The sequence below is a fragment of the Thalassophryne amazonica genome, chromosome 7, assembly GCF_902500255.1.
Source record: "Thalassophryne amazonica chromosome 7, fThaAma1.1, whole genome shotgun sequence".
Taxonomy (NCBI): Eukaryota; Metazoa; Chordata; class Actinopteri; order Batrachoidiformes; family Batrachoididae; genus Thalassophryne; species Thalassophryne amazonica.
The window spans coordinates 46662734-46951091 of record NC_047109.1 but is presented as its reverse complement, the minus strand read 5'-3'; the positions used below and the strand labels follow the sequence as shown (position 1 = coordinate 46951091).

General features: G+C 43.1%; 2 protein-coding genes, 1 long non-coding RNA gene and 1 pseudogene across 3 annotated transcripts; 3 read left to right on the top strand and 1 right to left on the bottom strand.

Moving 5' to 3' along the window:
- Positions 1–25859: 25859 nt before the first annotated feature.
- LOC117514852 lies at positions 25860–25978 on the top strand (annotated as a pseudogene).
- Positions 25979–64117: 38139 nt separating this feature from the next.
- Positions 64118–198713, bottom strand: fhl3a (four and a half LIM domains 3a). The gene is made up of 6 exons (XM_034174105.1): positions 198589–198713; positions 98874–99046; positions 87117–87291; positions 72646–72815; positions 69422–69608; positions 64118–64934 (listed from the first exon to the last, which is right to left on the bottom strand). Exons 2-6 carry the CDS (start codon positions 99027–99029, stop codon positions 64783–64785), a joined length of 840 nt encoding a protein of 279 aa, XP_034029996.1. The 5' UTR covers positions 99030–99046; positions 198589–198713; the 3' UTR covers positions 64118–64782.
- Positions 198714–233825: 35112 nt separating this feature from the next.
- Positions 233826–234894, top strand: LOC117513281. Its single transcript, XR_004561537.1, has 4 exons — positions 233826–233937; positions 234010–234084; positions 234162–234281; positions 234731–234894. It is a non-coding gene; the product is annotated as an uncharacterized LOC117513281 (long non-coding RNA).
- Positions 234895–245470: 10576 nt separating this feature from the next.
- utp11 (UTP11 small subunit processome component) lies at positions 245471–264750 on the top strand. Its single transcript, XM_034174104.1, has 8 exons — positions 245471–245635; positions 245780–245841; positions 247158–247260; positions 247419–247538; positions 259703–259796; positions 259946–260076; positions 260267–260377; positions 264514–264750. The coding sequence occupies exons 1-8, from the start codon at positions 245576–245578 to the stop codon at positions 264595–264597; spliced, it is 765 nt and encodes a 254-aa protein (XP_034029995.1). The 5' UTR covers positions 245471–245575; the 3' UTR covers positions 264598–264750.
- Positions 264751–288358: the final 23608 nt, after the last annotated feature.

Sequence of the window (288358 nt, the reverse complement as noted above, 5' to 3'; positions counted from 1 at the left end):
TGTTTTTTTTGTTTTTTTGTTTTTTTTTTTACTAATTTGGGAGGTCCTGCAACTTATACGATGTAATTTATATTCTGACAAATTACACATTTGGTATGAATAATAGTAATTAGAATGACTATTTATATAAGACTTTTGTTGGGAAGGTGTCGTGACACGGACCCACAACAGGGGGCGCTAAGGAACGGACAATGGATAAGCCAACCAGTAACAATTTAATGTTGTGAAAACACACAATGGAATACAGACAGAGATATGGATTGCCAATGAGACACCAGGTGACGTGTGGGCAGGCTCGAAGATAGAAGACCTCTGGCAAGAGAAGAGCCGATTCCCACACAGCTTCCACCACCAGCGGGCCTGAAGAACACCGGAGCCGCCAAGTCCCGAGTCCCCAGGTGGCCTCTGCCTTCGGCTGTCGACCCTGGTACTGCTGGCAGAGAACAGAGAAAATCCAGGTGAGTGTGAATCCGCACACTCAGTAGTCCACTCACAGTCAATGTTCTTTTTGGGAGGGAGCACCTCCACCTCCAATCACACACTCGTGCAGCTCCTGTGTAACCACTTATCTGCTACGGAGCGTGATGCGAAGTCATCACGGTCACACCCTTCTCCAGCTCCAATAAGAACACCACAGGGCAAGTGGCTGCAAGGAAGAGTTATGTTAGCAGAGAAAATTACCACAGAGAAGAGTACCTCTTGGTTGCTGATTTCTCGGCGGGGAGGTGGAGTTGTAGTCCGGCTTTTATGGTGATGTGGTGAATGAGTGACAGCTGGTGCTGATGATGAATGACAGCTGTCACTCTCAGTTGCTCCGACGCCCTCTTGTGCTTGAAGCCCGCACTCCAAGCAGGGTGCCATCTGGTGGTGGTGGGCCAGCAGTACCTCCTCTTCTGGCGGCCCACACAACAGGACCCCCCCCTCAACGGGCGCCTCCTCCAGGTTTATCCGGGTGACGTCGGTAGAAGTCGGCCAGGAGGTCCGGGTCCAGGATGAAGCTCCTCTTCACCCAGGAGCGTTCTTCGGGTCCGTACCCCTCCCAGTCCTGCAGGTATTGGAACCCCCGGCCCTTCCGACGGACGTCCAGGAGCCGACGCACGGTCCACGCCGGCTCCCCGTCGATGATCCGGGCAGGAGGCGGTGCAGGTCCAGGGGTGCAAAGTGGAGAGGTATGACGGGGTTTCAAACGGGACACATTGAAGACAGGGTGGATCCGCAGTGAAGCTGGCAGCTGCAGCTTCACTGCGGCCGGGCTGAGGACCTTGATGATGGGGAACGGTCCGATGTAGCGGTCCTTGAGTTTTGGTGAGTTGACCTGGAGTGATGTGTCCTTGGTAGAAAGCCACACCTCCTGCCCGGGCTGGTACGCAGGGGCCGGGGAACGCCGGTGATCTGCATGGGCCTTGGCCATCGTCCGAGCCTTCAACAGGGCAGAACAGGCGGTCCGCCACACCCGGCGGCACCTCCTGAGGTGGGCCTGGACCGAGGGCACTCCGACCTCTCCCTCCACAAGCGGGAACAATGGGGGCTGGTACCCCAAACACGCCTCAAACGGGGAGAGGCCGGTAGCAGACGAGACCTGGCTGTTATGGGCATACTCGATCCAGGCCGGATGGTTACTCCAGGCCGCCGGGTGCACGGAGGTCACGCAGCGAAGGGCCTGCTCCAGCTCCTGGTTAGCCCGTTCTGCCTGGCCGTTTGTCTGGGGGTGGTACCCGGACCAGAGACTCATGGTGGCCCCCAGCTCCTTACAGAAACTCCTCCAGACCTGCGAGGAGAACTGGGGACCACGATCTGATACGACGTCCGACGGTATCCCATGCAGACGCACGACGTGGTGGACCAGGAGGTCTGCCGTCTCCTGGGCCGTCGGGAGCTTCGGGAGGGCCACGAAGTGGGCCGCCTTGGAGAACCGGTCCACTATCGTGAGGATGACGGTGTTGCCCTGGGACGGCGGGAGGCCCGTGATGAAGTCCAGACCGATGTGGGACCAGGGGCGATGAGGCACCGGCAGGGGCTGGAGGAGGCCCGTGGTCCTCCTATGGTCCGCCTTGCCCCTGGCACAGGTGGTACAGGCCTGGACGTAGTTCCGGATGTTGGCTTCCAGGGACGCCCACCAGAAGCGCTGCTGGACAACTGCCACGGTCCTACGCACCCCGGGATGACAGGAGAGCTTGGATCTGTGACAGAAGTCCAAGATGGCAGCTCTGGCTTCTGGTGGGACGTACAGTCGGTTCTTAGGGCCGGTCCCCGGGTCCGGGTTTCTTGCCAGGGCCTCCCGGATGGTCTTCTCCACATCCCAGGTGAGGGTGGCCACGATAGTGGACTCGGGGATGATGGTCTTGGTTGGATCCGACAGCTCAGCCTTGGCTTCCTCTTCGTGCACCCGGGACAGTGCGTCCGATCATTGATTCTTAGTCCCGGGGCGGTATGTTATCTGGAAGTCAAAGCGCCCGAAGAACAGAGACCAGCGGGCTTGCCTGGGGTTCAGCCGCTTGGCGGTCCGGATGTACTCCAGGTTCCGATGGTCCGTGAAAACCGTGAAGGGCAACGCTGCTCCCTCCAACAGGTGTCTCCACTCTTCAAGAGCCTCCTTCACCGCGAGGAGTTCCCGATTGCCCACATCATAGTTGCGCTCAGCTGGGCTCAACCTGTGGGAAAAATAGGCACAAGGATGGAGAACCTTATTGGACTCCCCACCCTGGGACAGCACGGCTCCTATCCCCGAGTCAGAGGCATCCACTTCGACAATAAACTGGCGATCAGGGTCAGGCTGCACCAGAACTGGTGCAGTCGAGAACCGACATTTCAACTCCTTAAACGCGGCTTCGCACCGATCCGACCAGGTGAAGGGGACTTTAGTGGAGGTCAGGGCAGTCAGGGGGCTAACTACCTGACTGTACCCCTTAATGAACCTCCGGTAAAAATTTGCAAAGCTGAGGAACTGTTGCAGCTTCCTTCGGCTTGTTGGTTGGGGCCAATCTCTCACCACCGCGACCTTGGCCGGATCAGGGGCGACGGAGTTGGAGGAGATGATGAACCCCAGGAAGGACAAAGAAATGCGGTGGAACTCACACTTCTCGCCCTTCACGAACAACCGGTTCTCTAACAACCGCTGTAGGACCTGACGTACATGTTGGACATGAGTCTCAGGGTCCGGAGAAAAGATGAGTATATCATCCAGATATACGAAGACAAACCGATGCAGGAAGTCCCGCAAGACGTCATTTACCAAAGCTTGGAACGTCGCGGGGGAGTTAGTGAGGCCGAACGGCATGACCAGGTACTCAAAGTGACCTAACAGGGTGTTAAATGCCGTCTTCCATTCGTCTCCCTTCCGGATCCGAACTAGGTGGTACGCATTCCTAAGATCAAGTTTAGTTAAGATTTTGGCTCCATGCAGGGGCGTGAACACCGAATCCAACAGAGGTAACGGGTATCGGTTGCGAACCGTGATCTCGTTCAGCCCTCTGTAATCGATGCATGGACGGAGTCCGCCGTCTTTTTTGCCCACGAAAAAGAAACCTGCATCCATCGGGGATGTGGAGTTCCGGATCAGCCCGGCGGCTAAGGAGTCCCGGATGTAGGTCTCCATTGATTCGCGTCCCGGACATGAGAGGTTGTACAGCCTGCTGGACGGGTACTCAACGCCCGGGATCAAATCGATGGCACAATCGTACGGTCGGTGCGGGGGAAGAGCGAGTGCCAGATCTTTGCTGAAGACGTCAGCTAAATCGTGGTACTCCTTTGGCATCGCCGACAGATTGGGGGGAACTTTGACCTCCTCAGTAGCCGTCATGCTGGGTGGAACCGAGGATCCTAAGCACTCCCGGTGGCAGGTTTCGCTCCACTGCGTCACAACCCCAGACGGCCAATCAATCCAGGGATTGTGCTTCACCATCCATGGGAACCCTAAAATCACTCGGGAGGTAGAAGGTGTTACGTGAAACACGATCTCCTCCCTGTGATTCCCAGACACAACCAAGGTCACTGGCTGTGTCTGATGTGTGATTAATGGAAGTAGGGTGCCATCTAGTGCCCGCACCTTCAAAGGTGAAGGCAGAGCCACCAGAGGGAGCCCCACTTCCTTTGCCCATCTGCTGTCCAGCAGATTCCCTTCCGATCCCGTGTCTACCAGTGCTAGGGCGTGAAGGGTTAAATCCCCACTCAGGATCGTTACTGGGATTCGTGTAGATTTGCGGGGCTTTCCCGCGTGTGTGTTATGGCCCACCCTTAGCCCAGTTTCTAACGACGGGCGTTGTAGTTTGACTGTTTGGGGCAGTCCTTTTGCATGTGCTCACATGAGCCACAGAAAAAACACACCCCACGGGCCAGCCTCCTTTGTCTGATGTTTACTTTCATTTTGGCCCTGCTCGTGTCCATAGCTTTGTCAGCAGGGGGAGCTGTTGCCACACGGAGCTCTCTGGCAGTGAAGCGTGGGGACGACGACACCCTTTCGGAACCGGAAGGGAGAGGGGCGGCTCGGGCCTGGCCACGCCCCCCGGCCTGCTCCCGACGGTGTTCATTCAAACGGTTGTCTAAGCGTATAACCAAATCGACAAGCCCATCGAAATCCCGCGGTTCCTCCTTAGCCAGCAAATGCTCCTTCAGGACCGGAGACAGTCCGTTTATGAAGGCGGCGTGGAGTGCAACGTTATTCCAGCCGGACCTCGCTGCCGCGATGCGGAAGTCGACTGCATACGCAGCTGCACTCCGGCGCCCCTGTCTCATCGACAGCAGCACGCTCGAAGCAGTCTCGCCTCTGTTAGGATGATCAAAAACCTGTTTGAACTCCCGCACAAACCCAGCGTAAGACGTTAGGAGCCGTGAGTTCTGCTCCCAGAGCGTCGTAGCCCAGGCGCATGCCTCTCCTCAAAGCAAATTGATCACATAAGCCACTCGGCTAGCGTCCGACGCGTACATGATTGGACGCTGTGCAAAAACGAGCAAACACTGCATAAGGAAGTCTGCGCACGTCTCGACACAGCCTCCGTACGGTTCCGGAGGGCTTATGTATGCTTCAGGGGACGGTGGGGGGGGGGGGGGGGGTCATTGAACGACCAGTGGAATGTCTGTGTCGGGCCCAGGACCAGCGAGAGGAGGGACTGCAGCAGCGCCTTGATCGCGCGCTTCCACCCTGGCGGTGAGAGCCTCCATCCTCCGATTAAGGAGTACATTCTGCTCGGTCACCAAATCCAACTGAGCCGTGAAGGCGGTTAGGATATGCTGCAGATCACTCAACACACCTCCCGCTGACGCCTGCACCTCTTGCTCTTCCATTGGCCGTTCAAGCTCTGGTTGACGCCCCTCAGGATCCATGACGCTTGGCCGAGAAATCCTGTTGGGAAGGTGTCGTGACACGGACCCACAACAGGGGGCGCTAAGGAACGGACAGTGGATAAGCCAACCAGTAACAATTTAATGTTGTGAAAACACACAACGGAATACAGACAGAGATATGGATTGCCAATGAGACACCAGGTGACATGTGGGCAGGCTCGAAGATAGAAGACCTCTGGCAAGAGAAGAGCCGATTCCCACACAGCTTCCACCACCAGCGGGCCTGAAGAACACCGGAGCCGCCAAGTCCCGAGTCCCCAGGTGGCCTCTGCCTTCGGCTGTCCACCCTGGTACTGCTGGCAGAGAACAGAGAAAATCCAGGTGAGTGTGAATCCGCACACTCAGTAGTCCACTCACAGTCAATGTTGTTTTTGGGAGGGAGCACCTCCACCTCCAATCACACACTCGTGCAGCTCCTGTGTAACCACTTATCTGCTACGGAGCGTGATGCAAAGTCGTCACGGTCAAGCCCTTCTCCAGTTCCGATAAGAACACCACAGGGCAAGCGGCTGCAAGGAAGAGTTATGTTAGCAGAGAAAATTACCACAGAGAAGAGTACCTCTTGGTTGCTGATTTCTCGGCGGGGAGGTGGAGTTGTAGTCCGGCTTTTATGGTGATGTGGTGAATGAGTGACAGCTGGTGCTGATGATGAATGACAGCTGTCACTCTCCGTTGCTCCGACGCCCTCCCGTGCTTGAAGCCCACACTCCAAGCAGGGCGCCATCTGGTGGTGGTGGGCCAGCAGTACCTCCTCTTCTGGCGGCCCACACAACAACTTTCACATGAAGCAAAGCACTTAAAAGGAACTCTAATAATTAAAGAATAACTGCTCATGATTAAAAGTAAGAAGAAAGGTGCAACTTATACTCTGGAGAGACATGTATGGGTTTTTTTCCTCTTCAAGAGGCATTTTGACCGTTGGGGTTTTACATAATTATTGTATGGCCTTGCCTTACAATATAAAGCGCCTTGGGGCAACTGTTTGTTGTGATTTGGCGCTATATAAAAAAAAAAAAATTGATTGATTGAATTGAATTGATTTTTAACAGGTGTGACTTATACTCCAGAAAATACAGTATGCACATAAACATGTGAGGCAGTAGTTTATTATAGAGTGACATAAAAAACTGAAAAAAAAAGGGATTCATACTCTCGAAAAGACCCTTGTTATATCCCACCTTATAGGGCAGAACAAGCAGTGTGCTTGATGAGTGATATATATTACATTGATATAACTATTAATTAAAGTGATTCATCCCTGTAATTTTCAGGATCTGGCAGCTGCGTTCTCATCTGTCTTTGCAATTTCAGACTGTCATGAACGCATCACTCATCACTATTGTGCTGTTGCAAGTTTTCATGCTTTTCCAATAAGCCACACTCTGCATGTGCAGTCAGGGACGGTTTAAGTACTCAGGCTGTTTGTTTGACTCTTACTGTTTTGGACAATGAGTTTTGACAAAACAACACTGATTTTCACATTTGTACGTTCCATTGAACTGTGGCTTGACTGACAGTAGACAGTAACACGTGATAGTTACTTGGAGGATTGCTGAGGAAAGTGATGGTGTGGTGTGTTACTCTGACATGGCTTGGGGAAGTGATGAAACTTGGTAAGTGGTGAAAGAAACAGGGAAAGGAAATAAAGAATTTGAACAGCGTGTTATATAAGAACTCAAATAGCATACGAGGTCTGTTAGAAAAGTATCCGACCTTTTTATTTTTTTCAAAAACCTGATGGATTTGAATCACGTGTGCTTGCATGAGCCAACCTTGAACCTTCGTGCGCATGCGTGAACTTTTTCACGCCTGTCGATTGCATCATTTTCTGGTAAGCAGCCTTTGTGTGAGGTGTGTGTCGTGCGCTAGGCGTTTTTCATTCCAAGGAAAAAGACGGAATTACTGGAACAGCGCTGCATCAAATTTTGCCAGAAACTGGGCGACAGCCAGGTGGAAACCATTCGGATAATTCAGACGGCTTTTGGTGATGATGATGATGATGATGATGATGATGATGATGCTATGGGCATCACACAGATTAAGGAGCAGTACAACCGGTTTAAAGACGTCCGCACAACGGTGGAGAGCGAGCCACGCTCCGATCGGCCATCAACATGCAGAAATGACCAGATCATTTCCAAAGTGAATGCTGTGGTGATGCGGGACCATTGTGTGACTGTCTGAGAAATTGCGGAAGAGGTGGACATCAGCACTTTTTCGGCACATTCCACTGTGACAGAAGATTTGGCCATGAAGAGTGGCGGTGAAAATCATGCCGATGGCTTCGGCATGAAGCTGCCGATGGCGGAGCAAAAGCGCCTTTGTGTTGAAGTCTCACAGGACATGCTGTGACATGCCCACCTCTTCCACAATTTCTTGGATAGTCACACGACTGAAAAGTCACCGAAAGCCGTCTGAATTATTCGAATGGTTTCCACCTGGCTGTCGCCCAGTTTCTGGCAAAATTTGATGTGGCGCTGCTCCAGTCGTTCCGTCTCTTTCCTTGGAATGAAAAAACGCCGAGCGCACGACACACACCTCACACAAAGGCTGCTTACCAGAAAATGATGCAATCGACAGGTGTGAAAAAGTTCACGCATGCGCACGAAGGTTCAAGGTTCAAGGTGAAGGGGCCCTAAACTCAGCTACTGGATTGGACTGGATTGCCTTCTAAATTCATCAAGGATGGTGCCAAATCCATATCCTGCCCTTTAACCCATATTCTAAAATTGTCAATAACTTCAGGTAAAATTCCAGAAGATTTGAAAGCAGCAAAAGTTGTCCCCATCCATAAAAAAAATTTCTAGGACTGACCCTGGTAACTATAGACCAGTTTTGATTTTGAGCGTTGTTTCCGAACTCTTGGAAAGATAGTATGTGAACAAATTAGCACTTATCTTCAGGGCAACAAACATATATGAGTTACAGTCTGGCTTTCGGCCATCGTGTTCTGCAGATACCTGTTTAGTTCATTTGTTGGATTATATCAAACTTCAACAAGACAAAGGCAAATACACAGGTATGATTCTTCTCGATCTCCAAAAAGCCTTTGATACCACGGACCACAAAATTATAATATTGAAATTAGAGGCTTTAGAATTTCAGAAACCTACTATACCTTGGTTTCAATCCTGCCTTTATGGAAGGCTGTAGTCAGAGGAAGTTGGGGGCATCCTCTCCACTCCTGCCATACGTTCTTGTAGGGTACCTCAGGGCTCTATCCTGGGGCCCCTATTAGTTTTCATTTATGTTCGTGACATGCTCTCAGCAGTTTCCCATAACCTTCTGTTGTATGCTGATGATTCTGCTTTAGTTATAGCTGGCAAAGATGTCACAGAGATTCAGAAACCTTAACCTCTGAACTTGAGTCTCTCAGAGTATGGTTGATTGACAACAAATTGTCCCTCCATTTAGGAAAGACAGAGTCAATCCTGTTTGGATCCAAAAAGCGACTCAGTAATCAAAATTCTATGTTCGTAGCCTGTGCTGGTTGTGAGATCAGCAGTAAATCCTGTGTAAAATATATTGGGCTGGATATTGGCCAGCTCTATCAGGAGATTTAACAGCTGATAAAATTATCAATAAATCAAGTGACAAATTGAAGTTTTTAATACCGACAGGCCAAGCATTTCAATATGAAGACAAAGTTTCCAAGCCCATCCAGTTCCACTTTGATTATGGCAGTGTGTCTTGGTTTTCCGGCCTGACCTGGACAAATAAGGGGAGATTGTAAGTTATGCAGAATAAGATAATACGCTTCCTTCTCAAAGCTCATCCCTAGTCACATAAAGGCCTTGACAAATTCATTATGGTTTGTATGTTGCCAGTTGATTTTAGAGTGGACCAACTTAAACTAAATCACATGTTCACTCTGATACAGAAATCCGCCCTACACTATCTAATTTCTTCTTTTAAATTAAATTAAGAAAACCACAGCATTAACAGTAGATCTCGTGCCTTGTCCTTGGTTATACCCTTGGTTGGGTCCATTGGGGCAACATGTGTTTCTTATACTGGTGCTAAGGTATGGAACTGCCTTGATTTACAAACAAAATCTTGCAGAAATAAATGTTTTAAAAATTAGGAAAAACAGCATCTTTTTCCCATAATGGTCAAGTTTTACTGAGAACTTTGTCTATTTTTAGACTTTGTTAACTAAGCCACATGGGGTGTGCAGCCAGTACATTCTGAGTGTCGGTCCCAAGCCCAGATAAATGAGGAGGGTTGCGTGAGGAAGGACATCCGGCGTAAAACAAGCCAACCCAACTATGCAGAATAAGAATCAAATTTCCATACCGGATCAGTTGCGGCCCAGGTTTACAACGTCCGCCACCGGTGCTGTTGCCCAACAGGGTGCCGGTGGAAATTGGTCTACTGCTGGGCGAAGATGACGAAGAATGTTTCCACAAATAGCGGAAGAAGAAGAAAACTAGAAGGGTGGAAATGAGAGTGGGGACTTTGAATGTTGGTAGTATGACTGGTAAAGGGAGAGAGCTGGCTGATATGATGGAGAGGAGAAAGGTAGACATATTGTGTGTTCAAGAGACCAAGTGGAAGGAAAGTAAGAGCAGGAGCATCGGCGGTGGGTACAAGTTATTGTACCATGGTGAGGACAGGAAAAGAAATGGTGTTGGGGTAATTTTAAAGGAAGAGTAATGTTAAAAGTGTGTTGGAGGTTAAACGAGTGTCTGACAGGGTGATGAGTGTGAATTTGGAAATTGAAGGGGTAATGATGAATATCATCAGTGCATATGCCCCACAGGTAGGTTGTGAGATGAAGGAGAAAGAAGATTTCTGGAGTGTGTTAAGCCCTGTTTACACATAGACGGTAAGAGCTCCCGGAAGCGTCCCGGAAGAGTTTTTGACCGTCTTAAGGATCAAATGCCGTTGTTAATGCCGGCACTAGGGGGCATGGCTTAGTTCTGACTTTACCGGGAATCGTCAAAAAAATTATTCAACATGTCGAATAATTCCAGGAGCGCTCCCGGAGAATTCGCGTGACGACGGAGACAACATGAACAATGGCGTTTGATACTTTTTAATCGCCATTTCATCCTGCCCCTTCCTGTAGTGCCACAGTTTACACCGCCGTAGTTGGTGGCCGGCGTTGTATCCCTAGCCAACAGCGTGTAAAACGGCGATAGAGCCCACATCGGTGTCCTCAAGGGCGTTTTAACCGGCGACAGAGGCAGACAAAAGAGCGGCGCTAGTGGACAGTACGCCGTTCTAAACGCCACCTCCCGGTTAACGGCATTCCAAACGGCCGATAGGCGGCGGTCAGTATAAAAAGGCTAGCGCGCTGCATGCAGGCCTCTCACTCGCGGCCAGATATTTTTGCAGAGAAGCTCCAGTATGCCTCCTAAAAGAAAATTGGCAGTGGCAAGGACTTACTAAGAGGTCTGGTTCAGAAGCAGAGGGGAGGCCTGTGGTGGAGACGGAGCAACATGCTGAGGAGGGGGAAAAGGAAGGAGAAGAAAAGGCTGAGGATGATCTCCCTCCCCCTGCAGTGACAGAGGCATATCCCTACTGCTTCAGACTAGTATACTCTGGGGGCGGTGCCTATATGCAAAAGTTCCTGGAGTAACGCAGGATTTGCCTGGATAAAACCAGCGGTACACAGGGCATTATCAGCGGCAGCAGAACACTGCCATTCTCACGCGTGTCTTAACCTGTGATTGTAAAGGATAGAACTGGGTATTAACCCCCGTTGCCTGACGTGTGCCGGATGCTACGGCATCAAAATGCTGCTTTATTCGGCGGATTTAGCTGTGTTTTATCTGCGTATTTGTGGCTAGTACGGTGGTCAAAATGCCGACGAAATGCTCCGCCCCTTTCCACCACGAAAACAGCCGGAACTACCGTGAACTTCGGTCTACGTACTACCCACTGACAAAACCGTCTATGTGTAAACGGGGCTTAAGATGTGGTGGTGGAGAGTGTGCCCAAGCATGAAAGAGTGGTGATAGGAGCGGACTTCAGTGGGCATGTTGGTGAAGGGAACAAAAGTGATGAGGAAGTAATGGGTACATTCTGCTCGGTCACCAAATCCAACCGAGCCGTGAAGGCGGTTAGGATATGCTGCAGATCACTCAACACACCTCCCGCTGACGCCTGCGCCTCTTGCTCTTCCATTGGCCGTTCAAGCTCTGGTTGACGCCCCTCAGGATCCATGACGCTTGGCCGAGAAATCCTGTTGGGAAGGTGTCGTGACACGGACCCACAACAGGGGGCGCTAAGGAACGGACAGTGGATAAGCCAACCAGTAACAATTTAATGTTGTGAAAACACACAACGGAATACAGACAGAGATATGGATTGCCAATGAGACACCAGGTGACGTGTGGGCAGACTCGAAGATAGAAGACCTCTGGCGAGAGAAGAGCCGATTCCCACACAGCTTCCACCACCAGCGGGCCTGAAGAACACCGGAGCCGCCAAGTCCGGAGTCCCCAGGTGGCCTCTGCCTTCGGCTGTCCACCCTGGTACTGCTGGCAGAGAACAGAGAAAATCCAGGTGAGTGTGAATCCGCACACTCAGTAGTCCACTCACAGTCAATGTTCTTTTTGGGAGGGAGCACCTCCACCTCCAATCACACACTCGTGCAGCTCCTGTGTAACCACTTATCTGCTACGGAGCGTGATGCAAAGTCGTCACGGTCAAGCCCTTCTCCAGTTCCGATAAGAACACCACAGGGCAAGCGGCTGCAAGGAAGAGTTATGTTAGCAGAGAAAATTACCACAGAGAAGAGTACCTCTTGGTTGCTGATTTCTCGGCGGGGAGGTGGAGTTGTAGTCCGGCTTTTATGGTGATGTGGTGAATGAGTGACAGCTGGTGCTGATGATGAATGACAGCTGTCACTCTCCGTTGCTCCAACGCCCTCTCGTGCTTGAAGCCCACACTCCAAGCAGGGCGCCATCTGGTGGTGGTGGGCCAGCAGTACCTCCTCTTCTGGCGGCCCACACAACAACTTTCACATGAAGCAAAGCACTTAAAAGGAACTCTAATAATTAAAGAATAACTGCTCATGATTAAAAGTAAGAAGAAAGGTGCAACTTATACTCTGGAGAGACATGTATGGGTTTTTTTCCTCTTCAAGAGGCATTTTGACCGTTGGGGTTTTACATAATTATTGTATGGCCTTACCTTACAATATAAAGCGCCTTGGGGCAACTGTTTGTTGTGATTTGGCGCTATATATATAAAAAAAATTGATTGATTGAATTGAATTGATTTTTAACAGGTGTGACTTATACTCCAGAAAATACAGTATGCACATAAACATGTGAGGCAGTAGTTTATTATAGAGTGACATAAAAAACTGAAAAAAAAAGGGATTCATACTCTCGAAAAGACCCTTGTTATATCCCACCTTATAGGGCAGAACAAGCAGTGTGCTTGATGAGTGATATATATTACATTGATATAACTATTAATTAAAGTGATTCATCCCTGTAATTTTCAGGATCTGGCAGCTGCGTTCTCATCTGTCTTTGCAATTTCAGACTGTCATGAACGCATCACTCATCACTATTGTGCTGTTGCAAGTTTTCATGCTTTTCCAATAAGCCACACTCTGCATGTGCAGTCAGGGACGGTTTAAGTACTCAGGCTCCGCCCCTTTCCACCGCGAAAACAGCCGAAACTACCGTGAACTTCGGTCTACGTACTACCCACTGACAAAACCGTCTATGTGTAAACGGGGCTTAAGATGTGGTGGTGGAGAGTGTGCCCAAGCATGAAAGAGTGGTGATAGGAGCGGACTTCAGTGGGCATGTTGGTGAAGGGAACAAAAGTGATGAGGAAGTAATGGGTAGATATGGTATCAAGGATAGAAATGGGGAAGGACTGATGGTAGTTGATTTTGCAAAAGGAATAGAAATGGCTGTGGTGAATACCTACTTTAAGAAAAGGGAGGAGCACAGGGTAACATATAAGAATGGAGGAAGGTGCATACAGGTGGACTACATTCTTTATAGGAGATGCAAGCTAAAAGAAATCAGAGACTGTAAGGTGGTGGCAGGAGAGAGTGTCGTTAGACAGCATAGGATGGTTGTTTGTAGAATGACTTTAGAGGTAAAGAAGAAGAAGAAGAGAGTGAGAGCTCAACAAAGGATCAGATCGTGGAAGCTGAAGGAGGAAGGCTGTTGTGTGAAATTTAGCGAGCAGGTGAGAGAAGCACTGGTTGGAGGGGAAGCTATTTTGGACAACTGGAAAAGTACTGCAGATGTGGTGAGGGAGACAGCTAGGACAGTACTGGGTATGACATCTGAACAGTGGAAGGAAGACAAAGGAGACTTGGTGGTAGAATGAAGAGGTCCAAGAAAGCATAAGGAGAAAGAGGTTGGCGAAAAAGTTTTGGGATAGTCAGAGAGATGAAGAAAGTAGACAGGAGTACAAGGAGATGCAGTGTAAGGCAAAAAGAGAAGTGGCAAAAGCGAAGGAAAAGGCATATTGCGAGCTGTACAAGAAGTTGAATAGTAAGGAAGGAGAAAAGGACTTGTACCGATTGGCCAGACAAAGGGACAGAGCTGGAAAGGATGTGCAGCAGGTTGGAATGGTAAAAGATGCACATGGTTATGTGCTGACAAGTGAGGAATGTGTGCTGAGAAGGTGGAGGGAATATTTTGAAGAGCTGATGAATAAAGAAAATGAGCGAGAGAAAAGGCTGGATGATGTGGTGAGAGTAAATCAGGAAGTACAAGAGATTAGTAAGGAAGAAGTGAGGGCTGCTATGAAGAGGATGAAGAGTGGAAAGGCAGTTGGTCCAGATGACATTCCAGTGGAGGCATGGAAATGTCTAGGAGAGACGGCAGTAGAGTTTCTAACCAGATTGTTTAATAAAATCTTGGAAAGTGAGAGGATGCCTGAGGAGTGGAGACGGAGTGTGCTGGTTCCTATTTTCAAAAACAAGGGTGATGTGCAGAGCTGCAGTAACTACAGAGGCATAAAGCTGATCAGCCACAGCATGAAGTTATGGGAAAGAGTAGTATAAACTAGACATAGAAAACAGGTGAAGATCTGTGAGCAGCAATATGGTTTCATGCCGAGAAAGAGCACTACAGATGCAATGTTTGCTCTGAGAATACTGTTGGAGAAGTACACAGAAGGCTAGAAAGAGTTACATTGTGTGTTTGTGGACTTAGAAAAAGCTTATGACAGGGTGCCAAGAGAAGAGCTGTGGTATTGTATGAGGAAGTCTGGAGTGGCAGGGAAATATGTTAGGGTAGTGCAGGACATGTACAAGAATAGTGTGACAGCAGTAAGATATGCAGTTGGAATGACAGACTCATTCAAGGTGGAGGTGGGATTACACCAAGGATCAGCTCTGAGCCCTTTCTTGTTTGCAGTGGTGATGGACAGGTTGACGGATGAGATCAGACAGGAGTCCCCATGGACTATGATGTTTGCAGATGACATTGTGATCTGTAGTGAGAGTCGAGAGCAAGTTGAGTCTATTCTGGACAGGTGGAGATATGCTTTGGAGAGAAGGGGAATGAAAGTCAGTAGAAGCAAGACTGAGTACATGTGTGTGAATGGGAGGAAGCCCAGTGGAATAGTGCAGTTACAAGGAGTAGAAGTGATGAAAGTAGATGAGTTTAAATATTTGGGGTCATCTGTCCAAAGTAATGGAGAGTGTGGTAGAGAGGTGAAGAAGAGAGTGCAGGCAGGGTGGAGTGGGTGGAGAAAGGTGGCAGCAGTGATTTGTGACCGAAGAATATCAGCAAGAGTGAAGGGGAAAGTTTACAAGACAGTAGTGAGACCAGCTATGTTGTACGGTTTAGAGACAGTGGCACTAACAAAAAGACAGGAGGCAGAGCTGGAGGTAGCTGAAGATGTTGAGATTCTCTTTGGGAGTGACAAGAATTGACAAGATTAGGAATGAACATATCAGAGGGACAGCTCAGGTGGGACGGTTTGGAGACAAAGTCAGAAAGGTGAGATTGAGATGGTTTGGACATGTGCAGAGGAGGGACTCAGGGTATATAGGGAGAAGGATGCTGAGGATGGAGCCACCAGGTAGGAGAAGAGGGAGACCAAAGAGGAGGTTTATGGATGTGCTGAGGGAGGACATGCAGGTGGTTGGTGTGACAGAGGAAGATACAGAGGACAGGGTGAGATGGAAATGATTGATCTGCTGTAGTGACCCCTAACGGGAACAGCCGAAAGACAAAGAAGAAGAAGAAAGAAGAAGTTATTTAAAAATATATTGTAAATATAGTTTTAATAATGGGTAAGTGCCATATTTATTAGGGTTGAGCCGGATACTCATTTCAGAAGAGTATTCGGTACGGAAAATTCACGCTTCACTAGCTTCACTGGCTCTCTCTCCCTCTCACAGTCACTCAGAAAAAACACACAGCGCCCGCCCCTCCCTACACAGACACGTCTCTGCAGCCTCTCTCTCACACACAGACAGGATCCCTGTGCTTGGCTGGATTCTGCCTCACGTTGCTCTGTCAGTACTCAAGTTTTCTTCAGTTCACCTCTTTTTCAGTTTGTATGATATTTAAATGTAACTCAGCCACATGGGGTGTGCAGCCAGTACAGTTCTGAGTGCCGGTCCCAAGCCCGGATAAATGAGGAGGGTTGCGTCAGGAAGGGCATCGGGCGTAAAACAAGCCAACCCAACTATGCAGACTCAGAATCGAATTCCCATACCGGATCGGTCGCGGCCCGGGTTAACAACGTCCGCCACCGGTGCTATTGCCCAACAGGGTGCCGGTGGAAATTGGGCTACTGCTGGGCGAAGATGACGAAGAAGAGGAGGAAAACGTTGCCACGAACAGCGGGAGAAGAAGAAAACTAGAAGGGTGGAAATGAGAGTGGGGACTTTGAATGTTGGTAGTATGACTGGTAAAGGGAGAGAGCTGGCTGATATGATGGAGAGGAGAAAGGTAGACATATTGTGTGTGCAAGAGACCAAGTGGAAGGGAAGTAAGAGCAGGAGCATCGGCGGTGGGTACAAGTTGTTGTACCATGGTGAGGACAGGAAGAGAAATGGTGTTGGGGTAATTTTAAAGGAAGAGTATGTTAAAAGTGTGTTGGAGGTTAAGCGAGTGTCTGACAGGGTGATGAGTGTGAAGTTGGAAATTGAAGGGGTGATGATGAATATCATCAGTGCATATGCCCCACAGGTAGGTTGTGAGATGAAGGCGAAAGAAGATTTCTGGAGTGTGTTAGATGAGGTGGTGGAGAGTGTGCCCAAGCATGAAAGAGTGGTGATAGGAGCAGACTTCAATGGGCATTTTGGTCAAGGGAACAGAGGTGATGAGGAAGTAATGGGTAGATATGGTATCAAGGATAGGAATGGGGAAGGACAGATGGTAGTTGATTTTGCAAAAAGGATAGAAATGGCTGTGGTGAATACCTACTTTAAGAAAAGGGAGGAGCACAGGATGGTTTGGACATGTGCAGAGGAGGGACTCAGGGTATATAGGGAGAAGGATGCTGAGGATGGAGCCACCAGGCAGGAGGAGAAGAGGGAGACCAAAGAGGAGGTTCATGGATGTGCTGAGAGAGGACATGCAGGTGGTTGGTGTGACAGAGGAAGATACAGAGGACAGGGTGAGATGGAAACGATTGATCTGCTGTGGCGACCCCTAACGGGAACAGCCGAAAGACAAAGAAGAAGATGATATTTAAATTTACTTTGTGAACTTGTTTCGGATCATACGTGGTGCATTTGACAAGACAGAGCTGAAAACGGCTTGTGTTGTGTCGGTCACTGCCTCCACTCCGGTCAGGTTTTTTATTTATTTTAACCATTTGCTTGCTCTTTGTTTTGTTGGTGATATAAAGTCAGTTGGAAAACTTTGCTTGTACTGAACGCGGTGCTTGTACTGAACGCGGTGCTTTTGAGAAGAATACAGTGAACAAGACTGACATATTATTTCCGTTTGCCATGTGTGTAAGGTGTCACCTTACACACATACACACATGTAGCTGAACACACAAAGTAGCCTATATTAATATTTTTATTGAATATGGCTGCATGCAGTATCTGACACTGTATCACTGCTGTTCATAAACTAAATTGGTCAGTTGAACAAACGCTCTCTCTCACTCTCACAGTCACTCAGTCACACACACATACACACAGACAGACATGCACACACATACACAGATGCAAACAGACACACAGACAATCAGTATTGTTTAACTTTGTGTGAAAAAAAATGCCAAGAACGTTAGGTAGTAAAAATAAATAATTTTAAAAAAATCAGTTTGATCATAAAATTTTAAAAAAGAAAGTTGTGTTGAGTATGACAACTCTTGTTCATGCATACTTAGTAGTTCATAATTTCCTACTACACTGAATGTAAATTCTGAGGCTGTTCTGTAAATATCCATTCATACACTTAAGAATATTCATTCATATTCTGAATTCATAAAAAACTTGTTCTGTAAATACAACCCCTGGCAAAAATTATGGAATCACCGGCCTCGGAGGATGTTCATTCAGTTGTTTAATTTTGTAGAAAAAAAGCAGATCACAGACATGACACAAAACTAAAGTCATTTCAAAGGGCAACTTTCTGGCTTTAAGAAACACTATAGGAAATCAGGAAAAAAAATTGTGGCAGTCAGTAACAGTTACTTTTTTAGACCAAGCAGAGGGAAAAAAAATATGGACTCACTCAATTCTGGGTAAAAAATTATGGAATCATGAAAAACAAAAGAACGCTCCAACACATCACTAGTATTTTGTTGCACCACCTCTGGCTTTTATAACAGCTTGCAGTCTCTGAGGCATGGACTTAATGAGTGACAAACAGTACTCTTCATCAATCTGGCTCCAACTTTCTCTGATTGCTGTTGCCAGATCAGCTTTGCAGGTTGGAGCCTTGTCATGGACCATTTTCTTCAACTTCCACCAAAGATTTTCAATTGGATTAAGATCCGGACTATTTGCAGGGCATGACATTGACCCTATGTGTCTTTTTGCAAGGAATGTTTTCACAGTTTTTGCTCTATGGCAAGATGCATTATCATCTTGAAAAATGATTTCATCATCCCCAAACATCCTTTCAATTGATGGGATAAGAAAAGTGTCCAAAATATCAATGTAAACTTGTGCATTTATTGATGATGTAATGACAGCCATCTCCCCAGTGCCTTTACCTGACATGCAGCCCCATATCATCAATGACTGTAGAAATTTACATGTTCTCTTCAGGCAGTCATCTTTATAAGTCTCATTGGAACAGCACCAAACAAAAGTTCCAGCATCATCACCTTGCCCAATGCAGATTCGAGATTCATCAATGAATATGACTTTCATCCAGTCATCCACAGTCCACGATTGCTTTTCCTTAGCCCACTGTAACCTTGTTTTTTTCTGTTTAGGTGTTAATGATGGCTTTCGTTTAGCTTTTCTGTATGTAAATCCCATTTCCTTTAGGCGGTTTCTTACAGTTTGGTCACAGACGTTGACTCCAGTTTCTTCCCATTCGTTCCTCATTTGTTTTGTTGTGCATTTTCGATTTTTGAGACATATTGCTTTAAGTTTTCTGTCTTGACGTATTTGGTCCAGAGTTTAGACACAGCTGACTGTGAACAACCAACATCTTTTGCAACATTGCATGATGATTTACCCTCTTTTAAGAGTTTGATAATCCTCTCCTTTGTTTCAATTGACATCTCTCGTGTTGGAGCCATGATTCATGTCAGTCCACTTGGTGCAACAGCTCTCCAAGGTGTGATCACTACTTTTTAGATGCAGACTAACAAGCAGATCTGATTTGATGCAGGTGTTAGTTTTGGGGATGAAAATTTACAGGGTGATTCCATAATTTATTCCTCAGAATTGAGTGAGTCCATATTTTTTTTCCCTCTGCTTGGTCTAAAAAAGTAACCGTTACTGACTGCCACAATTATTTTGCCTGATTTCTTATAATGTTTCTTAAAGCCAGAAAGTTGCCATTTGAAATGACTTTAGTTTTGTGTCATGTCTGTGATCTGCTTTTTTTTCTACAAAATTAAACAACTGAATGAACATCCTCCAAGGCCGGTAACTCCATAATTATTGTCAGGGGTTTTAGTTCTCTTACTTTTGTGATCAAGAACATTGATTTGAATCTCAATTTTGAGGCTGTTCTGTTATTCATTCATACACTTAAGAATATTCATGTTCTGAGTTCATAAAAAAACTTGTTCTGTAAATAGTTCTCTTACTTTTGTGATCAAAAACATTGATTTGAATCTCAATTTTGAGGCTGTTCTGTAAATAGTTTTCAAATAAACAATAAATATAGCAACTTCTGATCAACCCATATCAATTTCACGCTTAAATTAATGTACTGATTTAAGACCCAGCTATTTTGGGTTAAACCACGCCCACTTCCGGTTTAGGTCCCGCCCATTCCGAGTACGGATATGGATACAGATAATTTAGATAGTTGAACAGATACAGATACAGACAGTGGTGTACTCGCTCATCATTTATACTCATTTATTATGTACTTGTTAATGTTAATTCTTATGTTCTTTATGTTGGGTCATAGTGGAAACAAGTCCATTTGTTGCTTTTTTGTGTTATCCTGTATTTTAATGTATTTTTGTTTTTACATTATTATACGAATCAAATCAAATCTTCATCTCCCATAGTAACCGTTTGTTTGACACAGAGTCACTGCATCCTTACCCATGGATTCTCCAAAAAGAATATGTACTAAAGACATCTATTTATCACCTAAGGTCACTGGTTAATATCCAAGTCTCATAACCATGCAGTAAGACAGCAAGCGCCAGGACACAAAAGACATGGACCTTTGTCCTCCTTGCAGATATCAGCATTATCATCACACACCTTTGTCCAGCGGCTTCATGACTCCATAAACTCTTCTCAGGTGTTTCTCAATCTTAAAGGTTAAGGACCCAGAAACATTAATGTCACTGCTGAGATAAGTGAATGTTCCAACACTTTCACCACGTACAGATACACTGTGTTTGTTGGGCACCGCAGTGTCGTCTGAGGGTAAAATATGATGCATATGATGCAATTTTTCTCCATCCGGGGACAGCCCTCATCTTTCCCCAGCACTTTCTCTGAGTTTTTGGATAAATTACATTGGAAAAAAAGTGAAAACGCAAAGAAAAAGTGATGATGCGGTGGAAAGTGGACATGTGTTTCAGTTTGTTTATGACCTGGAGCTCAAACATGTCGAGGCGGCTGTACAGGTGAGAGAACGCAGCTACCCTGGCTAGGTGTATAGGCAGGGGCGCCGCCAGGGATTTTGGGCCCCATGAACAGAAATCTTTCGGGGCCACCCCCACATTATATTGTCAGTATTATATTTGTATTAGGGGCCTCTCTGAGCCCCTGTCAATCATGGCCCTATAGAATCCTCCTCCTTATTCTCCCCGTTTCGGCGCCCCTGTGTGTAGGCTAACACTTATTGACACAACCTCTCCCATTTGCCCTTTTCCACTGGGAACTGAAAAAAACTGCACTTTTCGGGATTGCTTCGGTGATTGCAGCTGAAAACAAAACAGTACACCATTTTTCCATTAGAAGCGACGCTGTTTGTGAGGAGAGACTAATCTCCGGGTGGAGTGTGGGAGTATCAGCACAAACCATTCAGGGGATGGGGTTTCAGTAGAAACCATTTTAAACCAACACATCTTTTACCGGCACATCCACTAGGTTGCAGCGAGTATGCTTTTAAGTTTACCAAATGGTTTGTGCTAAAACTCCCACAGTCTGCCCGGGGATTAGTGTCTGCTGTGGCTGGATGTGGTCAAATCCCGCGATATCACGCAGGGGTTCAAACGAGACTGCACTGTACTATTAAATGTGAAAATTGGAGCCAGGAATGAGGCAGAGACAGAGGCAGAAGTACTGGGAGCCATCTGTGTGGTCTGTTAGTTGCCAGGTGCAGGGGGGCATCGGGCCGACTGAGACAGCAGAGGATTTTGAGACAGGAACAAACTTAGAATGAATCTGCAAAAAACAGTTCAAAAAGATACAAAAAGTCCACAAGTAACACAGCGAAATGTTGCCAGCTATACGACTCAGTGAATACTCTGGCAAGGATGGATCCACATCCCATGTGAGTTTATGAGTTTGCGTCCTGAGGGGAGCGACTGGGAGGAGTCACAACAGAAGACAAGAGTACAGCCACGACACCAGGTACTGATGAGCTAAGACAAACAATGTGAAACTATACAGAAATAATTAAAACCAAGTTTGCTTCATGTTGTTTGTGGGCCATCAGAGAATAAATCTCTTTACCTGGTTTATATCGGTGTAGGTGAACCTTCTTGCAGGTTTGGTAAATTCCTGGTTGCTTCAGATAACTAATTGTTTCAGTTATCTGAAGCACTAATGTCAAATGGAAAGAGTTCCATAGTTTAAACTGTGTTTATTCTGCATTTTGTCGTTCCACTTGGCCAACAGCAAACGTAGTTAAAGCTCTGATTGATGCTGGGGTTAACCCACGTCAGCTGGGGTTACATGACTGCGATGGACCAGCGCTTTCAGTCAAATGGACACATCAGGTTAAAGTGATTAATGAAGAAACCACTGGATACGTATGGACTGAACTTCTGACCTTCTGCCTTTGAAATGTTGTGGCAAAACAAATTCAGCAAGTGCACTAACATAAGCTTCATGCTGACCTGCTGACCTATGTACTGCACCTCTTTCCCAATGTATGCTGGGATAATACCCCACCTCCAACCTTGTCCAAATCTTTTTTCTTTTTCTTGTTATGCACTTAAGATTGCAGAGTGATTCACACAGACAGACAAAATATAAGCCCAGTGATGAGTCTGAATGCACAAACCATACACCGTAGACTCATTACACCCATTGTGGTGGGATCACCGCTTATATGACAATAACAATAAGACATTATACAACTGTTTGGCAGATGTTTCTCCCTTTGGACCCTTAATTTAAGGCAGCTCGAATGACTAGTTCTGATTTATTGCTGGAAACAGGTCTGACGGATAGTTTTGAGGATCTTGATGTCATTGTTAGTGAATCAGCACAGCCTCAGGAATGCTCAATCAGCCGTTCATGGCCTCCGGCAGCCCAAACAGAATATTTACACAGCACAAGCTGTGGAAGATTATAGCTAATGCTGATGTCTCTCAAGGTTAAAGTGGGGTGTGTGTGTGTGCGTGTGTGAAGAAAGACCACCTGAACCCCAAGAGTGAGAGGAATGATTTAGTCACCAGGGCCTGTCAGTGCCAAGTTAGAAAACTTCCATCATGGTGTAAAAAAATCACAACTGCCGAACATTTTCTTGATATATTTTTGCAATTTCTGCATCCACAAAAACAATGTGAAGCCATCCATTTTCTTCCTCTTTATCCGGAGTCGGGTCGCGGGGGCAGCAGCTCAAGCAAAGCCGCCCAGACCTCCCGATCCACACACACCTCCTCCAGCTCCTCCGGGGGAACCCAAAGGCGTTCCCAAGCCAGCCGAGAGATGTAGTCCCTCCAGCGTGTCCTGGGTCTTCCCCGGGGCCTCCTCCTAGTGGGACCTGCCCAGAACACCTCTCCAGCGAGGCGTCCAGGGGGCATCCGGAAAAGATGCCTGAGCCACCTCAACTGACTCCTTTCGACGTGGAGGAGCAGCGGCTCGACTCCGAGCTCCTCCCGAGTGACCGAGCTCCTCACCCTATCTCTAAGGGAGCGCCCAGCCACCCTGCGGAGGAAACTCATCTCGGCCGCTTGTACTCGCGATCTCGTTCTTTCGGTCATGAGCCAAATCTCATGACCATAGGTGAGGATCGGAATGTAGATCGATCGGTAAATCGAGAGCTTTGCCCCCCTACTCAGCTCTCCCTTCACCACGACGGTCCGATACAGTGACCGCATCACTGCAGATGCTGCACCGATCCGTCTATCGATCTCACGCTCCATCCGTCCCTCACTCAGGAACAAGATCCCGAGATACTTAAACTCCTCCACTTGAGGCAAGGACACTCCACCGACCTGAAGAGGGCAAAGCACCTTTTTCCGGTCGAGAACCATGGCCTTGGATTTGGAGGTGCTGATTTTCATCCTGGATGCTTCACACTCGGCTGCAAACCGCCCCAGTGCACGCTGAAGGTCCTGATTTGACGAAGGCAACAGAACCACATTGTCCGCAAACAGGAGAGACGAGATTCTGTGGTTCCCAAACCAGACCCCTCTACACCCTGGCTGCGCCTAGAAATTCTGTCCATAAAAATAATGAACAGAACCGGTGACAAAGGGCAGCCCTGGCGGAGGCCAACGTGCACTGGAAACAGGTTTGACTTATTACCGGCAATGCGAACCAAGCTCCTGCTGCGGTCGTACAGAGACCGGATAGCCCTTAGCAAAGGACCCCGGACCCCGTACTCCCGGAGCACTCCCCACAGGGTGCGCCGAGGGACACGGTCGAATGCCTTCTCCAGATCCACAAAACACATGTGGACTGGTTGGGCAAACTCCCATGAACCCTCGAGCACCCGATGGAGTGTGTAGAGCTGGTCCAGTGTGCCGCGACCAGGACGAAAACCACACTGCTCCTCCTGAATCCGAGGTTCAACCATCGGTCGAATTCTCCTCTCCAGTACTCTGGAATAGACCTTACCGGGGAGGCTGAGGAGTGTGATCCCCCTATAGTTGGAACACACCCTCCGGTCTCCCTTCTTAAACAGAGGGACCACCACCCCGGTCTGCCAATCCAGAGGCACTGTCCCCGATCGCCACGCGATGTTGCAGAGGCGTGTCAGCCAAGACAGCCCCACAACATCCAGAGACTTAAGGTACTCAGGACGGATTTCATCCACCCCAGGAGCCTTGCCACCGAGGAGCTTTCTAACCACCTCTGTGACTTCGGCTTGGGTAATGGATGAGTCCGCCTCCGAGTCCCCAGTCTCTGCTTCCTCTTCGGAAGACGTGACGATGGGATTGAGGAGATCCTCGAAGTACTCCTTCCACCGCTCGACAACATCCCCAGTCAGGGTCAACAGCTCCCCACTCGCACCATAAACAGTACTGGTGTAGAGCTGCCTCCGCCTCCTGAGGCGTCGAGGCCGACCGATAGTCCTCCTCCATAGCCTCCCTGAACTCCTCCCAGACCCGAATTTTTGCCTCTGCGACCGCACGGGCTGTGGCATGCTTGGCCTGCCGGTACCTGTCAGCTGCCTCTGGGGTCCCACCTACCAACAAAGATAAGTAGGACTCCTTCTTCAGCTTGATGACATCCCTTACTTCCGGTATCCACCACCGGGTTTGGGGATTGCCGCCGCAACAGGCACCAGAGACCTTGCGACCACAGCTACGAGCAGCCGCTTCGACAATGGAGGTGGAGAACCTGGTCCACTCGGACTCCATGTCTCCAACCTCCCCCGGGATCTGGGAGAAGCTCTCCCGGAGGTGGGTGTTGAAGACCTCACTGACAGAGGGTTCTGCCAGTCATTCCCAGCAGACCCTCACGATATGTTTGGGCCTGCCAGGTCTTACCGGCTTCCTACCCTGCCAGCGGATCCAACTCACCACCAGGTGGTGATCAGTCGACAGCTCTGCCCCTCTCTTCATCGAGTGTCCGAGACACGTGGCCGAAGGTCAGATGATACGACTACAAAGTCGATCATCGACCTCTGGCTCAGGGTGTCCTGGTGCCACATGCACTTATGGACACCCTTGTGCTCGAACATGGTGTTCGTGATGGACAAACTGTGACTAGCACAGAAGTCCAACAACTGAACACCACTCGGGTTCAGATCGGGGAGGCTGTGCTTCCCGATTACCCCCCTCCAGGTCTCACTGTCGCCCCTGAAATCCCCCAGGAGAACAATGGAGTCCCCAGTCGGAGCGCTATCTAGTACCCCTTCCAGGGACTCCAGGAAGGTCGGGTACTCTGCACTGCTGCTTGACCCGTAGGCCGAGACAACGGTGAGAGACCTGTCCCTGACCCGAAGGCGTAGGGACGCGACCCTCTCGTTCACCGAAGTGAACTCCAACACTTGGCGACTGAGCTGGGGAGCAATAAGCAATGTGACCCCAGCTCTCCGCCTCTCCCCGTGGGCGACGCCAGAAAAATGAATCGTCCAGCCCCTCTCCAGGAGTTGGGTACCAGAGCCCAAGCTGTGCGTGGAGGTGAGCCTGACTATCTCTAGTCGGTATCTCTCAACCTCCCGCACAAGCTCAGGCTCCTTCCCCCCCAGCGAGGTGACATTCCACATCCCAACAGCCAGGGGCTGTGAGCATGGACCGGGCCGCCGGGCCACCTGCCCTCGACCGCCACCCAATCCTCTCTGCACCCGGCCCCCATGGCCCCCTCTGCAGGTGGTGAACCCACAAATGTGAAGCCATAAACTGGCAAATACCCCGCCCAGTTTAGAATAAAAAATTTCCTTGGGATGACTTGTGTTTCAAACATATGTTTACATACACTTTTGGGAAAAAGATTCAAAATCTGTTTTCCCCTGTGCCCATATTCCATGTTATAAAACAATGGAAACAATGTGTGTTAAGTCCTGAAGGATTTCTACTTCATTTCCATATGACCTTATTTAAAAATAATAAAGTTAGGTTTGTGCAGCCACGCTCCTCTGTGCACACCTGATCCTGTCAGAGCTCAGAGCTGAAGCAGAGTTGGTCCTGATTAGTACTTGGCTGAGAGACCATTTGGGAACACCAGGAGCTGCACATGTGTTTTTCCTTGTAAAACAGGAAGGGCATCTGGCATGAAACTTGTGGCAGATCTCAATGCGGCTCTTTACCAGATCTGATGTGGTGTCCTTGAGCAACTGGGACAACCAAAAGCTTGAAAAAATAGTTTAAGTTTCGAATGATTATCCTGCGATGTATTGTTTTCACTTGAACTGCATAACTGTGGACAAGATAACTCAAAAACAGTTAGATTATTTTATGTCAGACTTGGTGGGAATATTACTTGGAGATATATCTTGAAGTGATTAGAGTTTGGAATAGTTTAGTCAAAGGTCAAGGAAAACATGGTCCAAACAACACCTTTTTTGTATATCTCCACAACCAAGATGCCTAGATGGATGATGTAAAGCATATATTGATCAGCAAAATATTTGTGATTGGTGATTTGTGAATTCATAATGAAATTACAGAGTGTTGTAAAAATACATGTATATTAACTTGTACATTCATAGGGAGAGTGTGCTGACATCAGAGGTCTGATGCCTTTCATTTCAGTTTTTGAATTTAAAATAACCAAGGCTCTGTGTTGGCCTTGTGATCAAGTATAAACTGTTCCTGTGCTTTTTTTTTTTTTAAATTGATGTTGATTATAGATTAATGGCTTCGTGGTCAGATGACAGTAAAAATAAAGGTCATCTGATCCCAAGCTGTGCCTCAGAGCCAAATCTGGGTTGTGTCAAAATATTGTGTGTTCCCTTCAATAATACAGTTTCTAGGAGCTAAAATACGATTGAGCACTCATTGACCCTGTAACCTAATATGTAAATTAGGTCACTTTGGTGATTCTTCCTCGCTGGGGCTATCCATATGACAACTTTGGTTAGATTTGAGTTTTTAAAAACTCTTTGCATCTCACTATCGCTTTCTCTACCAAACATGTTTCAGCATATGGCTCGAAATGGCCACATGTCCTCAGAAATTCAAGATTTGCTGTTTGTGTTTACATTATTTTTTCATAACATAGAAGTATCCATCCTGAAAAAAACAAGGTTACTCTGAATGTTATTATTTTACCACTAGGAGTACGGAAACATAAAACAAAACAAAACATGGATTTGGATTCACGAGCAAGTTCATGGACCGCAGAGGGTTAAAGATGTTCATATATGGAAAAACTACCCAGATACAGTGTTTTAAATATGCCATTACAGTACATTATGACACACTTCATAGTACGAGGACAATATAGGATTTATCAAGTGTGGGTTCCCACTCAGTACTTGACAGGTGCGACACCCTTGTAGCTCCTTTCAGATGGCATACGACCAAGACTTTGGTTGTCTGAACAAACACTATTTTCAATGTTGCGCCCTTCAGTTGAGCCTGAAACATGAACTGCTGAGATTTTAGATGTCGTCACCGTGTTGCCATTCTGGCTGTTGAAGGCTGTGGTGTCAACAGTAACACTAACTGACTCATACTATTGTGTAGTTGTCTAGACCTCTAATAGGATGTGATCTCAGATTGTTGGAACTCTATCAGTTTTGATCAAGACTCCCAGATTGTGTCTGCCTTCATCTTCATTGACAAATAAAAGCCACATTGGGCAGCAATTTTTACCCAGTTCAAAGGAGCGGAGAGAGACGCAGGTGTCATATTCACATGCTGGTTAGTGGATGTGCTGATTTAAAATGAGCCATGTTCAGGCACAGTGCTGGGGTATTGCTGTTATGAGGTTGCAGAAAACAACTGCACCACAGTTAAGTCCAGTCTGGGAGAAGGCACTGGTGCTGCAACTGGATGGCAACCACCCAGGCAGACAACTGGTCCATCCCCACAACAGATCACCAAAAACCTGGTCTAAAATCCAGTGCAGAGATTCCCTGATATTGACATTACACAATATTCAGACATGCCTAACACAGTGTTGTGTGCCCATGTGCACCAGTCGACCTGAAACTTTGCCGGATTTGTCTTTCCATAGGTTTTATGACTAATGGCAAGGAAAAAAACTCTACTATCATCTCCACAGTCTTGAGCAGGTTCAGCTCCAGGTTGCAGGCAGAGTGTCAAAAAAGCCATAATTCTTGCCACATCTGGGAGGGAAACAGAATTGTGGCAGACAGCCGTCCGGCTATTCAGACTGTGTTGTGACCTGCCCCGAATGATTTGTGCACACCCTGTGCATATTAAGCCCTCCAGACGCAGTACAAATGTTTGTGGAAGGATCACCCAGACAGCTGTCAGAATGCAGTGAGAATATGACGAATGCACTTACATTGTCGTATGAGTGAGGTCCGATTGCGGGTGGAGAAAATATAATCCAACAGCACTCAAGGTGCACTCATGGTGCATTTAGGCACATTCAGGACATTCAGCCAGCATCCAAAATGGCGGATCATTTTGAACTGCCCCTCGAACACAATCAAAATGTTTTATGCAGTCACATTGCGGTCAGACTACACTACGACCGCCGTTCAAGATTTTTCCACCTTGACTGTTTTGCACATGTGCAAACATTCGCGGCAGCCACAGCAATCTGCTTGACTGTTTAGACTGCTCTCAGAATGCTGTCCGACGTCCGCGAATGCACCTCTACACTTTCGGAATGTGTGCCGAACTTTCATGCCAACCACATTCGGCCTTAAGGATGATGGGGGTATAAGAAATTGCTCGACATCCAGCTTTTTACTGATGCAAGGCAATCCTCTGAAGACTTTATGTGTATGAGATTACCAACAGTTAGCGGTATGTACAACTGAGTGCCATCAGTGTAGCAATTAAAAGTAAGTGTATAATGCTGTAGCATGTGTTCGAGGGGTGCTATATAAAGGGAGAAACGCAAGGGGCCTAAGACAGACCCCTGTGGAACCCCATATTTCATGTCACCAAGGTTAGAGGTAGTGTTGTTGTATAGAATACAATGAGAGTGACTGGTTAGGTAAGATGTCAACCATGCAAGAACATTCCCAGAGATCCCAAAATGATTCTCCAGCCTGTCAAGTAGAATATGATGATCCACCATATCAAACACAGCACTGAGATCTAATAGCAGCAGAACCATAGCTGTGTCTGAATCCATTGCAAGCAGAAGATCATGTTCCACTTTAGTGAGAGCTGTCTCTGTGGAATGGGACATTCTAAATGCAGACGGCAGTGACTGAAATAGATTATTCTCAGTAAGGTGGTCCACGAGCTGCTGTTAAACCACTTTTTCAAGAATTTTAGAACAAAATGATAGGTTTGATATTGGCCTTGTTGGGATGGTCCCTTTCACCACACCATCATACAAGTGTACACAATAAGTCCGAAACACCCAACCAGTAATGTCACACAATTACCTTTTAGGCGACCACCCCGTGTGATCGTTGATGGAAGAATGATGACCAGGACTCAGTCCAGTTCTCAGACTGACCTCGCCTTTATTAAATCAAATCAAATCAATTTCATTTATATAGCACCAAATCACAACAAACAGTTGCCCCAAGGTGCTTCATATTGCAAGGCAAAGCCATACAATAATTACAGAAAAACCCCAACTGTCAAAACGACCCCCTGTGAGCAAGCACTTGGCGACAGTGGGAAGGAAAAACTCCCTTTTAACAGGAAGAAACCTCCAGCAGAACCAGGCTCAGGGAGGGGCAAAGAATTACCATTGTAATTATTATTACAAAGAATGAGCCAAAGTAACAATAACAGAGAGTCTCTGGGTTCACGCCTAGTTTGCCCTAGCAATCAGGCTCTGAACAGGAACCCCGTCTCACTAAACGTGAACCCTTTTATATAAAACATAAAACTCTACCCCTGACAATGCAAAAACTAATCTTAGGCGTTGTCCTGTCTTCTTATTGGTCCATTTCCATTCTGCACGCAGTGCAGGCTCCCTTCTTCCCTGCTTTGTAAATGACCTAAATAGAAGACCTCAAGCGAAAACCCTACCATCCTGACTGGCTGCACAGGAATCAAGTGTGGAATCACAGTTACACAATGAGACAAATTACATGACCTTGTAAATTCCTACCTTTCTGTATCTACTTACTCACAGCATTTTTACTTACATGAATCAAAAAACATGAATAAAAACCATGACTCAAGATTTAATTTGTTAAGTAATGGTTTACTCACTGCAGATTTGAAACATTTAGGAACAGATCCCAAGTTTAGTGACAGATTAATAATTTCCAACAGAGTAGGCCCAAGATTAGGTCATGGGTTACAGTTTTGGTGGTATAAGGTTGAACAGACAGGTTGTGATTTCAACAGATGTTACAAGATTCGTCAGCACACCCAGTGAAATAATATCAAATTTGGTAAATCTAGGTGATGTATCAGTGATGGCACCCACATCAGTAACAGGGTGTAGTGGCCGGACTAAGGCATGCTAGGATATATTTAACATAATATCATTTATTTTCTTCTTAAAGTTGTTGTGTGTTGGGGGGTTTGGCTGGATGTTTTTGTGTTGTTTTCTTTTCTTTGCTCTCCAGGTGGTATGCAAACTGGTTTTTGTCTGTGGAGAAGGTGCTGGCAGAAGAGTCCTTCACCCTCATCAGCATTATTAGCTGCACCTGTGGAGGATGTTTACGTGCAGGCCTACTGACTCGCAGCACCTGTGGATGATGCTCACGTGTAAACTTAAAGACTTTCAGCTGAAGCAGATAATGAGATGGCGTTCTGCATTTAAGCCATGAGTGGTTCAAGCAGAATTGCCGGGAACTCGACCTTGTGACGTTCGTTTGTGAGACGCTGAGGACCACGCCAGGGTTTGCCACATCGTGCCTGTGAAGGAGGACGGGTGAGGGACACATGCTGTCAGCACACATCAGAGGTGATTATTGTCTGAATGATCGTTAATAGTAATTTGGTATTTTGTTACGCAGTGTATTTGAACATTGATGAGAATTGTGCAGTTTGCTTCTCACTGCCGTGGCGTACAGACTGATGATCCTCCACCTGTTGTGAGAAGCTGCTCATTTACATAAAGCTTAAATTCAGACCTGAATGTGTTGCTGATAGTGTGTGCCTCTGAGGGATATTTGCTGTAGCTCTGTTGACTTACCTCACCTTTTCCATCCTTCACAGAGTCAGTTTGTCGTGTCCACCTGGGGGGTGTTTGGCGGTGAATCTGAGTCCAGAAGCGCCGAGGCTTCGATCCTTTTGGGCGCTGGAGAGCGCGCCGTCCTTCACTCCACCAGACAAACCACATATTTATGTTGTACACTAATTATTGCACCGGAGTGGAAATAAAATCGTTTTGTTTGTGGAACCGCTTTCTGGTTATTTAGCGTTGGGTTCGGTCAGACGTCGGTCCGCTCCTCAACCTGCGTCTGCACATAACAAAAGTAATGTAGTAAATGGAGAGAGACTTACAGTTGGTTCTCTGTGAATAAGTGTTACCACCATGTCGAACAGGAACTTTGAATTATGCTTGTTTTTGTTAATCAAATCAGTGTAGTAGGCCCATTTTGTATCCAGTGGTATGTGGTTATAGTCTAGAATCGCAGTGCACCACGGGAGGTGGAATACTTCTAGTTTTGAACTACACCATTTTTGCTCTATATCTCTAGACTTAAGCTTGAGGCCACAGAAGTAATCACTGAACTAAGGAAAGTGTGTTTTGGGGGGGTGGTTTTAATGTAGGTGGAGCAATCATGTCCAATGTGGTCATGAACACTGAGTTTAAGCTGTCCACAAGACTATCTGCTGAGTGGTCATTTTCTGAAAGTGACACTAAAATATCAGGCAATCTGGCTCCAAGTCCAATTGTAGTTGAGGAGTTGATATGTCGCTGTGATGATAAATAATTTTCTCATTCCAGTGAACAAGGTAAAAAGACTGTAAACTTAATAAGTGCGTGATCTGAAACCACTGACACAAGAGGCATGATGTCAATATTTGTGACAGCAATGCCACTAACAAGTACCAATTCCATGAAAATTCAGTAACATATATATATCTTCTATTATACATTTCAAATCTAAGGTGGAACTCTACTAGTGTATACTAAGGTACTCCTAAAAAAAAAAAAAAAATGTTATTGCCACTAATATAAGTCAAACCCTGAATGCATTGTTGAAATTCTAATACATCTATAATATCCATGAATGATTTGCAGAGGGGTCAGAACTCAGAAGGCTTATTTATATGAATGTTGAAGTCGCCAACAATCATATTATTGGCACAAGTTGCCAAATTGGAGATAAACTCACTAAATTCATTTTAAAATTCAGAATATGGGCCTGAGGGCCTATATACGGTGACAAGATAGCATGGTTGATTATTATTCTTCTGACCTTGGCTATATGTTGTATCCTGGTCAGAGCAGAGAGTCAAATGTTCAAATGAATTATATTTTAGACCACCAAGAGCCAGTAAACTAAACCCAGATTAATGAATTAAGGCAACACCTCCACCTTGCTTTGTATCTGGAGGGACATGAGTCATGTCCCTCCAGGGATGGGTATCGATAAGATTTTATCGATATTGATACCATTATCGATTCTGCTTATCGATCCAATTCCTTATCGATTCTCTTATCGATACCTCTTGTGAATTTTTTGTGTACTAAAAGTAGGCTTTACAGGTTTTCTATGTCAAAGGGTCAAAGAGCTTTTTCTTATCGTGCACCCGCTCTGTGGAACGGTTTTCCTGCGACCATGAGGCAGTCAGAGTCCGTGGACATTTTTAAGTCAAGACTTAAAGCCTATTTTTATTCTCTTTCTTATGAATAGTTTTTATTTTTTATCTGTTTTATTCTTTTACTTCTGTTTTTAATTATGTATTTGAATTTTTTTAATTTATTTTAATTTTTTTATGTTGAACTGTTCTATGTGAGGTGCCTTGAGATGGCTTTTGTTGTGATTTGGTGCTTTATAAGCCGATTAAATTGAAATTGAATTTTACTGAGTCTTAAAGTAAATAAATATGAAATTGGTCACTGGATCCTTAAACTTTGGACATAACAAACTCTACATGGTGGATCCTTGATCTTTGGACATTAATAGAAATAAACAAAATCTGTAGTTGTCAAAAGCATTTCCTTTCAGACATTATTGGCATGAATGTGATTCCGTATGTCTGAGCTGTGCTGCATGTCAGGATGTAATTTATAAAGAACGCAGCACGTCTCATTTTGGGAGGAAAAAAAAAGCGTTTTAGTTGATTGTAGTTTCTTGTCTGTATTACAACGTTTGTAAGCGGTGTAATTTTATTTAAAGCAGCAATTCATTTTGAAGTTATTAATTCCGAGTGGACTCTGTCTTGGCAGAGAGCCGCGCAGCGTTTGGAGCTGTGCCAACAGAACGGAGGACGATTCTTGTTTCTCGACTGCAACAAGACATGAGTCCCAGTTAGTGACTTTAATCCACCCTAAAGTTACTCATGATATTTTAATGGCTTTGAGAGGGGCTAAGAAGAGGACTTGCCGTTTCTGAAGAGCAGCGAATCAAAGAACCATGAACCAGTGGATCGAAGCATTGTTTCATTGGTTCACGCTTCCAAGTGGTGTTGCGCTGCAGAAACGGTTGATTACAGAGCCGCTGTAGGGTCTGTAATCAATGTAGAGGAATGATAATTTTCCCGACAAACACCCTCAAAAGCAGTGTCTGCTCTGAAGGACTGATAAGGGAATCCTTAAGCAAAAAGACTATTGATATTGGTGGATCTATTCATTTTTTAACGATACTCGAAAATAACTGGTTCTCGATACCCATCCCTAGACATGACTAAGGGCCCCTTCATACACAACACGAAAGATGCAGAAAATGTGCGAACCAAAAACAAAATGAGGAACCATAAAACATTCCACCTGCTGTCGGAAGAAACGCAAGGTCAGACAGGCATGCATGATACCGTGGTGACGATTTCGCGCATGCTCGTATTTGTGCCCATGAACACAGTGTGAGCATATGGAAAGTCGCACACACAACAGCGGGAAAAAATAATAAAACACCATAATTTATAATACTTAATTCCTGTTATAAAGAGCGGATTTAGCCCCCGCCTAGACATACACCAGGAAGCAGAGATAACATAGAGAAGGCCGACTTCCTATATGCTGCATTGTAAATGGCTGAGCGCGGGCCACCATTTTGAATGTGTGTAACTAGGTGTTGCTATAGATGCACAATGACAGTCTTTGTGTCACTCTAGAGTCATATTAGAGACAAAAGTTTCTGTTTATGTGCATTTTTAATGACCATGGATCATAACTATCATAACCACAACATCAGAAAAACATCAAGATCTAAAGGAACTGAGTGTTCGGCTATCAACTGCACCAAGTACACTAAAACAAACAAGGAAGTGGCATTCTACTCCTTTCCAAAGAGTATCGTTAAGAAATGATTCGATCCACCGACATCAATAAAATTTTTGCTTAACGAAGCAGTGCTTCGATCTAATGCTTCGTTGATTCATTCTTTTATTTCTCTTTATCTTAATTTTCCCCCACTAAAACCCTAAAGAGCATATGTCTGAGTAATATTTACATTTTTTATGTTAAACCGATCTGTTGGTCTTCTGAAACAGTTGATAGATGTATTTTATAGCTTAAAAACAGGACTGATGCTAACATATTAGCATGATAGATGATACTCAAATTTATTTGCCTATTAAGAAGAACTCTAGCAGCCCCCTGACACCCTTGCTTGTGTGCCTGGAAGACATCAGGGCTTGGTTGGCTCAAAATTTTCTTAGCTTAAATGAGAACAAAACCGAGGTGATGGTGTTTGGGCCCAGTGTTGGTTCCACAGTTCGATTAGACCTGGGCCCTCTCAGTCAACACATGAAGCCCACAGCCACCAACCTTGGCATCATTATGGACTCTGATCTTAAACTGGACAGGCAGGTCAAGGCGGTTGTTAAATCCAGCTTTTATCAGCTTTGTCTTTTAACCAAAATTAAATCAATTTGATCCTTTTCTGACTTGGAGCGCGTCATGCATGCTTTTATTTCTTCACACCTGGACTACTGCAATTCACTTTTTTATGGAATTAATCAAAATACACTTCACAGATTGCAGTTAATCCAGAACGCTGCTGCACGCCTCTTAACTGGGAGCAAAAAACATGAACATATTACACCTATTCTTGCGTCTTTGCACTGGCTCCCTGTTAATTTTAGAATTGATTTTAAAATTGTATTATTTGTTTTTAAAGTTTTAAATGGACTGGCCCCACAATATATTGTAGACCTCCTCCAAATTTACTTCCCAGCGCGTGCTCTGGGGTCTGAGGGCCAGCTCCAGCTTGTGGTGCCTAGGACAAGACTCAAGACCAGGGGGAACAGGGCCTTCTCTGTGGCTGGGCCCAGACTCTGGAACGCTCTGCCTCTCCACGTTCGAACAGCCCCCACAATGGAGTGTTTTAAGTCTCGTCTGAAGACCCACTTTTATTCTCTGGCTTTTAGCTCTGCATGAGTTGTATGGTCCTCTGTTGTCTTTGGCCTAGTGTTTTATTTATTTATTGTTTTATTGTTTTTATGTTTATTTATTTATTAGTATCTGAGTGGGTTTATCGTTTTGTATAGTTGTATAATCATTTTTATGTGCAGCACTTTGGAAACTGTTCTGTTGTTTAAATGTGCTATATAAATAAAGTGGATTGGATTGGATTGGATGTCTATGGCATTTTCAATGTTAAAGTTAGCATTAAGTTGTTGCAGCTGTCATCATGTTTGTGTGCATTTGTTTTCTGTATAATAATGGCTCAGAGTTTGCTGTTGTAAAAGAGTCAAATGTATTACAAATTGTAATATTTTAAAATGCATTTTTGTTTATAAATTAGTAAAAATAATAGCAACAACAACAATAATAGTAATAATAACTAATAATGCTACAATACAATTTTGGAGAAAGAGACAAAATATCCTGATTAAAAACACAACAGAAAATATAAAAATAAATATAAAATATAAAACTAAAAATATATAAGATCAGACTGCCAAGGTTATAATATATTTACAGTGCCTTATTTTCCACTCTATACACTCCACAATCATAACAGCTGTTTAAATCAGTGTTTGTAATAGTAGTTCTGTTGTGTGTTGGGGGGTGTGGCTGGACATTTTGGTGTTCTTTTCTTTTCTTTGCTCTCTAGGTGGCATGAAAACTGATTTGTCTGTGGAGAAGGTGCTGGCTGAAGAGTCCTTCACCCTCATCAACATCATGTGCAGCACCTGTGAATGGTGCTCACGTGCAGCCTTAAGGACTTTCAGCTGAAGCAGATAATTGGATAGCGTTCTGCATTTAAGTCATGTGTGATTCAAGCAGAATTGCCGGGAACTCGACCTTGTGATGTTCGTTTGTGAGACGCTGAGGACCGCGCCTGGGTTTGACACATCGAGCCCGTGAAGGAGGAAGGGTGAGGGACACATGCTGTCAGCACACATCAGAGGTGATTAAGTGTTTGACTAATTGTTGATAGTAACTCGGTATTTTGTTACGCAGTATATTTGAATTGTGATGAGAATTGTGCAGCTGGCTTCTCACTGCTGTGGCGTGCGGACAAGTGATCCTCCACCTGTTGTGAGAAGCTGCTCATTTGCATAAAGCTTAAAATACAGACCTGAATGTGTTGCTGATAGTGTGTGTCTTCTGAAGGATATTAGTTGTAACTGCTGACTTACCTCACCTCTTCTATCCTTCGCAGAGAGTCGGTTTGTCGTGTCCACCTGGGGGGTGTTTGGCGGTAGTGGTGAGACCAGGAGCACCGGGCTTCGATCCTTTTGGGCGCTGGAGAGCGTGCCAGCCTTCACTCCACCAGAAGGACGTTACTTTAGTTTTTACACTTTATTATGCACCAGCGGGTGAAATAAATAAATTGTTTTTGTTATTGGAACCGCTTTCTGGTTATTTTTAGCGCTGGGTTCCGTCTGACGCAGGTCCGCTCCTCAACCCGCGTCGACACATAACAAGTTCCTTGTGTTCTAAAGTCAAATAGTGCATTACAGTAGCTTGTAGTACACTCAAGAGAGGTTTTGTTTACAAAACGTCACTCCACTGCAGCAGCCAAGCTGCTTCAGTTACACACAATCAAAATGGCGTCCACATTACATCATTTTGTGGGAGTCAGCCCTCTCTATGTTCTCTCTGCCAGGAAGTAATGAAATGACGTGGATTTCTGTTCTCCCTTTCATGTGTTACATGAATTACCTGATGTGGCCCTCTCATGAAGAGCCGGCTGGCTCCCCGTGTCATGAAGAGCCGTGATATCCTGCATGGCACGATATTCACCAGTGTTGTGGTGCACTGATGCGGTGGTCAGCTGAAGCAGTATGTGTTTTAAGTTATTTCCCCATATAGACAGCATGCAATCATATCTAGCTGGTGTCCCAATATTGGACCATTTATCAACAGTGATTTTGAGGACAGTGACCTTATGTCAATGAGACCCAAACTAAGGACCTGATTGGATTTGACATTTTGACTATTGGGATTTGTGGGTGGTTCCAGAGTAATATATGCCTTAAATTAGGTTTAGATTTATAAAGTTCCACACAGGTTAGCAGGCACAGAATATTTGACATTGCACAAACAGCCAGTGGGGCATCCTCAATTTTACTGTTATCCAGTGAAGTAGTGGGAATAAAATTTGCAAAACATATCCCTCTGCACTCTTTATAGGTACTTCTATGGAAACAGGCCACGGTCTGAACTTGAAAAATTTCCTTTCCTGGCACATACACTACACTGTCACCTTAGCGGAAGTCCCAAAAAACAGTTTTATTTGTTGTTATCTATCGTCCTGCTGGTCGTTACTGTGAGTTTCTCTGTGAATTTATATTAATTAATTTAATTTATATTCATAGATAATTGGCAAAGCTTCTGGGGAAAACCTGGTCTTGTTAGGAGAGACGGCATCCATCCCACTTTGGATGGAGCAGCTCTCATTTCTAGAAATCTGGCCAATTTTCTTAAATCCTCCAAACCGTGACTATCCAGGGTTGGGACCAGGAAGCAGAGTTGTAGTCTTACACACCTCTCTGCAGCTTCTCTCCCCCTGCCATCCCCTCATTACCCCATCCCCGTAGAGACGGTGCCTGCTCCCAGACTACCAGTAACCAGTAAAAATCTATTTAAGCATAAAAATTCAAAAATAAAAAATAATATAGCACCTTCAACTGCACCACAGACTAAAACAGTTAAATGTGGTCTATTAAACATTAGGTCTCTCTCTTCTAAGTCCCTGTTGGTAAATGATATAATAATTGATCAACATATTGATTTATTCTGCCTAACAGAAACCTGGTTACAGCAGGATGAATATGTTAGTTTAAATGAGTCAACACCCCCGAGTCACACTAACTGTCAGAATGCTCGTAGCACGGGCCGGGGCGGAGGATTAGCAGCAATCTTCCATCCCAGCTTATTAATTAATCAAAAACCCAGACAGAGCTTTAATTCATTTGAAAGCTTGTCTCTTAGTCTTGTCCATCCAAATTGGAAGTCCCAAAAACCAGTTTTATTTGTTATTATCTATCGTCCACCTGGTCGTTACTGTGAGTTTCTCTGTGAATTTTCAGACCTTTTGTCTGACTTAGTGCTTAGCTCAGATAAGATAATTATAGTGGGCGATTTTAACATCCACACAGATGCTGAGAATGACAGCCTCAACACTGCATTTAATCTATTATTAGACTCTATTGGCTTTGCTCAAAAAGTAAATGAGTCCACCCACCACTTTAATCATATCTTAGATCTTGTTCTGACTTATGGTATGGAAATAGAAGACTTAACAGTATTCCCTGAAAACTCCCTTCTGTCTGATCATTTCTTAATAACATTTACATTTACTCTGATGGACTACCCAGCAGTGGGAAATAAGTTTCATTACACTAGAAGTCTTTCAGAAAGCGCTGTAACTAGGTTTAAGGATATGATTCCTTCTTTATGTTCTCTAATGCCATTTACCAACACAGTGCAGAGTAGCTACCTAAACTCTGTAAGGGAGATAGAGCATCTCGTCAGTAGTTTTACATCCTCATTGAAGACAACTTTGGATGCTGTAGCTCCTCTGAAAAAGAGAGCTTTAAATCAGAAGTGTCTGACTCTGTGGTATAACTCACAAACTCGTAGCTTAAAGCAGATAACCCGTAAGTTGGAGAGGAAATGGCGTCTCACTAATTTAGAAGATCTTCACTTAGCCTGAAAAAAGAGTCTGTTGCTCTATTAAAAAGCCCTCCATAAAGCTAGGACATCTTTCTACTCATCACTAATTGAAGAAAATAAGAACAACCCCAGGTTTCTTTTCAGCACTGTAGCCAGGCTGACAAAGAGTCAGAGCTCTATTGAGCTGAGTATTCCATTAACTTTAACTAGTAATGACTTCATGACTTTCTTTGCTAACAAAATTTTAACTATTAGAGAAAAAATTACTCATAACCATCCCAAAGACGTATCGTTATCTTTGGCTGCTTTCAGTGATGCTGGTATTTGGTTAGACTCTTTCTCTCCGATTGTTCTGAGTTATTTTCATTAGTTACTTCATCCAAACCATCAACATGTTTATTAGACCCCATTCCTACCAGGCTGCTCAAGGAAGCCCTACCATTATTTAATGCTTCGATCGTAAATATGATCAATCTATCTTTGTTAGTTGGCTATGTACCACAGGCTTTTAAGGTGGCAGTAATTAAACCATTACTTAAAAAGCCATCACTTGACCCAGCTATCTTAGCTAATTATAGGCCAATCTCCAACCTTCCTTTTCTCTCAGAAATTCTTGAAAGGGTAGTTGTAAAACAGCTAACTGATCATCTGCAGAGTAATGGTCTATTTGAAGAGTTTCAGTCAGGTTTTAGAATTCATCATAGTACAGAAACAGCATTAGTGAAGGTTACAAATGATCTTCTTATGGCCTTGGACAGTGGACTCATCTCTGTGCTTGTTCTGTTAGACCTCAGTGCTGCTTTTGATACTGTTGACCATAAAATTTTATTACAGAGATTAGAGCATGCCATAGGTATTAAAGGCACTGCGCTGCGGTGGTTTGAATCATATTTGTCTAATAGATTACAATTTGTTCATGTAAATGGGGAATCTTCTTCACAGACTAAAGTTAATTATGGAGTTCCACAAGGTTCTGTGCTAGGACCAATTTTATTCACTTTATACATGCTTCCCTTAGGCAGTATTATTAGACGGTATTGCTTAAATTTTCATTGTTACGCAGATGATACCCAGCTTTATCTATCCATGAAGCCAGAGGACACACACCAATTAGCTAAACTGCAGGATTGTCTTACAGACATAAAGACATGGATGACCTCTAATTTCCTGCTTTTAAACTCAGATAAAACTGAAGTTATTGTACTTGGCCCCACAAATCTTAGAAACATGGTGTCTAACCAGATCCTTACACTGGATGGCATTACCCTGACCTCTAGTAATACTGTGAGAAATCTTGGAGTCATTTTTGATCAGGATATGTCATTCAAAGCGCATATTAAACAAATATGTAGGACTGCTTTTTTGCATTTACGCAATATCTCTAAAATCAGAAAGGTCTTGTCTCAGAGTGATGCTGAAAAACTAATTCATGCATTTATTTCCTCTAGGCTGGACTATTGTAATTCATTATTATCAGGTTGTCCTAAAAGTTCCCTAAAAAGCCTTCAGTTAATTCAAAATGCTGCAGCTAGAGTACTGACGGGGACTAGAAGGAGAGAGCATATCTCACCCATATTGGCCTCTCTTCATTGGCTTCCTGTTAATTCTAGAATAGAATTTAAAATTCTTCTTCTTACTTATAAGGTTTTGAATAATCAGGTCCCATCTTATCTTAGGGACCTCGTAGTACTATATCACCCCAATAGAGCGCTTCGCTCTCAGACTGCAGGCTTACTTGTAGTTCCTAGGGTTTGTAAGAGTAGAATGGGAGGCAGAGCCTTCAGCTTTCAGGCTCCTCTCCTGTGGAACCAGCTCCCAATTCAGATCAGGGAGACAGACACCCTCTCTACTTTTAAGATTAGGCTTAAAACTTTCCTTTTTGCTAAAGCTTATAGTTAGGGCTGGATCAGGTGACCCTGAACCATCCCTTAGTTATGCTGCTATAGACGTAGACTGCTGGGGGGTTCCCATGATGCACTGTTTCTTTCTCTTTTTGCTCTGTATGCACCACTCTGCATTTAATCATTAGTGATCGATCTCTGCTCCCCTCCACAGCATGTCTTTTTCCTGGTTCTCTCCCTCAGCCCCAACCAGTCCCAGCAGAAGACTGCCCCTCCCTGAGCCTGGTTCTGCTGGAGGTTTCTTCCTGTTAAAAGGGAGTTTTTCCTTCCCACTGTAGCCAAGTGCTTGCTCACAGGGGGTCGTTTTGACCGTTGGGGTTTTACATAATTATTGTATGGCCTTGCCTTACAATATAAAGCGCCTTGGGGCAACTGTTTGTTGTGATTTGGCGCTATATAAAAAAAATTGATTGATTGATTGATTGAATTTTCAGAACTTTTGTCTGACTTAGTGCTTAGCTCAGATAAGATAATTATAGTGGGCGATTTTAACATCCACACAGATGCTGAGAATGACAGCCTCAACACTGCATTTAATCTATTATTAGACTCAATTGGCTTTGCTCAAAATGTAAATGAGTCCACCCACCACTTTAATCATGTCCTAGATCTTGTTCTGACTTATGGTATGGAAATTGAAGACTTAACAGTATTCCCTGAAAACTCCCTTCTGTCTGATCATTTCTTAATAACATTTACATTTACTCTGATGGACTACCCAGCAGTGGGGAATAAGTTTCATTACACTAGAAGTCTTTCAGAAAGCGCTGTAACTAGGTTTAAGGATATGATTCCTTCTTTATGTTCTCTAATGCCATATACCAACACAGTGCAGAGTAGCTAACTAAACTCTGTAAGTGAGATAGAGTATCTCGTCAATAGTTTTACATCCTCATTGAAGACAACTTTGGATGCTGTAGTTCCTCTGAAAAAGAGAGCTTTAAATCAGAAGTGCCTGACTCCGTGGTATAACTCACAAACTCGCAGCTTAAAGCAGATAACCCGTAAGTTGGAGAGGAAATGGTGTCTCACTAATTTAGAAGATCTTCACTTAGCCTGGAAAAAGAGTCTGTTGCTCTATAAAAAAGCCCTCCGTAAAGCTAGGACATCTTACTACTCATCACTAATTGAAGAATATAAGAACAACCCCAGGTTTCTTTTCAGCACTGTAGCCAGGCTGACAAAGAGTCAGAGCTCTATTGAGCCGAGTATTCCTTTAACTTTAACTAGTAATGACTTCATGACTTTCTTTGCTAATAAAATTTTAACTATTAGAGAAAAAATTACTCATAACCATCCCAAAGACGTATCGTTATCTTTGGCTGCTTTCAGTGATGCTGGTATTTGGTTAGACGCTTTCTCTCAGATTGTTCTGTCTGAGTTATTTTCATTAGTCACTTCCTCCAAACCATCAACATGTCTATTAGACCCCATTCCTACCAGACTGCTCAAGGAAGCCCTACCATTATTTAATGCTTCGATCTTAAATATGATCAATCTATCTTTTTTAGTTGGCTATGTACCACAGGCTTTTAAGGTGGCAGTAATTAAACCATTACTTAAAAAGCCATCACTTGACCCAGCTATCTTAGCTAATTATAGGCCAATCTCCAACCTTCATTTTCTCTCAAAAATTCTTGAAAGGGTAGTTGTAAAACAGCTAACTGATCATCTGCAGAGGAGTGGTCTATTTGAAGAGTTTCAGTCAGGTTTTAGAATTCATCATAGTACAGAAACAGCATTAGTGAAGGTTACAAATGATCTTCTTATGGCCTCAGACAGTGGACTCATCTCTGTGCTTGTTCTGTTAGACCTCAGTGCTGCTTTTGATACTGTTGACCATAAAATTTTATTACAGAGATTAGAGCATGCCATAGGTATTAAAGGCACTGCGCTGCGGTGGTTTGAATCATATTTGTCTAATAGATTACAATTTGTTCATGTAAATGTGGAATCTTCTTCACAGACTAAAGTTAATTATGGAGTTCCACAAGGTTCTGTGCTAGGACCAATTTTATTCACTTTATACATGCTTCCCTTAGGCAGTATTATTAGACGGTATTGCTTAAATTTTCATTGTTACGCAGATGATACCCAGCTTTATCTATCCATGAAGCCAGAGGACACACACCAATTAGCTAAACTGCAGGATTGTCTTACAGACATAAAGACATGGATGACCTCTAATTTCCTGCTTTTAAACTCAGATAAAACTGAAGTTATTGTACTTGGCCCCACAAATCTTAGAAACATGGTGTCTAACCAGATCCTTACACTGGATGGCATTACCCTGACCTCTAGTAATACTGTGAGAAATCTTGGAGTCATTTTTGATCAGGATATGTCATTCAAAGCGCATATTAAACAAATATGTAGGACTGCTTTTTTGCATTTACGCAATATCTCTAAAATCAGAAAGGTCTTGTCTCAGAGTGATGCTGAAAAACTAATTCATGCATTTATTTCCTCTAGGCTGGACTATTGTAATTCATTATTATCAGGTTGTCCTAAAAGTTCCCTAAAAAGCCTTCAGTTAATTCAAAATGCTGCAGCTAGAGTACTGACGGGGACTAGAAGGAGAGAGCATATCTCACCCATATTGGCCTCTCTTCATTGGCTTCCTGTTAATTCTAGAATAGAATTTAAAATTCTTCTTCTTACTTATAAGGTTTTGAATAATCAGGTCCCATCTTATCTTAGGGACCTCGTAGTACTATATCACCCCAATAGAGCGCTTCGCTCTCAGACTGCAGGCTTACTTGTAGTTCCTAGGGTTTGTAAGAGTAGAATGGGAGGCAGAGCCTTCAGCTTTCAGGCTCCTCTCCTGTGGAACCAGCTCCCAATTCAGATCAGGGAGACAGACACCCTCTCTACTTTTAAGATTAGGCTTAAAACTTTCCTTTTTGCTAAAGCTTATAGTTAGGGCTGGATCAGGTGACCCTGAACCATCCCTTAGTTATGCTGCTATAGACGTAGACTGCTGGGGGGTTCCCATGATGCACTGTTTCTTTCTCTTTTTGCTCTGTATGCACCACTCTGCATTTAATCATTAGTGATCGATCTCTGCTCCCCTCCACAGCATGTCTTTTTCCTGGTTCTCTCCCTCAGCCCCAACCAGTCCCAGCAGAAGACTGCCCCTCCCTGAGCCTGGTTCTGCTGGAGGTTTCTTCCTGTTAAAAGGGAGTTTTTCCTTCCCACTGTAGCCAAGTGCTTGCTCACAAGGGGGTCGTTTTGACCGTTGGGGTTTTACATAATTATTGTATGGCCTTGCCTTACAATATAAAGCGCCTTGGGGCAACTGTTTGTTGTGATTTGGCGCTATATAAAAAAAATTGATTGATTGATTGATTGAATTTTCAGAACTTTTGTCTGACTTAGTGCTTAGCTCAGATAAGATAATTATAGTGGGCGATTTTAACATCCACACAGATGCTGAGAATGACAGCCTCAACACTGCATTTAATCTATTATTAGACTCAATTGGCTTTGCTCAAAATGTAAATGAGTCCACCCACCACTTTAATCATGTCCTAGATCTTGTTCTGACTTATGGTATGGAAATTGAAGACTTAACAGTATTCCCTGAAAACTCCCTTCTGTCTGATCATTTCTTAATAACATTTACATTTACTCTGATGGACTACCCAGCAGTGGGGAATAAGTTTCATTACACTAGAAGTCTTTCAGAAAGCGCTGTAACTAGGTTTAAGGATATGATTCCTTCTTTATGTTCTCTAATGCCATATACCAACACAGTGCAGAGTAGCTACCTAAACTCTGTAAGTGAGATAGAGTATCTCGTCAATAGTTTTACATCCTCATTGAAGACAACTTTGGATGCTGTAGCTCCTCTGAAAAAGAGAGCTTTAAATCAGAAGTGCCTGACTCCGTGGTATAACTCACAAACTCGCAGCTTAAAGCAGATAACCCGTAAGTTGGAGAGGAAATGGTGTCTCACTAATTTAGAAGATCTTCACTTAGCCTGGAAAAAGAGTCTGTTGCTCTATAAAAAAGCCCTCCATAAAGCTAGGACATCTTACTACTCATCACTAATTGAAGAATATAAGAACAACCCCAGGTTTCTTTTCAGCACTGTAGCCAGGCTGACAAAGAGTCAGAGCTCTATTGAGCTGAGTATTCCTTTAACTTTAACTAGTAATGACTTCATGACTTTCTTTGCTAATAAAATTTTAACTATTAGAGAAAAAATTACTCATAACCATCCCAAAGACGTATCGTTATCTTTGGCTGCTTTCAGTGATGCTGGTATTTGGTTAGACGCTTTCTCTCAGATTGTTCTGTCTGAGTTATTTTCATTAGTCACTTCCTCCAAACCATCAACATGTCTATTAGACCCCATTCCTACCAGACTGCTCAAGGAAGCCCTACCATTATTTAATGCTTCGATCTTAAATATGATCAATCTATCTTTTTTAGTTGGCTATGTACCACAGGCTTTTAAGGTGGCAGTAATTAAACCATTACTTAAAAAGCCATCACTTGACCCAGCTATCTTAGCTAATTATAGGCCAATCTCCAACCTTCATTTTCTCTCAAAAATTCTTGAAAGGGTAGTTGTAAAACAGCTAACTGATCATCTGCAGAGGAGTGGTCTATTTGAAGAGTTTCAGTCAGGTTTTAGAATTCATCATAGTACAGAAACAGCATTAGTGAAGGTTACAAATGATCTTCTTATGGCCTCAGACAGTGGACTCATCTCTGTGCTTGTTCTGTTAGACCTCAGTGCTGCTTTTGATACTGTTGACCATAAAATTTTATTACAGAGATTAGAGCATGCCATAGGTATTAAAGGCACTGCGCTGCGGTGGTTTGAATCATATTTGTCTAATAGATTACAATTTGTTCATGTAAATGTGGAATCTTCTTCACAGACTAAAGTTAATTATGGAGTTCCACAAGGTTCTGTGCTAGGACCAATTTTATTCACTTTATACATGCTTCCCTTAGGCAGTATTATTAGACGGTATTGCTTAAATTTTCATTGTTACGCAGATGATACCCAGCTTTATCTATCCATGAAGCCAGAGGACACACACCAATTAGCTAAACTGCAGGATTGTCTTACAGACATAAAGACATGGATGACCTCTAATTTCCTGCTTTTAAACTCAGATAAAACTGAAGTTATTGTAATTGGCCCCACAAATCTTAGAAACATGGTGTCTAACCAGATCCTTACACTGGATGGCATTACCCTGACCTCTAGTAATACTGTGAGAAATCTTGGAGTCATTTTTGATCAGGATATGTCATTCAAAGCGCATATTAAACAAATATGTAGGACTGCTTTTTTGCATTTACGCAATATCTCTAAAATCAGAAAGGTCTTGTCTCAGAGTGATGCTGAAAAACTAATTCATGCATTTATTTCCTCTAGGCTGGACTATTGTAATTCATTATTATCAGGTTGTCCTAAAAGTTCCCTAAAAAGCCTTCAGTTAATTCAAAATGCTGCAGCTAGAGTACTGACGGGGACTAGAAGGAGAGAGCATATCTCACCCATATTGGCCTCTCTTCATTGGCTTCCTGTTAATTCTAGAATAGAATTTAAAATTCTTCTTCTTACTTATAAGGTTTTGAATAATCAGGTCCCATCTTATCTTAGGGACCTCGTAGTACTATATCACCCCAATAGAGCGCTTCGCTCTCAGACTGCAGGCTTACTTGTAGTTCCTAGGGTTTGTAAGAGTAGAATGGGAGGCAGAGCCTTCAGCTTTCAGGCTCCTCTCCTGTGGAACCAGCTCCCAATTCAGATCAGGGAGACAGACACCCTCTCTACTTTTAAGATTAGGCTTAAAACTTTCCTTTTTGCTAAAGCTTATAGTTAGGGCTGGATCAGGTGACCCTGAACCATCCCTTAGTTATGCTGCTATAGACGTAGACTGCTGGGGGGTTCCCATGATGCACTGTTTCTTTCTCTTTTTGCTCTGTATGCACCACTCTGCATTTAATCATTAGTGATCGATCTCTGCTCCCCTCCACAGCATGTCTTTTTCCTGGTTCTCTCCCTCAGCCCCAACCAGTCCCAGCAGAAGACTGCCCCTCCCTGAGCCTGGTTCTGCTGGAGGTTTCTTCCTGTTAAAAGGGAGTTTTTCCTTCCCACTGTAGCCAAGTGCTTGCTCACAGGGGGTCGTTTTGACCGTTGGGGTTTTACATAATTATTGTATGGCCTTGCCTTACAATATAAAGCGCCTTGGGGCAACTGTTTGTTGTGATTTGGCGCTATATAAAAAAAATTGATTGATTGATTGATTGAATTTTCAGAACTTTTGTCTGACTTAGTGCTTAGCTCAGATAAGATAATTATAGTGGGCGATTTTAACATCCACACAGATGCTGAGAATGACAGCCTCAACACTGCATTTAATCTATTATTAGACTCAATTGGCTTTGCTCAAAATGTAAATGAGTCCACCCACCACTTTAATCATGTCCTAGATCTTGTTCTGACTTATGGTATGGAAATTGAAGACTTAACAGTATTCCCTGAAAACTCCCTTCTGTCTGATCATTTCTTAATAACATTTACATTTACTCTGATGGACTACCCAGCAGTGGGGAATAAGTTTCATTACACTAGAAGTCTTTCAGAAAGCGCTGTAACTAGGTTTAAGGATATGATTCCTTCTTTATGTTCTCTAATGCCATATACCAACACAGTGCAGAGTAGCTACCTAAACTCTGTAAGTGAGATAGAGTATCTCGTCAATAGTTTTACATCCTCATTGAAGACAACTTTGGATGTTGTAGCTCCTCTGAAAAAGAGAGCTTTAAATCAGAAGTGCCTGACTCCGTGGTATAACTCACAAACTCGCAGCTTAAAGCAGATAACCCGTAAGTTGGAGAGGAAATGGTGTCTCACTAATTTAGAAGATCTTCACTTAGCCTGGAAAAAGAGTCTGTTGCTCTATAAAAAAGCCCTCCGTAAAGCTAGGACATCTTACTACTCATCACTAATTGAAGAATATAAGAACAACCCCAGGTTTCTTTTCAGCACTGTAGCCAGGCTGACAAAGAGTCAGAGCTCTATTGAGCCGAGTATTCCTTTAACTTTAACTAGTAATGACTTCATGACTTTCTTTGCTAATAAAATTTTAACTATTAGAGAAAAAATTACTCATAACCATCCCAAAGACGTATCGTTATCTTTGGCTGCTTTCAGTGATGCTGGTATTTGGTTAGACGCTTTCTCTCAGATTGTTCTGTCTGAGTTATTTTCATTAGTCACTTCCTCCAAACCATCAACATGTCTATTAGACCCCATTCCTACCAGACTGCTCAAGGAAGCCCTACCATTATTTAATGCTTCGATCTTAAATATGATCAATCTATCTTTTTTAGTTGGCTATGTACCACAGGCTTTTAAGGTGGCAGTAATTAAACCATTACTTAAAAAGCCATCACTTGACCCAGCTATCTTAGCTAATTATAGGCCAATCTCCAACCTTCATTTTCTCTCAAAAATTCTTGAAAGGGTAGTTGTAAAACAGCTAACTGATCATCTGCAGAGGAGTGGTCTATTTGAAGAGTTTCAGTCAGGTTTTAGAATTCATCATAGTACAGAAACAGCATTAGTGAAGGTTACAAATGATCTTCTTATGGCCTCAGACAGTGGACTCATCTCTGTGCTTGTTCTGTTAGACCTCAGTGCTGCTTTTGATACTGTTGACCATAAAATTTTATTACAGAGATTAGAGCATGCCATAGGTATTAAAGGCACTGCGCTGCGGTGGTTTGAATCATATTTATCTAATAGATTACAATTTGTTCATGTAAATGGGGAATCTTCTTCACAGACTAAGGTTAATTATGGAGTTCCACAAGGTTCTGTGCTAGGACCAATTTTATTCACTTTATACATGCTTCCCTTAGGCAGTATTATTAGACGGCATTGCTTAAATTTTCATTGTTACGCAGATGATACCCAGCTTTATCTATCCATGAAGCCAGAGGACACACACCGATTAGCTAAACTGCAGGATTGTCTTACAGACATAAGGACATGGATGAAAAAAGGGAGTTTTTCCTTCCCACTGTCGCCAAGTGCTTGCTCACAGGGGGTCATTTTGACCATTGGGGTTTTTACGTAATTATTGTATGGCCTTGCCTTACAATATAAAGCAACTGTTTGTTGTGATTTGGCGCTATATAAATAAACTTGATTGATTGATTAGTGGATTTCCTGCACTAATTTCCCCACTAGGCTAATGTATTCCAAATCCACATTTATATTAGATCCTGCAGGTCCTCTAATCACCTGCTCTGTGGCCTGTTGTAGAGTCCTAATGTTACCCGCCCTGTAGAACTCTATCCACATTTGCAGATGAGATGGCGGCACCTTCCCCAGTAGAGTGAAGGCTGTCTGGCATTAGCAACCCACAGGACTCCAGAAAGAGGCCCTGCTATCAATAAAGCTAAAGCCTTGCTGTCTGCAAAACTGTGTCAGTCACCTATTCAATGATCTCAGCCTGCTAAACGCCTCATCATGACCTTGAGAGGGGAGGGGACGAGAGACTATTTGATGCTGACACATCTTTCTGGCGAGGTCACGAGTCTTCTGTATATCCTTTTTTGTGACCTCCGATTGTATTATCCTAATATCATTGGTGCTGACATAAATATGTTGATTTTAATTTCTTTGTACATGTGGATTACATGGGTTGTTACCAACATCTGGTAAAAATGTCAAGTCAGTAGCACCTTTAGAAATATAGTTACTGAGAAAAAACATGATATGTTCAATACTTATTTTTCCCCACTGCATATATAGTGTTTATACGTACAGATTATATTGCATTGGTTTGGTCATTTTCACCCAGTACTCTAACTACATACCTGGGTGGAGACTTCAACTTGTTTTTTTTTACTGTTCTTATGATAGTAAACAAGGGTGGGGATGATAGTACATAATTGTGCATTTTCAGTTTGTGAATACATACAAACCAGACATAGAAGAAAAACCCATGGTAGCAGAATAAAGAAATAAATGAAACAAAAATTGTCATTGATATTATACAATACAGTTGTATGTAAAAGTTAATAATAAAATAAAAATTATAATTTTCATGATTTTCCTTTATGAATCATCAACCCAGTCTCACGGCATGTCAGGAGCACGAAATATACATTAATCCATTGGTTTGTGATATTGTGTCGAAAAGTGCCTCATTTTTGTCGCGGCAGCACAAATTCATTCTAATACATTTCGTGATGGCTGCACAAAATTAAAAGTGAAGCGGGGGCGTCAGGGGTGGTTATGGTTAGGGTTGGGGGAAGGAGTAGGTTTAGGATTAGTGAGTTTAAAAAAAACTGTCACGAAAATTTTAATCATTTCATGACGGGAGCATGAAACAAACAACAACAACAACAACAAAAACGTGAGGCTGGGCTGAAATCATTGGTTGGTTGGATCAGCAATTTCAGTTAAAAATATATCATATAACAGACAAACAGTGATATTTGAGAAGTGAAATGAAGTTTATAGGATTTACAGAAAGTGTGTAATAATTCTTTAACCATAATTAGGCAGGTGCATAAATTTGGGCACCCCAACAGAAAAAAATACATCAATATTTAGTAGATCCTCCTTTTGCAGAAATAACAGCCTCAAAACGCTTCCTATAGCTTCCAGTGAGAGTCTGGATTCTGGTTGAAGGTATTTTGGACCATTCGTCTTTCCAAAACATTTCAGATTTGTTGGTTTCCAAGAATGGACAGCCCACTTAAAATCACACCACAGATTTTCAATAATATTCAGGTCTGGGGACTGAGATGGCCATTCCAGAATGTTGTACTTCTTCCTCTGCATGAAAGCCTTAGTAGATTTTGAGCAGTATTTAGGGTCGTTGTCTTGTTGAAAGATCCAGCCCCGGCACAACTTCAACTTTGTCACTGATTCATGAATGTTGTTCTCAAGAATGTGCTGATATTGACTGGAATCCACGTGACCCTTAACTTTAACAAGATTCCCAGTACTTGCATTGGCCCCACAGCATGATGGAACCACCTCCAAATTTTACTGTCTGTAGCAAGCGTTTTTTCTTGGAATGCTGTGTTCTTTTTCAGCCATGCATACCGCCCCTTGTTATGTCCAAATAATTCAATTTTAGTTTCATCAGTCCACAGCACCTTATTCAAAAATGAAGCTGGCTTGTCCAAATGTGCTTTAGCATACCTCAAGAGACTCTGTTTGTGTCCTGTACGCAGAAAAGGCTCCCTCTGCATTACAGTATCATACAGCATCTCCTTGTGCAAAGTGTGCTGTATAGTTGAATGATGCACAGAGACACTATCTGCAGCAAGATCATGTTGTAGGTCTTTGGAGCAGGTCTGTGGGTTGACTATGACTATTCTCACCATCCTTTGCTTCAGCTTATCTGAGATATTTCTTGGCCTGACACTTCGGGCCTTAACTAGTACTGTGCCTGCAGTCTTCCATTTCCTCACTGTGTTCCTCACAGTGGAAACTGACAGCTGAAATCTCTGAGATAGCTTTTTGTATCTTTCCCCTAAACCATGATGTTGAACAGTCTTTGTTTTCAGGACATATGAGAGTTGTCGAGAGGCTCCCATGTTGCCACTCATTAGAAGAGCTGGGGAGGGGAAACATTTACAAATGGCCACCTTAAATACCCTTTCTCATGATTGGAGTCACCTGTGTAATGAGGACAAGGGTCAATGAGCTTACCAAACCACTTCTATGTTCCAATAATTAGTGCTAAATGTATTCAAATCAATAAAATGCACCTGCCCAGTTTTGTTTCAGTAATTATTGCACACTTTCTGTAAATACAACAAACTTCATTTCACTTCCCAAATATCAGTATGTCCGTCTGCTCTATGATATATTTAACTGAAATTTCTGATCCATACAACCAATGATTTATAAAGGAAAATCATGAAAAATATCAGGGGTGCACAAACCTTTGCAAACAACTGTATTTTCATCTGCTATGTACATAACTCTTCTGTCATCTGTACTACCATATATTAAGTATCCCCATCTGTCATGCCAGAGTCATACCACAGTCCTGCAATAGTCATGCCATTCCTGAAAAACAAATTAAATAGTGTCCCTCAGTAGTGCACTACTGATGGTCCCACCAACATGTGTATGTTGCACCGCAGTCACTTTGTGACCATTATAGAGGACTCACACACTACGTTCACTCATGAACTACATACCTTCTGTCTTGCAAGAATAAATTGCATATATGTGCATTAATGTACATAAATGGTTCAGCCAGAGTGGTATTTACCATTACTATATATGCAGACAGGGGGAAAAAATAGGAGTCTTCTATATGTCTCAATAAAGGAGCTACACCAATAGCCTGCAAGTTTCAGTTTCTCCCATAGTGCCATCTTGGTGTACTGAAGCTTTAAGAGTGTGTTGATGATATAGCACATGTATGACTTGGTGACGAGTGTGAAGTTGTAATGATGAATGTCATCAATGCATATACTCCACAAGTGGTTTGTGAGGTGGTGTTATGTGCAGACACAGGTTGAGGAGCGGACCAACGTCTGACCGAACCCAGCGCTAAATAACCAGAAAGCGGTTCCACAAACAAAACGATTTTATTTCCACTCCGGTGCAATAATTAGTGTACAACATAAATATGTGGTTTGTCTGGTGGAGTGAAGGACGGCGCGCTCTCCAGCGCCCAAAAGGATCGAAGCCTCGGCGCTTCTGGACTCAGATTCACCGCCAAACACCCCCAGGTGGACATGACAAACTGACTCTGTGAAGGATGGAAAAGGTGAGGTAAGTCAACAGAGCTACAGCAAATATCCCTCAGAGGCACACACTATCAGCAACACATTCAGGTCTGAATTTAAGCTTTATGTAAATGAGCAGCTTCTCACAACAGGTGGAGGATCATCAGTCCATACGCCACGGCAGTGAGAAGCAAACGGCACAATTCTCATCAATGTTCAAATACACTGCGTAACAAAATACCAAATTACTATTAACGATCATTCAGACAATAATCACCTCTGATGTGTGCTGACAGCATGTGTCCCTCACCCGTCCTCCTTCACAGGCACGATGTGTCAAACCCTGGCGCGGTCCTCAGCGTCTCACAAACGAACGTCACAAGGTCGAGTTCCCGGCAATTCTGCTTGAACCACTCATGGCTTAAATGCAGAACGCCATCTAATTATCTGCTTCAGCTGAAAGTCTTTAAGTTTACACGTGAGCATCATCCACAGGTGCTGCGAGTCAGTAGGCCTGCACGTTAACATCCTCCACAGGTGCAGCTAATAATGCTGATGAGGGTGAAGGACTCTTCTGCCAGCACCTTCTCCACAGACAAAAACCAGTTTGCATACCACCTGGAGAGCAAAGAAAAGAAAACAACACAAAAACATCCAGCCAAACCCCCAACACACAACAGGTGGAGGAGAAAGATTTCTAGAGTGAGTTAGATGAGGTGGTATAGACTGAAACCAAGGAAGACAGAGTGGTGTTTGGAGCAAGTTTCAGTGGGAATGCTGGTGAAGACAACAGAGGTGATGAGAAGGAGATAGATATAGTAACAAAGATAAAGAGGAGCACAGAATGACATATAAGAGTGGAGGAAGCTGCACACAGGTGAACTATATCATGTTTAGGGGTAGGTAGAGGAAAATGTGCAGCTAGACAGCATCAGATGGTGATTTGAACAGTGACTTTGGAGGTGAAGAAGAGGAAGACCATGCAAGCTGATCTGATGGCGGAAGTTAAAAGAGGAAGATGGTCATGTGAAATTCAAGGACAAGTTGGGACAGGCACTGGATGGAGGTGAAGTGATGTCTGCGATTATCTGCAAAGTGACTGTGAATGGACAAATGAAAGAATCAAGAAACACAAATGTGATGCTGACAATAGCAGGTTTGACGGTTATCTATAACTTGTGGAACTTTGAAGTATCAAGCCATATGAGGCCCAAAGTAGCTGTGTCTCACTTCTCCTGAAGAGGAGGGGTCTTTCACAATCTTAACAGTAACTAAGCAAAGAATCAAGAAACAGAAATGGCTTGATGGCTTGTAGAACTTGGGAGTATTGAAGCATATAAAGCCCAAAGCAGTGTAGGTCAATATTCTACATGGTTGCTGTGTGTCACATCAGGACACACAAGTAAAGTTTCTGGGATACAGTTGTGTTGCAAGGTATGCATGTGTTTATTATTTAGTTTTTCCAGCCTAGTTTATGTATTTTTACTGTACGTAATACCAAAGGGGTAGTGGCCAATTGGTTAGTGTACTTGGTTTCACTGCTTAAAGTTCCTGGTTCAAACCCTACCCCTATCTCCATGTGGTGTGGAGTTGTGTCTGGAAGGGGATCTGGCATAAAACTTGTGCCAATTCAACATGCAGATCCACTTTGGATCTGCTGTGGTGACCTAGAGTAAGAATAAACTAAGAAGAGAGGGACTTAGCTTTTACTGCATTTCAACCAAGTGGAAGTGCAGCTGATTGTAAATCTTGGCAAAATAAGGCAATAAAAACAGTGTGCCCCCTACGGTGGTTTTTAGGTAACTATATGTGATAGGGCGAATTGTGGAGAGTAGCACAGTGAGTTAATGGTTAGCACTGCTGTCTTACAGCGAGAAGGTTATGGGATTGTTTCCCATCTTGTCCTTTCTGTGTGAAGTTTGCATGTTCTCCCCATGTTCACACCGGTTCCCTCTGCAGGTTAGGTGAATTGGAAACTTTAAAATGACCGTAGGTGTGCATGCAAGTGTGAATGTATTTGTCTGTCCATATGTGTCCCTCCAATAGACTGGCATCTTGCCCAGATTATACCCTGCCTCATGCCCTGTGCCAGTAGGAATTGGCTCCAGATGCCCCATAACCATTGATTGGAGTAAGTGGGTATCAAAAATGAAAGCGGTAGATTGGTTGATGCTGAGAAAGAGAACTACTACAGGTGCAATGTTTGCACTGAGAGCGCAGATGGAGAAGTATAGAAAGGCCAAAAGTAGTTGCATTGTGTGTTTTTGGATTTTGAGAAAGCTTATGACAGAGTGTCAAGAGAAGAGGTGTGGTATTGTATGAGGAAGTTTGGAGTGGAAGATAAGTAACATGAGGACTGTTCAGGATATTTATAAAGACAGTGTGACAGCAGTGAGATGTGCAGTAGGAATGACAGAGGTGGAGATGGGATTAGTACATCAAGGATCAGCCCTTTCTTGTTTATAGTGGTGATGGGTGAGCTCAGACAGAAGTCAACATGGTAGAGGTCTCAATCCAGTTCCAGAAATAGCAGAGAGGGTGCAGGTTTTCTGTACAACCACCCACTCCAGCAAGTGATTTCACTGATTAACTGATTCCACCTGCTCAAAGTGATGTTAATCAGCCCAGTCTCATGTTTTTTTTTTCATGCTCCTTTCACGAAAAGAGTCAAATTGTCATGACAGAGTTTTTTTTAACTCACTATTACTAACCCTACTCCTACCCCCAACCCTAACCTTAACCATAACCTAACCCTACTCTTTCACCCAACCCTAACCATAACCACCTCAACCCCCCGCTTCACTTTTAATTTCATGCAACCATCACGGAATGAATGAGTTTGTGCTGCCGTGACAAAAATTAGGCACTTTTCATCACAATATCACAAACCAATAGATTAATGTATATTTCGTGCTGCTGAATCATGACTTGCCGTGAGACCAGGTTGTGTTAATCAGTGAAATCACCCGCTGGAGTGGGTGGTTGCACAAAAAACCTGCACCCTCTCGGCCCTTTCTGGAACCAGTTTGAGGCCCCTGCTCCATGGACTATAATGTTTGCTGATGACATTGTGATCTGTAGTGGGAGTAGGTTGAGGCTACAGGGGTGGAGATATCCACTGGATTGAGAATGAAAGTCAGAGAGAACACGTGTGTGGTGAAAGAAGATGATTTTAAATGCTTTGGGTCATCTGTTCAAAAGAAATGTAGTGTGGTACAGAGGTGAATCAGATAGTGCAGACTGTGGAGTGGGTGGAACAAAGTGGCAGGAGTGATTTGTGATAGAATGATATCTGCAAGCGTGAAAGGGAAAGTTTAGAAGTTTACAAGGTAGTTGTGAGACAAGCAATGTTTTATGGCTTTGAGGTGGGGTATCAGAGGAACAGCGCACATAGAAATAAAGGCGCTATCTCCATGAATTGCCTTTTGATTGTCTCCTCACCTGTGACCATTTTACCAGGGTGCCCCTAACAGGAGCTAATGTGCCAGTCAACACAGCATCTAAGGTCAGATGGTGATACAGGGAGGGGTAGCTGAAAATTAATTTATGTTAAATGCTCCATCTGGCATTGTTTCATGAATGTTTATGTCTTCAAGTTGGATATGACAATTACATTGCCATCCAAAATGATTTTGTTCCCTGTTATAACTAGGGATGCACTGATCCACATTTTTCATCTCCGATCCAATCCCGATACCTGAATTTGGATATCTGCAGATACAATAATATTCCAATCCCAGAGCTCTGTTTGCTTCAATATTGTTATCGTATTGTTGAGTTTATGAGGATATTTTCTATTCTCAGTTATACAGCTTCATGTTGAAGTGTTCAGAGGAGGATTTTCTTAAAAAGACCTGAAAGTTCAGCTACAATTTGCCAGAAGGTACATCTAAGATGGAAGCCTAGATTTGATGTTGTGGTGAAAGAAGAATTTCTCTTTTATGTCTATAAAAGTCTATAAATGAAAGTACTTGTACTTTTATATATAGACTTTTATAGACATACAGTAGTGTTCAGAATAATAGTAGTACTATGTGACTAAAAAGATTAATCCAGGTTTTGAGTATATTTCTTATTGTTACATGGGAAACAAGGTACCAGTAGATTCAATAGATTCTCACAAATCCAACAAGACCAAGCATTCATGATATGCACACTCTTAAGGCTATGAAATTGGGCTATTAGTAAAAAAAAAAAGTAGAAAAGGGGGTGTTCACAATAATAATAGTGTTATAATAATAACTGAAACATGCGTTTACATTGTCAAAGCAAGTGTTGGAGCAAAAAGAAAAGGTCCTCTCTCTCCCCCTCTGTCTCTCCCTTGCTTGCCGTTTTCCTGCTGAGCAAACACAAAGCCTTTCAACTGTAAAATAAACCATAAATTTCTAAATGTATCATCAGCGGCGCTCACGCGAGTAACTCTGGATTAATACTGAAGGATTTTGGTGGAGTTATTTCCTGTTCAGTGGAGAGAGAGAAAATTAATCTCTGTTCAGCTGTCCTCCTCGGCTGCACTCTGAGCTGCTGTTTCACAGCCTAAGGACGTTGAAGCAGCTGATTTTTCAGTAACAATTCAGTTGATTTTTCTGAAAACCCGTTCGGCGGCACAGAGCATTTGAACTTGAGAGCTGGGCGGAAATTTGCCATTACCCGTGACTTAAAACCCTCGACTGCAGAACAAACAGCTCAGCTTCAGCTCAGAAACTGCCTCCTCCCCCTCCTCTCCTCCCACTCAGCAGTAAACAGAGCAGAGAGCAAGCAGCATAAGAGAGGTTTCACAGATGTGGCTTCTCTCCGGTATCTGGAAATTCCAATCTGCGAATTACATTGGTATTGGAACCTCTTGGGATAATTCAGGGGTCTCCGGTGACCTCGCTGTCCCCTTTCTCTCTTATCCCGTGCGTCCGTTGATTTGAAAGAAGGTTTTGACCAGCTATTTGAATTTGAACACAATTACTCTGAGGGCTAGACCACCACCCAGAGATTTATTAAACAGAATTTAAATGTCACAGAAATTGACAGAATTTAAGTTTTACAGAATGAGTGAGATAAACAAAACCATACCCAGAAGTTCTGAGGATCCCCGAAACTGAGAGCTTCCAACCCACCGTCTCATGTTCCAGCAAGCTCTCAGCAAAGAGGAACCCCGAACAGTGGGCTGGGCTCTGTTTTTATACTCCGTCTTCCTATGCTAATACAATGATTCATGCTAATCGTAGGCATTGCCCTTCATCTGAGTGGTCTTCATCCCTCTTCTTCGTGGCATTGGTCCTGCCCACATGCGCTGTGGAGTGTTCTTGCTTCCTCCTTCTCCTAAAGTGACACCTGTGCCTAAACTGATAGGAAATTGTTTTGGGCCACAAAACTGCAAACTGAAAGACTGTCAGCAAGTCTCATCATGCGGTTATACCACAGTACTGACATCCTGTTCCATATGCTGTTTGCAACATATGGATATTTCTCAGTGTATCTTTCTGGGCCTCACTGAAAAAGGGACACATCACATTTACAACACTTTGAAAATGATTTTATAAGTAAATCATCTTTATAACAGCTAAACTAATACTTGAAACATAAGCAAATCTTAAAACAAACGCAAATGTAATCATAAACATAACATACCTTTAATTTGGTACACACAATACACAATTCAAAAGCATACAAACATATATTTCAAAAGTATTTGAACATATAGATATCATGTAATTAACCTTAGCTATTGATCACATGTTTAATAAGCATTGATAAATATTGATCACTATGAGCATATGAATAATATATTCTTCAACAGCAACAGGCTCTATTAATATATAAATGATCACTTCCAAACATTAGAACACGCTCACATATGTAACAATATATTCTTGGCTCAATAAAAGATAAATAATATTATGATGATTCTGAATGGGGAAAAAAGCACAAATGGTTAATGCATATTTAAGCACATTTAGGATATATTCCTTCAAACCTGATAACGATCCGGTATTGGATCGGCCCCAACCCTAGTTATAACAACTGAATGAAGACCCTTCCATCAGGGTGAGCTGTCTTTGATTCAACCACCAATGCTGGCACAAAATCTAAACGACCTAAGATGAGAATCACACTGGAATCGTCATAAGTCAAGTGATTTGTCAAGTTACAAAAAACAGATACTTCAGGTTTTATACACAATCATATAAAAACAAGGCTATGATGCTATTTAAAAAGCTGATGCAAGTAAAAATGGACATGCATGTGTTAGTAAAGGTGTGATCATTTTCCCAGTACAGTTGTTGAATTAAGCTTCATTCTGAGCAATAGAAAACTGAAGACAAAGTATTTTGTGCTTCTCTCTCTTTCTGGTGGAAAAGAGAGAGAGAGAGAGAGAGACAGACAGACAGAGAGAGGGAGGGAGAGAAAGAGAATGATTTGAGAAAAGGCAGCTTCCATTATAAATCATCCTCCCTTTTGCCACTGTGAATAAATAATCCTTCAAACCCACACACACAGCACATCTTTCCTCTGCTGCCTGTAATATCACACTACTACACAGTTTGCATGACATTATGTGATACAGTTATAAGTACTCTTCTCCCACCAGCTGTGACATTCTCAGCCTCCTCCTCCTCCCCATATGTCAAAAGTGGGGGTGTTGCTGACCCCACTCGCCCCCCCCACCCCCCAAAAGCAAACGTGCCATGGAATGAGTCCAGATGTGAACATCCTCCTTCTTTATCGCTCTCTTCCTTACTCCTCTCACACTTCCACCACCGGTCATCCCTTTGCCCTCCCCCATGCAGCTATGGGTTTTCCATTTCCTTTTTTGGTGAAAAAATCTCAAACGAAGGCAGGGAGTTGTGTGTGTGTGCGAATCAAGGCGATGAGACAGTCAAGTCAGCATAAACAGCAGTAGATTTATACACACACACACACACACACACACACACACACACACACACACACACACACACACACACACACACACACACACACACACACACACACACACACACACACACACACACACACACACACACAGATGTGCTCTGTCTCCATTTACTTTGTCACACATGAAAAATATCTGCACATTCTTCTTCTCTGTCACCTACACATACACTCACTTTTTCCTCGCCTTCTTTATGACACGTGCACATTCGCTGCTGCACCCTGAGCTTTCAAGACACCAGAATGGTTCTCTTTCGATTTTACATTAAACACAAGTCAAGCTGTGACCTCGGTGTTGAAGTCATCTTCACCATGCAGACACACAAATATACCAACTGCCCAGCAAAGTTTCACCAGTGTAGTTTTATTAAACTTCACAAATATCAGTTATCTACTTGTTCACCAATGAATATGGCTTTATACACCCTGAGGAAAACCATACACCCTGAGGCCATACACCATTTATCATTTAATAAATAAATGCTAAATGTTGTATGGCTTTCTGAAGGGTGTAAAAAGCCATATTCATTTGTCAACAACTTGATAACGATTTTATCATATACTTTGGTCCCTCGTTTATCGTGGGAGTTACGTTCTAAAAATAACCCGCAATAGGCGAAATCCGCAAAGTAGTCAGTGTTATTTTTTACAATTATTATAGATGTTTTAAGGCTGTAAAACCCCTCACTACACACTTTATACACTTTTCTCAAACAGGCATTAACATTTTCTCACTTTTCTCTCCTGTGTAAACACTCAAAGTTCAAACCTTAGCAGAAAAAAATAGAACGTTTTCCAATAAATAATTATGGTGGCTTTTAGAACTAACAACTTTAACGATCAACCTACGAGGTTGGACACATAAGAAATTATTAATAGTGACTCACCAGTATTTCACAGTTCCTCTGACCGCGCCTCTTCGTCGTGGCGCCGCTCCACTGTCCGGATTGGCTGATTACTCGAGTGGTATGAAAAATATTACCCTTCCGCGAAAAGGGTGTATTGCTATTTATTCTTTAGTGTTTTATCCAATCATATTGGCGTATCATTTATAGGTATATGATAATCATCGTTACATTTAGTTGTATCTGTTTATATCTTGGTGGCATATTTTCTATTATAAAATGCATATTTGACAACTCTGATTTACCAGCATCAAAGCTGAAATAATGAAATGTAATTTTACACATTAAAATGCATGTGACAATCCAATCGAGTCTCACAACCAGTCATCAAATTTGGGCACAAACAGCTCATTTTGATTAAATGCTAATAAATGAAGTCGGGTAACCCATTGCATCACCATGTGACGTGTGTGGAAACAGCAACCCTAATCTTAACCATAACCTTAAACATGATTATAACTAAAACAGTGAATAGTTTATACTCAGTGCTCAAAACTACTCGATATGATTGCACCACCTGTGTTAAAACCGCGCTCCCCCAAATCACAGTCACCTTGGTTCAATGATTACCTGCGTGACCTCAAGCATAAGGCAAGAGGTCTAGAACAGAAATGGCGTTCAAAATTAGAAATATTCCACCTTGCGTGGCGTGATGCTATCTTAGACTATAAGCATGCATTACTGGCTACAAATCAGACCTATTACTCTGATTTGATCAACAAAAACAAGTTAACTCAAAGTTCTTGTTCGACACTGTGGCAACACTTATTCATGGACAACCACCACATGATGTTCGGTCTCCTTTTACAGCACAAGATTTGCTGGATTACTTTGACAAGAAAATAGAAGACATTAGGTTAAACATATCCCAGCATTCTTTAACCCAGCCACTACACCCTGCTATTGAGGTGGGCGGCATTACTGAGGTATTACCTAGATTTATAGAATTTGATAGTATCTCACTAGGCATGCTGATGCAACTCGTAATGTCAACAAAAAGCACAACCTGCTTATTTGATCCTATACCAACAAAACAGTTTAAGGACCTGTGGCCCACTCTTGGGCCAACTGTGCTGGAAATTATTAATCTTTAACTTCTGGATGTGTTCCTACAGTTGTGCTCAAAAGTTTACATACCCTGGCAGAATTTTTACTTTTTTGGCCATTTTTAAGAGAAAATGAATTACAACACAAAAACTTTTTTTCACTCATGGTTAGTGGTTGGGTGAAGCCATTTATTGTCAAACAACTGTGTTTCCTCTTTTTAAATCAAAATGACAAGAGAACTACCCAAATGACCCTGATCCAAAGTTTACATACCCCTGTTCTTAATACTGTGTATTGCCCCTTTAACATCAATGACAGCTTGGGGTCTTTTATGGTAGTTTTGGTCGAGGCTCTCTGATGGTAAAGCTGCCACTGAACATGTCTTGGACTTTATTTACATGAATTACAAAGAAATACAAACAGTATGGCACTTTATGGTAAATCTGCATGGAGTAGACAGTTCTTAAAAACTGAGTGACTGTGCAAGAAGGAGAAGAGTGAGGAAAGCCACCAAGACATCCAGACAACTCAGGAGAAATTACAGGCTTATGTGGCTGTGTTTGGAGAAACTGTGCTACTTTTAAACTTTTAAAAATGTTGATGGGTGGTTAGAGTGTAGTCTGACCGCAGTGTGAGTGCAATCTAATTATTCATACGGAATGAAAATGGCATTTCAAACATTTGGCATTTTGGGATTACCTTTCATTGCTATGCTGATGATACTCAGTTATACATGCTGATAACTGCTGATAATCTCATCCACATAAAATCCATAGAAGATTGCCTTGCATCAGTGAGAAGCTGGATGTCTAGCAACTTCCTACTTTTAAACTCTGATAAGACTGAAATGATGGTTCTTGGTCCAGTGAGACATCGGCATCAATTTTACCAGTTAACACTCAGTCTAGGCTCGTGTGTCATACATCACACTGACAAAGTGAGGAACCTTGGGGTAATTTTTGATCCTACATTGTCCTTTGACCTCCACATTAGAAATAATACAAGGACTGCTTTCTTCCACCTGCGAAATATAGCGAAGATTCGTTCCATCCTGTCTATGGCTGATGCTGAGACCCTGATCCATGCCTTTATCTCTTCTAGACTGGACTACTGCAATGTTCTATTTTCTGGTTTAGCGCAGTCTAGCATTAGGGGTCTCCAATTGGTTCAAAATGCTGCAGCCAGACTTTTGACACGAAGCAGAAAGTACAACCACATTACACCCATTTTGGCATCTCTTCACTGGCTTCCTGTCTCTGTGAGATCAGATTTTAAGGTTCTGCTAATAGTCTATAAAATTGTTCACGGACTGGCACCTCCCTACTTAGCTGACCTAATTAAACCTTACATACTGGCCTGGGCTTTGTGTTCTCAGGGTGCAGGACTACTTTGTGTCCCTAGGGTGAATAAGAAATCTGCAGGTCATAGAGCTTTCTCTTATCGTGCCCCTGTTTTCTGGAATGATCTCCATGCGCCAATTAAACAGACTCTGTGGAGACTTTCAAGTCCAGACTTAAGACGCACTTATTTTCGTATGGCTAGCATACTGGTATAGTTTTGTCTTACGCTTTTTACTCTTTTAACAGTAAACGGAGCATGCAGTGGCCTCAACTTTACCTAAATTCTGGGTCTTTTAGTGAAGCTTAGGGTTAGTGGCTGGGAATCACCTTACTATCTCTTCTGTTTTTCTTGTTGATTAATGCTGGCAAATTATACAGTATTTTTTGTCTTTCTGACGCCTGATTCTGTTTTTTTTTCTCTCTGTTTAAGGTGCAGCTCCATCCAGAGATGGGAGTTGTATTTGTGCTGGCGACCCTCCTGTCCTGTCCTGTGCACCAACAGCATTTCCTGTATATTTATTTTGTGAATTGTTCTGTAATTTATGTCTGTACCATGGCCCAAGCAGAGGGTCACCCCTTTGAGTCTGGTCTGTTTGAGGTTTCTTCCTCAGAGGGAGTTTTTCCTTACCATTGTTGCTCTGGGGGTTAGTAAGGTTAGACCTTACTTGTGTGAAGCGCCTTGAGGCAACTCTGTTGTGATTTGGTGCTATATAATGAAAATAAATTGAAATTGAAAATTAAAAAAAAAATAATCGGCTGACTTTTAATCACGGAAATACGGTACCCACTTTTCTCGAATTGCCAAGTGTCAGTGTTGAACATAATTTCGTTACTGGGCATGTTCAAACTACTCTGTCCGGTATATGTGAGGGATAATGGAATACATTACGATGGGGTGGGACGTTTTGTCCAATATGAGCGAAAATCCATTATATGCTGTGTTTATTCCTTGAAAAACCATACAAAAGCATTGGGACTTTTGCTTTTGTCTGGTGAGTGTGAATATCCAGTTTATATGATGATGGTTTAGGTGATTCTTACTGTATTTGCTATCTGAGCAACTGTGGCACACATTGTTTATGGTGAAAGAAATGAAAGACGACATAACTTTAGGCAAAAATATCTGTCATTTGAAAATTCAACTAAATCAGTGTGTTTGTGTATGAATTGTGTTTTTATGTGCACATAACATATTAGCAAAACAATGCGAAGTGCAAATGACTTTATTGATCGTGATTATAAGCAGAATACCCCACTGATTTACAATGCATTCAAAAACTTTCATTTTTTTAAACTTTCAAACATATTTTGCCTCAAAAATATTGTTCTCACTTTTTACAACAGTGTTACTGTCCTTTTGTGTGTCATAAAAATACAGTAACTTACTGCACTATGCAAGACAAACACTATAGAAAGGTAAGTGACTCTTGAAGAAAAGCAACAATCAAAATGTATAAAAAGGTAGGAAGGTAATGGCAAAATTTTATCAAAAGACAGACAGTAGGACTTCATAATATTTTGTATATGCTTTTCAGAGCCTTGATTCTATCTGAAAGTACTTTATTAAAAATAATAAACATTTTCCCCTCCCAAAATGACTAGCATTTTGAATTTCTTTGAGTTATTATAGTGTAACTCATTTTATTCTTAAGGCACATCTTAACCTTAATAAGTGATGCATTTAACAAAATGACAATCTGTATCCAACAGGATTTTGCTAACTGTTTTTTGGACCAATTTCTGCTCCAGACATGTCTATAAATAAATATGACCTGAGACATGGGATTCTTTAGGTTGGGCTGCCTTCCTCAGAAATGACTGGATTCTGGAAATGCAGCAAGGAGCTGTGAAAGAGTGAAGGATGACAAAATACTCTATAGATTGTTGTGACAGGTGCGACAGAGGATGCGGTCGCCGTCGGGAAAGAATCCGGTGCCCACCAGTGACACAGAACACTGAGTGCAGTTGAAGCATGGCTGGTGCCACTGCCGGTCCTCAAATGAGATGTACTTTCCTCCTCCAAAACCTTGGATTAAAAAAAGCAAAAGGAACAAAATTCATCACACAAAACAATGCACAGGGTTTGCTGGAACAGGTTTTATTCTATTTTATGTGTGCTTTAAGTCATTACTATTAAAAAAAATAAAACATTTTGAAACCAGGTAGTTCAGCAGAAGGATGTCCCGATCAGGTTTATTTTTTACCCCTAATCTGAGTCGTTTACAAAGCATCCAGAAAGTATTCACAGCACTTCACTTTTTTCACATTTTGTTATGTTACAGCATTTATCCAAAAGTGAGTAAAGAATTTTTTTCCACTCAAAATTCTAGTCACAACACCCAAAATTGACAACATGAAAAAAGCTTTTTTAATTTTAGCAAATTTATTAAAAATAAAAAACTAAGAAATCACACATACACAAGTCTTCACAGCCTTTGCTCAATACTTTGTTGATGCACATTTGGTAGCAATTGTAGCCTCAAGTCTTTTTGAATATGATGCCACAAGCTTGTTGCACCAATCTTTGGGCAGTTCTGCGCATTCCATCAGGTTGGATGGGGAGCGTCGATGCACAGCCATTTTCAGATCCCTCCAGAGATGTTCAATGGGATTCAGGTCTGGGCTCTGCCTGGGCCACTCAAGGACATTCACAGAGTTGTCCTGAAGCCACCCCTTTGATATCTTGGTTGTGTGCTTAGGGTCATTGTCCTGCTGAATGATGAACTGTTGCCCCAGTATGAGGTCAAGAGCGCTCTGGAGCAGGTTTTCATCCAGGATGTCTCTGTACATTGCTGCATTCATCTTTCCCTCAATCCTGACTAGTCTCACGGTTCCTGCAGCTGAAAGATATCCCCACAGTATGATGCTGCCACCACCATGCTTCACTGTAGGGATGGTGCCTGGGCTCATCCAAACATGACGGCTTGCATTCATGATGGAGTTCAATCTTTGTCTCATCAGACCAAACAATTTTGCTTCTCATGGTTTGAGAGTCCTTCAGATACCCTCTGACAAACTCCAGGCAGTATGCCATGTGCCTTTTACAAAGGAGTGGCTTCTGTCTGGCCACTCTACCTGATTTGTGATTACTGCAGAGATGGTTGTCCTTCTGGAAGCTTCTCCTCTCTTCACAGAGGAATGCTGGAGCTCTGACAGAGTGAACACTGGTTTCTTCATCACCTCCCTGACTAAGGTCCTTCTCCCCCATTTGCTCAGTTTAAACGGGCGACCAACTGTGGGAAGAGTCCTGGTGGATCTGAACTTCATCCATTTACGGCTGATGGAGGCCACTGTGCTCACTGGGACCTCCAAAGCAGCAGAAATGTTTCTGTACCGTTCCCCAGATTTGTGCCTCAAGACAATCCTGTCTCAGAGGTATACAGACAATTCCTTTAACTTCATCCTTGGTTTGTGCTCTGACATACATTACCAACTGTGGGATCTTATATGTAGACAGGTCTGTGCTTTTCCAAATCTTGTCCAATCAACTGAATTTAGCCCAGGTGGACTCCAATTAAGCTATGAAAACATCTCAAGGATGATCAGCGTAAACAAGATGCACCTGAGCTCAATTTTGAGCTTCACGGCAAAGACTGTGAATACCTATGTACCTGCAATTTCTTAGGTTTTATTTTATTTTATTTTATTTTTAAGAAATTTGCAAAAAAAATTCAAAAAACTGTTTTAACATAGTCATAATGGGGTATTTTGTGTCACATTTGGAGGAAAAAACTGAATTTCATCCATTTTGGAATAAGGTTGTAACATAAAAATTGAAGCGCTGTGAATACTTTCTGGGTGCACTGTAATATAAGGTGGCTGCTGGTGGAGAAAGACTGCTGGTGGGGGAACATAGTGAAACTTAGGAATACGAGGGCTGTCCATAAAGTATAGGTCCTTTTTATTTTTTTCAAAAACTATATGGATTTCATTCATATGTTTTTACGTCAGACATGCATGAACCCTCGTGCGCATGCGTGAGTTTTTCCACGCCTGTCGGTGACGTCATTCGCCTGTGAGCACTCCTTGTGGGAGGAGTCGTCCAGCCCCTCGTCGGAATTCCTTTGTCTGAGAAGTTGCTGAGAGACTGGCGCTTTGTTTGATCAAAATTTTTTCTAAACCTGTGAGACACATCGAAGTGGACATGGTTCGAAAAATTAAGCTGGTTTTCAGTGAAAATTTTAACGGCTGATGAGAGATTTTGAGGTGACACTGTCGCTTTAAAGACTTCCCACGGTGCGAGACGTCGCGCTGCGCTCTCAGGCGGCGTCATCAGCCTGTTTCAAGCTGAAAACCTCCACATTTCAGGCTCTATTGATCCAGGACGTCGTGAGAGAACAGAGAAGTTTCAGAAGAAGTCGGTTTCAGCATTTTATCCGGATATTCCACTGTTAAAGGAGATTTTTTTAATGAAAGACGTGCGGACGGGTCCGCGCGTCGGGACGCAGCCGGCGCGGAGCGGCGGCACAGGAAAAACACCTCCGTGTTGATAACCATTTGTAAAATCCAGGCGGCTTTTGATGGCATTCAGTGGAGTGAGTATATGAGAAATTGTTTAACAGCTGGACATGTTCGAACTTGTCCTTAAGGCTTCCAACAGAGGTGTTTTTCCTGTGGCAGAGCGTCGCGGTGGCTGCGAGCCGACGCGCAGACCCGTCCGCACGTCTTTCATTAAAAAAATCTCCTTTAACAGTGGAATATCCGGATAAAATGCTGAAACCGACTTCTTCTGAAACTTCTCTGTTCTCTCATGACGTCCTGGATCAATAGAGCCTGAAATGTGGAGGTTTTCAGCTTGAAACAGGCTGATGACACCGCCTGAGAGCGCTGTGCGACGTCTCGCACTGTGGGAAGTCCTTAAAGCGACAGTGTCACCTCAAAATCTCTCATCAGCCGTTAAAATTTTCACTGAAAACCAGCTTAATTTTTCGAACCATGTCCACTTCGATGTGTCTCACAGGTTTAGAAAAATTTTGATCAAACAAAGCACCAGTCTCTCAGCAACTTCTCAGACAAAGGAATTCCGACGAGGGGCTGGACGACTCCTCCCACAAGGAGTGCTCACAGGCGAATGACGTCACCGACAGGCGTGGAAAAACTCACGCATGCGCACGAGGGTTCAAGCATGTCTGACGTAAAAACATATGAATGAAATCCATATAGTTTTTGAAAAAAATAAAAAGGACCTATACTTTATGGACAGACCTCGTAGGCTGGTGGTGAACATGTTAGCACTTCATCTGTTATTTCATTTTGAAATAAAATAAAATCTGTCTTGATCGGGCCTGATTCCAATCATTGTGGTCATGTCGGGACATCCATATTCAACAGCCTCCTTTGTGATTGGTAAAAAAAATTCAACCAGTGTCATGATTTCAGTCTTTCTGAATTGTTTTTGGACATCAACTTACCAAGCCCCAAACTCTGATGTTGCAAAATGAAGCCAATACAGAAGGAAAAAAAAAAATCACAAGTTTCCTGGTTTGTGACAACCATGGAGGAGCTTTGGGTCGTGGATGGCAACCACACCAGGCACACAACCACTCTATCCCCATTTCTCTAGATTAACCATCTTTTTGCTGCAATCAGGAAATTTTTTGGTGTCCCTTTGGCCTTCTCCAGCTGTTGGAATTCTGAACACTGAGGCATCCCCGTGCTGAACAATGCTCAGAGAAGCATACCACATGGCAAAAGTTCCCTCACAATGCAAGTGATACTTCTCATCTTCGTCCCCCTAAGTAACCATTCATTTGACACAAAGTCATTCCAGCTGTATCCAAGGATCCTCCAAAAAGACCTAACACCAAAGACATCAAGTCATCACCTTAGGTCATTGGTCAACATCCAAGTAAGCCTGTAAAACAGCACTTGCCAGGCTGCTAAAGACTTACTCCTTCATTCTTCACACATGGTGTATGTATCGCTGGTGGTCCTTGCCAGAAAACCTCTCACGTCTGAGTTGGCATTACCAAACACCTCTGTCCAGTGACCTCATGAGTCAATAAGCTCATTTCAGGAATTGCTTGATCTCAATGGTTCCAGAGACATAAATGTCACTGTCAAGACAACTGAATAAGTTCTACACTTTCACTGTATTCAGATACATTTCTGATGGCCGAGTCAAAGAAGTCATTGAAAGTTTTGTTCCAAGTCTTGATCCAGGACCATCACAAACCCAGACATTCCTTCCTCACTCAGCTGCAAGGGCTGCAATCAGACTATCCTTTGTTTCTGCAAAGATCACAGGATTGCCATCGAAGTCAAGATCAGTAAACCTTTCCTTGCCAGCAAAGGCACCTAAGCTGCTGGTTTCCACAACCCTACCTGAAACCCAGCCCTTGCAAACACTGAACAATGTATGAATTTGGTGGGGGTGGCTGTGATGACCCTGAATTTACTGTATTAATTAAGTATGCTTATAATAATTGTATAATTATATTCTGAATGCACCAAAAAGGTATCATGGATTCATAACTCCAAGCTAGAGAGTTGAACATAATGATGTGATCTTGCCTGTGATGGGTTTGCTGCAGGCTTCACACTTCTTGGCATACAGGCTGCCAAAGCACTTGAGGCAGAAAGGGCTGTCTTCTCTGGAGGTGAAGTGCTGACCGGCAAGCTGTGTCTTACAGCTAGTGCACACAAAACATTCCTTATGCCATGGTTCGTCCCGATAGGTCACGCCACCTTTAGATAGAGTCTGCAAAACAGACAGGTCGAAGGTTATGTAAAAATCCTGCCAATTTCCTGCAACCAACACAGTTTAAACAAAGTTGGAACGTTGTCTAAAGTATAAATAAAACAGAATATGATGCCCTTCAAACCATTTAAACCTCAAATTTCACTGCAAAAAAGCATAAGGACGAGCAAATGTTGAAACTGAGGAATTTTAGCAGTAGTTTTCACCACTGACACCCATTGCACCATTACAGGTATTGGCTTTTGAGCCTGAGAACAGCAAAAGACAATGACGTCTATTTGAAATGTTGCCTTCTTGGACCAGAAATTGGGATTAAAGTGTTACGTTGCTTGTAGATGGTGTTGATGTATTTCTGTTTTGCAAAGAACAGTTTTAACTGAGTGGACACAGCAGTAAATGTGTACAAATGTATACCAAAGTCTTGCTGAGCCCATGCAGTGACATACATTAAAAATACGGTCAAGAGATGCCAAAAACCTTTGGACAAAGAAAAAGCAATTTTAGCCAAACATAGGGAAAAAAAGTTATAGACTGTCATCCTTTCATGCTACAGTAACCCGGATACCGCATCTGGACATAATCTCCAGACCAATGGAACTAAGATCCTATACTGGACTGAGTTCTTCTTCTTACAGTGCATCCGGAAAGTATTCACAGCGCTTCACCTTTTCCACATTTTGTTATGTTACAGCCTTTTCCAAAATGGATGAAATTCATGTTTTTTCCCTCAAAATTCTGCACACTATACCTCATAATGACAGTGTGAAAAAAGTTTTAAATTTTTTTTGCAAATTTATTAAAAATAAAAACTAAGAAATTACGTGTACATAAGTATTCACAGTCTTTACCATGAAGCTCAAAATTGAGCTCAGGTGCCTCTGATCATCCTTGAGATGTTTCTACAACTTAACTGGAGTCCACCTGGGGTAAATTCAGTTGACTGGGCATGATTTGGAAATGCATATACCTGTCTACATATAAGGTCCCACAGTTGACAGTGCATGTCAGAGCACAAACAAAGCATGGAGTCAAAGGAAATGTCTGTATTGTCTTCGAGACAGGATTGTCTTGAAGCACAAATCTGGGGAAGGCTACAGCAACATTTCTGCTGGTTTGAAGGTCTCAATGAGCACAGTGGCCTCCATTATCCATAAATAGAAGAGGTTTGGAGGTTCTACAAGGACTCTTCCTAGAGCTGGCTGCCCATCTAAACTGAGCGATTGGGGGAGAATGGCCTTAAAGAGGTGACCAAGACCCCGAAGATCACTCTGTAGAGCTCCAGCATTCCTCTGTGGAGAGAGGAGAACCTGCCAGAAACACAACCATCTCTGCAGCAATCCACCAGTCAGGCCTGTATGGTAGAGTGGCCAGACGGATGCCACTGCTTAGCGAAAAGAACATGGCAGTTCACCTTTGAAGGACTCTCAAACCATTACAAACAAAGTTCTCTGGTTTGATGAGACAGATGCGTCAAGTGTGGAGGAAACCAGGCACCATCCCTACAGTGAAGCATGGTGGTGGCAGCATCATGCTGTGAGGATGTTTTTCTGTGGCAGGAACCGGGAGACTAGTCAAGATTGAGGGAAAGATGAATGCAGCAATGTACAGAGACATCCTGGATGAAAACCTGCTCCAGAGCGCTCTTGACCTCAGACTGGGGCAATGGTTCATCTTTCAGCAGGACAATGTCCTTAAGCACACAGCCAAGATAACAAATGAGTGGCTTCAGGACAACTCTGTGAATGTCCTTGACCTGAGACCAGACCTGAATCCCATTGAACATCTCTGGAGAGATCTGAAAATGGCTGTGCACAGACGTTCCCCATCCAACCTGATGGAGCTTGAGAGGTGCTACAAAGAGGAATGGGCAAAACTGCCCAAAGATAGGTGCACCAAGCGTGTGGCATCATATCATAAAGGTGCATCAAAGTATTGAGAAAAGGGTGTGAATACTTATGTACACGTGATTTCTTAGTTTTTTTTTCTTTTTAATAAATTTACAAAAAATCTAACTTTTTTCATGTTGGCTTTATGGGGTGTTGTGAGTAGATATTTGGGGGGAAAAATGAATTTTATCTATTTTGGAATAAGGCTGTAACATAAAATGTGGAAAAAGTGAAGCGCTGTGAATACTTTCTGGATGCACCATATAAATTCTAACAAGATTATTCAGCATATTCTCACGAAAAATTACTTGTAGAATGTACAAAAAATTCTAAAATTCTAATTCAAAATGACCACACAGTTCAAAACAAAAATAAAAATATTCTGTTTCAACAATTGATGTTTTCTTTGTGCTCGTTTCAATTAAACACAAGGTTTAAATGAATTAAAATAATGAGCTTAAACGAAACTAGTAATAACAAAATTATGTTTGTCTTCATTTTACAGTGTCCCACTTTTTTAATATATTGTTGTACAATGTATTTTCACAGATTTATGAATTCTTATGCATATTAAATGCTTTAAGAAAGGCACTGTTTGTATGACTATAAACATTGCTCTAATGCAGGTATGTGTTCGTCTGTTCTTTCATCCTTGTCTGTCTCTCTCTCTCCCTCTCTCTCCTGCCAGTGGCAACCGTGGGCTGCTGATTGCTGACTGTGGACATCTGTGGCAGCTGTCAGACATGCACCTTAGTTACCAGGCTACTTATCCCCTAGTTTTCCTCTCAGGTGTCACCAGATTATTCCAGTGACCAAGCAGTATCCCTGATTCTCCAAGTTTGCAGTATTCTCTTTGTGCCTATCTCTGTGTCTCTATAGGTTCTCCACTAGTTGGTGTCACAAGACCCGTTAACCTGTTTGGTTTCGTATCTCCAGAACCATCCTGATGCCACAGCTTCCACCTAGTCATCCACCGGGCCTCGGCAATCATCACAACGCGCCAGCAGTTCCCAGTGTCTTCCCTTCCCTTCTCCCCCGAATCCACTTGTGCTCAGTATTTCGTGAATAAACCTGTTACATTATTATGCTGCACACTTATCATGTTGCTTGAACTGTTTCAGAACCGAACATATTTAATCATTCAAACTCACTTTTTGACAGCGCGTGCAGCGTGGTGCAAACTTGTCCTCATAGCAGGGCACACAGTAGTGTTCATTCTTATCTGGGATGAACGACTTTGATCCAATCGGCTGCTCACAGCTGTGGCAGATGAAACAGCCTTCGTGCCATGTGGAGCCGGCATATTCCAGCTTCCTTGTACCTTACAGAAGAAAAGATGGATCACAGAAAAAGAGAAACTTGGGCACCACGCTTCTAGAGCGCAAACCTCCTCCAACACTACTTTCCAATTCCACAAATTTTTACCTTGGAAAAAATTTTCAAGATCAAAGTCCTGTTAGAAGTGGCTTGTCATTAGCTAAATTAGATGTGATCAAATGTCAGGAGTATGTATTTAGTTCATGTACTTGAATCAAAGTTTTTTGTCGTGTTGTCAGGTTTTTTTTCCAACTTTTTTGATTTCTGGATTCTTTTTCAGAGAATTTTCACAGAACATTGGTTATCTTTGCTATGCAGAATTTGTCACTGCTTTTTGGCACTTGGTTTCTGACTGACAACTGGAAGACAGACAAACAGGCATAAAATTGGAACCTCCATCCAATTGTGGTGGTATAGGTAAATCCATAACAGAAAAATGAGAGTGACTGAGGCACTTTTGTTTGCAATATAATGCAAAATGTACACCAAATAGACTTTTCAATATTAAATTCAAATGCCCACAAAATCCACAATCCTGATCAGATCTGGAACAAACTTTGTCAGGTGATACTGAGTGCCAGTCTGCACCCATTTTCAAATATGAGAGTGATTGGGGCATGTTTGAGGAAGATATAATGTAAAATATACATTAAACAGGGTTTTCAATGTTAAGTTTAAATGGCCACAAAATGTGTATTCTGGATCACATCCGCTGTTGCAGACTGAACGGTCCCACTGCGCATGCATCATTTTGGGCCACAGCAGCTCGTCTGAGTTGGACTCTCTTCACCCAAAGCAATCAAATGGATTAATGGGATTATTAACCATGAAATGACAAGGTAAAACCTCTTAAATCATTCTAAAGTCAGTTTTAACGAGAAACAAGGCAATATTCTGTGACGATTTGAAATGACGGACACGCAGTGAACACAACAGCTAGCAGCCCATGTAGCTGTGGCGCTCTTTTATGATGAAATAATGCTGAATTGATGTGGAAATGATTGTTGTACAAAAGCTTCAGATATCTGTCACTGAGATAGATGATGACTGGAGTGCAGTTTGAAGCAGAAACAAGGTGATAATCTGTGAACCGCGGCTGATGACGCATGCGCAGTGAAAGCAGGGCGGACCGATCGGTCTGCGACACCGGATCAAACTTTGTCAGTTGATAAAGGATACCTACATAATGCTCTCAAATATGAAAGAAATGTGATCTTTTTGACAGAGTTATGAATTTTTTAAATATTCCTTCAATGTTAAAGATAGGGATTTTTCCAAGATTTTTCCTGACTTTGACCTTTTACCTTAACAATTTAATCAGTTCTTGCCTATCAGGATATGAATCTTCAGTACAAATAACCACATATGAAAATTGTGGACTCCAGGCTGTTCACAAACAAACTAACAGGGGCAAAAACATAACCTCCTCCAACTTTGTTGGTGAAGGCAATGAGGACAACAAAGATTTTTTTTTATTTTTTTAAATCAACAACAGCCCATCTACCCTTTTTAATAATAAAGTCACTTTACCTATTAGGAATAAAGCAATAATACACTAGAATTGCTTGGAGGCATATAACAAAAATTTTGTTTACTAAAAATGATAAAAACTGTGTGTTAGAATACTTTAATTGTTTTGTTTTTAATTGCACACTCTTTCAGGCTGTATATCAATGTATTTTCTTAAATTACAAAACAAATGGATTCACGATGGCTTAAGGAAAACTGTGTAAAAGGTCTAAGCTGATCTGGCCTGCCTAAATTCTCTGGATAACAGGTGTTTCAGACCATGTTTTGCTGGGCCTTTGACCAAACTACTCCAAAATTTAATCACCTCTATACATATATCCAAGCAACATTCCTACAAAATTTTAATGATATCCATCCAGCCATTTTTGAGTTATCTTATCCACAGTCACACGGATACAAAGAAAACAGACACAACAGTGAAAACAAAACCCGGCCTCACCACTTCACCGGCATGCAGGATTAAAAAGTCTTTCATCCATTTACTTGAATACATAAAATCTTGTTAAAAGCATGACATTTGCATCTGTGGCAGAAACAGACAAACCCATGCAGTGTTCCTGGAATCTTCAGCTGTTCTGTTTGACACGACAGCTGTGTTGGAATAACTGATTTGCTTATCTCTTGTTATCGTCAAACTTGTGGCAGCCTGCCAGTCAGGAGGATAGAGACAAGTCGCCTTGACTTGTAATGACTGAGAAAAAAAAGAAGAGGCTGCTTTTCCATGGTTTCTTTTTGTGTTTACTTCATGTGACACTCCATAATCTGCATTTCTTCTTGTTTCCTCGACTTTGCAGTGTCATCATTTTCCAAAGTGATTTGCCTGTAAGCTTTGAATTTTCAATTTGCATGCTACATGGAAAATAAAATATGTGCCTGAATATTAAGTTAATCCTTTGTGGGGGATTGAAGAACCCAACCTATAGAAGAAGCTGGAAAATACATTAAGTGTGTGATCTTTTACTCACTTTATTGTACTTGAATACCTCTCTCAGCGATGTTGATTTATTTATTTTTTTTGTATCTGCTTTTGGTGCCTAAATTAATAGGACTACTCCAAAAATTACTCAACCGATTTTTCTGTCTGTCAAAAAATAAAGTCTCCACTTTCAAGGTTGAAAAAGGAGATTGTGTGCCTGACAAAGTTTGTGACTGTGACACTGACACTTTTCACAGCTGTGATACTTTCCACAGCTGTGATACTTGCATGTTGTTTGGTGAGGGGTTTTTCCCCAATAGACTGTACGTAATTCATAGGTTTGGAGCTCAAAGTGGTTCTGAAGCTCAAAATGGCTCCAAATGTCTGGATCTTGGCAGTATGGCTGTGAGAGATGGACACTAACCAGTGACCTAAGGCAACGACTGGATGTCACTGGTACTAGGTGTCTCCAAAGGAGCCTTGGGTACTGTTGGAAATACTATGTATCAAATGAGCGGTTGCTAAGAGAGACTAAGACAAGAAGTATCACTTGCATTTTGAGAGAGCGTCAGCTAAGACATTTTAGAAAAGTGGCCCATTTCTCTGTGCATGATCCACCATGCAGGTGCCTGAGTGTTGAGGAGCCCAGTAGCTGGAGAAGGGCAAGAGGACATCCATGTTTCACCTGGCTATGACAGATAGATGGTTAGTTTAGAGATGTAGGAATGGACCGATTGTCTGCCTGATTGACCCAAAGCATTTCTACAGTGTTGTGGATGCAGCAAAGAGCAGCACCAGCGCATGCTCCCAGACTTGACTTGACGAGGTTGAGCATGGGGAAGAATGGCCTGACCTGGGTGGGATGGATGAAGCCTAAGCACAGCCCCTAGGTCCCAGTTACCAAACAAACAAAGCTAAGCTAAGAATAACAGGCAAACTGTGTTTGAGTAGTTGGATTAACACATACGTTTGTGGACTGAGCAGTGGTTGGGTGCTTGTATTAAAATATATGACTGGCATATTGGCTTGGTAACCACTGCAACATCAGTGTACGTACCTAACGTCACCAAGCAACATGCTAATTGGTGCTAAACTGGTGCTAAAGCAGCAAACATACAAATTAAATAATCTGAAATTTTTCTCAGTGAAAATGGTGGAGCATCTACATCTTTGGCAGTCCATTCGCACAATGAATTGAACGCAAGCATCAATATCAGCAGTGCTTCTTTGCAGCCTATACTGATTTGACTGGGTTTGTCTGTGGGAAATCCTGAGAATACATAAGCTCCCCAATAATCTGCTAGACATCATACCTGGCCTACAAACAGGTGCTGTAGGCAGAGTCTGATTTCTCCACAGTGAATTCTTGTATTCATCAGAGATGTGTTCAGGCTCATATGTTGCTCAGTTCTTGCATGGACTGGGACTTAGGTAGAGTTGCTGAGTTAAGCAACTTAAACCCATACGTACACAAGGATGTGATATGAATGTGTGTTCTGTCAGGATCAGAGAAACACATGCCACTCTGCAGTGTCTATGGAGCATCTGCAAAGGATGTGCGAGGACCTTATGTGAAACCACAACACAGCAGTTTAAGCATGTTGAAAACTACTGCTATGAGACAGGTGCTGTATTTCCTATATTACATCAGAATATGTATTGCGTGGTGTTATATTTTCAATTTCAATTTATTTTCATTTATATGGCGCCAAATCACAACAAAGTTGCCTCAAGTTGCTTCACACAAATAAGGTATAACCTTACCAACCCCCAGAGCAAGCACACAGGCAACAGTGGTAAGGAAAAACTCACTCTAATGATTTGAGGAAGAAACCTCAATCAGACCAGACTCAAAGGGGTGACCCTCTGCTTGGGCCATGCTACCAACACAATTTACAAAATAATTCACAAAGCAAATATACAGGAAATGTTGCCGGTGCACAGGACAGGAGTGTTGCAGAAACAGACACTACACCCATCCCTGGATGGAGCCGCACCTCAAACAGAGAGAAAAAACAGAATCAGGCATCAGAAAGACAATGCATACAGTATAATTTGTCAACATTAAGCAACAAGAAAAACAAAAGAAATACTAAGGTGATCGCTGGCCACTAGTCCTAAACTTCACTAAAAGACCCAGAATTTAGATAAAGATGAGGCCGTGGCATGCTCCGTTTCCTAATAAAATTAAGTTAAAAGAGATAAAAGCATAGTACCGTACTATGGGCCCTGTCCCACTGGCGTTTAGATTGCACTATGGCAGGGGTGGCCAAGTTCGGTCCTCGAGAGCCACATTCCTGACACTCTTAGTTGTCTCACTGCTCCAGCACACCTGAATCCAGTGAAAGACTCATTAAAAGTCTGCTAACGAGTCTTTCATTGGATTCAGGTGTGTTGGAGCAGGGAGACAACTAAGAGTGTCAGGAATGTGGCTCTTGAGGACTGAACTTGGCCACCCCTGTACTATGGATTGCGCTCAAAATTGGCCCATATTTGCCAAACATCCACAATATCCATGTAACATGCCTGTATGTGAGTCGGCCGTCATCCGAACACGCCCGTGATCATCCGCAGCATGTCCGCAGCCAGGATTTTTGAGCTGTTCAAAAATCTGGATGCGGATAACATCCGCCTTACATACTCCATACATACTCAATTCATACACAATACATACTCACTCTATGCGCTGTATATCTGCCATTAATCGCTGATATCCGCAACTGACCGGGATTTGCGGCTTGGCAGCGGACTGGGACAGTGTGTAAAACATATATATATCGTGCCCATCATGTCCACATCACAAACTAAAATATGTTGTAGCGAATGCATACACATTGGCCACAAATGAAGCATTTTTATTACATCTGCTTTGCAGCTGATTTGCGGACAATCTGTGAATGCATAACAAACACGTCACGTAAACCCAAAGTATTATATGTGGCAGAAAGCGACATACCTGCCAGTCAGTGCGGGTCTGGCTGTGTAAATCCACAAAGATGTAGCTGCTGCAATCCAGGACTTTTATTTAACACCAACAAAAGGAAGAGTTGCTGTTCAGCCACAAAAAAACAACAAAAAAAACAAACCAAAAAAAAACCACAGTCTCACACCCAAGTGGCTTCCCCCCTCCCACCCCCCAAACTCATGAACAATTAACCCTGGCATGACAAAATGAACATTGACCCTGTGATCAACTTGTCCAAGTCCAGCAAATGCTCCGGAGCCTGTATTGTTGGTGTGAATAGTGATGCCGACGGCCCGAGTGCGCTCCTTTTATGACCGCAATGCAGATGCCGTGCACGCGCAACAGCATTCATAATACACCCGTAATACTGCAGTGATAATCTCAATGTGTTGGATCAGTTTCCTCACTACATGCGTTATATAACCGTGAATGTTCATCATATATTCGCTATATATTATTAAAATATCCGTAATTCATACTGGGACATTTGTCATTTTTGGCCATTTTTGTTGCGGACGACAACGAACGCCCGTAATTTGTATACTCAATTTATGCGCAATTAATCCTCTTCCCAGTGGGACAGGGCCCTATGCTAGCATGCTAGCCATACGAAAGGGAAAGTAAGTGCGTCTTCAGTATGGACTTTAAAGTCTCTACAGAATGTGAATGTTTTATTGATGCAAGGAGATCATTCCACAGAACAGAGGCACAATAAGAGAAAGCTCTGTGACCCACAGACTTTTTATTCACCCTAGGGACACAAAGTAGTCCTGCACCCTAAGAACACAAAGCCCGGGCCGGAACGTAGGGTTTAATTAGGTCAGCAAGGTAGGGAGGTGCCAGTCTGTGAACAATTTTATAGGGAAGTAGCAGAAACTTACAATCTGATCTCACAGAGGCAGGAAGCCAGTGAAAAGATGCCAAAATGGGTGTAATGTGGTCAAACTTTCTGCTTCATGTCAAAAGTCTGGCAGCAGCATTTTGAACCAATTGGAGACCCCTAATGCTGGACTGTGGCAAACCAGAAAATAGAACATTGCAGTAGTCCAGTCTAGAAGAGATAAAGGCATGGATCAGGGTCTCAGCATCAGCCATAGACAGGATGGAACGAATCTTCGCTATATTTCGCAGGTGGAAGAAAGCAGTTCTCATAATATCTCTAACGTGGAGATCAAAGGACAACGTAGGATCATAAAGTACCCCAAGGTTCCTCACTTTGTCAGTGTGATGTATGACACACGAGCGTAAGCTAAGTGTTAGCTGTTCAAATTGATGCCAATGTCTCAATGGACCAAGAACCATAATTTTCAGTCTTATCAGAGTTTAAAGGTAGGAAGTTGGTAGACATCCAGCTTCTCACTGATGCAAGGCAATCTTCTAAGGATTTTATGTGGATGAGATTATCAGCAGTGACCAGCATGTATAACTGAGTATCATCAGCAAAGCGATGAAAGGTAACCCCAAAAACGGCAAATGCTTGAAATCAATCAATCAATCAATCAATCAATCAACATTTATTTATAAAGCGCTTTACAGCACCGACTGGTGTCCAAAGTGCTTAACATTAAAAACACAAATTTACAAAATAAAACACATATAAAATAAAATTTTAAAACAACACATAAAAAAAGAACATAAAAATAACAGAACATGTCACCTCCCCACTAAGTGTTAAAAGCCAGTTTAAATAAATAAGTCTTTAACTTAGATTTAAAAAGTGCTAGGTCAGGAATAGTACGTAACTCAAGAGGTAGCTCATTCCACAGTCTGGGGCCAGCTACCGCGAAAGCATGATCACCCCAGCGTTTATATCTTGACCTTGGAACATCTAAGTAAAGCTGGCCAGACGCCCTTAACGTCCTACTGTAGGTGCGCAAAGTTAAAATTTCAGACAAGTAGGGAGGTGCAAGGCCATAAATAGCTTTAAAAACAAACATTAAAATTTTAAAATCAATTCTAAAACGAACTGGAAGCCAGTGGAGTGAGTATAGGATGGGCGCAATATGCTCACGTCTAGAAGTGTTTGTCAAAAGACGTGCAGCAGCATTCTGCACCAACTGGAGACGCACAAGAGACGACTGATTAATGCCCGCATAAAGTGCATTACAATAATCAAGTCTGGACCTGATGAAAGCATGAATGGCCGTCTCAAGATCACGTCTACTGAGAAAGTGCTTTATTTTAGCCAAGAGACGAAGTTGGAAAAAACTAGCTTTGACAACAGAATTTATCTGTTGATCGAACCTCAAACAGCTGTCAAATATCACTCCCAAATTCTTGACAGCTGGTTTTACATAGTTAGCCAAAGCACCAAAATTTGGTGTTACCACATTTGGTATGCCAGTGCGCTCAAACACCATGATCTCAGTTTTACCATCATTCAGGTAAAGGAAGTTTCGGGACAGCCACTGCTTTACATCACGAATACAATTAAATAATGATGACAAAGCATCACTCCCATTAGTCCTCACAGGCAGATAGATTTGCAGATCATCTGCATAACAATGAAAGGACAAATTGTGCTGGGTTATAATTGACCCCAATGGCAGAATGTACAAAGAAAATAGAATCGGCCCAAGGACAGATCCCTGCGGCACTCCACAGCACAGAGGAGCAGTTGATGAGGAAAGGTCCCCAATCATGACAGAAAAGCTCCTTTCAGCCAAATATGATCTAAACCACTCAAGTGCAGTACCATGAATGCCAATAAAATGTTCCAACCGGGAAACAAGTACTGTGTGATCCACAGTATCAAAGGCTGCTGTGAGGTCCAACAGAACCAGCACAGCAGGATTCCCTGCATCCACCGACAGAGTAATATCATTATGAACTTTTAAAAGTGCTGACTCAGTGCTGTGTCGCGATCTAAACCCAGACTGGAATTTTTCAAGGATGAGATTGTCTTCTAAAAATGATTGTAACTGTAAAAAGACAACCTTTTCTAAAACCTTAGATAGAAATGGCAGATGAGAGACAGGTCTAAAATTGGATAAAACTGATGAGTCCAGGTGAGGTTTTTTAAGAAGAGGTCGAACCACAGCATGTTTAAAAGCAGCTGGAACAGACCCTGATCTAAGACAAGCATTGATAAAAGTTAGGAGACCCGCCCCAACAGTATTAAAAACCTCCTTCAGCACCTTAGCTGGAACAACATCAAAAGGACAACTTGTAGATTTTATGTGTTTTACAACATCAGCGAGAGATGCAAAAGAAATGGGCTCAAACTGTTCGAGCACAGCAGAATGTGCACGAGGAGCAGACAACTCAACATTACAGTTCTGATCAGCATTCTGTCTGACTGATGAAACCTTATCAATAAAAAACTGAAGAAACTCCTCACAAGTTGTGGTTGTAGCGTCCAACAAAACAGAGGTGTGTGGATTTACAACTGAGTTTATAGTCTGAAATAACACACTGGGACGATGACAACTGCTCAAAATAATATGAGACAGATATTGTGCTTTTGCCTCCTTCACAGCCTTCTGATAGTCAGTTAGACTGTCCCTCAGAAAACCCAGAGACACCTGTAGTTTGTCCTTTTTCCATTTTCTCTCCGCCCGTCTGCAGCGTTGCCTGAGGGCACGGGTCGTGGCATTTAACCAGGGGTCGGATTTTGATTTCCTGGATTTGCAGCGCATCGGTGCAACAGAGTCCAAAATGACTGTGCATGTAGAGTGGAAAGAAGAGAGGATGTTATCTGGGAGTAATGGAGAAACCAGTCCATTCATGGCATAAAACTGAGAGTCCATGAAGGCAGCAGCAAAGTCCCCCGCTGTCGAGGAGGTGACCAAACGGCGGCGAGAGACAGGAACAAGTGGCTTACTAGCAGATGGAGGAGCAATAAATTCAAAAATAACAGGAAAGTGATCTGAAATAGCAATGTCTGATATGTCCTTAAGTGAAACTGAGAGCCCAAAAGAAATAACCAGGTCCAAGGTGTGTCCAAGATTATGTGTTGGTCCATCCACAACTTGTGTTAGACCAAAAGAGTTCAGGAGGCTTTTAAAATCATCAGCCAGCTGATTAGAAGGACAACAGATATGAATATTAAAATCACCACAGACCAAAAATTTGTCATATTTTGGGATAAAATCTGCCAGAAACTCAGAAAACTCCTGAATAAAACCCTTATTAAATTTTGGTGGACGATAAACAACAGCACAGAGCACAGGACAGTCGAACTCCATCACAAACAACTGAAGTTCAAAAGTGGAGTAGACATTAGAAGATAAAAATCGGCATTTAAAACTGTCTTTAAAAATCGTGGCCACACCCCCGCCTCGACCTGATGCTCGCGGGGAGCTGAAAAACGAGCAGCCGGGGGGGAGGAGCTCAGAAAAGGCGCTATTTTCACCTGGTTTCAACCAGGTCTCCGTTAACAGGAGAAAGTCCAGATCACGACTGGAGAAAAAGTCATTCAAAATGAAAGTCTTACTTGTGAGTGACCTTGTGTTGACGAGTGCCACACGGACTGAGCGCACGTCAGTCTGCTGCGAGACACGACTGAGCGGGCGCAGGTTCTCCTGCACGCAGCCACGACTGCAGCTCCTCACAGGACGGCGACGCGGAAGTGGAGACCCGGCACCCCGGACAACCGGCCGGAGCCACCGATAGCGAAAAGTCAGGGAACGCCGCACGTCGTAGCCATCATATGGTGTGAAGAATCCGGCTATGAATTGTCGTGGAGCATGTTTGCACGAAACAGCCAGGCACACTCTGAGCCGAACACGGACTCCTCCTCTCTTCCCACGTCCTCTGCGACGCAGACGCCGAGGCAACACGCCAAGCGGCCGGCGTAGAAAGTCTGGTACGGACGCTAAGACAGGCGGCGGGGGCAGCCGCGTCCCTGGCCGTCCGCCCGAGCCAGGAACAGCGAAATTCTCCAGCGAAGCCCGAACGCTGATAAGAGTCTGGCGATCATACACCAGGAGCGGTGACACATTCCATGCAACAAAGTGTAAAAACAATAAAAACGACACTAAAAGAAGCGAGTACCGACGGCAGGCCACATACAACGGCAGCATGAAAATGCCATTTTCATGCTGTATGAATAATTAGATTGCACTCACACTGCGGTCAGACTACACTCTGACCGCCGGTCAACCTCGACTGCACCTCTAGTGTTTTGCACACGTGCAAAACGTTCGGGACACTTTCATTTGGACGGCATTCGGCCATGAGTATGATGGGGGTATAAGAAATTGCAAGACATCCAGCTTTTTACTGACACAAGGCAATTCTCTAAAGACTTTATGTGTATGAGATTACCAACAGTTAGCGGTATGTACAACTGATTATCATCAGCATAGCAGTGAAAGGTAATCCCAAAACGCCGCAATATGTGCCCAAAGGTTGCTATATAAAGGGAGAAAAGCAGGGGGCCTAAGACGGACCCCTGTGGAACCCCAAATTTCATGTCACTAAGGTTAGAGATAGTGTTATTGTACAAAACACAGTGAGAACGACTGGTCAGGTATGACGTCAGCCATGCAAGCGCACTCCCAGTAATCCCAAAATGATTTCCCAGCCTATCAAGTAGAATATGATGATCCACGGTATCAAATACAGCACTGAGACCTAACAGCACCAGAACCGTAATGGTGTCCGAATCCATTGCAAGCAGAAGATCATTCACACTTTAGTGAGAGCTGTCTCTGTGAAATGATATTTTCTAAATGCACACTGCAGTGACTCAAAAATATTATTCTCAGCAAGGTGCTCCTGTCGTCAAACCACTTTTTCCAGTATTTTAGAGCAAAATGACAGATTTGATATCAGCCTATAGTTTTTCAATACACTAGGGTCAAGATTAGATGTAAGTAATGGCTAATCACTGTGGATTTGAAACATTTATGAATAGATCCAGAAGTTAATGAGAGATTAATAATTTCCAGCACAGTCGGCCCAAAAGTGGGCCACAGGTCCTTAAACAGTTTTGTTGGTATAGGATCAAATAAACAGGTTGTTCTTTTTGTAGACGTTACAAGTTTCGTCAGCACGCCTAGTGATATACTATCAAATTCTGTAAATCTTGGTAATACCTTAGTAATGCCACCAACGTCAATAGCAGGGTGTAGTGGCTGGATTAAGGCATAATGTCTTCTATTTTCTTCTCAAAGTAATCCAAGAATTCTTGTGCTATAAAAGGAGAGTGACTTACAGGTGGTTGACCATGAATAGTGTTGCCACCGTGCTGAACAAGAACTTTGAGTTATGCTTGTTTTTGTTGATCAAATCAGGGTAATAGGCCTGCTTTGTAGCCAGTAGTGCATATATAGTCTAAGATAGCATCACGCTACACGAGGTGGAATACTTCTAATTTTGAACTACGCCATTTCTGTTCTAGACCCCTAGCCTTATGCTTGAGGTCACGCAAGTAATCACTGAACCAAGGTGACTGTGTTTTGGGGAGCGTGGTTTTAATAAAGGTGGCGCAATCATGTCGAGTGTAGTTTTGAGCGATGAGTATAAACTATTCACAAGACTGTCTACTTTTTACTAAACGTGAAGCTAAGATATCAGGCAGTGTAGCTTCGAGTTCAGTCATAGTTGAGGAGTTGATGTGTCGCTGCAGTGATAAATAAGGTTGTTGTTCCACTAAATACAACAGCAAAACTGTATGTTATGGTTAGGGTTACTGTATGTTATTAGCTACAGGCAGAAAGAATATAAAAAAGTGGCTATTCAAACCCTAACCTTAACTAAAATACAAATGCACATTTGTGAACATTTTAAGGAAAAAACATACTGCGCATGCCCACAGTAATTCATAAGAATATGCACAAAATGTTGTGCTTAGCAGCATATGCTCCTAGACCAGGGGCCTCATGTACAAAGCGTGTGTATGCACAAAAATGTGGAATATGTCAGCCCCCATGCTAACATTCAGATGTATCAAAAGTGAAATGCCCATGGAAATGTGCGGTGTGTCACACAAAACTCTTGACTGGCGTACACATGTTTCTACAGCTGTTGGTCCACTGCTGACACATAGAGGTAATGCTGGGAATCATTAATAGTGTGAAAACATGACGAGACACCAGAGACACACTTATGAACAATTAACACACCCTCGTGTTTGGAATTATATGGGTGGATATAAAAACATGTGCAACGTGATGCGGAAAATGGCACTAACAGTGGCTGTGTTAGCTTTGTTAGAAGACCTTGCAAATGGTGCAATCTGAGGTTAGTGTATATTCAGGGAACACAAGGATTTAGCTGCAATTTAAGATGATTTCCAATACCAAGGCCAGTGTGACTGGCGTTGTGCACAGAACTGCAGCGCACCCTAGAGTGCAAAAAGGAACCAGGGGCTGTTTGTGCCCACACAGGTGCTGACCACGCTGGGGCTCCTGACACCAGAGGCATTGCAGCAGGAGCTGGCCGATTGGTCAGGATTGTGCCTGTCAACCTTGCACTGAGACTTGCCAGCTGTGTGGAACACAATCATCTGAATGTCATCCAGGCACATCATATTCCAACATTAAAGCACAATTTGCAGTGAGAGCCGGCTTCCCTAATGTAATTGGAGCTATTGACTGCACACATATTGCTATAAAGGTGCCATCACATAATGAATTTGCTTTTGTTAAAAGGAAACATTTTCATTCTATCAATGTTCAGACTATATGTAATGTGCAAATGCATTGGTTTGGGTTGGGTAAGAGGCTAGAGGCTGACACAGTGCACGATGGATGGCTGCTTAGGTTAAAAGTTTATTTGTGTAATTGTTCTAAATGAAGACCAGTGTGGGTACATTTGGGTATGTGTGTATTCAAATATGTTTTTATTATTATTATTAATGTCTTTTGTTTTTCTTGAAACTCCAGCAGCAGAGCTTCTTAACAGGCCCGATTGTCTCCCTGTGTTAAATATTCATCAACAAACGTGTGTGAATGTCACTCACTATCAGCTGTGGTGCACCTCAGTTTTTTCAACTTCAGTGTGTGTGCGCTGCTCTGAGCTCTCAGCGTTTCCGGCCTCACACACAAACACTCCCACTAACATTTTTTCCGTTTCATGTTTATTCCATTTGACAGGGTACCAAATAAACTATCCCTGTGTATCTCCAAGTCATTTCCATCATCTGTAGTTCACACTCAGTATAATTTATTTCCTGTGTTCATGTTGACTGATCTGACAGAGGGGGATTCCAGCTCCCAGGGCCTATTTAAATGCATTTGCATATTTAAATAGGGGTGTGGAAAGGGAGGAGTTTGGTACGTCTGCGTGTATGATCAATTCCATGTTCAGTGGGACGTACAAACAGAATGTGCTTGGATCCATGCGTATGCACACTTTGATACATCTGAATATTTTTGTGCTTACGCCAGTTTGTGGGATTTAGCATATGTCATGTCTTAGTAGAAAATCCACACAAGTCTTTGTACATGAGGCCCCTGATCTTGCCTTGCCAATATATGCAGAAGAATACCCCTGCTATGTTATTGTGGTTGATGATAAATTATATAAATTTTCAAAAATTTTAAATGTGGAATCATCATACTCCAATTTGTACAACTTTTGTCTGTCTGTTTGTTCTCCTACTCCTCTCAGGTCCATTGTCATTTCTATCAAACCGGGGATGCAGGTTGACCACGAAAATGCCTTCAAATTGTTCATTTTGCCAAAGGTCAAAATCATTGGGTCAACAAATTTGATTTTTATCATGATTTGGGCCAAACCTCTCACACAGACACAGGTCATTGGTTTCAAAGCTCGTATTTACACCATTGTGTTGTTTACCAAAAAAATCTTTTCTAATCAAGGTGACCACATCCTTATTGATGTGATGCCTAGCCTACCTAACTGCTGTAGCCGTAGTTATCTTCATATCCACGAGTACTCTTGCCTAGTACCTACAAACACAAGTACTTTGTTTTCATGATTACCTGGCATGACTATCTTGTCACAGGCAACACACTTTGAGGAAAACTCATTACAATAGCAGTCATTGCAGAGTAGTGCATCCTCCTGATTGGTGAAGGGTTCATCTGCCAATGAACGGTCGCAGCGAAAACAGCGGAAGCAATGCTCATGGTAATGCCGGTCCTCATAAAACAGCTCCTGGAAATACACAAAAGTCAAGAAAATAACACAGGATACCCTTATTAAGACGTCAAAACAATACTTTACTGTTCCACAGTAAGCACAAAACACTGTAGGACTAAACATGAACAAACAGTATGGCTTTGGTCATACGGCCATGTAATAACTGTCAAGGCAGAAACAAGTACATTCTTGAAAAACATGAGTGCCATGAAAATGACTGGAGTGAGTTGTTCAAGGAACCTCTGGTTAATTTTACTGTCAATTTAGTGATGATAAGTCACTGGCCTTCATAGCTCAGGAAACAATAATCACAGTCACATGACACATTGTGTAAACTTTACTACAATCGCAGTCTTAACTGATCCGCTCTATTTTTCCCATTCAGTGAAGATTAGTTTATGACTTGGGTGAGGGAACGAGAGAGACGTGCTCTCATCTGAATTAACCCACAAGCTTGAGCAGACTCTGTGGAAATTGTCTGTATAATGGCATGTTAAATTATCCTTTCCTTCATCTTGCCACATAAAATAAATACAATAGGCCTAATTTAGCATGAGTTATACATCATCAGCGTGACACACTTCTGTTTTTGCTATTCAGGCCCATGTCTGGGCCTGAATAAAAAAGAAGTGAAGTGAAGCTAATTAGAGCAGATCCTTGATTATACATGTCTATGTTTAACCCATTATTACATGGTCCACAATATGCAGCTCCTGAAATCAAAATGGATGTCTGTTTCAGTGAATGTATGATTTCAAGAAAAAATCTATCCGACCACATTAACCCTCTGGGGTCCATGGACTCACCAGCACATCCAAGTGTACTTTTTATTACCATCATATAATCATATCTATATTATAATAGCCAAGTGTCCTCTGTGTGTGTGTGTGTGTGTGTGTGTGTGTATGGCCTTGATCACGCAGAAATGGGACAGCTGACATTTGCCGCTTGGTATGTTTATGTATTTTGGGTCAAGGCTGAACGCTGCAAAAACAGAAAGTTGATAGGACAAATATTTTTGGAGAAATTAGCCATTTTAGCTAACAAGCCAAACGTTGTGCTGCAATGCACCATGGGAGTTCAGGGTTTTTGGGTTTTAAATGTTGTTATTGTGGTTCATGTTGGTTCATGAAGCGAGACAAAGGAAAACCTCAGTTTCGGAATGTTAGAGGACAAGTTGGGACATGTCTATCTCGGCTTTCAGTGCTTACCAGTCGAGTGAGTATAAAAGAACTTTTGGAGAGCTGGATATGTCCCAACTTGTCCTCTAACACTCCGAAACGGAGGTGTTCCTTTGTCTCGCTTCATCAGCGAATCGGTCGTGACGCGCGAAGCCTCCGCGCGGCTTTCCATGACAAAATCTCGTTAAAAGTGAAATCTGCCAGAAAATGGCTGATGTCCAGGTCTTGTGATAACCAGAGAAAGAGCACACGACGGTCTCGTATCCACAGAGCCATCAGCTTAGAAATGATCCAGTGGTTTGTGCCGCATCGTCGCAGCTCGCAGCTCGCAGCGCGGCGCACCGACCGTCCTTAAAGGGGTCCTTAAAGCTGTAGTTAAAGTCCTTATTCTCTGTGAAGCCCGTAAAATTTTCACTGAAAGCCAGATAAATTTTTCGAATGGTTTCTAGGTGCCAGTCTCTAACAGCTTCTGAAAAAATTCTGATGGAAAAAAAGTCCTTTTCATTCCGCCATTTCCAGACAATGAAAATCCGACGAGGGGGCGGGACCACTCCTTCCACAAGGAGTGCTCACAGGCGAATGACGTCACCAACAGGCGTGGAAAACCTCATGCATGCGCACCAGGGTTCAAGCATGTCTGACGTAAAAACATATGAATGAAATCCATATAGTTTTTGAAAAAAAATAAAAAGGTACGATACTTTATGGACAGACCTCGTAAATACATTAAGACAGTAAATTAACATTTAAAAAATATGTAATTAGCAGGAAATAAAATGGTTGAGTTCTTGTATAAACTGTTGAGGTCTAAAGTCTTTGCAGAATTTATTACCACCCTTGAAAAATGTCAGCTATCTATTTTATCAACATTACACAATCTAGAGCCCATGAATCCCCATGGGCAACACGCTAATTTCCTGGGCAACATAATGTCACATACTTTGTTCAGCCACTTCCTAAAACTACATATTCTGAGCTGTAATAATCATCTCTCCTTCAGGCAATCTTTGATTCACAGCCAATCCCAGAGGCTGGAGAAAATCACATGGGTATGTCTCCTCCCTCTCTGCCTACAAGAGGCTGCAGTGTCTATTAGTGGGAGGTCTTCACTAAAACCTGCCAGTAAAGGCTCATAAAATCTAAAAGAAATGCCCTGTCAACCTGAAAACACTTTTTATTTTTATTTAGACATGCAGAAAGAAAGAAAAGCACATGTGGAAAGAATTTTTTACAGGATCTTTGCAGCAATTTTTTTTTCAAGGCAGCAATGGATAATTTTTGGCTTCAGTTTTCATCACTGATGGACTTTATTCATCTAAAAAGGCATGATTTGAAAATAGAAAGATCCAGCAGACAGGTACATATTATTTTACAAATATGCTGTTTTGGAATGATCCAGATCTCTGCTGTGTTGTTCCTATTGGATGGCGCTGTTGTGATCCATGGCATATATTTTAGTTTTAAAAATTTATTATACATGGTTTTAACATTTTTTCCACATATTATGCTACTTTTGTAACCTAAAGAGTTTAGTAAAGCCATTTCTAACAACAAACCACCCACATGAATAAAAAAATGTATATTCATTTAAGATTTGAAGAATTACGAAAAACACTTCTCATATTTCCAGCTTTACAACCTAATTATATCTTTTAGAAAGTGTTCCAGACAAATATTTGTCTCACATTCAGAAAGTTGGGATTGTTCTGAACATTTTGATATACAACACATGCTGTTGGGAAAGTGTAATGACACGGACCCACAACAGGGGGCGTAAATGAACGGACAATAGATGAGCCAAAAATACAACACTTTACTGTTGTGAAATGTGCACAATGAAATACAGACAAATGCAGAATTTGGATTACAGTCAAAAGTACAAAGGTGACGTGTGGGCAGGCTCGAGGATAGGAGACGTCCATCCAGAGGATCCCACACGATTTCCACTGCCACCAAACCCGGAGGATACTGGAGCCGCCAAGTCCTGAGTCTCCAGCTGGCCACCGTCTCCAGCTGTCGGATCTGGTACTGCTGGCAGGAAACAAAAACAGAAAACGAGGTAAGCGTGTTTGACACTCAGTAACTCCTCGTACCAGTTCAGTTCAGGCAGGTGTTTATTACACCTCCACCTCCGCAAATATGAACACAGTCTTTTACAGAACCTGAACAGTCACTTGTGTCACTGATCGTGAAGGGTGCAATCCGTCACCCTGCCGTCACCGACCAGCTCAGCCTCCAGCTGACGCAAGTAACCAAGTACTCCTGTAACAGACAGACAAACAGTTGAAGTGCGATATGGCACAGATACGGCTGAGGATTATTACCTCTAATGGTAGGCAATATCTCGGCAGCGGGGTGGAGATGTCATCCGGCTCTTGTAGGGTGAGTGATGACGTGGTGATTGGTGACAGCTGTCATAGTTGATGAGTGACAGCTGTCACTCCCGGCTGTTCCCGCGAGGCGGCAGCGCCCTCTTGTGCCCGAAGTCCGCACTTCAGGCAGGGCGCCCTCTGGTGGTGGGCCAGAAGTACCTCCTCTTCAGTGGCCCACACAACAGGACCCCCCCCTCAACGGGCGCCTCCTGGCGCCCGACCAGGCATGTCGGGGTGTCGGGTGTAGAAGTCGGCCAGGAGGGCCTGGTCCAGGATGAAGCTCCTCTTCACCCAGGAGCTTCTTCAGGTCCATACCCCTCCCAGTCCACCAAGTACTGGAATCCCCGGCCCTTTCAGACAGACGTCTAGGAGCCGGCGCACTGTCCAAGCCGGCTCCCCGTCGATGATCCGGGCAGGAGGCGGCGCCGGTCCGGGAGCACAGAGAGGTGAGGTGTGGTGTGGTTTGAGTCTGGAAACATGAAACACAGGGTGGATCTGCAGTGAAGCTGGGAGTTGGAGCTTCACTGCGGCCGGGCTGAGGACCTTGAGGATTCTAAAGGGACCAATGTACCTCTTCTTCAGTTTCGGGGAGTCCATTTGTAATGGAATGTCCTTCGTAGACAACCACACCTCCTGCCCGGGCTGGTATGCAGGGGCCGGGGAATGCCGGCGGTCTGCATGGGCCTTAGCCCTCGTCCGGGCCTTCAGCAAGGCAGAACGGGCGGCGCGCCACACCCGACGGCATCGTCGCAGGTGGGCCTGGACCGAGGGCACACCGACCTCTCCCTCCACGATGGGAAACAATGGCGGCTGGTACCCCGGACACACCTCAAACGGGGAGAGGCCGGTTGCGGAGGACACTTGACTGTTATGCGCGGCCAGGCCAGATGTTCACTCCAGGCTGTCGGGTGCGTGGAAGTCACACAGCGTAGGGTCTGTTCCAGTTCCTGGTTGGCCCGTTCTGCCTGTCCGTTCGTCTGTGGGTGATACCCGGACGAGAGGCTCACGGTGGCCCCCAGTTCTCTGCAGAAACTCCTCCAGACTTGAGAGGAGAACTGGGGACCACGATCCGAGACAATGTCTGTTGGTATCCAATGCAGACGTACGACGTGGTGGACCAGGAGGTCTGCTGTCTCCTGAGCCGCTGGGAGCTTCGGGAGGGCCACGAAGTGGGCTGCCTTGGAGAATCGGTCCACTATCGTGAGGATGGTCGTCATGCCCTGGGACGGCGGGAGGCCCGTGACAAGTCCAGGCCGATGTGGGACCAGGGGCGATGAGGCACGGGTAACGGCTGGAGGAGTCCCTGTGTTCTTTGGTGGTCTGCCTTGCCCCTGGCACAGGTGGTACAAGCCTGGACATATTCCCGGACGTCGGCTTCCATGAACGCCCACCAGAAGCGCTGCCGGACCACTGCCACGGTCCTTTCGCACCCCTGGGTGACAGGAGAGCTTGGAACCGTGACAGAAGTCCAGGACTGCAGCTCTGGCTTCTGGTGGGACGTAGAGGCGGTTCTTCGGTCCTGTTCCTGGGTCCGGGTTCCGTGCCAGGGCCTCCCGGACGGTCTTCTCCACGTCCAAGGTGAGGGTGGCCACGATAGTGGACTCAGGTATGATGGATTCCGGCGGATCCGACAACTCTGTTTTGACTTCGTCTTCGTGAACCCAGGACAAGGCGTCCAATCTTTGATTCTTGGTCCCGGGGCAGTAGGTGATCCCGAAGTCAAAACGCCCGAAGAACAATGACCAGCGGGCTTGCCTGGGGTTCAGCCGCTTGGCGGTCCTGATATACTCCAGGTTCCGATGGTCCGTGAAAACCGTGAATGGTACCGCAGCTCCCTCCAACAGATGTCTCCACTCCTCAAGAGCCTCTTTCACTGCGAGGAGTTCCCGATTGCCCACATCATAGTTCTGTTCAGCTGGGGTCAACCTGCGTGAAAAATAGGCACATGGGTGGAGAACCTTGTCGGACTCCCCGCTCTGGGACAGCACGGCTCCTATCCCTGAGTCAGAGGCATCCACTTCAACCACAAACTGGCGGCTAGGATCGGGCTGCACCAGAACTGGTGCAGTCGACAACCGACGTTTCAACTCCCTAAACGCGGCCTTGCACCGATCCGACCAGGTGAAGGGGACTTTAGAGGAGGTCAGGGCTGTCAGGGGGCTAACTACCTGACTATAGCCCTTAATGAACCTCCTGTAAAAATTTGCAAAGCCGAGGAACTGTTGCAGTTTCCTACGGTTTGTGGGTTGGGGCCAATCTCTCACCGCCGCAACCTTGGCCGGATTAGGGGCAACGGAGTTGGAGGAGATGATAAACCCCAGGAAGGACAAAGAAGTGCAGTGGAACTTGCACTTCTCGCTCTTCACAAACAGCCGGTTCTCCAACAACCGCTGCAGGACCTGACGTACATGCTGGACATGGGTCTCAGGATCCGGGGAAAAGATGAGTATATCGTCTAGATATACGAAGACGAATCGGTGCAGGAAGTCCCGCAAGATGTCATTTACCAAAGCCTGAAACGTTGCGAGGGCGTTGGTGAGGCCGAACGGCATAACCAGGTACTCAAAATGACCTAACGGGGTGTTAAATACCGTCTTCCACTCGTCTCCCTTCCGGATCCGAACCAGGTGATACGCATTCCTAAGATCGAGTTTGGTGAATATTTGGGCTCCATGCAGGGGCATGAACACTGAATCCAACAGGGGCAGAGGGTATCGGATGCGAACCGTGATCTCGTTCAGCCCCCTGTAATCAATGCATGGACGGAGTCCGCCGTCTTTCTTGCCCACCAAATAGAAACCAGCACCCATCGGGGAGGTGGAGTTCCGGATCAGCCCGGCAGCTAGCGAGTCCCGGATGTAGGTCTCCATTGATTCGCGTTCAGGACGTGAGAGGTTGTACAGCCTGCTGGACGGGTACTTAACGCCCGGAATCAAATCAATGGCACAATCGTACGGCCGGTGAGGGGGAAGAGTGAGTGCCAGATCTTTGCTGAAGATGTCAGCAAGATCGTGGTACTCCTCAGGCACCGCCGTCAGATTGGGGGGGACTTTAACCTCCTCGTTAGCAGTCAAACCAGGGGGAACCGAGGATCCTAAACACTCCCGGTGGCAGGTTTCTCTCCACTGAGCCACAACCCCAGACGGCCAATCAATCTGGGGATTGTGTTTTATCATCCACGGGAAGCCCAAAATTACGCGGGAGGTAGAAGGAGTCACATAAAACTCAATCTCCTCCTGATGATTCTCAGACACTACCAGAGTTACAGGTAGTGTCCTGTGTGTGATTAAAGGGAGAAGGGTACCATCTAGTGCCCGCACCTTCAATGGTGTAGGGAGCACCACTAGAGGGAGCCCTACTTCCCTTGCCCATCTGCTGTCCAGCAGATTCCCTTCTGACCCCGTGTCCACCAGTGCTGGGGCTTGAAGGGTTAGATCCCCACTCAGGATCGTAACTGGGAGACGTGCAGAAATGCGTGTATGTCCCACGTGAATTTCTTGGCCCACCCTTAGCCCAGTTTCTAAGGGCGGGCGTTGGTGTTTAACCACTTGGGGCAGTCTCTCTGCTGATGCTCGCTTGAGCCGCAGATAAAGCACTCCCCGCGGGCCAGTCTCCTCTGTCTGTTAGAAGCTCTTAATTTAGCCCTGCTCGTGTCCATCGCATCGTCAGCAGGGGGAGCTGTTGCCACACGGCGCGCTGAGGCTGTGGAGCGTGGGGAGGGCGGAACCTTTTCGGACCCGGAAGGGAGAGGGACGGCACGTGCCCGGCCACGTCCTTCGTCTCCCTCCTGACAGCGTTCTTCTAACCGGTTGTCTAATCGTATAACTAGATCAATAAGCCCATCCAAATCCCGCGGCTCATCCTTAGCCACCAGGTGCTCCTTCAGGACCGACGACAGTCCGTTTACGGTGGCGGTGCAGAGCGCAGTAGTATTCCAGCCGGACCTCGCAGCCGCGATGCGGAAGTCGACTGCGTACTCAGCTGCGCTCCGACGCCCCTGTCTCATAGATAGCAGCACTGTTGAAGCGGTCTCGCCTCTACTGGGGTGATCAAAGACTGTTCTGAACTCCCTCACAAACCCAGTATATGTTGGTAGGAGCCGCGAATTCTGCTCCCAAAGCGCCGTAGCCCAGGCGCGTGCCTCACCTCGAAGCAAATTAATTACATACGCCACCCAGCTGGAGTCTGACGCGTACATCACGGGACGCTGTGCAAAGACGAGCGAACACTGCATCAAGAAGTCTATGCACGTCTCCACACAGCCTCCGTACGGCTCCGGGGGACTTATGTATGCTTCAGGGGATGGTGGGGGGGTTCGTTGAAGGACCATTGGAACGTCTATATTTGGCACCAGGACAGCAGGAGGAGGAGCTGCAGCAGCGCCCTGTGCGCGCGCTTCCACCTGTGCGGTGAGAGCCTCCATCCTGCGGTTGAGAATGACGTTCTGCTCGGTCATTAAATCCAACCGAGCAGTGAAGGCGGTGAGGATTTGCTGCAACTCACCTACCACGCCTCCCGCTGGCGCCTGTGCACCCTGCTCTTCCATTGGTTGTTCAATCATTGGTTGATGCCCCTCGGAGTCCATGACATTGGCCGAGATATCCTGTTGGGAAAGTGTAATGACACGGACCCACAACAGGGGGCGTAAATGAACGGAAAATAGATGAGCCAAAAATACAACACTTTACTGTTGTGAAATGTGCACAACGAAATACAGAAAAATGCAGAATTTGGATTACAGTCAAAAGTACAAAGGTGACGTGTGGGCAGGCCCGTCCAGAGAAGAGCCGGATCCCACACGATTTCCACTGCCACCAAACCCGGAGGATACTGGAGCCGCCAAGTCCCGAGTCCCCAGGTGGCCACCGTCTCCGGCTGTCGGATCTGGTACTGCTGGCAGGAAACAAAAACAGAAAACGAGGTGAGCATGTTTGACACTCAGTAACTCCTCGTACCAGTTCAGTTTAGGCAGGTGGGAATTACACCTCCACCTCCGCAAATATGAACACAGTCTTTTACAGAACCTGAACAGTCACTTGTCTCACTGATCGTGAAGGGTGCAATCCGTCACCCTGCCGTCACCGACCAGCTCAGCCTCCAGCTGATGCAAGTAACCAGGTACTCCTGTAACAGACAGACAAACAGTTGAAGTGCGATACGGCACAGATACAGCTGAGGATTATTACCTCTAATGGTAGGCGATATCTCGGCAGCGGGGTGGAGATGTCGTCCGGCTCTTGTAGGGTGAGTGATGACGTGGTGATTGGTGACAGCTGTCATAGTTGATGAGTGACAGCTGTCACTCCCGGCTGTTCCCGCGAGGCGGCAGCGCTCTCTTGTGCCTGAAGCCCGCACTTCAGGCAGGGCGCCCTCTGGTGGTGGGCCAGCAGTACCTCCTCTTCAGCGGCCCACACAACACATGCATACAATATGCAAGTCCCTTAAAAGAGGAATTGCATATTGCGCAGAGGGTTAAGAGCACGTCCCTCTACCAAGGCTCAGCAATTTGTTTGCCAGCAGAATAGTGCACAAAGCTGAGATGAATCTTAACCTAGGTGTGGGTTATATCCAGTGTTGCCACAGTTACTTTGAAAAAGTAATCCAATTACTGATTACTCCTTGAAAAAGTAACTTAGTTACTTTACTGATTACTCAATTGGAAAAGTAACTAAGTTAGATTACTAGTTACTTTTTTAGTTACTTTCCCCAGCTGCCGACAACAACCCTCTGCCACCTCAACATGACAATGATACCTGTTTTGCCAAAACTCACTTTATAGTCACCCTTTCTTGGCTTCTATGAAAATAAATACTTGTTTTATAAAAAGTAAAGTAAAATAAAGTAAATAAAGACCTCTTTCTTGACCTCATATTTAACTGTTAACAGTAAAACTTGCAATTTCTAACCTACATTGTTTATAAATGTAACTATTAAATTCATTCTAACATTTTTCTAACATTTAAATTCTCTCTAATCATTTTACTTGTCAAAATTATTATTATTTTAAATAGTATTAGTAGTTGTAGTAATAAAAGGCTTCAAAACTGGACCTTTAATCTAGGGGTGTTGTGAGGGGGGGGCATCCTTGCCCCATGCCCCCATTCCATCTGGATTCGCCCCTGCTTTGGCGTTTGAGCACAAAGAATGAAGAAAGAAAACAGTGTTAGTTGTTGACGCGTTGCGGAGGATCAGCTGTTTTTAGCAGCAGATACAGAGCGGCTCGGAGAAAAAAAAGCATAAAAATGTCTTTGTAAAGCTCAGTGCAGGTGTGCTGTTGTCACTGTGCTTTAAGAGGTGTTGCAGAAAACCGCGGATGAAAAGCTCACAGCTCGCTTAAAGTGTGTAGTTCAGTCGAACCCCAACCTCCTGCCCACGGACCAAGTTTAATGCTGCTATCGACCCACAATGCAAAAATAATAGTAACGCACAGTGACTTGGAGAAGTAACTTTAATCTGATTACTGATTTGGAAAGATTAACGCGTTAGATTACTCGTTACTAAAAAAAGTGGTCAGATTAGAGTAACGCGTGACTAAGTAACGTGTTACCGGCATCACTGGTTATATCTGACTTTGATTCTGGATGTAGATCCAAATCTAACTCAATATTTAATTTCAGACATCTCTGTTGTGTTGATTTCACACCAGGATTAAAATAATATTGTTGCACACTTTCCTTTGTTACGTCCACCAAGGATGTAATAAAATCATCATTGTTTATTTATTTCTCTGTCTGTCTGTCTGTCTGGTAGCAGGATTACGTCAAAACTATTGCACAGATTTTGACAAAATTTCAACACAGATACATAGTAGGCCATGGAAGACTCCATTAAATTTTGGAGGTGATTATGGATCCAGATCCAGATTCTGGATAAAGTTTCACTTTATACACTGAAAAAAATTTGGAGTGATATTTACTTGAAAAAACCTAGGCAAGTTTTTCCACTCAGAAATTCCAAGTAAATTCTACAAGGAGGATTCTTAAGTAAATTTTACTTGCAAACATTAATTTGTCTAAAAGAATAACTCAAGTAACATTTACTAGCAATTATCAATTGAATATTTTCATTTAATTTTACTGTCTTTATTCATAAAAAGTAAAACTTTTCAGCTGTTCCCCTTGTTTTCACTCAAGGTTGCCACAGCAGATCCAGTTTGGATCTGGATGTTGATTTGCCACAAATTCTACAATGGATGCCCTTCCTCATGCACCCCCACATTACATAAAATGTGGCAGGGGTGGGGTTTGAACTGGGAACCATCAGCACTGAAACCAAGTGTACTAACCGCTTGTCCACCACCTCTGCACTGAGTTTTAAGTCCCTTTGGCTGCCCTTGTTTTCACTCTTGAGTTGCCACAGCAGATCTTGGATCATTAGTTCATGAATGTGTGACAAATTTAAGTTTTTTTTTATTTTTTTTTATGATCCATAGCAGGCAGAGGTATGGCACTTGGTTTCAGTGCAAAAGGTTCCCGGTTCAAACCCCACCCCTGCCGCATTTCTCCATGTAATGTGGAGATCCATCAGGAAGGGCATCCAGCGTAGAATTTGTGCCAAACCAACATGCAGATCCACAATGGATCTGCTGTGAAAATAAGGGGAACAGCTGAAACGTTTTGCATAAGATACAGAATTTGGAGTAAAAGTCTTTATCAAAGACATAAGATGGAAAGCCTGAGCAGTGATGCAACACAAATGCAGCTGAAACACAGTCTGGTGTTTCAGGCTTTATAATACACAGATACATTTTGGGTCAGTCAAACTTCAGATGCACGGTGAGAGTGGGTCTGGTATCGCTCCAGTATGCAAAATATGCCACTTCATGCTCGAGCCAAAATCCTGTCACTCCCACTCTGCTCCGCTCACATGTCCTGGTTCTGAGCTATGTATCAAGAGGACGCACAACAGATTTATCAATGTGTCTTCTAGGGAAATCAATGCGTAAAGCCACACGACAGCTCCAGGAACATTACTGCCTTTGTTGCTGCGGTTACACAGCAGATAGCAGTCTGTTGGTGGGAACGTGTTAATATGGATGACTTACTCTGGCATCATGAGCGATCAGCTCTTTGCACTCATCACAGGTGTTGGAGAACAGGCTGTCGTAACAGGGGATGCAGTAGGGATTGTCATCTGACTGGATGTACTTGCGGCCATATAGGGATTCTTTGCAGTTATCACAGTCAAACCGGTCAGCCATTGTAATGTGTTGTTCACCTGAAACAAAGAGAAGATGCTCTGATCATCAAAAGATGAAAAACATCACTAAATGTACAAGAGGACAAAAGATAAAAGCAGCAGACACAGAGACAATAAGGATTCAGCTACCTTCTCCTGCACATCAGTTGGACATCAGTACTTTTGGCTATGCAAATATTTATGGTGTAAATACGAAATCATGTGGGAGTGATGCAGCTTTTTCCACTTGCGCTGCAAATGGAAAAAGCAAGATATGAGCGAGAAAGAGTGCAGTGTGAAGAGGTGCATAATGCCTGTTAACTTTTACTGCTACGAGATGAAAGTAAAGTGCACAAAGCCATAAGGGGAAGAGACAGAGAAGGCGCTTTGTTCACTTCCATCTTCGCAGTGTCACCTACTCTGAATCAGGTGCAAAAGCAAGTCAAACAAACTGGGCGACCTCTCTCATGACTTAGCGGGAATACAAGTCGTGCATCCTTGTGCTCAAAGACTGCACGACACACGCACCTCTATGTACTGATGAGATGAAGATCTATCTGTGAAAACAGCAAGTCTCGCTACAGAGAAAGAAAAGGCTGCGAGGCGTGTGTGATGCTCGTGCACGGCCAAATAGCAGACGCCCGTTGTTTGAACATGACAGATGGATGTTCCTCGCAGTATAAAGATGCAGCAGCAGATATGCCGTCTAAGCCCATTTGTTCTGTGATATGCACCTTGATCACAATTGGGCACGCACCAAAGTGACAGAATAATAATCAGGAGCATTATGGTAACAGTATCACGTTGTGAAAATATTACAGCACGGCTGGAGGTTTAAGCACTGTTACACTTGATACAGCACTCCAGCTGTTCACCATGGGCTATTCCTTCCCAATGCTCAGTAATAATAATCTCCTGTGATATAATAATTAATCATATTTCAAACGTGGCCTATGCTGTTAGCCTTACACAGTTGAGATGCGGATTTTTTTGGGGCCGATACTGATAAAACATTTATTATACGGATATACAGTAGAGTTCAGAATAATAGCAGTGCTATGTGACTAAAAACATTAATCCAGGTTTTGAGTATATTTCTTATTGTTACATGGGAAACAAGGTACCAGTAGATTCAGTAGATTCTCACAAATCCAACAAGACCAAGCATTCATGATATGCACACTCTTAAGGCTATGAAATTGGGCTATTACTAAAAAAAAAGTAGAAAAGGGGGCGTTCACAATAATAGTAGCATCTGCTGTTGACGCTACAAACTCAAAACTATTATGTTCAAACAGCTTTTTTAGCAATCCTGTGAATCACTAAACTAGTATTTAGTTGTATAACCACAGTTTTTCATGATTTCTTCACATCTGCAAGGCATTAATTTTGTTGGTTTGGAACCAAGATTTTGCTCATTTACTAGTGTGCTTGGGGTCATTTTCTTGTTGAAACACCCATTTCAAGGGCATGTCCTCTTCAACATAAGGCAACATGACCTCTTCAAGTATTTTGACATATCCAAACTGATCCATGATACCTGGTATGCAATATATAGGCCCAACACCATAGTAGGAGAAACATGCCCATATCATGATGCTGCACCACCATGCTTCACTGTCTTCACTGTGAACTGTGGCTTGAATTCAGAGTTTGGGGGTCGTCTCACAAACTGTCTGCAACCCTTGGACCCAAAAAGAACAATTTTACTCTCATTAGTCCACAAAATATTCCTCCATTTCTCTTTAGGCCAGTTGATGTGTTCTTTGGCAAACTGTAACCTCTTCTGCGCGTCTTTTATTTAACAAAGGGACTTTCTGGGGGATTCTTGCAAATAAATTAGCTTCACACAGGCGTTGTCTAACTGTCACAGCACTTACAGGTAACTCCAGACCAGGGGTGGGCAATCATGTGCATGAAGGGCCGAAGCACTGCAGGTTTTCCTTGCTACCAATCACCTCAGCAGGTGATTTCATTAATGTTCAGGTGTTTCAGCAGGTGATTTCATTGACAACCAGGTGTTTATGTTCAAGGGAGAAGCTCATCAGCAACCCACCTGCTGAGGTGATTGGTTGCAAGGAAAACATGCAGTGTCTCGGCCCTCGTTGCCCACCCCTGCTCCAGACTGTCTTTGATCATCCTGGTGTTGTGTGGGCCGCTGAAGAGGAGGTACTGCTGGCCCACCACCACCAGAGGGCGCCCTGCCTGGAGTGCGGGCTCCAGGCACCAGAGGGCGCCGCCGCCTCACGTGAGCAGCTACGGTGACAGCTGTCACCCATCACCTGAGACAGCTGACGGCAATCATCTGTGGGGTATATCAGCAGGACGGCACCTCCACCTCATTGCCGAGATATCGTTTCTACCAGAGAGGTAACGAAGCTACGGAGTGTATCTTTTTGGATTTGTGCTTAGTTTGTGGATTACTGTTCCAACGAGAGGTGGAGGTAACTTCCCTGCTGTTCGGAGTCCTGGGTGCAAACGCGCCCCCATCTAACTGTCCTTTGTTCCTCGCCAGCAGTACCAGGTCCGACACGCGGAGGCAGTGGCCACCTGGGAGTTCGGGACTTGGCGGCTCCAGTATTCCCGGGGTCCTGTGGCGGAGGAAGCCGTGTGGTTCCGGTCTTACCTTGGAGAGGCGTCTCCTATCTTCGAGCCTGCCCACACGACACTTTGTGAATTGACTGTTGTCCATTGCTGTGATTGGTTGTATTCGTTGTGCACATTCACAACAGTAAAGCTTGTTATTTTGACTTACTCCATTGTCCGTTCATTTGCGCCCCCTGTTGTGGGTCCGTGTTCCTACACTTTCCCAACACCTGGAGCTGATCAATGGGTGAGCCTTTGCCATTCTGGTTATTCTTCTATCCATTTTGATGGTTGTTTTCTGTTTTCTTCCACGCGTCTGTTTTTTATCCATTTTAAAGCACTGGAGTTCATTGTAGATGAACAGCCTATAATTTTTTGCACCTGCATATAAGTTTTCCCCTCTCCAATCAACTTTTTAATCAAACTACGCTGTTCTTCTGAACAATGTCTCGAACGTCCCATTTTCCTCAGGCTTTCAAAGAGAAAAGCATGTTCAACAGGTGCTGGCTTCATCCTTAAATAGGGGACACCTGATTCCACACCTGTTTTGTTCCAACAAAATTGACAAACTCACTGACTGAATGCCACACTACTATTATTGTGAACACCCCTTTTCTACTTTATTTTTTACTAATAGCCCAATTTCATAGCCTTAAGAATGTGCATATCATGAACGCTTGGTCTTGCTAGATTTATGAGAATCTACTGAATCTACTGGTACCTTGTTTTCCATGTAACAATAAGAAATATACTCAAAACCTGGATTAATCTTTTTAGTCACATAGCACTACTATTATTCTGAACACTACTGTATCTGTAGATACGTTAAAAAAGCAATTATTCCAAACATTTCATGATTAAACCTTTACTTTGACAAAGAATTACCACAAACAAATAAGCAACAACAAAAGGAAATAATCAGTTTATATGTTTTGCATTACATGGTGGCGCATCCCACGGAGCTATTCTACAGAGTGCCGTTCCTTCCCGTTTAGAATCTCCGTATAGACAGACAAACATGCTTATACCCCACACCTATGGGCAATTTAAAGTTTCCAATCCACCTAACCTGCATGTCTTTGGATGTGGGAGGAAGCAGGAGCACATGGAGGGAAACCCATGGAAACATAGGGAGAGCATGCAAACACACAGAAAGGCTACAGGTGGGAATCAATCCCATGACCTCCCTGCTGGGAGGCAACAGTGCTAACCACTAAGCCACCGTGCTGCCCCACTTTATAGATCTTAAAACATAAACTAAATAGTGTGCGACAGCCCCGTAGCCATGTGTAGAGTCTGGCATCCATCACCCGACTGCCATATCACTCTATCTAATTTCTGAACTGATCCCCTGTAGCATATGATGACTCACATTATTGTATCCATCTGGACATGATGGCAAAATATTAGAATAAGCAGTTGTGGTTGGCATCTGTAATGACTGGGTAGGACTTGAACTTGCAAGTCTGCACTTTCATACCAACAGCTTTATATTTGATGCTCCGTCTCAGTATACATCAACAACACCATCAGCCCGTAACCACAAGGGCGAGATTAGATCAACAAAGTACTGAGTTGAAAATGAGCACAGTGACCTTAATGTTATCTGCAGTCTTAGGTCGGTACGAGTATGCACTGCCTCGACTTGCCAGGTGAGAGAACGAGACCAAGCATGACTCAAAACACACTGTGACGTCCAACGTCAGCTTTAATTTCCAAAGCAAACAGGGCGGTTGATAACTGTCCAGATAGGAAATGGCTAAGGAAAGTAAGTCATAAAATGGGGGGGGGGGGGGGTGGAAACACACACGTGACATTTTGATGAATATTCAGTCTCAGAAGTGTAACTGGCTGACAGAAGATAGTTTTGTACCTGAAATTGATTGACTTGGATGTTGCTGAGGTTGTTTCACTTACTAGTACCACCACTACTAGTATCCCTCGCTACAACTGTTTTTACGGTGTCTACAGGAACTGACATAAGTTTTCCAGCAGTCAGTGAGTTAAAGTAATGCAGAGCTCACTAAGCACAGACGGGTTATTTGCAGTTGACTGCAAACTTTCCAAAATGTAATACACAAATATGCTTGACTTTAGAAATGAAAACAACTGATTTAGACTCTTATGGCTTCAAAGCTCCCATGCAGACAAAATGACCACCATTTAAATACTAGAGTGACCCATGCAGAGGCAAAATGAACTCTTGGTAGCACACGGTGTCACAGAGAGGGCCATGACGTCAGTACACTGGCCCCTGAGGCATTGGACTAAGATGCGAGTCCATCCAGAAACCACTGAATGAAAATCTTACGTCAAAAAGAGAAGACTTGGATGTGGGTCAGAGTGAACTCCTGTCCAGGGGCCAGTTCTCAGAGGGTTTTCAGTCTATTGTATGCCTGCTTCCCGGCACATATCCATGTTCTTCATGTCCTGGACCCAGTGAGTCAGAACACCACTCTGGGTTCATATCTTTGCCACATACCACAGCTGTGACTGAACTCAACCCCCTGGGAAAAGTGTGGGCTTCAAGGAAATCACCACAGCTTGCACATGGCAAAACGGTCCAGAAATATTCTACTGCTTTATTACACATGCAGAATCTAATCTGTCTAATATCAACAGCACAGCACAGCATTCCTTTCCTAACAAAGATCCAGAGAGAGTTCATCTGAACAAGAAACTAAAACTTACATTAATCATTTCATTAACCTTTTAATATAGGTTTTTGAATAACAACAAAAATAGCTTCTTCTTCTTCGAACCCCTTCAAGACTATCATCTGCTGACTAGCAACTGCAAGAGTAGAATCAGTGTTTATTCAATCAGGCCTTTGACATGCAGCAACTATATCATGATCAACACACAAACACATTTCAGTTGGGCTGTTTCACAGTCAGGGTACACAAGTATGTGTCACTGGCACCAAAAAATCAAAGTGGTTACTTTGGTCAAGTTATTCATCCATATCTAACTGCTGACTGGGGTACTTAAATGTCCAAAGTTTCAGACCTGTCAGATGTTTACATATATGAGCTCACAGATATGATCTGCTATACTTTCCGGAGAGGACTTATTTTGACGAAGATAATTTTGTAAATTATACAGACTAAGATTAGTGCAATCTACCCATATAAATGGTAAATGGACTGCATTTATATAGCACTTTTCCATCTGCATCAGACGCTCAAAGCGCTTAACAATTATGCCTCACATTCACCCCGATGTCAGGGTGCTGCCATACAAGGTGCTCACTACACACCAGGAGCAATAGGGGATTAAAGACCTTGCCCAAGGGCCCTTAGTGATTTTCCAGTCAGGCTGGGATTTGAACCAAGGATCTTCTGGTCTCAAGCCCAACACCTTAACCACTAGACCATCACCTCCCCTATATTCTACCTACTAAAAACAGTTGATGGTAAGTATGTATTCAGAGTGTACAACCGCTATTGTGTTTCTGCATTTCTCAAATAGTAATGGACTATAAGCATTTCTGAAGAGGACGGTTTTGGACAGATGGAGAGTTACACCCCAATATTAAAGACATTTGAGCGAATCAGGTACACATCCTTTTGTGGCATCACAGATAGGGGCAATGATCCTGAGAGTTAGATTGTTATACAGTAGGCATTGATAAGGAAATTAGTCCATTTAGTGGTTACCTATAATAGTTTTGGCAGTCCATCAAAATTAGACATCATGGAAATGACACAGATATTTTGGTAAAAACTGGAATAATTAGAGTTCTGCTGGTAAACAAATGAGGATATCAAACCAAATGATCACTGCTGCTGATAGACAAGTAATAGTTATCCATGTATGGTAAACTAAACTTTTTTGGTCATTTCCACCTTGTCATTAAGCCAAACTTTATCTTTAACACCCACTTATGTACCCTGATTGTAAAACAGCCCGGGTACTCAAAGGACCTGGTGTAAAGCAGTGCACAGAGTAGTTTCCACCTGATGCATTTGCACTTTCATGCTTGGTGCTCTTTAAATGGCAGTTGTTTGACTCATCTGTGTGTCCATGAGCATTTTTGTTTTAAAATGAGGTGTGGTCAGAACCAGTGCTGTGGTATTGCTGTCATGAGTTAGCAGAAAGTGACTGCACCATAGATCAATAATTGATCTGAAGCGGAGTTCAGAGTTTTCCTATTATTTTTCCTACTATTTACTGTATTTCCTGGACTGTATTTTGCACTTTTAAACTTGTTTGGCTGGTGCTGTGACTTAGATTTCGTAGTGACTTTTGTATGTAAAACAAATACTCCGTTATCATCTACTGAATTACAGGATAGTATTTATTTCATGCAGATGTGGATTTGGCTAAGTCTGAGACAGCTCCTCCACATGGGAATCCACAGCTCATTTATTCAGCTTCCAGATGACCCATCAATCCTGATCCTTGTTTGTGATAGTTGGTATTCTATGGTCACCCATAGGACAGGGTAGGTGTGAAAATTGCATGTCCAGGCATTACAATTACCCAGTAGTTGGGCAGCGCTGGGCTCAGAAACACAATTTCAAATTATTTTGAGAATGCTGATGCACAAAAGGCTGCACAATCAGTCAGTTGATTCATTTATATCATATCAATGAAAAAGGTCTTTATTGCATTTTCAGTGTAACTGCTGCTGAGCTGATGTTAAAGTACTTTTATTGGGAAGCATATTCAGGAAATATGAGCATCCAGGACCTGACAGAGCTGTCAGCCAATCTGCCAAGTTTATGGAAAAGAAAACATTGGCCGTTACTCTGTCAAAAAATATGTGCATAAACTTCTTCATCTCATTCAAGACTGCTACGCAGTGGAGAAACCTGGCAAATATCTTCTAACAAATATCATATAACTGTTTGTGCTGTAAGTTGTCCTGTATTATCTGGATGGACAGAAGTACAAATGCAGCCTATTCTAACACCCCTATTCCACAGGGCGCCATTCTACTATGATCGCTCATGATCCAAAAAAAGAAAAAAAAGTGCAAAAACAGGATGAAACTGCTTGCACTGGCTTGCCTCCGAACTGGTTGGCTAATAAGATGCAGACGTTATAGACGTTTGCACTCTCAGCCAGATGTGGCGCAACTTTAAATTTTTACCCCAATGGAGCACGATCAAACACGTTTCAAGCCATACTCACTAGGACAACCCCATTTAAAGATGTTTGAACATGTTTGAAGCTGTTAATACTGCAAGTACCCAGAAGTGGCCGTGTAATAACTCAGATTTTCCGAATGGGGATGAAATTTTTGAACACTTAGAAAATCTGACCATGATTTCAAAACCGGCGTTGACGATGGCTGTAACTACTATGTATACCAAGCTTGTTCAAGATTGACAAAAATGGATCAAGAAATTACTATGATGCTTCAAAACAACCCTCATTGGTATTTGGGATTAACAGGAAAGAACGGCACTCTTTGGAATAGTCCTGTAACAGGGTCAGATGGTGGGTGATGGATGATTACCTTTGACATACCTGTAGCTCAACCTTTCTGAAAGAGTGGTCTGTGAACCACTAGTGACCCCTTGTGGTCCATGTGTATATTGGTGAAATATTGCATTTTAATTTAATATCATGTTCTAACTTAAAACTGTTTTACTCCAAAGTCAAACAGAGAGCAGCATACATGTGCATGAGTAAACAGTGCTATTGTAAAGGTCTAAATATTATGTTGTAATATGAATTTGTATTATACTGGTGGAGTGGTAAGGAGACATATTGTTTTTGGATATTTAGGGAGTTTGCTGGCCTGCCAGATTTTTTTTTTTTTTTTTGGTTAAGTGGTCATTGGTCTGAAAAAGTTTGACAAACACTTCTCCAGTGCCACCACACTTCATAACTTTCACTCCATAACTAAGGTAAATTCTGCATTTCTTATTCAAACTTTCAGCGTTGATCAACAACTCACAGGCCCTTTAGACTTTTAGCCTCGATTTCAGATATCCGGCTGTGAGATAGCAGAGGAATGCCAAGGCTGCGTTCTCGACATCACAGGCCTCCCTGATTGGCATACAAGGTGAAGTTCAGGGCCAATTGTGAGACTCTACACAGTCACAGACCAACGTAAGCAAGCACCTTAACACCACGCTCAGCCTGCTGGCAACAAGTCTGGCATCTGCAGGCCCCTGCTCTGCCGCCCACTACACAAAAACTGCATTTGGCATCCATTTACATCCACATGGGGAGAGAAATCTTTCTGACACCATCTAAAAACTGTACAACACTTCTCATTCATTCCACAGTCATGCAGAATCAACTGGAAAGTTCAGCGAAAAATGTGACATCACTGCATAGACACAAAAAATAAAGATAACCAAGAAGGTAATCACTGGGATTAAAATATAATATATTTAATATAATATGGGGCAGCACGGTGGCTTAGTGGTTAGCACTGTTGCCTTACAGCAAGAAGGTTGTGGGTTCACTTCCCGTGGCCTTTCTGTGTGGAGGTTGCATGTTCTCCCTGTGTTTGCGTGGGTTTCCTCCGGGTGCTCCGGTTTCCTCCCACATCAAAAGACATGGGTTAGGTGGATTGGCATCTTTAAATTGTTCTTAGGTGTGTGTGGGTGTGTCTGTGTTTGTTTGTCTATTTGTGGCCCTGCGACAGACTGGTGTCCTGTCCTGGGTGTACCCCGCCTCGCGCCCTATGACTGCTGGGATAGGCTCCAGCCCCCCGCAACCCTTAATTGGACTAAGCGGTATTAGATGAATGAATAATATTTAAATATAATATAATATATATTTCTTGCGTAAATACCATGATTAAAGATGGCATTCATACCAGCATAACGTTGGAGGACTTTGTGTTTGTCTGTCAGTGCAAAAGAAAGCAGAACAAAGATGAAAATGTGTCCTTGAAAAAGACCTTCTCCTGGTGGAACAGGTGCTCAGTGAGCCTCACAGACATAGCAGACAGACAATAAGCACAAACACATCGGATCCTATCTTCAATCACCACAAAACAGTGCATACACTGAAAAATTTACTTGGTACCACGTAAGGAGACGAAATGCCACTTAGGGCCCTTTCACAAATAGTGCAAATTTGATCAATTTGTGCATAAAGTGCACATGAAACAGGAATGAAATGGTGCAAACTATTCCATTTTAGAACCCTATTAACCCAAACAATAATTTGCATAATTGTTTTTACTGAAATTGGAGCAACTTTAAGTTTTTACCCCTGTACAAACTGAAGCTGACCTTTGTCACCATTTGTGTTGTTTTTACCCCATAACTCCAGAACATTCAGTCATAGATAGTCATAGATGGGAATTCTGAAATGAAAAATGCAACAACAATAACGATGTACTGTTGCAAATCGTAAGATATGTTTAAAGGAATAAAGGAACAAAATACCACCTGAAAGCTTCATTACTTTTCTCCTCAATGCTAAATCATATTTTAAGTATTACGAGAAGGAATGGCAACATGACAAAGTGGTAAATGTTTTTTTCTTTTAGCATGTATTCCAGGCCTTAAATGTAGGAATAGTTATATATTAACCAAAAAAAGTGAAGCTGATCAAACAAAACATGACATAGCTTCATATTGTCTGTGATGAAATAAAAGTCAAAGTAAATGTACGTTTGGGCTTTTGTGTGTGTATGTGCATGTATGTAATATAATCAAATGGGCCTCATTTATCAACATTGCGTAAAAACAGGCGCAGATCTGAGCGCATAATTGGTCTTATGACAAGACACACGTGTGATTTATGAAACATTCGTATCTGACCAATCCTAGCATACGAATAATCGGCTCTTAATAAATGCGGCGGCTGAATTTAACTGTCATTAGCATTTTACTCCCTTAAGTATTCATGGTTCGGAAGCCTCGCCCACTGAGCTCAACATGGACAGAAGAAGCACTTGGAAGAAGAAAAACTTTTCGGAGATGGAAATCGGCATCCTAACATCGGAAGTGGAGAAAAACAAACTTGTACTTTTTGGCAGTCTGAAAAGTGGAGTCAAAGGCGCTCATAAAAATGCAGTGTGGAACAGCGTTGCTGCAGAGGAATGGACTCTGGCTGAGGTTTGAAGAATTCTTTGAATTAACCTATGCCTAATGATTTTCAATCAATCTTTTATGCGCCCACAGTTAAAAGCTTATGCCTTCTAATTAAGAATTCTTTGCATGTAGGTCAAGAAAAAGTGGTCCGATTTAAAGCTGGCCACCAAAAAACGTGTTGCGGCACTTAAGCGCAGCATTAGGCATTTTAATGCGCAATGATTAGTTGTCATGTTTAGGCTATTTAGCATATGTATTTTTTATTTTACAAAGGAAGCAGTATCATTAAAAACGTGGGCTTTTTTAAATTATTTTTGTTTAATCCATTTTAAGAATCCGTTTTGATCTGTTCTGAATATGTGGCTGCTTATGCTTGGATGACAGCTGAGGTTTGTTTCATAATTATTTTCAGACAAATCCACAGACTCAGATTTGCATACACGAGCTCAGACCAGACGTGAGCTCTGTCGTGAGATTCGTCTTAGCCTCCGCTCACGTCCAAATTGATAAATACCAAAGTTTGCGTAAAAATGGTCGAAACGCACGTTTTCTCTGCCGTACATCGTTTGATAAATGAGGCCCAATGTGCTAACATTGTCTTGCCTAAAGTGTTTGAAGACTTTAGTCAAGCACCAAGTGGAAACAACTCCAGGGCTGTGGTTATATTGCAGTATGAGGTCTAATAGAAACCACTTCAATAAAAAATAAAGCAGGTCTGGGTCGACTGGGCTTTTATGTCCAAGGGGAAGCTTTCACAAGTGTGGATTTTACTGTGCCTCGTATGATCTTCTTAAAAAGTCAGGCCTGGCTACAACTCTGTGCGCACAAAGAGCGATGACTGAAAGAAAGACAAATTAAACACAACGACGGGACATGGCGAGGTACACTTAGACAAATGAATGTTGCAGCAATGTCTTCAGCCTATGTATGACAAGTCTTAAATCAAATGAGATCAAAAGTGAAAGGGCTGGGTTTGGATAAACACATGCCACCGCATTGACCTCTGTCTGCTGGTTGGACATCTTCCAGATGCAGCAAAGTTCTTTGGCTGGCGTGGAGAGAAGGGGAAAGAGTACAGCACTGGACACTTAAGCATGTCATTTGTGGGCTCCATTAAGCATTTCAAAAATACTGCATAAATGTCAAAAACACACCTCAGAACTGTTAGTTCGTGTTATAGACCAGTGGCCATTTGAAAGCAGTCTGATGGTGATGTCTTCTTATCTTCTTTATTCTAGTACCTCACGACCATAAATGACTTTCCATTTGGTCACGAATGTTAAAAAGAAAGGCAAAGGCCTGATCTGTGCAGGAGTCTTTTAATGGCTCTGAACTTGTGTTTTGGACACAGAAACACCACATTTTCATTCAAGGGACTGGAAAACAAGGTCAGATTCTTTGGCAGAAGTTTTCAGATCCACATATTCTCTGGGACTAGTCACTCCACAGGCTAAATAGCATCATATGACTAATTGCGTGCATGGATGTCACGTGAAGCGGTGAGAACCTCTTGAATCTCAACAAAGCAAGAGTTTGACACTGAAATAAAGGTGATATAGATCAGTTTCACATTCACATTTGGAGCCCTGCTCCTGCAGGCATCAGATGAATGAGACCCAGAGCTAATGAATGTTATCACAGGAAGAGAAGGAAATTGTTCATGAAGGTGCAATAAAGCCCCATTAATAAACAGATGTGCTTGTATTAATCAGATTATAAGCTTACAGAAATAGAAAAAATATATCTTTTAATTAAATATTTTAAAAACATGGTAATAGGCGGACATTCACTGTAAGACAACTTAGTAAAGAATGTTGTCTATTTATAGTTGAGACACTACTGAGGAAAACAAGAACTGCAACTGCTGTCATTACCTTTACGAAAGCAGATCAGTTTCCAACGCCGGAATTCGACCTATTTCAGAGATATCATAAACATTTACAGGACTGGCCCCATAATTGGCCTTCTCAGCCGTTGTGTCTCCAGTGTGGTGAAGACCCACCAGGTTCATGTTCTGGTGGCTTTGTGTATAGTTTCAGCCGATATTTCAGTTCTTCTGCTCTTGCTGTCATTTCACTACTCTGCTTGGCATTTGTTGTTTGTTGTCATCTTCTCCCATGTGAGTTAATGACCAATCACCATTGGGCCCCACTCACTGGTTTTTCAGGGCTGCTCTGAAGTACCTACGTCAGTGCTGAGACTTATCTCTCCCCTGAAAAGGCACCAAAATTGACCTTTCAGGTGCATCCCCCGTGGTGGAGACAAGCACAAAGTTGTTGGAAGCCCAAAAATGCCATGTCACAACAGGATTTCTCGGCCAGCGTCATGGATCCCGAGGGGCGTCAACCATCGCTTGAACAGCCAATGGGAGAGCGAGGTGCACAGGCAGGAGGCGTGTTGGGTGAGCTGCAGCACATCTTAACCGCCTTTACCGCTCGGTTGGACTTAGTTACCGAGCAGAGCAGTGTTCTCAATTGTAGGATGGAGGCTCTCACCGCCCAGGTGGAAGCGCATTCTCAGGGCGCTGCTGCAGCACCTCCTCCTGCTGACCGTGTGCCAGAAACAGACATTCCGCTGGTCGTTCAACGAACCCCCCCGCCTTCCCCTGAAGCATACATAAGCCCTCCGGAGCCGTACGGAGGCTGTGTGGAGACGTGCGCGGACTACTTGATGCAGTGCTCGCTCGTCTTTTCACAGCGTCCCGTCATGTACGCAGCAGATGCCAGCCGGGTGGCTTATGTGATCAATTTGCTTCGAGGAGAGGCACGCGCCTGGGCTACGGCGCTTTGGGAGAAGAATTCATGGCTCCTAACGGTTTATACTGAGTTTGTGAGGGAGTTCCGACAGGTGTTCGACCACCCTCATAGAGGCGAGACCGCTTCAAGTGTGCTGCTGTCGATAAGACAGGGCGTTCGGAGCGCAGCGAAGTATGCCAGTCAGACTTCCGCATCACGGCAGCGCGAGCCGGCTGGAATGCTGTTGCGCTCCACGCCGCCTTTGTAAACGGACTGTCTCTGGTCCTTAAGGAGCACCTGGTGGCGAAGGACGAGCCGCGGGATTTAGAAGGGCTTATCGACCTGGTTATACGGTTAGACAACCGCTTAACGGAACACCGACGGCAGCGAGACGAGGGGCGTGGTCAGGAACAAACCGTCCCTCTTCCTCCCGGGTCTGAAAGGGAGCCGACTTCCCCACGCTCCACTGCCAGGGCTCTCAACAGCTTCCCCTGCTGATGTTGCTATGGAACCGAGCAGGGCCAAAAAACGATCAGATCAGAGACAAAGGAGAGTGGAGAGTGTTTTCTCTGCAGCTCTACTGAGCACATACAGAGAGAATGCCCCAAACGGTCAAAACAGCAGCAGTCGTCCTTAGAGACTGGGCTAAGGGTGGGTCACAACACCCACGTGGGGAAACCCCGATGATCTGCACGAATCCCAGTCACGATCCTGAGTGGGGATCTAACCCTTCACGCCCCAGCACTGGTGGACACGGGGTCGGAGGGGAATCTGCTGGATAGCAGATGGGCAAAGGAGGTTGGGCTCCCTCTAGTGGCCTTACCGTCACCATTGTCGGTGCGGGCGCTAGATGGCACCCTTCTTCCACTAATCACACACCAGACACAGCCAGTGACATTGGTGGTGTCTGGGAATCATCGGGAGGAGATTGTGTTTTATGTAACACCTTCTACCTCCCGAGTGATTTTGGGTTTTCCATGGATGTTAAAACACAATCCCCGGACTGATTGGCCGTCTGGGGTTGTGGTTCAGTGGAGCGAAACCTGCCACCGGGAGTGTTTAGGATCCTCGGTTCCACCCGGTGTGACAGCTAAGGAGGAGGTTTTTGTCCCCCCCAATCTGGCGGCGGTGCCAGCTGAGTACCAAGACCTTGTTGTCTTCAGCAAGGATCTGGCACTCACGCTGCCCCTGCACCGTCCGTACGATTGTGCCATTGATTTGATACCGGGCGCTGAGTACCCGTCCAGCAGGCTGTACAACCTCTCACGTCCGGAACGCAAATCAATGGAGACCTAAATCCGGGACTCGTTAGCTGCCGGGTTGATCCGGAACTCCACCTCCCCGATGGGTGCTGGTTTCTTTTTTGTGGGCAAGAAGGACGGCGGACTCCGTCCATGCATTGATTACAAAGGGCTGAACGAGATCACGGTTCGCAACCGATACCCGTTACCTCTGTTGGATTCAGTGTTCACGCCCCTGCATGGAGCCCAAATTTTCACGAAATTGGATCTTAGGAATGCTTATTACCTGGTTCGGATCCGGGAGGGAGACGAGTGGAAGACGGCATTCAACACCCCGTTAGGTCACTTTGAGTACCTGGTCATGCCGTTCGGCCTCACTAATGCGCCCGCGACGTTCCAAGCATTGGTTAATGACGTCTTGCGGGACTTCCTGCATCGGTTTGTCTTCGTATATCTAGACGATATACTCATCTTTTCTCCGGATCCTGAGACCCATGTCAATCAATCAATCAATCAATTTTTTTATATAGCGCCAAATCACAACAAACAGTTGCCCCAAGGCGCTTTATATTGTAAGGCAAGGCCATACAATAATTATGTAAAACCCCAACGGTTAAAACGACCCCCTGTGAGCAAGCACTTGGCTACAGTGGGAAGGAAAAACTCCTTTAACAGGAAGAAACCTCCAGCAAACCAGGCTCAGGGAGGGGCAGTCTTCTGCTGGGACTGGTTGGGGCTGAGGGAGAGAACCAGGAAAAAGACATGCGGTGGAGGGGAGCAGAGATCGATCACTAATGATTAAATGCAGAGTGGTGCATACAGAGCAAAAGAGAAAGAAACAGTGCATCATGGGAACCCCCCAGCAGTCTACGTCTATAGCAGCATAACTAAGGGATGGTTCAGGGTCACCTGATCCAGCCCTAACTATAAGCTTTAGCAAAAAGGAAAGTTTTAAGCCTAATCTTAAAAGTAGAGAGGGTGTCTGTCTCCCTGATCTGAATTGGGAGCTGGTTCCACAGGAGAGGTGCCTGAAAGCTGAAGGCTCTGCCTCCCATTCTACTCTTACAAACCCTAGGAACTACAAGTAAGCCTGCAGTCTGAGAGCGAAGCGCTCTATTGGGGTGATATGGTACTACGAGGTCCCTAAGATAAGATGGGACATGATTATTCAAAAACCTTATAAGTAAGAAGAAGAATTTTAAAATTCTATTCTAGAATTAACAAGGAAGCCAATGAAGAGAGGCCAATAGGGGTGAGATATGCTCTCTCCTTCTAGTCCCCGTCAGTACTCTAGCTGCAGCATTTTGAATTAACTGAAGGCTTTCAGGGAACTTTTAGGACAACCTGATAATATGAATTAACAATAGTCCAGCCTAGAGGAAATAAATGCATGAATTAGTTTTTCAGCATCACTCTGAGCAAGACCTTTCTAATTTTAGAGAGATTGCGTAAATACATGCTTATGGTAAATATGAATGAAATTGGTAAGTGTTTTTGAGATATTGCGCTAACAGTAAAAGGGATGGATGGACAGACAGACATGCTGATCGATATATTTCCCATATTTCATACCGGGGGGTAGAAAATGTGTATCTTGGACCTCAGTCATTTTGACACCAATATTACCAACTGTACAGCCAGCGGTTCCTGACAAAGGCATAATGTCCACAGATGCACATCCAAAGACCACTATGGACAGGTAGTAATTTATTGTGATTTTTTAAATTTATTTCATTAATTTTTCATTTCGTCATGCTTTTTACTTAGAAAGAATGAATTCACCAACATGAGCTTCCTTCTTGCCTTGCCTTTGTATTTTTTCCCCCTTCAAATAGGTTACTGGAGAGTAACCTACTATCTAGCTTATTTTTCCAAGGGCAAAGCCAACGACACTGATGAATTGCAACAAAAATCAAATAGCAGATATAAAGCAGTGAACTAGCGTAGGTAGAATTAACAGGAAGCCAATGAAGAGAGGCCAATATGGGTGAGATATGCTCTCTCCTTCTAGTCCCCGTCAGTACTCTAGCTGCAGCATTTTGAATTAACTGAAGGCTTTTTAGGGAACTTTTAGGACAACCTGATAATAATGAATTACAATAGTCCAGCCTAGAGGAAATAAATGCATGAATTAGTTTTTTCAGCATCACTCTGAGACAAGACTTTCTGATTTTAGAGATATTGCGTAAGGCAAAAAAGCAGTCCTACATATTTGTTTAATATGCGCTTTGAATGACATAGCCTGATCAAAAATGACTCCAAGATTTCTCACAGTATTACTAGAGGTCAGGGTAATGCCATCCAGAGTAAGGATCTGGTTAGACACCATGTTTCTAAGATTTGTGGGCCAAGAACATAACTTCAGTTTTATCTGAGTTTAAAGCAGGAAATTAGAGGTCATCCATGTCTTTATGTCTGGTAAGACCATCCTGCAGTTTAGCTAATTGGTGTGTGTCCTCTGGCTTCATGGATAGATAAAGCTGGGTATCATCTGCGTAACAATGAAAATTAAGCAATACCGTCTAATAATACTGCCTAAGGAAGCATGTATAAAGTGAATAAAATTGTCCTAGCACAGAACCTTGTGGAACTCCATAATTAACTTTAGTCTGTGAAGAGATTCCCCATTTACATGAACAAATTGTAATCTATTAGACAAATATGATCAAACCACCGCAGCGCAGTGCCTTTAATACCTTGGCATGCTCTAATCTCTGTAAAAAATTTTATGGTCAACAGTATCAAAAGCAGCACTGAGGTCTAACAGAACAAGCACAGAGATGAGTCCACTGTCCGAGGCCATAAGAAGATCATTTGTAACCTTCACTAATGCTGTTTCTGTACTATGATGAATTCTAAAACCTGACTGAAACTCTTCAAATAGACCATTCCTCTGCAGATGATCAGTTAGCTGTTTTACAACTACCCTTTCAAGAATTTTTGAGAGAAAAGGAAGAGCATCAAGCATGTACGTCAGGTCCTACAGCGGTTGTTGGAGAACTGGCTGTTTGTGAAGGGCGAGAAGTGTGAGTTCCACCGCACTTCTTTGTCCTTCTTGGGGTTCATCATCTCCTCCAACTCCGTCGCCCCTGATCCGGCCAAGGTTGCGGCGGTGAGAGATTGGCCCCAAACCAACGAACCGTAGGAAACTACAACAGTTCCTCGGTTTTGCAAATTTCTACCGGAGGTTCATCAAGGGCTACAGTCAGGTAGTTAGCCCCCTGACAGCCCTGACCTCCACAAAAGTCCCCTTCACCTGGTCGGATCGGTGCGAAGCCGCGTTTAGGGAGTTGAAACGGCGGTTCTCGACTGCACCGGTTCTGGTGCAGCCCGATCCCAAGCGCCAGTTTGTTGTTGAAGTGGATGCCTCTGACTCAGGGATAGGAGCCGTGCTGTCCCAGAGCGGGGAGTCCGACAAGGTTCTCCATCCATGTGCCTACATTTCCCGCAGGTTGACCCCAGCTGAACGGAACTATGACGTCGGCAATTGGGAACTTCTTGCGGTGAAGGGGGCTCTTGAGGAGTGGAGACACCTGTTGGAGGGAGCATCGGTGCCATTTACGGTTTTCACGGACCATCGGAACCTGGAGTACATCCGGACCGCGAAGCGTCTGAACCCCAGGCAAGCCCGCTGGTCACTGTTCTTCGGGCGTTTTGACTTCCGGATCACCTACCGCCCCGGGACCAAGAACCAACGATCTGACGCCCTGTCCCGGGTGCACGAAGAGGAGGTCAAGACCGAGCTGTCAGACCCCCCTGAAACCATCATCCCCGAGTCCACTGTCGTGGCCGCCCTTACCTGGGACATGGAGAAGACCGTCCGGGAGGCCCTGACACGGAGCCCGGACCCGGGGACAGGTCCGAAGAACAAACTGTACGTCCCACCAGAGGCCAGGGCTGCGGTCCTTGACTTCTGTCACGGTTCCAAGCTCTACTGTCACCCAGGGGTGCGAAGGACCGTGGCAGTGGTTAGGCAGCGCTTCTGGTGGGCGTCTATGGAAGCCGACGTCCGGGAGTATGTCCAGGCCTGCACCACCTGTGCCAGGGGCAAAGCTGACCATCACAAGGCCCAAGGCCTCCTCCTGCCTCTGCCTGTGCCTCGTCGCCCCTGGTCTCATATCGGCCTGGACTTTGTCACGGGCCTCCCGCCGTCCCAGGGCAACACCATCATCTTAACGATAGTGGACCAGTTCTCCAAGGCGGCCCACTTCGTGGCCCTCCCAAAGCTCCCGACGGCCCAGGAGACTGCAGACCTCCTGGTCCACCACGTCGTGCGTCTGTATGGGATTCCATCAGACATTGTCTCGGATCGTGGTCCTCAGTTCTCCTCCCAGGTCTGGAGGAGTTTCTGCAGGGAACTGGGGGCCACCGTCAGTCTCTCGTTTGGGTACCACCCCCAGACGAACGGGCAGGCAGAGCGGACTAACCAGGAACTGGAGCAGGCCCTCCGCTGCGTGACCTCCACGCACCCGACGGCCTGGAGTGACCATCTGGCCTGGATCGAGTACGCTCATAATAGCCAAGTCTCATCTGCCACCGGCCTCTCCCCGTTTGAGGTGTGTTTGGGGTACCAGCCCCCATTGTTTCCACTGGTGGAGGGAGAGGTCGGCGTGCCCTCGGTCCAGGCCCATCTGAGGAAGTGCCGTCGGGTGTGGCGTACCGCCCGCTCTGCCCTGCTCAGAGCCCGGACGAGGGCTAAGGCCCATGCAGACCGCCGGCGTTTCCCGGCCCCTGCATATCAGCCCGGGCAGGAGGTTTGGTTATCCACTAAGGACATCCCCCTGCAGGTGGAATCCCAGAAACTTAAGGACAGGTACATCGGACCATTTCCAATACTCAAAGTCCTCAGTCCGGCTGCAGTGAAGCTGAAGTTGCCAGCTTCACTGCGGATACACCCCGTGTTTCATGTGTCAAGACTCAAGCCCTGCCATACCTCCCCACTGTGTGCCCCGGGACCAACGCCGCCTCCTGCCCGGATCATTGACGGGGAGCCCGCGTGGACAGTACGCCGGCTCCTGGACGTCCGTTGAAAGGGCCGGGGGTTCCAGTATCTGGTGGACTGGGAGGGTTATGGCCCCGAAGAGCGCTCCTGGGTGAAGAGGAGCTTCATCCTGGACCCGGCCATCCTGGCCGACTTCTACACCCGTCACCCGGACAAGCCTGGTCGGGCGCCAGGAGGCCCCCGTTGAGGGGGGGGTCCTGTTGTGTGGGCAGCTGAAGAGGAGGTACTGCTGGCCCACCACCACAAGATGGCGCCCTGCTTGAAGTTCGGGCTTCAAGCACGAGAGGGCGTCGGAGCGACCAGGAGTGACAGCTGTCACTCATCATCCGTACCAGCTGTCACTCATCCACTACTCATCACCACCACCATAAAGACCGGACTGCAACTCCACCTCCCCGCCGAGAAATCAACTACCAATCAGGTAATTTCTCTGCTGAAGAGACACTTTGTGTGTTTAACCTGAACTTCTGTTACAGCCGTTTTCCTGGAGTGTTTCCTTATCTGAGGGATTGGCGTTTGGTGTGACAGCGACGGCTTTGCCTCACATCCCAACCCAGATAAGTGGTTAAACCAGGAGCTGTACGAGCGTGTGATTGCAGGTGGAGGTTTTCCCTCCTTACTGCATACAGACTGTGGGATTACTGAGTGTGTGTCCTCACACTCATCAGGACTGTCTTTGTTCTCTGCCAGCAGTACCGGGTCTGACTGCTGAAGACAGCGGCCACCTGGGGCGCAGGGCTTGGCGGCTCCGGTGTTCTTCAGCTCCGTTGGTGGTGGAAGCTGTGTGGATCTGGCCTCTCTCTCGCCAGGCGTCTTCTATCGTCGAGCCTGCCCACACATCACCTGGTGTATGATTGACAGTCACTATATTGTTATTTTCTGTACATCGTTGTGTGATTCACAACATTAAATTGTTACTTTTTGGCTTATCCATTGTCCGTTCATTAACGCCCCCTGTTGTGGGTCCGTGTCATGTCACTTTCACAACAGTGAGTTCCTGCAGTGGTAAAGGGCTTACTGAGAAAACTGTAGACATAAAAGTTTAACCCTCTGGGGTCCATGGATGCACCGGCGTGTCAAAGTGTACCCTTCATCATGTTTCTATTAATAGAACAGTGACAAGACTTCATGCTACCACAAGCTGAAACTACAAATTTTTATCTTATCTGTATAATCGACCTCTCCTCCTGACAATCTTTGGCTGACAGCCAATCCTAGAGGCCGGAGAAGGTGAAATGGTATGTTTCTGCTTGTTGCAAGAGGCTGTGCTTTGGCTGCAGCACCTGGCAGTGGGAGATCCACATTCAAACCTACCAATAAAGGTCCATAAACTGTACAATGGTTCTGTTGACCTGAAAACCCTTTTATTTTTATTTAGTCTCAGAAACAATGAAAATCATCATGGAAAACACATGGAGGGGTTATTTTCTTTAGGAATGTTGCAGAAAATTTAGTTAATTCAAGGCAGCAATGGACCTTTTGACATCAGTTTTGATGTCTTTTCATTCACATGAACAAAAATAAATACTCACTAAAGATATAAAGTGTTGCTAATAGCCATATTGTATCTTGTAATCAGTTTTCTAGACAAATATGACCTATATGCAGAAAGCTACTAAAAGTATGGTAAAATCAAGAAAATGCCCTTGGACTCCAGAGGGTTAAATGATGAGGGATGGGCCTGTTGATATTTGGGTGTAGTGGTGGGAATGGGGAGCTCCTTTTGGGCAGCATTGTTGTGTGTTGGGGGGTTTGGCTGGATGTTTTTGTGTTGTTTTCTTTTCTCTGCTCTCCAGGTGGTATGCAAACTGGTTTTTGTCTGTGGAGAAGGTGCTGGCAGAAGAATCCTTCACCCTCATCAACATTATTGGCTGCACTTGTGGAGGATGTCCACGTGCAGGCCTAATGACTCGCAGCACCTGTGGATGATGCTCACGTGCAGACTTAAGGACTTTCAGCTGAAGCAGATAATTAGATGGCGTTCTGCATTTAAGCCATGAGTGGTTCAAGCAGAATTGCCGGGAACTCGACCTTGTGACGTTCGTTTGTGAGATGCTGAGGACCGCGCCTGGGTTTGACACATCGTGCCTGTGAAGGAGGACGGGTGAGGGACACATGCTGTCAGCACACATCAGAGGTGATTGATTGTCTGAATAAGTGTTAATAGTAATTTGGTATTTTGTTACGCAGTATATTTGAACATTGATGAGAATTGTGCAGCTCGCTTCTCACGGCCGTGGCGTGCGGACTGATGATCCTCCACCTGTTGTGAGAAGCTGCTCATTTACATAAAGCTTAAAGTCAGACCTGAATGTGTTGCTGATAGCGTGTGCCTTTGAAGGATATTAGTTGTAGCTGTTGACTTACCTCACCTCTTCTATCCTTCACAGAGTCAGTTTGTTGTGTCCACCTGGGGGGTGTTTGGCGGTGAATTTGAGTCCAGAAGCGCCGGGCTTCGATCCCTTTGGGCACTGGAGAGCGCGCCGTCCTTCACTCCGCCACACAAGCTATATATTATGTTGTACACAATTATTGCACGGAAAGGGAAATAAATGTTTTGTTTTTGGAAACGCTTTCTGGTTATTTAGCGCTGGATTCAGTCAGACGCAGGTCCGTTCCTCAACCCGCGTAGGCACATAACAAGCATGGACCACCATCTGGGAAGCTGGACTAGGTCCATGTCCAGCCCCGGTAGCTGGGTGAGACATCCCCCCCCAGCAGTGTTTCAGGGTATTGCCGCCTCTAGCACTGGTAGGCGGAGCAAGTTCAGGCAATGGTGCACTCTTTCTGTAGGGTTTTAGATCCACTCTGGCATTGGGACTGGCATCTGTCTCCTACAGCTTGTGCTCACAGAGTTGCTTCAGTCCCAGTTCATTTGTGTGTCACCCTCTTAATTTGTTGGGGATTTAAAGGGAGAGCAGATCACTGCTCCAATATAACAAATTGTATAGTTCTTAATAGTATGAGCCAGCTGTGACTCATACTACAGTCATACAGACAGTTTTTTTAAGAGTTTAAATGGTTGAGCTCATTTTTTAGAAAGCAGCCGGCAGTTCTGGTGTGTGTCAAGTCCAGAACTTAGACCACCCACACACTGGAACGCAACCGTGAGCTTACAAGCATCGAACTACAGAAAATAATGTCACTAAATGTGCTTCTGTCAACGTCATTGAAAAGGTCATACAAGGGTGGAGGTGGTGGAGGATAGCTGAGACTGCTCCTCTGTAGGAGTATGGGTATGGAGTGCAGGCAGCAGGACCAGACGCTGGAACGCTAACCTGTTATTGTCCCAGAGCATTTAAACACTGCCTGGTGTGGAGTGGGAGGCAACAGAGGGCTCAAATGAAAGCCAACATCATAAACATAAAGGATGAAAATGACTACCTGCAGCACAAAATATCACAAGGCCTTTGTAATTTGTCTCTTCTTGGCAACTTTTAATGACCATGTGAACACGTGGATATGACATGATGCCTTTTAATATTAGACACTCAAAAAGAAACTGAGGAAAGCTATGGCTGAAAAGCAGCTGGTTTACAGAAGCTGCACTTTAAACCATTTGGCAATGATTATTAAAAGGTGATTTAAAAGCTTCCAAAAACCACTAAAACCTGTCATTACCTGAAATTTGGTCGTCACAATACAATTAGAAGACTTGCTAGCATGTGTGGATTGGCGATAATTAAAATGCTTATGCACTGAATTTTTATTGCACAGAAATTTTGACTTTACTTAATACTAGAAGAACAATCCTACACTCTATAAAAGGAACTGCTGTCTCAATGAGAAAAAATATGTAAAAATTTGCATAGATTTTTAACAGTTATTTAAACTTAGTTATTTCAACATTCAACTGAGTTAATGCCACAAGACGTCTCTAATTAAATTGAAATAACTTTAGTTAAGTTGAAATAACTTTAAAAAAATCTATGCAAATTGTTACATCACTTTTCTCTTTGAGACAATGGTTCATTTTTTTAGAGTGTATTGCTTCATGAGACTTTCACATGGCCCAAGGTTTGGAATGATTTTGAGTTGCTCTTCAAAGTAACGGACATTTTTGGTAGTGCTCAAAAAAGTAAATAAGTCCCTTCGGCTGCTCCCTTGTTTGCACTCGGGGTCGCCACAGCAAATCCAAGGTGGATCTGCATGTTGAATTGGCACAGGTTTTGTGCGCGAATGCCCTTCCTGATGAAACTCCACATTACATGGAGAAATGTGGCAGGGGTGGGATTTGAACCTGGAGCCTCCTGAACTGAAACCAAGCACATTAAACACTTGGCCACCACCCCCAATGCTCAAAATGGTGTCAAAAATTGTTAAATGCTCCAATCTTGATGCAAAGTATTCCAAATTACTCATCTTGTCATGCAGAATGCAAAAACATGTTATTTGCCACATCTCTGAAGTTCCCTTAAGTCACAGTAACCAGAAACATTGAACAGCCAGTGTACTCTTTGTCAGGGGTCAAATATACCAATACTGTTAAAACAATCTGATTGAAATGACTTTGGTGTCTAATCATGTTACCTGGTGTGACAAATTCAACTGAGCTGCATTGAAAAGCGAAACATTTTGGAATTTCAAGGTTAAGGCTGCTTCCTTAACCTTGAAATTCCAAAATGGCTGCCGAAACTTCAAGATGAAAGCCAGACTCCCAATGTTGATATTTGACACCCAATTGTGTATGTTTTGGGTGCAAAAGAAAAAAAAAAAATCAGTCATTCAATAAAATGAAATCAGATACTCAATCAGGGCTTAAAATTGCTGTAATGTTTAGTAAATGTTTTGTTGTAGAACTCTGTGAGCAATTGGGAAACTTTCAAACATATATAATTTTAAATTGTTACATTGGGACACATTGTGATCCAAAAAATGTGAATAATCTGATGTAATTTGTGCAGATGGGGGTAATATTTAGCAAAGGTCAGGGCATGTGAATGGAATGAGTGCTGAGCACAGAGGGTGGATTTTGGCTCGAGTGGGGAGCGATCATGACCACAGTGTTCTACTGTGGCTGTGTGTGGATGTCCACCTTCATGAGGAGTGGAGCGGTGTGCTCACTCCCCCTGCTGCGGAAGGGGGGAAGCTTTTGAAAATTCAAGCTAAAAATTGGCCATTCTAGGGGCACCCAAAGGGGAAAAGCCAGGTATGACAGCCCAAGTCTGTCATACCTGGGGGTCTGGTTCGATCTCTTGCTTGCCTCTACTAGTGGTTGGCTCTCACTGCGGTATTGTATCACTTCCTGTTCCGGAGCACAGCGGTGTTTTTCTGTATCTGTTAGCTGTTTAATCTGCGCAGTTAGATTGATCTAGTTATCTAGATTACGATTTGTTTCCCAGTGTAATCTTTAAGTGCCTTAACTAAAGCACTCCTTCTGCTGAATCACCTCTAAATCATTTACACATTATTCACTTTGTGTGTTTTTAGGAATCCGCTAGCTTAGCGTAGCTACTAGCTCTTAGCCGATTTAGCATGGCGGCTTCTCCTGTCTCTCCCACACTTTTCTACTCTGGGTGTGAAATGTTTAGTTATTCCTCGGCCTCCTTTAGCAGTAACGGTACTTGTAATAAGTGTAGCTTATTCATAGCTTTGGAGGCCAGGCTGGGCGAATTGGAGACTCGGCTCCGCACCGTGGAAAATTCTACAGCTAGCCAGGCCCCTATAGTCGGTGCGGACCAAGGTAGCTTAGCCGCCGTTAGTTACCCCCTGACAGATCCCGAGCAGCCGGGAAAGCAGGCCGACTGGGTGACTGTGAGGAGGAAGCGTAGTTCTAAACAGAAGCCCCGTGTACACCGCCAACCCGTTCACATTTCTAACCGTTTTTCCCCACTCGATGACACACCCGCCGAGGATCAAACTCTGGTTATTGGCGACTCTGTTTTGAGAAATGTGAAGTTAGCGACACCAGCAACCATAGTCAATTGTCTTCCGGGGGCCAGAGCAGGCGACATTGAAGGAAATTTGAAACTGCTGGCTAAGGCTAAGCGTAATTTGGTAAGATTGTAATTCACGTCGGCAGTAATGACACCGTTACGCCAATCGGAGGTCACTAAAATTAACATTAAATCGGTGTGTAACTTTGCAAAAACAATGTCGGACTCTGTAGTTTTCTCTGGGCCCCTCCCCAATCGGACCGGGAGTGACATGTTTAGCCGCATGTTCTCCTTGATTGCTGGCTGTCTGAGTGGTGTCCAAAAAATGAGGTGGGCTTCATAGATAATTGGCAAAGCTTCTGGGGAAAACCTGGTCTTGTTAGGAGAGACGGCATCCATCCCACTTTGGATGGAGCAGCTCTCATTTCTAGAAATCTGGCCAATTTTCTTAAATCCTCCAAACCGTGACTATCCAGGGTTGGGACCAGGAATCAGAGTTGTAGTCTTACACACCTCTCTGCAGCTTCTCTCCCCCTGCCATCCCCTCATTACCCCATCCCCGTAGAGACGGTGTCTGCTCCCAGACCACCAATAACCAGCAAAAATCTATTTAAGCATAAAAATTCAAAAGAAAAAATAATATAGCACGTTCAACTCCACCACAGACTAAAACAGTTAAATGTGGTCTATTAAACATTAGGTCTCTCTCTTCTAAGTCCCTGTTGGTAAATGATATAATAATTGATCAACATATTGATTTATTCTGCCTCACAGAAACCTGGTTACAGCAGGATGAATATGTCAGTTTAAATGAGTCAACACCCCCGAGTCACACTAACTGTCAGAATGCTCGTAGCACGGGCCGGGGCGGAGGATTAGCAGCAATCTTCCATTCCAGCTTATTAATTAATCAAAAACCCAGACAGAGCTTTAATTCATTTGAAAGCTTGACTCTTAGTCTTGTCCATCCAAATTGGAAGTCCCAAAAACCAGTTTTATTTGTTATTATCTATCGTCCACCTGGTCGTTACTGTGAGTTTCTCTGTGAATTTTCAGACCTTTTGTCTGACTTAGTGCTTAGCTCAGATAAGATAATTATAGTGGGGCGATTTTAACATCCACACAGATGCTGAGAATGACAGCCTCAACACTGCAATTTAATCTATTATAGACTCTATCGGCTTTGCTCAAAAAGTAAATGAGTCCACCCACCACTTTAATCATATCTTAGATCTTGTTCTGACTTATGGTATGGAAATAGAAGACTTAACAGTATTCCCTGAAAACTCCCTTCTGTCTGATCATTTCTTAATAACATTTACATTTACTCTGATGGACTACCCAGCAGTGGGGAATAAGTTTCATTACACTAGAAGTCTTCAGAAAGCGCTGTAACTAGGTTTAAGGATATGATTCCTTCTTTATGTTCTCTAATGCCATATACCAACACAGTGCAGAGTAGCTACCTAAACTCTGTAAGTGAGATAGAGTATCTCGTCAATAGTTTTACATCCTCATTGAAAGACAACTTTGGATGCTGTAGCTCCTCTGAAAAAGAGAGCTTTAAATCAGAAGTGCCTGATTCCGTGGTATAACTCACAAACTCGTAGCTTAAAGCAGATAACCCGTAAGTTGGAGAGGAAATGGCGTCTCACTAATTTAGAAGATCTTCACTTAGCCTGGAAAAAGAGTCTGTTGCTCTATAAAAAAGCCCTCCGTAAAGCTAGGACATCTTTCTACTCATCACTAATTGAAGAAAATAAGAACACCCCAGGTTTCTTTCAGCACTGTAGCCAGGCTGACAAAGAGTCAGAGCTCTATTGAGCTGAGTATTCCATTAACTTTAACTAGTAATGACTTCATGACTTTCTTTGCTAACAAAATTTTAACTATTAGAGAAAAAATTACTCATAACCATCCCAAAGACGTATCGTTATCTTTGGCTGCGTTCAGTGATGCCGGTATTTGGTTAGACTCTTTCTCTCCGATTGTTCTGTCTGAGTTATTTTCATTAGTTACTTCATCCAAACCATCAACATGTTTATTAGACCCCATTCCTACCAGGCTGCTCAAGGAAGCCCTACCATTATTTAATGCTTCGATCTTAAATATGATCAATCTATCTTTGTTAGTTGGCTATGTACCACAGGCTTTTAAGGTGGCAGTAATTAAACCATTACTTAAAAAGCCATCACTTGACCTAGCTATCTTAGCTAATTATAGGCCAATCTCCAACCTTCCTTTTCTCTCAAAAATTCTTGAAAGGGTAGTTGTAAAACAGCTAACTGATCATCTGCAGAGGAATGGTCTATTTGAAGAGTTTCAGTCAGGTTTTAGAATTCATCATAGTACAGAAACAGCATTAGTGAAGGTTACAAATGATCTTCTTATGGCCTCGGACAGTGGACTCATCTCTGTGCTTGTTCTGTTAGACCTCAGTGCTGCTTTTGATACTGTTGACCATAAAATTTTATTACAGAGATTAGAGCATGCCATAGGTATTAAGGCACTGCGCTGCGGTGGTTTGAATCATATTTGTCTAATAGATTACAATTTGTTCATGTAAATGGGGAATCTTCTTCACAGACTAAAGTTAATTATGGAGTTCCACAAGGTTCTGTGCTAGGACCAATTTTATTCACTTTATACATGCTTCCCTTAGGCAGTATTATTAGACGGTATTGCTTAAATTTTCATTGTTACGCAGATGATACCCAACTTTATCTATCCATGAAGCCAGAGGACACACACCAATTAGCTAAACTGCAGGATTGTCTTACAGACATAAAGACATGGATGACCTCTAATTTCCTGCTTTTAAACTCAGATAAAACTGAAGTTATTGTTCTTGGCCCCACAAATCTTAGAAACATGGTGTCTAACCAGATCCTTACTCTGGATGGCATTACCCTGACCTCTAGTAATACTGTGAGAAATCTTGGAGTCATTTTGATCAGGATATGTCATTCAAAGCGCATATTAAACAAATATGTAGGACTGCTTTTTTGCATTTACGCAATATCTCTAAAATCAGAAAGGTCTTGTCTCAGAGTGATGCTGAAAAACTAATTCATGCATTTATTTCCTCTAGGCTGGACTATTGTAATTCATTATTATCAGGTTGTCCTAAAAGTTCCCTAAAAAGCCTTCAGTTAATTCAAAATGCTGCAGCTAGAGTACTGACGGGGACTAGAAGGAGAGAGCATATCTCACCCATATTGGCCTCTCTTCATTGGCTTCCTGTTAATTCTAGAATAGAATTTAAAATTCTTCTTCTTACTTATAAGGTTTTGAATAATCAGGTCCCATCTTATCTTAGGGACCTCGTAGTACCATATCACCCCAATAGAGCGCTTCGCTCTCAGACTGCAGGCTTACTGTAGTTCCTAGGGTTTGTAAGAGTAGAATGGGAGGCAGAGCCTTCAGCTTTCAGGCTCCTCTCCTGTGGAACCAGCTCCCAATTCAGATCAGGGAGACAGACACCCTCTCTACTTTTAAGATTAGGCTTAAAACTTTCCTTTTTGCTAAAGCTTATAGTTAGGGCTGGATCAGGTGACCCTGAACCATCCCTTAGTTATGCTGCTATAGACGTAGACTGCTGGGGGGTTCCCATGATGCATTGTTTCTTTCTCTTTTTGCTCTGTATGCACCACTCTGCATTTAATCATTAGTGATCGATCTCTGCTCCCCTCCACAGCATGTCTTTTTCCTGGTTCTCTCCCTCAGCCCCAACCAGTCCCAGCAGAAGACTGCCCCTCCCTGAGCCTGGTTCTGCTGGAGGTTTCTTCCTGTTAAAAGGGAGTTTTTCCTTCCCACTGTAGCCAAGTGCTTGCTCACAGGGGGTCGTTTTGACCGTTGGGGTTTTACATAATTATTGTATGGCCTTGCCTTACAATATAAAGCGCCTTGGGGCAACTGTTTGTTGTGATTTGGCGCTATATAAAAAAATTGATTGATTGATTGATTGAAGTCTCTTCATCATGTTCAGAAGGCTGGGGAAGTTTGTTGAGTGGGCAATCTCATTCTGGGTTAGCCAGTACATGGTCCTCAGTGAGGCAGTCGGAGTCCATGGACATTTTTAAGTCAAGACTTAAAACCTATTTTTATTCTCTTTCTCATGAGCAGTTTTTATTTTGCTATGTTTTATTCTTTTACTTCTGTTTTTAATTAGGTATTTGAATTTTTTTATTTTTATTTATTTATTTTGATTTTTTATGTTGAACTGTTCTGTGTGAGGCACCTTGAGATGGCTTTTGTTGTAATTTGGCGCTTTATAAGCTGATTAAACTGAAATTGAACAACATTTTATTGAGTCTTAAAGTAAATAAATATGAAATTGGTTACTGGATCCTTAAATTCTGGACATAATAAACTCTACATGGTGGATCCTTGATCTCTGGACATAAACAGACATAAAATCTGTTAGTTTTTGTCAAAAGCATTTCCTTTCAGACATTATTATTGGCATGAATGTCTTTCCATACCTATGAGCTGAGCTCTTGCAGATGTGCTGCAGGTCAGGTTTATAAAGAATGCAGGATGTCTCATTTTGGGAGGAAAAAAACGTTTTAGTCGATTGTAGTTTACTGTCTGTATTGCAACGTTTGTAAGAGGTGTCATTTTATTTAAAGCAGCAATTCGTTTTGAAGTTATTAATTCCGAGCGGCCTCTCATCAGAAGAGCCACACAGCGTTTGAAGCACGGAACGGAGGACGATTCTTGTTTCTCGACTGCAACAAGAGTCCCAGTTAGTGACTTTAATCCACACAAAAGTGACTCATGATATTTTAATGTTTTTCAGAGGGGTTCAGAAGCGGACTTACCACTTCTGAAGAGCAGCGAATCAAAGACCCACAAGCCATTGAATCGATTCACACTTCAAACTGGAGTCGCACTGCAGAAATGGTTGATTACAGATGCTGTATTGAAAATTGTAACGGTCCAAAATAAACGTAACGGTCCAAAATTATAGCATAACGGGCCGTAACCCAAGTCTGTGCTAGCTAGAACCCTGCATACATATAGCAGATTTTGTCCGTTTTATACATATAACGGATTTCAATTTTAATGGACAAAATTCGCTGGTTCACCTGAATCCATTATATGCGAGTTTTACTGCATCAATCTGTAAAGCTAAAGACAGGACATTTCGCATTGTATAGCAGTGTATTGTTAGCACTGTTACTGCAGATGCCCAGCAATCAGCTGATTTTATTTTTTTTTAAGTGTCTGAAGATGTGTTGGCATGCAAAGAATGCACGTTTAAGTCCACATTTAAGCATATATGCTGCAACTGCTGTTGCCCTACTAACATTATTAATATATAAACAGCTTTGTGTTTGCACAGTTGAGCTCCTGACCACACTGCATGTAAAAGTTAAAAAAGTTGAACTCCAAATTTTTAAGCAGAACATTCAACTGAATACTTTGCATCTTTTGGTGAATCTGTGAATCATAGCAAATTATACTAAAATTCAGTACAAAATTTCACTGTCAAAATTCAAAGTTTACACAGCCCCAAATACAATTTGTTCACTACCGACATGCCCCAGTGAATTTAATGTCAACAGCAGTCATCTCAGAAGCACCCAGATTTGATATTTTTTTTATTCAAATTCTTTCAAATGCTCTGTAGACACCGACTTCTGGCAAAAATAGAGCAGCTGTGTAAAAATAGCAGAGAACAGAGCCATACTGCAGAGTGACAACAGAGAATAGGGTGAGGTAAACAGAAGATGGACATCCTACATTTCTTTCTGCACATAGGACCATAAACCCAGCCTCCATCAGCTCCGGCAGCCACAATGGAGCCATTCGGACAGCAGCTGAAAATGCAATTGTCCCATCTTCCCTCTCTCCTAACATCTCAATGGAATCTTTCACAACTCTCCAGCACCGAACAATAACAATCTCTAAATCACAGGCCACTCTTTTAACCGATGATAGGTTTGGGACTTGGGAATGAATGTGAATTTATTTTTACATAACTATGTGTGGATGGCCAAATGACTGCATTTTTTGGCCTACATTAACTTTTGAAGAAAAAAAAAAAAGAAGAAAAAGAAAAATTGCTGCCATACATTACGATGTCACATCTGGTTTGCATTGGGTTAAATATGCAGACCATTCCTGTGTGCCAGTGGAGGGTTTGGAAAGTCACTGCTTAGAGAATGCAAGAAGGCTTTTCTTTCTCTGTGCTGGCATTTGCCGGTAAATGCTTAGATGGCAGAGTAAAAAACTGGAGAGAGACTGAGAGAGTAGTAAACAAGTCTTGAAAATAAGTAAGAAAGCTTAATGGTCAGCTACCTGGCCTTTGGAGAGACCTGAACAAATGGTTAGAAGACTGAGACAATAACAGCTAAGAGGTTAGTTATGCACAACATTGCATATGGATACAGATATGGATGGAAGCTAATTTTGTCTACATTCATTGTGCATTTGTGTCCATTTTCTGGAAGCTTATGGAGGAAAATACTATCGGTAAACATGGGCAGGTAGTGTAGCCAAAGTTCAAGTCAGACATACCCTGAAAACAAAAATACTGGCGCTACATCCGGACACTCGATATGTACTAATGTCGGTTTGTAACCTACCATCCAACGGTGCACTACTACGTAAGAAATAAGTGACCAACACACCAACACAGTTGGACACAATGTGGGCTTTCCGTGCCACCACCATCTTAAGCGATCTTTGACCTGGATAATCACATATGATGCATATGCGCATACCTACATATGCTGCAATAGTTGCTATTTTGCAACAGCGGACCTTTTTAACCTGGACCTGATAATAAATGTTCACTGTCACTGATCTATGGATGCCACTAACATTTTCATGCATGTCTGCCATTTTCTTTGAATTTTCCCAGTAAGTTCTTCTTTTTGGTTACCAGGTTCCAGCTGCCTCATGGTATAGCATAGTGCAGTACATTTGCACACTATGGAGGTAGTATATCATCAAGGTACCCGTCAATTACTACTAAATCCCTACTGATTATTTAGATAGCCTACGGATTACAGTGCACTTCTTTTTTGCCTGCCACAGAAAGATAGTTTGAGAATTCGGATTTAGCCATAATCTTCTTTTGAAGTAGAGAATGGACACACAGACAAACACCGTCTACATCGCAGCCTACACTTTTGTTTCTTGTATGGTAGAAACACGATTACAGCTTCTTCAGATTCTTGGACCGTCACAATGTCTGACATTGTGAGAAACTGTGAAGATGGTGTGCAGTGCCCTCTAGTGGATATTTTGTGCCAACCTAAAGGCTATACCTATGTGAGCATGTGACAGTGGCATCGTTTGAAATTGACTGATATATTTCAACATGTTAGTGGAGCATAAATGAACCTTAATGTGTATCAAAATTAATGAACAAAATGAAAAAAAGCTGCACCATAACAGAGACTATAACCCAGTCTCACAAGTTTTTTTTTCGTGCCTCCGTCATGAAATGAGTCACATTTTCATGACGGGTTTTTTTTTTTATTTTACTATTACCAACCCTACCCCTAACTCTCCCTTTAACCCTAGCCATAACCATAACCTAACCCAACCCCTTCCCCTAACCCTAACCATAGCTCTCCCCAGACCCCCCACATCACTTTTCATTTCGTGCTCTCGTCACGGAATGTAGTCAAATGAATTTGTGCTCTCATTACGAAAATGTGGCACTTTTCGTGACAATATCATAAATCAATAGATTAATGTATATTTCGTGATGCTGAATGATGAAATGCTGTGAAATTTGGTAGGAGACTAGATATAATAACAATCCCCCCCCCCCCCCCCCCCATTACCAGGAGTATCCTAGAGCAGTGTTGTACTCAAACACCTTTTGACCTGACACACATCCCCTATGTCATCTCCCCTTTGATCCAAAAGATAAGGCATCTCTTTGAAATCTGAAGCTTGTTAGTTGTTGTTAGTTGGGGCTCATCTGCACACCTAAAAATACCTGAAATGTACAACACAGCCCATCGTCTATTTAATTTAAGACCGAATGAGAGGTCAGTGCCTCCTCTTGCAAGCTGCAGGATTGTGTTACAAGTTTGCAGGCCCGTGGAAAAGGCACTGTTTTCATTAGATCAGCCTCCAGAAGAGAAAACGTCACAGGCCCTCTGATGCAGTATCTCCATTTGTAAATCAGGCGATCGTTTTAGTGTCTTTTTTCTGCCTTTTACATTATACAGGCCAGGCAGTTGCAGTAATTTTACACACGTCATCACAGTGGAAAATTACCTCTGCAAGCATGCCTATAAATACATCAAACTGTTTTAAACTGTTAGGGCTAAAATCTTAGAGGGTTAGTTTGCTTCTTTTTATGCACACAAGTCCTAATATGGATTTGAGGCACATATCTCAGAAGTGTTCTTTGGTTTTGCACCATGCATCCTACTTTCATGCATGCATAGTCTCAAAAAATATGTTGTTATTATGGTGTGTGATTTTCTCCCTGTATGTGTGGGCTCACCTACATACAAAAAAGTTGCTAACTCCACCAAATAAGAGGTGTGTGGAGGTTATATGTTCGCCTCTGACTCCATGCTTTTCTGACTTCACATACTTTAGGCTCATTCTTGCACCCAGTGAAAAGCAGTGCACACTGCAGCGGGTCATTGGGAGTTTCAGAGCAGTGCAATTGGCAATTTTTTGCCCAGTGGCCTAAGTTGACTATGAACTTGCACTCATCTGAGAGCCATGGGTGTGTTGGTCTTTAAATGTGGTGTGGTCAGGCACTGTGTTGGTGTTTTGCTATCATGAGCCAACAGAAATCGATTGCACCATCCATGCATTCACTTTATATACCCGCTTACTCCAATTGAGGGTCGGGGGGGTAGAGCCTATCCCAGCAGTCATGGGGCATGATGCAAGGTACACCCGGGACAGGATGCCAGTCTTTCACAGCCATTCACAGCCGCTTACCTGCCATTTTTATAGACCAATATCCAGACAGGGCTTACATAGGTGTGTTTATGATGCACTCTGCTTGTATACACAAGGATAAATATTAGCATGGATTAAAGCAGTTTGGAACAAGACATACAATGGAGTCAGGGATGGTCAGCCATGATGCAACACTATTGTTAACAACAGAAATAAAAGCTGGTCAAAGGAAAAATAAGTCACAGAGCTGTGTAAGATACAATGGGATCACAATGTGTCGAGTGTCATTTGGTTTAGGATAACTCGTAAAACACAAGTTGGAAACTTCAAAGTCTGGAAAACCATGCGTTCACTTGATGAACTTAGAAAACAGTATGTCTGCATGCAGCAAAGTATTCAAGCATTGTTGTTGTCTTGTAAGGAACACATAAATACCATATTTTCTGGAGTATAAGTCTCACTGGAGTATAAGTCGTATTGGTCCAAAAATGCCTCTTTAAGAGAAAAAAGTATATAAGTTGCACCAGAGTATAAGTCACATTTATCACTTTATGTAAGAAGAAACAAAATGGATTCAATTGCTGTATTATTCATTTATAAGGCACACATCTAAAGGAGCAGACCTAATGAGCTAATTAATGTCACTATAAGGGCATAAAATACGAGAGTCAACTGCTTCTTTCATCCACTGAACAGATGATCACAGGTGAAGTGAACTTACAGCATAATTTAAATGTAGTTTAAAGTCCTTTTTTAGTACATTTATAAAATAAACTCGCCATTAATTTGATTCCTCTTGTTAAAAGAACTATCCTTGTACTTCCAAATAAGTCCAAATAAGGATTCTTCTAAATAGAGGAAAAAGTCCATCTTCATTCAAAACTGTGGTAGTCCAGTAAAAAACATGTTACGGTATTTCTTCAGAACAAAGGATGTCTTTTTTTTTCTTTTTTTGGGATCTTATTCTGGTGGTACCGAGGTCTCGTTCCTGAAGTAAAGCATCTTGGGACAATTTTACACCACACCATAACTTTGGGTGAGAAGCGTGGGCTAATAAGCCCTCACTGATGAGCTCTTTTCATGGATCCTCTCAGTTACAGACCCGCCAGGACCACATTTTGTGATCAGATGACAGATTGTTTTGAGTTTCTTTTCAGAGCTCAGTCAACTGTTTTAGGTTTTTCCTCTTCCTTATTTAACTGTGGATTATCAAATGGACTTTTTCAGCACAGCGCTGACCTCTTATGGATTACTTTCTACGTGGAACATTTCCCAAAGTGACAGAGTTGTCCAATGCAAACTTTCAGTAAATTCAGTTTTAAGTCAGCTCACAGCAACACTTATGTATTTACTGTTGAAAGTAATCAATCAAAATAGGATGTTTCCACTTCTCTCATTTTTTAAAATGAAAAGTCAGTTTAATGGTGTGTTTCTCATTTCAAGTGTAAAGAAAATTTGTGGTCATGAATCGTGACTTTTTTTCCATATATAGGTCGCAACAGACTATAGCTCGCAGGACCTCTAACTAGTAAAAACAAAATAAAACAACTTATACTCTGGAAAATACAGTAAGCTGCTACAATTGCTTGTTGTGGGCGGCATGGTGACTTAGAGGTTAGCACTATTGCCTCACAGCAAGAAGGTCCTGGGATCCCACATGGTCCTTTCTGTGTTCTCCCCATCTTTGTGTGGGTTCCTTCCAAGTGCTTTGGCTTTGTTCTACTTCCAAAATTCACATGCAGGATAGGTGAATTGGAAATTTGACCTTGACTGTGTATAGAAACCATAAATCAATCTGAACCACTGCAAAAAATGCACAAAAATCAATATCAACATGAGTGCGAACTCTGAGCCAGTTGATGCACTAGAACTGCACCTATTCATAAACCTGACTAACAAAACTTCAAGGCTAAATGTGAACCAAAGGGGCCAAATTGACTCCAGCAGACTGGTCATTCCAAGGTGGTTGCTTCATGTTGCTGAGTCAGCACAACGAGCCAGGACATCAAGGAGCTGGGTTAAGGTTTCACAGGCTGCACACTCAGTTATCTAATAATGCCACACACACAAATGTACAGAACACAACCACAACTGCTGCTAACAATTATTTATAACTCATTCAAACCTGTAGCTTGCGGGTGCAGTGACGGCACATGACCTTGAGGTTAATGCCCATGCAGGAAATGTTTCTTTTTATACTTCAACTTGCATCCGAACATTCCTCAGAAGTGAATATTCAGCATGTTGTTCGAAGCAGGTGCATGTTTCCAGTTACTCTGTGCAGACATCTTTTACTATAAGCAACAAGAACGATGCAAATTCTTAAGAACAGCTGCGTGAATAGGGCAGTTTCAACCCCTTCGTGATATCGTGGAATTTGACCACTTCTGGGGACAGCCTACTGTTGGGCAATAAAAACACAGCATCACATTACACAGAAAAATGGTGTACTGTTTTGTTTTTGGCTGCAATCACTGAAGCAGTCGTGAAAAGTGCAAGGTTTGTTTGGGGGGGTTCCCAGCAGAGAAGGGAGGAAAAGGCAAATGGGACAGGTCATGTCAATAAGTTTTAGCCTTGACAGAATAGCTGTGTTTTCTCACCTGCACAATCGCCTTGACATGTTTGAGCTCTGGGGCATAAAGATCACAACACATGTCCACTTTCCACCGCATCGTCACTTTTTCTTTGCATTTTCACTTTTGTTTGCCATGTAATTTGCCCAAAAACTCAGGGACATAAAAGGACTGTCCCCGGAAGAAGGATTATTGTGTTATATGTGTCATATTTCAACCCTTTAGTGCCCACTCTCAAAAGAGACTGCACTGCTCATTTATAATACCCAAACTTTCAGGACCCAACAACCACCAAGCACAAAACATCACAGAATGCAGCTCAAGTGTTTTTGCTGATTTCCAATTGGCACAGTTGTCATTTTCACACCAAATGCCAGTGTTCTTTAAATAGCATGTCCAATTGCACTTGTATGTGTACCCATGGACACGTTGGTCTAAAAATTAAATGTGGTCAGCCATAGTTATGGTTAGTGGTAGACTGATTATTCAGACAGCTGATTAATCAGGTCGATTAAATGCATCCATATCAACACTCATGAGGCCAATTTAAAAAAAGAACAACCTCTACAGTCACATCTGACAAGTTTGTGTGCTAGGAGCCTACCCATATCAATTTATATATGGGTGCCTTAAAACTATGGAAATGGGTATTTTGTGACTGTGGTGGAAATTTGCCAATGCTGAGCTTAAAGTTACCTGACAGAAAACAGTAAGACTTAGATACATGCATTTTTAAGTCTTGTACAAATGTTTATTTTAGTACAGCTATTATGACTTACTTGATATTATACTAAATGCATATATAAACCTTTGAGGTTGATGGCACCCCCTACTGTCCAGTCAAAACTATTTTAATCAGGCAGCCTCTCTGTCCAAATCGGAGTTACCGTTATGAAGATGAGTCCAACCTCCTGCATTCCGTTTTTTTTTTTTTTACAGGAGGTTTACCTTTTATTTCTCAGGTTGAGACCCATCAAGCTCATTTTAATAACTTAAGCTTCTGAGGTCCAGTAGACTCTGTCTGCAAAGTTTGGTGTTGATCAGAGCAACTGTTTGGGTTGCACCTCAAAAAGTCAGTGTTGCATGTTTTGCTAATTTGTGCAAATGGCACGCTCATTTGTGCAGGTCCACACGTGTGACTTATATTCTGGAGTTACTTATATACCAAAAAATTACACCAGTGTGACTTACTATGTATAGGCTTTTCCCCTTCAAGAGGTATTTTTTTTAGCATGTGTGACTTATACTCTGGTGAGACCTATTGTTTTTTTCCTCTTCAAGAGGCATTTTTTAACATGTGTGACTTATCCACCAGTCTGACTTATATATTGATTTTTTTCCCTCCAAGAGGCATTTTTTTTAAATAGGTGTGACTTTTGTACATTCTGGAGGGTCTTATATGCCAAAAAATAGACATTTGTATAATAATAATAATAATAATTATTATTATTATTATGATGACTATTCCCAGGAATCAAAGAACAAAACACTACACTACAACATGCACAAAAAATCTCAAATTAAAGAGCTGATAAAGCAGAGCTAAGGTATGATTTATAAATGTGCTTTTTTTTTTCTCTTTTCCTCTGCAAGAGGCATTTTTTAATAGGTGTGATTTATTCTCCAGTGCAACTTATATGCCACTGTGACTTATTATATATAGGTTTTTCCCCTTCAAGAGGTATTTTTTTAACAGGTGTAACTTATATGTCGGCGCAACTTAAATATGGGATTTTTATACTCCAGTGCAACGTATAAGCCAGTGTGACTTACAATATATAGATTTTCCCCTTCAAGTGGTATTTTTAACAGGTTTGACTTATATGTCAGCGTGACTTATATATGTTTTTTTCTCTTCAAGAGGCATTTTTTAACAGGTGTGAATTAGACTCTGGTGAGACTTTTGTATGGGTTTTTTTCTCATCAAGAGGCATTTTTTAACACATGAAATTTATACTCCAGTATGAATTATGCCAGCATGACTCACATATGGCTTTTTTTCCTTTTCAAGAGGTATTTTTGTAACAGGCGTTACTTATATGTTGGTGTGACTTATATATGTTTTTTTTCCCCCTTCAAGAGGCATTTTTTCAGTAGGTGTGATTTATACTCCAGTGCAACTTATATGCCAGTCTGACTTACTATATACAGGTTTTTCCCCTTCAAGAGGTTTTTTTTTTTTTAACAGCTGTGACTTATACACAAGTGCGATATATTTATGGGCTTTTCCCCTTCTCGTGCAGCAGATAACTGAAACAATCATGCAAATGGTGATAAAAGCATCAAATTCGACAGAAATACTCCTTAGACACCTCTCTTTTGAAAAAAATGATTGGCCACTTGAATTTTCAATCGGTGGTCAGGTAGGGGTTAATTGAAGAATTACACAGAGGTCAAAATTAAAAGATGCTCCAATCATATTGAAAAATATTCCACATTATTTGCCTGATCATAAAGATTCCAAAAAGGTATAGTTTGGACTGTCTGTGACTGAATTCTATGGAGTTACGGGATAAAAATAGCAAGAATGGTGACAAAGCTCAGTTTCATTTTGTACAGGGGTCAAAAGTTATAGCTGCTCCAATTTTGATCAAAAGTGATGCAAACTATTGGTTGAGCTAATAGATATTAATAAATGTAATAGTTTTGACAGTGTTGAATACTTGGTCTCCAAAGTAAAGGCCAAACAAGGTCTACGTCTATTGGATTCTATGACATGTGACATACGAGGTCTGTTAGAAAAGTATCCGACCTTTTTATTTTTTGCAAAAACCTGATGGATTTGAATCACATGTGCTTGCATGAGCCAACCTTGAACATTCGTGCGCATGCGTGAATTTTTTCATGCCTGTGATTTGCGTCATTTGCTGGTAAGCAGCCTTTGTGTGAGGATGGGTGTAGTCTCTCGTCGGATTTTCTTTGCAAGGAAAATGGCGGAACGACTGGAGCAGCGCGACTGCATCAAATTTTGCCAGAAACTGGGTGACAGGCAGGTGGAAACCATTCGGATTATTAAGACGGCGTTCAGTGATGATCCTATGGGCATTACACAGATTAAGGAGCGGTACAACCGGTTTAAAGATGGCTGCACAATGGTGGAAAGCGAGCCACTCTCCGGTCGGCCATCAACATGCTGAAATGACCAGATCATTTCCAAAGTGAACGCTGTGGTGATGTGGGACCGTCGTGTGACTATCCGAGAAATTGCGGAAGAGGTGGACATCAGCACTTTTTCGGCACATTCCACTGTGACAGAAGATTTTGCCATGAAAAGAGTTGCAGCAAGATTCATGCTGATGGCTTCGGCATGAAGCTGCCGACGGAGCAAAAGCAACTCCGTGTTGAAGTCTCACAGGACATGCTGGACTCCGAAAAATGATGCCCACCTCTTCCACCATTTGGAAGATTCAGACGGCTTGCGGTGGCTTTTCAGTCGTGTGACTATCCGAGAAATTGTGGAAGAGGTGAGCATGTCACAACATGAATTTCACTGCAACTCTTTTCATGGCAAAGTCTTCTGTCACAGTGGAATGTGCCGAAAAAGTGCTGATGTCCACCTCTTCCGCAATTTCTCGGATAATCACACGATGGTCCCACATCACTACAGCATTCACTTTGGAAATGATCTGGTCATTTCAGCATGTTGATGGCCGACCGGAGCGTGGCTCGCTCTCCACCATTGTGCGGCCGTCTTTAAACCGGTTGTACCGCTCCTTAATCTGTGTGATGCCCATAGGATCATCACCGAAAGCCGTCTTAATAATCCGAATGGTTTCCACCTGGCTGTCGCCCAGTTTCTGGCAAAATTTGATGCAGTCGCGCTGCTCCAGTCGTTCCGCCATTTTCCTTGCAAAGAAAATCCGACGAGAGACTCCACCCATCCTCACACAAAGCCTGCTTACAAGCAAATGACGCAATTGACTGGTGTGAAAAAATTCACGTATGCACACGAAGGTTCAAGGTTGGCTCATGCAAGCATACGTAATTCAAATCCATCAGGTTTTTGCAAAAAATAAAAAGGTCGGATACTTTTCTAACAGACCTCGTATGTTACCCCGTAACGTGATACGTAAGGATGATACATGGTCCAAAGTATTCCTTTTTAAAACTGTGTTAACTCAACTACTAATTTGCATCACTTTTTACCCAAATTAGAGCAACTTTAACTTTTGACCCCTGTACAAACCGACATTGACCTTTGTCACCATTCTTGCTGTTTTTATCCCATAAGTCCATAGAATTCAGTCACAGACCGTCCAAACCACACCTTTTTGGAATCTTTATGATCAGGCAAATAATGTGGCATAGGTTTCAATATGATTGGAGCATCTTTTAATTTTGACTACTGTGTAATTCTTCAATTGACCCTGACCTGAACGCCAACTGAAAATTCAAGTGGCCAATCGGTTTTTTCAAAAGAGGATTGTCCGAGGACTATTTCTGCCTAATTTGATACTTTTCTCACCATCCACAGGATTCCACTCTAAATATTCTATTATTTTTACTCCGGTGCAACATGTAATGTGGAAAATACAGTACAGAGACATTTTATTGTTGTCAAAGCTCAAAGCATGCATTTCTGATCAGTATCAGGACAAATGTTCAACTGGAGTAAGTAGAAAAGTGGAATAAAATAAGACCAAAATCTGCTGTCTCATTCCAGTGGTTACTGAAAACTCAGAAATGGGTAAATTTTGTTGTTTTTGGCCATTAAATAATGCTTCAGTTTCTGACAAAGTGTTCCATTATAGCCGAAAGAAATTCAGACCTTGCAAATAATTCAACACAAAAATAAAGACCAAACAGCCTTTCACAATGCAACAACTGCATCTTAATATGGTGAGTGCAGCAGTCTAAGAGCACGTGACGTGTGACTTCTGACACATAGCTATCAGTCGTCACTGGCATTTTGTTGTGACACACCAGTGGCTCTGTTTCCTCCTGAACTTACAACGATGACTCTAATTTCAGTCTGTATGCACATGCTGTGCTTCATCCCGCTTCTCCAAACAGAGACATGAAAGAACGCAACATCTGTCACAATGAAAAACAGCAGCATGACATCTAAACAAACCTGCGAAGTCCTGCAAAAAAGACAAAATGCCAGAGACAGACACACCTTTAGATTCTAGGTGCAAAGAAAGCAGAAGGTCGACAGAAGGATCAAGCACCAAACCAAATTAATTCTGGGATGATGGATGACTTGTGCAGTAAAAATGGCTGCACACACAAAGCCATAGTTTGTCTGTGTCTCATTGTGAAGATGTCCCTTTGAGGGTAATTACTGCTCATATTCTCAATCCATGCTTCTCTGCTTACATGAATGGAGCTGATAAGATCAAACGATGTGATATGTTTAGGAAGTAAGTGTTAAACAAAGTGGGAAGATCTGGGTAATAACAATCTAAACACTGGGGAAAAAGATGAATTCAAACCAGGCTGACAAACTGGGACTGACTACCGCCAACCTCCTAAATCCTCATGAGCAGAAAAGACAAACAATGATGTCATCACTCGTAAGACTACTGGACAAAAAAAATAACATGAATCAGAAAAAAAAAGTCATTGAAATTCTGACTGGAAATATGCTGTAAGTCCCTTCAGCTGCTCCCTTGTTTGCACTCGGGGTCACCACAGCAAATCCGAGGTGGATCTGCATCTTGAATTGGCACACATTTTACATTGGATGCCCTTCCTGATGCAATGCCACATTACATGAAGAAATGTGACAGGGGTGGAGTCTGAACCAGAAATCTTCTGCTTTAAAAAAATATCATTCCACAGAGACAGCTCCAACTAAAGTGGTAAATGATCTTCTGCTTGCAATGGATTCCGACACCACTACGGTTCTAGTGCTATTAGATCTGCGTTTGATACCGTGGATCATCATATTCTACTCTAGTAGAACTAATAACTTCTGGGTAAATAATTCAACGTTTAACAAATCTGTTTCAATGTTCATTGGTGGTACTCATGAAAGGGAAATACTTGATCTGGTTCATGGTTCAAAAAGTAAGAAATCGACTGATTTTAATAATTTGGATATGGCTTTATTAAAAAAAGTTATTTATTGTATAGTAAAACCGTTCAATTATATTTGCAATATGTCACTAAGTACTGGTAAATTTCCTTCTCAAATGAAAATAGCCAAAGTAATTCCTCTGTTTAAAACTGGTGACAAACATTTTCTAATTATAGACCTATATCACTCCTGCCACAATTTTCCAATTACAATTTTTTTTTGGAATATTTGCTAAAAGATTAAATGATTATTTACTGAAGCATAACATAATTTGTGAAGAACAATATGGATTCAGAAGGTCTCGAACTACATCACATGCTTTGATGGACTTTGTGGAAAGTATAGCAACTGCAATTGACAATAAACAATACACAATAGGTGTTTTTTTTTTTATTTACAGAAAGCGTTTGACACAATTAACCATGGAATACTATTAATTAAACTGCAGTAAATATGGAATCAGAGGTCTGGCATATGAATGGATAGCTAGTTATTTACAAGGCAGATTTCAGTATGTTCAATTCAATAATACAAATTCTGAACTCAGGGATGTCACGTGGGGTGCCGCAGGGCTCAGTGCTGGGTCCTTTGTTGTTTATAATCTATATAAATGATATAAGTTGGGTGTTGAGTTCACTGAGATGTGTCCTTTTTGCGGATGATACAACTGTGTTCTGTAGCGGTGAAAATCTTGAACAGCTTCTGGACATAGTGGAGAAAGAACTGGAAAAATTTAAGGTTTGGTTTGACGCTAATAAGTTGTCACTCAACCTTGGGAAAACTAAATGTATTATATTTGGAAATAAACAGGCACCCAAATGTAAAAATTTAACTATAAGGAAACTGAGTTAGTAACAGAGAATAAATTTTTAGGTGTTATAATTGATAATAAACTTGAAAACCACATATAAATTATGTGAAATCAAAATTGTCTAAAACTATAGCCATTTTGTATAAAGCCAAAGACCTACTGCCGCAAGAAGGGTTACTTACTTTATATCATTCTCTGATGGTACCATATATGACATATTGTGTTGAGTCATGGGGAAACACTTACAAATCAAATACCAATCCAATATTCCTTTTGCAAAAAACGAGCCATACGAATCATCTGCAATAAACAATATCATGAACCAACTCATTCTCTATTTGTGTCTTTAAATTTATTAAAATTCATAGATTTGGTCGATTACATTACAATTCAAACTTTATTTCGAGCGAAAAACCAAGCCTTACCGAGACATGTCCAGAGTCTGTTCCGATTGAGGGAATCCAGATATAGTTTAAGAGGTTGTGCAATTTTTATGAAACCACCAGTAAGAACAAATGTAAAGGGTTTTTGTGTGTCTGTGGTTGGGGTGAGGAAATGGAACAAATGTTCAACAGAGGTTAGAATGAGTAGTACCTTAGTAAGATTTAAGAAACTACTCAAAAGAACATTATGTCTAAGTATCATAAAGAAGCAAATATAATTTGATTTATATGGAATGTTCAATTTATAAGTGGGACTTATTGTATATTTGAATGTGTGGGTATGTATATGCGTATGTAGATATACAGATATGGGTAGGTGTATATGTATATAAGTGACTGTGTATATGTATGTATATATTTATGTTTGTAAAGTATATACGTATGTATATAGGTATATATGGCACAGCCCAAGCAGAGGGTCACCCCCAAGAGCCTGGTCTGCTTGAGGTTTCTTCCTTATAGAGAGTTTTTCCTCACCACAGTTGCCTAGTGCTTGCTCTGGGGGTTGGTAAGGTTAGTCCTTACTGGCGTAAAGTGCCTTGATTCGACTTTCTTGTGATCTGGTACTATATAAATATAATTATAAGTGAATAGTATATTGATGTGTATGTCTGTGAGTCGACATGTAGTAGTGAATTTGTATTTATGTAAATATGACTGATTAGAATTGTTGGACTTGTACTAGCAGGGGTGGGCGCTAATAAGCTTTGCTTCAGCCCACACCCTTTCAGACTCACTAGTTTTGTCTGTGTTTGTTTGTGGAATTGTTCATTTTTTCTATTTGAATATTTTGTGTGCCGAATAAAAAACTTTGTCACTTGTCACTTGTCACTCATTTAGGCTGGAAAATCATTTTAGGATTACTGGGAGTGCCCTTGCATGGTTGACATCATATCTGACCAGTCATTCTCATTGTGTTTTGTACAGTAACACTACCTTCTAACCTTAGTGACATGAAATTTGGGGTTCCACAGGGTTCCGTCTTAGGCCCCCTGCTTTTCACCCTTTATATACAGTAGCACCTCTTGGGCACATATTGCGCTGTTTGGAGGTTACCTTTCATTGCTATGCTGATGATAGTTATACATGCCAATCTCATCCACATAAAATCCCTAGAAGATTGCCTTGCATCAGTGAAAAGCTGGATGTCTAGCAATTTCCTACTTTTAAACTCTGACAAGACTGAAATGATGGTTCTTGGTCCAGTGAGATATCGGCATAAATTTGACCACCTAACTATTAACCTAGGGTTACATACATCATACTGATAAAGTGAGGAACCTTGGGGAAAATTTTCATCCTACGTTGTCCTTTGACCTCCACATTAGAGATATTACAAGGACTGCTTTCTTCCACCTGTAAAATATAGTGAAGATTCGTCCCATCTTGTCTATGGCTAATTGCTAAGACCCTGATTCATGCATTTGTTTCTTCTAGATTGGACTACTACAATGTTCTATTTTCTGGTTTACCGCAGTTCAGCATTAGGGGTCTCCAACTGGTTCAAAATGCTGCTGCCAGACTTTTGACAGGAAGCAGAAAGTTTGACCACATTACACCCATTTTGGCATCTCTTCACTGGCTTCCAGTGTCAGGTTTCGGCCCTGTTATGGATCCGGTCATCATGGGTCCTCATTCCGTTATCCACTGTCTGCCCTGTTCTTGGTTTAATAGTTATTTTATTTTTGTCTTTTGCTAATTCTTGTCATAGTTTGGTTCTGTTCATTTCTTTTCTGTGTATAACACTTTTGTTACTGGTTTTATTTTCTGTTTTTCATGCTTTAGTTATGAGTTAAGTTGTGTTCTAGTTTTGTTCAGCCTTTGTTTTTCCCAGTCAGTCATTAGTTGTGCCATTTCTTTTTTCTGTGTGCATTATATGGGTTTTGTTTTCTGTTCTTTTGTTTTGCTATTTTATTTTCTGAGTAGGTTATTACATTTATATTTCAGCCATGTTCAGTTCTGTTCTAGTTTTGGTTATAGTCTTTTATTTCTCTTGCTGTTCTCTCTTTAGGTTTGTGACTTTATTTCTTAGTTGTTTCATTTGCATTTATTATCATTGGCCGTTGGACACATTATATTTTTCACCATTGGTTTTGCTGTCACATCCTCCTCTTACTTTGCATCGCTTTGTTTTTCACTCACTCACTCTCTTACCTCTCAGCTATTCTTTGATTCACCAAACCACACCTCTTTCCAGAAACTTTTCCCACATGTGCATCTTGTTTTGTACTCAGTACTTGCTGTATTTAAGTCCATTGTGTTTGCATCCTTACTGCTAGTTTGTTGTACTTCACTGTCTTCATCCCAGCTCTGTTTTTGTCCTTGCCTGATTGCCAGCCTATGTTAGATCCTGCCTCGTTTTTGGACTTTGCCTTTGTCTTACCCTCTGAACTCTGTGACAATGTGTTTTTTGTGAACTTTGCTTGTTGTATGACCACGCCCCAGCCTGTCGATCATCTGTACCTCTGCCACGCTGACTGCCGATCTGTGTACCATACTTTAATCTGTGATCTTTTGGATAAAGCCTTTTTACTCCTACACCCGTGTCCATGAGTCCAGCATTTGTGTCCAGCCACCTAGTGCCAGGAAGCCTGACATCCAGTCCCTGTGAGATCAGATTTTAAGGTTGTGCTACTAACCTATAAAATTGTTCATGGACTGGCACCTCCCTACTTAGCTGACCTAATAAAACCCTACGTACCAGCCCGGGCTCTGCGTTCTCAGGGTGCAGGACTACTTTGTGTCCTAAGGGTCAATAAAAAGAATGTGGGTCACAGAGCTTTCTCTTACCGTGCCCTGTTCTGTGGAAAGATGTCCCTGCATTATTAAAACAGTCAGATTCTGTAGAGACTTTCAAGTTCAGATTTAAGACTCACTTATTTTCCCTTTCATATGGTTAGCATACTGGCAAAGTATGTTACTATGCTTTTTACCCTTTTAATTTCATTTTATTAGGAAATGGAGTGGGCCGCAGCCTCAACTTTATCTAAAGTCTGGGTCTTTTAGTGAAGCTTAGGGCTAGTGGCCGGCGATTATGTTCCATGCAAAAATCATTTCCCTTATCTATTATAAACCTTGTAATTGTAAGAATGGCCTAAGCAGTGGCTCACCCCTTTGAGTCTGGCCTGCTTGAAGTTTCTTCCTCATTATCAACAGAGGGAGTTTTTCGTTACCACTGCTGCATGTGTGCTTGCTCTAGCAGTTGGTAAGCTTAGGCCTTGCTTTTGTGAAGTGCCTTCAGGCAGCTTTTGTTGTACATTTGGCACTATATAAACCAAATAAATTGAAAATGAAAGTGAAATTATTATGTCAATTATTATGCGGAGGCTTCGCGCGTCACGACCGATTCGCTTTGGAAGCGAGACAAAGGAACACCTCCGTTTCGGCGTGTCAGAGGACAAGTTTGGACATGTCCAGCTCTCCACAATTTCACTGATACTTACTGGACTGGTAAGCATTGAAAGCCGAGATAAACATGATAAAATCTCTTGTTAAAAGTGAAATCTGCTGAAAAATGGCTGATGTCCAGCTCTTGTGATAACCAGAGAAAGAGCACACGACGGTCTCGTATCCACAGAGCCATCCGTTTAGAAATGGTCCGGTGGCTTGTGCCGTGTCGTTGCAGCTCGGAGCGTGGCGCGCCGAGCATCCTTAAAGCTGTACTAACAGACCTTATTCTCTGTGAAGCCCATAAAATTTTCACTGAAAGCCAGATAAATTTTTCGAATGGTTTCCAGGTGTCAGTCTGTAACAGCTTCTGAAAAAATTCTGATGGAAAAAAAGTCCTTTTCATTCCGCCATTTCCAGACAATGAAAATCCGACGAGGGGGCGGGACCACTCCTTCCCAAGGCATGCTCACAGGCGAATGATGTCACCGACAGGCATGGAAAAACTCACGCATGCGCACGAGGGTTCAAGCATGTCTGACGTAAAAACATATGAATGAAACCTGTTGGGAAGGTGTCGTAGCACGGACCCACAACAGGGGGCGCAAATGAACGGACAATGAGTAAGCCAAAAGGTAACAATTTAATGTTGTGATAATACACAACGAAATGTACAGTAATTTGCACAGTCAATAAACACCAGGTGACGTGTGGGCAGGCTCGAAGATAGAAGACCCCTGACGAGAGAGAAGCCACGTCCCACACGGCTTCCACCACCAACGGTCTGAAGAACACCGGAGCCGCCAAGTCCCGAGTCCCCAGGTGGCCTCTGTCTTCGGCTGTCGACCCTGGTACTGCTGGCAGAAAGCAGAGATATGATGTGTGAGTGTGAGTCCGCACACTCAGTAATTCACAGTCCAAACACAGTTAGGAGGGAGCACCTCCACCTCCAATCACACACACTCGTGCAGCTCCTGGTTAACCACTTATCTGAGTTGGGGTGTGAGGCGAAGCCGTCGCTGTCACACCAAATGCCAAATCCTCCAAATAAGGAAACACTCCAGGAAAACGGCTGCAAGAGAAGTTCAGGTTAAACACACACAGTGTCAGGCAGCAGAGAAATTACCTTGTTACTGGTAGTCGATTTCTCGGCGAGGAGGTGGAGTTGCAGTCCGGCTTTTATGATGATGACAATGATGAACGAGTGACAGCTGGTGCAGGGGATGAATGACAGCTGTCACTTCTTCTAGGTCTGGCGCCCTCTCGTGCTTGGAGCCCGCACTCCAAGCAGGGCGCCCTCTGGTGGTGGTGGGCCAGCAGTACCTCCTCTTCAGCGGCCCACACAACAGAAACCCATATAGTTTTTGAAAAAAATAAAAATGACCGTTACTTTATTGACAGACCTCGTATCTCCAGGACACCACAAAACTGGGACTGATGCACATTTCTGCAATTGTTATCCTTAACGATTCATGATCAATTCAAAACGTTTCTCCTCACTGCTCTAAACTCAGTCACCAACATCTCAGCAAGTCTCTGTTTCTGTTCCACCATCTCCTGCTTCCTGCAGGAGGTGGAGTCAGCCTGGTTTCTCGTGGAGCATAGATGTGTAATGAGCACATAGAGTGGACAGCATACACCAGCGAACCAGCTTGCATTAGGCCATGGGCCAGCATGGTCCCCTGTGCACCCCCTCCACAACCCTATGAATTTGGTGTTTGGTAAGCTTAGAATGTCAAGATTACAAAAATAACTGATAACAGTAAAACTACTGGAACTCCCTATGACAACATTAGATTACTACCCTGTCATTAACCACACTATTACGGAATGTAAAACTATCAAAGAATGCCTGCGAGTAGCAGAAGAGACCACACATGAAGTAGGTCAAGAGTATGTCTTTACAACTTTTGACATGGGGTTTTGTATGAAGGCATACCCTCTGATTTGGAACAAGCCTGAAAGATACAAGAAGCACATTGTACTTATTGGTACGTTCCACCTGGTTTGTGCATATATGATGTCAGGCACTTCTGAAATGGCCAATATCTTTGTTAATATACGTTCAATTTGAAAATTTTTGGCAAGAAATTAAAGCTGATATGTCACTTTTAAGTGGTATATCATTTTGTGCAGATAGATGTAGAATGTGCTAAACATCTAAACCTTATAGTCTAATTTTTGTGCAAGTATTTTTTTTTTTATACATCATATTTCAGTTAAATATACCTTTTGGCACAATAAAGCTGCACACATAATTCAAAATGTAGTAAAGTCTATCAAAAGACAGCTTCATTTGGTGTCTTATATCACACATGATTAAACATGATCATATGATATTTCTCTATGTTGTGTGGAAAAACACATTAAATTTCATAACCAGACATTTTCTTTTGGGTAGGACAGGTCAATAAGAGTGCTCATATATCTTAATGAGGCCCAGTATTTTTTTTATTGTTACCACTTATTTTTGTAATCTAAACATCCTAAACGTTCTAATGATACAAAATTAGGCTTGTTTGGAGTGGGAGGGACCATGCTGGCCCATGGCCTACATCACTCCATCAATCCAGAAAGTTTGGAAGAATAAATGAATGGAATTGGTTAATTTACTTTTTTCCTTCCAAACTAGAAACCTAAAAACTAAAGCATACTAATCCACAATTGTGTTGAATTAATGTCCCCGTATAAAACCAGACCACGCTACCTACGTGTTTAAGAAGACAACTCCACCAACTTATTCAATAAATTACTTTACTTATTATTAATTTGACATTTTATATGAACTGGTGTAATATTTCACAAATAGGATGTTCACTGAAAAACAGCGCTGCCAATTTTAATCTATACAGAGTTTATCTATACATCTATGCTCCCAGAGAAACCAGAGAAACACAGATGCTTTATGGCCTGACACACTGAGCTACTAAATTTGAAGTAAATTTATCCAACGTGGATGACAAGAGCTGTGTCCAATTCAAAAACATTTAATGAAAAAGAGTTTAAATTTACAGTCTGTCTCACTGTGCTAAAATACCTGAGCAGCTCTCTGCTGCTCACAGATTAAAGCCGCTGCATGCAAATTTTTTAACACAGCAGCAAACGTCAAACTCATTCAATATTAATGTCTTTAACATTATTCATGACCAATGTATAACATCAAATGACACGAAATATAACACAAAACAATGAAATATTAAGTTTGCGTCATATTTAACTTGAAATTAAATTGATTCAAGCTGCGGCTCTTATAATTGATAAAAATGCACTACAAATTTTGAATTATTTATTTGATTTAATTCTGCTTCTGAATGTGCAAAAAGAAAAACTAGACACCCGTTTCATTTCAAAAGACTCTAGAGCGCTGTGGAAAATCAATGCCTTTATTCATAGATTAATTTGGTTTATGTCAGCTTTTTCAAATATTAAACTCCATAATCTTTGACACACTTTGCTTTCATGGCATAATTTCCCACACCACCTTTCTCAACCTACCACAGCACACTTGAGTAGCTCTCAAACAATCAATAAAATTAATCTGACTTTGTATGGAATAAATAATTACTTAGGGAGACTCAGATGAAGGATACTATTTCCATCATGAGGGAACATCTATGAGATTTTGGCCATGTAGTGCATTTCAATGCGTATCACCTGACTGGCTGTGTTATTTCACCAGGTGGGATGGACCATTTGTCTGCCTGGATGTTTGTCAGCCAGGACCCAGGGAAGTTCTGTAGTCTGGTGGATCTAGTGATGTATGGCCAAAGTACATTTCCAGAATTGACCTGGCCAGATCTCTGAGTAATTTAAACCAAAGTAATTCAAGAAAAAAATGTACACTCTTCCCTCAGTTTTTTTTTTTTTTTTTTTCTGAGATCTGAGCCATTTGTTTTAATTTAGAGCTCAAAACAAGAGTCATCAGGCGATGACATATCCCCCCCTGCCCCCACAAATCAGTAATACAAAGTGTCAGGGGATCGCCCAAGTGCATCATCATCATTATCATCAATTTTATTTATATAGCACCAAATCACAACAAACAGTTGCCCCAAGGCGCTTTATATTGTAAGGCAAGGCCATACAATAATTACGTAAAAACCCCAATGGTCAAAACGACCCCCTGTGAGCAAGCACTTGGCAACAGTGGGAAGGAAAAACTCCCTTTTATCAGGAAGAAACCTCCAGCAGAACCAGGCTCAGGGAGGGGCAGTCTTCTGCTGGGACTGGTTGGGACTGAGGGAGAGAACCAAGAAAAAGACATGCTGTGGAGGGGAGCAGAGATCAATCACTAATAATTAAATGCAGAGTGGTGCATACAGAGCAAAAAGAGAAAGAAACAGTGCATCATGGGAACCCCCCAGCAGTCTAAGTCTATAGCAGCATAACTAAGGGATGGTTCAGGGTCACCTGATCCAGCCCTAACTATAAGCTTTAGCAAAAAGGAAAGTTTTAAGCCTAATCTTAAAAGTAGAGAGGGTGTCTGTCTCCCTGATCTGAATTGGGAGCTGGTTCCACAGGAGAGGAGCCTGAAAGCTGAAGGCTCTGCCTCCCATTCTACTCTTACAAACCCTAGGAACTACAAGTAAGCCTGCAGTCTGAGAGCGAAGCGCTCTATTGGGGTGATATGGTACTATGAGGTCCCTAAGATAAGATGGGACCTGATTATTCAAAACCTTATAAGTAAGAAGAAGAATTTTAAATTCTATTCTAGAATTAACAGGAAGCCAATGAAGAGAGGCCAATATGGGTGAGATATGCTCTCTCCTTCTAGTCCCCGTTAGTACTCTAGCTGCAGCATTTTGAATTAACTGAAGGCTTTTCAGGGAACTTTTAGGACAACCTGATAATAATGAATTACAATAGTCCAGCCTAGAGGAAATAAATGCATGAATTAGTTTTTCAGCATCACTCTGAGACAAGACCTTTCTAATTTTAGAGAGATTGCGTAAATACATGCTTATGGTAAATATGAATGAAATTGGTAAAGTGTTTTTGAGATATTGCGCTAACAAGTAAAAAGGGATGGATGGACAGACAGACATGCTGATCGATATATTTCCCCATATTTCATACCGGGGGGTAGAAATGTGTATCTTGGACTCAGTCATTTTGACACCAATATTACCAACTGTACAGCCAGCGGTTCCTGACAAATGGCATAATGTCCACAGATGCACATCCAAAAGACCATATGGACAGGTGTAATTTATTGTGATTTTTTAAATTTATTTTATTAATTTTTCATTTCGTCATGCTTTTTACTTAGAAAGAATGAATTCACCAACATGAGCTTCCTTCTTGCCTTGCCTTTGTATTTTTTCCCCCTTCAAATAGGTTACTGGAGAGTAACCCACTATCTAGCTTATTTTTCCAAGGGCAAAGCCAACGACACTGATGAATTGCAACAAAAATCAAATAGCAGATATAAAGCAGTGAACTAGCGTAGGTCAGTGATCTCTGGGTCATTTAAAGCTACTTGTCATACTGTGACAAGAATGTCCTGGCTGTGAAATGCAGCAGGATAACCATGTAGTTAGGATGAGCTATCTTCAAAGGTATCCATAAATCATGTTACCATGCTTCACAAGACTGTTTCTACCATCCTCATCTCCCAGTCCCTCAGCCAACTGTCCTGACTCTGATTCTCACCTTGTTGTCCTTCATCTTAGTGTCAGATGTTACATCTTTATGCTTCTATAATTGCACCCAGATGTTATTAAAATCATAGAACTTTGTTGCCAGAAACCTGGCAATGGGCTGGCCATTTTAAAGGAATCAAAAGAAGAACAACAGAGCTATACACGGTTAATGTGTTGAAAAAAAAAAAACTGATTTCATCCACATAAAAGAAAACTTAAAACACTATTCTTTGTCGTCGTCAGTAGGTGTCAGCGTATTTATCTCTGGTTCATTGAAGCATTGCAGCAACCCAAGTTAGGAAATCTTATAGCTAGTTTCTCGACTTTGCCAGAAAGAGCTGCAATCCGTCAGGTTCTTATCTCGCTGTGTCACCCACCGGGATCTCTTTATCATGCAGCCATGCAAAACACCATTCATCTTCCGCACCTAATTCATTATCAGAGATAAAATGCAAAGTCTCAGCTGAATTTGTTAAATAGAGAGACAATGAAAAAGAGAAAAAAAGGTGCTTTGGTAAACACTGATAATATGGTTGAATTACGTTTTTTGCACAAGCATATCCGTCTATCGCTTTCAATCTGTAAAGCACAGACCTTCTACTTTTATCCTGCTCTTGTTTCCTTTGTTGCCGAAATTGTAGCTTCTTGAGATGCAGGAAAAGAAAAACCTGAAGGCACAGTTCTGCTAACTCCTCTTCAATCAGGGTGTAATCATATGTCACATTCTGCAATGTAATGGGATAACTTTGGCTTGAACATTGGACCAGTGGGGTCCACTGGCACAAGCAGATGAAGGATCAGAGCTCACACACCTCTAATACAGTAGAGACAGTGTAATACAAAATCTCCCATTAACACGTGACATGACCAATGACATCATGATGCTACACACCACTGCTTTCCTTCTATTCTTTCTTCCACAACCTCAAGCAGTTTCCACTCAGTGTTCAGAAACCATACATTGTGATGGGGGTACTGGCGCATGTGGGGGTTGGGTTAAATAACTCTATAGTGAAGTCATGGTGTTTGTGTCATTGCCTTGCTGTACTGCTGTGCTTCCCTCACTGTCTGGCCTCTATGTTACCCATTGATCTATTTTCCATTGCCAACACTGGATGTGGTTGTCTTTGAAGGAGGATGTTTATGCATTTTAAAGCACTAACTGAATTGCTAACGTATGTGCCCTATAACAAAACTCAAGAAAACAAGTCAATGATGGTTGCCAGACTTGAGATGAAGGGAATAAACAGAATACTGTTTTGAGTGGAGCAAAGTGACCTAGACGTCTACAACCCTCTTTACACCTGTCATTAATATTCATACTGAACTCACACTCTGGCCTGGTCTGATCTGGATTCAATTCAGATCTGACATCTTGACCTACTGTATATAGGCAGCAACATCAATAACTTCCTTTTGTAGTGGAAGAACAACAGGAGAACAGGGAGAAGACAAAAAAGCATATGACACGGGCTGAAAGAAAATATAACGTTACCATGATCCTAAGGAATATCAGCCTTTACACATTGGTATACTGGCCAGTAAATGTGTCATCATTTTGTTCACCCGCAGTTGTTTCTGTTGTTTTTTTTCCCAAAGTTGATCAGCTGACTGTTTGTTGTGGTTCACTCCGTTAGCCCCTTCACACATAGTGGGAATTTGGTTGATTTGTGCAGAAAGTGAGCATGAAGCAGGAATCGTGTGCAAAATGTGTAATTTCGCAGCTGCTTCCAATGCCTCGTACACCTGTTGCTACAACTATCTGCACACACCAGCGGCTGAAAGACAGAGTGTGCACTGTGTGAGCCCATCGATCCCTCCTGCAGCAGGTGTCAGCCAAATTCCAGCTGACACGCATGAACATCTAACACCGCTCGCATGGCACTTAGAAAATGTGTGGCCATTCACACTATTAACATGACAACAGTCAGCAGACAATCACTGTCAAGCTGGATGTGAAATTTGTCTTAGTGCCCCATGACTGTGAAGTTGCCTAGTGTACATGTGAAGTTGTCTAGTGTACATGTGGTGTGTCAGAGCATCGGCTCCAACCACAACACGTGTGCGTGTGTTTTGTGCGCTCCCCCCTGCTCGCTGCGTGATGTGTAACCACATCACTCAGCTGCTGTGAAAAGCTGCTGTGTTGTCGGGTGCACAAAACTGTCGCAGCATGTATTTTTTTTTTCTTCACATGTGTAACCACATCGTGCAGCTGCTGGCAATGTGTTCCCACATGCACAAACCACAGCACCGGCATCGTGCATGCCTGCCCGTCGCTGCGATGTTTCATGGTTCGATCATTTGTGGTTCGATCATTTGTGGTTCGATCATTCAAGCTGTTTCAACGTGAGTCGCCCTGACTTGTACTTTATTCGCACTATGTGTGAAGGAGCCCTAACGTTCACAACAGTGTCGCTGAATTGCCTTAAGAGACCGACCAACGGGAGTCGAGAGCAAAGAATTGGGGTTTTCATGGCAGTCCAGATGAGGAGTGTTATTAGTATTTGGAATAAACTAGGGTTGGGACAACTAATGAAAATGATGAGTCAACTTGTCGGGTACCGACAAGTGAAGGCAGGCTGTACTGATTTTTAGGGGGGACCGTTTAGTTGACAACACCAGGGCTACTGGACTCACCTGGCCACATCAAAAGGCACTGTTCCTCTCCCATCATCTCCCCTATTTTTCTGTGCGCCCAGGGCAGCAGGTGCATGAGGAATGTCAGATCCTCATTTTTGTCTCCAATCACTTACAATGTGATTGCATCTGTTGTCAACCCCTAACAAAGTTGTCAAGTTGTCTCACATTACTTGCATGCTATGAGTCACAAAAACTACATTCAGACAACTTCCTGATGCTCATGACTGCTCTGTGAGTATTTGGCAAGGACATTTTTTGCATTGCCATTCTTCTGCCTGGTGAAAAACAAGAGACACACAAACAACGCTTTATGACTCAAGTGAGGTAGCAACACCCCGCGAATGTCATGTGAAATCTCACAAAATCCCTCGTAAATGCGATTCACAAAATGGTTGCAGCCCAGTGACATAGTACCCTAAAAGATGACACTTTTGCAACACGCCCATTGCAATCTAAACTGTGCAATGGTTTTTTGTCTCACCCTACTTAAGATGTCAGGCAGAATGAATGTTTATCCTCATGCTGATGCTTTTCATTCAGTCACAATTTTATCACTTAATTAATGGTTTCAAACAGATGTTCCTTCAAAGGCTATATGTGCAATGTATCACTGGACTAACTATCCATAACTTTAACATCAGCAATTAGAATGTTATAAATTTGACACAGTGGTTGCAGTGGGTGGCACGGTGGATTAGTGGTTAGCAGTGTTGTCTCACAGCCAGAAGATCATGGGATCACTTCCCACCTGGTCCTTTCTGTGCAGAGTTTGCATGTTCTCCCCGTGTTTACATGGGTTCCCTCCAGGTACTCTCGGTTCTCCCCCCTTCCAAAGACATTAGTTTAGTTTATTGGTTTATTTAAGGGACAATGTACAGCATCATTAATCTCAACGAGACAGAGATGAGCTGCACCAGATTATAGCTAAATATCTAATTTCCATCCTCAGTCCCTGAGCACAACAAATAAATTAACAATGAAATAGCACAATATTCTAAAACTCTCCACAATAAATCAGTTTCACAGGCAAACAAAGTCAGACCATATCAGTCAGTCACAATCAGATCATATCACTTACATTAATCAACCACACAACACTTACACAATACTAATCAATTTAATTTCTACTAGTATTTACAACACAACTTAAGTCACTTTAAAATCCATGCCCCATGGAGGATGCACTATTACACATCTGAATCACAAAACAGAATAGATTGAAGAAAACGTGGAAATAACACTGAACAATTTCTTACACAGGTGAGAAAAAGAAAAACAGCCTCAGAGTCAATGCTGGTAGGTCTGACCATTCAACAGCCACTTTTTTAATTCACTGGTAAACATATATATATATATATATATATATATATATATATATATATATATATATATATATATATATATATATATATATATATATATATATATATAGGCTTTTTAATATAGCAAGAAGATTGTTCCATTATTTAATCGCTCTATATGAAAAAGCTGTCTGTGCAAAAGGTGTTTTACATTTTGGAACAGTACACTGCCCCATAGTGGTGGAGCGTGTACTTCTGTTGAGGAGCAGGTGCATACTTATGTATAATTCTATGCACTAATCGGATACTAGCCATTCTTTGAATGAACATGCTGAACATGCTGGTTAGGTGAATGGAAAACTTTAAATTCACTGTGGGTGTGCATGCAAGTGTGACCAAGTTTGTTCATCTTTATGTGTCCCTGCGATAAACTGGCATCCTGCCTAGAGTGGACCCTGCCTCTCATGATATGACTGCTGGGACAGGCACCTTACCATAGTGTTTTGTGGTGCGAAAGGTCTGTGAGCCATTTTGGTGTTGTGTAAACCCTCTGATCTCCCTTTGGACTGAGCTGGGTCTGATTACTACAAACATCCTAAACTTAACATAATCTGATGTTTGTAAGCATTCTGTCAAGCCAAGCAATACACCACGATAATAAACCACCGTCACCAGTTATTTGCATAACAGCAGTGCAGCTGTGCTGCAGAGTCACACCATCTTCTTTCCCGTCAGTAAATGGGTTGTGATAACGGTAACCACCTGGAATCTCTGTCCAAACAGAAACAACCTTACAGAGCGGCATTTACTGTGTAAACCATACGCAGTAGGGAGTTCTTTTCTTTGACACCTTATTGACAGATGTGCCCAGAGGCAACACTATTTTCTTCAGGCCACTCCTGTCTCAGTGTTATCCTTACTGAAGAAGCCAAGGACACCTTCTTTAACTCTCTGTTACTCATCTCTTTCGTAAATCACTGTCATTTTCTCATTAAGGAGCTGGTGTCCTTTTATAGCCACACCAAGGACACTTTCTCCCATTTATGGTTCCTCCAAGGCACCGTATGAGGGCCAGCAAGGATCCTGCAAAACTGACAGAACACAGGCAAGCAAAGGAGGTCAACAACCATTTTTTATGCCTTTCTACCCTGCAACACAGGACACTGACAGCTTCACACATTAGCGACAAGCTGTGCCAAGTAGTGCCAAGTAGTGCCAAGTAGGGCCAAGTGCACCCTTCTGCGTGTGAAGAGGGTCAGTTGTCGTACTGAGTTCAATTTATGGCTGAGTGACTGATATAAACACCGCAGTATAAAGTATGTAGCAAATCTGGCTTGTTACAGCCTGTCTTTTGGCCGAAAGTGTTTCTCCAAAGAGCTGTAGAGATTTGAAGGGGGTGAGACAAAACTGTGCACGCTAAAAATAAAATTAGAGGCCATGGAAGCAGCGGAGCACAAGACAGTGAGTAACATGTCACTGGTTTCGTCATGCAGAACAGAGGTTTTAGCAGTGTTTACTTTCAGCTAGAGGAATATTCTCACTGACAGACGTTCTCCAAATAAACCCTCGTATATTTATGAGAGACAAGATAATATAAATCTAAGCCATGCAACTAACAGCTTGTCCTGCAGTTCAGCAAGTCAGCTGTGTTCATCATCCCTGGAAGACAGCTGGTGAAAGATGGATGTTCAAATAACAGTGTGGAGGCACTAAACACTAACACCTTGTCATATAAATTCATCTGCCATGATGTCAGTGTTGAGATTCAGTCTTTGCAGATGTAGAAGCCAACATTATTAAGTGTTTAGGAAGCAATCACCACTAATGTAGTTGGCACGGTGGCAAACTAAAACTGCTAACCATATAAAGGCAAAACCACCGCAGTGCTATGTGGTGAAGGGAGAGATATCATAGCGACCTAATGGAATAAACAATAAATGTATACAGTACTACAGCTAAATTACCCCGTAGGGACATCTGCTGTGAGAGCACAGTGATGCCATGCAGCATAATATTATAGAAAAACTTTATTAACACACTCTTTGGGCTATACAGACTTGTGAAAGGTGACAGTCTGAATCAGTCTGAACCAGGGCCAGCTCTGGGCATAGGCAAACTATGTGGTCGCCTAGGGTTCCATCTGCAGGAAGGGAAGGGCGGGGCACGAACTGGGTGCAGAGGTAGTGTTGCCTTGCTTGTTAGTTAGTGCATGCCACATGGTCTTAAAAAGCACTGCACAATTAAGCCGGTGTTTCTGCTCTGTATCCGGGTAAGAATGACAACCCTGCCACATTAAAAGAAAGAAATAAAGCCTCTCAGCCCACATGACATCAGCAGATGTAAGTGAATGATTGTAGATTTACTCACAGAATGGCCAACCTTTATTGCAACCAAAGATGTTTGAGGTTGAGAGACACCTGGGAAGAGCTTATGGAAGTCACAAGATCACTGGAAAGAAGTGTCTGGCAATGCTGATAAATGTGCAGGAGAATAAAGATAAACGTATTTGGAGTCAAAGTCTTTATGGTCAAATTTGTGTACTAAAGCCCTGCTCCCACCGAATAATGAACAATGAATAATGAGCCACATAGCATGTTTTTTGGTACGAGTCGAGTTATTCAACAAATGTGGGAGAAGAGGGGCTCTTAGAGGCAGAATATTTGGCTAACTAGGCTTATCTCAGAGCGTGGCGCTAATTTCGAGAAGGTCAAAATTTGTGTACGGGTTACTATGAGGACAAACAAGAATATTAGAGGCATGTTGGTGAGTACGGGGTTGTTAGAAGCCCATTATCTGAGTACATGGTGGCTACGACGACAGGACAGGCTATTTTGGACAGGCTACTTTGGCTCTTGCGAACTTCGTCGTGACAGTCCTACCTGCTTTGTTCTACTGAATGCTGTGCTTTGTGTGCTGGATGCTGCATATATAAAATAATTATTTTGTAGCAGATTAATTATTTTCTCTAAGAAAACACCTGTTGAAAACACCTCGAACTGCTTCTGGAATCACAAGGGACCATTTCAGTTGAAGCTTTTTTCTTTCTCTCTCTCTTGCACTTCATGAGGTGAAGAACATATTTGGAATAGTCTAAAAGGTAATTATTTGTAATATTTATATTGTAATGGCTTGGTAAAACAGTTGCATGTTCATTCCTTCTTATGGGCAGCTGTAAAAGTATGTTTTGTGATAGATTTAACATCTCATTATAATTGATCAGATGAGCTGCGCTGTGTGCGCTGACACAGTCACTCACACTCACTCGCAGTGTTTTTTAATTGTTTTTGCAATGTTCATATACATGACTCATTATTCGAATAATCACTCAAATTTCTTTCAAATCCATACGTGGCTCATTATTCATAGCTTTATTATTCGGTGTGACCAGGGTTTAAGAGACAACTCCCGCTCTCTCTCTGTGTGTGTGTGTGTGTGTGTGTGTGTGTGTGTGTGTGTGTGTGTGTGTGTGTGTGTGTGTGTGTGTGTGTGTGTGTGTGTGTGTGTGTGTGTGTGTGTGTGTGTGTGTGTCTCCTACCCAAAGGGCACCTCAGAATTGAGCCAAACATGGCACACATTTACTTGGACATACGGGGAGTGACACAGGCTATTGATGTGGGACTCGCTGTGTCATCAGTCAGCTGCACTAGAACATAATCAAAACAGCCATTTCCTGCGGCAGTACAAAGATGAAGTCGTCCTCAATTCTGTACTTTCCACTTTATCACTTCATCAAATTAAAAGCACACTTTCAACTATCTTTGTCTTCATTTTCAGACACAGACTCAAACACTTTAAAATAAATAAATAATTACAAAAAATCCGGCATTGTTAAAGACACTTAAAGTAGACCTGCATTGAAATAAATGTGGTCAGATTTCAGAAAGAAATAGCTGATATGTATTTCTAAGACCCTTGTGAATGCAGTAAAGTAAATCTGTAAGCCCAAATTTGTAATTCAGTGGAGAAATCGTCGTTTAAAAATAACAAATTTGCAGCTAAAATTTAGCCCTCTGTGAAAACAGTTTGTACAGCTGTATCATTTCCATGACGTCAGGGACAAGACGACGTGCTCCCGCCTTCAGTCCGATCCCGCATTGAAATTGATTTCATCTGTTAGTAATGTTACTTACACACGTGCTGGTTTCAACATCCAAAAGTAAGCTGCAATGAATGTGAGATACAGATCTGTGCGCTCAGATCAGCAACGACATCGACAGCGGGCGCCGTTCTTCCTCTCCCGCTCTCTGCCTCCGCTACGCTCACTGTTTTAATGCGAAGCGGCCGGTACACCTGTTGCTGCAAGGACAGACTTCTTGCGGCAAAATCCACAGCACCACATGTCTCGGCAATCAGAGCCCCAGAGCTCCATGGACGCTGAGAGAGGTTTATATATTTTTAATGACTGGGATTCTTTGCGGGTCTCACCTCCATATCCCGCAATGGTACCGGAGGCGAAAGACAGTAGATTTTCATTGCGACACCACTCAATCAAACAGGCGTATGAAAAAGTCCCCCAAAATAATTTTCAAGCACAAATAAAAGAAATGTGTACTCACCAAACGTGCCACAAGACAATATGAAGTTTTAAAAAAGTAGATCCTTCCATATAAGACAAGAAAAAGATGCAGATGCAAATTGACGTAAATCCACAAATTACAATTGGCGCAATGCATGCTGGGAGAGGGTCTTGTCCGTGACGTCTCGGCAGCGTCCATGATGAGAGGGACAATTTGCGGAGGGCTAAATGTTAGCTGTAAATTTGTCATTTTAAAATGAAGATTTCTCTGCTGAATGACAGATCTGGGCTTGCAGATTTACTTTACTACATTCAGAAGGATCTCATGTGTAAATGTGTCATTTTTTGTTCAAAAAATCTGATTGCATTTTTTTCAGTGCAGGTCTCCTTTAAGTTTCAGAAAGCGCATCTGGTGTGACTTTAATGGAACTGCTTATTTTGGATAACGCTATAACATACTTTTTTCCTTTAATAGTCTACATAACGTCAAAACCTGCAAGAATGCTGCTATTTGCCCAAAAGCCATTTTAGCAAGTTGTTGATAAGTTTTGTCTCTCGTGGTTCCTGTTATCTTTAAACTTGAAGCTAATGTTAGCTTAGTTGAAGTCAGTTGTGGTGTATTTGAGCAGGTTTGACAACAAACATCTCTGAGTGTCTGGCTGCACAACGCCCTGTCCAATAACAATAATAATGATAACATACATCTGAGCTATTGCGATGCCTGATTGCTTCAAAAGGACATTAAGTTGACCCCACAAATGGCAGCGGTTTAATGCAAACTGTTCCGTGTTGAAGCAGCTCCTCACATGAAGGTGAGATCACCACATAAAGTGCTGTTGGTTTGGCTAATTAAATGACACATTCCTGCCAGGGTTATGTGTGTGTGTGTGTGTGTATATATATATATATATATATATATATATATATATATATATATATATATATATATATCAGTTCTCTGGAATCCGGGATAGGTGGGAGGTGATAGCTTTGTTAGTGAAGATGAAGTTTTCATTTCAGTCTCTTCATCAAACTCGCCCTGAGGCGGTAATCCGCTAGTAAAGCAATAAAATGTGAATGAACTGCATTTTATATCGCTTTTCCATCTGAAGAAGATGCTCAAAGTACTCTACAATGATGGTGATCAAGCACCAATGTCACTATGTTGCCATGCCAAGGGAATCAACAGCACACTGGAAGCAACTTGGGGATTAAGGACCTTGACCAAGGGGCCAAAGTGATTTCTCTGCTCTGACAGGGATCTGGTGCTTCCTGTCTTACTGCATGGTTGTGAGATTTGGATGCTAACCAGTGACATAGGGTGACAAATTGATGTTTGTGCTATGAGGTCTCTTTGGGGAGAATCCTTGAATGCAGCTGAAATGATTTTGGATCAGTGAGCACCACTGGGCCTGAAGGAAGTTCTTTGGGAAACGTAGAATACCATGGTCAGCAAAACAGGTACGAGTAGTTCTGGCACTGTTGGCAGCTGTCAAGTCCTGGAAAAAGACATCAGCATCTCCATAAACCTTGTCAGCAGATAGAAGCATGAAGTGCTCTAAAATTTCCTGGCAGATAGCTGCGCTGACTTTGGACTTGATAAAACAAAGTGGACCAACGCCAGCAGATGACATGGCACCCCAAATCATCACTGGCTATGGAAACTGGACTTCAAGCAGCTTCAAATCTGTGCCTCTCCACTCTTCCTCCAGACCCTAGGACATTGATTTCCAATTGAAATGTAAAATTTAATTTAATCTGAAAAGATTACTTTGGACCACTGAGTAAGAGTCCAGTTCTTTTTCTTCTTAGCTGATGTAGGTTGCTTTTGACATTGTCTCTGGTTCTGGAGTAGCTTGATTCTGGGAATACAACAATTATAGCCCATTTCCTGGACACTTGTGTCAGTCCACTCCTTATGAAGCTCCCCAAGTTCCTGAATAGGCTTTGCTTGGCAAACTGTAGTCATCCCTGTTGCTTGTACATCTTTTCCTACCACATTTTCCCTTTCAATGAATATGCTTTGATACAGCCAGCTCTTTCAGCAATGATGTTCTTTTACCCTCCTTGTGGAGGATGTCAATGACTGTCTTTTGGACAACTGTCAAATCAACAGTCTTCTTCATGATTATGGTTGTGTGTTCTGAACCACCCACTGAAATGTTTCTGGTATTTATACTGCAGAAATACAGTGCCCTCAAAAAGTATTTGGCAACTTGGTGTTTCATACATTTTATTTTGTTTATGCCATTTCAAATACAAAAACTAAATCAGGCTTCACAATATAAAAAAATATAAAATTATCTTCCTTAAACAAATCTCTACAACTTGATATAAATTTAATGAAAAATATAAAAGTCAAGATGATGGGTTGCATAAGTAATGGAACGCTTTAGTATAATACCTATAAATGTTCAGTTTTACTGCCATGTCAGGGGATGGATACATGAACATTTCCAAGTCAGTGGATATGTCTTGGACTTTATTTACATCAATTATTAAGAAATAAAAACAGTATGGCACTCTATGGTAAATCTGTGTGGAGTCGACAATTCTCAAAAACTGAGTTACTGTGCAAGAAGGTGAGGAAAGCCACCAAGACATCCAGACAACCCAGAAGAAGTTATAGGCTTATGTTGCTGTGATTGAAGAAACTGTGCATTGTGCATGTTTTGGATTTGTCGATGGGAGTTAACCATTTGGTCACTGTCTTAAAAACTAATGTCAGCACTTCATATCATAACAATATTGCAAAATTCCAGGGTTGTTTGGTCTTATGAGAAGCATTGGTATGTTTACAATTTAATCACTACTTTCATGTGATCTGAATAGTAAGTCCCTTCGGCTGCTCCCTTGTTTGCACTCGGGGTCGCCACAGCAAATCCAAGGTGGATCTGCATGTTGATTTGGCACAGGTTTTACGCCGGATGCCCTTCCTGACGCAACTCCACATTACATGGAGAAATGTGGCAGGGGTGGGATTTGAACCCAGAACCTTCTGAACTGAAACCAAGTGCATTAACCACTTGGCCACCACCCCCTTTCATGTGATCTGAATAATCTGTAAAAATATAGAAAAGCAGTACACATAAAATATTAATAGCACAGTTTATATTACAATCGCCAACTCGGAAAAGGGATATAAATTTGTACTTAAATCTGATGATATTTTTTCTCTGCCAACACAAACAGCAACCAAAAAATTTGAAACCATCACAATGCTGCACAGCCACACATGCTTCTCCACAAACAGTTACAAAATCCAACTCACAAAATCTGGGACGTGTTCATGCAAGCAACACTGCGTCACGGTGGTCTCAAGCTCCATGGTCCAAACATCATAATTACATCATGCGTAGCGCACACTGTGTCACACCCTCAGAGCTATGGCAAGCACAAAACAAACTTAAGATTTGGCTCTTTGTCTTAGCAATGTAGCCTAACAAGGTGAAATTACACACCTCCTCCACTGGAGAATTTCTTTTCACCCAACATTCTTTTCCTCTGTTAACCATAAGCTAACCTGTGATTATCAATTAGTGACAGTCAAAAATAACCAATACTTAAATATATTCATAATACACATCACATTACCAGCTGCAGTAAAACCACTGCAATTTGTTTGCGGACATTAAATTTATTCTTCATGGTCAAATCCTCTGTCTTAACGCTCATTGATTTGACTTGCTCATTTGGTTTTGGAGGCTTGTACGCTGACAAAATAGCTATCATAGTTATTTGTATACTTTTAAGTCGAAATGTGCTGCTTATCCAGGGTAAATCTTTTGTAGCAATACCAACTAACATAGCAAAGCGCAACATTACGCAATTCTCAAGAGACTTGAACAATCTGGCAGAAGAGAGCCACTGAACCCAAAGTTAAGGTGAAGAAAATTCAGGCATCTTCATACACAATCCAGAACAAACTGAGACAGGTTGAGCACATGATGGAAGAGTTGTTAACTGTTGCACGTCTTGCATCATAGCATTCCTTTCATCGAGTTCTGTGAATTGTACATGCCCGACATTTCTGTTGGAGCATGATGTGGCTCTCCTCCCTTAAGGCTAGGGTGCAGTGAAACAGTCACAGTTGACTCACAAACCACTGCAGTGCAAATATATAAGACAATACTGCATGGTGATGTGGTGAATCAACAGCATTATTCAGGATCCAGCACTCAAACCCTACCTGTTTGTTGTTCAATGAGGAAACAGGAGATTCTGTTAATGAATTCTTGAATAACTTAAACTATTTGCACAGTGGCCCTGAAGTATCATTTAACTACAATTTTGACAAAAAAAAAAAAAAAAAAAAATATATATATATATATATATATAGATATATATATATATATATGAAAAGGACACAGATTTTACACATATGCATGTTGCGTCTTGGTAATACAGAATGAATGGCATGTAAAGTCTGCCGGTATGGATTCTGTTTAGAGCAGACTTTGTTGTCACTGCAAGAGCATGGCACAGAACGTTTACAATGAACTCCATCATGGGAGATTGACTGGAGAGAGCACATTTCAGAGTGAGTGAAAATGTGACAAGATAGAGAGTACAGAGGTCATAGGCCGTTGAACAGAGAATATGACCGTCTTCACTTCAACAAAACTGTTAATCGGACAAGTGTTAAGATGTAGAATCAGGGTAAGTCAAGTCTGGGCACATGCACTGGTCCTGCGCCTCATCCCATCGACAACACCAGTGGTGGGCAGAGCTAACCAAAAATTTAGCTTTGATAACCGCTAATCCAATACACCACAAAAATTTTAGCGGAAGTTATAGCTAACCACTAACTTTTAGTACTGACTCTGTACACTGTCAGCTACTGATAAGCCAGTTTTGGGTTTAAGCACCGTAAAATCAAAGGTGATCACAAACCCCAAGCAAACAACGAGCCAGAGCTTCTGTCTTTATGTACACTCCTTCACTGGTTGGTTTATTTATTTGTAAAAACCAATACACAAGTATTGGTTATACTAATAATACCATACATGCTGTAACATGTATGTTTTTACAAATAAATGTGTATTTGTAAATATGTTATTTTTTATTTGTAAAAAAGGCATTTGCAAAACTGAAAATTCTGTTTGTGAAGTGTAATTCACAACAAATATCAATCAATCAATCAATTTTATTTATATAGCGCCAAATCACAACAAACAGTTGCCTCAAGGCGCTTTATATTGTAAGGCAAGGCCATACAATAATTACGTAAAAACCCCAATGGTCAAAACGACCCCCTGTGAGCAAGCACTTGGCGACAGTGGGAAGGAAAAACTCCCTTTTAACAGGAAGAAACCTCCAGCAGAACCAGGCTCAAGGAGGGGCAGTCTTCTGCTGGGACTGGTTGGGGCTGAGGGAGAGAACCAGGAAAAAGACATGCTGTGGAGGGGAGCAGAGATCAATCACTAATGATTAAATGCAGAGTGGTGCATACAGAGCAAAAAGAGAAAGAAACACTCAGCGCATCATGGGAACCCCCCAGCAGTCTAAGTCTATAGCAGCATAACTAAGGGATGGTTCAGGGTCACCTGATCCAGCCCTAACTATAAGCTTTAGCAAAAAGGAAAGTTTTAAGCCTAATCTTAAAAGTAGAGAGGGTGTCTGTCTCCCTGATCCGAATTGGGAGCTGGTTCCACAGGAGAGGAGCCTGAAAGCTGAAGGCTCTGCCTCCCATTCTACTCTTACAAACCCTAGGAACTACAAGTAAGCCTGCAGTCTGAGAGCGAAGCGCTCTATTGGGGTGATATGGTACTATGAGGTCCCTAAGATAAGAAGGGACCTGATTATTCAAAACCTTATAAGTAAGAAGAAGAATTTTAAATTCTATTCTAGAATTAACAGGAAGCCAATGAAGAGAGGCCAATATGGGTGAGATATGCTCTCTCCTTCTAGTCCCCGTTAGTACTCTAGCTGCAGCATTTTGAATTAACTGAAGGCTTTTCAGGGAACTTTTAGGACAACCTGATAATAATGAATTACAATAGTCCAGCCTAGAGGAAATAAATGCATGAATTAGTTTTTCAGCATCACTCTGAGACAAGACCTTTCTAATTTTAGAGATATTGCGTAAATGCAAAAAAGCAGTCTTACATATTTGTTTAATATGCGCTTTGAATGACATATCCTGATCAAAAATGACTCCAAGATTTCTCACAGTATTACTAGAGGTCAGGGTAATGCCATCCAGAGTAAGGATCTGGTTAGACACCATGTTTCTAAGATTTGTGGGGCCAAGTACAATAACTTCAGTTTTATCTGAGTTTAAAAGCAGGAAATTAGAGGTCATCCACGTCCTTATGTCTGTAAGACAGTCCTGCAGTTTAGCTAATTGGTGTGTGTCCTCTGGCTTCATGGATAGATAAAGCTGGGTATCATCTGCGTAACAATGAAAATTTAAGCAATGCCGTCTAATAATACTGCCTAAGGGAAGCATGTATAAAGTGAATAAAATTGGTCCTAGACAGGAACTAACATGTATTCTTTTCAGGTTTACAAATGTTTTTGACTGTTAAGCTTTACTTACTATGCCAGCAAAAAAATGTTAGCGGACTGAAAGTTAGAGTTAACAAAAGCTAACTGGTCCGCTGAAGCTTATCAAAGTTAGCTGAAAAGCTAATCCGCTAATAAAAAAGTTAGCTTCAGAGAGCTTCAGCAACTTAGTGGTTAGCACTTTTGCTTCACAGCAAGAAGATCATGGGACCACTTTCCACCCTTTCTGTGTAGAGTTTACATGTTGTCCCTGTGTCTGCATGGGTTTCCTCCAGGCACTCCGGTTTCCTCCCACAATCAAAAACACGCTTGTGTATGAATGAAGGTGGTGGTCAGAAGGGCTGTAGAAGCAGAATGGCAGCCACACTTCCACCAGTTTTCCCCAGGGCTGCTGTGGCTACACTTGCAAAAATAACAATAATAATCAGATTCTAATACTTTGAAAAAACAAGATATTTAATATTAGTATTATTATTGACTTAATGTTTGTAATATTTAAGAATACAGTAATTTAGCCTACACAGGAGATTCATACACAATCTTGTAAGTATACTCAACAAAAATATAAACGCAACACTTTTGGTTTTGCTCCCATTTTGTATGAGATGAACTCAAAGATCTAAAACTTTTTCCACATACACAATATCACCATTTCCCTCAAATATTGTTCACAAACCAGTCTAAATCTGTGATAGTGAGCACTTCTCCTTTGCTGAGATAATCCATCCCACCTCACAGGTGTGCCATATCAAGATGCTGATTAGACACCATGATTAGTGCATATACAAAATGGGAGCAAAACCAAAAGTGTTGCGTTTATATTTTTGTTGAGTAGTGTATTCTTTTTAAAATGTGTGTATAAATACATATAGAGGGGAAATCCTACTCAGAGAGATTTCATGTGATGTCACTATTCATAGCAGGATTGCACGATGACGGACACCCACACTGTTGTTAAAAGACAGACAGGTAGACTGTTGGATGGAATGTTCCATGACGCATGTCCAAATATCCTCAGACCACTTAATGTTACAAACTGGATTTGACGTGACTGCTTTATGTGTGGCAATGGCGGATGCCCAAAAATGCCATCATTTGCATTTAGTCTAAACTGATAAAACCAAGGGCTTCATATCTGTCTGGGGCAAACCTCTGTGCCATGAAATGATCTGTTCTTTGCTTATCACCCTGATACAAATTCATCACAAAGTTTTGATATGACACATAATGCTTGAACATAACAACGTGATCACATCACTCGCTTACCACGTCAAATGCACCACCCTTTGCAGCCAATCACATAGCTCCACTGTCCACACAGCAGGGCAAGACCCGCCCACCTGGGGCCGGGCTGAGTGCAGGCTTAAAAAGCAGTCTAACCTTAATGTAGGGGCTCTTGTTTGAAACGGTGCATGAGACACTTGCTTCAAGATCCCAGCGCTGTCACTGACTCTGTTCATCAGTGCAGGCATCCTTTTTAATACAGGGTCTGGTTTTTAAGTCAGTCTCCTGTCAGTCTTTGAGTTTGCTCACCACATAAAACTACCAGGTGGGGTTCAGCTGGCAGAAAGCCATTAAGGTAGGCCAGTTTTGGATCAGATTTTAGTGCTACATTATACTTTTATGCTGTATTGTTTGCACATTCTGCTTCTATAAGGTTCATTGTTACCAAATACAAGTGCAAAGTATTCACTGACCATAGTAGCATTCCCATTCATGTTGTTGAAAAAAATGAAAAAAAAAATTACTGTCAGTGTCACTTTGAGTGAAACCAGCACTTCCTTTTGTGTACTGTTTTTATATTATATTGCACTATTTTGTGTTGTTTGAACATAGCACCTTTTTATTATTCATTTTGTGGGAGCTGTCAGAACTTTCTAAATGTTTGCGCAAAACGTGATCAGGAACTCTGGTTTTGTCTGTTATTTCATTTAATTATTTTTAGTTATTTAAGTTGTGTTATGTTATGTTTAGTGTGTTTTTGTGTGTTTGATCAACAATTAAACCTTTAAGATTTGTCATAAAGCTGTTGTACATTAATGTTTGGTGTAGTGCATGTGTGCGGAGTTGGGGGGGGCACGCCAAACCACAATCTTGCCGAGAGTAGCAGGTAAGTGTTGGATACAAACCTGTAATTCTAACCCTGGAAAAATGTAATTACCCCATTAACAAACAGAGTTAATTGCCTTGTTGACTTTGTAGCTCCCTGTCTAAAGTTTATATTCTCTTTATATGGGGTGTACAGAGATCATGGGGGCAAGAAAGTGAGATAGGAAAAGCAGAATTGTCAGACGCTTTTTTTCTTTTTTGCCTCCAACAGGGGTCCAAGCTCAGTGGAACACGTTTCCAACATTTTAAGGACACGGTGCACTGAAATCATAACAACTTGGGTTTAGGTTGTTAGTGGTCATCTGATGATACACTGGGACTTTGTGCACTTCCTTGACCAGTCTCAAAGTATACAACATTCACAACAAACAGCTATGGAGACTGCCAAAAACAAAGTACTAGTGAGTACTCGTTTTTCTGAGTGTTTCCAACAGCATTTACGTAGCTTTGAGGAAACATCCCAACTCACGCTTGAATGGAATGTACGTTGTAGTTGCTAATGTTAAGAACGAAGCCACAGATTAATTGCAAAGTTTACATAAGTGTGATGTCTTGTTATGATGACTCATTTTTAAGTGATAACTGTTAATTTTGATGCACTCACAGTAAAAGCAGCAGCCACTCTCAACTGCGAGAAGAGTTAGTGCGTGTACATGTCCATTAGTAATGAACGCAGCCTGTTAAAAACAGTTTCTGCTACAGCTTCATGCACACTTAGTGTTTTCATCGATGCAACTGTGAAAAATCTAAGAAATACATCTGTGTGATCAAGAAGCCTGAAAAACAGCTGACAGTTCCGCGTGCACGTTCATGGTGGAAGCTATATTGGGGTTAAAGGTTCAGAACCTTCAAAGGACAGTTGAAAGCTTAGTTACTGGCAAATCAGACATGCAACCATCTGTAGCCTACTGTAACTGTAGAGGCACCACTCGAGTTTTTTTCTCTTTTTTTTCAGTTATATGTACACAATGCCCTTGTATACTTTATGTTAATAAACGGTTTAGTAGTCTTTACACAATAAACTTGTGTAGGACACCCTGTGCAATATTTACACTTGTGCACGTGCAAATGAGTGTATTGGGCAACGTGCAGTACAACCCAGTACTGTAATACACAATTCAACCAGGCACTGAAGCACTTTGCATGTAGCATTTGTCACTTTAATGCAGTATTTTTGCACCTCAATCACCCATCATCATAAAACTCTTTTGGTTCCTCCACCTGTCGGCTGCTTATTAACGATCAATTGTTGCCACTTTGAATTTGTAAATATTTGTATGTATATTCGGTTTTAATTGTTTTCTGTCATGATTGATTTGTTTTGGTATGTTGTGTGTTCTTAGTTTGTTTCTATGTTACTGGGACTACGGATGGAAATTAGCATCCTGCTATAATCTGGCATATTTACATGTAACTATGTTCATTAATATGCATTGTCCCATTTCAAATAAACGTGACTAAAACGTGACTAAAGCAGTGTGCTGCTCCAGTAGACAGCAGACTCCGCACGCATTGAGATCCAACATCTGATAGACTCTCTCAAAGTAAAATTAACAAAACCTACCAGCTCCACTGACGAGAACAAAATACAAAAAGAAAGAACTGAACAGGGCACTCACCCACTTGTAGAAAAAATTCCAAGGTTAAATATGTGAAGTCCAAACCATCAAAGAACACATCATGGATGGATAACGTGCAATTGCCAGCCGGAGAATAATGTCCAGGTCCACTCCATCAAAGAGGTCCCGACTGGCACATCACACACAAGTCGCGCATGATCGCCAGCCAGAGAACAATGTCCAGGTCCACACTATCAAAGAGGTCCCAACTGGCATCGTCAAAGCTTGTAAAATCAAGATATAACTGAGTGTTATCTTCCAATGTACATGCAGTATGAAAATAGTTATTAATTTTGACCCTCAAGGTTTTTGCTCTTTGTGAAATAATGTTTCTGTATGCACAGTAAAACTATAATCATCCAAAATAAAATTTTAGAAATGTGTTGAAATTTCCTTGCTGCATTAAAAAAAAAATCACTTGGGAAATTTTGGAAGACCTTAAATGAAATTAAAACATTAACTTTCATAGGGGGTAATATTTTTGTCCTTATCTGTGTCTGCTGTTAGTATAGGCCTAAACAGTACAGTCACGCAAAATTAATTATGTGATTTCTCGCCATTTTGTATTTCCCACACAATCATCCCTGACAGCTACATCCTCCATATCAGCGGCAGTGGCCCACTGCTGGACCTCTTGATCCAAACAGTAGGCCAGTATTTTGGGAGACTCTGCTGCAGCTCCCTGAACATCATCATCAAAATCACTGCCAGATATCAGGACAACGTTTCCAACCATATCTGATAAATCCGAGCCATCACTTTCAAATGAAAGCTCAGAAGTTTCGTGATCGGACGTAGCAGCATTCATTTCACCCTGTCTGTCGGCCATCAGAATGTTTCTGCGTTTCCTAAAATGTACGTCACACACAGAGAAACGGTGAGAATTGCTGAGTAAGATGTTTTCTGGAAATGCACCTGCTGACTCACTGAGTGAGAGGGATAATTAGAAATAAAATTAATCAGCGACCACTTTTCCCCAAATTCATTCACTGAAACACACTGCAGAAATGAAGGAGAGCTACATGCCAGACAGACTTTGTTAACAAGCTTTGTTTTCTTTTTTAGCACATGAACCACTGATGCCTTTTTTAAAATCAGTCCGAGCTGCTAAAACCTGAATTGTGTTGCATTTGTAGTTTTGATCTGAAAATTGTAAATAAAACAGCCACATGGGGTGTACAGCCACTACATTCTGAGTGCCGGTCCCAAGCCCGGATAAATAAAGAGGGTTGCGTCAGAAAGGGCATCCGGTGTAAAAAGCGCAAAAATTAAAGGTGCAGAAAACAAATCAAATTTCCATACTGGATTGGTTGAGGCCCGGGCTAACAATGACCACCACCGGTGTTGTTGCCCAACAGGGTGCCAGCAGAAATTGGGCTACTGCTGGGCAAAGAAGAAGAAGAGGAGAAAAACGTGTCTAGAGGCAGTGGGAGAAGAGGAAAACTAGAAGGGTGGAAGTGAGAGTTGGGATTTTGAATATTGGCACTATGACTGGTAAAGGGAAAGAGCTGGCTGATATGATGGAGAGGAGAAAGGTAGACATATTGTGTGTGCAAGAGACCAAGTGGAAGGGAAGTAAGAGCAGGAGCATAGGCAGTGGGTTCAAGTTTTTGTATCATGGTGAGGACAGGAAGATAAATGATGTTGGGGTCATTTTAAAGAAAGAGTATGTTAAGAGTATGTTGGCAGTTAAAGCAAGTGTCTGACAGGGTGATGAGTGTGAATTTGGAAGTTGAAGGGGTGATGATGAATATCGTCACTACATATGCTCCACTGGTAGATTGCAAGATGAAGGAGAAAGAATATTTCTGGATTGAGTTAAATGAGATGCTGGAGAGTACAGAGTGGTGATTGGAGCGATCTACAATGGCCATTTCCTGTTCTCTTTGGGTAGATATGGTATCAAGGACAGGAATGTGGAAGGGCAGATGGTTGATTTTGCAAAAAAGGATGGTGGTGAATAAGAAAGAGGAGAGCACAGAATGACATATAAGAGTGGTGGAAGGTGCACCCAGGTAGATGACATTCTATGTAGGAGATTCCAGCTAAAAAAAACTGGAGACTGTAAGATGGTGGCAGGAGAGAGTGTAGCTAGACAGCATAGGATGATGGTTTACAGGATAACTTAGAGGTGAAGAAAAAGAAGAGAGTGAGAGCTCAACAAAGGATCAGATGGTGCAAGATGATGGAGGATGACTGCTGTGTGAAATTCAGTGAGCAGGTGAGAAAGGCACTGGATGGAGGGGAAGCAATTTTGGACAACTGGAAAAGTACTGCAGATGTGGTGAGGGAGACAGCTAGGAAGGTACTGGGGTGTGTCATCTGGACAGCGGAAGGAAGACAAGGAGACTTGGTGGTAGAACGAAGATGTCCAGGAAAGCATAAGGAGAAAGAGGTTGGGAAACAAGAATTGGGACAGTCAGAGAGATTAAGAAAGAAGACAGGAGTACAAGGAGATGGGGCGTAAGGTGAAAAGAGAAGTGGCAAAAGCCAAGGATAAGGCAAATTGTGAGCTGTACAAGAAGCTGAATAGTAAGGAAGGAGACAAGGACTCATAGTGACTGGAAAGACAAAAGAACAGAGTTGAAAAGGAAAAGAATCACGGGGGGCTGGAGCCTATCCCAGCAGTCATAGGGCGTGAGGCAGAGTATACCCTAGAGAGGACGCCAGTATGTCGCAGGGCTACATATAGACAAACAAACACACACTGTTTAGTTTTGCATTCCCTTGCAATAATCTAATATCATACAACCCCAATTTCAATTAAGTTTGGACACTGTGTAAAATGTAAATAAAAACAACACAATGATTTGCAAATCTGGCTTTTGAACTTAGCGCTGGGACGGTCTTTTTCCTCTTTTGTCCGGAGGACACGACATCCATGAGTTCCAAAAACAATTTGAAATGTGGACTCATCAGACCATCCATGATGTGCAATCCATCCAAATGATTCAACGAACCTGTGTTTCGCCAGGCTGGAAATATGGACTCAAAAGGTATTGCAAAGGAACCGCAATAATATTGCGAGGGATCGCAAAAGGTATTGCGAGGGAACTAGGGATGGGTATTGATAAGATTTTATCGATATCGATACCATTATCAATTCCGCTTATAGATCCGAATCCTTATTGATTCCCTTATCGATACCTCTTTTGAATTTTCTGTGTACTAAAAGTAGGCTTTACAAATTTTCTATGTCAACAACATTTTATTGAGTCTTAAAGTAAATAAATTTGAAATTGGTCACTGGATCCTTAAATTCAAGTGACTCACGATTAACATATTTTAATGGTTTTGATAGGGGTTAAGAAGCGGACTTGCCACTTCTGAAAAGGGGCGAATCAAAGAACCAATGAGCAAGCGGATCGAAGCACTGCTTCATTGGTTCACGCTTCAAAGTGGTGTCAAGCTGCAGAAGCAGTTGATTACAGACCCGCTGCAGGGTCTGTAATCAACGCAGAGGAATGATCATTTTCCCGACAAACACCCTCAAAAACAACAGGTGCTCTGAAGGACCAATAAGGGAATTGTTAAGCAAAAAGACTTGATATCGGTGGATCGAATAATTTCTTAACGATACCTGAAAAGAACCGGTTCTCGATACCCAACCCTTGAGGGAAGGCAATAATATTGCGAGGAAGCGCAAACGAATTGTGAGGTAACGCAGTAATATTGCAAGGGAATGCAAAAGAACTGCGAAGGAACGCAATAATCTGGGCCAAAAAAATTAAACACCATGTCCCTAGGCAGGCTTCCTACATTCTTGCTATGTGTGATGGGGGCTTTAGGATAAAATTATTGAGGGAAGCCTCCAGCTTTTAAGGAGATACCAGTGTCACTGACTGTGAGTAGAGAGACTGTGCATACAAGGTTTGCCTGTTGCTTTTTCATCACAGCTTCCTGGAGTGAAACACAGAAAAAAGAAAATACATCAAAACCTTATTTGCTTTCATTTTCCTCATACGGTATCTTTTACAGCTACAGTTGTATGCAAAAGTTTGGGCACCACTGATAATTTCCATGATTTTACTTTATAAATCACTGGTTGTGTGGATCAGAGATTTCAGTTAAATATATCATTGTCAGGAACTGTGATGAAGTGGCGTGGCAGGCAGGTGGACACCAATGTAGACTCATGACTCAGATGGAGGATAAGGTAAAGGTTTTATCAGAAACAAGCTTAGGTCGGTGCACAGGATGACAATCAGACTGGCGGCGGTACAGATGGTCGTAAGGCGGAGGCGTGGTCAGTAAACAAGCAGAGTTCCAGCACGGGCAAACAGGTGCATAGGAGGTGGCAAAAACGGAGTAAAAAACAGGCTGAATTCAGGCACGGAGAAGCCGGATTACTGGCTCAGGCAAAAATGTGGTCCAGGACAAGCGGAGATCGAGAACGGCAAAAAACACAGATTAAGGCAGGATACAGGAGGCTTGGAACGAGGCAGAATGCACAACAAACCAGCAGTGTACTGTGGAAGACAAGGGGTTTAAAAGCAGAGGTAAATCAGGGCGTGATGAGATGCAGGTGCAGAGAAGAAGGCGTGGCTGGACGAGACAGTGGAGTGACAGGTGGGCGTGTCAAACAAAAGCAGCAAGAGAGGGAAGTGAGTGACAGAACAAATGTGAAACAATAAGGAACTAATGATACCTAAATTACAAATGTGAGGGAAACAATAAACAAATGAAAAAGCAGAAATGGAACAACAGAAAATTAAAGGCTGCATCTAAACAAGCAGAGAACTTGATCAGTGGCAGGAATGTACAGAAAAACCCAAGGGACTAATGTGCTCAAAGCAGAGTGACTAAATAAGCAGAAAATAAAGGACAAAGACTAAACTAGAGCAGAACTCAATAAGTGGCTGAAGTGTACAGATACCAAAACCTAACTTGTTAACACAGAAAGACTAAAAATAAAAAAGCAAGAGAATAAACTAGAACATGGCAGAAATAAAACCAAGACTAAAGTGGAAGAAACAGAATATAAACACTCAGGGCCAGACAGAAGGACAAAGACAGGGAAACAGACAATGACTGGGGGACAAAACTTGATTCTGAGCAGGTCCAGCAGATTCATGAGAACAATGTTCATGAATCAGTGACAAAATTGAAGTTGCGCCGGGGCAAAATCTACTAAGGCATTCATGCAGAGGAACAAGTACAATGTTCTGGAAAGGCCATCTCAGTCAGAATATTATTAAAAATCTGGTGTGTGATTTTAAGTGGGCTGTCTATGCTCAGAAACCAACAAACCTGAGATGTTTTGTAAAGAAGAATGGTCCAAAATACTTTCAACCACAATCCAGACTCTCATTGAAAGCTATAGGAAGTGTTTAGAGGCTGTTATTTCTGCAAAAGGAGGATCTACTAAATACTGATGTATTTTTTCTGTTGGGGTGCCCAAATTTATGCAACTGCCTCATTTTGATTAAAGAACTATTGCGCACTTTCTGTAAAGCCTATAAACTTCATTTCACTTCTGAAATATAACTGTTTGTCTGCTATATGATACATTTAACTGAACTTGCTGATCCAAACAACCAATGATTTATAAAGGAAAATCATGGAAATCATCAGGGATGCCCAAACCTTTACATACAATTGTATGAGTATGTATTTTTGCATATGTATGCACTGCACACGCCTCTCGTTTGTGTCTGTCTAACATCGCAGTTACGTACTGAAGCACAATGTGCATTTTTTCTCTCCTACTTTATTGTCTTCCCATGTTTCTATTTGGAAGTTCAGGCTGCTCTTTTTTGTATTTCATGTAACACACATTATGTTTTCTCATTGAGTAATGAACCATGCTATACAAATAAAATTCTTTTGATGTGACTCAACAAAATGGGTGAGGAAAAAAGCTGAAACAAAACAAACTGTGTCCAGTGTCCTTTCAAATGACAGAACAACTTCTGTACAAATCTAAATTCTGCTGCCTAACCACCTGCAAACACTTGACTGACGATTCTCCATCATTATCGTTGGCCTGGTTTCAAACAATGCCAACCCATAAAAGCAGCCGCAACCACTCCGAGCTATTTACTTGTTCCCGTGCAGTTTGGAGCTGGCTCTGCTCCAATCACAGCGCAGGACAAACCTTTGGAAAACACTGAGAATTCAAAAGAATGTGATCACGGTCAATGAAACAGAGGGAGCAGGAGGGACGAGTAAAAAAAGGCAAACAAATATTTTCTACAGGCCACAGGGTTTGTCAAGGCATTTTCTCATATACTGCACAAAATCAGACAGAATGGTGGACTTTTGGCTGCAAAGGTATTATTGTTACTTTTACTGTGACTCGCAGTTTGTGTAAAAATAATCTGTCAGCTCAGAAAGCATGGCCCGGAGCCTCAGAAAATAAATTCATGTAAGGTGTAATTTGTGTTGAAAGAGAAAGACAGCAGGAGTGTGATTATTGCAGAGGATTTGTAGCCCGATACCTTAAAACTTTATTCTTCAAATTTCACCCAGCATTGCCTGTGATGGAAATATTTAGTTCAATGTTCCGCTTTAAACCAAACCCAACTAAATTAATCTTAAGAACCCATGAAACTACACAGCAAAATCACCAGTATTAAATTAAATGGACTGCATTTATATACGTGGAACTTTTCCATCTGCATCAGACGCTCAAAGCTCTTCACTATTGGGCAGCGCAGTCTCGTTTGAGGGCGGTGCTAAAGGGGTGAAATATGACGCATATGACTTAATTTCTCTACTTCCAGGGACAGAAACACAGCACTTTCTCTGAGATTTTGGGCAAATTACATGCAAACAAATTGAAAATACAAAGAAAAAGTGATGATGCAGTGGAAAGTGAACAAGTGTTGCGGTTTGTTTATAACCCAGAGCTCAAATGTGTCGAGGCAGTTTTGTAGGCGAGAGAACACAGCTACTCTGGTTAGCTGTGTAGGCTGACACTTACCGACACAACCACTCCCATTCGCCTTGTCTTCCCTTCTCCACTGGGACCCTAAAAACGGCACTTTTCACAGCTGTTTCAGTGATTGCAGCCGAAAACAAAACAGTACACCATTTTTCCTGTGTGGAGTTATGCTGTGTATACACTAAGCAACGCGAGCGGCTGTTCCCATAAGTGGTCAAGTCCCGCGATATCATGCAGGATTCAAATGAGACTGCGCTGCCCTGTTATGCCTCACATTCACCCATTCACACAAACACACTCACACACCAATGTGCTGCCATGCAAAGCGTTCACTACACATCGGGAGCAACCTGGGGATTAAGGGCCCTGCCCAAGGACCCTTAGTGATTTCCCAGTAAGGCTGTGGTTTGAACCGAGGATCCTCTGGTCTCAAGCCCAACGCTTAACCACTAGACCAGGGGTGGCCAAGTTCAGTCCTCGAGAGCCACCTTCCTGACACTCTTAGTTGTCTCCCTGCTCCAACGCACCTGAATCCAATGAAAGGCTCATTAAAAGTCTGCTAACAAGTCTTTCATTGGATTCAGGTGTGTTGGAGCAGGGAGACAACTAAGAGTGTCAGGAAGGTGGCTTTCGAGGACCGAACTTGGCCACTCCTGCACTAGACCATCACTTCCCCAAATTTTAACACTGACAATGTCTAAATGGGTCCACACAGGGTCAGTAAGGAATATATAGACACTGGCAGTGCTGTGTAGTACACGGGTTGAGCAGTTGGATGCTGGATGCTAACCGGCATCACAATGTGAAGACATCGCCGTCATGCTACATTAACCAACCTGCTACACACACACACACACACACACACACACACACTAATCCCATTGTTTCTGTTATAACATAAATTTCAAAGGGAACACTGATGAATACATACTTTAGGGCCCCTTCACACATAACATGAAGTTGGGCGAAAGAAGCAGAATCCGGCCGTAAAAGGGCAGAAAAAACAAACTGGCTAGCCATGAAATATACCAGCCACTGTCAGGAGGGACACAAGGTTGTACAGGCGTGAACAATCCCGTGGTGAGGGTTCCGTGCACGCTCGTGTGCGCACGCATGAACACATTGCAAGCATGTTAGAGGTGTGAGACCACATCGCGCTCACACAGCAGCGGAAGGAATTACATGTTGGACAAATGTACATAAATCAACAAAAATGTCTAAGGACAAATTAATGAGAGAGCACAGAACATTATAAGAACAATTAATGTAGTGTTTAAATGTAAGACAATCTGGTAATGATTCTGTTTTAACTATAATAAAATAAAGAAAAATAAAAAATAACAAAAGAAAAAACAATTTATTGTGACTGTTTTGGCACTCTGGCAAAGCAATTTCCTTCAGGATTAATAAAGTTCCCCTTATTATTCTTATGATGTGTAGTTGGTGCCTGATGATGTGATGGCCTGTGTTGGAAATGACGGATCAAATGGACTGTGTTTTGTGTTGTGTGGGCCGCTGAAGAGGAGGTACTGCTGGCCCACCACCACCAGACGGTGCCCTGCTTGGAGTGCGGGCTTCAAGCACGAGAGGGCGCCAGAGCCACTGGGAGTGACAGCTGTCACTCTTCATCAGCACCAGCTGTCACTCAGCCAACTCATCACCATCTCCATAAAGGCCGGACTGCGACTCCACCTCCTCGCCGAGAAATCAACTACCATTCAGGTAATCTTCTCTGCTGTGATTATTGTTGTCCAAGACATTGTTCTGTGTGCAGCCGTGTTCCTGTGGACTCTGTCGGAGGCTGGATTGGCGGACAGTGAGAGGACGACGTTCTTCACCTCTCACTCCATCCAGGAAAGAGACCAACAGGAGCTGCACGGGTGAAATTGTTGCTGGAGGTGGAGGTTCTCCCTCCTAATTGTGTACAGACTGTGGGATTACTGAGTGTGTGACCTCACACTCATCAGGACTGTCTCTGTTCTCTGCCAGCAGTACCGGGTCTGACTGCTGAAGACAGCGGCCACCTGGGGCGCAAGGCTTGGCGGATCCGGTGTTCTTCAGCTCCGTTGGCAGTGGAAGCTGTGTGGGATCCGGCTCTTCTCTCGCCAGGCGTCTTCTATCGTCGAGCCTGCCCACACGTCACCTGGTGTATGACTGACAGTCACCATATTGTTATTGTCTGTACGTCGTTGTGCAATTCACAACATTAAATTGTTACTTCTGGCTTATCCATTGTCCGTTCATTAACGCCCCCTGTTGTGGGTCCACGTCATGACACTTTCACAACAGGATTTCTCGGCCAGCGTCATGGATCCCGAGGGGCGTCAACCATCGCTTGAACAGCCAATGGAAGAGCGAGGTGCACAGGCGCCAGCAGGAGGCGTGTTGGGTGAGCTGCAGCACATCTTAACCGCCTTTACCGCTCGGTTGGACTTAGTTACCGAGCAGAGCAGTGTTCTCAATCGTAGGATGGAGGCTCTCACCGCCCAGGTGGAAGCGCATGCTCAGGGCACTGCTGCAGCATCTCCTCCTGCTGACCGTGTGCCAGAAACAGACATTCCGCTGGTCGTTCAACGAACCCCCCCCACCTTCCCCTGAAGCTTACATAAGCCCTCCGGAGCCGTACGGAGGCTGTGTGGAGACGTGCGCGGACTTCTTGATGCAGTGCTCGCTCGTCTTTTCACAGCGTCCCGTTATGTACGCATCAGACACTAGCAGGGTGGCTTATGTGATCAATTTGCTTCGAGGAGAGGCACGCGCCTGGGCTACGGCGCTTTGGGAGCAGAATTCACGGCTCCTAACGGTTTATACTGAGTTTGTGAGGGAGTTCCGACAGGTGTTCGACCACACTCATAGAGGCGAGACCGCTTCAAGTGTGCTGCTGTCGATACGGCAAGGGCGTCGGAGCGCAGCGAAGTATGCAGTCGACTTCCACATCGCGGCAGCGCGAGCCGGCTGGAATGCTGTTGCGCTCCGCGCCGCCTTTGTAAACGGACTGTCTCTGGTCCTTAAGGAGCACCTGGTGGCGAAGGACGAGCCACGGAATTTAGATGGGCTTATCGACCTGGTTATACGGTTAGACAACCGATTAACAGAACACCGACGGGAGCGAGATGAAGGGCGTCAGGCACAAGCCGTCCCTCTTCCTCCCAGGTCCGAAAGGGAGCCGACTTCCCTACGCTCCGCTGCCAGGGCTCTCCACATGACGACAGCTCCCCCTGCTGATGTTGCTATGGAAACGAGCAGGGCCAAAAGGCAATCAGATCAGAGACAAAGGAGGCTGATCCGTGGAGAGTGTTTTCTCTGCAGCTCTACCGAGCACACACAGAGAGAATGCCCCAAACGGTCAAAACAGCAGCACTCGTCCTTAGAGACTGGGCTAAGGGTGGGTCACAACACCCACGTGGGGAAACCCCGACAATCTGCATGAATCCCAGTCACGATCCTGAGTGGGGATCTAACCCTTCACGCCCCAGCACTGGTGGACACGGGGTCGGAGGGGAATCTGCTGGATAGCAGATGAGCAAAGGAGGTTGGGCTCCCTCTAGTGGCCTTACCGTCACCATTGTCGGTGCGGGCGCTAGATGGCACCCTTCTTCCACTAATCACACACCAGACACAGCCAGTGACATTGGTGGTGTCTGGGAATCACAGGGAGGAGATTGTGTTTTATGTAACACCTTCTACCTCCCGAGTGATTTTGGGTTTTCCATGGGTGTTAAAACACAATCCCCGGATTGACTGGTCATCTGGGGCTGTGGTTCAGTGGAGCAAAACCTGCCACCAGGAGTGTTTACGATCCTCGGTTCCACCCGGTGTGACAGCTAAGGAGGAGGTTTTAGTCCCCCCCAATCTGGCGGCGGTGCCAGCTGAGTACCATGACCTTGCTGACGTCTTCAGCAAGGATCTGGCACTCACGCTGCCCCCGCACCGTCCGTACGATTGTGCTATTGATTTGATACCGGGCGCTGAGTACCCGTCCAGCAGGCTGTACAACCTCTCACATCCGGAACGCGAATCAATGGAGACCTACATCCGGGACTCGTTAGCTGCCGGGTTGATCCGGAACTCCACCTCCCCGATGGGTGCTGGTTTCTTTTTCGTGGGCAAGAAGAACGGCGGACTCCGTCCATGCATTGATTACAGAGGGCTGAACGAGATCACGGTTCGCAACCGATACGCGTTACCTCTGTTGGATTCAGTGTTCACGCCCCTGCATGGAGCCCAACTTTTCACGAAATTGGATCTTAGGAATGCTTATCACCTGGTTCGGATCCGGGAGGGAGACGAGTGGAAGACGGCATTTAACACCCCGTTAGGTCACTTTGAGTACCTGGTCATGCTGTTCGGCCTCACCAACATTTTGTTTGGTAAAATATTTAATTCCTGGTATAAAAAGCAGACAATACAAGAATTAATGTCCCTCTGTATCCAGCTGTCCACCCATGAAGGATGCAGCGTCATGTGGACTATCACTCACGTGCTGGACGTGACATTTGGATCATCAGTTGAGCGGTCATATAATCAGACAGATATATTCACATCCAGCAGCCTGGCTGATCGCATCTGCAGTGTGCAGTGAAGTGCTGCTGAAGGAAAGCATGCCTACACGTGTGCAATGCAGTGGACTGTTCAGAGGTGGTGTCCTACATGGCATGATATGTGTTCTCCAGATGTGAGCAGCAATGACACGGAGCTGAACTGCTGCAACATGCCCACCTGTCCAGTGAAAATCACAGCGGCAGAACACATATCTGCCATCAACTCATAACATGCCACAGCAATGCACATGTGTCGAGCTCTCATTAGATGCTGATCATTGTTTTATTATAATTATTTATTGCTCTTTCTTGAAATTTAACATATTTCACATAACAGCTGAGAGAGAGAATCTAAGTTGGACATGCACCAAACTGCAGAGCAAAACAAAGCCAACACACATGAATGAGCTCCTCATTGTTTGTATTTTTTTTTTTTATTTTACTACTGTTTCTTTTTTATTGAACACTTCACTGTCACTTGCACTTTTGCCTGACAATGAGTGTGTTATCTGACAGCGTCAGTGCGCCTGCGCTGACATGATCTGAGCAACATGCCCCCTTGGGCTCACAGCTGGCTGTCAGTTAAACCCTCACATTGTGATCACGTGTCACATGGCTGTCCGCTCGGTGACCACACTGGCTGTGGACCGACTGTTTTTATTTATAACTCTGCAGTCCCGACATGTGTGCACTGCTGCGTGGTGATCCTACCTCCAGAGGGACATGCAGAATATGACATGATGGGCGGTCCACAACTCCGACATGCCGGTCAGCTGTGTGAGTGAACCTGTCACATAGATCAACTTACGTGGGCACGCAGCTGCATGCACCTGCATGTGTGGTACTACAGCTAAAATGATTATAATGTCCCATTTTGTGTAATGGGAGGGAATGTGTTACATGACGCCCATCATGGACATGACAGGCCATTCAGATGTGCACACTGGGCTGGGCATTGATCGCACTGCACTCTGGCTGTCATTGGAGCATTTTACACCTCAGCTGCACCTCCACAATGTTGGATTGTGGGGTTTTTTTTGGGGGGGGGGGGGAGGATACATGACACACTGGCAGAGCACTTGTGTTGCTGGGGGGGGGGGGGACACTCGTTGCTCGGGGGGGGGGGGGGGGCACAGCACACTTGTGGGACACTTAGAAAATGTAGGGCCATTTGCACATCCAGCTCAAAAATGGTCACCTGCTCTCTATTTTTGTGCTGGCAGCGTGACTGGTCCCACCTTTTCTAAGTTCCCCACGAGTGGTGTTGGATGCTCATGGGTGGTACATGGACTCTGGCCAAGAGTGGGTCAAATGGCCACTCGCACAGCATTTGCTGACTGTCGGCCGCTGGTGGGAAGGCTGCCTTGATCGCATCATTCAGCCACTGTTCAACATGGCCGATGATTTTGTGCAGCTCCTTGGCCACAGCACGATATGTCTGACCTGCGTATGACATGCTGTGTGCACAATCAGATAGCAATGCGACCTCATCTTGCCTGCCATTCGAATGGGTTTCCAGTGCAAGCAGCACACGAATATAGAGTGCATGTGCCGTGCCCGAATGGATGTGACAACTGCTGTATGAGGCGTTCGAGTGTAGCTCCAATTTCCCAGGCGTGCCATTAGACTCCTTCATGCGCCATTCAGCCTGAATCGTGTTATGTGTGAAGGGGCCATAATGGAGTGTCAGTGAGACAGTGCATAAATGAAGGGTGGTGATGAACCTTTATTTGTATGTGAACCATCTGGGCAGTTATGAGTGGTGTACGGCTAAAATGTGTTCGAATGTGTCCTGCTGCTTAGCTCAGAGTGGCCCATGTGGGCACAGTGGCACAAAACACAGCACTTGAGCATAGAAAAAAAAAATGATTCTGAGATATGAAAAAGAGTTCTCCCGCCTGGAGTTACATGGACATTCAATGGCAGCTCAGAAAAACTACTGAATGGTGAGGAAGGCTCAGATGTTCTGAATGCTGCCAGGTAAAAGCTGCTTGGGAAAATCAGCCTGTTACAGCATATTTTATGGAGTGGAAAAAAGAAAGAATCCACAATTTCATCATTCATCATGATGTATTACAGCAGCCATCATGATTTCTGAACATTGCCTAATTCCATCTAGCACTGTGCAAAAAGTTTAGAAACCTTCCAAGATTATAAGGTTTCTGAAACTCTGAAATAATTACTTAGATCATGTTTTAATCCATGTCAAAAGAAATTCAATCCTGAAATGTTTAATCATTAATATTAAAACAAATATGAATATTATTTATATTTATGAAAGAAAGAAATTAATTACAGAGTTAGAAACGTCATTGTCAAATTTCAGTCTGACTTCTTCGTAGCTGTACGAGGTCTATTAGAAAAGAAACCGACCTTTTTATTTTTTTAAAAACTATATGGATTTGAATCACGTGCGATTATGTCAGACAAGCTTGAACCCTCGTGCGCATGTGTGAGTTTTTTCACGCCTGTCGGTTGCGTCATTCACCTGTGGGCAGGCTTTGAGTGAGCACTGGTCCACCCCCCTCATCAGAATTCCTTTGTCTGACTTCTTCCTGAGAGACTGGCGCTTTGCTTGATCAAAACTTTTTCTGAAACTGTAAGGCACATCCAAGTGGACACCATTCGAGAAATTCAGATGGTTTTCGGTGAAAATTTTAACGGCTGATGAGAGATTATGGAGTGTTACTGTCGCTTTAAGGACTGCCCACGGAGCCGGACGGCGCACCGCGCACCGAGCCACCGTCGTCACCTGGTGGAGTCAGTGGCTGCAAAGAAAACCTGCACCCTCCTGGCCCTTTCTGGAACAAGCTGCACATCCCTGAATTAAGCTGTTGAAATATCCCAAGAATGATGAGTGGAAATAGGATCCTCTTGAGCTCAATTTGGAGCTTCGTGGCAAAGGCTGTGACTACTTGATTTCTTAAAGGTTTTTTAAATAAATTTGGAAAAAATCTCCAAAAAAAAAAACCCCTTTATTTCACATTGTTATTATGGGGTATTGTGTGTAGAATTTTGAGGGGAAAAAATAATAATTTCATCCACTTTGGAATAAGACTGTAACATAACAAAACGTGGAAAAAGTACAATGATGTTAATACTGTAAATCCCAGATGTTCTAAGCTGCTATGCTTGTGCTCGTTCATGCTCATTTTTATTCAGATACATCCTCAGTGAACCAAATATGGTAACAAAGCATCAAGTTAAAAACCACGTGTTGCAACAGTTGGTGGCAACAGCAAGGCCAGCAGTAGTTTTGAACCCAATCATTGGGAATCACATTTCCTCATGTTGCTTGTTAATTTAGACATCACAATCACTTCTGGAAATAACTTTAACAAGTTTTAACTAGCTTACCATTTGAACCAGCATAAAAATGTTCCAATTAACAAATTAAGTAGACAGTTCTTTATTGTTACACTTATCCCAGAATCCTTTGCGCTCCTTTGACATTACCACACTGCTGTCTTTATGGAGATAAAATCTCTCCTACTGAAATTTGAGCAGCTAAAATAATGCAGGCGCATTTTTATTCTGAAATTGCAGGAGGGAAAATTCCTGCCTTGGAGCAGGCAAAGGTTGAGGTGCTGTGGCTGAGGTGGAAGGCAAAACCTGCTGTTCAGTCCGCACAGATGTCTTTTGTTGGTTTTGACACCAGTGAGGCTACATGTCTAATCCTCTCTTTTCTTGGTTTTCACTTTGTGACAACCACAACCAACATTTTTATCTGATTTCAGTTTTTAGTAATGCTCTACATCTTCCTAATCTGATTATTTTGCCTCGCCTATGCTCCTACTGCTCCTTCACTCAGCACCGCAGGCAGTAGAGTGACCTGTGTCACTACATTAAATGAGCAAAAGCTCAGCCATACTGTTGTAGTTTAAATTGTTAAACTTTCTTTTTTCACTGTTCAAGCATTTTAAAGACCAATCTGAACAAGTGGAATAGTAAATTCACAAAACACCCACTACTTTGTCCTGAATACCAATATCACCCAACCTTCAGGGCTAAGAAAAACACAAAGCCAGCATAAATAAATAAATATTATTAAAAACCCGAGTCATACTGTGGTATCTGGGGAGGTGCATCAACCTGACAGACTTCACTTCAGGGGCTTGTATAGAATTTACATCTTCTTCTTGTTGAAAGGGCATCACTGTTTTAATGCAGCTGAACTGACAATGTAAATGCTTTAATTTGATATTATAAGCATATTTTGTGTTATGTTGTTGTTGTTGTTGTGAGACAACTGGATGAATATGAAACATTGATTTGATCACACTCATAATTACGTAACCAGATAAAGAGAAGCCTCAGTTCTGTGCAGCTGCACTCCGTCATTTTGATGGAGTATTTAATGGTCGGCAGTTTGTTTGACAAGATAAACATAAACACAAATTCATGTCAACACTGTATTTTGTGTGAAAAGCTCGATTAGCATTTTAAGATTCTCTCCCATGCTATTTTAGGCAGGGTTGTAATTTCTGATTACTTGTATTATGGACCGGTTGTTTATTTTTTTGTGGTTAAATTATTGTTAGGTCTGCAAAATGTGAGAAAACAACAACAACAAAAACAAACAAAAAATGTGTATAAATGACACTCACAGTTATACTAAGGCCAAGATCAGATCTTCAAAAGTTTGTGCAACAAACATATTAAATCCAAATTTCTTCAATAAAAATGAGAGAAAAATCAGAAATGATCACATTGCTCTTTAATACATTACTGTAAATAATTACTCAACTGTTAATACACTGAAAAAGGATAATTGTAGGGGTAACCTAAAAAATGCTTCAGTTGGCAACACCCAGTGAACCCCAGTGAATTAGGTTGAGCCAAAAGAACTTATCACATAATATTTATGGGAACTTGTTCATTTAATTTGGATAAACTTAATCCACTTAGGTGTTACCAACAAGAAGAAAATAAGTCATATAGTGGGCCTGAGGAACATTGGTGTTGGTGATTATTAAAGGATTCTTAAATGAGTGCTCGGTCTGTACGGGAAAATATCAGACAGAGATGTACAACCCCAGTTCCAATGAAGTTGGGCCATTGTGTGAAATGTAAATAAAAACAGAATACAATGATTTGAAAATTGTCTTCAACCTATATTCAATTGAATACACCACAAAGACAAGATATTTAATGTTCAAACTGTTAAACTTTATTGTTTTTGTGCAAATGTTTGCTCATTTTGAAATGGATGCCTGCAACACGTTTCAAAAAAGTTGGCACAGTGGTATGTTTACCACTGTGTTACATCACCTTTCCTTCTAACAGCACTCAATAAGTGTTTGGGAACTGAGGACACTAATTGTGAGTGTCATGATTGATTATTAAAGGAGAACCCCCAAAAGGCTCAGCCGTTCATAAGCAAAGATGGGGCGAGGATCACCACTTTGTGAACAACTGTGTGAAAAAAATAGTCCAACAGTTTAAGAACAATGTTTCTCAATGTTCAATTGCAAGAAATTTAGGGATTCCATCATCTACAGTCCATAATATAATCAGAAGATTCAGAGAATCTGGAGAACTTTCTACATGTAAGCAGCAAGGCCAAAAACAAACACTGAATGCCTGTGACCTTCGATCCCTCAGGCAGCACTGCATTAAAAACCATTATTGTGTAAAGGATCTTACCATGTGGGCTCAGGAACACTTCAGAAAACCACTGTCAGTTAATACAGTTCATTGCTACATCTACAAGTGCAATTTAAAACTCCACCATGCAAAGCGAAAGCCATATATCAACAACATCCAGAAATGCCACCGACTTCTCTGGGCCCGAGCTCATTTGAAATGGACAGACGCAAAGTGGAAAAGTGTGCTGTGGTCTGATGAGTCCACATTTCAAATTGTTTTTGGAAATCATGGACGTCGTGTCGTCCGGACAAAAGAGGAAAAGGACCATCCAGATTGTTACCAGCGCAAAGTTCAAAAGCCAGCATTTGTGATAGTATGGGGCTGTGTTAGTGCCCATGGCATGAGCAACTTACACATCTGTGGTGGCACCATCAATACTGAAAGGTACATCCAGGTTTTGGAGCAAAACATGCTGCCATCCAAGCAACATCTTTTTCAGGGACATCCCTGCTTATTTCAGCAAGACAATGCCAAGCCACATTCTGCACGTTACAACAGCGTGGCTTCATAGTAAAAGAGTGCGGGTACGAGACTGGCCTGCCTGCAGTCCAGACCTGTCGCCCATTGAAAATGTGTGACGCATTATGAAGCGCAAAATACGACAACGGAGACCCCGGCCTGTTGAACAACTGAAGTCGTACATCAAATAAGAATGGGAAAGAATTCCACCTGCAAAGCTTCAACAATTAGTGTCCTCAGTTCCCAAATGCTTATTGAGTGTTGTTAGAAGGAAAGGTGATGTAACACAGTGGTAAACATACCACTGTCCCAGCTTTTTTGAAACGTGTTGCAGGCATCCATTTCAAAATGAGCAAATATTTGCACAAAAACAATAAAGTTTATCAGTTTGAACATTAAATATCTTATCTTTGTTTTGTATTCAACTGAATATAGGTTGAAGAGGATTTGCAAATCATTGTATTTACATGATTTGTTGTATTTACACAACATCCCAACTTCATTGGAGTTGGAGTTGTAAGTACGGACCGAGCGTTAGCTATTCCCGTACAGACCAAGCAAGCGAGGTTAATAATTTGTTTATTATATGGCTATTATATAAACACACAAACTTACGGTATCTCCCAAATATGAAAGCTGCTGATGATTTTGGGCTCGTAGTCAGACCTGTTTGCTTCACTTCCACAAAGAACTTGTTAACAGATGGTCCAGTCATTAGCTGGTAAGCTTTCAAACTGTGTGTTTTTTCTGATGTTGTTTAGATAGTATTTATTGAGTATGTTCATGTCCGATGGTTTTTCTAATCATGTTTTTAGATTTCTGGTTTGTAACGAATGGAATATGCGTTTCAGATTTTTCTAATCATGTTTTTAGATTTCTGGTTTGTAACGAATGGAATATGCGTTTCGGACCGATTGTATGGTAACTGGTCAGATATGGGAAAATATCGGAACGGAAATCAGCCAATTAGAGCGAGCGTAGCATCTCGTATATTAATCCTGGATATCAACTCTTCCTGCACCGGTCACCCACCCAACCCACATTACTTCTCCAGCCAAGGCTGGCACCCGTTTACAGCAGAGTGGACAATGCAGATGGAGTGTCTTGCCCAGCGACACAGACAGGTAGCATGACCAGGAATCAAACCCAGGTCTACATATTGGTACCCGACTCCTTGTCTTAGTGAGCTACCTGCTCCGGGTGTTACCAGTTGAAGTAATTCACTTTGGTTTTCGCTTTTTTTCCACATACTGTTGTGTGGGCCGCTGAAGAGGAGATACTGCTGGCCCACCACCACCAGATGGCGCCCTGCTTGGAGTGCGGGCTCCAAGCACGAGAGGGCGTCAGAGCCGCTGGGAGTGACAGCTGTCACTTATCAGCACCAGCTGTCACTCATCACCATCACTATAAAGGCCGGACTGCAACTGCACCTCCTCGCCGAGAAATCAGCTACCAATCGAGGTAACCTTCTCTGCGATTTATATTAAGACTAAAAACATTGTTCTGTGTGCAGCCGTGTTCCTGCAGGCTCTGTCGGAGGCTGGATTGGCGGACAGTGAGAGGGCGACGTTCTTCGCCTCTCACTCCATCCAGGAAAGAGACCAACAGGAGCTGCACGGGTGAAATTGTTTCTGGAGATGGAGGTTCTCCCTCCCGGAGGAACTGAGCAAGGAAGGATTACTGGGTGTGTCTTCACACACCCACCATTAACTGTTTCTGTTTCTGCCAGCAGTACCAGGTCTGACAGCTGGAGATGGTGGCCACCTGGGACTCGGGACTTGGCGGCTCCGGTGTTCTTCAGATCCGCTGGCGGTGGAAGCCGTGCGGGATCCGGCTCCTCTCTGGACAGACGTCTTCTATCCTCGAGCCTGCCCACACGTCACCTTGTGTATGACTGACTGTACTCCTCAATTGTTATTGTCTGTATTCCGTTGTGCAATTCACAACATTAAATTGTTACTTTTTGGCTTATCCATTGTCCGTTCATTAATGCCCCCTGTTGTGGGTCCGTGTCACTACACTTTCACAACAGGATTTCTCGGCCAGCGTCATGGATCCCGAGGGGCGTCAACCATCGCTTGAACAGCCAATGGAAGAGCGAGGTGAACAGGCGTCAGCAGGAGGCGTGTTAGTGAGCTGCAGCACATCTTAACCGCTTTTACTGCTCGGTTGGACTTAGTTACCGAGCAGAGCATTATTCTCAATCGGAGGATGGAGGCTCTCAGGGCGCTGCTGCAGCACCTCCTCCTGCTGACCGAATGCCAGAAACAGACATTCCACTGGTCGTTCAACGAACCCCCCACCTTTCCCTGAAGCATACATAAGCCCTCCGGAGCCATACGGAGGCTGTGTCGAGACGTGCGCAGACTTCTTGATGCAGTGCTCGCTCGTCTTTTCACAGAGTCCCGTCATGTACGCGTCAGATGCTAGCCGGGTGGCTTACGTTATAAATTTGCTTTGTGGAGAGGCACGCGCCTGGGCTACGGCGCTCTGGGAGCAGAATTCACGGCTCCTTACGACATATGCTGGGTTTGTGAGGGAGTTCCGACAGGTGTTCGACCACACTCATAGAGGCGAGACCGCTTCAAGCGTGCTGCTGTCGATAAGACAGGGGTGTCGGAGCACAGCGAAGTATGCAGTCGACTTCCGCATCGTGGCAGCGCGAGCCGGGTGGAATGCTGTTGCGCTCCGCGCCGCCTTCGTAAACGGACTGTCTCTGGTCCTTAAGGAGCACCTAGTGGCGAAGGACGAGCCGCGGAATTTAGACAGGCTTATCGACCTGGTTATACGGTTAGACAACCGATTAACAGAACACCGACGGGAGCGAGACGAAGGGCGTGGTCAGGCACAAGCCGTCCCTCTTCCTCCCGGGTCCGAAAGAGAGCCGTCTTCCCCACGCTCCACAGCCAGGGCACTCCACGTGACAACAGTTCCCCCTGCTGACGTTGTTAGAGAGACGAGCAGGGCCAAAAGGCGATCAGATCAGAGACAAAGGAGGCTGGTCCATGGGGAGTGTTTTCTCTGCAGCTCAACCGAGCACACGCAGAAAAACTGCCCCAAACGGTCAAAACAGCAGCACTCGTCCTTAGAGACTGGGCTAAGGGTGGGTCATAATACTCACGCGGGGAAACCCCGATGATCTGCACGCATCCCAGTTACGATCCTGAGTGGGGATCTAACCCTTCACGCCCCAGCACTGGTGGACACGGGGTCAGAGGGGAATCTGCTGGATAGCAGATGGGCAAAGGAGGTTGGGCTCCCTCTAGTGGCCTTACCATCACCATTGTCGGTACGGGCACTAGATGGCACCCTTCTTCCGCTAATCACACATCAGACACAGCCAGTGACAATGGTTGTGTCTGTAAATCACAGGGAGGAGATTGTGTTTTATGTAACACCTTCTACCTCCCGAGTGATTTTGGGTTTTCCATGGGTGTTAAAACATAATCCCCGGATTGATTGGCCGTCTGGGGTTGTGACGCAGTGGAGCAAAACCTGCCACCGGGAGTGTTTAGGATCCTCTGTTCCACTCAGTGTGACAGCTAAGGAGGAGGTTAAAGTCCCCCCCAGTCTGACAGCGGTGCCTAAGGAGTACCATGATCTCGCTGACGTCTTCAGCAAAGATCTGGCACTCACACTGCCCCCGCACCGTCCGTACGATTGTGCCATTGATTTGATACCGGATGCTGAGTACCCGTCCAGCAGGCTGTACAACCTCTCACATCCGGAACGCGAATCAATGGAGACCTACATCCGGGACTCGTTAGCTGCCGGGTTGATCTGGAACTCCACCTCCCCGATGGGTGCTGGTTTCTTTTTTGTGGGCAAAAAAGACGGCGGACTCCGTCCATGCATTGACTACAGAGAGTTGAACGAGATCACGGTTCGCATCCGATACCCGTTATCTCTGTTGGATTCAGTGTTGACGCCCTTGCATGGAGCCCAAATTTTCACTAAACTGGATCTTAGGAATGCTTATCACCTGGTTCGGATCCGGGAGGGAGACGAGTGGAAGACGGCATTTAACACCCCATTAGGTCACTTTGAGTACCTGGTCATGCCGTTCGGACTCACCAATACGCCCGCGACGTTCCAAGCGTTGGTTAATGACGTCTTGCGGGACTTCCTGCATCGGTTTGTCTTCGTATATCTGGACGATATACTCATCATTTCCCCGGATCCTGAGACTCATGTTCAGCATGTACATCAGGTCCTGCAGCGGTTGTTGGAGAACCGGCTGTTTGTGAAGGGCGAGAAGTGCGAGTTCCACCGTACTTCTTTGTCCTTCCTGGGGTTTATTATCTCCTCCAACTCCGTCGCCCCTGATCCGGCCAAGGTTGCGGCGGTGAGAGATTGGCCCCAACCAACAAACCGTAGGAAACTACAGCAGTTCCTCGGTTTTGCTAATTTTTACCGGAGGTTCATCAAAGGCTACAGTCAGGTAGTTAGCCCCCTGACAGCCCTGACCTCCACAAAAGTCCCCTTCACCTGGTCGGATCGGTGCGAAGCCACGTTTAGGGAGTTGAAACGCCGGTTCTCGACTGCGCCAGTCTTGGTGCAGCCCGATCCAAAACGCCAGTTTATAGTTGAAGTGGATGCCTCTGACTCAGGGATAGGAGCCGTGCTATCCCAGAGCGGGGAGTCTGACAAGGTTCTCCCCCCATGTGCCTACTTTTCCTGCAGGTTGACCCCGGCTGAAAGGAACTATGATGTCGGCAATCGGGAACTTCTTGCGGTGAAGGAGGCTCTGGAGGAGTGGAGACACCTGTTGGAGGGAGCTTCGGTACCATTCACGGTTTTCCCAGACCATTGGAACCTGGAGTACATCCAGACCGCCAAGCGTCTGAACCCCAGGCAAGCCAGCTGGTCACTGTTCTTCGGGCGTTTTGACTTTCAGATCACATACCGCCCCGGGACGAAGAACCAACGGTCTGACGCCCTGTCCCGGGTGCACGAGGAGGAAGTCAGGACCGAGCTGTCAGACCCTACAGAAACCATCATCCCCGAGTCCACTGTCGTGGCCACCTTCACCTGGGACGTGGAGAAGACTGTCCAGGAGGCCCTGACACGGAACCCGGACCCGGGGACTGGACCGAAGTCCCACGAGAGGCCAGGGCTGCAGTCCTTGACTTCTGTCACGGTTCCAAGCTCTCCTGCCACCCGGGGGTGCGAAGAACCGTGGCAGTGGTCCGGCAGCACTTCTGGTGGGCGTCTCTGGAAGCCGACGTCCGGGAGTACGTCCAGGCCTGCACCACCTGCGCCAGGGGCAAAGCCGACCACCACAAGACCCAGGGCCTCCTCCAGCCTCTGCCCGTGCCTCATCACCCCTGGTCTCACATCGGCCTGGACTTCGTCACAGGCCTCCCGCCGTCCCAGGGCATGACTGCCATCCTCACGATAGTGGACCGGTTCTCCAAGGCGGCCCACTTCGTGGCCCTCCCGAAGCTCCCGACAGCCCAGGAGACAGCAGACCTCCTGGTCCACCACGTCGTGCGTCTGCATGGGATTCCATCGGACATTGTCTCAGATCGTGGTCCTCAGTTCTCCTCCCAGGTCTGGAGGAGTTTCTGCAGGGAACTGGGGGCCACCTTAAGTCTCTCTTCTGGGTACCACCCCCAGACGAACGGGCAGGCAGAGTGGACGAACCAGGAACTGGAGCAGGCCCTCCGCTGCGTGACCTCCGTGCACCTGATGGCCTGGAGCAACCATCTGGCCTGGATCGAATACGCTAGCCAAGTTTCGTCTGCCACCGGCCTCTCCCCATTTGAGGTATTTTTGGGGTACCAGCCCCCATTGTTTCCACTAGTGGAGGGAGAGGTCGGGGTGCCCTCGGTCCAGGCCCATCTGAGGAGGTGCCATCGGGTGTGGTGTACCGCCCGCTCTGCCCTGCTCAAAGCCCGGACGAGGGGTAAGGCCCATGCAGACCGCCGGCGTGCCCCAGCCCCTACGTATCAGCCCTGGCAGGTGGTTTGGCTATCTACAAAGGACATCCCCCTGCAAGTGGAATCCCAGAAACTGAAGGACAGATTCATTGGACCCTTCACCATTACCAAAGTCCTCAGCCCAGATCCATCCGGTTTTTCATGTGTCACGCCTCAAACCCTGCCATACCTCTCCGCTCTGTACCCCTGGACCGGCGCCGCCACCTGCCCGGATCATTGACGGGGAGCCGGCTTGGATTGTACGCCGGCTCCTGGACGTCCGTCGGAAGGGCCGGGGGTTCCAGTAGTTAGTGGACTGGGAGGGGTATGGACCCAAAGAACGCTCCTGGGTGAAGAGGAGCTTCATCCTGGACCCGGCCCTCCTGGCCGACGTCTACACCCGGCACCCGGACAAGCCCGGTCGGGCGCCAGGAGGCGCCCGTTGAGGGGGGGTCCTGTTGTGTGGGCCGCTGAAGAGGAGGTACTGCTGGCCCACCACCACCAGATGGCGCCCTGCTTGGAGTGCGGGCTCCAAGCACTAGAGGGTGTCAGAGTCGCTGGGAGTGACAGCTGTCACTCATCACCATCACTATAAAGGCCGGACTGCAACTCCACCTCCTCGCCGAGAAATCAGCTACCACTCAAGGTAACCTTCTCTGCGATTTATATTAAGACTAAAAACATTGTTCTGTGTGCAGCCGTGTTCCTGCGGGCTCTGTTGGAGGCTGGATTGGCGGACAGTGAGAGGGCGATGTTCTTTGCCTCTCACTCCATCCAGGAAAGAGACCAACAGGAGCTGCATGGGTGAAATTGTTTCTGGAGGTGGAGGTTCTCCCTCCCGGAGGAACTGAGCAAGGACGGATTACTGGGTGTGTCTTCACACACCCACCATTAACTGTTTCTGTTTCTGCCAGCAGTACAAGGTCTGACAGCTGGAGACGGTGGCCACCTGGGACTCGGGACTTGGCGGCTCCGGTGTTCTTCAGATCCGCTGGCGGTGGAAGCCGTGTGGGATCTGGCTCTTCTCTGGACAGACGTCTTCTATCCTCGAGCCTGCCCACACGTCACCTTGTGTATGATTGACTGTACTCCTCAATTGTTATTGTCTGTATTCCGTTGTGCAATTTACAACATTAAATTGTTACTTTTTGGCTTATCCATTGTCCGTTCATTAACACCCCCTGTTGTGGGTCCATGTCACTACACTTTCACAACACATACCCTTGCTGATATCTGTCAATCAACTAAGTCAAACAACTAATTGATAATTGTAAGTTATATAAATACTATATCCAACTAGTATTTTTCCCACAATTTTTTGTGAGACTAAAATCATTGATATTAAAGTAAAAGCAGATAATACATGTAGAAACTTTCCAGAAATCTCACTTTGTCACAGAAAGTGGGTCCTGTTATGTCAGGCATTTGCTATGCAGGCATCTCCAATGCAGGCATGTTTGACTAAGGTGTGAAGTATGACATATTTTTAAACCCACACCATAATAAAAAACATCAGACAAACTATTGAGTAAATATGAGTAATACACTTTATGACTGCAATTACAGTCTAACTTACCATGTAATTAATACTCACTGATTGTATTCTGACATTATATTTAGTTCAGCTTTCTTGCACCAGTGGTATGCAATTTATATAAAAAAAAAACCCAAAACAGTTTTATCCAAACTGGTGGTAAACATACAATATAGTCAAACCTTTAATAAATATATGATTGCAAAATGCTTTATAAAATGATGCTCAGTATAAATAAGTGTATATTTCACAATGAACATGCGTTACAGAAATAACCTCACGGCAAGTCGTGATTCAGGAGCATGAAATATACATTAATCTATTGGTTTGTGATATTGTGATGAAAAGCACCTCATTTTTGTCACAGCAGCACAAATTCATTCTAATTCATTCCGTGATGGCTGCATGAAATTAAAAGTGAAGCACGGAGTCGTGGTGGTTATGGTTAGGGTTGGGGGTAGGAGTAGGGTTAGTACTAATGAGTTTTAAAAAACCCGTCATGAAAATTTGACTCATTTCATGAAGGGAGCACGAAAAATAAACATGAGACTGGGCTGAATAACATTACAACAAAAACAACTAGTGCTATAGCTGCCCCAAAGACTACCAACTCTACCACTACTACTATTACTACCACCACTCTGGATCTGGAATCTGGATATCCCAACAAGTGTGTGTGTGTGTGTGTGTGTGTGTGTGTGTGTGTGTGTGTGTGTGTGTGTGTGTGTGTGTGTGTGTGTGTGTGTGTGTGTGTGTGTGTGTGTGTGTGTGTGTGTGTGAAGATATTTGTGATGTCATAAGGCAAGAATGTCAAATTAAAGATGACAAGAATCAAAGTGTTTAGATGACTGATGGACAGTGTATAGTGAGGCTATTCTGTCACAAGATGGTCTTATTGGTACAATCTTACAAAACTTTTCAAAGACACTACTTTGTGCATGTTCGGGAAGTGGTGTTGAAAACGCTGTTTGGAAGCATATTACCCAAAAAAGTCATAAAAACATGTTTTAATGTGACTAATGAACTCTACATTCTCCATATAGGATTTTTTTCCTGGTCAAAAATCATTGACAGGGCGCCAAGAAGCGCCTCTCTGTGTATTCTTAAGAATAAAAGACACACATCATGAAATTTGTTCCTAAGATAAAACTAAACAGCTAATGACTAGTTTATAATGTGTACCTTGATAAAAGCATTCACCCTCAGCAGGAACATAGTGCCTGTCCAATAGGCTATGAAAGATAAGATTTTTTTTGTTTCTACTGTGCTAGATTTTGTGTGACAATCAGGTAACTGCAGATAGACAGCAAAAACAAGCTTCTCCTTCTGTGACGGTAACAAGTTTTGCTCCATCGGATATGTTGCCTTAAAAGGCACTGCAGTGACGACACAGCACGTCACTGAAAATTTTAGACATTTTCAATTTGAAATGCTCAAAGCGGCTGCACAAAAAAAGTGAGGCACTCTGAAAAAAAATGCTGGGTGTGGCACTTTTTCACTCGGTGGCCACATATGATTCATTATCATTTAAACCAATTGAAAACAGATGCTGGCACTCAGAAAAAAAAAAAGAAGAAAATTCCACGTGGACACATGGAATTAGAAACCTTTGCAACACCTGTATTTTGGAACAATGTTCCTGAGTCAGTATCCCAAACACAGTACAAGAACCATTCATTTTTTTAACCTGCCTGTGCCTGTTGAGGGTCACAGGGAGGCTAGAACCTCCCCCAGCAGTCACTAGGTGAGAGGTGGTGCCCTGGACAGGCCACCAGTCTGTCGCAGGGCCAACACATATAGACAGATAGATTCACAATCTCACTCGCTTTAGTTCCCAATTCACCAAACCTGCATGCCTTTGGAAGCAGGAGAAAGCTGAGGCACCTGGAGGAAACCCATGCAAACTCCACACAGAAAGGAACCAGGCGGGAAGCGACCCCAGGTCCTTCTTACTGTGAGGGAACCGTTCTAACTACTTATCCATCGTGCTGCCCGTGGTTTTTGCAGGGACATCATTTTATATCACAAACATGTCCACCACCTACTGGGCATATCTGGAATTGTCGCAGGGAATAATATCAAATGCAAGATGAAAATTAGGACCAGTGTGGCTGAAGTTACACGTATCCTGAAATGACCTTATTAGTTTGTTTTATTTCCAAAACCTAGGTCTCTCGTCCACCGAGGTCATCGCTGTTTGAATGTAAATGCGGGCAAAATTCTCCCTAAAGTGGAATACTATTCCTGCATGCTTCTAAAAAGTGCTTAATAACATTATGGGATCATCAACTTTTGAGTCATGATGATGCAAAACAAGCAGCAGGTTTACGTCAGTGACATTGTGGGGTTCAGGCAGAGATCAACGCATAATAATTGTTAATAAATTCACAAATGAAAACATAATTTCACAATGTCAAACACATAATCATCACCACCTCTGTCAGCTTGCAAAGTTAATAACAGTATTATTAAAAAAGAAAAAGAATGAGTGACAAGTGTTTCACCTACATTTAATTATTATTACTATTATCGATTTGAGAACTTCACCTCACTTTTGCGCCACAGAAATGACATTTGACTGGAAATGACAATGAAACGGCACAAAGTAACATTTGCTACCACGAGCTCCGTGTGTTCTCCTGTGATGTTAAAAGTGAACAGAGTACGTGAGTCCTACCACGAGTGACGAGGGGCAAACACGATCACTTTCCACTCCAGCGGCTCCAAATCTTTGACTTCTTCTCAGTCAAACCTCGGCGGTGCAGCTCACCGGCTACTTTTTGTTCCACTACTGAGGAAGTTAGTGGTGAGTCACAAGATCCCGCCCACCCAAAAAAACTCAGTTTTCCTCCCTCCTCCAAACGAGACCAGACAGAGAGAGAGAGAAGTCCGGACAGGGACCGTGTGCGCCCACACAAACTGAACTCTTCCTTCCTCAGTATTCCCACTGAAGTCTTACTTCCTTACTTACTACTTCTCCAAAATATGAAGAGGAATGTCTTCCCTTTCATTCAGCAGAGCAGGGAGAAAAAGTTTTCAGTTAAAACACAAGTTTGTGAACAACTATTTCCAAAAACAGACTACGTTTACATGCACCCAATAATAGAGGTATCGATACTACTAACGATTATTTTCATTGTCGATTAGTTGGCGATTATTTTTTCGATTAATCAACTAATCAAACGATTATTTTCTTTTCCTGCTAAAAATGCATCAAGCTGCTGTGCACATTACAACTGACCTTTTAAGTTCACTTAATGGACCTTAATCAAAATACTTGATAATGATAAATTCAGATAAACAAAATACATCCATCCATTTTCTTCCGCTTTATCCAGAGTCGAGTCGCGGGGGCAGCAGCTCAAGCAAAGCCGCCCAGATCTCCCGATCCACACACACACCTCCCCCAGCTCCTCCGGGGGAACCCTAAGGCGTTCCCAAGCCAGTCAAGAGATGTAGTCCCTCCAGCGTGTCCTGGGTCTTCCCCGGGGCCTCCTCCCAATGGGATGTGCACGGAACACCTCTCCAGCGAGGCGTCCAGGGGGCATCCAGAAAGATGCCCGAGCCACCTCAGCTGGCTCCTTTCGAAGTGGCAGAGCAGCGGCTCGACTCCGAGCTCCTCCCGAGTGACCGAGCTCCCTATCTCTAAATAAAGGTCCGTCATGATGATTTGACGCCGAGCGGAATGGAAGCTCCTCCTATTTGATGATGCACCAGGGCGAATTTTCGCAGCGAAAGTCCACCCAAGCAGAGCGACACACCGGGCGAAGGAGGTGCGTCTGTCGCCACGCGACCCCCGCGAATTTGTAGCATCTGATCGCGCCCGGTGTGAACGCGGCATAAGGGAGCGCCCAGCCACCCTGCGGAGGAAACTCATCTCGGCCACTTGTACTCGCGATCTCGTGCTTTCGGTCATGAGCCAAATCTCATGACCATAGGTGAGGATCGGAACGTAGATCGATCGGTAAATCGACAGCTTTGCCCCCCTACTCAGCTCTCTCTTCACCACGACAGTCCGATACAGCGACCGCATCACTGCAGATGCTGCACCGATCCATCTATCGATCTCACGCTCCATCCGTCCCTCACTCGTGAACAAGACCCCGAGATACTTAAACTCTTCCACTTGAGGCAAGGACACTCCACCATAAACAAAATACACATTTAACTTAAAAGTGTGCATTTTATTATACACAAATATTAACAAGTACAAGTTTAACAGTGCAAGTGCTTGTAAACAATTTAAACTGCAGCTCCCTTATTCACTTGCTGCATTATTTAACAAAAACTGTGCAAAATGCCATAATGTGGCAATTCCTTACTTCAAAGTAAACATATAACCTCATTTCCATGATGAACATACAATTAGGATGCTCTGTGTCGTTACTCCAGCCATTTGGGGAGTGCATTGTCCTTTCTTGAGCATAAAATCATCCAGACGTCTTTGACTTTTGCTGTAGAAACAAAACAAAACGTACAATTTATGAATAGCAGAAATTTGGTGATATACTGGTATTAATTAAATTAGGGAATAATTTTACTTTAATTTAACAAAACAATCATATGCATTAGAAAAGTTAAATAATATATATATCAATACATGATAACTGTTGGGTAGCTAAACATGCTAGATTACCTTGTGTTGTTTGGGGTGGATTCGGCTGCCCCGGGATGTTTGCGTTTCAGGTGCTCGTGCATGACTGTAGTACTTCCACGACTTTGCACAGTCTGCATGTAAGTGACTTGGCGGCTTTGTTTTCTGTGAAATGCTCCCATCCTTTGGATTGTTTCGGTCTTGCTCTAAACGTCTCTGTTAACTCCACTTCAGCTCCTTGCTGTTGCTATACCGCCATTGTTTACCCGAGTGCGTTGTAGCAGAGTCTTTGCGTAGTCGTGATGGCATCGAAGGGACGCAGAAGTATAAATCACTTGGCTACAGTATCCGCTTATCCCTTGAGGAAACACCGCCCCCCCAAGTTCCTGTTGCAGTTAGCGCTTCCACAAAACACGTCGCCGGACCAAAATGATACAGTTTTTGAATGGTAAAACATTATTGGGCGATTTGTCAACAATAAAAATATGTGTCGATAAATTTTCATTGTCGACATTATCGATAATGTCGACTAATCGTGACAGCCCTAATCGATACCAATACTTTTTCATATTTAAGCTTCATAGATCCAAAGGATCCAAAAGACCTAGGATAGAATTTTGTCAAACATTGTATGTGACAACAAAATACTTTATTATCACAATCAACATTTTTGTTTAAAAAAAATATCACTCAACACAACTTAAAACAAAATCGCCTGAGGTAGAGGACTGACAAACCACAATACAAGGGTGCGCTGCTCCGTGTTGTGTGACACAGCGCAGCACTGCTCTTACAGACAGAGAGTAGACTTTGATGAATCTGTGTGCGCAGCAGTCAGTGCGTGTGGGAGAGAAAAAATGCTTGAGTATCGATCTTTTTACACGAGGATCGTTCAATATCAATACCAGCGTTGGTATCGATATTATCGATATTAAGATCGATCCGCCCACCTCTACCCAATAACCCTTTTATAACCCTTTCATAACTGGAATATTAGCAATAACCCGGTTGCGCACGGCCATGTAAACACCCGCGAAAAACCGAATATGCTCATATTCCGGTTTTTTAAAACCCGAATATGACCCCTGGGTTACTCCTTTTCTAACCTGAATATCAGGTCATATAAACGCACATCGGGATATCCCCATAGAAAGGAACATTATTTTGTGTTCTGCACATGTCCTATCTGCAAGGAATCTTGGTCTTTTGAGTATGGCAACTACTTGTATGCGGCGCGCGCAACCCACCGAACACCACAGAAGCAGAGGTAAACAAGCATGGGGAAATCCAGATGCAGCAGCACAGCACCACACTTTTGGAGCGAGGAGGAAATCGAGTACTTCATTAGTATTTTGAAAGACATGAATATAATGTCTTTTATTGATGATAGAAAGTACCGAGATAGCGACATTTACAAGAAGGTGCCCGAAAAGTTACCAAATCAAGCACCGGTGGAAGACTTGTGTCACTGTTTAGATGGAGGTATTCCAAATGATACCAATGACCATGTATACAGGAGTAACTCTGTTTGCTTAAGCATGTAAATGGGTTATTCCTAATGATTCAGAAACCGGAATATTGACCTTATCCCAAATATTAACGGCATGCAAACGTAGCCACAGTAAAATCACCAGTGTAAAACTAACACTGACAGTGTACATATGGTCCTACTCTGACCAGAGTGGGACCATGTGTTCACTGTCAGTGTTAATTTAACACTGATGATTTCACTTTGCACATTGTTTAGCAACAATGTGTGGAAGTTACACTCTGCCACAAAAAGTAAAATCTAATGGGGCTATTCCACAGAGCACCATTCCTTCTTGTTTAATCCCGAATAGCAAAGGCAAAGGCTATCCACTGAACCGTTGGGCAGATAAATATAATGTCTTATCTTATTCGCCCAAACTTTGGGCAGATAAATATAATGTCTTACCTTATTCGCCCAATCGTTGAGCATGATAAATATAATGTCTTACCTTATTCGCCCAACCGCTGGGCAGATAAATATAATGTCTTATCTTATTCGCCCAACCTTTCGGCAGATAAATATAATGTCTTATCTTATTCGCCCAACCGCTGGGCAGATAAATATAATGTCTTATCTTATTCGCCCAACCGCTGGGCAGATAAATATAATGTCTTATCTTATTCGCCCAACCGTTGGGCAGATAAATATAATGTCTTATCTTATTCGCCCAACCGCTGGGCAGATAAATATAATGTCTTATCTTATTCGCCCAACCTTTCGGCAGATAAATATAATGTCTTATCTTATTCGCCCAACCGCTGGGCAGATAAATATAATGTCTTAGCTTATTCGCCCAACCGCTGGGCAGATAAATATAATGTCTTATCTTATTCGCCCAACCGTTGGGCAGATAAATATAATGTCTTATCTTATTCGCCCAACCGCTGGGCAGATAAATATAATGTCTTACCTTATTCGCCCAACCGTTGGGCAGATCAATATAATGTCTTATCTTATTCGCCCAACCGCTGGGCAGATAAATATAATGTCTTACCTTATTCGCCCAACCGTTGGGCAGATCAATATAATGTCTTATCTTATTCGCCCAACCGTTGGGCAGATAAATATAATGTCTTATCTTATTCGCCCAACTATTGGGCAGATAAATATAATCTTATCTGCCCAACCGTGATCGTGTATTTGACACATTTTATGCATCTAAACTGCGTTTTTTACACCACTTTTTAAGGCTCTGTTGGCATATGTTTGACACATTTAACGGCACCATCTTTAATTACTGCGAAAACACCGCAATGGATGAAAACAGACAAACTTCATAAGCATTTTGAACAGAAGCCTGTTAACAATGACGATTTTTGAACAAAATGCTGCTTGTTGGCTGTAAGATGGTGTTAGCTTGACACAGTTCCCTGGGTGTGATGAGCCAAACATAACCACTTTAGATCACAGCTCCTCCGCAGGCTGTGAACCCTCCCGCAGCCAGCGAGAAAATATCTGCCTTTTTTCCCTCCCGCATTGGAACCGGAAGTGAGCTTACAAGCACACTCATTGGTTGGTTGTGGTTGGGCGTATATGCTTGTGAATTTACTTTATTGACCCAACAGTTGGGCATATAGCCACTCCGAATAGCAAATAAGGGTATGTTTTGAAGCATCATAGCAACTTCTTGATCCATCTGGAGAGGAACAGCAGTAGTCAGTAAACCAGTATTGATCATTATTATCACTTTACCGAGGCGTTGCTAGGCCGGTAGCGTAGATTTGCGTTGACGCTACCTGGCTATACCCGCCCGCAGTAGCGAACAAGTATTGGCATGCCCGTCCGCTGTGCGTAAACAAATGACGTAAACAAGAACTGTCCGCAGAGGAAAAGATAAAAAGGCGAGAAGTGCGTGTTGTTCCCAATATGGATGATTTTTTCATGGATAGTCCGACAAAGAACAGCAGCCAGCTTGATGAGGACACACTGGCGAATTTGGAGAGCAGTGCGGTGCCAGCTAACACGACAAAATCCACTGAGTTTGGAATGCGCAAGTTCCGTGACTGGCTCGCGCGGTGTAATATTGAATGCGACCTGCATACTGTTACGCCACGTGGTGTGTATCTCAGTAAAGCGATAATAATACAAATAACATGCTGTTGTCGTGCTAACTCGGGTGAATATCTGTCATTTTGGGTGACTGGGCATGAATGTCGGGCCTCTGAAAATGCATACCGCCCTCCAAAAGCATGTTATTGTATTAGTATGTCTGGTGTTTATATTAGTGCATTTATATTTATATTTGCAAACTTTTTTTTTAACTTTCACTTTTGATACTCTGTGTGCTTCTTACCCTGTGTGCTGCTATACAATGCTGCTGGAACCTTAATTTCCCTGAGTGAGTCCACAGGATCAATAAAGTTCTATCTAATCTAATCTAATCTTTGTCAAGCTTGAACAAACTTGGTATACTTAGTAGTTACAGCTAGTGTGCCTTGATAGAGAGAGTGGCGACATGACGAGTCAAAAAAAAAAAAAAAAAAATCAGTCACGTGACTCATGGTAACATCTTGGGTTCAAAATAGCATTCACTGTTAATCTGTCTGCATGTAAATCCAGCTATTTTATTTACTAATTTGCTGAAAATACCGGGTTGTTGTGCATTTGGAGGCACAAACAGACACAACAAGGGTTTCAAGATGTACCAATTCCCTTCAGATCTGAACAGAAGAACAATTTGGGAAAATAAAGTCAGCTGTGTGGGATGGAAGCTGACATCATTGTCAAAGCTTTTGAGACGTAAATTTATTGTTCAGTCCCATGTACAATAAAACTCACTTAAACCATCATCGTATAAACCAGATATTCATCGAACATAAAAAGTCCCAAAGTTTTTGTATTGTTTTCCATGTAAGAAACACCATATATAACGGATTTTGTATAAAGGATTTTTCGCTCACATCGGATAAAATGTCCCGTCCAATTGGAATGTATTTCCATTAAAACCCCTCACATGTGGGACCGGAGACATTTCCGTGATTAAAAGCCCAACTGTTTATTTTTTTTCACACCGTGCTCAGACTCGGAGCCGCGGCCTAATTAGGCACACGTCAGGCTGCAGGCTGCACACGCCGATTACAGTTTGACAATGGATCAAATACATTTGGCAGAAAAAAAATTCAGAGGCGCCTCCTGACTGTAACTAATCCGTTACATACATATTGCTCACATTGAATAAATGTCCCATCCAATCGCAATGTATTTCTATTAAAAGCCCCGAGCAGTCTGGACGTGCAGAGGTACATTTAAAGTTCAGCACTCTGACACTCGCCGATTTGAGGAAAAGTGGGACCGGAGTCATTTCTATGATTAAAAGTCCAACCGTTTATTTTTTCAAATCATGTTCATACCTGAAGCCTGATGTGCACCTGTTAAATCAGACACACATTTTCTTCTTTCAATCCTTCGTCCGCCATCATATTATAATACTTTTTACAGTGCGCGCTGATTACAAATGAATCAGAAAAGTCCTTAAATTTACAGCACAAAGGCGGTAAAAGAGGAAATTGTACAGCTTACATTTGATTTGGAGGTGATGATTGCAGAATGAAAAGCTTGTTGACGGTCAAATTAGTCCAGAATAAAGCATAATCCAGAGATAGAGAACTTTAAAACTGTCACGCACATCATTGCATGACACTGAGTTACAGAGCTACAAAATCAGGCTTTAAATTAATTAAATAAATCATCCTGAATTGTAAATTTATGTAAATTTGATAGTTTAACTATTTTATATTTATTTTGATAGTACCTATACCTGGATGTGTTGCTGTATCTGGTTAAATGATTTTAAAAAAATGTTGAAAACATTAAAGGTTCATTCAGTAGTTCAGCAGAGTTGGAACCAAAGTGGCACCATATTCTGAGTTGACCCCACTCTCTTTAATCAAGGCAATCTAGTTACGGCCATTATCAAGACCAGTTTTGAAATTGTGGTCAAATTTTTAAACTGTTCAAAAATGTCATCCCGATTCTGGAAACTGTTGCTATTGTGTGGTAATGTCCAGGTGTTTGGAGTCTTAACAGCTTCAGTCATGTTCAAACAACTTTAAAAAGGCTATTCCTAGTGAGTACAGCTTGAAACTTGTTTCACTGTGCTCCGCAGGGGTAAAAATTTGAAGCCGGAGCAGCATTTGTTGCAGTTCTGTTCACGGGGACACCTCCTTAAAACCTCAATACTTGCACAGATTTAATCCCCGCACTGCTGTGCAATTCGTTGTGCCAGTGCAACCTGCTTTGTTCCACTGGATGCTGTGCTTTGTGCTGCTGGATGCAGCGTTATATAAAATAATTATTTTGTAGTGGATGACTCCTGTCCTGTGCACCAACAGCATTTGCTATATATTTGTTTTGTGAATTGTTTTGTAATTTGTGTCTGTAGCATGGCCCAAGCAGAGGGTCACCCCGTTGAGTTTGGTCTGCTTGTGGTTTCTTCCTCAGAGGGAGTTTTTCCTTACCACTGTTGCTCTGGGGATTAGTAAGGTTAGACCTTACTTGTGTGAAGTGCCTTGAGGCAACTCTGTTGTGATTTGGCGCTATATAAATGAAAACAAATTGAATTGAAAATGATGCATTTGCTCTTGGAACTTAGCTGATGAAACAATTGCTCATCGCTCCAGGAATCGCAGAGGAAATATCTATAGCTGCAGTTTTTCTTGTATGCTTCATGAAGTGAAGAAGGCATTTAGAATAGTCTCAAAGATAAGTAAGGATTAAACAACTTGAAGCCCTGCATTATATGGTTTGAATGCACAGCTTCGAGTTGTTTAATTCGCTTATACCGTAGTCCCACACAGTGAGCTAACACACAAATATTTATTTAACAGAACTTGATAAAAATGCATAAGTATTTGGGACTATTTTATGCCATTTTATTTTTATTTTATGCTATTATATATATATATATATATATATATATATATATATATATATATATATATATATATATATATATATATATATATGGCAAGTTGTGGAGTTACACAAACCCCAGTAAATCAGTTTGGTGCAACATAATTATTTGATTCACAAACCTTGCAAACATGTTTAATGGACCTGTTAGATAATATCTGTGCTAATTCTTTGTTTTATGTTAGCTATCGAGTATTTGTGTTATGTGTTTGGAACTTCTGAGAAATATGTTTTACTTCATCATGTGTCCAAGTTTCAGACACAGGGAGAGCTCCCCCTGTTGGTGAGAGCCAGTAACATTAGAAATGTGAGACTAAACCACACCCGTGTTAACACCCACAAGGTATAAAAAGTGTTGTATGACTCATTTTAGGGGCCTTTCACAAGATGGACACTATCTGTGAGGGTCCCAGGCCTGGTTTTTAAAGTGACTTTTAATAAACTCAAAATGAGGAATTCAATGGTTTGGTTTTTGGTAAGGGGCAAAATCCTACATAAAAGGACAAGGTAAAAATATCAGACGCTAATAAATTAAGTAGAACTAAGCTAAGTACCTTACATTGGACCACAGAAATTACTTAATGTTGAAGGTATTGTAACTGTTTAATGCAGTAGCCAATTAAAACCAGTTGTGACAATTTTGCCTTATACATCATGAACACAGAGAGTTGATAGATTGTGTTTAAGGCAGGCGGGCTTCAAGTCTCACGGGAGACGCAGCACGGCTAAGCAGAGCATCTTAAGAAAGACCTTCGCCATGCTTCAAGACAATTCCTTGTGTATTTTCTCACAGGGTTGGTATCCTGCTCAAGAACACACTCATCTCATGGTCAGGAGTACAATTTTTTTTCCAAGCATATGGGGAAATTGACTGTCTTATGTTATTTTGACATGATTGAATCACTTAAAAGCTATGCAGGTGAACTCCAAGCAAATATTACATGATTTATTCACATTCATTTTATAAACAGAACATTGTATAGTAGGAAATTACACTCAAGTTTTTTTTTTTTGAGTGCTGCAGCAACTCAGTGCATTTAGGATGATGAAGACCACTGTGCTCATTGGGACCTTCAAAGCAGTAGAAATGTTTCTGTACCCTTCCCCAGATTTGTGCTTTGAGACAATTCTGTCTCAGAAGTCTGCAGACAATTCCTTTCACTTCGTGCTTGGTTTGTGCTCTGACATGTACTGTCAGCTGTGGGATCTTATATGTCGACAGGTGTGTGCCTTTCCAATTCATTTCCAATCAAATGATTTTACTCGATGTGGACTCCAATTAAGCTGTTGACGCATCTCAGGGATAGCCAGTGGAAACAGGATGTACCGGAGGTCAATTTTAAGCTTCATGGCAATGGCTGTGAATACTCATGTAAATGTGAGTTCTTGTTGTTTTTGTTTTGTTTTTAAATAAATTTGCAAAAATCTAAAAAAAAAAAAAAACTTTTCACATTGTCATTATGGGGTATTGTGTGTAAAATTTTGAGAAAACAAATAATTTTATCCATTTTGTAATAACAAAATGTGGAAATGTGGAAGTGAAGCACTGTGAATACTTTCCAGATGCACTGTATATGAAGGATGCCTGGAACAGACCCCTGTATGGCTCTGTTCCTCAGGACGTCCATTATTTGTCCATCTCTGTTGTAAAACTTTTGTAAATGTAAATCTTTTTTAGAAAAAAGATCCATTTGTCATCTATGGAGAAAAAGGTAGTTATGCATTCAATAAAAGTATTTATACATTCATATATATATATATATATATATATATAGAGAGAGAGAGAGAGAGAGAGAGAGAGAGATAGAGTAAAATATGCCAGTTGCATGGCAAGTTCAAGGAGATAATGATTTTAGATTGTGATTTTTTTCAATAGACATGGTGGCCTTAATGGTTTGCGCTGTTGCCTCACAGCAAGAAGGTTGTAGGATAGCCCTTTCTGTGTGAAGTTTGCATGTTGTACTCGTGGGTTCTCTCCAGTGCTCTGGCTTCCTCCCACATCCAAAGACATGCAGGTTAGGTGAATTGGAAACTTTAAATTGACTGTCGGTGTACATGAATGTGTTTGTCTGTCTACATGTGGCCCTGTGACAGACTGGAGTCCTGCCCAGGGTGTTCCCTGCCTCACGCCCTATGACTGCTGGAATAGGCTCCAATGCCCCTGTGACCCTTAATTGGAGTAATCATGCCTCTTGCAATCATGTTTAGTGCAACAACAACCTTATTTATCATTGTGGTGACACATCAACTCCTCAACTACAACTGAACTCGAAGCTAGACTGCCTGATAGCTTCACGTTTGGAAAATGCCCAATCAGTAGACAGTCTTATGGACAGTTTAAACTCAGCTCTCAAAACTACACTCGACATGATTGTGCCACCTATATTAAAACCCACGCCCCCCAAAACACAGTCACCTAGTTTCAATGATTACTTGCGTGACCCCAAGCATAACAACAGAGGTTGAGAACGGAAATGGCGTAGTTCAAAATTAGAAGTATTCCACCTTGCGTGGCGTGATGCTATCTTAGACTATAAGTATGCATTACTGGCTACAAAGTGGACCTATTACTCTGATTTGATTAACAAAAACAAGCATAACTCAAACTTCCTGTATTCATGGACAACCATCTGTAAGTCGATCTGTTTTTACAGCACAAGATTTCTTGGATTAGTTTGAGAAGAAAATAGATGACATGAGGTTAAACATATCCCAGCATGCCTTAACCCAGCTGCTATACTCTGCTATTGAGGTGGGTGCCATTACTGAGGTATTACCTAGATGTACAGAATTTGATATTATCTCACTAGGTCTGCTGACAAAACTCGTAATGTCTACAAAAAGAACAACCTGCTTATTTGATCCTATACCATCAAAGCTGTTTTGGTCCTGTTACTAACCTATAAACTTATTCACAGACTGGCAACTCCCTACTTAGCTGACCTAATTAAACTGTATGTACCGGCCCGGGCTCTGCATTCTCTTGGAGCGGGACTATTTTGTGTCCCTAGGGTGAATAAAAAGTCTGCGGGTCACAGAGCTTTTGCTTATCGTACACCTGCTTTGTGGAATGATCTCACTGCATTAATAAAACAGTGAGATTCTGGAGAGACTTTCAAATCCAGACTTAAGATGCACTTATTTTCCCTTTTGTATGGTTAGCATACTGGCATACTGACTATTACTATGTTTTTTATCCTTTTAGATTAATTTTATTAGTAAAGAGAGCGGGCCACGGCCTCAACTTTATCTAAAGTCTGAGTCTTTTAGTGAAGCTTAGGGCTAGTGGCCAGCAATCACCTTAGTATTTCTTCAGTTTTACTTGTTGCTTAATGCTGACAAATTACGAGGTCTGTTAGAAAACTATCCGACCTTTTTAGTTTTTTAAAAAAACTATGTGGATTTGAATCATGTGCGCTTGCATCAGCCAAGCTTGAACCTTCATGTGCATGCGTGAGTTTTTTCACGCCTGTCGGTTGCGTCATTTGCCTGTGGGCAGGCTTTGAGTGAGCACTGGTCCACCCCCCTCGTCGGATTTTCATTGTCAGGGAAATGGCTGAGCGATTGGAGCAGCGCTGAATCAAATTTTTCCAGAAACTGTGAGAGACAGCCAGATGTAAACCATTCGGAAGATTCAGACGGCTTTCGGTGAGGATACTCTGGGCGTCACACAGATTAAGGAGTGTTACAACCGGATTAAAGACAGCCCACAGCGGCGGAGGGCGAGCCGTGCTCCGAGCGGCCATCGACAGGCTGAAACGACCAGATCATTTCCAAAGTGAAGGCTGTGTTGATCCGGGACGTCGTCTGACTACCAGAGAAATTGCAGAAGAGTTGGACATCAGCACTTTTGTGGCACATTCCACTGTTACAGGAGATTTTGTAATGAAAGATGTGCGGAGGAATTCGCGCATCGGGACGGAGCCGCAATGGCGCACAACAAAAACCACATCCGTGTTGGAAACCATTCGGAAGATTCAGACGGCTTTTGGTGGCTTTTCAGTCGAGTGAGTATCCGAGAAATTGTGTAACAGCTGGGCATGTCACAACTTGTCCTGTGAGACAATAAATATCTGGGATTGGGTCCACCTTAAATACTGGTATCCAGTACCTTAGAATTGTTGTGATGGTGTGGTTAAGTCCAAATGAAAGAGTTAGGCCAGTTGTCATTCTTGTCTACATAATGTTATAGGAATGATATCACTTCATGTCAGTGTAACACTATTTAGTGGTTGTGGAGTAAATATGTTACCCAGGCAGCACTAATGACAGACCATGCAGTATGTAACTACACCTTGGCAATACCACCACATTCACTTTAGCGCCTGTGAAATCACATATTGTCCTGCCACTAACTGCTGCGTGCAAATCAGATGACATCATAACAACTGAATTGGTCTGCAGGGATCTGGTTTATTATACTAATCTGGTTTGTGATACTGAATGACACTTTACATTTGCAAACATAAAACATTTATTTTCAGCAGATTTGGATTTACAATAAAATAGAAATTATACTCTGCACTTGTGCTACCTATTAGCCATGTAGTGAAATGTGAAGAAAAAATGCCTTGTGACTTAAAGAATTTGGCTGCTTTTAGTCACAGTTGCTAAGAACCTTTTTTCATGGTCATATGTAGTGCATACAAAGCAAGTAGCTTGTCTGATTTTCCCAAATCAAATGCACATTTGACCTAAAGTCATTCTGGTGAGCCAGATGGGCCTACTATATGTTGAGGAGTATAAGGCTGACCCTCTTGCTAGGATGTGGATGTTATACGAGGTCTGCGAGAAAAATAACGTACCTTTTTATTTTTTTCAAAAACTATATGGATTTGAATCACGTGCGATTACATCAGCCAACCTTGAACCCTCGTGCACATGCGTGAGTTTTGTCACGCCTGTCAGTTACGTCATTCACCTGTGGGCAGGCTTTGAGTGAGCACTCGTCCATCCCCCTCGTCGGAATTCCTTTGTCTAACAACTTGCTGAGAGACTGGCGCTCTGCTTTATAAAAGTTTTTTTTCAGAACCTGTGAGGCAGATCGAAGTGGACACCATTTGAGAAATTCAGATGGTTTTCGGTGAAAATTTTAACGGCTGATGAGAGATTATGGAGTCGTACTGTCGTTTTAAGGACTTCCCATGGAGCGGGACGTGTGAGCGTCTGAGTGGTGTCCAAAAAATGAGGTGGGCTTCATAGATAATTGGCAAAGCTTCTGGGGAAAACCTGGTCTTGTTAGGAGAGACGGCATCCATCCCACTTTGGATGGAGCAGCTCTCATTTCTAGAAATCTGGCCAATTTTCTTAAATCCTCCAAACCGTGACTATCCAGGGTTGGGACCAGGAAGCAGAGTTGTAGTCTTACACACCTCTCTGCAGCTTCTCTCCCCCTGCCATCCCCTCATTACCCCATCCCCGTAGAGACGGTGCCTGCTCCCAGACTACCAATAACCAGCAAAAATCTATTTAAGCATAAAAATTCAAAAAGAAAAAAAAATATAGCACCTTCAACTGCACCACAGACTAAAACAGTTAAATGTGGTCTATTAAACATTAGGTCTCTCTCTTCTAAGTCCCTGTTGGTAAATTATATAATAATTGATCAACATATTGATTTATTCTGCCTTACAGAAACCTGGTTACAGCAGGATGAATATGTTAGTTTAAATGAGTCAACACCCCCGAGTCACACTAACTGTCAGAATGCTCGTAGCACGGGCCGGGGCGGAGGATTAGCAGCAATCTTCCATTCCAGCTTATTAATTAATCAAAAACCCAGACAGAGCTTTAATTCATTTGAAAGCTTGACTCTTAGTCTTGTCCATCCAAATTGGAAGTCCCAAAAAACAGTTTTATTTGTTATTATCTATCGTCCACCTGGTCGTTACTGTGAGTTTCTCTGTGAATTTTCAGACCTTTTGTCTGACTTAGTGCTTAGCTCAGATAAGATAATTATAGTGGGCGATTTTAACATCCACACAGATGCTGAGAATGACAGCCTCAACACTGCATTTAATCTATTATTAGACTCTATTGGCTTTGCTCAAAAAGTAAATGAGTCCACCCACCACTTTAATCATATCTTAGATCTTGTTCTGACTTATGGTATGGAAATAGAAGACTTAACAGTATTCCCTGAAAACTCCCTTCTGTCTGATCATTTCTTAATAACATTTACATTTACTCTGATGGACTACCCAGCAGTGGGGAATAAGTTTCATTACACTAGAAGTCTTTCAGAAAGCGCTGTAACTAGGTTTAAGGATATGATTCCTTCTTTATGTTCTCTAATGCCATATACCAACACAGTGCAGAGTAGCTACCTAAACTCTGTAAGTGAGATAGAGTATCTCGTCAATAGTTTTACATCCTCATTGAAGACAACTTTGGATGCTGTAGCTCCTCTAAAAAAGAGAGCTTTAAATCAGAAGTGCCTGACTCCGTGGTATAACTCACAAACTCGTATCTTAAAGCAGATAACCCGTAAGTTGGAGAGGAAACGGCGTCTCACTAATTTAGAAGATCTTCACTTAGCCTGGAAAAAGAGTCTGTTGCTCTATAAAAAAGCCCTCCGTAAAGCTAGGACATCTTTCTACTCATCACTAATTGAAGAAAATAAGAACAACCCCAGGTTTCTTTTCAGCACTGTAGCCAGGCTGACAAAGAGTCAGAGCTCTATTGAGCTGAGTATTCCATTAACTTTAACTAGTAATGACTTCAAGACTTTCTTTGCTAACAAAATTTTAACTATTAGAGAAAAAATTACTCATAACCATCCCAAAGACGTATCGTTATCTTTGGCTGCTTTCAGTGATGCCTGTATTTGGTTAGACTCTTTCTCTCCGATTGTTCTGTCTGAGTTATTTTCATTAGTTACTTCATCCAAACCATCAACATGTTTATTAGACCCCATTCCTACCAGACTGCTCAAGGAAGCCCTACCATTATTTAATGCTTCAATCTTAAATATGATCAATCTATCTTTGTTAGTTGGCTATGTACCACAGGCTTTTAAGGTGGCAGTAATTAAACCATTACTTAAAAAGCCATCACTTGACCCAGCTATCTTAGCTAATTATAGGCCAATCTCCAACCTTCCTTTTCTCTCAAAAATTCTTGAAAGGGTAGTTGTAAAACAGCTAACTGATCATCTGCAGAGGAATGGTCTATTTGAAGAGTTTCAGTCAGGTTTTAGAATTCATCATAGTACAGAAACAGCATTAGTGAAGGTTACAAATGATCTTCTTATGGCCTCGGACAGTGGACTCATCTCTGTGCTTGTTCTGTTAGACCTCAGTGCTGCTTTTGATACTGTTGACCATAAAAATTTATTACAGAGATTAGAGCATGCCATAGGTATTAAAGGCACTGCGCTGCGGTGGTTTGAATCATATTTGTCTAATAGATTACAATTTGTTCATGTAAATGGGGAATCTTCTTCACAGACTAAAGTTAATTATGGAGTTCCACAAGGTTCTGTGCTAGGACCAATTTTATTCACTTTATACATGCTTCCCTTAGGCAGTATTATTAGACGGTATTGCTTAAATTTTCATTGTTACGCAGATGATACCCAGCTTTATCTATCCATGAAGCCAGAGGACACACACCAATTAGCTAAACTGCAGGATTGTCTTACAGACATAAAGACATGGATGACCTCTAATTTCCTGCTTTTAAACTCAGATAAAACTGAAGTTATTGTACTTGGCCCCACAAATCTTAGAAACATGGTGTCTAACCAGATCCTTACTGTGGATGGCATTACCCTGACCTCTAGTCATACTGTGAGAAATCTTGGAGTCATTTTTGATCAGGATATGTCATTCAAAGCGCATATTAAACAAATATGTAGGACTGCTTTTTTGCATTTACGCAATATCTCTAAAATCAGAAAGGTCTTGTCTCAGAGTGATGCTGAAAAACTAATTCATGCATTTATTTCCTCTAGGCTGGACTATTGTAATTCATTATTATCAGGTTGTCCTAAAAGTTCCCTAAAAAGCCTTCAGTTAATTCAAAATGCTGCAGCTAGAGTACTGACGGGGACTAGAAGGAGAGAGCATATCTCACCCATATTGGCCTCTCTTCATTGGCTTCCTGTTAATTCTAGAATAGAATTTAAAATTCTTCTTCTTACTTATAAGGTTTTGAATAATCAGGTCCCATCTTATCTTAGGGACCTCGTAGTACCATATCACCCCAATAGAGCGCTTCGCTCTCAGACTGCAGGCTTACTTGTAGTTCCTAGGGTTTGTAAGAGTAGAATGGGAGGCAGAGCCTTCAGCTTTCAGGCTCCTCTCCTGTGGAACCAGCTCCCAATTCAGATCAGGGAGACAGACACCCTCTCTACTTTTAAGATTAGGCTTAAAACTTTCCTTTTTGCTAAAGCTTATAGTTAGGGCTGGATCAGGTGACCCTGAACCATCCCTTAGTTATGCTGCTATAGACGTAGACTGCTGGGGGGTTCCCATGATGCACTGTTTCTTTCTCTTTTTGCTCTGTATGCACCACTCTGCATTTAATCATTAGTGATCGATCTCTGCTCCCCTCCACAGCATGTCTTTTTCCTGGTTCTCTCCCTCAGCCCCAACCAGTCCCAGCAGAAGACTGCCCCTCCCTGAGCCTGGTTCTGCTGGAGGTTTCTTCCTGTTAAAAGGGAGTTTTTCCTTCCCACTGTAGCCAAGTGTTTGCTCACAGGGGGTCGTTTTGACCGTTGGGGTTTTACATAATTATTGTATGGCCTTGCCTTACAATATAAAGCGCCTTGGGGCAACTGTTTGTTGTGATTTGGCGCTATATAAAAAAATTGATTGATTGATTGATTGATACGTGTTGCTGGGTGCAGACGCACCCACATCTAACTGTTTTTGTTCCTCGCCAGCAGTACCAGATCCGACAAGCGGAGGCAGTGGCCACCTGGGAGTTCGGGACTTGGCGGCTCCAGTATTCCCGGGGTTCGGTGGCGGAGGAAATCGTGTGGTTCCGGTTCTGCTTTGGACAGACGTCTCTTATCTTCGAGCCTGTCCACGCGACACATTTTTGTGAATTGACTTCATTGACTATTATTGTAATCTGCTGTGTTTGTTGTGCTTATTCACAACAGTAAAGTGTTGTTATTTGACTTCCTCCATTGTCCGTTCATTTGCGCCCCCTGTTGTGGGTCCGTGTCACTACACTTTCCCAACAGGATATCTCGGCCAGCGTCATGGACTCCGAGGGGCGTCACCCGGCTGTTGAACGACCAATGGGAGAGCAGGGAGCGCAGGCGTCTGCAGGAGACGTGATTGGTGAGCTGCAGCCCATTCTCACCGCCTTTACGGCTCGGTTGGATCAAATGACTGAGCAAAACATCCTCCTGAACTGCAGGGTGGAGGCTCTCTCCGCACAGATGGCGGCGAGCGCTCAGGGCGCTGCTGCAGCTCATCCTCCTGCCGACCCTGTGCAGGATATAAACGTTCCAGTGGTGGTTCAACAACCCCTCCCACCATCCCCTGAAGCATACATAAGCCCTCCTGAGCCGTACGGAGGTTGTGTGGAGACATGCGCGGATTTTCTTATGCAGTGTTCGCTCGTCTTCGCACAACGTCCCGTCATGTACGCGTCAGATGCTAGTAAAATAGCTTATGTGATTGCGCTGCTTCTGGGAAAAGCACGCGCCTGGGCTACGGCGCTCTGGGAACAGAACTCACGGTTGTTATCAGCATACACTGGGTTTGTGGGGGAGTTCAGAACAATGTTCGATCACCCTAACAGAGGAGAGACCGCTTCAACCGTGCTGCTGTCAATGAGACAGGGACGCGAGAGCGCAGCCGCTTATGCAGTCAACTTCCGCATCGCGGCTGCGAGGTCCGGCTGGAATAACGTTGCGCTCCGTGCCGCCTTCATAAACGGACTGTCGTTGGTTCTGAAGGAGCAGCTGGTAGCTAAGGAGGAACCGCGGGATTTAGATGGGCTTATCGATCTCGTTATACGGTTAGACAATCGGTTGGAAGAACGCCGTCGGGAGCGAGGCGAAGGACGTGACCGGATACGCGCCGCCCCTCTCCCTTCCGGGTTCGAAAAGGGGCCGCCCTCCCCACGCTCCACAGCCGCAGCGCTTTGTGGGGCAACAGCTCCCCCTGCTGACGTAGTTAGGGAAACGCACAGGGCCAAAATGGGGAGGCTGATCCGTGGAGAGTGTTTTCTCTGCAGCGCAACTGAGCACACACAGAGAAACTGCCCCAAACGGCCAAAACGACAACACTCGCCCTTAGAGACTGGGCTAAGGGGGGGTTAAAACATTCAAGTGAAACACACACAAATTGCCACACGACTCCCAGTCACAATCCTGAGCGGGGATTTAACCCTTCAAGCCCAAGCACTGGTGGACACGGGGTCAGAAGGGAATCTGCTAGACAGCAGATGGGCAAGGGAGGTAGGGCTCCCTCTGGTGGCGCTTCCTTCGCCGTTGCAAGTGCGGGCACTAGATGGCACCCTCCTCCCTTTACTCACACACAAGACACCACCAGTAACTCTGGTGGTGTCTGGAAACCACCGGGAGGAGATTGAGTTTTTTGTAACTCCTTCTACCTCCCGCGTGATTTTGGGCATCCCATGGATGTTGAAGCACAATCCCCGGATTGATTGGCCGTCTGGGGTGGTGGTTCAGTGGAGCGAAACCTGCCATCGGGGGTGTTTAGGATCCTCGGTTCCTCCCGGTTCACAGGCTAAGGAGGAGGTCAAAGTCCCTCCCAATCTGACGGCAGTGCCGGTTGAGTACCACAATCTTGCTGACGTCTTCAGTAAGGATCTGGCACTCACCCTTCCCCCGCACCGTCCGTACGATTGTGCCATTGATTTGGTTCCAGGTGCTGAGTTCCCGTCCAGCAGGCTGTACAACCTCTCACGACCTGAGCGCGAATCAATGGAGACCTACATCCGGGACTCATTAGCTGCCGGGCTGATCCGGAACTCCACCTCCCTGATGGGGGCAGGTTTCTTTTTTGTGGGCAAGAAAGATGGCGGACTCCGTCCATGCATTGATTACAGGGGGCTGAATGAGATTACGGTTCGCAACCGATACCCGTTGCCATTGTTAGATTCCGTGTTCACCCCCCTGCATGGAGCCAAAATCTTTGCTAAGCTGGATCTTAGAAATGCGTATCACCTGGTTCGGATCCGGAAGGGAGACGAATGGAAGACGGCATTTAACACCCCATTAGGTCACTTTGAGTACCTGGTCATGCCGTTCGGCCTCACCAACGCCCCCGCGACGTTCCAAGCCTTGGTTAACGATGTCTTGCGGGACTTCCTGCACCGATTCGTCTTCGTATATCTGGACGATATTCTCATCTTTTCTCCGGATCCTGAGACCCATGTCCAGCATGTACGTCAGGTCCTGCAGCGGTTGTTAGAGAACCGACTGTTTGTGAAGGGCGAGAAGTGCGAGTTTCACCGCACGTCTTTGTCCTTCCTGGGGTTTATCATCTCCTCTAACTCCGTCGCCCCTGATCCGGCCAAGGTTGCGGCGGTGAGAGATTGGCCCCAACCAACAAGCCGTAGGAAGCTGCAACAGTTCCTCGGCTTCGCTAATTTCTATAGGAGGTTCATTAAGGGCTACAGTCAGGTAGTTAGCCCCCTGACAGCCCTGACCTCTCCAAAAGTCCCCTTCACCTGGTCGGATCGGTGCGAAGCCGCGTTCAAGGAGTTGAAACGACGGTTCTCTACTGCGCCAGTTTTGGTGCAGCCCGACCCTAGCCGCCAGTTCATGGTTGAGGTGGACGCCTCTGACTCAGGGATAGGAGCCGTGCTGTCCCAGAGCGGAGAGACCGATAAGGTACTTCACCCGTGTGCCTACTTTTCACGCAGGTTGACCCCGGCTGAACGGAACTATGACGTCGGCAATCGAGAACTCCTTGCAGTGAAAGAGGCTCTTGAAGAGTGGAGACATCTGTTGGAGGGAACGTCCGTGCCATTCACGGTTTTCACTGACCACCGGAACCTGGAGTATATCAGGACCGCCAAGCGGCTGAACCCCAGGCAAGCCCGCTGGTCACTGTTCTTCGGTCGTTTTGACTTCCGGATCACCTACCGCCCCGGGACCAAAAACCAGAGATCGGATGCCTTGTCCCTGGTGCATGAAGACGAAGTCAAAACTGAGTTGTCGGATCCACCGGAACCTATCATCCCGGAGTCCGCTATCGTGGCCACCCTCACCTGGGACATAGAGAAAACCGTCCGGGAGGCCCTGGCATGGAGCCCGGATCCTGGAACTGGGCCGAAGAACAAACTTTACGTCCCACCAGAGGCCAGGGCTGCAGTCCTGGACTTCTGTCACGGCTCCAAGTTCTCCTGTCATCCAGGGGTGCGTAGGACTGTGGCAGTTGTCCGGCAGCGCTTCTGGTGGGCGTCCCTGGAGGCCGACATCCGGGATTATATCCAGGCCTGCACCACCTGTGCCAGGGGCAAGGCTGACCACCGCAGGGCATCGGGACTGCTCCAGCCACTGCCTGTGCCTCATCGCCCCTGGTCCCACATCGGCCTGGATTTTGTCACGGGCCTCCCGCCGTCCCAGGGCAACACCACCATCGTCACGATAGTGGACCGATTCTCCAAGGCGGCCCACTTCGTGGCCCTCCCGAAGCTCCCGACTGCCCAGGAGACAACGGACCTCCTGGTCCACCACGTCGTCCGGCTGCATGGGATTCCAACAGACATCATCTCCGATCGCGGTCCCCAGTTCTCCTCGCAAGTCTGGAGGAGCTTCTGCCGGGAACTGGGGGCCACGGTGAGTCTCTCGTCCGGGTATCATCCTCAGACCAACAGGCAAGCAGAACGGGTGAATCAGGAGGTGGAACAGGCCCTGCGCTGCGTGACGGCCGCGCACCCGGCGGCCTGGAGTACCCATTTGGCCTGGATCGAGTATGCCCATAACAGCCAGGTGTCTTCAGCCACCGGCCTCTCCCCTTTTGAGGTGTGTCTGGGGTATCAGCCCTCGTTGTTTCCGGTGGTTGAGGGAGAGGTCGGTGTGCCCTCGGTCCAGGCCCACCTGCGGAAGTGCCGTCAGGTGTGGCGCGCCGCCCGTTCTGCTTTGCTAAAGGCCCGGACGAGGGCAAAAGCCCATGCAGACCGTCGGCGGACCCCGGCCCCTGCGTATCGGCCAGGGCAGGAGGTGTGGTTGTCCACAAAGGACATTCCCCTAAAAGTGGACTCCCCCAAACTACAGGACCGTTACATCTGCCCTTCAAAATCCTTAAGCTTCTGGCCTCACTGCGGATCCATCCTGTTTTCCATGTGTCCCGGATAAAGCCGCGTCACACCTCACCCCTCTGTGCTCCGGGTCCGGCGCCGCCTCCTGCCCAAATCATCGATGGCGAGCCGGCTTGGACTGTGCGCCGGCTCTTGGATGTCCGTAGGATGGGCCGGGGCTTCCAGTATTTGGTGGACTGGGAGGGGTACGGACCCGAAGAACACTCCTGGGTGAAGAGGAGCTTCATCCTGGACCCGGCCCTCCTGGCCGATTTCTACCGCCGCCACCCGGACAAGCCTGGTCGGGCGCCAGGAGGCGCCCGTTGAGGGGGGGGTCCTGTTGTGTGGGCCGCTGAAGAAGAGGTACTGCTGGCCCACCACCACCAGAGGGCGCCCTGTCTGGAGTGCGGGCTCCAGGCACCAGAGGGCGCTGCCGCCTCACAGGAGCAGCTGGGGTGACAGCTGTCACTTATCGCCTACAACAGCTGTCACCAATCATCTGATCAGCAGTGGTATATCAGCAAGACAACATCTCCACCTCTTTGCCGAGATATCGCTCTACCGAGGAGGTAACGTACTCAGCCGACTTTGTTGTCTTCCTGACAGGAATACCTGTTACTTTGTGTATTGGATAGCAGATATTTTGTTTCCTTTTTTCCGACGAGAGGTGGAGGTGGTTTTCCACCATACGTGTTGCTGGGTGCAGACGCACCCACATCTAACTGTTTTTGTTCCTCGCCAGCAGTACCAGATCCGACAAGCGGAGGCAGTGGCCACCTGGGAGTTCGGGACTTGGCGGCTCCAGTATTCCCGGGGCTCGGTGGCGGAGGAGATCGTGTGGTTCCGGTTCTGCTTTGGACAGACGTCTCTTATCTTCGAGCCTGCCCACGCGACACATTTTTGTGAATTGACTTCATTGACTATTATTGTAATCTGCTGTGTTTGTTGTGCTTATTCACAACAGTAAAGTGCTGTTATTTGACTTCCTCCACTGTCCGTTCATTTGCGCCCCCTGTTGTGGGTCCGTGTCACTACACTTTCCCAACAAAAGCGACAGTAAGACTCCATAATCTCTCATCAGCCATTAAAATTTTCACCGAAAACCAGCTGAATTTCTCGAATGGTGTCCACTTCAATCTGCCTCACAGGTTCTGAAAAAATTTTGATAAAGCAAAGTGCCAGTCTCTCAGCAAGTTGTTAGACAAAGGAATTCCAACGAGGGGGGTGGACCAGTGCTCACTCAAAGCCTGCCCACAGGCGAATGACGTAACCGACAGGCGTGAAAAAACTCTCGCATGCCCACGAGGGTTCAAGCTTGTCTGATGTAATCGCACGTGAATCAAATCCATATAGTTTTTGAAAAAAATAAAAAGGTCCGATACTTTTCTCACAGACCTCGTATATCCAAAGTGTCATGGCTATTGTGGCTGATTCTTCATGAATACTGCAGTGGATTTTGCACCCTATGCTGATTTTCAGAACCTGTTTGATTTGGCTGACCAGTATGCCCTGTGGAACATCCTGAGAATTTGCACGATCCTCACCAGGTTGCTCAATATCGTACCCAGCTTATACATGGATACTGTGAGTGCTGTATGGAGTATAGGCAGAGAATCTGAATTTTTTGCCACTGAAGACTGATGTGCCTCAGGGATGTGTTCTGGATTCTACATTGTTCAGAACATGCATTAAATGGGTGCTGGGTTGGGTTGTGGGAACCTGTGGCTTAGGTGGCTTTGTTGATGAGGAAAAGTTTATTGACCTTGCCTTCGTGGACAATCCGGTGATCGTCCTTGTGACTGCCCTTGGTCAAGGCTTCCTTGACTACGCGATCAAATTTGTATCTGTATGTGGTGAAAGTGTCTTACTAAAAGAGAGATTAACTTATGTTGGCAGTGACAGGAGTGTCACCGTGTCCTCTGCTTTCAAGATTGAGAGACGCCTGGGAAGATCTTGTAAAATTATGAAGTCACTGGACAAAGGTGTTTAACAATGCAGATACCTTTGCAGGAGAAGTCTTTCGGGCTCTGGTGCTTCCTGTCTTTATGTATGGTTGTGTGACTTAGACACAAAGCAAAGCCACGGCAGCCCCAGAATGATGGCCAGTTATCAATAAAACTAAAGCCTTGCTGTCTACAAAATTGCACCAGCCACCTATTCAACAATGTCAGCCGGCTAAATGCCTCATCATTACCCCATTAGGGGAGGGGAATAGAAACTATTAATCGTGGGACCAGAGACTGTGAATCTTATTTTACTACAGTCCTCCTGTTGTGAATCGCTAAGTGGTTAGCTTTCACTAGCAGTTAGCTTTCACTAGCAGTTAGCTTTCACTAGCGGTTAACTTGCATTAGCTAGGTCGACTCCCCAAGATTTACTCCTGTGTAAATCTTAGGAGTGGTTAGCCTTTTCGCGAGCGGTTAGATTGCGTTGGCTAGGTCGCCTCCCCCCATTTCTTTCATTAGTGTTTCAAGTCTAATACTTCTGTAGTTTTTCAGTGTAACTGCTGTGAATTTTAGCTCATTATTTTACTCGTGTGTGAATCTTAGAAGTGGTTTTCTCTTTTATTTTTCTTTTATTTCTTTTATTACTGTTTCTACCAATCTAGGAGATAGTTGTTGAATTCCGCAGGTCAGCCCCCACCACCCCCTCTCCCCTCTACATCAACGGAGCAGCAGTGGAGATCGTCTCCTCCATCAGGTATCTTGGAGTCCACCTCTCCAACACTCTCACCTGGCACACCAACACCACGGCTGCGGAGAAGAAAGCGCTGCAGCGGGTGGTGAAGTCTGCACAGAGGACCATCGGATGCAGCTTACCGCCCATTGGGGACATCTACATCTCTAGATGTAGAGACAAGCCACCTGCATCCTCCGAGACTCCACCCACCCATGCGCACAGTCTGTTCACACCCCTTCCCTCTGGAAGGAGGCTGTGCAGCATCCGGGCAAAAATGTCCAGACTGAAAAACAGCTTCTACCTGAATGCTGTCAGACTGTTAAACAGTTCAACATCCACCACCAAACTGTGAACACTGCACTACATGGACATTGTCACCTTCTTAATACTCTAACGCTGCTGCTGCTGCCGACCCTGTGCCTTGTATATATATATTCTATGGCCACAGGGGTGTGCATATTGCACATTGCAAAAGTTTATACAATAGGTTAGGTTGAAAAAAAATGTCCCAGATAACTACGCCAAGACCTAGAGAAACTGCATTTCATTCTGCCTATAAGGGTCCAGTGACAATAAAAGTGAGTCTGAGTCTGAGCCTGAGTCTGAGTCAGTCTAATACTTCTGTTAGTTTTTCAGTGTACTGTAACTGCTGTGAATTTTAGCTAATTATTTTACTCCCGTGTGAACGTTAGGAGTGGTGAGCATATTCATTAGCAGTTAGCTCATGCTTGGTTGGCCACACTCTTGAATTCTCTAGTGCACAAAGTACACTACTTTACACTTTACAGGGTGGTCTGCATCAATAAAACAATCAGATTCTGTAGAGACTTTCAAGTCCAGACTTAACATGGACTTATTTTCCCTTTCATATGGCTAGCATACTGGCATAGTATGTTACTATGCTTTTTACCCTTTTAAATTTAATTTATTAGGAAATGAAGTGGGCCGCGGCCTCAACTTATCTAAAGTTGGAGTCTTTTAGTGAAGGTATGGACTTGTGGCAGGCGAACACCTTATTATTTCTTCTGTTTTTCTTGTTGCTTAATGCTGACAAATTATACTGTATTTGTTGTCTTTCTGATGCCTGATTCTGTTTTTCTCTCTGTTTGAGGTGTGGCTTCATCCAGAAATAGAAGTGGTGTCTACTTCTGCAACCTTCCCATCCTGTGCAAAGTCAAAATTTCCTGTATACGAGGTCTGTTAGAAAAGTATCCAACCTTTTTATTTTTTGCAAAATCCATATGGATTTGAATCACGTGTGATTACATCAGCCAAGTTTGAACCTTCGTGCGCATGCGTGAGCTTTTTCACGCCTGTCGGTTGCATCATTCGCCTGTGAGCAGGCTTTGTGTGAGCAGTGGTCCACCCCTCTCGTCGGATTTTTATTGCGAATTCTGCCATTTTTGTGGAAGTCAGACGATGTCCCGGATCAACAAAGCCTTCACTTTGGAAATGATCTGGTTGTTTCAGTGGGGTTTCAGCCTGTCGATCGGCGCTCGGAGTGCGCCGCGCTCTCAGCAGTTGTGGGTGGTCTTTAAACCGGCTGGAGCACTCCTTAATCTGTGTAATCCCCATAAAATCATCCCTGAAAGCCATCTGAATTTTCCGAATGGTGTCCACCTGGAGGTCTCTCACAGTTTCTGGAAAAATTTGATGCAGCAAAGCTCCAAATCGTTCAGACATTTTATTCGCAATAAAAATCCAACGAGAGGGGTGGACCACTGCTCACACAAAGCCTGCTCACAGGTGAATGATGCAACCGACAGGCATGAAAAAACTCACGCATGCACACAAAGGTTCAAGCTTGGCTGATGCAATCACACGTGATTCAAATCCATATGGTTTTTGCAAAAATAAAAAGGTCCAATACTTTTCTAACAGACCTCGTATTCATTTTGTAAATTGTTTTGTCAATTGTGTCGGTAGCATGCCCCAGCAGAGGGCCACCTCTTTGATTCTGGTCTACTTGAGGTTTCTTCCTCAAATCATCAGAGGGAGTTTTTCCTTACCACTGTCACCTGTGTGTTTGCTCTGGGGGTTGGTAAGGTTTGACCTTACTTGTGTGAAGCACCTTGATGCAACTTTGTTGTGATTTGGTACTATATAAATGAAAATAAATTGAAAATTTAAACAAAAAAAAATGGTTGCTGTTGAGATCTCGGAGTTGTGTGCATATTCAATCCATGGGAGGTGGGTGCTCCACTCAGTCGGGTGAGAGGACAATACAAATCTCAAAGTGGATTCCCGATCTTGATTTGCTCGTTCCGCCTGGCCGTTGTTCTGGGGATGGTATCCGGAAGTCAGACTGATCGAGGCCCCAAGAGTCAAACAGAAACAGCTCCAAACCTGCAATGTGAATTTGGGACCCCGGTTGGAGACCACATCCAGCAGAATGCCATGCAACCACACCACATGGTGGACCAAGAGGTCAGCAGTCTCCTGGGCAGATGGATTCTTTTGCAGAGCCACAAAGTGTGCCACCTTGGAGAGCTAATCCATGATTGTGAGGACCACGGTGTTACCCTGGGATGAGCCAGTCCCGTAATGAATTCCAGACAGACATGGGAGCAGGGGTGACTAGGAATGAGCAGCGGAAGAAGAAGTCCAGCAGGTGGTCAATGAAGAGATTTGCCCCTTGCACAGATGGTATAGGCTTGAACAAAGGCATCCACATCTGCCTGGATGGAGGGCCACCAGAAGTGACGATGAACCAGATCTAGAGTCTGAGCAATGACAGGGTGAAAGGTGAGTTTGGAAGAGTGGCAAAAGGTGACCACATCTGATTTGGCTTCTGGTGGCACGAAAAGCCATCCAGGAGGTCCTCCTCCAGGATCTGGATGACTGTCCAAAGCCTCCTGGACAACTCTCTCGACATCTCCTGTCAGGGCCCCCATGACCATGGAGTGGGGCAGGACAGGGTCTGGTGTGGGAGGTGGATCCATAGGGTCAATCTAGCGGAATAGGGCATGAGGCTTTCCGTTTTTTGTTTCCTGGTCGATCATCCGAAAAACAGAGAATACCTGAACTGACGTGAGTTGCATCGTTTAGCTGTTTTAATGTATTCAAGGTTCTTGTCATCAGTCCAGACAGTAAACGGGACTGCGGCTCCATCCAGCCAGTGTCTCAACTCTGCCAGAGCTTCTTTGACGACCAGGAGTTCCCGGTTCCCAACATCATAATTTCTCTCTGCAGGGGTCAGATGTCGGGAAAAGAAGGCACATGGATGTAGTTTGTCATCTGCAGCTGCCTTTGAAGACAGGATGGCCCCAATACAGGAATCGGAGGCATCAACTTCCACTACAAACTGCCAGTCCAGATCGGGTTGGATTAAGATCAGGGCTGTTGACTGAGGAAGGAAGTGGTAGACTGGTGGAACTCACATTTCTCAGCCTTCACAAACAATTGGTTCTCCAACAACCACTGGAGTACTAGACACGTGCCTGGTGTGTTCACTGGGATTGGGTGAAAAGATGAGGATGTCATCCAGATAGATTAAAAACAAACGGGTTGAGCTAGCCCCGGAGGACGTCGTTGACAAGTACTTGAAAGGTGGCAGGAACATTTGTGGTGCCAAAGGGCATGACCAGATATTCAAAATGCCCAAGAGGTGTGTTGAAGGCGGTCTTCCATTCATCACCCTCCCTAACCCGGACCAGAGGATAGGCATTCCTAAGATCTAATTTGGAAAAATAGAGGCCCCCTGCAAGGGACTGAACGCAGAATCCACTAGGGGGAGCGGGTACCGTTGTGGACCGTTATAGCATTCAGCCTTCAGAAATCTCTGCAGTGGTGCAAGGTACCATCCTTCTTCCAGAGAAAGAAGATGTCCACCCCAGTGGGCATGATGAGTACCGGATAAGCCCAGCAGACAAGGAGTGCTGGATATAGGTCTCCATTGCTTTGCGTTCGAGGCATGATAAAGAGCCATATGACTGGATACTTCACACCCGGAAGCAAGTCAATGGTGCTGGTGCAGTCGTAGGGACGATGCGGAGGAAGGGACAGAGCACGATCCTTGCTGAACACCTTAACTGTAACACTAGGCAATATGGAAGATCGAAGACACTTGCGGTGGCAGACTTCGCTCCACTGTGTGACTGCCCTGGTCAGCCAATCAATACAGGGATTGTGTTTGACTACCCAGAGATGACCTAGAACCAGGAGAGATGTTGAGGAAAACACAAAGAACTGGATTGTCTCACGATGGTTTCCTGACACCACTGGGGTGACAATTTGGCCCTGCCGAGCTGCAAGGGCTCATCAGCAGGGGAGATGGAGGACTGGGGATGGACACAACAGTGGAGCTCGGGAAAGAAGGACCAGGTCTGGACCACGGAGGGATCGGCAGTACTACGGTCAGCTTTTCTTCTGCCAGCTTTCCCTCAACTGCTTGTCAATACAGACAGCTAACGTGATAACTTTTTTCCAGGGTCTCTGGTTCATCTCAGACCACCATCTCATCTTTTAATGCCTCCGATAGCCATTCAGGAACACACTTTGCAGCACCGCGGGATCCCAGCCAGCCCCCGCAGCGAGAACGCGGAAGTCGACAGCATATTCCATGGTGCTACGCTGCTCCTGCCTCAGGGACAGCAGCTGCTGGGAAACACAATGATTACGTTGGGGGGGGGGGGGGGGGGTGATAAAAAACTAAACAAAACTCTCTGGGAAAAAGTGAAAATGATTGGAGCAGAGGTGAATCTGTGAGCAGGTTGATAACATAATAAACTTGGCTGTGATTGGAGGAGTACTGGGAAAGATGCTGGGAGAAAACAAAAGAACACTGCATGAGGAAGGGGGAGCACATATTAACATCACCGGAATATGGTTCAGGATGACAGAAAAACGGTTTGGGGACTAGGTTGGGGGACACGCTGGCCTGTAAGAGCTGAACTGGAGAGGGGACCAGAGCTGGAGCCATGACCAAGGTAAGCTTATTGACTTTAACTGACAGTTAGGAAAGAGTGGTGTGTGTGTGAGAGAAACCTGCTGGGTGAGATCTTGGATGTGATCAGACAGTGCCGTGAGTTGTTGCTGCTGCTTACCCTGGAAGTCCCTCTGGGTGGTGAGAGCTTATTGGAGTTGGTCTCACCCACACTCTCACGAGCGCCACTAGTTTAGCTTATGGCAAGCTAAAAGTGGACACTGTCATTTTGGCCCAACTTCTAGCCAGTTTCTGGGTATTCTGTGTTAGTACGCGCCTGCAGCCGACGTGCTTGATGGATTCCTGTGCAAAAAGTAGTTCCCAGGTAATTGTGCTATATTCCTGTGAGATAATGACTATATCTCATCTAAATTAATTCCAAAATTTACCAGTAAGAAAATTATTAAGATAACTGAAGTTTTAAGAGTGGCCATAATAAATATTTTTAAGAAACTTTATTTAAGAAACTATATTTAAGAAATGTTACATTTTACCTCCATTTCATTATTATCAGTCCCCATTTCGCTCCATTTCGCTTAAAATAATATGATATGAGATTTATTGTCATTGTCATTACACGAGTGCAACAACAATGAAAATATGCTTACATTCCAATTACCTACAAGATACAGCAATTAATCCAGAATTATGACTTGTTTACTGTAATAATGGCACACTGAGGTGGCAGTCCTCCCTGCCACCTCAGAGGCAGCGTGGTTTTTACTGCTGCAGCCTTCAACCCCCAAGCTGGGCGGCGCGTTCACCCACTTCACCCACTTTGCCTCAATTCGGATGATGGACTGTTTCAAAGTATAGTGCACATAAACAATGTCAAATGTATATGTGTTGTCTTTAATTCTGATGTGTGCCATTATTACGGTAAACAAGTCATAATTCTGGATTAATTGCTGTATCTTGTAGGTAATTGGAATGTAAGCATATTGTTGGAAGCCAGGGTGAGAGGGGTGGAGAGACATGGGGGGGTAACAGGGATGGAGGGAGGGAGACATGCGTCGTGGGCAGATGAGTTATGTTTCTATCAGTTTCTATCCGTGTGTGTGTAAAGTCTGACGTTGCTAGGCAACAGCAGGCTGGGGGGGAGTGGATAGATGAGAAGGGGGAGCCAAATTCCTTCACCAAGGCTGCAGATCCTTCTGGGGGAAGAACAGGGTATTTGGCCTTCAGGAGCCGATAAGGCTGCCATGTTGATGTTAGGCGGAGAGATACAGAATTCCATTCACTGCACCTCTGACCGTCTAGAGTCCAAATTTATGTAAAATATTCTCCGGTCCTCAGCAGCACATTCCTTTCCAATGCAGCATATATGCTCCAAGATGGTCTCCATTTTGCGTTTGAATTTGATAGTTCATGCAGTCTGAGATTACACAGCATTGCCCAACTCATTAATCATGACGGAGTGATGAGGGGATGAGATTCTGGTAGTAGCCGTCTTGCTAATATCCCTGTGGGTCAGGGCAGAGCATAAACCAATCAGCACCAAACCTCCTACCATAAAGGTGAATAGAAATAAATCCTCAAGTCTTCCACAGAAAGTGGAGCCAAGTGAATCAATTCCATAGTTAATCCAAATCTTAATTTGAAGAATTCACAGTCTGGTGAAGCTGGGACTTTGAAGGTCAGAGCAGAGATAGACAACAGAAAAAGGAGGAGAGGGGAGGGGAGGAATGTGACCATCCTTGCCAGAGTCCCAAACTGAATTAAAATAAAAGTAATTAAGTGAATTATATTTAATCATATTTGTTGTCAGTCTGCTCCATTTCATTATTTTTTACCCTCTTCCGTGATTATTAGGCTCTATTTCATCCATTTCATATTTTGACACAATGGCATTTGATGCGGAAGAGTTCAGAAAGGTACGATTGGAATGGTTTGATTGCCATTTACAGTTGGCGATGAAAGACTTGGGTGTTAACTTCGTGTTACAGTCAGAACAAGAAGCTGCACCGAAAGAGATCTATCTGGGAAGAGACACATTCTGTGTGTTGTCGCTCCAACGAGAGCGACACTCTGAGCAGGGTGGCGAAAGTAGTCCGACAAGCTCAATCTGTGGGCGTGAGCTATCCCACAATGCCAAAACAGCAGAGATGTCGGTCCAATGAGAGCAGCACTCTGAGCAGGGTGGGTCTGACCCTGCAGAGTCCATAATGTTGGCCAGAAACTTCTGTTATGGTTGTGACCCAAAAGCCGGATTGGACTCCAAAGCTTGAGGCTAAACAGATGAATGAAACAAGATTTATTGTACAGAAATGAGTACAAGGGAAAATGCTGCAGAATTGTGAATGATAATGAGGAGGTCTGGAGAGAGGATACCCAGCCTGCCTTGCGGTGGAAACAGGAAGCCACAGCCCGATGAGACCAGGTGTGCAAATGGACGTCCAGGCCAGTGGTAGAGATGAAGTGGTGGTGAATCTGGGGGCCAGGTGGCTGACGGAGGGAGGTTTCACTGCAGAGGAGAGACAGGTTGAGTGCAGGTGTTGGAACACCTGAGCCAACAGCGAGTCAAAATTCCTGCGACGGAACGCAGATAGAGAGGCTCTGTATGGAAATAGATTGGCCAGGTTACCAGGCTGTGAGCACTGAGTTTCTGGCACAGATTTTCAATAATATACAAGGCTGGGGACTGAGATAGCCATTCCAGATCGCTGTACTTGTTCTTCTTCATGAATGCCTTAGTAGATTTTGAGCAGTGTTTAGGATCGTTGTCTTGTTGAAAGATCCAGCCCCGGCACAACTTCAACTTTGTCACTGATTCATGAACATTGTTCTGAAGAATCTGCTGTTTTTGACTGAAATCCATGTGACCCTCAACTTTAGTAAGATTCCCATTACCTGCACTGGCCACACAGCCACGCAGCATGATGGAACCACCTCCAAATGTTACTGTAGGTAGCAAGCATTTTTCTTAGAATGCTGTGTTCTTTTTCAGGCATGCATATCGCCACTTGTTATGTCCAAATAACTCAATTTTAGTTTCATCAGTCCACAGCACCTTGTTCCAAAATGAAGCTGGCTTGTCCAAATGTGTTTTAGCATACCTCAAGCGACTGTTTGTGTTGTGTATGCAGAAAAGGCTTCCTCTGCATTACAGCATCATACAGCATCTCTGCAAAGTGCGCTGTATAGTTGAACGATGCACAGCGACACTATCTGCAGCAAGATCATGTTGTATGTCTTTGGAGCAGGTCTGTGGGTTGACTATGACTGTTCTCACCATCCTTCGCTTCAGCTTATCTGAGATTTTTCTTAGCCTGCCACTTCAAGCCTTAACTAGTACTGTGCCTGTGGTCTTCCATTTCCTCACTATGTTCCTCACTGTGGAAACTGACAGCTGAAATCTCTGAGATTGCGTTTTTGTATCCTTTCCCTAAACCATGATGATGAACAATCTTTGTTTTCAGGTCATGATCGGATTCACCTGTGTAAGGAGGTCAAGGATCAAAGAGCTTACCAAACCAATTTTTTGTTCCAATAATTAGTGCTAAATGTATTCAAATCAATAAAATGACAAGGGTCCCCAAATTTATGCACCTGCCTAATTTTGTTTAAATAATTATTGCACACTTTCTGTAAATACTAGAAATTTCATTTCACTTCTCAAATATCAGTGTGTTCATCTGCTATATGATATATTTAACTGAAATTTCTGATCCAGACAACCAATGATTTATAAAGGAAAATCATGAAAATTATCAGGGGTGCCCAAACTTTTGCATACAACTGCAAGTGAATGTTTCTTCAAATTTGAGACTTTCTCCTCATGCAGATACACTTGTGATGGCAGACTCCAGGAAGTCATTGAAAGCCTGGATCTTAATCTTGATCCACGGCAGTACTCAGTTTCTCAACGGCAGCATTCAGGGTATCCAATGATTTCACAAAGATCACAGCTTCGTCCTTGAAATCAAGGTCAGTAAACCTGAACAAAGACACATAATGCAGCAAGGATGTCAAATTTCTTTTAAAGAAAAAGTTATTGTTGTAATATAAAAATCACCATCAACCTTTTGATGAGTTTTAAAGTAAGCCTCATTAAAAACCCTTCCCCCCTGTCTATGCCTGCTGCATAAAACTGCAGAGCAGTTCTATGGTAATGGAATGACAATGACCGCAAAAAAAAATGGACATATTTAACCTACCATTAAAAATTTTCAGATTGTAATTCCGTTACCATAAATTACCCCGCTATAATACTGTATATGCTGCAAAGCTAAGCAAGGGAAAATAAGTACAACACTGGCACAATGATTTTTGTTTTACAAGAGTTTGTGATTCACAGTGGTTAGCTTGGAGTGCACCTCTGACTGATAACACGGAGGACAATATTTGGAATAAAGGCTCAAAATAACTTTAGTGTCTTCTTGAACAGAGTGACGGTGTGGTTGACTACATGTGCAGTATTTTAGGTTCCCCCTTAATTACCAAATTACGGGGAAACCTCTGGCTCAGACATTTTCGACTGGGCTGCATGTGATAACCAACCGTGGTCAGGGGAGACATACCAAAGCCCTGAGCCCAGCCTGAGTGCAGCCGTCTGATAGAATGTCAGCACTGTTATTTTTACAGCATCGTATTAGAAAACCAACTGGCTACGCATTCTGCTTCACAGGGGCGTTCCTCCATTTCTGACCCTGAACAAACCCGCAACCTCTTGTCCTTCTCTTGCGCCAGCTTGTAACAAGCCTGTGATTTCCAAAGTAGTACTTTACTCCTGCCAAGGCTCAGCAGGCGTTTCACTTTTAATGCTAAGTACTTCTGTGAATTAAACAGCAAGGAGCCCAGTAAGTCAGAACACAAGCATTTAATTATTCTCGTTACGCATGTTGTTGTGTGAGTTGGTCCTTGAGCCTTTTACATGAATAGGGCACCACAGTCTCATTTGAACCCTGTGTGATATTGTGTGATTTGACCATTTATGGGGACCACCGCTGCTGTTGTGCAATATATACCCAGCATAACTTCACATGGACAAATGGCATACTGTTTTGTTCTGTGTTGGAGTGGACCTTTTACTACAGTATCACACAACTGTAAACCCAAAACATCAACATGAAATTGTTTAACAGTTTACCTTGGTCACACCCCGTGTACCCATTGATGAGAGAGTGATTACCAGGACTCAGTCCAGTTCTCAGATTGACCTCGCCTTTAATACAGAGAATGAGCCGAAGTAACAATAACAGAGTCTCTGGGTTCACGCTTAGTTTGCCTTAGCAATCAGGCTCTGAGCAGTAGAGGTGGGCGGATCGATCCTAATATCGATAATATCGATACCAACACTGGTATTGATATTGAACGATCCTCATGTAAAAAGATCGATACTCAAGCTTTTTTTCTCTCCCGCACGCACTGACTGCTGCGCACGCAGATTCATCAAAGTCCACTCTCTATCTCTTAGAGCAGCACTGCGATGTGTCACACAGCACGGAGCAGCGCACCCTTGTATTGTGGTTTGTCAGCCCTCTACCTCAGGAGATTTTGTTTTAAGTTGTGTTGAGTGATATTTTTTAAACAAAAATGTTGACTGTGGTAATAAAGTATTTTGTTGTCACGTACAATGTTTGGCGAAATTCTATCCTAGGTCTTTTGGATCTTTTGGATCTATGAAGCTTAAATATGAAAAAGTATCGGTATCGATATCGGAAATACTGGGCCTGTATTTACTTGGTAACGGATCAATACCAAAATTCCCAGTATCGCCCACCTCTACTGAGCAGGAACCCCATCTACCTCTCCCTGAACCCATATACGAGGTCTGTTAGAAAAGTATCCGACCTTTTAATTTTTTTCAAAAACCTGATGGATCTGAATCACATGTGCTTGCATGAGCAAACCTTGAACCTTCATGCGCATGCGTGAGTTTTTTCACACCTGTCGATTGCATCATTTGCTTGTAAGAAGCCTTTGTGTGAGGATGGGTGTAGTCTCTCATTGTTTTTTCTTTGTGTAGCAGGAGGAGTATTCCCTGTCTCTCCCCTGATTGTCATTTGGTTCATCCAATCCTCACTAGGGGCGCACTTCAAAAGGAGTGGTGCCTTATGGGTGGGCCCCTTCCTGGTTCGGCATGATATTGAGCGGGCACGCTTAGCCGCTCCACTTCCACCACTTGGTTTCTTTTGCCTCACTCCCGGTGCAGGTATGTAGCAGTGCTGTGCTGCGTATCAACCTTATTGTTTTGGTGTTTGTTGTTAATGATTTTATTCTGCAGCACGTCATCGTGCAGCGAGTTGCCAGCCTCCTTCTGTGCGCTATCTGGGTATGCTCCTCGTTTTCTGCAGCTCAGGTACGTTGCTGTAATCGCACTGCCTGCAAGAGGGCTAAAAGAGGCTATAGCTTATTATTATATCTGTAAATTTACAGCAGGCAGGAAATCTGTGGTTGTCGTGTTGTGGGGGAGACGTAATCCGTAGGTCGTTACGGTGGCATCAGCAGCTGTGGTGCTCCTCCCTCCTTTCCTGTGATTAAGCGGCTCCTTCATTGGTATGTAGCTCAACATGTTAGCAATGCACATGTTATGGCTTTTTTTTTAGTAATTTAATAATTTGTGATGCCATGGCAGATCTCTGGGGTGGACAGCGGCTCTGGACCGGCTGCATGAGACCGTTGCTGCTTTGCCTTACTTGGTTTTAGCGTGTTAATGTTAGCATACCCCCGGTGACTAACTTAGACACCCGCAACATATCCAGGCCTCTCTGTGCAGTAGCCCTTGTGGGGGTTTGGATTAGAGTCTAGCAATTTTTATATATTTTTTATTTTATTCCTTTTTCTTTTAACTGTATTTTGTGTGTTTTTTTTTTTTTTAATATTGGCTGATGTGTTTTTTGTTTTGTTTTGTTTTGTTTAGTTTGTGGTTAATTTTAAATCTTTTTTTTTTTAACTATGTTTCGTTTGAGGGATTGTTTTAATTTCTTTTATTATTTGTTTTTCAGTTGTGGGGCAACGGTGGTGGTGTAGGGGCCCAGGGTGTTGGAGTGTTGTGCTTCACCCACCACGCAGGATTGGACCTTCATGGTGTGATTGTGGTGTGTGAGTCACGTGTGACTGGGATGCTTATTTCTTTCTTTAGGGACCATCACTGCTGGTGTCTCCTTCTCACCGGTAAGCCCTGGCTGCTGACCAATGCCTCCATGTTTTGTATTTGTTAATTAATCTTTAACCACAACACAAGTTGGCCATTTTAAACATTTGAAAATAAAAACTGTGAGTTATTGTAACTTGGGATCACGCCTCTGCTTGTCTTTCTTACCCTAGTTTGAGAATCTGTCTTTTTTTGTTGTTGACCTGTAGGGGTCACCACATTTGCAAGGAAAATGGCAGAACAACTGGAGCAGCTCGACTGCATCAAATTTTGCCAGAAACTGGGCGAGAGCCAGGTGGAAACCATTCGGATTATTAAGATGGCTTTCGGTGACGATCCTATGGGCATCACACAGATTAAGGAGCGGTACAACCGGTTTAAAGACGTCCGCATAACAGTGGAGAGCGAGCCACGCTCTAGGCGGCCATCAACATGCTGAAATGACCAGATCATTTCCAAAGTGAACGCTGTGGTGATGTGGGACCGTCGTGTGACTAGCCGAGAAACTGCGGAAGAGGTGGACATCAGCACTTTTTTGGCACATTCCACTGTGACAGAAGATTTGGCCATGAAAAGAGTTGCAGCGAAATTTGTGCCGAAGCCATCGGCACGAATTTCGCTGCAACTCTTTTCATGGCCAAATCTTCTCGCTCTCCACCGTTGTGCAGCCGTGTTTAAATCGGTTGTACCGCTCCTTAATCTGTGTGATGCCCATAGGATCGTCACCGAAAGCCGCCTGAATAATCCGAATGGTTTCCACCTGGCTGTTGCCCAGTTTCTGGCAAAATTTGATGCAGTCACGCTGCTCCAGTCGTTCCGCCATTTCCTTGCAAAGAAAAAACGACGAGAGACTCCACCCATCCTCACACAAAGGCTGCTTGGCTCATGCAAGCACATGTGATTCAAATCCATCAGGTTTTTGAAAAAAATAAAAAGTTTGGATACTTTTCTAACAGACCTCATATACTATCTGAGTTTCTGTCTAAACATTGCGTCACTACACTAAGATGTTGTATTCTTTCTTGATTGGTCCACTTCTCATCCTGCGTGCAGTGCAGTCTTGTTTCTTCTTGTATCCTAGTGCTGATTATGACCTAAAAAGGAAATATCATACAACCCCCCTTCCCCCATCCTGATTGAGCTGCAGTGTCACCCCTACCTCAATGAGAAAAACAACTTGACCTCGTCTCCTGATTGCACCCAAGAAAAACATGTTTTCACATCCCGTCTCAATACTGGTTTATCAGCACTTTTTAGCACGCAAAGGCACAGTGGTTTTATTCAGGTCACAACAGAAAGACAAGCTAGCATAAGAAAAAGAAATTGTAACTAATAAAGAATAAAATCACCATAATATTTTTACATCTGCAATCACGAAAAGTGTTGGGGTTTTTTTTCGGTTCCCAATGGAGAAGGGAAGACAAGGTGAGTGGGAGTCGGTAAGTGTTAGCCTGCACAGCTAACCAGAGTAGCTGCGTTTTCTCACCTGCAAAACCGCCTCGACATGTTTGTGCTCCGGGTTATAAACAAACCACAACACGTCCACTTTCCCACCGCATTGTCAATTTTCTTTGCATTTTCACTTTACTTGCATGTAATTTGCCCAAAATCCCATTGAGAATGCTGTGGTTTTTCCCCTGGAAATAGAGAAATTATGTCATATGCATCATATTTTACCCCTTTAGTACCCACCCTCAAATGAGACTGTGGTGCCCTATTGGTGTCGTTATCCATCAAACTGATAAACAAGCCTGTGACACAGTGTGGAAACACTGATCCCAATGACAAGGCTCATCACCCACACTGAATCCTGCACGCCAGGCAAATCTCACACTTAGAAGAAAAATTCTTTGAGGTCGGTGGTAAGTTAGTGAGCAGGCGAGCTCCTACGGAATTCTTCTCACATCCAGATTGAGGAGTCTGGGTGAAATTTGAGGACTAATGCTGTTGTGGCTTTATCTTTGTGTCTCTCTCTTTTTTTTCTCCAAAAAGTCTACGTCAGAAAGTGGACACTCTTTCCCCTTGCAGTAGTAATCCTCTCATTTTGCAAGTTCCAGCAGCATTGTTTTCTCTCTGAAAATGGATACCTCACTCTACTGAACGTGAGCTAAAATAGGCTGTTTGTTCTACTTGTGGGAAATATTTGTGATGTGATGGTTGTAGTTTTTTTGTGTGTGAATGTCATAAAAAAACAAATGTTTCTCTTGGCAGCCATATGACCTCTTTTTAGCCTTTTTTTTTTCTGGATAGTGTTCAAAGTGTGAGTCTGAGAGTTGATGGTCCTTGGATGCAGGAGTCCTTTTATAATTCTATATAGTTCAGTACATGATCAATGCAGCCCAAACATATGTTAATCAGGCTTGCAGTGATGATCTTCTTTCTTCTGTGCAAAATTGGGTTGTTTTACAGTTTGAATACCTGTACTAGCAAACATGAAGAGTAACAAATTTCTTGTAATGGGGTTATATCATCACAGTAAACATTACACTGTATTTTTTATAGTTACATAGAGAAAGATGGAATCTGATTATATCAACATTTTGTGAAAATGCGGGTATTTTCCTTTTTAAATGAGCTGCACACAAGTATACCAAACCTCTGTCCACTCTGCTGTCGACTAAATCAAAGTGAAAAGTGCTGCTCTTGGGAATAATGACTGACAGCTTCAGCTGTTTGATGACTGGATGAGTTTATTTTACCTTTAGTAAGTGCAGATTACATCAGTTAAAAACATGATTCTGTTTGGCTGTTAGACAATGGAAAAAAAAAACATCAAACCATTATTAGTGTGCAGTATTAAAGCTGTTAAAAACTGCAGGTCAAATCAAATCTGGTAGCATGTGCTGGTGTTGCTCATTACTAGAACCATGGCACCAGGGAATCACCTTGGGTACTGGATGGCAATCACCCAGGCAGAAAACCAGTCCATTCCCACATCTCTAAAATAACCACAGCCAGGTGAAACACGGGAAGCCCCTTGGACTTCTCCAGCTATTGGGGTCCACAACACTCAGGCACCTGCATACTGAATCACAGATAAATGTGCGTCATGGCCAAAATGTTGAAGTTGATGCTCCCTCACAATGTAAGTGATACACTTCATCTTAATCTCTCTCAGGAACTGCTCATTTAATGCAGTCATTCCAGCAGTAGCCAAAGATCCTCCAAAGAGACCTAGTACCAAAGACATCCAGTCGTCGCCTTAGATCACTGGTTAGCGTCCAAGTCTCACAACCATACAGCAAGACAGGCAGCACCAGGGCCATAAAGACTTAGACCTTCATTCTCCTGAAAAGGAATTGGCATCCCCTCTGGCAACACCTCTGTCCAGCGGCCTCATGACTCAATGAGCTCGTCCCAGGTGATCTCAAAGGCCGAGGGCCCAGAGGCATGAATGTCTCTATAAGTTCAACACTTTCATCACTTCCTGATATGCATGTGATGGCTGAGTCCAGGAAGTGGTTAAGAGCTCGAATCTTAGTCTTGATCAAGGAAAATCACAAATTCACACACTCCAATTCCTCAGTCACCTTCTCATTGCAGCAATCAGACTATCCATTGATTCCACAAAGATCACAGCATCATGCACAAAGTCAAGGTCATTTCCTCACCAACAAAACACCCAAGTGACTGGTTTTCACAACCCTATCCAACACCCAGTCCATGCAAGTATTAACAGTGTTGGAGCCAGAACACATCCCATTTGAGTTGTTCCTAGTTTTTACTGGGAGAAACTCAAAGTGTCTGCCTCCTCAAAGTTTTTGCCACTGCACAGCACTCACAGTATCTGTGTATAAGCTGGCTATGATGCTCAGTAACTTCTTGGGGATCCCACAAATTCTCGGGATATTCCATAGAGCAGTCTGAACATCTGAATCAAAAGCTTTGTGAAAATTAACATAGGCTGCAAAAATCAGTGCCGATGTTCATGCTTGAATTGTATGAGTCCTTGCAGGGCTATAGAATATAGTCATTGGTTGACTTCTTGGGAGTGAAATTGGACTGTTCCGGTCGCTGAGCAGCAATATTGCAGATAAGCTGAGGCGGTAACCTGCTACATCGCAAAGTGCACAGAGGATGTCACTGAAACTAAGACCTTCATTGAACGTGGCAACAAGAAACCTTGGATGACTGCAGAGGTGCGCTCACTGCTATCTGCCTGAGATGCTGCATTCAGGGTGGGGGGGACAAGTTTGCTCTCCATTCAGCTAGGTCTGCGCTCTCAAAAGAGATCACCGTGAAACATACCTTTGCTAAGAAAATCCAGGGTCACCCCTGTGACACAGACAACATCAGACAGATGTGGCAGGGAGTCCAAGAGCTGACGGATTCCAAGTCCAGGCAGGGGGTCGATGACAATGACGCTTCTCTTCCAGACAGGCTCAGCAACTTTTTGCACGCTTTGAAGCATCCAACATGACAACCAAAGGGAGGGCTGGTCCTTCTCCACCATCTGTTGGGCCAGCTCTTATTATCAACACAGCAGACACACGGAAGATCCTAACCAGGGTCAAACCACAGAAAGCAGCAAGTCCGGACAACATCCCGGGATGTGCGCTCAGAGTCTGCGCTGATGAGCCGGTAGATGTTCTGACTGACATCTTTAACACCTCTCTCAGTCAGGCCATCGTCCCCAAATGCTTCAAAACGTCAACATTTGTCCCAGTGGCAAAAAATCAGTTGTGTCCTGTCTGAATGACTACAGCCCCATCGCACTGACACCAATTGTGATGAAGTGTTTTGAATGACTTGTCAGACCACACATCACAGCCAGTCTTCCTGCATCACTTGACCCACTTCCGTTTGCTTATCAGCCAACCCACTCCACAGAGGATGCACTATCCACCACCTTGCACTCAGTCCTCACTCATCTGGACCATAAAGATACCTATGCTAGAATCCCGTGCATTGATTTCAGCTCAGCATTTAACAGCATCATCCCCCAAAGACTAATGGAGAAACTGCTCCTACTTGGCCACATGTCTCTGGATCCTGGAGTTTCTGACCGAAAGACCACAGTCTGACCGTGTTGGAAATAACATCTCCAACTCCATCACGCTAAGGACTGGTTCTCCTCAGGGCTGTGTACTCAGTCCTCTGTTATTTACTCTGTTAATGCATGACTGTGTAGCCAGAGACGAGGGGAACCAGATTATTAAGTTTGTGGATGACACCATGGTGGTGGGACTCATCCGTGAAATTGAGGAATCGATGTACAGGAAAGAAGTCAAATACCTAGAGGGCTTGTGCAGAGAGAACAATCTGGTGCTCAACGTGGACAAAACGAAGGAGATGATCATTGACTTCCGGAAGTCACGGCCTGAGCACCCTCCCCTCAGCATCAGCGACCACATATAAAGAGAGTCAAGTTCCTCAGAGTACAGATCTTTCAGGACCTGACCTGGAACAAGAACACTCTTGGGATCAGGAAGTGAGCACAGCAGAGACTGCACTTTCTGAGGAAGCTGAAACGAGCCTCTCTCCCTACTAGCATCCTCAGGATATTCTGCAGAGGTGTGGTGGAGAGCATTCTGATATACTGTATCTCAACATGGTTCAGTTGCAGTATGTGAGACAAAAAAAAAACCCTGCAGAGGATAGTTAGGGAAGCTGGGAGGGTCATCGGAGTTTCCCTCCCCTCTGTACAGGAACTCTTTTTGAGCCACTGCAGGAGCAGGGTACTGGCCTTTGTCAGGGACCCCTCTCACCCTCTCCACAACCACCTTGAACTGCTGCCATCAGGCAAATGCTTCCACAGCATCAAAACCAGGACTGCCAGACTGTTCAACAGCTCTTCGACTCTTCAAAGCTGTTAGACTGTTGAACGACTGACCAGGATTTTGTTACCACTGCACTTTAGACTATAACTTGGCACTTTAACAGCAAGCTGTACTTGGACACATTAACTGACAATTCCATTTTCATTTAATTTCATTTTCTATCTGATGTTTCAGGGATGTGTGTATGTATGTACAACCTCAGTTCCAATGAAGCTGGGATGTTGTGTAAAATGTAAATAAAAACAGAATACAATGATTTGCAAATCCTCTTCAATCTATATTCAATTGAATACACCACAAAGACAAGATATTTAATGTTCAAACTGATAAACTTTGTTGTTTTTGTGCAAATATTTGCTCATTTTGAAATGGATGCCTGCAACACGTTTCAAAAAAGTTGGGACTGGGCAACAAAAGACTGGGAAAGTTGATGAATGCCCAAAGAACACCTAATTGGAAACAGGTGAGTGTCATGATTGGGTATTAAAGGAGCATCCCCAAAAGGCTCAGCCGTTCAGAAGCAAAGATGGGGCGAGGATCACCACTTTGTGAACAACTGTGTGAAAAAAATAGTCCAACAGTTTAAGAACAATGTTTCTCAATGTTCAATTGCAAGGAATTTAGGGATTCCATCATCTACAGTCCATAATATAATCAGAAGATTCAGAGAATCTGGAGAACTTTCTACAAGTAAGCGACAAGGCCGAAAACCAACATTGAATGCCCGTGACCTTCGATTACTCAGACGGCACTGCATTAAAAACCGACATTGTGTAAAGGATGTTACCGCGTGGGCTCAGGAATACTTCAGAAAACCATTGTCAGTTAACACAGTTTGTGGCTACATCTACAAGTGCAAGTTAAAACTCTACCATGCAAAGTGAAAGCCATACATCAACAACATATGGAAACAGCATCCTTCTCTGGGCCCGAGCTCATTTGAAATGGACAGATGCAAAGAGGAAAAGTGTGCTGTGGTCTGATGAGTCCACATTTCAAATTGTTTTTGGAAATCATGGATGTCATGTCCTCTGGACAAAAGAGGAAAAAGACCATCCAGATTGTTACCAGCGCAAAGTTCAAAAGCCAGCATCTGTGATGGTATGGGGGTGTGTTAGTGCCCATGGCGTGGGTAATTTACACGTGTGATGGCACCATCAATGCTGAAAGGTATATCCAGGTTTTGGAGCAACACATGCTGCCATCCAAGCAACGTCTTTTTCAGGGACGTCCCTGCTTATTTCAGAAAGACAATGCCAAGCCACATTCTGCATGTGTTACAACAGTGTGGCTTCATAATAAAAGAGTGCAGGTACTAGACTGGCCTGCCTGCAGTACATGACCTGTAGCCCATTGAAAATGTGTGGCGCATTATGAAGCGCAAAATACGACAACGGAGACCCCGGACTGTTGAACAACTGAAGTCGTACATCAAGCAAGAATGGGAAAGAATTCTACCTACAAAGCTTCAACAATTAGTGTCCTCAGTTCCCAAAGGCTTATTGAGTGTTGTTAGAAGGAAAGGTGATGTAACACAGTGGTAAACATACCGCTGTCCCAGCTTTTTTGAAATATATTGCAGGCATCCATTTCAAAATGAGCAAATATTTGCACAAAAACAAAAAAGTCTGTCAGTTTGAACATTAAATATCTTGTCTTTGTGGTGTATTCAATTGAAAATAGGTTGAGGAGGATTTACAAATCATTGTATTCTGTTTTTATTTCCATTTTACACAATGTACCAACTTCATTCGAATTGGGGTTGTATTTGTATATATATTTGTATGTAGGTATATGGCATTTATTGACAGCTGCAACATTTTACACAACATCCCAACTTCATTGGAATTGGGGTTGTATGAGTATGTGAGGGATTGTGGTGGCGTGGGTGAGGAGGATCGGTGTGATTGATGTGTGTTTTTATTTAAATCTTTGGATCCCTGTGAGAAACACCCTTTCATTTTGCCTGCACTACAACTGTATATACAGATAATGACAATAAAGGTTGATTAAACTCCTTGGGAGTCAACAACCATCATGCTTTAATGTTTTACATTTATTTTTAACCCTTTTATCTTTTTAAAAATATTTTACGTGTTGTATTTATTTATTTATTTGGTATGTATTTATTTTGTGTGTACCTGGTCATTGTTCTGCATCTGGAATTGTCTGTGATCCTCCAGCCCACAGTTAATTCTTTTAGTGGTTGATGACAGGATTGACACTTCAGCTGCCATTATGAAGGGGACTGGGGAAGCCACCTGGAGTCTCATCTCCCAGTAAGAAGAAACCACAGGAGAGCACCAAGGGTCTTGTTTTTAGAGGATGGCAGTTGGTGCATCTTCATCATTCAACAGCCGCAGATCCTGAATAGCAACCACTGAGGCAGACAACTGGTGAATCTCCATTTTTCCTTAACACAGAGGCTCAACACAGAGGCTCCTGGCAGCTGGATCATTCTCAGAGAAACACACTAGTTTTTCAAAATGTTGTAGCTGATGTTCTCTCACTACACAAGTGATGCACTTCCTCCGAGTCACTTTAAGTAACTACTCTTATGACATAAAGTCATTCCAGCCTTAGCCAAAGATTTTTCAGTGGGACATAGTACCAAAGACAGTGGTCATCTTAAGTCACTGGTTAGCATTGGGCACACCATCATTTGTCCACTGCATTTTTCCTATTCTAATGAACGATTAGAGAAAAACAAACCAACATAAGCAGCAGAATCCACTGAACTAAAGTTGTCAGGGGCAGTATGCCAGTGAGTCAGTCTGGGTGTGTAAGACAGATGGACAGATGCTTTCACTGCCTAAATGTCTTGTTATTATTCGGCGTTTAATGTACATTATTAAAGGAGAACATGTTCATGATGCAAAAGAGCTCTTACTTTTCTGTTATCCTGCATTGTTTTGATGTCTCACAGAATACACAAAAGTTGTTACCTCCGCCAAGGAGGTTATGTTTTCGGTCGCGTTTGTTTGTTTGTCTGTCAGCAGGATAACTCAAAAGGTTTTGAATGGATTTTGATGAAATTTTGTGGAGTGGTTGGAAATGACAAGATTACATTTTAGTGGTGATCCGGATCATGATCCGGATCCCGATGCTAACGCGTTAGCATGTCTATGGCATTTTCAATATTAAAACTTAGCATTAAGCAGTTTCAGCTGTCATCACGTTCGGGTCCATTTGTTTTAAAATTGTAATATTTCTTACATTTATTTTTGTTTATATATTAATAATCTAATGATTATTATATACAATTTTAGAGAAAGAGACAAAAAGAAATAGATCACTGTGCCAAGGAGGGAATCTATGGTCTTGTTTAGAGAAGTGTTTCATAAATGTTAAAAAATTCATATATTTGCAGTTTAGTTGAATAATAAATTGAATTTTATCTCTTATTTGTTTTTGTCTATAAGCACATGCAATATCAATATCAGTGCTCAGATGACAGTAGCTTCTGGGAAAGGTGCAAGTTGCAATAAACTGTGATGCCAAGCGCTAAGGATACATGCTATCCAGTCACAGCAGATGAAACTTTTTTTTACTACTGAGCAAACATCGTTAGACTTTTTTAGGTTCAATGATTCCATGGCGTGTAGATGTTATGGCGTCAGTGACCCCATGGCCTTGGCGGAGGTTTGCACTCTCTGAGTGCTTCTAGTTATTCATTATTTTATTTTTCTTGACTTCCTGTTAAGTAGAGGTGGGCGATACCGGGAATTTTGGTATTGATCCAATACCAAGTAAATGCAGGCCCAATATCACCGATATTGATACTTTTTCATATTTAAGCTTTGTAGATCCAAAGGATCCAAAAGACCTAGGATAGAATTTCGCCAAACATTGTACGTGACAACAAAATACTTTATTATCATAATCAACATTTTTGTTTAAGAAAATATCACTCAACACAACTTAAAACAAAATCTCCTGAGGTAGAGGGCTGACAAACCACAATACAAGGGTGCGCTGCTCCGTGTTGTGTGATACAGCGCAGCGCTGCTCTTACAGAGAGTAGACTTTGATGAATCTGCGTGCACAGCAGTCAGTGCGTGCGGGAGAGAAAAAAAAGCTTGAGTATCGATCTTTTTACACGAGGATCGTTCAATATCAATACCAGCGTTGGTATCGATATTATCGATATTAGGATTGATCTGCCCACCTCTACTGTTAAGTATATTTTTTGTACTGAAATCATACAAAAATGTCCCCGCGACCCGAACACAGAAAAGCGAGTGAAGATGAGTGAGTGAGTGATCATAGAAATGTAACAGAAACTAAACTGGACTAAACTGTCTAAATTTACTAAAATACTTTTAAAAGTTGCGCTTGCACACTTGAATGTACTGGAATTCAGCACTGTAAGGCAACTTTGAGTCTGAATATTTAAAGTTTATGTAATGGGTTATGAACCAGGGGTTACTAGACACGTTATTGAGGAAATTTAGAAACAACAATGCTCATATCGTAATGGATTTCGATAAAGGTATTTGCTATAAAATTATATATTAGTAACATGTTTTTAATGTGATTCGAAAAGCAACAAGAACGTATCGCTGCACACGATTGATTTTGTTGTACAACACCGCCATCTGTTGAATGTGTCGTACTACTACAACATCCCCGGAAAAATATGAATCATTTTTCAGTTGTTATAAAATTTATAAAGCAGTTTAAGTTATTCTAATTAAATTAGCATAATCCACCAACGGCATGATTTATCGCATATGTCACGTTTACATTAATGTTGCGAATCAGCCGCAGAGAAAATAAACAAGGATCCAGCAGGAAGACGAAGCGTAGAAGCAGGAAATCACGTGTTCTTCCTCAACTAACAAGAGCCCTCGGTAGCGCTTTTGGTTAAAGCTCTAAAACCGATTTTAACACTTCTCTGACTTTTTTTTTTAAATATGTCTTCGTTCAGAAAAGCGTTGAAATCTCGACAGAGAAACCATCATGAGAGATCTCAGGTTAGCACTTCTCTGTTTTGTTACTTAAGTTGCCTAATAAGCTAAAGTACCGTTTGTTATGAAGTGATTGTGTTCTTTTTTTTTTCCTTACACACCAACTGAGGTGGATAATTTTGCCTAACTTTGTCTTTGTTTTTCCATCAGCCTGCTTTCAGAAAAGGTTTGGGACTGTTGGAGAAGAAGAAAGACTACAAACTCCGTGCAGAGTGAGTGGCAAAATTCTATCCTCGGTCTTTTGGATCCTTTGGATCTATGAAGCTTAAATATGAAAAAGTATCGCTATCGATATTGGCAATACTAGACCTGTATTTACTTGGTATCGGATCAATACCAAAATTCCCGGTATCGCCCACCTCTAGTGCGCAGAAGTAGTATTTTGCACACGCTCTAAAATAATCTTGGAATGGGGGAATTATTCACCTTTACTCGGAAATGATCAGTTGTACTTGTATTGTAAGTGGATATAAAATATTAAGTAATGCAAATCTTGCTGCCTGTTAAATTGGGACTGATTTTCCTAATTTTTTTAATTTGGAAGAAAACGGGCTAAAAATCTGCAATGGGACACCATCCTTTGTTAATTATGAGTGGGAAGAGCAGGGAGAGTCGAAAACATCCGGAGTTGGAGACTTCCATTTTGAAGTGTCTTAATTCTCTGGCTACATGTCGAAACACCCCTGGGCCATCTCATATCAAATCACCAAGAAGGTCCAGTTCACATCAGATTCCCCTCAAAAAATTCACAGGTGTTCCTGTAGTTATGGAGAAATCCCAAATGTTGGGTTTTATACATGTAATATGTATATGGTATATGTAATAGTTTTGAAACTACAGCCCTTTGCAATTGTATTAATGTTCATGCATTTTTGTCAAACAAGGCTCTTGGTCCATTTTCTGACATTCATATCTCTTTTGATATGACATCTACAGCTTTGAAAGTTTGTGACTAAGGCTGTCTTCTTCTTTTTAATTCAGAAATGCAACTGGATGAGTATAGTTAATTATCATTTCCTCCTTCAAGGCTCTGAAAGTGGTAGATAATTTAAAACATAAAACAATACCCAGTTGAGAGCTTCTTGTATTATGTATTAAGCACTCAGCTTGTTTTCCTGTCATTTATGACATTAGGCCATGTAGGTACAGAAACTGGATTTATTACTGTGGTAGAAGTGTCAATAGTTTTTTTTTTTTTGTTGTTGTTGTTTTTAATGTGTTGGATTTTTGGATTTCTTCAAAATTTCCTCTTTTCTTGTCCTCATTTGACCATATATTCATACATATCTGAAGACTGACAAAAATTTGGTGTCTCTTTCAAGAATGTTTCAAACAAAAAGCCAGTTTAAAGGGCCAAACAAGAAACTGTTTTTAATCTTTACTTTGTATTTCTTTAAGTTTAGAAAGTGGTTGCCAGTCATGTAAAATGTATGATATTTCTACAGTTTGCGCTCAAACATCAGAATGGGTGTTACAACCCTTTAATTAATTTACTGAACTGTTTGTTATTTGACTTTTGTTTCCTCAGTGATTATCATAAGAAGCAGAACACTCTTGCTGCTCTACGGAAGAAAGCTCTGGAGAAAAATCCAGATGAGTTTTACTTCAACATGATCAGCTCTCAGCTGAAAGTAAGATTATCTTCAGAACAGCACCACATGCTCTGTCATCACAGAACAGGCAAATAACATATATGACTCCATCTACACTCATGCACTTTATTGAATTTTTTTTTTTTCTTTTTCATTTCTGAAGCAGTCATGTTTTTGTATGTATTTTATTTTGAAAGGATGGAGTTCATGTTGCAAAAAAACCAAAGGAGGAGGTAGAGGTGACAGAGGAACAGGTGAAAGTGATGAGAACACAAGATATCAAATATGTGGAGATGAAAAGGGTCGCAGAATCAAAGGTATGATTCTACACAGACAGGATCCGCCCATTTGACAGCTCACTGGTGTTTTTTAACTTTTACATCAGTCTGAGAGAATGACAGCGTCTGTCATTGATTAACTGGTGGACACACACACATATGTTTTGAATTGATTCAAACTCAGAAATCATTAATCAAGCACAGAAATTCCACTCCCCCGCTCACAGGCACTGCAGACTGCTCCACTGATCATCTGCACAGCTCTGGTCAATTAGATAAGAAAACAATCTGCATTGTATTTTAATTTCACTTTAAACTGTAGCCACATCAAAATATATGAGCAGCCAGATATGGGAGTGGCTCTGGTTCATTCTCACATACCACTAGCAGCACGCAAGCAAATAGAGAAATTATCTGAAGGTATTTTGCCATCATACCATCATCATTAAATAATTTACACCTTTTTGCAGATATAAAAATAACATTTTCTGTTCTTCAGTTTTACTGAATGCTTGTGTAAAGGCCTTTTTGTGCTTCTACTACTCCGTAAGTCTGTGGCAATGCAGATGTTTGGATGCAGTTGTGAACCTTCAGAAGATTTCTGTCGGGGTTGGTGGGTGTCGCAGTGCAGTTCGCCACCAGAACAGTAGGGGGCGGGATGTTTTTTCATGAAGACTGACCTAGTGTCTCATGAAAGCTATTGATTGTGAAACCAGAAAAGTGAGATTCTGGAAATTATGTCATTAGCAGACCAGTCACAGCCTGTGCGGTTTCCATACAGTCTCTGTCGTCTTGACATGTAGTTAGAATTTTTTGGGAGATGCATGTCAGGCTACAGAGAGGGGCTCAGAAGGGTTTTGCAACGATGCAGGGGGTCTGCATGGCTACAGAGTTATGAATACTGAATAGAATAAATTGGGTTTACTGTAACTACACACACTGGATGTGGATTATGAAAACAAGAAAAGAAATGATGATGGTGACATTCTTACATTTCTATATTATAAAATGTTTGACTGGAGGTGCAGCTGACAGCTAGCTAAATGAGTTAAAAAAAAAGAAATTGCACACACACGTCAACCATGATATAACACAACAGCCAGCAAGTCGTGATATCTTCAGACTGTCAGAATGTCTTGCCGTTGTCTTTGCATTCATTGCTTGAGTTGGCGCAATAGCTCCCTCAAAAAGACTGCAGAGGGCTCGAGTGAGGATTACATGTCCAATTCCCAACAATAATTCTGACGGCGTCTTCTGTCCAGCTCCACCGTGAAGCTGTATAACTGGTGACGGAACCAACACACGTTGTATTATGCACATTAAGCCTGTAATTCTTTCAGCTTTGTCATGGGTGTCTTGGTGGCCTTCCTCACTCCTCCCCTTCTTGCACAACAACCGAGATTTTGAGTACTGGCTACTCCAGGCAGATTTACCATACAGCACCATGGTGTTTATATTTCTCCATGGTTAATGTAAATAATATATCATGTGTGTGTCTATGCACTGACATATCCAGATGAACTTGGCTGTAAAAGTCATGATTTAGTTGTTATAATAAAAGGCACCGTACTAGTAGTATGGTGCATTATAACAATTTCAGTGAAACTTAACGTGATAGCAGTACACCATATGAAAATCTGCATGAAAGAAAATAATTCTGAGGTAACATCTTAAAAATAACCACACTTTCTTGCGTATTAAAAATAAGCCATTTTTGTAAATGCATTGCATTATATAGCACTTTTATGGACAAAGCACTTTACAGTGATGCCTCAACACAAATGCACTACCAATGATATACATGCAGTCTACTCATAGTAAGTCCAGTGGGACAGTTTACTCACAGAGCTATAGTTTAATTTGTGTTGGTTTAATATGTCATGCTGCAGAGATTTGTTTTCACTGTTCGAGTTTAAAGGGTATAATTTTAGAAATTTAAATATGTAAAAGTCTGAATACAGTTTTAAGTTTATCATAAAAAGAAAAAATGTGTAAAAGTGCAGGGGTTCCCCAAACCCTTGGATACTCTTGTGCATTTCTGACACGTGTGTTAATGTTCATAATTTCATCAAGAACTTGGGACAAAATGTTAGTAACTTAAGTCAATCTTCACATTTTTAATGGTGAGAATGTTTGATGGGTTCTCTTGTGGTGAGGAACATGTGGAGAATGTCCACAGTCATACAGTGGAAATCCTCAAATTCCAGGTTAGCTAGTTCTCTTCTTACATGGTATGAAGGGCGCCGTGCTTCCCCTTGAATCCTGTTAGTCATCATGTTGGCATATGTTACATTTTTTTGTAAAAAAAAAAAAAAAAGACTGATATTTTTGTATTCTGTTGTCCTCATACAAATATACAGCAAACATGTTGTGCTCTTGTTTGGATTTTACCTGTTTGTATTTTCAAGAAATTCTATTTTACGTGTTAATAGTGAAGTTGCTTAACAAAGAAAACATTATTTGTATTTAAAAGAAATCTAAAATATATGAATTTAGACAGGATTACATACAGGGCATAAATTATTCTGGCATTTCAGAGCAGGTTTCCAGAGTCTGGAACATTTACCGACACACTGTTGTTGCTGCTGATGTGTCAGTTAACAATTACAAATGTCCTCTGGCTGCTATCTGTAGCTTGGCTAAACATCTTGCGTACAGTATAGCGTGGAATATAATCCACAACCACTTGTAGGTATTCTTAATATGGAGTCAAATTTGTGTCATAATACTTGATAATGCACAGAGAGTGATTTACAAATATCCCTTGATTTGTACATGTACACAAACAGAAATTTCTGATTTGTAACTTGTGTGTTGGTTTTTACAAATAAATGTGTATTTGTAAATGTATCATTTTTTTTCATTTGTAAAAAAAAAAAAAAAAAAAAAAAAAAAAAGCATTTGCAAAACTAAAAATTCTGTTTGTGAAGTGTGATTCAGCGTTTGTGGATCACCGATTACACACTTTCATCACTTTGCTCAGTTATGCAATATTGAGACATTCTCAGCTTCACAAAATGTATGTTGCTATTCACACTGTCATCCAGTAGATGGCAGTGTTGCTGACTATAGTGTGCACTCTACTACGCTTAAGCTCTTGCAGTGAAACCATGGCTGAAGGAGAGCAGCAGCTACCATCGTCTGTAAGTCCAAATAATTTTTCTTGCCATACATTAAGATAAACATAAGAGGTCTGTTAGAAAAGTATCTGACCTTTTTATTTTTTGCAAAAACCTGATGGATTTGAATCACGTGTGCTTGCATGAGCCAACCTTGAACCTTCGTGCGCATGCGTGAATTTTTTCACGCCTGTTGATTGCGTCATTTGCTGGCAAGCAGCATTTGTGTGAGGACGTGTGTCGTGCTCTCCGCGGATTTTCATTTGCAAGGAAAATGGCGGAACGACTGGAGCAGCGCTACTACATCAAATTTTGCCAGAAACTGGGCGACAGCCAGGTGGAAACCATTCAGAAGATTCAGACGGCTTTCGGTGACGATGCTATGGGCATCACACAGATTAAGGAGTGGTACAACCGGTTTAAAGACAGCTGCACAACGGTGGAGAGCAAGCCACGCTCCGGTCGGCCATCAACATGCTGAAATGGCCAGATCATTTCCAAAGTGAACGCTGTGGTGATGTGGGACCGTCGTGTGACTATCCGAGAAATTGCGGAAGAGGTCATGGCCATGAAAAAAGTGGCGGTGAAATTTGTGCTGAAGCTGCTGACAGCGGAGCAAAAGCACCTTCGTGTTGAAGTCTCACAGGACATGCTGGACTCCGAAAAATGATGTCCACCTCTTCCACAATTTCTTGGACAGTAACATGATGGTCCCGCATCACCACAGCGTTCACTTTGGAAATGATCTGGTCATTTCAGCATGTTGATGGCCGACCGGAGCGTGGCTCGCTCTCCGCCGCTGTGCGGACGTCTTTAAACCGGTAGTACCGCTCCTTAATCTGTGTGATTAAGATGGATTAGAGACCCTGCAAGGCTTATGACAAATGTGGGTGTGGAATCCATTAGCTTAGCGGGAAATTTAGTGCAGAAAATCCACTATGGTGATAGTGCAGTTTATTTGCCAGGGAGGGAATTTCAACAAGCTGAGACTGTGGCCTGCTTCCATAGTCGTGTCCATAAAAAAAAAAATAGAGGGATATGCTTTCCAAACTTAATACCCATTACTATATTGGATGATGTTGAAATTGAGGATGGCCCAGTGGTTGTTCCAGCAATAGCAAAGATTTCGTGTCTGCTACCTACAACGCGCGTGGAATGTCTTAAACCTAAACCTACTTCTAGGCATCTTATATATGCTACTCTGGAACCACCCCTAAACCCAAACAGTTCAACTGTCAACCCCACTGAGGTCCTTAGACTGGGTCTCATTAACATAAGATAACTGTCCTCAAAATCATTGTTGATCAATGATCTAATTATTGATCATCACTTAGATATGATTGGGCTATGTGAAACCTGGCTTAAACCTACAGCTGTCCTCCTCTTAAATGAGGCCTGCCCACCAGCATATACATTTAGTCACGTCCCTCGTGATGCGAAGCAAGGTGGGGGTGTTGCTCTTATTTATAAATCTAGGTTTAGTTTAATAGCTGTTGGGGGTTAGAAATATCACTCGTTTGAGCATCTGATTCTCCGCTCTGCTCAGGATATTACACATTGCCAAGGTCAGAAGAATAAAAATCAGTCGTATTACTTTGTCACCGTATATAGGCCTCCTGGCTCATATTCTGAATTCTTATATAAATTTGGTGCGTTCATCTCTAACTTGTCAACTAGTGTAGATAACATTCTGATCATTGGTGACTTTAACATTCATATAAATAAGCCTTCTGATCCCCTCTGCAAATCATTTATGGAAATTGTGGATGCATTAGGAGTTCGGCGATGCATTCAGGATTCAGCGTACATTAGTGGAAATACCTTGGATCTGGTTCTCGCACGTGGTATTGTTGTCACGAGTATTGACATCATGCCTCTTACATCAGTGGTGTCTGATCACTCATTAAGTTTACAGTTTCTCTGCCGTGTTTAGTGGAACAACAATCTTATATATCATTACGGCGATGCATCAACTCCTCAACTAAGACTGAACTCGAAGCTAGACTGCCTGATGTCTTAGCTTAACATTTGACAAATAACCAGTCAGTAGACATACTTGTGGATAGTTTAAACTCAGTGCTCAAAACTACACTCGACATGATTGCACCACCTGTGTTAAAACTGCTCTCCCCCAAATCACAGTCACCTTGGTTCAATGATTATCTGCGTGACCTCAAGCATAAAGCAAGAGGTCTAGAACGGAAATGGCGTCGTTCAAAATTAGAAGTATTTCACCTTGCGTGGTGTGATGCTATCTTAGACTATAGGCATGCATTATTGGCTACAAAGCGGACTTACTACTCTGATTTGATCAACAAAAACAAGCATAAATCAAAGTTCTTGTTCGACACGGTGGCAACACTTATGCATGGACAACCACCTGTAGTTTGCTCTCCTTTTACAGCACAAGATGTCCTGGATTACTTTGGGAAGAAAATAGAAGACATCAGGTTAAACATATCCCGGCATGCCTTAATCCAGCCACTACACCCTGCTATTGAGGTGGGCGCCACTACTGAGGTATTACCTAGATTTACAGAATTTGACAGTATCTCACTAGGCATGCTGACAAAACTTGTAATGTCAACAAAAAGCACAACCTGTTTATTTGATCCTATACCAACAAAACTGTTTGACCTGTGGCCCACTCTTGGGACGACTGTGCTGGAAATGATTAAACTTTCTTTAACTTCTGGATCTGTTCCTAAATGTTTCAAATCTGCAGTGATTAAACCATTGCTTAAGAAACCTAATCTTGACCCTAGTGTATTGACAAACTATCGGCCGATATCAAATCTATAATTTTTCTCTAAAATTCTGGGAAAAAATGGTGTCACGGCAGCTCGTAGAGTATCTTATTGAGAACTAGAAGCACTCAGAGAGTGCAAACCTCCGCCAAGGCCATGGGGTCACTGACGCCATAACATCTACACGCCATGGAAGCATTGATCACTCACTCATCTTCACCCGCTTTTCTGTGTTCGGGTCGCGGGGACATTTTGTATGATTTCAGTACAAAAATATACTTAACAGTAGAGGTGGGTGGATCAATCCTAATATCAATAATATCGATACCAGCGCTGGTATTGATATTGAACGATCTTCGTGTAAAAAGATCGATACTCAAGCTTTTTTTCTCTCCCGCACGCACTGACTGCTGTGCACGCAGATTCATCAAAGTCTACTTTCTGTAAGAGCAGCGCTGCGCTGTATCACACAACACGGAGCAGCGCACCCTTGTATTGTGGTTTGTCAGCCCTCTACCTCAGGAGATTTTGTTTTAAGTTGTGTTGAGTGATATTTTCTTAAACAAAAATGTTGATTATGATAAAGTATTTTGTTGTCTTGTACAATGTTTGGCGAAATTCTATCCTAGGTCTTTTGGATCCTTTGGATCTACGAAGCTTAAATATGAAAAAGTATCTATCGGCGATATTGGGCCTGCATTTACTTGGTATTGGATCAATACCAAAATTCCCGGTATCGCCCACCTCTACTTAACAGGAAGTCAAGAAAAATAAAATAATGAATAACTAGAAGCACTCAGAGTGCAAACCTCCGCCAAGGCCATGGGGTCACTGACGCCATAACATCTACACGCCGTGGAATCATTGAACCTAAAAAAGTCTAACGATGTTTGCTCAGTAGTAAAAAAAGTTTCATCTGCTGTGACTGGATAGCATGTATCCTTAGCGCTTGGCATCACAGTTTATTGCAACTTGCACCTTTCCCAGAAGCTACTGTTATCTGAGCACTGATATTGATATTGCATGTGCTTATAGACAAAAACAAATAAGAGACAAAATTCAATTTATTATTCAACTAAACTGCAAATATATGAATTTTTTAACATTTATGAAACACTTCTCTAAACAAGACCATAGGGTCACTGACCTTAAAGAGATTCCCTCCTTGGCACAGTGATCTATTCAACAGTTCAGTGTTACAACCAAAACTATGATACATACACTTTTCTTTCCTTTATATTTGACATCCTTGACCATGAAACCATACCACTAGAACTTGGAATCACTTTTATGTCTTTATTAGTTCAAAAGTTATTGTATAAAAATGATTTTTCGGTAATGGCGATTTTCTTCTGGATCTAGCGCCATAATATTTGAAGCTACATCAAATCTGATGACACCTTACTGAATCAGTACAGATTCAGCTACAATTTGGTGTTAGTTGTGCATCTCTAGCTTCATTTGTCACCTCACACTGACACATTTTCTATTTTCCCTATATTTTTGCATATTCTGGATCACCAGATCCGGAATCCGGATCTGATCATCACCAAACTTTGTTGTTTGATAGAACATTTGACTATGTTACACCCTAATTTTTTTTCAAGCCTTTCTGCCTTGTTTTTGTGGAGTTAGAAACTAGAATGTCAAAATTCCCCCTATCCCGCAATGGTGAAGAATCATTTAAAAAATTCCTGGATCCGGATCGTGATCCGGATCACCACTAAAATTTAATCACTTGTTAGTCTTGTCATTTCCATCCACTCCACAAAATTTCATCAAAATCCGTTCAAAACGTTTTGAGTTATCCTGCTGACAAACAGACAGACAGACAAACAAACACAACCAAAAACATAACCTCCTTGGCAGAGGTAATAATCTCTTTGAGCCGCTGCAGTTTGCTTTCAGAAAATATCATTCCACAGAGACGGCTCTCACTAAAGTGGTGAATGATCTTCTGCTTACAATGGATGCAGACACCACTACAGTTCTTTTGCTATTAGATCTCAGTTCTGCATTTGATACAGTGGATCATCATATTATACTTGATAGGCTGGAAAATCATTTTTGTATTACTGGGAGTGCCCTTGCATGGCTGATGTCATACTTGACCAGTCGTCACTGTGTTTTGTACAGTAACACTACCTCTAACCTTAGTGACATGAAATTTGGGGTTCCACAGGGGTCTGTCTTAGGCCCCCTGCTTTTCTCCCTTCATATAGCACCCCTTGGGCACATATTGTGGTGTTTTGGGACTACCTTTCACTGCTATGCAGATGATACTCAGTCATACATGCCGATAACTGCTGGTAATCTCGTTCAGATAAAATCCTTAGATTTCCTTGCAGCAGTGAGAAGTTGGATGTCTAGAAACTTCCTACTTTTAAACTCTGATAGGACTGAAATGATGGTTCTTGGTCCAGTGAGACATCGGCATCAATTTGACCAGTTAACGCTCAGCCTCGGCTCGTGTGTCATACATCACACTGACAAAGTGAGGGTAATTTTGATCCTTCGTTGTCCTTTGGCCTCCACATTAGAAATATTACTAGGACTGCTTTCTTCCACCTGCGAAATATAGTGAAGATTCGTCCCATGCTGTCTATGGCTGATGCTGAGACCCTGATCCATGCATTTATCTCTTCTAGATTGGACTACTGCAATGTTCTATTTTCTGGTTTACCACAGTCTAGCATTAGGGGTCTCCAATTGGTTCAAAATGCTGCAGCCAGACTTTTGACATGAAGCAGAAAGTTCGACCACATTACACCCATTTTGGCATCCCTTCACTGGCTTCCTGTTCCAGTGAGATCAGATTTTAAAGTTCTGCTGCTAACCTATAAAATTATTCATGAACTGGCACCTCCCTACCTAGCGGACCTAATTAAACCTTACGTACCGGCGCGGGCTTTACGTTCTCGGGGTGCAGGACTACTTTGTGTCCCTAAGGTGAATAAGAAGTCTGTGGGTCGCAGAGCTTTCTCTTATCGTGCCCCTGTTCTGTGGAATGATCTCCCTGCGTCAATAAAACAGTCAGATTCTGTGGAGATTTTCAAGGAGATTTTCAAGTCCAGACTTAAGACACACTTATTTTCCCTTTCATATGGCTAGCATACTGGTACAGTTTTGTTTTACGCTTTTTACTCTTTTAATTCATTTATTTGTAATTGGAGCGGGCCGTGGCCTCAACTTTACCTAAATTCTGGGTCTTTTAGTGAAGTTTAGGGCTAGTGGCCGGAGATCACCTTAGTATTTCACTGTTTTTCTTGTTGTTTAATGCTGGCAAATTATACAGTATTTTTTTGTCTTTCTGATGCCTGATTCTGTTTTTTCTCTCTGTTTAAGGTGCAGCTCCATTCAGAGATGGGAGTTGTATTCGTGTTGGCGATCCTCCTGTCCTGTGCACCAATAGCATTTCTTGTATATTTGTCCATGAATTGTTCTGTAATTTATGTTTGTAGCATGGTTTCTTCTTCAGAGGGAGTTTTTCCTTACCACTGTTGCTCTGGGGGTTGGTAAGGTTAGACCTTACCTGTGGGAAGCGCTTTGAGGCAACTCGGTTGTGATTTGGCGCTATATAAATGAAAATAAATTGAAAAATTAAAATCAGGTTTTTGCAAAAAATAAAAAGGTTGGATACTTTTCTAACAGACCTCGTACAACCCCAATTCCAGGATACAATGATTTGCAAATACTCTTCAACCTGTATTCAATTGAATACACCACAAAGACAAGATATTTAATGTTCAAACTGATAAACTTTATTGTTTTTGTGCAAATATTTGCTTATTTTGAAATGGATGCCTGCATCACATTTCAAAAAAGCTGGGACAGTGGTATGTTTACCACTGTTACATCACCTTTCCTTCTAACAACACTCAGTAAGCGTTTGGGAACTGAGGACACTAATTGTTGAAGCTTTGGAGGTGGAATTCTTTCCCATTCTTGCTTGATGTACGACTTCAGTTGTTCAATAGTCCGGGGTCTCCATTGTCGTATTTTGCGCTTCATAATGTGCCACACATTTTCAGTGGGCGACAGGTCTGGACTGCAGGCACGCCAGTCTAGTACCTGCACTCTTTTACTACAAAGCGACACTGTTGTAACGTGCAGAATGTGGCTTGGCATTGTCTTGCTGAAATAAGCAGGGATGTCCCTGAAAAAGATGTTGCTTGGATGGCAGCATGTGTTGCTCCAAAACCTGGATGTACCTTTCAGCACTGATGGTGCCATCACAGATGTGTAAGTTGCCCATGCCGTGGGCACTAACACACCCCCATACCATCACGGATGCTGGCTTTTGAACGTTGCTCTGGTAACAGTCCTGATAATCTTTTTCCTCCTTTGTCCGGAGGACACGACGTCCATGATTTCCAAAAACATTTTGAAGTGTGGACTCATCAGACCACAGGACACTTTTCCACTTTGTGTCTGTCCATTTCAAATGAGCTTTGGCCCAGAGAAGGCGGCGGCATTTATGGATGTTGTTGATGTATGATTTTTGCTTTGCATGGTAGAGTTTTAACTTGCACTTGTAGATGTAGCGATAAACTGTGTTAACTGACAGTGGTTTTCTGAAGTGTTCCTGAGCCCACGCAATAAGATCCTTTACATAATGATGTCTGTTTGTAATGCAATGTTGCCTGAGTGATCGAAAGTCATGGGCATTCAATGTTGGTTTTCAGACTTGCCGCTTACGTGTAGAAAGTTATCCAGATTCTCTGAATTTTCTGATTATATTATGGACTATAGATGATGGAATGCCTAAATTCCTTTCAACTGAATACTGAGAAACATTGTTCTTAAACTGTTGGAGTACTTTGTCATGCAGTTGTTCACAGCGTGGTAATCCTTGCCCCATCTTTGCTTTTGAGCGCCTGAGCCTTTTGGGGATGCTCCTTTTATACCCAATCATGACACTCACCTGTTTCCAATTAAACTGTTAACCCGTGGAATGTTCCAAACAGGTATTTGAGCATTGTTGCCCCTGTCCCAGCTTTTTTGAAATGTGTTGCAGGCATTCATTTCAAAATGAGCAGGTATCTTCACAAAAACAAAGTATCAGTTTGAACATTAAATATCTTGTCTTTGTGGTGTATTCAGTTGAATATAGTTTGAAGAGGATTTGCAAATCATTGTGTTCTGTTTTTATTTGCATTTCACACAACATCCTAACTTAATTGGAATTGGGGTTGTAGTATATCTGTAAGTCCAAATACTTTTCCTTGCCATACATTAAGATAAACATAGTATATCTAGCATGATGGTAACATGACAGTATTGCTTTGTGTGAATCGTGAGCTGTTTGTGGATTTGTGCAGTTTTGCGTTGAGAATGTCTCAATATTATGTAAACAGCTCAGGACTCCCCCCAGCTGGTGGCAGTGCGACTACATGTTGCTGCGGCTACCACACACTCACATCGCCTCAGTTCGGATAATGGACTGTTTCAAGTTTAGTGCACATAAACATTGTCAAATGTATATGTGTTGTCTTAATTCTGATGTCTGCCATTATTACGGTAAACAAGTAATAATTGTGGATTAATTGCTGTGTCCTGTGGCAATTTGAGTGTGGACGTAATCTTGTTGTTGTTGCACTTGTAATGACAATGACAATAAACTTATCCAGTTTATTTAATAAATCCATCAACTGAGCAAAGTGATGAATGTGTGTAATCGGTGATCCACAAATGCTGAGTCACACTTCACAAACAGAATTTTCAGTTTTGCAAATGTGCACACTATAGTCAGCAACACTGCCATCTACTGGATTACAGTGTGAATAGCGATGTACGTTTTGTGAAACTGAGCAGTTTTGCTTTGAGAATGTCTCAGTATTTCATTTCTGAGCAAAGTGATGAAAGTGTGTAATCGGTGATCCACAAATGCTGAATCACACTTCACAAACAGAATTTTCAGTTTTGCAAATGCCTTTTTTAATAACTGAAAAAAAAAACCTGATATATTTACAAATACACATTTATTTGTAAACACCAGCACACAAGTTACAAATCAGAAATTTCTGTTTGTGGTTCACAAAGCACGTGTACAAATCAAGGGATATTTGCAAATCACCTTCTGTGCATTTGCAAGTATTACTGAGACAAATTTAACTCCATATTCTGAATAGAATTTAGATCTGTACACCTACAGCCACGTTATCATGTATGTTATACTTTTTTATCCACATCTTACCTATGTGTTTACTTTTATTCTTATTTGATTAATTAGAGTGAAGTTGGCTGCCTTATTATTTCGAACTCGAATATTGACAATTGCATAATTATAAATCAAATTCTGCATGTATAACCACTGTTTATTGTCATTCGTTTTCAGAAAATTGAGAGGATGAAAGCAGAGCTCCATCTTCTGGATGCAGATAAAAAGCAAAAAAACAAGCACACATTTTTTGTGGATTCTAAGAAGGAAGGTAAATGCATATTTGTAGACACCATGTCGTACTTGTCTGTTTAGTTCGTCGTGTTTCTGAGGCGTAGAGTCACTGTGGGATAAAACGGTTGTGAGAGTACCTGAAAAGTGTAAAATCTTTAAAGAACCTTTCTACATCTCCCATCCCAGTGAGGTCATTTAACCTGGCAGAACACCTCAACACGGCTCCTGAGCTGGTGCACAGAGTGTACAACAGACCGACACTGAAAACTCTGGAAACTGAAACCATCCAGGGAGCAGTGTGGCCTCACACAATGAAGGTTTGTTATTTGACAGTTGATCCTAATGGAGCCTCTGTAATCTTTACTGATCTGTCTGTAGCATGAAGTCCAAAACAAAAAAACAATGCCCTGGCCTGTTCATCAGAAGGCCGTCCCTTTTTATATTAAGTGTTTTTTCTTTTGCAGTTGTCCTCATTAATGGCTCATGTTTTCATTACTCTGCATGTAGAAGCTGGCCAGACAGAGGCAGCACCAGTATAGGATACTTGCCCAGAGGATCGACAGAGAAAAGAAGATGTTCGTCATCACCCAGAAGATCCAGACTCGCAGGGACCTACAGGTGAGGAGGAGAGGAGCTGTTTTGGGTTAGGTTTAATTTTTTTGTAAGATTTCATACTTCAGGATGATTGAGTTTAGTTGGTGAAGGCTGTAGTCTCTTCTTCAGAGTTTTAAGAAACATGCACCATGTGTCTAAAATGTTGTAGCTGATGCTCCCTCACCATGCAGGTAGCACCCCTTATCTGAGTCTCTATAAATAAGTCTGATTGATGCATTGTCATAGCGGAACCCAAGGATTCTGAAGGGAGATCTAATAAAAAAGACATCCAGTCATCTACAACTACATAGATGATACAACTACAAAGTTGATGATCGACTTTGTAGTTGTATCATCTGACCTTCGGCCACGTGTCTCAGACACTTGAGTGAAGAGAGGGGCTGAGCTGTCGTCTGATCACCACCTGGTGGTGAGTTGGATCCGCTGGGAGTGGAGGAAGCCGGTCAGACCTGGCAGGCCCAAACGTATTGTGAGGGTCTGCTGGGAACGACTGGCGGAACCCTGTGTCAGCGAGGTGTTCAACTCCCACCTCCGGGAGAGCTTTTCCCAGATCCTGGGGGAGATTGGAGACATGGAGTCCGAGTGGACCATGTTCTCCGCCTCCATTGTCGATGCGGCCGCTCATAACTGTGGTCGCAAGGTCTCTGGTGCCTGTCGCGGCGGCGATCCCCGAACCCTGTGGTGGACGCTGGAAGTAAGGGATGCCGTCAAGCTGAGGAAGGAGTCCTACTTGTCTTTGTTGGTAAGTGGGACCCCGGAGGCAGCTGACAGGTTCTGGCAGGCCAAGCGTGCTGCAGCCCGTGTGGTCACAGAGGCAAAAACTTGAGTCTGGGAGGAGTTCGGGGAGGCCATGGAGGAGGACTGTCGGTCAGCCTCAAAGAAATTCTGGCAAACCGTCCGACGCCTCTGTAGGCGGAAGCAGCTCTCCACCGCCACTGTCTACGGTGCGGGTGGGGAGCTGTTGACCCTGACTGGGGATGTTGTCGGGCGGTGGAAGGAATACTTTGAGGATCTCCTCAATCCCATCGTCAAGTCTTATGAAGAGGAAGCAGAGACTGCGGACTCAGAGGCAGACTCATCCATCACCCAGGCCAAAGTCACCGAGGTGGTCAGAAAGCTCCTCTGTGGCAAGGCTCCTGGGGTGGATGAAATCCATCCTGAGTACCTTAAGTCTCTGGATGTTGTGGGACTGTCCTGGTTGACACGCCTCTGCAACATTGAGTGGCGGTCGGGGACAGTGCCCCTGGATTGGCAGACCGGGGTGGTGGTCCCTCTGTTTAAGAAGGGGGACTGGAGGGTGTGTTCCAATTATAGGGGGATCACACTCCTCACCTTCCCGGTAAGGTCTATTCCAGAGTACTGGAGAGGAGAATTCGACCGATAGTTGAACCTCGGATTCAGGAGGAGCAGTGTGGTTTTTGTCCTGGTCGCGGCACACTGGACCAGCTTACACCCTCCATCCGGTGCTCGAGGGTTCATGGGAGTTCGCCCAATCAGTACACATATGCTTTGTGGATCTGGAGAAGGCGTTTGACCGTGTCCCTCAGGGCAGCCTGTGGATGGTGCTCCAGGAGTACGGGGTCCGGGGTCCTTTGCTAAGGGCTATCCGGTCCCTGTACGACCGCAGTAGGAGCTTGGTTCGCATTGTCGGTAGTAAGTCAAACCTGTTTCCAGTGCACGTTGGCCTCCGCCAGGGCTGCCCTTTGTCACCGGTTCTGTTCATTACCTTTTATGGACAGAATTTCTAGATGCATCCCGGGTGTAGAGGGGGTCTGGTTTGGGAACCACAGAATCTCATTTCTGCTGTTTGCGGACGATGTGGTTTTGTTGGCTTCATCAAATCAGGACCTTCAGCGTGCACTGGGGTGGTTTGCAGCCGAGTGTGAAGCATCCGGGATGAAAATCAGCACCTCCAAATCCATGGTCCTCGACCGGAAAAAGGTGCCTTGCCCTCTTCAAGTCGGTGGAGTTTAAGTATCTCGGGGTCTTGTTCACAAGCGAGGGACAGATGGAGCGTGAGATCGACAGACAGATCGGTGCAGCGTCTGCAGTGATGCGGTCGCTGTATCAGACCGTCGTGGTGAAGAGAGAGCTGAGTAGGGGGGCAAAGCTCTCGATTTACTGATCGATCTACGTCATGAGATTTGGCTCATGACCGAAAGAACGAGATTGTGAGTGCAAGCGACCGAGATGAGTTTCCTCCGCAGGGTGGCTGGGCGCTCCCTTAGAAATAGGGTGAGGAGCTCGGTCACTCGGGAGGAGCTCGGAGTCAAGCTGCTGCTCCTCCACGTCGAAAGGAGCCAGCTGAGGTGGCTCAGGCTTCTTTTCCAGATGCCCCCTGGACGCTGGAGAGGTGTTCCGGGCTTGTCCCATTGGGAGGAGGCCCTGGGGAAGACCCAGGACACGCTGGAGGGCCTATGTCTCTCGGCTGGCTTGGGAACACCTCGGGGTTCCCCTGGAGGAGCTGGGGGAGGTGTGTGTGGATCGGGAGGTCTGGGCGGCTTTGCTTGAGCTGCTGCCCCCGCGACCCGACTCCGGATAAAGCGGAAAAAAATGGATGGATGAATGGAGCCAGTCATCTCCTTATGTCACAAACATTTTGGTCTCACAATCATACTGATAGGACACTAAAGACTTGCACCTTTGTTCTCCATCAAAGGCTTATTTTTAAACTTTGTTTTTTGTAAAAACTATATTTATGAAATTACATTGAAATGCTTTTGACATGTTGTTACAGTAGACACATCACTTTCTGAACTGTCGCATTTTTTTTTTTTTTTTTTTAATGTACTTGTTTGGTAGATTTGGGTACTGAAACCCAGTGTCGCAGACCGAATGGTCCCCTCTAAAAGTTGGTCCGCCCTGCCTTCATTGTGCCTGTCTCAGTTGGGACTACAGCTACACCCAAACAGATCAAAGGGAATAATGTGACTATTAACCATCAGATGACAACATAAAACCTCTTAAATCATTTTAAAGTCAGTTTTAAGCAGAAACAAGGTGATAATTTCCTAATTTCGTTACTAACACTGAAATGATGTAGGCGCAGCAGCGCGTCAGACGTCTGCCATGCAGTTGCTGTGCTCTGATCACTTTCCCTGTCTTTTATTATGAAATAATGCTGAATTTATGTGGAAATGATAGTCGTTCTAAAGCTTCAGATATCTGTCACTGGGGTAGGTGATGACTGGAGTGCAGTTTGAAGCAGAGATTAGGTGGTAATCGGTGGATCACAGCTGACTCACAGAAATTACCATGCTGTCTGTCTCATTTGGAGCCTTGTGTGCAGACTGAACTGACTGTACTGAATTTGGCCTTTTCATTAGTTGTCAGTTATAATCATCAAAATTAAAAGAAATAATCATTTGAAATATATCAGTCTGTGTGTAATGAATGAATATAAATATACAAGTTTCACTTTTTGAATGGAATTACTGAAATAAATTAACTTTTTCATGATATTCAAATTATATGACCAGCACCTGTAGAAGCATTTTATGCAAGTGTGCCCCCCCCACATGTGTAGGGAGAGTGGCGGAGGGAGGACAACACATGCACACACATGCTAGATATATGCACCACATGTGTTGCTTTTTGCAATGCCACACTCGTGGGGGCACTTAGACAAATTTCACATCCATCTCGAAAGTGATTGTCTGCTCACTGTTTTCATGCTAACAGTGCAAATGGCCATACATTTTCTAAGTGTCAGGCGAGTGGTATTAGATGTTCGTGTGTGTCACCTGGAATTTCTCTGACACCTGCCGCGAGAGGGATTGAATGGGCTCTCACGGAGCGCACTCTGTCTTTCAGCCGCTGGTGTGTGTGAATAGTTGTAGCGACACATGTACAAGGCTTTGGAGGCAGCTCCGATTTTACGCTTATCTGATGCAATTCCTCCTTCATGCGGTAGTCGGCTTAAATCATGTTATCTGTGAAGGGGCCCTAAAATATGACTCTCACAGAAAACTACCTGTAGTCTTTTCAAATATGTCACAGTGGAGTAAATTATCCAAACAAATTGTGTGACTAAAGAGGTTTATAAGTGATGAACCTTGCTGCCAGAGAGCCCTGAATACAAAATGCTCTGGATCTTATCAAATTGGTATGAAATCTTTTGTGTCATCTTTATGCCACAGGACAAGACCAAGAAGGTTAAGGTCAAAAACGAGACGACAACTTGTCCAGCTATTTACAAGTTCAAGGCCAAGAGGAAACGCTGAACCACCATCAACAACTCAGAATGTGGATACCCTGAAACCACACACTGCTTTGTCTGTCAGACATGTCATAAGTTTTCTTACTTTGCAGCTTTGTGGTTTTGTGCAGATTTATACCTTTTTTGCCTTCAAATAAATGTGAGAAAGCAGTTTGAATTGATGTGATTTCCTTCAAGGGAGGGTCAGGAAAAATTATAACAGCACAAGTCAAGGGGAGTGTTGTGTGAAAAGCCTCAAACCAAATTCAAGACCTGTTCAGCTGTCTGACTGGTGGGAAGTTGCCATTACTTTCCTTTTCCAGTGGGTGGTGTTAACGTTCTTTATGAAACTAGTTGGTATGACATCTGTTGTTTGAACATACATACAAGCTTAGGTTGAACCTACGTGAACTTATCACTACTATCTCAGCTGAAGTACACAGCTGGTGTCCCTTTATTGGCCCCAAGTATCACACAATCCAGCGTATGTTACCAACTGTCCTAACCTTGTAACATGTACAAATCTGGTATAGTTCGTCAGTCAGTTGTAACACAATAAAGTGGATCAATCACAGTGGTCCCCATGTCGGTGATTTAAAGCCAGGCACAAACTTTTATATGCTAGTGGAAACTAATTATGCAAATCCAGATTTACACAAATCGAGTAGCATTCATATCTTTGTATGCTTTTTTTTTTTTTCCTGTTTCTTCTGTATTTGTATAAGTAAAGTGAAAGGTCACAGCTTTATCCCCAGGGTTTTTTTTTTTTTTTTTTTTGTGCTTGCTTTTTGGTGACCACCCTGCTTATTTTTTTTATTTTTTTATTTTTTTTATTTTTTTTTTGTAATGGAATAGTTTTGGACTTGTGAAGTTAACTTATGAAGTTCACATCCTGATTAATTTTTGGGTTGGAGAGTCTCTGAAGAAAACAATTGACTTGAGAAAAAGCAGAAATTTTAATAAAATACCATGGTGGAGCTCCCTGTAATTGTGCTGCATTCATGATATTGGCAAGCTCCAACTGGCAAAATGAATTCAGTGCAAGGTGGTGTTCAATTTTCTTAAATTATTTAGTTAATTTATTTTGATGACTTGGAAGCTCATGCAAAAATTCAGTGCTGAAGTGAGCCAGACAGCAGTTTGACCAAGTAGACTGAGATGTCACTTAAAAGGCATTGATAATCCCGCCAGTTGTTGCTGAGTGTATATTTAAATCTTTATTTTGGGAGTAATTGTGACTTGATTGATAGGATTTCAAAGAGCAGTCATGGACTGGAGGTTGTCCAGAATTACATTTCTGTGTTTTTGGAGATGTTCTGTTGGTGTCATCAGACTGTGAGCTCTGGTGTGCACTGGACAGGTTTCAGGCTGAGTTTGAAATGACTGCAATGAACATCAGTAGCTCAAAATCTGAGACTGGTCTTCTGTTGGAAATGGGATTGTCCCCTCTGGGTCAGGGGTCAGCGTTATTTCCTCCAGTGGAGGAGTTTAGTATTTCAGGATCTTGGTCAGGAATGGAGGTAAATTGGAGCGTGAGATTGAGTGATTGGTGCTGGGTATGATGTTTTATGGACGCTGTAGCACACTGTCGTGAAGAAAGCTGAGCCAGAAGGCGAGATTCTTGACTTAGCAGTCGATTTACGCTTCTGTTCTCACCTATTATCATGAACTCTGGGTAATGACCAAAAGAGAACAAAGTCATGGATATAAGTGGCAGAGATTCTTCTGTCTTATCTGTGTTTACATTCATGGGCAGGGTGAGGAAACCTGGATCTCTAGGAGCAACTCCGAGTAAAGTCACTGCTTCTTCAAAAGGAGCCAGCTGAGGTTGTTTGGACATCTGGTGAGGATGCCCCCTCGCCGTCTCCCTAGGGAGGTCTTCCATGCATGTCCAATTGGGAGGAGGCCCCAGGGAAAACTGGACACGCTGGAGGGATTATATTTCCCAGATGGCTTGGGAATGGCTCGGGATCCCCCACGAAAAGTTAGATTTGACCAAGTATAGGGAAGTATGGGGGGAGCTGCTTGGTCAGAAAATTAATCAAACATTGTGCCATCAAGCTTCAATTAATCCATCCAACACCAAATCACACACATCTAAGTGCTATAGATTAATTAAATCTAAACCTAACTCACTCCTTGAGAAAGCACACTAGTGACAGAGATGAGGGGAAAAAAAATCCCACATTTGCTGCAAAAACCGTCCTTCTCAAAAGAAGCCAAATAATCCAAAATCTAGCCTAATTGTCTTGTAATAAGCAAAAAAAAAAATGCCAATGGGGTAAGAAAAATTTACTTAGAATTTTCAAAACTAGCAGAATGTTTAGGCACTGGATAATAAATGAATAATCAATGTGTGCCTTAAAACTAGACATAATTCTTATTTTAAATATAGTCTCTGTTCTTAAAATAAGGAAAATAAGTTTGTTCCTTTGCTTGGATGATTTGAAATCCATTGCCTTTCCTTGTTACTGGTTAAATACAGCTTGATATTAGCTGGAAAAACAAGAAAAAGTGAAATATACAGTAGTTTCCCACAAGACACTTTTTCTTATGTAAAAATGCTTGACAAGATTACTTTTCTATTTAGACAAAAATTAAGTCAAATTTTATTTAAACAAGTCCTTTTTTACTTTCTTACATATCAGTTGTTGCAGTGTTGCTTTGATGATATGAAGAAACCTCAAGCAGACTGGACTCAGTGGAGTGACCACCTGCTGTGGACATTCCTGCAAAATAATTCACATATCAAATGACAGAACATGTAACAACAAAAATATGTTCAACTTAACCACATATGCTTATTTGCAATGGCAGGACAACTGAATATCCAATAATGAGGCCCAGTGAAACAGCATTAGTTGGAATTGGTGTCTGCAGCAATACCACATCAGTTGCCAAGATAGGTGAGTTCTCAAAACCCACTCCAAGACAGCGTGACCCCAAGTTGTCCACAAGATGCTCTGTCAATCAGCAGCCAAGTTCTTTGCATCTTCGGTTCTTATATAGACTGCAAACCTGTTAAAGTTGGACAGCCAGGTGGGGGTCAGTTGAAGAATTACACAGGGCTCACAATTTAAAAATGCTCCAATCAAATTGAAAACTACACCACATTATTTGTCTGATCAGAAAGATTCCAAAAAGGTATAGTTTGGACTATCTGTGACTGAATGTTATGGCGTAAAAACAGCAATGATGGTGACAAAGGTCAATTTCAGTTTGTACAGAGGTGAAAAGTTAAAGTTGCTCCAATTTTGGTAAAAAAAAAAAAAAAAGTGATGCAAATTATTGATTGAGTTAATAGGATTAATAAATGGAATAGTTTTGACAGTGTTGAATGCTTTGTCTCCAAAGTAAATGCCAAACAAGGTCAACGTCCATTGGATTCTATGACATGTGACATATGTTACCCCCCCCCCAACGTGATAACTAAGCATGACACATGGGGCAGGAGCTTGGACAGGGAACAGGCAAGAAATAAATAATGACAAAATGCAAATCTGCTTTAAAATAAATTTAAAATCTTGTAAAGAGCTGTTTAAATCATGCATGCATATGTTTATTTGTATCCACTGCCCAAACTCATAGTATCCTCGTATCAGAATTTTATTTTTTAAATAGTTCTTTATCTACTTGTATGTGGTTAAAAACATAGTGAAGTGTAGTACGGTGTGGTTACCTTGTCCACTGTGTGCAGCAGACTGCAGACCCGGTGCCCAGCGGCAGATCACAGTGACCCGGACTTGATTGATCACTGTGGCGGCTGCTGCTTCATAAACAGGGCCCATCCATCAGCCTCTCCTGGGAGTCACGGCAGGAGAGACGGAGTCAAACAGAAATGTCACCAGGCACAGTGAGAGGTGGACGGGCTGCAGGAGCGAGGCCAGGTGCCTTGGCCCAAACACCGCTGACCAGAGCAAAGGTGAGCCAATTACTCAGACTGGGCCAACACAGGAACCTGCTGCGATGGTTAACTTCATTTAAACACAATGGGCAGGGAAAAAAAAAGTTCTGCTCTGTTCCATCCTTAAATGTATGAACAATGTTGGACATCTATACAAATGTGCAGTGTGTGTGAAACTACATGTGTAACACCACAAGGCATTGACGTTTTAGTGTTGACCAGTGATGTCAGGTTCCTCTACAAACCAGTGACAGAGTGATTGACATCCTTGCTCGGTTCCGTTCCTTCCTATCTGTTTCCTCATGCCTCCCCTCCCTCCTTGCTGCCTGCGTCACACTCCTCGCAGAGCCTGCATGCATCAGGACCTTTGGGCCTGGTGTTCATAAGCGGAGGGGGTGGAGGTCCAGGAGGAGAACCCTGAGGTCAAAACACTGTGTGCGCAGTTCCGGGACCCCTATCGTACTGTGTGACCCAAGCACAGACAAGGCAGTGTTCCTTCTCAAACTCTCCTTTCATTCCACCCAGCAGCGGGGATGCTTGGCTGGGATGCGGTGGCAGTGCTCAGGGGTGGGCAGTGGGTGACCTTCTGATTTTATAGATATGGAAAGGCATTCCTCTCTTACCAAAAGGCTCGTAAATAATGTGAAGACTTGCACAGGCCATCTTGTTCCAAACAATCCCATGCCCAAAGTTAATGGCCTCAAGGTTTGGTAAAGAATAGTCATTAGAATCTGAGTGCTCTGTGGCAGTCATGCAGCTGCAGGCCACAATACTGACCCCATAATCTCTCAAAACTGTTTGAGAGCGACTGCACGGCCTGGTTAAGAAGCAGGACAATACACGAGTCCTTTGCTCTCAGTTTAGTTATGAGGCGTGTTCTGGAAATGAAAGTAAATGGTAGAAGTTACATTCTTGTAATTTGAAGAAAGCGAAGTTTTCCATTTATCTCACTATTTGCACAATTTGGTTTAACTGGACTGCCATGCTACCAAATCCTTAGACATTCCGTCGGCTGTCTGTTATCTCAAAGGTATTTTTTGAAAAGTAGGTAATAATGAGGTGCATCCCTTATAAAACAATATGTATCTCAATATATGGACTATGGTGTGATTCAGGAACAATACTCTTTATTACGCATTGGCCGCTACCAGGTCAGCCAAAGGGGAATTCTCCAGTAGCCAAGCTAGTAGGAACATCTTGTTCATCTGGATTTCAACTTGTTAGTGTTAGATATGTGTTTATTTTTTACTATATAGTGATAGTATTTACAAACACTTTTAAAGTTCAGACTGGTTACATTAATCCTTTACACCATGTACTATCAGACATGTTGATTCAGTTTTTACCTCTCAAAGATAAACTCTCATGTGAAAAAGAGTTTGAGGGTGCAAAATGGGCAGGAAAACAAGTTTAGTTCAACTGATTTATCATGTTAAAATTGATCCATCCACTGGTTTGTAGTGCATCTAGGTTGATTTAGGGCTCCATATATTGCCAGTCTAGATTTTTTTTCATATTATATATTATATGGTGAGATCATCAAGAACACATTACTTGACAAATTTATGTTGCAGGGCCATAAACCATTGGATTATTTTTATAATTAAGACATTATCCATTAAATTTCAATGTAATGGCACCACTGATTCCTTAAGATATCTCTTATTCCATGATAATTTTGTAAAATTTAAATTTTATTAATTTACTGTATATAGCACCAACTTATGACATGGTCACCCCAAGGTGCTTCACGCAGCACAATAAACAACATGAATCCAAAGATTTAAAAAAAAAAAAAAACAATAAAAGAATAAAAACATAAAAATAAAAAGAATAAAAGAAAATCACACAAAACACAATCACATAAAATACTAATGATAAAAGAGGGTAAAAAGATGAGTTTTAATCTGGATTTAAAAATCTCCACAGAGTCTGACTGCTGTATCTGTGCAGGGAGATCGTTCCACAGAGCCGGGGCATGACAAAAGGCTCTGTGACCCGCACACTTTTTTTTCACCCTAGGAACACATAGCAATCCTGCACCCTGAGACGTAAGGCCCGAGCTGGTACGTAGGGCTTAACCATGTCAGCCAGGTATGGATGTGCCAGTCAGTGAACAATTTTGTAGGCCGTTAACACCACCTTAAAATCTGACCTCAATGAGATAGGAAGCCAATGAAGGGATGCCAAAACGGCTGTAATGTGGTCAAACCTTGTGCTTCATGTCAGAAGTCCGGCAGAAGTATTTTGAACTAGTTGAAGACCCCTAATGCTCGACTGCAGTAAACCAGAAAATAGGGCATTGTAATAGTCCAATCTGGAAGAGATAAATGCATGTATCAGAATCTCAGCATCAGACAGGAAGGGATGAATCTTTACTATATTTCGCAGATGGAAGAAAGCAGTCCTCTTAATGTTTCTATGTGGAGGTCAAAGGACAATACTGTGCCTCCTCTACAGCAAGGATCACATTTATGGTCACAAGAAACAGAATGACTGGCATTGTTGACTGTGCCATGATGCCTTCCTTCAGTCTCTGCTTGTTTGTTGAGCGGTTTGCCGCTGGAAAGTGCATGTTGAGGCTTCCTCTAACTGCTAGTGATATGAAATTTACCACTTTCAGAGGTACAGTGTAGCGCTGTCAGACTTGATGGAGCAAATGGTGATGTAAGCCTTGGCCATGTCTGCTTACACAACTGATATGGTGGTTTGCTTCCACACCATCACCATGCAGACATTGGGTAGTTCTTTTCACTCTCTTTCTGCCTCTTGCTCGAGCCAACATACACTGTACTTTTCTTGTTGTTCCTATAGTCCAAGTTATGTGCACTATTCTTACATAATTCTGGTGAAAAATGTGATCTTCCACTCCACATCGCTTTTTAGGGCATTTTCCAGGACGGTATCCAAATTCTGGTCAAACAATAGCCACCTATCAGTGACAGCATGCAGGTTGAAGCCAGGCTTCCTTACCGGTCTGCCTGTCAAAATCTGCCGTGTTTGAAGCAGCATCAGCTAGGGGGTCCTGAACTTTGTGATGTGTCTTCTGGTTTTGACCACCCTGCGAAGTACAAGTACCAAAAGTGTCTCACAATTTCACTTGGTTGTACTTGTAGGTTTTATATGACAATATGTCAGAATGCTTGTTATAGCCTGTTTTCTTTGTGAGCAGTCATCCAATCTTTTTTAGATGTCAGTGGGGCTTTAGTTATTAAAGTCATTCAGCTAAATATCATCTGATGCATCGCTACACATATTGCAGTTGTAAAGTTTAAAATCCAAGAGCTAGAGTGTCAGCTGTGTTGTTTCTACTGTGTTGAGTTGTTCACGCCTGGTACCACAAATTCTGGTGCCACATTCACCACACAATGGAATCAGCTTGGGCACCCACTTATGCAGAAAACCAGTCCATCCACACGTCAAAAGTACCATATTTTCAGAAGTATAGTTTGAGAGGTTCTGCGACTTATACACGGGAAAATATGGTCACCATTTTTATGCTGCAGCTAGGTGAAACAATATTGGCATCTCCTTGGCCTTCTCCAGCCACTGATGTCATCAACACTGAGTCACCTGTGTTGTGTGTTGGATCAAAATCCGTGAAATTAAAAGTCTGCTAACGAGTCTTTCATTGGATTCAGGTGTGTTGGAGCAGGAGACAACTAAGAGTGTCAGGAATGTGGCTCTCGAGGACTGAACTTGGCCACTCCTGCTGTAAGGCATTGTGCTCACATCAAATTAGTTTTTGGTGTTTCACTCAGACAGTAGTAACCTGGGTCACGACCTGAGTTACCAACTGTGTTGCTCTGGTTCCAAGGCCAGGGTGTGTAGTATTAGCAGGCACGTCATGATCATTAGAGTTTTTCCCCTTAGCCTGAATGCTACACCAGAGCACAGCAGGTATATTTGCTATATCTTCCATCACTTGGAGGCCAGTTCCTCTGTTCCCTGCCATGGCATTTCTTATTGGTGTGCTTTCTCTGTAGCCATCCACTTGTCATTTCGTTGCATCCAGTGCTAGTGATAGCTCGACTCTGCTGGCTGTGGTTGAAGAGTGGTTGTCTAACTTACTGCCATATCTAATTATGCCTTACCTAAGTATAAACTGTTCTAAAAACAGATTGATATGGTTTGCTGTCAGTTGGCGCACAAAAACACGCTCCCTTCACAAAATAATTATGGATTAGCAGCAATGCTACAGGCTAGCTAGGTAGAATTATATAATTAAGGTGACCAAATGTTCTGTTCCCAGGACATGTCCTGTTTTCACATCGTGGCTGCCCTGGATTTTATTTAGAAAGTGATGAAAATGGCCTGGTTTTGATTGTGACCCGAGGCCATAAAATATGGCCATCGGGTATTGCAAAGGCTTTTCATTTGTCCGTCCGTCTGTCTGTCTGTCTGTGCTCAGCATAAATCCAGTCCTATTACTGCCAGACTCTTGAAATTCACAGGGAACATTCATGGGACACAGACCTTGAATGGCTAACCTTGTTGTATTTTAAAAAGTTAAAAAGTCGCATTCTGTTTCAATCTGATCAGTTTTGAGTGCCACAGGTGACAGCCAATCAGAGTTGAGCTGCACCATGACATCAGGTGCTGGTCTCTACAAAACGCTTCATTTTGTGTATTTATATACATTTCTCATATGTTAGGTAAAAGCTAGCGTGAAATAAATACTTCTAAAACTGAAAATGCTGTTTTTGGAACCTGATAACACCTCTATACTTATTTCCAAGACATTTCGCTGAGGTTAGCATGGTGACGTCACTTCCTGGTGTAGCTACAGCTTAGTTTCTGGTATATTATGTAAAAGCTAGCAAGAAATAAACATTTCTAAAACTGAAAACTCTGTTTTTGTAACCCAATAACACCTCTGGAGTCATTTGCAAGACATTTTCGTATGTTAGCTTGCACGCTAACTTTCATTAACTTAAAGCTAACTTCCTATGGAGTTAAATTTGTCTCATTAATAACTGCACATGCACAGAGGGTGATCTACAAATATTCCTTGATTTGCACAACATGAACAAATGATGATTCAATTTGAACATGTACAAATTGCACATAAGAAATAGGACCTTAATAATTAAACAACTGCAAATTATAGAGAACACAATGCTCATACTGCAAAGGGTATTTTAGCATTGCATTATATTTTGTCATCTTTAAGCATCTTTGAGTAAACTTCAAATATCATTTGATTATCTCATTGCTGGGCTGAGTGTCCTGGTTTTTGATGATCAAAATATGGTCACCCTAAATATAATATGTCAGTGTGCTGATGAAAATCAAAGTTCCTTTCATCTTATTACATTAAAAGAAACATCTAATATCTGTCCAAATATATAAACAGAGAAAATAACTGCAACTTGCATGGAATATTTTCAATGCAGAAATAGCACAGTGTACGAACAGCAAACAGTTCAAAAAGCACCTTTAATCTTACATACACTTTTATCACTTTAATTACTCCAAAATATCTAATGAATAAGATCAGTTAAATGTCCAGGATAGTGGAGATACCAGTGCTGTGAGTTATCTTTGTTATTGTGATATTTGACACAAATTAGTCACATAATTGAAGCACTTTCAGCCCCACACTAGTCATTATCTTTACACTTGATACTTACACACCGAAAGCAGCTCCACCTTCACCAATTGAGCTCCAAAGCCAATGTGTAGAGCCAAGGTTAAGGATGGTTAAGGACAGAACTAATCGATCCCCCCAATTATGGAAGGCTGGAGAGCGAGCGGAGGGAAGAAGAGAGAGGTAGCCTGGGGTCTGAGTGTTGGTAGGATGTCTGAAAGTGTGGGAGGTGGGGTGGAAGCTAATCTTTATCTTTGGATCCTTCTCTCCTTTAACTTGAAGCAGGGTGTCATGGGGCTTTGAAGTAGTGGATAGAAGAGAGGGACGGAGGGGAGGAGGGTGGCAGACGTGCAGGCAAGGTCTCTCTCCGTGCTGGGGGTGGGTGGGGGGGCACGTCTGAAGGGAAATCTTCGCAGCCTTGACAGTGGCCCGTGTGTTTTTGTGTATTTGTGTGTGAGTATTTGGATATTGTGTTTGCGTCTTGGCATGTTTGCCCGTGCACATGCTCCTGAGTGAATGTCTGGCTCGCACAATGAGGTGGGGATCATAGAACCCCCTTTTTTTTTTTTTTTTTTTAAATTGCCGCTAATGAGCCCTGGCTGGTGAGAGGTACTCGAATTGATTAAATTTGCATGGGAGTCTAAATCATGATGGGGCCTCATACTTGTGCACTCCCTCCACCGCTATCACCACCGCCACCTCTGCACACAGGACCTCCTAACACTCCAGCCCCCACCCACACCTCCACATCAGACCTACAGGGGGTATCTCTCTGCAGGAGAGAGGGGCAGGATAGACCAGGGGGAGGGTGTGTATGTGTGTGTGTGTGTGTGTGTGTTCAGTGTTGAACGGGGCGTGGAGTGCACCCATCTGCCCCGGTATTACTGTCAGTCTATCATTCAGGGGGATGCCAGTTGCGCGCCTCGGGGACGTGTTCATTACGCTTTAACTACCGGATCTGTCCTTGTCTCACAGCTTCCCTGTGTCATTGTCTGCCTGAGATTGCGCGCATTTATGTGTGTCTGCTTGTATCACAACTGAACGCACCCATGGATGGTGGGTGGGGTGGTGGTGGGGAAGGGGGCGCGGGTGGCGGGGGGCATTTGTTCATTTTCAAATTGTGCAACACAAAGGACACTGCAGTTGGGTCTGACACTGTACGAGTTGTTAAAGACTAGTCACCTACCTTGGCATGCTTCTTCTTTCGCCTCATTATAAAATTCTCAGCACCTCCATCTCTCATTCATGCAAAAAGTATTTTTTTTTTTTTTTTTTTTTTTTTTAATAGCAACTTTTGTAATGGTTCACTCTCTAATGGCAACTACACGATACTGCGTGATGAGGTATTTTGCATGTACACATGCACCTCACTCAACAGCATACAGTTGGGGGGGTGTGCACGTGCGAGTGTGCGCTGCTGAGGGACACTGCTTGTATGTGATTGCAGTAATCAGATTGGGGGTGTTAATCAGAGTTTGTTCGTCAGTGGCCTGATGAGGGGCGATGAGGGCCGTTGATTGTAATGCGAGGCTTCGATCGGTCCTTCTGACAACTGCAGAGACAAACCGCTAAGAGAATCATTATCACACACTGCACTCCCGCCCCCCCACCACACTTCAACATCCTGACAGTGTACCGCGAAAGTGTAAACAAACAAGCAAACACCACACTTGCATATGCAGTGGAGTATGTCAGCGGGAGGATGCAGGCCCGATTAGGATGTTTTCATTCCAGCGGACACAATGATACCCCGGACAAGATGAGTTATGTGTCACTGTTTAGTGTCAACCCCAATATAGGGGGAAGGGAAGGGACAAAAAGATGTAGTTGTGTGAAAGGATGGGGGTGGGGATGTAAATGTGACCCCCATTGTTTATAGTCCCGTCTTGTCACAGAAAAGCTTGCATCAGATCCTCGTCTTTTACTTTTCCCTTTCTCGCTCTCCCTCTCTCTAGCTTTTTCTTTGGAAAGGGGACAAGCGCTGGTGCTGTTATGGCTGCCTCATCAGCCAAGTCCCTACAAGGGCTGATACAAATTAATTAACCTAATTAGAGGCTGTGATTGCGGGTGTGATTATAGGGGCTGCAAGAGGAGGGAGAGAGGGAGTGTGGGATGAGGTTGCGAGGGATGGTTTGTGGAGGTGGGGGTGCGCTGGCAGCCAGCGCCCAGGCGATGATGAGCTGGGAGGTGTAGGAGAGGAGGCAAGATGCTCTGCATGGCTAATGAGGAAAGCTAGCTTCCTTCCTCTTTCGTTCTCCCATTCCACACCACCTCTTTACTTCTGTTGTGGTCTTTCTGCATCTCGCTGGATTTCAGGTCTCTTTCTCGTTCCATTTTCTATTTTGTGATTTAATTCCAGGGATAGACTCCTGGCCCCTGTGACCGTTAATTGGAATAAGCGGATTCAGAAAATGGATGGATGTATTTAATTCCATTATTTTCCTGTTCTTAACATGATTTGTTTGTCTTCCAATGTTTTTTTTTTCTTTGATGGAACTGACTGCTCACATTACAGGGTTAAAACAGCTCTTGCACTCTGGGCAACTGTCTCAGTCCCTGATTGTGCAAGTTCTCCTACTTAGAAAGATGAGAGAGGTCTGTAATTTTCAACATAGGTAGACTTCAATTGTGATAGACAAAATGAGAAAAAAAAAAATCCAGGAAATCACATTGTAGGATTTCTAAATCATTTATTTGTAAATTATGGTGGAAAATAAGTATTTGGTCAATAACAAAAGTTCAACTCAGTACTTTGTAACAATCTTTGTTGGCAATGACAGAGGTCAAACATTTCCTGTAAGTCTTCACCAGTTTTGCACACACTGTAGCTGGTATTTTGGCCCATTCCTACATGCAGATCTCCTCTAGAGCAATGATGTTTTGGGGCTGTCACTGGGCAACATGGACTTTCAACTCCCTCAACGAATTTTCAATGGGGTCGAGGTCTGGAGACTGGCTTGGCCACTCCAGGACCTTGAAATGCTTTATACGGAGCCACTCCTTTGTTGCCCGGGCGGTATGTTTGGGATCATTGTCATGCTGGAAGACCCAGCCACGCTGCATCTTCAGTGCTCTCACTGATGGAAGGAGGTTTTGGCTTAAAATCTCACGATACATGGTCCCATTCATTCTTCCCTTAACATGGATCAGTTGTCCTGTCCCATTTGCAGAAAAACAGCCCCAAAGCATGATGTTTCCACCCCAATTTTTCACAGTAGGTATGGTGTTCTTGGAATGCAACTCAGCATTCTTCTTCCTCCAAACACGACAAGTTGAGTTTTTACTAAAAAGTTCTATTTTGGTTTCATCTGACCACATGATATTCTCCCAATCCTCTTCTGGATCATCCATATGCTCTCTGGCAAACTTCAGATGGGCCTGGACACATACTGGCTTAAGCAGGGGGACACACCTGGCACTGCAGGATTTGAGTCCCTCTCTGCGTAGTGTGGAGCCTTTGTTACTTTGGTCCCAGCTCTCTGCAGGCCATTCATCAGGTCCCTCTGTGTAGTTCTGGGATTTTTGTTCACCGTTCTCATGATCATTTTGACCCCACGGGATGACATCTTGTGTGGAGCCCCAGATCGAGGGAGATTATTAATGGTTTTGTATGTCTTCCATTTTCTTACAATTGCTCCCACAGTTGATTTATTCACACCAACCTGCTTGACTATTGTAGATTCACTCTTCCCAGCCTGGTGCACATCTACAATTTTCTTCCTGGTGTCCTTTGACAGCTCTTTGGACTTGGCCATGGTTGAGTTTGGAGTTTGACTGTTTGAGGCTGTGGATAGGTGTATTTTATACAGATAACGAGTTCCAGCAGATGCCATCAATACAGGTAATGAGTGGAGGACAGAAGAGCTTCTTAAAGAAGAAGTTACAGGTCTGTGAGAGCCAGAAATCTTGCTTGTTTGTGGGTGACCAAATACTTATTTTCCACCATAATTTACAAATAAATTCTTTTAAAATCCTACAATGTGATCTCCTGGATTTTTTTTTTTCTCATTTTGTCTCTCACAGTTGAAGTTTACCTATGTTGAAAATTACAGACCTCTCTCATCTTTCTAAGTAGGAGAACTTTCACAATAGTGTGTGTAATGGACAAACCTCTGTGACGTCACCTGTAAGTTTTCTGAAGAGCAGTTTTGAAGCTCAAATGGTCAGGCTCTAGATGTTTCCATATTGGCAGTGCTTGCTCTGCCTACATCCCAGTAATGGCATGTCTCACAACATCCCATAATGACAACATAAAAATTATTTTTTTTTATTTTTGCAAATTTATTAAAAATAAAAAACTAAGAAATCACATATACATAAGTATTCACACCCTTTGCTCAATACTTTGTTGATGCCAGCAATTACAGCCTCAAATTTTCTGGAATATGATGCCACAAGCTTGGTGCACCTATCTTTGGGCAGTTTTGCCCATTTCTCTTTGCAGCAACTCTCAAGATAGAGAAGCTTGAATCTTCGACTGGACTGGGATGCTTGAAGCGAGGACGTTTCGCTTCAAATCGCAGAACCTTCCTCAGCTAAAATTCTTGCTCTGGTAGTCTGACTTCTGTTTTGACTCTTGTAGAGAAGAATAAACAGAAGCCACAAAAGCTGGAGTTTTAATCCTAACCAGACCCCTCCTACTGAGAGGCAGACTGCTATAGGCTAATGACTAAACAATAGCTCTAATTAGCACCTATTATGCTCTAGTTAGCTCCCTCCTAATGACAGGGCAGCTGTCCCTCCTAATGATGGAACGGGCGCCTCTCCTGATGGCTCCTTTGACGACTCTCCTGATGACGTGAATGACTCATTACCATGAACAAAAGACTGAAACTGTTTTGACCTGAGTACCCCATTGTAAACAGGGGACAAAACGTGTCTCAGACCCCCTCCCCGGTTAAGGCTGGGTTTCAACTGTTTCACACAGAATGCCTCCTTGACCCCCTCTCAAACCATTTCTTCTCTCTGGCTAAGATTTTAACTTCCTTGTCCTCAAACGTGTGGTTAGTGTCTTTAAGGTGGAGATGAACTGCAGAATGAGGTCCACTGGCACCCTCTCTGCGGTGCTGGTATAGCCTTTTGTGTAAAGGTTGCTTAGTCTCACCTATGTAGTGTTCATTACAGTTTTCCTGACATCTGATAGAATACACTACATTGCTCTGTTTGTAACTAGGGATCCTGTCCTTAGGGTGAAGTAATTTCTGTCTCAAGGTGTTAGCAGGTTTAAAGTAAACTGGGATTTTGTGCTGTCTGAAGATCCTCTGTAGTTTTTCCCCTACTCCTGCTAAATAAGGGAGAGACACTCCTGTTCTTCTTGTCTCCGTCTCCTGTCCGTCCCATCATTAGGAGGGACAGCTGCCCTGTCATTACGAGGGTGCTAACTAGAGCACAATAGGTGCTAATTAGAGCTATTGTTTAGTCATTAGCCTATAGCAGTCTGCCTCTCGGTAGGAGGGGTCTGGTTAGGTTTAAAACTCCAGCTTTTGTGGCTTTTGTTTATTCTTCTCTACAAGAGTCAAGACAGAGGTCAGACTACCAGAACAAGAATTTTAGCTGAGGAAGCTTCTGCGATTTGAAGCGAAATGTCCTCGCGTTAAGCAACCCAGTCCAGTCGAAGATTCAAGCTTCTCTACTATGGAAACCACTTGGACAACTGAGAGCCTCCACAGAAGCAACTCTCAAGCTCCATCAGATTGGATGGAGAGTGTCGATGCACAGCCACATTGTCATTATGGGGTATTGTATCGTGGAAGTTTGACCCCGTGGTTTTCTTCTGAAGCTGCACTTTCTGGTGGTGACATTTGGAGCTGACCCATTTGACCCATGGATGACTATGCTTCTCACCCTATCTCTAATGGAGACACCAGCCACCCTCCTAAGGAAGCCCATTTCGGCCACTTGTACCCACAATCTTGTTCTTTCGGTCATGACCCACCCCGCATAACCATAGGTGAAAGTAGGAACGATTGACCAGTAGATCAGTTGCTTCGCCTTTTGGCTCAGCTCCCTTTTCATCACAGTAGTATGGGAGAGCGAATCCAGTACCGCCCCCGCTGCGCCGATTCTCCGGCCAAGCTCACGTTCCATTGTCCCCCTCGTGAACAAGACCCCGAGGTACTTGAACTCCTTCACTTGGGGCAAGACCACATTCCCTACCCGGAGTAGGCAATCCATCGTTTTCCTGCTGAGAACCATGGCCTCAGATTTAGAGGTGCTGATCCTCATCCCAGCCTCTACACACTCAGCTGCGATTCGATCCAGTGAGTGTTGGAGGTCACAGGCTGATGAAGCCAACAGGACCACATCATCTGCAAAATGCAGTGATGATTTCATTCTTTCTTTCTTTTCTTTTTTTTTTTTTTTTGCAAATTTATTAAAAATAAAAAACTAGGAAATCACATGTACATCAGATTCACACCCTTTGCTCAATACTTTATTGATGCATCTTTGGCAACAATTACAGCCTCAAGGCTTCTTGAATATGAAGCCACCAGCTTGGTGCACCTACCTTTGGGCAGTTTGGCCCATTCCTCTTTGCAGAACCTCTCAAGCTCCATTAGGTTGGATGGGGAGTGTCAGTGCACAGCCATTTTCAGATCTCTCCAGAGACATTCAATCAGATTTAGGTCTGGACTCTGGCTGGGCCACTCAAGGACATTCACAGAGTTGTTCTGAAGCCACTCCTTTGATATCTTGGCTGTGTGCTTTGTGTCATTGTCCCGCTGAAAGATGAACTGTCACCCCAGCCTGAGGTCAAGAGCGCTCTGGAGCAGGTTTTCATCCAGGATGTCTCTGTACATTGCTGCATTCATCTTTCTCTCAATACTGACTAGTCTCCCAGTTCCTGTCACTGAAAAACATCTCCACAGCATGATGCTGCCACCGCCATGCTTCACTGTAAGGATGGTACCTGGTTTCCACCAGTCATGATGCCTGGCATTCACGCCAAAGAGTTCAATCTTTGTCTCATCAGGCCAGAGAATTTTGTTACTCATAGTCCTTCAGGTGACTGGCTTCCGTCAGGCCACTCTACCATACAGGCCTGATTGGTGGATTGCTGCAGAGATAAAAAAAACTTTTTTTTCGCATTGTCATTATGGGATATTGTGTGTAGCATTTTGTGGAAAAAAAAATATTTCATCCATTTAGGAATAATGCTGTAACATAAAATGTGGAAAAACTGGAGCACTGTGAATACTTTCCAAATGCACTGTATATTACTTTTAAAAATGGAATTGAATCATTGCTTTTATGGTTAAAAATCCCCCACAGCTGTGGTTGCCAGTATGATTCTGTAAAACATGCAGTAAAACTCTATAAATACCATTACAGAACACAGAAAGTCAAGTCTGGTAGCATACGCCAGAGCTGCGCTTTGCCACTTCCAAGGCACCTCCTCGGGCCCTGGATGGCTACCACCAAGGCAGACACCCGACAATCTCTAAAATAACCATCTACGTGTAACAGCCAGGTGAAACATGGAGGTGACCTTGGCCTTCTCCAGCTACTAGGGTCCTTGCACAGTCGGGCACCTGCGTACTGGACCATGCACAGAGAAATGTGCCACATGGCCAAAATGTTGAAGTTGACGCTCCCTCACAATGCAAGTGATAATGTTTGTTTACAGAAAAAGTGAATTTATGTGAATTTAAATGCCATTGTTAGTTAGTGTACATTCAATGTGATTTTGCTCAAGGTCACCACAGGAGGTTCGGTATGGGATTCACATGTTGATCTTGCTTTTCCTAATACATTTCTAGCCTTGAGCAACCTTGAACCTGGAATATTTTACCTGGGAGATAAGCATGCTTGTTGTTTGATCCACTGTGCTGTCACACAACAGGAACTACTCTGAAACTATAATTAATTATATATCATATTGCCATATTAACATATATTTACAGCATTTGTACAAAGTATGTTTATATGAGGAGATCTGAAAAAACAGGACTGTTTAGAATTGAGTAGGCTATATATGAAAAGAATAAAAGGGATTCTGCAGTCATTATATTTTCAGACTGATTCTCACCATGTGTTAGAATGGTGATATAAGCAGTTAAGGTGCTGAATGCCCCTGGCTCATGGCTTCCTCTACTCCATTCTCTTAGTTTTTTTTTTTTGCATATCACAATGGCTTTATACTGTGAAATGTGTAGTATTTTCTGTAAAGTTTTTTTAAAACACATTTTGCCATATGTTTTACAGAATTATTCCAGCCACCACAGCTGCATTTATTGTTTTTTGTTTGTTTGTTTGTTTTCCTACTGTTAAAAGCAAACGTGTTTATTATGTCTGCCAAGGATGTAATAAAATCATCAGCGTTTATTTATTTGTCTGTCTGTTAGCAGGATTACATAAAATCTACTGCACAGATTTTGACAAAACTTTCATCACAGATAGATATTAGGTCCTGGAAGACTCCATTAAAGTTTGGAGGTGATCCAGATTTGGATTCTGGATCAAGATTTCACTTTATATAGGCTTTGAAGGATCCCATAAAAAACAAAACAAAACAAAATTCATGGAAGAGTCCATTGAATTTTGGAGGTGATCTGGATCCGGATTCTGGATCAAGATTTCACTTTATTGGCTTTGAAGGATGATGTGAAAACTATTTCACGGATTCTCACCAAATTTACACCACAGATAAATATTAGGGCCCCTTAACACAGTGCGAATAAAGTACAACTCAGGGCGACTCACAGCGAAACAGTTCGTATGATTGAACCCCAAAACATTGCGCCAACAGGCAGGGGTGCACGATGCCGGTGTGACAGTTTGTGCACGCGGGAACACATTGCCAACAGCTGTGTGATGTGGTTACACATCGCGCAGCTGCTGAAAATTAAGAAAATAAAAATTACATGCCACCTATGGGACTCGAATCCACGCCTTCCAAAAGCTCTGATTACCAGTCAGAAACTTTACCACTGAGCTACAATCGCTGTCCAGTGAAAGCTGCAGGAAACTGTGGGAAAGGACATGGGCGTATTTAAAAACAAAAAAACAAAAACACACACCATATAAAAACACTACATTTATCAAGCAGGCAATACAAATATAATCTGTCTGTTCCTCTGTAGATGACCCATGGTCACAGATATACAGTCATGAAATGACATGAATGTTGAAGCAGTTTGCTCTTCTCATGTCCACATCTACTGGTGGCATGTCCAGCTGGCCCGCCCGTGTTCTGCCAACACACGTCTTGTCTGTGCGCACCGCAGCACAGACACAAGTGGTGGGCACAGCTAACCAAAAAGTTAGCTTTGATAACCATTAATCCGATAAAATGCTAAAAAATGGATCTTTATTGCAAATAACCGATAACCCATAACTTATAGTATTGATTCGGATGCAGCCACATCAGATTACACTGTCGGCTTCTGATAAACCAGTTTCACTTTACGCTGCTGGGTAAATTCAAGGATCACAAACACATAAGAACACAAGAAAAATTAATGAATAAAAAATAAAACCCCAAACACTGTCATCATCTTTCAAAAGCAGTAAAACAGTATTAGAAGTCACAGTTTATCTCGGTATTAGATACACTGTCATTTACAAACTAAAAAGCTGCTGCTTTTTTCACACACTTTGAACCCTGCGGCTTAAATGACCGAAATACGTCCATTAATGCATTGATTGGCAGAGTAAAAGACATACGTTCTTACCTTTTAGTTTCAGTGGGATTCATCTGAATAAATAATCCACATAAAGCGTCCTTTTTAAAAAAACAAAACAAAACAGTGTCTAAATGTGAAGAAAAGTCCCTCTCCCCCACCGAGTCTTGGCGGTTAAATTATACCGTGTTTTTGTGTTGACCGGATGACTCACTGTAACGCCCTAAGTGAACCTGAACTACACTACCCACAATGTTCCCTGCGTCATCCAGCCAGTCGCATTTTGCACTTAATGATGATGTCAGCAGCAAGTGATAGGCAGTCAGTGTGCTACAAACACATAACAGACAGACTAAAATGTTTTTAACCCTCTGGGGTCTAAAAAACAAATGTTATTTGACTGAAAGTTATCGGAACCATATTTATCAGACAATAATTGGTTCAATGATGGTTTTAAAACGTATCTGAAAAGCTAATCTGCTAGCAAAAACATTAGCTTCGATAATTATCTGTTATCGGATTAGCTGAACTGTGCCCACCACTGACAGACACTGTGTCATGTGGAACAAAGCTCACGTGGTTGGCGTGACAGTCATATCGCCCTCCACGTGTTATGATCTTATGGTCCATTTCAACCTGGGGGCAGCCTGTCAATGTGCATGCCGTGCGAGCACTCGCTCACTCGTGGAGCACTTAGAAAAATTTCACTGCCAGCACGACAGTGATGTCTGCTGACTGTTGTTGTGTTAATAGTGTGAATGGCCACACATTTTCTAAGTGCCATGCGAGCAGTGTTAGATGTTTGTGCGTGTCACCTGGAATTTGGCCGACACATGCCACAAGAGGGATCGATGGGCTTGCACAAGCGCACACTATGTCTTTCAGCCACTGGCGTGCGCAAATAGTTGTAGCAACAGGTGTACGAGGTGTTAGAGGAAGGTACGATATCACACGTTTTGCACGATTCCTGCTTCATGCACACTTTATGCGCAAAACAACCAAATTTGCACTATGTGTGAAGGGGCCCTTAGGCCATAGAACACTCCACTGAATTTTGGAGGTGATCCGGATCTGGTGCAAGATTTCACCTCATAGGCATTGAAGGATTATGTCAAAACTACATCACGGAATCTCGCCACATTTGCACCACAGAGAGATATTAGGCATGGAAGACTCCATTGAATTTTGGAGGCTATCTGGATCCGGATTGGCGAACGTCAGAAATCTCGGAATGTTCTTATTTATTTATTTTACAGTTTGCCACTTTCAGTGGTCCTGCTGTGAGATAGCCATCCCAGTCGCAGAGACTTCTTATTTGAATTTAACCTTTATTTAACCAGGTTAGTCCCATTGAGATCAAGATCTCTTTTACAAGGGAGACCTGGACATTATGTCTTCAATCTCAAAAGAAATATGAATAAATACTGAACACATCATAATCCTCTGGAACTGCATGACCATTGAAAGCGGTAACAGACGTGACAGTCTTAATGGAAATGTACCCATCCAGTCTATGATTCCTCCACAAAAATATATCTCTGCATTATCATTTCTGGAACATCCAGTGTCTTCTATACGCTCCTTTCACTGCCCACGTCTCATCACTATATACCACTGATGGGCTTACAGCCCTGATCTTTACCTTTCAGCTTATTCTTTCACCTGATCACCTCTTCCAAATTGTTCTGTGACACTGTGAAATTGTTCTGATATTTGAGACCGTTGTGCGGCAGAGTACAACGTGTTGGACTCATTTGACACATGCCACAGGATCCTACCTGTGCAAAGTCTGTCGTTTGCCTTTTGTTGACATTGTGTCGTATCACACCGCACAAGGTGCCCTGCAGTACGGTCTGTTGTTCAGTTTAACTGCTTTCCCCCCACAAGGAACAAAAATCCCCCCTGGGAACAGACACTCATGTGCAAGCAAACATGCACGCTCACACAACTTTTACGCTTTTCGTATGCACAACCAATTGCGTTTTAGCACCGAGAAGCATGGAGTACAGTCAAAGTCTCTCTCTTTTTTTTTTTGCCTCCCTCTCTTACTCAACCACAGAGGCACACTCCAGAGAAGCAATATTTAAATCTCCTTCTATTTGTACTGGAAACAGAACAAAGATGTTCTTCAGACTCAAGCAAAGTGTGTTTTCTTGCCAGCATCAGCAATTCTAATATTTCTAATGAGTTGCAGGAGAAACGGGCCGACTGGAAGCGGTAGGTATCAGTAAATTAAAAAAAAATAATAATCAAACGAAGAGAAGCACCAGAAAGTTTCTCAGAAGTGCAGTTTGGGGTTTGGGGCTTTTTGGAAGCGCAGGAACTGCTGCCAGTATTGTCCACTGATCGCAATGTCAACTTAAATACTGTGACTCTGTAAGTGCCATTAAGCACATGGTGGATTTGTTTTCCAGTACACACACTCTCTCAATCTCTCTCTCTCTCTTCACTATCAGTTACATGAATGTGATTAGGAGCAATGAGCAGACAGAGATAGGAAGGTGTTCATATCTTTGTAATCTGAAGCTCCAGGAAAAAGGGCCTGTTCTGTTTTCCTCTCAAACGCCTTCTGCATTGCAAATGGTCGCGAGGTTCCTCTTCATATATGGAAGAAGGCTTTTCCTCAAGCATTGAGAGGGTAAAAATGAATAAATAAAGAAATAAAGCAGAAAGTAGAACATGTGTGATGTCATGAATTTGTTTGATTTGGGTTAATGTGGTATCTTAGATATTGCATTACAGTGCATCCAGAAAGTATTCATAGCGCTTCACTTTTTCCACATTTTGTTATGATACAGCCTTATTCCAAAATGGATGAAATTCATTTTTCCCCACAAAATTCTATACACAGTACCCCATAATGATAATGTGCAAAAAGTTTTTTTTTTTTAGATTTTTGCAAATTTATTAAAAATAAGACAACTAACAAATGACGCATACATAAGTATTCACACCCTTTGCCATGAAACTCAAAATTGAGCTCAGGTGCATCCTGTTTCAACTGATTATCCTTGAGCTGTTTCTACAGCTTAACTGAAGTCTACCTGGGGTACATTCAGTTGACTGGACATGAATTGGAAAGGCACACACCTGTCTACATACAGTGAGGCAAATACGTATTTGATCTACTGCTGATTTTGCAGGTTTTCCCACCTACAAAGAAGGGAGATGTCTGTAATTTTTATTGTAGGCACACTTCAACTGTGAGAGACAGAATCTTAAAAAAAAAAAAAAAAAAATCTGAAAATCACATTGCATGATTTTTAAATAATTAATTAGCATTTTATTGCATGAAATAAGTATTTAGTATAAGTAATAAGTATACAGACCAGCAGGGGTGGTGGCCAAGTGGTTAATGCGCTTGGTTTCAGTGCAGAAGGTTCCAGGCTCAAATCCCACCCCTGCCACATTTCTCCATGTAATGTGGAGTTGCGACAGGAAGGGAATCCGGTATAAAACCTGTGCCAATTCAACATGCAGATCCACCTTGGATTTGCTGTGTCGACCCAGAGTGCAAACAAGGGAGCAGCCGAAGGGACTTACCAATAAGTATAAGGACCACATTGGAAATAAGCGTTTATGCTTTCATGTGTTATCCTGGTTTATAATGTCATATTTACATATTGCATGTTTGTATGCATTATTTTCCGAATAAACAAATGAAAAATTTGATCACCTACCAGTCAATGGTACATAAACATTTCTGCTGCCTTGAAGGTCACAATAAGCACAGTACCCTCCACCATCCCTAAATGGAAGAAGTTCAGATCCATCAAGACTTTTTCTAGAGTTGGCCACACTAAACTAAGCCCATCTAAATTTGCAAAAAATTAAAAAAAAAATTTAAATGTTGTCATTATGGGGTGCTGTAAGTAGAATTTTGAAGGGAAAAATGAATTTACTCCATTTTGGAATAAGGCTATAATATAACAAAATGTAGAAAAAGGGAAGCATTGTGAATACTTTCTGGATGCACTATAGATATAAAATTGTACATTACAAAGGCAAAATTATGTATGTTTTGTTGTAAAAGAGACGATTGATAACAATGCAAATTTATACACTTATGGAGGTAAAAGTTCCGCTTCATCTGAACTATAAGCTTTGTGGCTGCAGTAAAATAACTTACATTTTACATCTAATTTTAGTGTAATACACAATGAATGTGAGGTGTGACTGGTTTCCCTTTCTGTGAGAACACTGGCCATTATGCTTGATGCTGTATTATGTTTCTCCATTCTCTGCTGCCTGAATTGGCTGATTACTGTATACACATAAGGGGAGACTGAAACCAGTCAGCCACAAATAACTGTAACTAAAGATTATCAGATTTATTTTGGAACAGCTGTCAAGACTCAGGAGGAGGCGACTTGATTGGTTTCTTGGAGGGAACCCCCCCTCCTTTGGTTCAATAATTCATTCTTTAAACCTGCTTACTCCAATCAAGAGTTCATGGGTGGGATGAAGCCTATCCCAGCAGTCATCGGGCGAGAGACAGGGTTCACCCCAGACAGAATGGTAGTCTATTGCAGGGGCACATATAGACAGACAAACTCACTCACACCTACATATCAAATTAGACTCACCAATTCACCAATGTGAGGAAGCTGGAACACCCAGAGGGAACTCAAGTGAGCATGCAAACTTCACACAGAAAGGAAGAGATGGG

Excerpts from the sequence above, each read along its gene's own strand:
- utp11 (XM_034174104.1), top strand. The coding sequence starts at position 245,576 with ATGTCTTCGTTCAGAAAAGCGTTGAAATCTCGACAGAGAAACCATCAT. Across the intron at positions 247,539-259,702 it reads AAAGGGTCGCAGAATCAAAG|AAAATTGAGAGGATGAAAGC; the intron begins GTATGATTCTAC and ends ATTCGTTTTCAG. Across the intron at positions 260,077-260,266 it reads TGTGGCCTCACACAATGAAG|AAGCTGGCCAGACAGAGGCA; the intron begins GTTTGTTATTTG and ends CTCTGCATGTAG.
- fhl3a (XM_034174105.1), bottom strand. The coding sequence starts at position 99,029 with ATGGCTGACCGGTTTGACTGTGATAACTGCAAAGAATCCCTATATGGC. Across the intron at positions 72,816-87,116 it reads TGACAAGATAGTCATGCCAG|GTACAAGGAAGCTGGAATAT; the intron begins GTAATCATGAAA and ends TTCTTCTGTAAG. Across the intron at positions 69,609-72,645 it reads GCTGCACGCGCTGTCAAAAA|ACTCTATCTAAAGGTGGCGT; the intron begins GTGAGTTTGAAT and ends TCTGTTTTGCAG.